The 245,119-nt window shown below is 40.9% G+C and overlaps 3 protein-coding genes across 4 annotated transcripts; 1 reads left to right on the top strand and 2 right to left on the bottom strand.

Moving 5' to 3' along the window:
• Positions 1 to 21,405: 21,405 nt before the first annotated feature.
• Positions 21,406 to 68,070, bottom strand: ABCD2 (ATP binding cassette subfamily D member 2). Its single transcript, XM_085217484.1, has 10 exons — positions 66,721 to 68,070; positions 65,194 to 65,374; positions 61,541 to 61,662; positions 58,685 to 58,853; positions 55,362 to 55,456; positions 53,882 to 54,027; positions 35,310 to 35,455; positions 29,104 to 29,188; positions 28,294 to 28,419; positions 21,406 to 26,050 (listed from the first exon to the last, which is right to left on the bottom strand). The coding sequence occupies exons 1-10, from the start codon at positions 67,630 to 67,632 to the stop codon at positions 25,840 to 25,842; spliced, it is 2,193 nt and encodes a 730-aa protein (XP_085073610.1). The 5' UTR covers positions 67,633 to 68,070; the 3' UTR covers positions 21,406 to 25,839.
• Positions 68,071 to 70,603: 2,533 nt separating this feature from the next.
• On the top strand, positions 70,604 to 88,332 carry REDIC1 (regulator of DNA class I crossover intermediates 1). The gene is made up of 13 exons (XM_085216866.1): positions 70,604 to 70,614; positions 74,822 to 74,861; positions 76,506 to 76,641; positions 77,377 to 77,509; positions 78,256 to 78,322; positions 78,760 to 78,957; positions 80,835 to 80,941; positions 83,460 to 83,989; positions 84,237 to 84,309; positions 84,942 to 84,999; positions 85,561 to 85,627; positions 86,446 to 86,540; positions 86,998 to 88,332. The coding sequence occupies exons 1-13, from the start codon at positions 70,604 to 70,606 to the stop codon at positions 87,601 to 87,603; spliced, it is 2,121 nt and encodes a 706-aa protein (XP_085072992.1). The 3' UTR covers positions 87,604 to 88,332.
• Positions 88,333 to 92,872: 4,540 nt separating this feature from the next.
• Positions 92,873 to 232,677, bottom strand: SLC2A13 (solute carrier family 2 member 13). Of its 2 annotated transcripts, XM_085217476.1 has the most exons (11): positions 231,882 to 232,677; positions 202,120 to 202,279; positions 196,078 to 196,286; positions 167,935 to 168,043; positions 134,197 to 134,360; positions 129,540 to 129,660; positions 120,487 to 120,612; positions 100,309 to 100,430; positions 100,025 to 100,177; positions 98,782 to 98,910; positions 92,873 to 96,332 (listed from the first exon to the last, which is right to left on the bottom strand). In XM_085217476.1, the coding sequence occupies exons 1-11, from the start codon at positions 232,429 to 232,431 to the stop codon at positions 96,313 to 96,315; spliced, it is 1,863 nt and encodes a 620-aa protein (XP_085073602.1). In that variant the 5' UTR covers positions 232,432 to 232,677; the 3' UTR covers positions 92,873 to 96,312. The 2 variants fall into 2 exon arrangements, with proteins under 2 accessions (XP_085073602.1, XP_085073597.1); XM_085217471.1 differs by having other exon boundaries at positions 92,873 to 98,910; positions 231,882 to 232,676.
• Positions 232,678 to 245,119: the final 12,442 nt, after the last annotated feature.

Raw genomic sequence — 245,119 nt, 5'->3', positions numbered from 1 at the left:
CATATTCACCTCACTGAAGGATTAACTTCAATAAGTTAGGCACCATCAGTCCCTCTTCTTCGTTGTGTAAGTATACAACTGTATCACCAACGTCTGATTTATCTTTAATAATGCTGTATCATAACACTTACAGACTTGTGAAATCTCAAAGCAAAAGAAAGAGCTGTGGAAGTCCCGGTTCCCGGTTCCCCTTGCCATGCCCACAATAGGACCTGCACATCTGTTCACCTCCAGATCAGCTGTTCCCACAAAGGACACAAACTGCAGTGCTGGGGAGTAGCAGGAGAGTTTCTTTCTGTGATCCCTGCACAGAGGACAGTGAGGGACGGCCCTCTCTGGCAGCAGCACTGTGTCACAGCTGGTGCACTTTCACCCCCTCCATTCTTCTGCCACATGACTCAGTGCCACATGCCATTCACTGGGGCAACCAAAGAAAGATCTGCATTTGTGAGGGCAAGGGCTATGACTGACAAACACAGGCACACACACGCACACACACTCTACCCAGATGCTGAATCTCCTCATGGAGTTCGTCAAGCAAACATCAGAAACTATAGAGCCTAAAACTGTGAGCTGTACACGACCTCAATGAGCATCTCAATAGACTGCAGTGCAATCAGCCACACTAACGGCAAGCAGATCCCACCTACGTGTCCAAGACCTGTCTTGAACTATGTCATGCCTGTGGACTACTTGTCTAGCACTGTACCAGTTGATTATGAAATGGCCTAATTAGAGTACCGCAAGTCCACTTAAAATAGTGGAGCCTTCACTTTAAGTATTTCAACTGTGACAGTTTTCTAGTGCTCACTAAGCAAGCTCAAACAGAAGTTTAGGAGTTATGGCCATTGTAAGGGGGTTAGCCGTATCTTCTTTGACCTGCTGAAAAAATACCATTTAGTTCTGAGAAGAGATTCCATTAATGGAACTAATAAAATGTTAGAGAAATTTATCCTAACATTTCACAACCATGAGGATCTATCTCATAATATTTTGATATTGTTTTGTTTTTATTTAAGATTTAATTGAACAAAAAAAGGGACTTGATGGTCCTGGTGGACGAGAAGCTGGACATGAGCCAGCAGTGTGCACTTACAGCCCAGAAGGCCAACTGTGTTCTGGGCTGCATTAATAAAGGGGTGGCCAGCAGGGAGAGGGAGGTGATTGTCCCCCTCTGCTCGGCTCTTGTGAGGCCCCACGTGCAGTACTGTGTCCAGGCCTGGGATCCCCAGTACAGGAAGGACATGGAGCTCTTGGAGTGGGTCCAGAGGAGGGCCACTAAGATGATCAGAGGGCTGGAGCACCTCTCCTATGAGGAAAGGTTGAGGAAACTGGGATTGGTTGAGGGAACAGGACGGGAAACGTCCGTTTACAGGGGTGGATAGTGATAGGACAAAGGGGAATGGTTTCAAACTGAGACAAGGGAGCTTTACGTTAGGTATTAGGAGGAAATTTTTCACAGAGGGTGGTGACGCACTGGAACAGGTTGCCCAAGGAGGTTATGGATGCCCCATCCCTGGAGGCATTCAAGGCCAGGCTGGATGTGGCTCTGGGCAGCCTGGTCTGGTGATTGGCGACCCTGCACATAGCAGGGGGGTTGAAACTCAATGATCATTGTAGTGCTTTTCAACACAGGCCATTCTACAATTCTATGATTCTATGAAAACCATATCAGATTACAGCTTCACTTTCATTATATAGCTGTCATGTTCAATGGTGCTTCTTCTCCTAAGTAGTGGAAATGGCTAGGATATCATCTTATTAATGAATATTGTCTTCTTGAATTTGTATGATAAATAAACTAACTACATACCACCCAGAATGTATTCCATAATTTTGGAAAGACACACTGTGGATCCTAGATATGTATGCAAACCCCAAGGAAAATATGCATTCTAATGAGTAATTTTTTTTCTTCACATTTACATGGCAATGGGGAAAAAAATGAAGAGATTTTTGCTCCTCATGTAAGTGGTCACAGATTTTCTCTGTTTTTCCTTGCCTGAGTCTGTCATAATTCTATAAACTCTATGACCCAACAATTAGCGGTATTCCATCATCATCTGACACAAGAAGGGTGACTGGACTCTCATGAAACTGGATTTCAACTGATGTTGCTGATTGAAATCAAGTCAGCAATATCCATTCTTTAGCAGTAATCACTCTATTTTTATGAACACTAAGCTCTTTAACATTGAAGAATACAGCGCTTCCAGGTTTATTCTTGGCAAGGTCAAAACTCTGTTTGTATTTCCCATGTGATGCCTCAGGGTTTCACAAAACTTAAGCTTTTCCGCAGCCAGCCCTTCAAAGATCTTCTCCCCATGCTAAACTGAACTAGAAACTGTTGCAACTTGATTTTGATGGATTTTTTTGAAGTAGGTTTTTCTTCTCTGGCTTCCTTATTTCAAACTGCAAGTCTTTGGAAGTAGTTAAGCTTATCGAAGACATCTCAAATGATTTCTATTTTCTTCTCATCACTCACAGAGATTTTTGATAAAGCACAGAGGAGAGTGTTAAGCCACTCCAAAGTGACAGTCAGGAAGGTACCATGCGGCCTTTAGTTCTAATAAATGCCGAAAACAAACTGATGAAGAAAAATGTTTCTTGGCTCATATAGGATGGGGGAAGGTACATTCAGAGTTGAGAAGGAAGAAGGGAGTGCAAGATCATGTTTGCATAATCAGAGAAGCAGCAGATAAGGAAAGGAAACAAGCTGGTTTAGCATAGACAACTGCGGAGGAAGGGTGTTAGAGAAAACAGAAGGGATGGGGTGGAGAAGGAAGAGGGATTTCTGGAGTCAAAGCCAAGTGATGGCTCTGCAGGGTTGTTCCTGGAGCTCAGGAAGCACTAGGAACCTCCAGAGCAAGAAAAAATGAAATGGATCTTTCCTATCTACCTTCCAGAAACTCAATGAACTGGAGAAAATACAATGGAAAGAAACATGACTAAGGGATCATATCTGGAGCTGAGAAGAAGATTCAGTGGGAACAGAGTTGCCAGCTGTACAATCGCATTCAATGAAGAAATAAGAATTTCTCCATGAACTAGTGCTTTCTGTGCACAAAAACTGCACTGTATCACTACACCACTGCTAACAAAACACTACAAAACTGTAACAAAACAGTCATTCTCTTCTCTTTGCAGCTCAGTGTGTTTGTGCTATGTAACAAAAATGTGCTGATACACATACACTTGTTTTTCTTTCTTCAGGACCCAAATATTGAGATAGCTTGCACTAGTACAACTGTAGACTACACTAAGATGGTTATACCAAGATAAATGTTTTGATATAAATATATATATTGCATGGAGCTGTGTAACACACACAAATCGCTGCTGCTGGACTAGAAGACATGAAGAAGGCTGAAATACATCTCTGAATAAATTCTCCCCAAGAGGGATCGTAACAGATACATGGCTCAAGAACATGCATTTGTCTAGGATGAATTTGCCTTCTAAGTCACTGAGTTTTAAGAATTTGTTAACTGAAAGTTGGAATCAGCTTTTTACAGCAAAATCCTGTAAATTTACCCCGCCGATTGGAAGTCCTTTCAGGTACTACAGAAAGGATGTGAATAATGGAGGAGAGAAAAAAAATAGATCAGACAGTTGTGTTTACAATAATGTAATTCATTTTGATGATTCGTGGTAACACTATTCAAATCTGGGACAGTATTGGGAAGGTTATAACCCAAGTCTGAGAAGGATGAGGTCTTGCTGTGGCTCTGGGCTATTAAACACCTTCCAGTGTGCAACCAGTCCCTGCAGGGGACTCTGTACCATGGATCAGAAATGTGTGTTTCTAAGCCTGATATTTGGGCCTGACTCACTGATGTCTTGATAGAATCCCAAATTCTACTAGATCAAGATAACAGTGTTGCACTTTCTCCATGCTAATGGGAAAGTCTAAAAAAGTCTCCAAGGAAGAGCATATTAGGCCAACTGTCTTGCAGGTTTGAGCCAAAGCAAGCACAGTTCTTCTCATTCCTTGCATGAGGAAATTGAGGCAAGAAGAAAATGAGAATTGGAGATGTCCATAGAAGAAATGGTTGTCAGAACCGGTATCAGGGCTGGTTCAGGGGCCTGTGCTAGTGTTGTTAGACCACACCTTAATGAGATGAATTATTAATACAAAAGCTGCACGGGAAATTCATTTCTGCTGCCTCTCACCAGAACCAGCTGTTCAGACTTGAATGCGTCAGAGTTGCACAATACCAATCTTGCCTTTAGGATACAGTTACCCAACATGATGGGCTTTTCATAATATCCCTCCCAACAGTATCCTCATCTTTCCTCTGTCCTTCACCCTTCCCCCATCATCACCACGCTGTCAATTTTGGGTTCAGACTGCACTTGCAGAAGGTACCAAAAGGCAGCAGTCCCACACACACAGTATCTGTGGTGGCAAGGCAGCCTCCTGTCAGCATCTGTGCCAGTCTGCTTTAGATAAGACAAAAAATTAGCTCACATGTATAAATAGTGAGCATCGAAACCCTGGCACATTCCAGATTAAATCAATTTTAAGTTCTCCACCTCTGGGAAAATGCTCTGATGAAATTAGTTCCAATGAGGTCAGGGAAGTTTCCGTTTTCCTGCAGAGCCTGCTGACAGCTAATAGTAGAGGTAGGTCAGTGGGCAGATTTAGCATCGCCCTATCCTTCTGTGTTGCTCTCACAAACCTCCTCCTGTATGTATTCACAAGACATAGTGTGTTTAAGCCCCAGACTGTGAGTTCCTTGGGTTTGTGCTTGTTTTACAATTTCTTTAAAGACAAAATCCCATTTCCTAATTGGTGTCCTTAGGCATTACCGCAACAAAAACAATAAATAGTAATAACAAAAATAAGGATGGAAGACAGGTGAAGAAATGCCTAATTTGCCTGCACAATACTGGGACCACAAGCCACAGGCAGCGCTGGAGCTTGGCGAAGAGCGAGTGGGTGGTGTGTCACCTGCAAAACAGAGGGTTGGGCAGGCAAAGAATGGGTCTTGCAAGAACAAACTGAGAGTCTTCAGCTTGATAGCATCATGGAATTTAGAAATTAAGGGATGACAGCTGTAAATTAAGCATGGCACAAGTTGTTTTATTCTCCATATGCATGCAGACTGGCTTGGCAATCTCACAAACTCATGAAATTAAAATAAGTAGTTGCAACAGAGATGTGACAAGCTTCATATAAGAAGGAGTTTCCAGATAGAGCTTGCTATGGAAGGACCACTGCTATAAGGAAAGAATTGTGTTGTGGTGCAGCAGCAACAGAAGCCACTTCTAAGGTCTGTGGCAGCCTGCAAGGCTCACTCTCCTTGCCAGGAAAATCTGTGCTTCCAGCTCTCCTACCCAAGGCAGAGATGAGACATCACCTTCCTCTGGAAGAATGCAGCATGTTGAGCTTTGCTTTCCTTAATACTTATTCAAAGTAGTTTTCATACCACTCACTGCATATGTATCGTTTGGGAATGTTTGGGCCAACGGATAATAGGCAGAACAGCGAAGGACTGAACTTATTTCAGTTTGTTCCCATGGACAAGGTGCAAGTGTACAGTTTGCTGCTGAAATGAGACAGCACAGCCCTGCACTGCAGCAATGAACTTCTGGAATCCATTGCCACAGGAGGCTGGGGAAGCAGACTATTAGCAGGCATCAGAAGGGATTAGACAAGATTTGTGAACAACATCTCCATTACCAGCTAATAAAAGGAACAGACAGGTCAATGCCTGTGATCTCAGCAGTCTGGGCCAGAGGAAGAGGTCAGGTGTATGTGCAGGGACCTCACAGGCCTATCTGGGTCTGGGTCTTCAGATCTGTGCTTGGCCAGCCAGGAGGGCTGTTGTGCAGCTACACCAGGACCATCACCAGTGCTGGGCACATGTGGCATGTTTGGGTTTTGGTCTGACCTAACAGGACATCCATCTCCTGTGGTTTGGCTGGATTAAGTGCCTAAATAGTGCTCTTCCCACCAAAGTCCCATGCAACCATGATGCGCTTGAAAGGGAACTGGCTTTAACAAACTATCACTTAGGCTCGGAAAAATAATTGATACCAAAGGATGGAGAAAAATAGAAATTCCATTACTACATTAGGAATTAAATAATTGTTTGGATTAACAATTTGGAATAACACCAAAAGGGCTCACTCCAAAAAGTGCACAAAATCAGATAGTCCTTAACTTGGCACTGAAAGAAAGAGTGGGCAGCCAACCAGCCATGACTTTGCAGCAATCCCTTTTTCCAGCAGAAGGGTCTTATGCCATTTAACTTCTCCTCCCACCATTTCTGAACATCTCTATGGCCCTTCTGTGGACCTTTTCCAGCTCTATCTTGCCTGAGATCGGGTGGCTGCACTGGAAGCTGCACACATGATTAGGCACACCATGGATATTTACCAAAGCACAGCAATGCACTCTGTTTTTCCCAGTCCTTTTGCAAATAGGTCCTGAGACTGTGTTTGCCTGCTTGACAGGCACTGAGCTGACATGCAATATCCCTAATCTAACATCTTTTTTCCTGTACTTAATGAGCTCTTTTTTTTTTTTTTTTTTTTTTTTTCCCAGAATGAAAAATTGTTTTCTTCTGTCTTTGTGTCCAGAATTTCTTTTACTGCTCGTTATCCACGAGTTGCTTTGTCTTAGGGGAACTTTCTAGACTTTTTGTAACTGTTGATGTCATTATCCCTTCATCTGCCTTTTCATGGCAAATACAGATTTCAGCAAAGATTCTCATGAGACTGCTGATAACAGCACTGACAGATTTGTACACTGACAAACCAGAGGCTGCCTATAATAAACCAGCAGGAATGAGGAAGCATTGTAATGACAAGGGAAAAGATAACTTTTTATATATAGGCATACCCAGCTAAATAACAGCCAGAGAGTACATAACTAAATAAACAAATACGTGGAGAGAGTGAACAAAGGGTGGGTTAGGGTGGAATGCAGACCATGGCTGAGAAGGGCATAAAGGGAAAGGCAACATGGACTCAGGAAGAGATTTTTTAACAGTGACTTGTGTGCAGATAGGAGAGAATCTCTCTATGCAAGTAAGATTCCCTCACTGCCAGGACACTGCAAACAGCTCTGGGAATAAAGAACCTGAAGCAACCTGATTGCACGGCGTGACGGATGTCTCCAGGCTTACAGGAGATGACTAATCAACACAGGAAAGCATTGGTTTTCACTTTATATTTCTGCTTAAGGGTTTTCTCTTGTTTGAGTCAGATCCTGACGGAGTAAATAGGGCGCAACGTCGTTAAAAAAAAAGAAAGAAAACCAGAAAAAGAAGAAAAGCCCATTCTTCTCACAACCCATTGAGTAGTAACTTAGTAGAGAAAAGAGCACCACCTAGTGCTACTCGCTGTTTGCTGATGCCATGCTGTCCTACGCCCTTCTTCCTTCCCATTTCAGCGTTCTCCCACCGTGTGCTGCTCAGCAGCAAGGGGCGTCCCAGCTCCCGAGGAGGAGAGCAGCTGGTTTGCCCAGGGCCCGACATCTCTCCGTTCTGTGCAGCCTGAATGAGGCAATGCCTTGGGCACCCCGTTAGCATAATTAAGGTGGTTGCTCTGATTCATTCAGGCCAGATTCTACCGCCCTTACTCATACAGAGGAGATCTGTGCCTCACTGATGGGCCCTGCTGCTTTCACTGGACTGAAAACCATTAATCAACGCTCACAGAGCAGGTTTGGGAAAGCAGACGACCAGATCCCTCCACCTTGAAAAACAGGTGGTGTTCTTTGCCTTTACCTTCTGATTCTACACTCGTGCCAAGCTTCTGAGCTTGTCTTTATGCATGTGAAAGCTCTATGCTTTTTTACTGCCTTTTCTCAAATCAAAATATGCAGGAGGAAGACCTTCGATGAAAACATCGCTTTCCATGAGAGTTGCCTTCGCTGTCATTAAGATGGATCATATGTAACTTTAATTCTTTTTTTCTGCATTTATTGTTAAAATCCACCTTGCTGCCTTTGTTTATGTCTTTTGGTTATTAATCCATACAATGTTTGTATTCATATTTTTAACATTGAACACCTTCTGTTCTGACTCACAGCTTCACGTTTTCTGTCACAGTGTAATTAAAATATCACAAGAAGGGAAGAAACAAGTAAATCAACTCAGAATGATTCTGCATCAGCTGTCATTATGTATTATGTAAATAGGTCCTGACTTGAAGATACTTGTAGCATTGGCTATGTGGGTTAATTTACATAAGGATGTCTATAGTAAAATGTCATTTAAATGTCTTCTTCCATTTACATTTTTGAGTTTCCTAAGTGATCTTCATGAGCCATGCTACCATGATTCATTTAATCTAGTAGATACTAGATTCAATTAATCTAGTAATGGGCTTATGTCTTCCATCTATGAAGCTATTCAGCATTGCACTGTACATCCCGACTGGAAGATGATAAAAATCAGCTTTTCAGATTTTTTCCACATCCTCTGATTTGCAAAACAAAATTTTTTTGTAGAGGTTTTTATTTCTACTTTATAATCCTGCATTTTTCCCTATCCAGCAGCCTTCTCAAAAGGTGTTCTTCAGCTGAGAATGAAGTATCTGGGTTATCTGCACCTTTCTGCCATGTACCTGTACCTTCACTGCTGCAACCACTGCCACCACAGATACCACTTGTGACCATTTCTTACCTGCTACAGGATTTTTCTTTTCAAATTTTCAGGCGACTTGATTTGGGTGCTTTTCTTTATAGGAATGCTTTTCTTTTAACTTTAATGAAAGGAACCTTGATTTATTCTAATGTATTTATGCCCTTTACTAAGAAAAGTCAGCAGAATTTGCATGTTCTTGTGTGTACATGCGGACATACACATATACTGTTAAATAAGAATGGTACAAAGTGTGAGTGTGGTCTGTGAACATACAGTGCCCAGTTACTGCTTGGGCTCCACGGGACATCAGTGGGGAGGTTGCCAAATAAACCTGATGCAGGACGTCTGTAACCATCCCACTGGGCAGGTTTTTCTCTTGAAAATATGTATGTGATATTACACGAAGGACATTCATATCAAGACTCCTTGGCTCTAGAACAGACATGTCATGGCATGGATGCATGTTTATTAGAGCACGTATACATAGGGCTGATGTCTGTAACTGCAATCACCAGCTACTTGTTAATGGGAACTACCAGCCAGGTACATTGCACTGTACTCCCAAGGATGCACTGCTCCCTCCACAAGCACACAAGTGAAAAATGGGGTCCCAAGAGCTCACACTACAATGACATGGGACACGTGCAGGGCTGAACACATGTCCAGATCACCAAATATACACTCCTGACCCAATGTGTCCAAGAAACTCCAACCATTGTGGCCATGCTGAAGTCTGTGGGTGAGCAGCGGTTGACATCATGGCTCTGTAAGGGATATGGTGTCAACACAATGTCATGGGATGAAATAAGTTGGAAAAGGCTGGCTCTGGTTTTGCATCTTTCCTGTAGTAGCAACTGTGGGGAAACTGGGAGTGACTGCAGGGAGTGTTATCTCATTGCACGTGGGTTTGATTCTGTCATTGCACTGAGCAATAGAATTTAACATCTATTCATTGTTGTACTAGTGACAACATAATTAGCTAATTAGTAAGGACTAATTGTTAAAAATACTGTACTGCAGCTAACCTAAATAAAATAGCCTGTGTACTTCTTTCTGGGAGAGTTATGAGTTCATGCTTTTCTGCTTAGGAATCAAACAAACTCGTAAGAAGTAAAAACAAAACCAGCAATTCAAAGCCAATTCATACACTGCTATGACTAAACCAGGTGCAATAAGGGACTGGCAACTGCACAAAGGTTGTGTTTATGGCCTTGTGCAGGGCACAGTGTGTAGCCAGGAGCAGGCAAGATCCCTGCTGGCACCAAGGGTTCATTACTGCCTTCCACAGCCTGACACCAAGGTTTGGGTTCACAAGGAAACCAAAGCCACCAGCCCTGTCCTTCAGACTGAGCGGTCCTCCTACCTGGTCGGGTCCACTGACTCCGCACATAAACCAGAGGCACCTCCAGGGGCTGGGGAAGGAAACCTCTGCCTCTTAAAACAGAGCAGCTGTGTTAATGTCAGCCTGGAAGGGCTGGGTTCCCAGGACACCTCTTTCTTTTCCTGTGTCCACTCTGGGAGAGGTTTTGCAAGGGTGAGGCCCTTTGCAGACAAGAAATCAGAGTCCAACTGTGCTTTAGCCACAGTTTTTGCAGGAGGAAACAAGTGACAGCTATTTAAAAACTGTGACAGACCAAAGATTTTTTTGTTCCCAGACTATCTGTTTCTAGTTATGGTTTTGTTCTGTGTTTTCAGCCGGCATATAATTACCATGAATTATAGAGCAGAACAGGGTGTGTGTAACCACACCTCGAACAAGCTGGTTCTCATTGGCTTGAGCAATGGTTGGAGCAGCTCAGGTTCCCAAGCACAGCTTTGAAACACAGTCTGGGAGGCCTGTGCAGAAAGCTGGGCTGCTTTAAAACTGATCCAAGTGACATATTGTACCCCTGGTGACACTGATAGTGCACACCATTGCTCTTCAATGAGCCCTGAAGCGCACATAGAAACATTAAAGCTCAAGCACTGCAACAATATTAAAGAAGATACAAACACTTGCTGACAATTACTTTTAGCATATGCCTGTTAAATCCTTCTTTTCATGTTTGGGCAGAGAAAATACCCATCTTGCAGATTTTGAGCCAGGACTGTATCTCAGTTTAGGCCTTAGACTGTCCTGTGGCAGAAGTCTTTCATTCATTGGAAGCCTTCAGGAAGCGTCCTAGAGGCTCAACATGTGGAGGATTTTAAACTGATGATGCTGAGAAATGCTGAAGAGCAGACCAAATCTGTGGCTGAAATGCTCAGTAGCACAGCATGCTGGCAAACGGCCACCCACCCCACTCGGCTGGGAATCGCTGCTGCTGCTCCAGCCAAAATAAGAGGTAGCTCATTATCACTGGATAATAAGTCCAATTATTTATGGCAATAAAATACGTAGGCAATATATGTTGACATTTCGCCTTCCAAATTACTTATTTCAGCACAGATCTCATTTTGCAGGTAGGATAATACAACATGATGTAGAAATTAGTCTGAGAACCTCTTAGTGCTTGTGCTTCTGGCTGACAAAGCAAACTGCAGAGAATTAAACCTGCTCTCCATGCAGATGTTTGCAGGGATGGTTGATGGGTGCGGGGCACGATGAAGCCTCAAGGCTCTATAAAGAATATTTCCATACTGATTTCAATTCTAATATCTTTCACTACAGGAGTGAAGGTTTCCAGGTTGAAGGCCTTCAGTCAGTATTTGAACACTGAATTAACCAATTTACCTGGGAAAACTGACCACATTTTACTGCTGAGTGAACTGTGGGAAAGTTCTGCCTCATCTGCTGCTTTGTTCAAGATGAAATGTATTGACACGGAGGCCTGGAAACGGGAAACATTTTTTTTTTTCTCTGAACTGCAGAAGTCTCTGCCATGAGATATTCCTCAGACCAAAATCCAAAGTAATATTCAGAAGACAACAAGGACTTCCTGTGCAAGGTACTCCTGCTAGGTAGGGTTAGGTAAGCGGCTGAGCTGCTAGCTGCCTGTACTTTGCAGTGCAGAGTAATAATTAACAGTGATAAATAAATACACATGCCAAAGTCCAAGCCACATAGTGAATAACTGCCGTCATGGAAAACATCCCCCATGGGCAAATTTTGATGTAACTGTCAAAATGGGGTGTCAGCTAAAGCAGCCCGTTCAAACTCCATTCAGGCTCCATTCAAACCCTCGGACACCAACCAAAGTCAGTGCATCCCCTCGTGCACTCGGCAAACCCTGAGTGCCATGGCAGCCAAGGGAACCCAGGGCATGCTGCCCTTCACTTGGAGGACAATTCCTGCCTCTAAGGCCCTTTGCCATGAAAGCCTTTGTAAAGCCTTTTCTGCCTAACCTTTAAGGCAGGAGGTGACAAACTGTACTTAATGCTTGTGGGCCCAGCTCCCAGAAGCATGCCGCACACCACCGCCCAGTTCGCAATTCAGTCTTCAGCAAAACTACTGCATAAATTCCTGCAGGATGCTCCTTTACATGGTCTGTCCTTCCTGTAGATTTTCTGTCTGAACTAATAGCACATCTTTTAACCCATCCATCAAGTTCTTTCAGATAAATCTGAACCTTTATCTGTGTTGCTATCTTCAGCCTTGTGCTGAGCTATCTTCTGGTGCCCAACATGCTTTATAAATTGATTTGTGGGTAGCAAACGCTGTGATTTATGTGCTATCACATTGCCCTCTTCTTAGTTACCAGTAAAATCTTGAGAAATCTCTTCCAAGGGAACTGAAATTTGCCAGTCTTGGCTCAATTCGAAGATATATTGTTGCTGTTAAATTACATAGATATAGATAAAAGAAAACGTTTTCTTATTCTACTAAACATCAGCATTGCCATTCTTGTAATTTTATCAAGAAAGCCAAAGATTTGATGTTTTCCATAATGCCCCAGCTCCTGCATGCTCATAATTATGCAAGAGTAAAACCATTCCGTGTTTTAAGTTCTTTACAGAGAGAGTGGTGAGGTGCTGGAACAGGCTGCCCAGAGAGGTTGTGGATGCCCCGTCCCTGGAGGTGTTCAAGGCCAGGTTGGATGGGGCTCTGGGCAGCCTGGTCTAGTATTAAATGGGGAGGTTGGTGGCCCTGTCTGTGGCAGGGGGGTTGGAGATTCATGATCCTTGAGGTCCCTTCCAACCCGGGCCATTCAGTGATTTTGTGATTTTTGTAAAAGAAAGTATCCAGCACTCATATTCACAAAGTGAAAAATTTAGATTAGCCATATTTTGAAGGCTCAGAAATCTAAAATACACAGATAAAAATATCCAGTATTTGTTGTTTTGTAAATATATTGCTATTTTCAAGCAGAGATTTTTGAGGTGTGGTGCTAGCAAACCTGAAATCTTGCTACATTTCTCTTCACCTAAGTATCACAAATGGAAACAGATGATGCAAGTTGTCCCCAGCAAGTAGCACCTAGTTGTGAAGCATGAAGAAACAGGTTTTGAATCACCAGGGAAATGGCATCAAAATACACCTGGGTAAGAACATGCAGGGAAACATTGCATCACCTCCTGTAAGTCGCATGGCCAGCTGGCTGTAGCATGTGACAGCACTGCTCTGAAAGACATGCCTTCAAAGCTTTTGGATGCAGTACAGGTGACATGTCTCAGCAGTCATGCCAAGTACTCATCTATCCTCTTCAGTGTCCTGTGTACAACTGTGTCTGCTGGATGCACGAGAAAGACTGCCAAAAAGGCAGACACCAGAGAACTTTACTCATCTGTTTCCCAGGCTGCAGCAAGCAGTGCTGTAGGAACATTCCTGTCTTGCCGTTGCATTCAGGATACATGCTTAATACATGGGACATTTGTAAAGATTTATACAGGTGTCATTCATTGCTGAGAGGTGCTGTGTCCACACGAGGCATAACAATACATCTCAAAATGCCTTATTAATGGATAAATAAAAAGTAATTTCACATCAGTTTGAGATAGTTGTCAATGCACCAGGAGCCCTCATGCACCACTTTGTTTCTCAGCCACACAACAACCAATTAGCTCAGCTGATGTCCTGCTCTGGGGACAGTCTCCTCAGAGCAGAGAAGAGCAGGCTGCTGAGGGTGTTCTGTTGATCAGGGTCTTGAATTCAGCCTTGTTCTAATGATTTGCTGGAGGTGGACAGGCTCAGTGTGGGATGGAAGCAAGATCTCCCCACAGCCAGGGGAGTGGATTTCCAGCTGTTCTACCTCACCTCTACAGTTGGTTAGCAAGTGGGGCCCTGCCTGGCAGTCTCACTTCTCTGCTACCTGGGGAGTGGCTCCTTAATCCCATTCTTGCTTGACTTCATGTCAGCCCTTACACAATCCCTGGCAGCGCTACGAGGCATCTCTGTTATGTGAACACCCCCAGAGCTCTTATGTACTCAGCTTGAAACAACTTCAAAGATGCACTGCTTCTGGCCTTCAGAAGAAAGTTGCTGCTGCCCCCAGAGAGGTAGCACTCCCTGGCTTCCCTCCTTTGCCTTTCCCTTCCCTCAGCCTCTTCACTTTCTTTTCTCTCCTCTCCTCTGATCCCCTCTCGGATGCTGGTCCTTTAACCTCACCATCACAGAACTGGGACCCATGTATTTCTCCTTTCCTGGCTGCTTCCATCTTGGCAGAGACCCCCAGCAGGGAGGCGGGGGCACTGGCAGCTTTCCACTCCCAGAGGCCTTGCAGAAGGACACCCTGCTACTGCTGCTGGCCTCTACCCCATCCTTTGGTGGGAACAGGAGGACAGAGTGGTCAGGGAGTGGCCAGGCTGAAAGCTGAGCCAGTTCTCACCTCTTTGATCACAAACCTCGTAATGGTTGGATATGTTTTTCCTGGAATTCCAGTTCTGTGGAAGTAAATAAAGAGGAAAAAAAGCAACCTGTGTTCATGGCCAGAGAGTAAAGACTGAAAATATGAAACAAACTCAGCGCCGTGAGGTGGGTGCGTGTTGCTGCCATTTTGGTGCAGCCTTCTGTTGGGGCACCTTTCCTAGCACCTCCTCTCAAGAAAGCCAGCCTGGATGTAAGCAATGGGGCTCAAAACTCAGTCAATAAAAAGAAAAAACAACTGTTCACAAGGGGAAAAAAGTATTTTCTAAAATATCTGACCCCCCTTATTTTTGTTTCTTTCACCGTGGAAGGATAGGGCTGGGAGCCTCAGGAGCCTTTTCCCTCTAATTCTGGCTGTTGTCTTCAAATCTGCCAGTCTGAGGACAGACAGGCAGCGCCAGTGATCCCCACAGTGGAAATCCGTCTGAAGGGGAGCTTTGTCAGCCTCAGATCTGTTTTCTCTGGAAGCCTTTCCGGGCTAACCTCTTCAAAGTGCAGGAGGGAAACACCATCTGCCTGCTGGATTAGAGGAAGAATGAATGATATTTAATTAAGATGATTTTGCCCTCTAGACAGGTTGTTTAAAAATTAATTTTACCTCTCCTTTCCCTTCAATTAAGCTTGTAAGCTAGAGGGAACAGTGCACCCTGAAATATTGATTCTGTCTCTCAGATTGCAGTGACCTACATTTCTGGGTGCTCTGTCCATGATCAGGATTGTCACTGTCCTGCACACTGAGCATGGGAAGAGTGATCAGGCTGCTGGCTTGGGTTAGACGCAGAGCTCAACACGAATCCTTTAATTTCTTTTAAATACATCATGATTCATTATCTCAGGCAGGATCCTATATCAGGTGCATGAAGAAAGCTTTGTGAGAGGCAAGCCGAGGTTGGTTGATCAAAGCTATGCCCTAGGCAACATGAGAGAGCTTCCCAGCCGACTGCATCTGGTTTCTGCAGAGGCAGACAGCTTCAGTTTGACTGCTGGGATTGACTAGAAGGAAACTTAGATGTGTTTCTTTTTTTTTTTTTTCCCCCAATAGTTCTTCCCCCTCAGCTTATCAGTCATGTCAACCCTACACAACAAGGAGTAACTAAAGGCTTTTGGCTTTCATCCACACCTGGAAAGCTTACATCATCCTCACTGAAGGCTTCAAAAGTGTGGCAAACAAGGAGTAAAACATTGGCCTGGCAAAGATGAAACTCTTGAGAAATGTCCTGGTTTCTAGGCCCTGCCTGTAATTCCACTGATCAGGATGCATATCTGCTCCAGTTAACTAATGTAGCATGCAAACAAAGAGAAAAAGAATTTGGGAACGAATTATGGATCTGTGAATAATTCTGACTTCAGCTCTCACCAATTATATGTGCCATGGTGTATTGCATGTTGGGTCACTCCCAAGAGTTGTTGAGTACCATACATTTACATTAACACAAAACAAAGTATTATGCGCCTTCAAAATACTGAGGGTTGAACATCACTCTCATTTTATGTCTTACGATGGCATTTTCTTACTCCATTAACAGCAAAAAGCTCTGCCTATGTTATCACTAGAACACACTACCTTGCTTTACGGGAGATGCTTGCCAATAAAATTGTTCCAGCTATCCACACATTCCAGTCTTTGGCAAGGGAGAAAACCTTTGCAATACTGGTTGATATGAGTCTGCAAACTCAGCAGTAACATGAGTTCTCGCAAGTTCCTCTCTAAAAATCTAATCAGCGTCATTAAGGAAACCTTTTAAGAACAGATAGAGATGCTTGATGACTCGAAGGTTCATGGTGCAAGCACTGGTTCTCTTGGGTTTCCTTGACATGCACAGCATTTCTCCAGGAAGGAATTTAGCTTCACTGCCCTTTGTGATGTTTAAATCTTTGTCACATTTCCCTCATGCCAGGAGCCCAATGGTCCGGAGTTCTAGCAGTACTTTTCAAAGAGTATTACTGAGACTCAGCATCACACATAAAACAGTAAATGAGAGCCTGTAAGCCTGCACAAAAGTTTCTGTATTTGGGTCTGATTCTGGTGCTCAGTCACACCACAACTGCAGACAAAACTGGATAAGTTAAGCAGACAAGGGTGCTGAAGAGCTTTCCCACCTTCTAAATATTTCCATATGCTGGTGATTGTATTTGCAGTAAAACTCTTGAGACCATAAGGCCTCCATGGCATGCTGCGAAGCTGTGTTCTTGCCCCAGCCAAAGCAAGCTGTGTATGAGGACTCAGCTTCAAGTGCAACAACACACGTTGTTCTGCTTACACGCCTCATTCTTTACAAGGTGGTGTTGTGCCTCTTGTCTCTACCCCACAAGGAATCTAAAAACACTCTAAAAGATCATAGCAGTCAGATGAGATTAGAGAAGTAAACCAGATTATGGCCGGTTTGGGACATGAAAACACCAGAAGTCTTCTGCCAATGCTGCAGGCTGGCATGGCAGGAGTCAGCTCTGCTGTGCAGCCCAACAGTTTGTGTAGAGCAGCCCACCACTGTGCTCAGCCCAGTAGCACATGTAGAGCAGTCCAGCACAGTGCTCAGCCTGGCACTGGGTGGTGAAGTGCTCCTGCATGAAGAAGTGCCTTTTCAAGGTGGGCAATGCTGGATGAACGTGCATTCATGCATGGGCCAGCTGGGTGCCAGGGCAGGGCAGCTGGAGTCTGTCTGTGCTTGCCCCCTGCAAAGGCACTCTCCTCTACTTAGAAATCTCAAAATCTGTGCATGCCAAGCAAGGAGTACAGCACTTCTGTGGGGCTGTTGGTTCTGCGGGACTTATGGATGATGGCTTAAAGGTTTGAGCTGGAGGAAGTGCTGTCAGAAGATCTGGAGATACTCAGTCTTTCACAGCTCCAGTTCTTTGGCCCTTTGCTCCCAAACTCCTGAGCAGCTTTGCAGTTTGGCAGAGCTGGGAGCACTCCATGCAGGTGTGGGCTGCGGCCCTGCTGACTTCAGCAGCGCTGCTCCCATTCTCATAATTACTGCAGGCCAGGAGGGGCTGTGTTGGCAGCGTGTAACACAAACCTCAGATACCATGAAGCACATCGAGCAACGCCCTGCCTCAAACAGGCCCTTTCTGTGGAAGTACCGCATTACCTATCTGGAGAAAACCTGTCCTGGCTTCATTCTAGCCCAGATGTTTTTGGCTGCAGCTTCCAACTTTTGAATCTTCTTTATGCCTTCTGCAGCAGCATAAGAGTCTGAATTAGCAAAGTAAACACGCATGGCTTTAGGCACAATGCTTTGAGCATGGCCTTGCACTTCATGGCAGACATTTGGTGGTGCAACCCTGAGATATGTCCTCAGTGAGAGCATGCTTGGCCACCTGGTCAGGTTTGTCTGCAGCGTACCCCTTAGTGCTCTAGCTTTGACTAGAAACTTTGATGGCAGAGAGGGAGTTAAAGTCAAGAGAGGGAGGATTTTAATGAAATAATCCTTGGCGAGGTTTCTCAGGTGCAGGCACTTTTGGTTGAGACCCCTTTCCTCCATGGCTCCCTCCTCCAGGAGCAGGGCAAGCAGGCCATGGCTGGGCCATATTGGATTGACCAGTCCATAGCAGATTGGTCAGATCATGGTGGAATGGCCAGCCCATGGTGGATTGAACAGGCTGCAGAGAATTGACCAGGCCATGGTCGAGCAAGCAAGGCCTGGTGTGTTTAAGAGAACATCTAGCAGACTTGTGTTTAAGAAGGAAGCACTTCCAAATACCTTTAAAATGGATGGTGCCATCAGGGTTTTCTCCTGGTTGTTAATTAAACTGCTCAGACAGAGGCAGGTTTTAGCCAGTGACTTGAAGGAGGAACTAGACCTTACTTCTGAAGTCCTTGGAAGTAAGACTTCACAAAGGAAACACAGTCATTCTTCCAGGAATGTGAGCCTTGCCTCAGCTTTCACCTTCTCGTGAAGTGCAGTAATAACTCTTCTTTTTTCACCCATAATAATATGTGATGCGTCTTATAGAGTCCTTGTCCTCTGATGCTCAGCTATGAGCCATATGGCACACACATAAGTGAAGATTAGCGATTAGACAGGTCTTGAATTCAGTAACATGATTACAGTACAAAAATAGGCATGAGGCTGAAACTGCACCTCTGTGTGTGCTCATTTTGCACTAGCAAGAAAATGGAGATTTTCATAATTTTATTTCTGTGGCGATCATTTCATATAGAATATAAAGGGATTTCTGGTTGAATAGTAGAGATCAAACAATTATTTATGAATCACTTATACTTATGTGCTACCTATAAATACTCCAAAGCACGTTATGAAAAGTAATTGTGTGCTTTTGATGACCGCTTTACGCAATTGAAAGAGGATTCTGTGTTCTTCACAAGTCTCAGCTCCACCACCCTTTTATACCACTCCGGCAGTGCAAGCATGAACTGATCTGGGAATCTGCTCAATGCAAGAATGTTGTACTACGAGCAGATGCAAGCAAAGCCCCACTTTATCACCACAAGCTGTTGCACTGTAGTACCCTGTGTTAATATCTGTGGTGGTTAAAAACAAAACAAAACAAAGCAAAAAACAAAGCAGGTGCATCTGACAGCATCCATCAGCCATCTCTTATTTGTTCACTTGGCATCAAAGGCACACCTCCTGTCTCTGTGGGACATCTCCTGGCATGGGGCACCAGCACGGGGGTGGTGAGACCAGCCAAGGGCTGCACCCAGCCCAGCGGGGATGGAAAAGTAGGCCAAAAGGGTGGGGAGAGAAGACTTGGTGCAACCCATATCATAAAGATAGAGATCTGGAAAAATGTAACACAGAAGGCACCAATTGATTGAGAAGTCTCTAATAAACTTCATGTATTTATTGCACTGCACGGCTAGAATTAGAAATAGAGAAAAAGGTTGTAACTGAGATACAGAACACAAGAATATTGGAGAATTACTGAGTGCGACTCTGGATTGTTTCAATGCTAAATAGGTTGGCTTTGCCTCAATACCTGCCTGATGTTTACAGAAAATTATGGTGTCAATTATAGTGAAAATAATTTTGGTTTCCCAAAGACCCAGAAATCATTATGAATCTGATCTATCTGAAATGTAGCTCTAAGGCAGCGCCAAATGTTATTACAATTTTCATGTTAAAATCAAATAAATGAGTGTTTCTTCTTCTCTTGACACGTTATACTACAAATGCAGTATCAGGACAGCTTGTCTCTATTTGCATCTCTGTCCTTCCCAAACCCCTTCTCCTCCAACCAAGGATTACTGCATAAACAGACACCAAGAAATCTGATGTGCTATTGCATGATTATTTTATATTTAAGCCAGGCTTAATTATTCCCTTTTTTCTCTGTAAAAACAGAGGGAATAAGAAAAAAAGACATCTAACCCCCCAGGTAATCAAGAAACATTTTTAACTTGAGAATCATTTCTTGTGTAAGAAGAGAAAACTTCTAAAAGATGTAGAAAAATCCAAATTTTTCACTGAGTTTTTTGTTTTGAAACATAAATGTAACTGACACAAACCTCCATTCCAGTTGCCAAAGCACAGGGTGTTCCCTGAGCCTCAGCCCTTCAGCTGGCACATTCCAGGGGGTTTCTCCCTTGGACTGGTTTTTCCAAGCTCACCCAATCTGGTCATTTCCTGGGTCCCGGCCCAGGCCCAGTCAGCTCCTCAGCTCAGGACAGCCACCGGCCACAATCTCCTTCCTTTCTAATTACCTCTTTCAAAATGGATTCTTTGCACACACCAAACTTGCACCGGGTGGGTGCAATGTTTCTTACACTTTACTGCTGCCTTGTCTCAGATGGCCTCATTTACATGAAGTTAAAGCTACTAATTTAAAACATACAAAGCAGGTGCTGCAGAAAGCCGTCACCAGAAAGAAGGTCATGGAGAGACAGCGAAAGGGATTCAGCCTGATATTCCCCACTTACCAGAAAATTCCAGCCGTGGGAAGCCTTTCAACACTTCAGAGTATTTCATGAGTCTGCTTTGCCCCTGATGTGAGCCTGTGAAAGCCCACCTTGCTGCCCGTCTCTTCTGGGAATGACCCCCTTGGGCAGGGCACTAGGCTCTACTGCCCTACAGCTGGCACACACGTTTCTCATGGCTCATGTCCTCTCAGAGTGGATGCACTGGGAGGGAAGCACGGGGAGAGGCCTTCAGCCACTGAACATCACATCACATCACATCACATCACATCACATCACATCACATCACATCACATCACACACAAAGAATACAGCAACAGAACAACAACAGAACAACAACAGAATCTTACAAAGGTGAAAGCTGAGGCAAGTTTGTGGATGATACCAAACTGTGTTATGGTCAACATGTCTGAGGGATGGGATGTCATCCAGGGAGGCATAGACGGGCTCAAACAGTGGGCCCAAGTGAACTTCATCAGTCAACAAAGCCAAATCTGAGGTCTTGCACTTGGGTTGTGGCAACCCCTGCTATCAGCACAAGCTGGGGAATGTAAGGATAGAAAGCAGCCCTGCCGAAAAGACCTGGAGGTGCTGGTGGATGGGAAGTTGGACATGAGCCAGCAATGTGCCCTTGCCAACCATATCCTGAGCTGCATCAAAAGCAGCACAGCCAGGAGGGCAAGGGACGTGATCCTGCCTCTCTGCTTTGCTCTGTGGGACCTCACCTGGAGTACTGCGTCCAGATGTGGAGTCCGCAGTGCAGGAGAGACACAGACCTGCTGGAGTGCGTCCAGAGGAGGGCCACAAAAATGATCCAAGGGATGGAACACCTCTGCTATGAGGACAGCCTGAGAGAGCTGGGGCTGTTCAGCCTGGAGAAGAGAAAGCTCTGGGGAGATCTGAGAGCTGCCTTTCAGTATCAAAAGGGGGGCTGTAAGAAGGAAGGGGACAGACTCTTGGACGGCAGCCTTATCTAGGAATGAAACACTTGTTTTAACTTGCAAACACACAACACCCACCCCTAGCTTTCCAGCCCCATCCCAGAGATGAGCACAGGAAGGGGCTTCCAAAGCGCACACAGGCAAAGCTCTCACACAGGTCACGACTGCTTTGTGAATGATTCATAAGGAATGCTAAAAACAAAGTAAATGCAACATGTTTTATTTGACATTGGAATAAATTACAACTGTAAAGCATGATTTATTGCTTTATAAATTGTCTGCTCTTAAAAGGCATTAATATCAAACATAAATGAAACAAAGACACATTCGATTAGCAGTTCAGTTCTCTGAAGCTTTATGAACAGCTCAGTAGAGTGATTTCATTCTATATACGACTGAAATCTCAGATCATAGGCTCATAAACTCGGCTTTGACATGCATTATGATCATTCAGACATACTGAGGGGACTGTAGGTGTGTTTGTTCATTTGCTTTAGGATATAATTTTTATTGCAATTTTCCCTAAAATATCCCACTGAATATCCAGTACTTCATTCCTCACTCAAACACAGATCCCACTGATTTAAAAAAAAAAAAAATACTTAAAGGATGCTTAGTTTTTTGTGCTCCTGCAAAAGAAGAGTTTTCAAATCTAAAACCAGAAATAGTGTGGTCCCAAAATGAACTTTTCCTAGGTTAAAACACTTAAATCCCATGCACAGAAAGCGTTTTCTCCCACTTTGATTCTGGAAAAAAAAATCCCATTATTATCTATATTAACTGGGAATTACATTATTGAATTACCAATCTTATTGCACAGTTAATCCCTGCTTGAGACTGGTATGAATTTTGCTTAGCACCTTCACTCGTCCAGGACACAGACCCAAGAAAGCCCAGTGCTGGGGCACAACAGGCTGCTGGCAGCAGGCTGGGTGCACCCGGCTCTTTGCAACATTCAGCCCTTGAAATGACTTCAAGGGCAGAATCTGCCCAGCTCAGCAAGATGTAATGCTGAGAAGGTAAGCCAAAAAGACACTTCCTTGGCTTCTTGGGGAGCCACAGCTCCTAGAAGCTAGAGAAAGAATGGACTCTCATGAATAACTCTCATTGTATCAAGGAAAAGGATTCCACTGAGGCATGCTGCCCTGCTCTGGCCCTCTCTGGGAGTGCTGTAACAGGCAGGTGCTCCTGTATGCTGGCTGCAGAAGAGCATCTCCTTGAGCTACTCTCCCAGGGAAGAGTGTGACCCTCTGCTTTGCTTTCCTGGCTGTGTCCAAAGCAGCACAAAATAAGTTGGCTCATGTCCTTGACAAAGGGCAAAGCTCTCCAGAAATGAAACTGGAGACTCCTGTCTATATCAGCACTTGGAACAAACCAGAGAGTTTGCAGAAAAAAATCTGCAGGGCAGCTTCTCTTCAAACTACAAAATCAATTTTAAGATGAATGAATCACCAGTACAGAAAATCCTTCTAAAAGTGGCTCGGCATTACTCAGACAGCTCCTATTTAGAGAAAGTTCCTCTCCTATCAGCGCTCTTGTGCTCTTTTCATGCCTGCAAGAATGCAAACAGCAGAGTGGGATGCTGGTTTTTGTTACTGTGTTACTAAATAGGAATGGCCAATCTATTACTGGATCCACGAAATACATATCAGACTTCAAGATTACACTGATTCTAGTGCAATTTCAGTTTTCAATCACATTTCATCAGTCACGATGCATGTTCTATGCAGAATATCATTAAAAACAAACAAACAAACAAACAAACAATATTTCTCCTTCTAAGCAGTTCCCTCAGATGACCTGTTCTGTTGGGCCATAGCACAGGGTCAGCATTGATCTCTGCAGGGCAGTACAGCAGATTCGGGGCGCTGTGTCCACCAGTGACAGCTCTCAACAAGTCAGGTGCCATTGCAGTGCTTTCCTGGAAGATGGGAACTATACGTGGGAGCTGTGCTGAACTGGGTCAAGCGCTCAACATTTTTCAGTGTCCTCCTCATTCAGGGACTGGACGAGCCTGGTTTAGCTCCCAGCCACACAGTAAAGTGCATCACGGAGAGACGGGGAGCAACGGAGCCCCTTTCTCTACCTCAGCTCCTGCCTTGGGAGAATCTTGTGGAAAAGTGGTTTTGTGGCTGCTTTCTGCCAGCAGGACGGTACGTTGCAGCTGCAACAAGGGCACGCACATGGTGCACACCTGATTCATCACAGTGGTCTAGAAACATAGCTCAGAAATGCACAAGCCTTTGAAATCATCATCATCTCATTTACGTTCACCCAGAACAGATTCTTGGCTGACTTCTTTCTTTCCTTAGCAGATATGGATTTCTTTTGAAGATGAGAAGCAGGAAAGCTTGCCTTCAGGGACAGGCAGAGACACTCACAAATCAAAACGCACACACACATCATCCATCACATCAGTTACCTCCAGTCTGCACTCTACAACACAACAGCTTATTGTTTGAACCTTCACTTCTCATCCCTTTCACAGATTCCCAGGAGCGATCTTTCTTCTTTCAGTGAGAAGTCCCAGAGGACTTTATAGAGAAAACTAACAGGAGGAACAAACTGTTGCCACCAATGCAATGCAGGATTGCATTCAAGCCATGGACTCTAGAGGAGCAAGGTGAGGACCTGATTTATTCCAAGTTCTAGTCCAGCATGCAGCAAGAAGGAAGACAGCCTAACGGTTACTGTGCTGGCCTTGGGCTTGGCAGACAGAGTTAATTCCCTACTGATCACCCCCTCCTCTTGTGCTTGACTCACAGAAAATGTAAACAGTCTGTATTAACAGACTGTTCAAACATACCCAGCAGAATGGCAGCCTCCAGACAGCTAAACTCCCAAGCAAGGACACTGACAAAGGCATCACTTCTGAAATGATGAGATGCCAATCCAAAGCCTTTTCTCCAGCACTGGTGCTGAGCACCTCGCTCTGAGGTGCTGCTCTCATATGAAAAGCTGTCCATGGCATTCAGTTCTGAATACAGCTCAGCAAATATCCCAGTGCGCTTCTCCTCTCTCAGCACTTCTTAACAGCTTATGCATTGCTCCTTCTCAGAGTAAGTCACCAGAAAGAAATCTTCTAAGGAACGAACAACTTCAGGATTGCTACATCTCCTCTAAAGCATTTACCTACAGCAGATGAAAGACCTGCACAGTCTCTTGCCTGAGCTACTCCTGAGCTGCCCATTTCTGAACAGCTTCCAGCAATGGAGGAGGAAAGATCTGTGCACACTTGCACAGTCTCCCCAACCAAACACTGCTGCCAAGGAAGCTAATGGGCCACAGTAAGCATTTTGTCAAGACTGGCAGTGCACTTGCAGGGATCTCTCAAAATCCATTCCCACCTTTATTTCTAGTTCACCGAGTTTGGCCTGCAGCAAGGCACTCAGGCCAGCCCTGAGCTCCACGGGGATCAGCTTGAAGCCCCTTTGGCTGCCTGGGGACATGGCTCCCACTGAACTGGGCAGCCAATGGCACGATCAAAGAGTGCATCTGGAGCAAAGCTGCCACGGTGCATTTTCTTGTCTGCTCTGCTCACGGGGAGCACAATGTTTGTCCACTCTAACAAAATATGGCAGGCATCAATTAGTGGTTATAAAATGCTCTAAATTTTCACAAACCTTTGTAAGCACTAAACATTTTAATTGGCAGGACAGCCATGTCTGAGAATTCAGTGTATGTTAGAAACAGACATGCTCTCCTACAGTCCTCATCACAAAAGGTCTCACGGAACAAACGTGCCCATACCGAGATTTTACCAATGGAGGAACCAGATCAGAGGTGCATACTGGCTGGGTCAGGCCCATGAAGCAGATGAATGACTCAGTGAAGCAAAACAAGGTCTCCTAATGTTAGGCCCAGTGCTCCATCCGCCCACCAGAGATTACTACACAGGGGACAAGTACTTCCCCAGAGGGACAGATATAGCACCAAGGGCAAAGAGCCTCTGAAGTTGTGCATCACAGCATAAAGTACAGCACGTGTATATTACATACTTAGCTCCATCCTTGTTTCTCTTGTCACAAGGGCAGTAGTTTGTCAGGACAGTTATCTTCTGGTCAGCCTATTGCATTACTTCCTATGGAGATGCAGACAAAGACGTGCACGCTACTCAGTAGTAGAAAAGTTTTGTTTCACATGGGCTGAAAGAAAGTTTCTTATACCCAAATGAGATTTTTGCATGCATCTGCATACTCACCCAGATGCTGCCTCTGCTGTGCTCCATGCCTGAGTGTCACGCCACGTTCGCTCTGCGTAGCAGGCATATCATACGCACACAGTGACCTGGTACAAGAGCACATTCTGCAGGCCAAGTCTCAGGCCAAAACTCACCGACAAAACCTAAAAGTGTTGCTATTTCTTTGCAGTGAATTGGGCTTTCACTAGGAATTAAAATAAGCTGCAGCGACTAATCTTATACTCGGTGCCCTTGCTTGTTTTCCTTTCACAGTTTAACCACTTTCTTCCTTAACACTGAAATGCTGAAGTCTTACATAGCATTCTGAGCATTATTCTCTGCTGGCTGTATTTCTCTATGCTCTAAGCCTCTAGCACAATGCATGCAAAGGATAATGTCTGAACTTGTAATGCTTTTAACTAAAAAAAATACTTTTAAAAACGTAAAACATAAATTATTCATTCTTCTTTGTCCATTGTTTTGAGCACTGAGTCTTCTCCCAAGATTTTACACAGTTCATTCAGTCTCTGCTGCATTTTAGGAATTCCTGCAAGTTGGGACTCCAGTCTCTGTTTTTCCTCACTCAGTGACAAGCGGACGTCCATGTTCAGCTGCTCAAAATGCCAGCCTCCTTGTCCATCAAACTGCAGCAAGTGAGTGTGGTACTTCCTGCATTAGAAAATAATGCATCAGTAATGGCTCATTTCTGCACACGTTTAGATGTCTGTGTCTATTCTCAACGCTGTTTCTCAGGAAGCTGAGTGCTGTCCAGTTCTGGATCACTGGGTAAGAGTCTCACAATCTCTTCAGTGACTCATATACCTAGGACACTCCTTTGTGGGGGGTTTGGGCATCTCAAATCCAGTCACCATGACTTCCCCAGGCCACCACCACTGGTGTCATTACAGATATCTACCACATGATGCCTGATGAGCACTCCTCCCAGCTTCAGTCTGCTGCACATCCAAACAGTCCCTTCTCTTCAGAAGAAAGAAATGGAACACGTGCCCCAGTTCATTTTATTTATTTCTCTTTGCACAAGATGTTAGATCTCCTTAGAAGAAAATACATTCAGGCAAGCATGGTGCACCTGATGCTACTGATAAAACTGGTTTGTTCAACTTATACCTCAGCTTGTTCCCCTGCATTTTATAAGGTGGGATAAATAAACTTCCAGTCCTAAAACACTGCAAGGAGCCAAACTAAAAGTCTGTGCAAGAGTCACAGATCTTTCAGTGAATATCAGGGTGTGTGCACTACAAATATTCAAAGGTGTACGTGTGTGTGGGGTTTGCCAAGACCTGACAAGACATTTATCAGGAGATGCAAGAGGAAGAGCAGAGAGCTCCCTCAGAGCTGCTGTTACAACTGTGCAATTTATCACTGTAAATTACAGAAGATGAAATGCATCATAAAAGGGTAATTATAAATCCCATGCGGGGAATGTGACAGTTTAATAAACTCAATAGCTTATGACATGAGGTTCAGCTCCAGGCTTACACTCACCACTTCTTGCATACTAATCTTTGAGACACGAAATACTTAACCTATTTTTTTTCCCCATTAAAAAATAACAATAAAATCAGGAAGCCAAGATAGCTGACTAAGACATCTAATTGTGCTGCTCCAGGAAGGCAGCCAATATTTTGCATGAAAGAGCAAACATTTCATGGTATAATCTTAAGGAGTGAGCAGCATGTGACCCCTATACAGTGCAGTCTCTATGAAAGCGTATCTGAATGAAAGACATTTGATCCTTGTTTCTGAATACTCAGAACTTGTTCTTTACTTCTCAACAACAAGGCCATCACATCCCACCTAACCACCTGCTTTTATCAGTTCCTGCTCCCTGCAAATCATCAGATTTCCAATAATTTCAGTAACAATGTGGAGGCTACAAGAGCCATCCCAAACTTTTCTGAACAGCATGAGTACTAGGAAATAAGAAACGTCCATGGAAATCTGAACTCCAAAATCTTTCTCACCAGTTCTTTCGCAGATTTTCCCTCTGTACTATCAGTATTTATAGATAGAGTACTCTCAAATACTTGTTTTCTTGAGCAGTGGTTTTGAAATAATCCTAGCCTCCACCATCACTGGCTCCACAGAGGAAGAATGAATGCTCAGAAAACTTTTTCAGAGAAGCAGAAACTGCTACAATTTTTTTTCTTTACAGTGACAAATTGGTAATGGATTTTTCTGTCACTGGCTTAAAAAAACAAACAATGTGATAATGGAGACCAAGGACTTGAGTACCAATAGTCTCAGCTGATGTCAGCTTACACCCTCTTATCTCCATTTTCCCTTTTAAGTATTTGGTTGTTCTAGGTATTCACCAGCTATATTTCCTTTTTAGGGACTCCATACTAAGTACTACCTCACTAGAACATATTTCTTGTGTTTCTCTTTTTACTATAAAATCACATTTTGAAAGCTGACAGGCCCTGCAGATACAGAGCACTGCTGAAGTTAAACCAGTGGATGTATCAATTCCTATGAAAGAACAAAGAGCAGGTGAACCACTGCCTGCCATGTTTCCCATCTTCTCCCAAGCACTGGTAAACTTCCCCAGGCCAGCTCATGTACCTTGTCATCTTTAAAGAATAATCTGGTGATGAGTGTTGTGGCTGTGGTGTAGTGGACTAATTAACTGCCTTTCAGCTACCTGTGTGTTGCCATTTATAGTTAATAAACTGGCACAAATTTAAAAAAAAATGAGAGGGAAGACTAAGTGTGTCTCAAAAAATGAAAAGAAATGAATGGTAAATGCATTTACATTGTTATTATTTTAGACAGATTATCTTACAAAGTGCAGTAGATATTGATTAAATAGCTGCCCTAATACAGAACAAAGGCCATGTCTGTCAGAAAGCTGAAAGCAAGGCACCTCATAAATTCCTGGCCATACTCACCAAAGAGAAGGTCTGTGTGTTATAGAAAGCAGGGATATCCCGGCAGCTTTTGCAGCTTGGAATATCTTTCCTTCAACATCAATGCTAACAGCACTCGTGCATTCATCCAGCAGTGCATATTTTGGCCTTTCAAAAGTAAATAAAAGACATAAGTCATCTATGCTTTGGACAGTATTCCTACATATTTAATTGAGCGAACAGTAGAAAGTAGAGTTTTTTTGCAGGAAAGCTGCCTCTCATCTGCAGCTGGAAGCCAGCTAGCACCATCAGGTACAAACGTGGCTTCCAGGAAAAATGTGTTTTATTTCCTGGTCCATCTAAGCACACAGTGCTCTAACTCCTGTGTCCCAGTTTGACCTGGTATTACTCTGTTCTGTCAACAGGCCATGCAGTAACTACAGCCAACTCAGAGAGCCTCTATTCACTGCTGTGTACTGACTGCCTTTGCAAGGTTTCCAGTCTTGAAAATAGAATAAAACCTGGAGTTTGGCTTTCTAACTCTCACAAGCTCTAAAGCAGACAAGTTTTCTGCAATACTTGTAGGACAGATGCAGGGATGATATTTGTGCCTGATAGAAAGGAACATTCACAGAATGTCCCTAAAAGCAAAGTTTAAGTAAGAAGCATTACCCAAGCTACAAGCTGAACTTGCATGAATAAATGACAAAGTGTGCAGTCCTATGCAACAATCTAGAAGTACTGCACGTTGTATAGAGATTACAGGCTACTGCTGCTCAAACTACTAGAGCAAACCTTCCAAACTCCTCCTCATTTTCAGATATTACTTAAAGAACAAATCAAAATGCTTACTTATGATAAAACATACGAGCCATGCCCATCCTTTGTTTTTCTCCTCCTGATAAGACATCTTTCCAATCCATGATGGCATCCCAGCCTTATAAAAAAATGCAAACAAAGCATGTCAGGACAGCATAGGTTTATGATGAAAATACACCTTCACTTGCAACATCTCTGCAACCTCCAACTAAAGTAATAAAGTTCAGGGTTCTGGATCACATCTTCTGAAACACATCAATGCCTTTCCACTCGCATTCCAATGGAAAGAAGTCCCAAATACCATGTCAGTATTGAAAGCAGAATTTAGACTCCCCCAGTTAAAAAACTTTACTTACCATCTCTGTGAACAGACATCACCGACATATGTATAGCTAACCATTTTTCTGCCACGTTTTTGCTATTCCCTCTTGAAATGCACAAGTGGAAATTCAAAACAAATTCAGCATATGAAAGGAAATAAATGTAAAGAACATAAGCAGCAGTGTCAGATTAGAATGCTTATTGTCTGGCTCCTCTCACTGCTGTTAGTCAGCAAACTTTGCAGGAGCACAGACACAGACACATAGATGCATTCTCTGTGCCCAGACAAGCAGCCAACATACAAAGCAGTGCACACAGACAGGAGCATTTTGCATACAAGCTTCCTAATATTTTGTATTTAGAAGTGACCCACAGCTCTTACAACACTGAATATTCTTATTTAATATTCTGCACGGCCTCTAAATGACTTTTTTCTTCATCACTTTCAGACACATGCAGTGAGGACAAGGCGGTGAGGAGGTTTACCTGTGATATTACAGTGGACTTGTGTTTCTGTGAGTATTATGGCATGGCTCATCCCAGCTCACGAAAAACTATCTTCAAATACCAATCACAGCATTAGAAGTAAGTTTCTGGTTAATCCAGATAGACTGAATAGCAAAATAGCAAGTAAGGGGAGTTTTGAAATGGGAGAGTGGGGACACAGAGAAAATCTGGTGAGACATTTCTCTCACTTATCATCTATTCATGGGAAAGTTGGCCAAGGGCCAAGTGAAGAAAATGACATTTTTCCCAATCAGCTCAGAAGCACCATAACTAAAAAATGAACAATGCAAACAAAACCCCTTTTCTGAAAACAAACAGTTGCCAGAAAACACTATGAGCAAAGTCAAGCAAGAGAAATGATCATCCCTCTGTACTCAGCATTGGTGAGGCTGCACATCGAGTGTTGTGTTCAGTTGTGGACCCCTCCTTACAAGAAAGACACAGAGGCACTGGAATGTGTCCAGAGAAGGGCAGCAAAGCTGTTGAGGGGTCTGGAGCACAGGTATGATGGGGAGCAGCTGATGGAACTGGGATGATTTGGTCTGCAGAAGAGGAGGCACGTGCAGTGCTTTCTGCCAGCTGGCTCCCAGCAGAGATGAGACTGTGTAATGGCCATCACCCTGACCAGTTCTGGGACAGGAGAAGGATACACAGAAGCTGTCTGTGATGATTGGTGCTGATACTGGGACCACACAGAAAGCTGCAGTGCTGCTCCACCAGAGCTTCCAAAGAAAGATTATGAAATGCCTGGAGCACTCCTTTTTGATAAAGAGTGTAAGAGGCAAGAGAAATGTCCTTCATGAAAGCCATAGAAATAGTTACACTTCCAAAGGCAACGCTCATGCTACTGTTTATACTTTCTTGGTTTAAAGCTGATAAAACAGATGAGCTCCGGGGCTGTGTTGTGATGGAAGCTCTGGATTTCAGCAAGGGTGTGGGTGGGTGTGCATGCGTGCACGTGCCCATGGAAGCAGGACCCATGTTCTGATCAGCTGGTTTATGAAGGATTAGTAAGAGACAAAAATAGAACGAGGTTCAGGAAAGGGATGCAAAATGGAAAGGAAATATCACTTGTCAGCAGTGATTCTATTCTTTCCTCTGAAGGGATAAGATCTAGCCTCAGTTCACCAGGATACAACGGTCAGATCTGTGGTCCCTTCAGCTTATGTTTTACTTTAATATTAGCAGTGCATCTTGCCTCCTCCTACCTAGTTCCTTCCCTCAACTTTCCTATTCACCACTTGGAATGTCTTAGACAATAGATAAGGAAGGCTTCACTTTAGTATTATCCCTTCGCAATTTTAAAAATGATTTTCTAATATCTGGACAATTTCCTCTGAAAAATTAGAAATCTAACAATAAACCAGGTTCATATGGTGCATTAACAGCAATGCATCTGCTTGTTTCTCTTTTCTTTCTGCAGGTCAGTAAAGAACCTCAGTGTTCTGGAAATATCAGCCAAGTCAGGGGCTTTCATCACCCACAGCTACATCCATTTTACAAATGAAGAAAAGAAATGGCTTGTCTATGAATACAGCACAAATCTCTAAGGAGGTACAAATGTAATCCTGGCATTCAGCACCCAAATTCCTCACCCAATTTCTTGGTACACACAGGTTTTGATTGCATGCGAGAAATGTCAATGTGATGAATGCTAGATACCTCAGAAATGCCTTCTGCAACCAGTAAGACAAAGAGCATGTGCAGTGTGCTGGGCAGAGGAACAGCACTAGAAACAGATACTGCTGTCAGTAGAAATTAGTGATTGCCTCATGATAGTAGCAGCTCATTTTCTTGCATGGTTTCTTTTATAATTCCTTTTCCTCAATTTTCTTAAGAAAAAAAAAAAGGGTTACATTTGGGTTCTGTAATGCTATGCATCCTGTGTCCTCATGCATCCCTGCACCTACGTGCAAGATCAGTCAGCTGCCAAAAAATAGCAATGTAGAAGTTCCTTTTCTTGAGCTATCATTTTCCAAAGCTCATCAGATACGACTGGAGGATTGCAGAATGATAGGAGAAAGGCTACAGCAGCAAACTGCAGCCAAAGAGGTTGCCCCAATGAGTTTCTGAACATGGAGCCTCTCTCACTGTACATGTCCCCAGGCGGCTGTCAACAGGAAGGCAGCCCTGGTGCTGTGAGGGATGAACGTACAAAGGGAAATCCTGAGCTGAGGAAGGCACAACGAGACAATCAATTGCATGAGCCCAGCTCAGTGTGGCACCGCAGGGATTTGTGGCTCTTCAGAGCAAATGGAAAAGCCGGTGGAGCACGCCAGTTACTGTCAGTGCCAATAACAAAAGCAAATCCAGGGCTAAAATGATCCAATGGAAAAATCTCAGAGAGAGAAAATCTACTTGTCATATGTTTATATGTGGCTTAGTAGGAGGGTTCCTTGGACAAGACCCAAACTTGTGACAAATGCGCACAATAATGAGCAATAATTATAATCTGGGGTGCTGAGAAACCATAAACAGGTTGAACTTGTTCAGTACTGTCATCAGCCTTAAGCAGACAGGCCCGGCCCTGCATGCGGCACACTGCCTCACGCGCACTCATGGCTTCTCTCATGTGACAGGCTACCAGGCACCCATGGCTCCCATGGTAGTGACATGCGCTAAGTATACAGGGATTTCTAGATCAGGTCAACAAAGGAGCCATTCCATGCATATCCATGTACATCTCCATACTACTCCTCAGGTTTCTGGACGTGCATTTGCCACCCACACTGCATACAACCTTACTTGTTATCCTCGTGTTGCATGCAATTATTGTGCTGCTATAGCTAGCAACGTTGTAGGTGTTGATGGGGGACCTCAATGATAGCATTACTAAGTAGTGTTAGCATCACGCATAAAAGCTTCTTCATGCTGCCTCATTGCACTAAGTACAGTACATTGTAATCCTAAATCATCGTCATTCTCTTCAGCTCACGCCAAGTTTGCTGTGTTTTAGATGAGAACAAGGTTAAGGAGAGCAGATTTGTTGCTGGAGAGCGATGGTAAGCAATGCAATGGCATTCCCCAAACACAGTTATGGGATGCTGCAGGAAGGGAATTCTGCCCTAGCTGCAAGGGGTGCTGTTGCCATGGGAGCTGTGCTAGGGCTGGGGTTCAGCAGCAACAGGATAGATGGTAGGGGTGGGTAACTAGTTTGGAGTATTTTTGGTGTATTCTGCTGCTACTAACAATTTTTTTCATAACGGTAACATAGAAGCTAAATGTTCAATTGGACTACTTATTAACTATTCTAATTACTTTTAATTGGGTCAAACCTTATTGCTACAAAAAGAGGAATTTCTGTCATTGGCAGCAATAATAGCAGGCTTTTTTGGCTCCTCTACCCTTGGATCTGGATGACCCTTGAACTGATGCAATGTGCAAGTAACTCAGCCAAAGACAATAAAGTTCGGCCAGGACAAACAGATTTGGAGCCAGAGCTGCATACTCCTGGCTCCATCTGTCTTTCCATAGCCGCCCACAGGGAGCAGACTTTCACAGAGCTATAAAGTGCCACATTATATGTGCATGGCATTCGTGATCAATCAGAGCAAGAAGGTCATGCCTCAAGGAGCCCGCTGGCTGGCAGAGGCACAACACCGCAGGAATGGGAAAGAGAGTACGGGCTATAGAGATGAAGAGGATCTACAGCAAAAATAAAAGAATAACAACATTTTGTTTCTATAACGAGATGATTAGCAGATGAGAGCTTTATTCCTGGAATGATTTATGGAAACTGTCTGAAACAGCATTGACAAATCACACACAGACCCAGAAATCTGAATAACTAAAATTGGTTTTGTTGCTATTTTTTTTTTTCAGATGCTGTATGTTTACAAAATATGTATACAAGTAGAAATTTGCTTAGAATTTTTCAGCACAACTGTTTCTATTGGAAAACGTCATTTCTTTTTGTTAACTATCAAAGCATTTTGCAAAAAGAATGAGGCAATTTCGGGCAAATCCTTTGTTCTAGAAGTTTTACATAGGACTTTTCATTGTTTTGCAAACAAAACTTTCAGTTCTTAGTGGAAACCATTCTAATTTAAAAATCTAATTTTAAGTAAAAGAGTAGAATAATAAATAATAAAAATAAAACATTCAGCTATGCATGAACAAAAATGTCAACTTTTCACCTTTGAGAAACGTTTCTCTGGCTTGCTGGTTCAAAAATAAGAATATGAGTCTTTGAACCAAACTAGGGGAGCTCTGAAGAATATGTAAGTATATCAAATCCATGCAACATGTCACATCATGTCACAGATTTCCTTTTCCTCCTAATGCCCAAGGAGAAAAGAGACTAAGTAAGTGTATTACAGTCCTAAAAACGTCCTGGTATGTAGTAATCTGTTCCTTGTTTTCCGGCTTTGCCCACTTGTGTCATTTTAGATTAAAGTCTGTAAGACACTCTTTGTAACATTTGTTTCTCCCAACCACAGTGTTCCTTTATCCTCATCTGAGTCAGGACCCCATGCAGTTTCCAGAGCCCTCAATACTTTTTTTTACAGCTCACTTCCTAAGTCTCACTTGTGCAGTTAGACAAGCAGGAGAGCAAAGATGGGATCAGCAATAAAACTAGATTACTGTCTTTTGGCATAGAAAGTGGAGCTAGACTGATCCAAACCTGGGTTTTCAGTTTGGCAATGCAGAACACCAACCCAGGCAACAGCATCTTAGAGGTGAAGCACAGTAACTGCCTCATCATCAGTGACACACTCCAGCTGCAAGGCTATAAACCACAATGATGCACATTCAGAGACCGCCGGGGATGGATATGGTTTTGGCTGCTGAGGGTCATATTCTGTTCAGTCCGTCTGCAAGTACCAACAGGCTATGAACGTACACTCCACAGTGGCTTCCTGCCACTTACAATTTAACTGCTTCTCCTTTTCCAGCTCCCTATTCCAAAACATCTGCTCATTCTTCTGCAGATTGCACACTTGACCTAGAGACCTAAGTGACTCAGGGATACTAACAGTACTTTTAGTATCACTGTAGTGAGTACAGACCTGCTCTGCAATTACTCCGATCATTGAGTTTAGCTCCCTGACCCCTCTTTTTAATGCTCGTTGTCATAGCATCAGGTCTGAATGAACTAGAATGCTGACATTTTTACATTCTATTGTATCCTGAGGGTCAGCAGCCATTAGTACATTCTTAGCTAAGAAGCGTTAAGCCATGAATCCTCCTCTTAAGGCAAACAACATTGAGAGCATACTGCCAACTTAAATGGTAAGTGGTAGATGGTAAAGCCTTGCTGTCAGTCAGTGTCATTTGGTTATTGTTAACTTGTTTACACTGGTGTGGTAGTTGCTGCTAATGTTAATGGAGGGAGGTAAAGGTCAGCCTCACTAATACATACACCCAAGGAAGGGATTTCATAAAAGTTTTTACAAGAATATGCAATTTACCTCCTTCTCTCTGAACTATGTGGTACAGATGAACCACATGCAGGATACACTCCAGATCTTGATCTTGGTAGCCTTTCTCATGCATGTCTTCCACGGAATCGGGATAGATGACCTGATCACGCAGTGTTCCAATGGACATGTAGGGTCTGCAAAACAATACAGAGAAACCAGTCATCTAAAGCTGACTCCAAGAGAGTGTATCTTATTGAGGATCTATGAGCAGAGTACAGTACTTTAAATACCACGTTGCTAAAACTGGATTCATCTGCAGATACATTGTGGGTGAATGTTTTTCTAAACTTATCTTAGGGATAGTGTATTGTTTACGTAACAGTTGATTACAAAACAGTAACACGGGTATTATTACTATGAAAACAAAATGACAGAACAAACATCCATTTCACAGCCCATTCTGAGTGTTTTTACTGGGAATAAGAAGCAGCTTCTGAACTTACCACATCCCCTGACCAGGTAATCTCATCCCCCATACTAAAATAAGCTGTCCCCACACTGGAACCAGGGTTGACTGTCATGAGCTTTGCACAGGTCCTAAAAATTCTCCTAGCCTCTACACAAAGTCATTTCAAAGAACAGATATACAGTAGTTTAGATGCTAGCAGGCCATCCAGGCACCCTAAGACAGCAGCTGCCTCCCACCCAATTACTGGGGAAAACAAATAAATGTCAACAGTAATTGTGAGAATAGCTCTGTTTATTCCAAGTGATCCCAATTCAGCATCTGTTTGCAAAGGCCAGGCCACTATATGTAGAGGCCTCATGTTGATAATCCCCATTTCTGATCTGCCTCATCCAACCAAATAGTCAGTGACTTTATCAACCACATTGATGCTGTGTGAAGACTAGACTTATAAGGACTCACTAGGTAGTCCTGGAGCTGAATTTACTGAAGCAGTGAGATGCTTTAGGATCATAATTTGGGCTAGCACAGGGAACTTTAATGCACCCTAAAGAACCTTGGATTCTGATGGATCATTTGAGAAATAGGGCCAAAGACTGCTGGTCACAAGGTTATCTAGTTCTTACAAATTGGAAACAACCTGAGAACGATCTATAGGAGTTTGAGTTCAGAGGTGAATGTAAGAGCTAGACAGTCAAACTCAAGACCCTGACCTCCTTGTTGTGCCAGGAGTTACACTAACTCCCTCTGGGTTCATCTGCCAAAACAATATTTGTCTTATTAAAGCTCTGGCAATGGCAAGGGCTGATAACACAGAGGAGCAGCTAACACTGGGCCAGCAATAAGGAGTTTTTCAGGCAGCTTACTCTTGCCACAAAGAACAGATTGTCGTTTTTGCTGTTGACAACCACATTGGTCTGTACCCACCTGTATTTACACTATTTTCACCACCAGCTGGGTGAAGGTGGGAAGAGCAGGGGATCTAACTGCTCACAAACAACTGCTCATCTCCCTGCTTTGGGCAGCATGGAGCAAAACCAGGCTCAGATAAAAGCACTGCTGGTCCTTTTTGTTCATCATGAGCAGTGAACCATTTACCTTAACAGGGTTGTTGCAAAACCTTAACCCTAAACATTATGTAATTTCATGAAGTAATGATAAATTACATTTCCACAAAGCTCTTAAAATAAATAAATAAGTAAAATCTGCAAAGGTCTTTATTAATTGCATATGTAGAAATCACTTCATCTGTGCCAGACTGCTGCCATCTCTGGGACAGAAGACAGCAACTCCACCTAGGCTAAGAAAAATTTAGCTGAGGATGTGCAGAAGACTATGCAATTTAGGTGAAGCTGTAAGTGAGATCAAGGAGAAGAGCTACCTGTCATATAATTTGTCTGGGGATTAATATCCTACTCTTCTGAAGTATGATTCTATAATCACTAACAGCTCTGAGATTTAACCTACAGCAAAACCAGGAAGGCAAAGCTCAAAAACACTACATGAGGCCTCCTGTTCTCATGCTGAGTCACCAGCACCACTTCCTGGTACAGCTGGATTTTCCTTGTGGTCTCCTGTCTGAACGTACCGGTTGATACCAAGCTCATCTCTCTCCACCTAGTTTGTAAAAAGAAACAAAAAGCCCAGCCTGCAGTACTATAGTGAAATCCTTCAATTAATAATTAACAGAAAGGAAAAGTGGTTTCAGGTTATGGGTCTGTCCCAGGATGTGGGAGAGTAAGTTCTGCTTCCTCCATCTCAGAAGGAGCCACTCATGTTCCCGAGGGTGCAATTCATCTTGCTTGACATAAAGTCTAGGGCTTCAGCTCTTGCCAAAACAGAGAAGCCCCCCTGTGGTTGATTTATTGCATTTATTTTAGGGTGGGAATGGATTTCCTCCTGGAGTTGTCTTTGTCGCTCGGTGGGGGGCATTGCACGGACAATGAACTTAGCCAACTTCTGAAGGGCCAAAGCTAGATGAGCTTTCTCTCATGCTAAGCCACACTTACCTACCTATAACTTGGGTTACTGAAGACAATAATCTCTTCATCTATCATGCATGCCACATAGACAAACACACTAAAACCTGTTAAATATCAGAGGTTATTGCAACAGAGTTTACATGTTTGATAGCTAGACATTAGGCAGCAAGCAGTCTGAGAAGCTGGATACAGCAAGTATAAAATCATGTCTTTGCTAGCTAGCTCCTTGTTAAAAGAATGGCATTCGTTACATTTTTAGCAGTTCAAACAACAAAACCAGTCTTTTTGTCCTGAAGTTACACTCTAATTTAACTGGTCATAATTGATTTCTTATGAAGTTTTTGCTTTCAGACAGAGTGTCTGGGTGTCTGGCTGGAAGAAAGCAACTTCTATGCAGTATGGGTCATAAGTCTCTGACAGTAATAGCTCTGCAATTATTATCATTCTTTTCCTGCTTTCTGACAAGAGAGTTGATTTTAGAGAGTATTTCAGATCAGTAATTTTTTTTTTTTTTTAAACTTTGATATGAAACATCCAGAACACTAAGCAAATGTACAGATTCTTGCCTAGTTTTCTGGAATTTCATAGCATTTATTGGTAGAGACATTTTCAGCTCTTACAAAGTGATATCTTTAGGCTAAGTTTGATGTTTTTATTGTTGCTGTATGGTGCACTTAGTGCTTCACTTTGTAGAGCTGTAACTTCATCTTGCTAGTAACAAGCTGTCATCCCCAAGGTTTAGGAATTCTCCCTTGCAGTGCAGGCTTTAAAGAAAGATGAAACCAACACATGCTGCAATCTGAAGCCTGGGATGTGGACAGTTCCCCAGTGCCCTGTTGATGCATTACATTGTATACAACACGGGCAAAACATTAGAGAAATCACTTGGGAGGAAGGGCAAGTGTTGCAGTTGATACCATCTCTTTATTGCTGATAGCTTTGGTGGAGGGAAACCAGGGGCAGGTGGTATGAAACAGATTGGAGTACATACCAGGCACTTGTCTTTCAGAAACGCAGGATAGCTGACACGTAGGAGATGTTAGGCAACACCAATTCAAAGGGATGGTAGATTAATGTTGCACACTGAAAACGGGCAGTACTAATATCTGTTAAGTCATTGATGTCTAAGAAAAATGGAGGGCTTCACCTTTTGTGTACTGAATTAAGGAAGATGTCTTGCTTTGATGCCAAGAAATTTCCCAATTTTGAACAAGCCAAATCCACATGTAACGCTTACAAATATTTCCTGAATGTATTTAAAGGTTTTTTGATCTTCTAAGCATATAAACTGTGCTAAAAGAACCAATTACCTGTTCTGACATCCAGTATGTTTAAAGAATTATATCAACTAATCAAAATTGCCCAGAGAGGTTGTGGATGCCCCATCCCTGGAGGCATTCAAGGCCAGGCTGGATGTGGCTCTGGACAACCTGGTCTGGTGGTTGGTGACCCTGCCCAAGGCAGGGAAGTTGAAACTAGATGATCTTTGAGGTCTTTTTCATCCTAGGCCATTCTATAAATCTATGAATACACACTTTGAGAGTCTCTAAAGCAATCTGAATGGGTCAGAATCCTAACTAGAAGCACTCTGAAATAAACAAGGGACTGAAAATACATCTTAATTAAGTGGTTGGCGTCAGAAGTTAAGGTAGATTAGCCCAGGGAACTGCTTCTAGGTACAGTCCGTAGGGCTCCTTGCCTTCCTTGGCATAGGCTGTGATTAACACTTCATCCTTGGAAGCTGAAGTCTAAAAATATGAGGTCTGTGATTCTGAAACCCAACTCCATGCCTCCAAATCAGGATTTGACTAGTCATTTGCTGTCCAAGTATGGCTGCAGTTATTACTACCCTACTGTTCTCTCAAAGAACCAAAGTTACATGAGAAAAGACTAATCCTCAAGAAAATGAGGTGTGACACAACTATAAACTTTTGACCAACCTATCTTTAATGTTTCTGTTTCTGGCTGAAAGGTGTGTATTTAATATAACCAAGAAAGAGAGAGGGGGAAATGCTACACCTGAGATTCTCCATTACAGACAAATTGCAGGTTGGATTTTCAAATGAGACTGGGATTGTTTCCAAGTGCCAGCTATGACATCAGAAGCAAAACATACTTCAAATTTAGGAAAATTTATTCAAGAAGATGACACTGGAGCCCAAGTTCTAGCCGCATAGGTGCCTTCCTAGGAGACCTGAAAGATCATCATGAACACTAAAGAAACTCCAGACATGAAAGCATAGCTCACACCTACAGATATGCCCAGATGTCCTCAAAATCCCCAGAAGGGCTTGGCAAGAACAAGCAACAGTTTCAAACTGAGCACAAACCACAGTGGCTACTAGGCATGCAAGATGAGGGTATGTATTCTAAGCTAATGGTCAGCAAACCTCTCCTAAGAATTGGGTTCAGGCTAAGTTCTCAGTTTGCAGGGGATCATTTTCCCATTTTTCTAGGCTAGTATCCAGGTCAAAGAGAAGTCAAAGAGAAGGGCACTTTCTGATCTTCCCACTGAAGCAAAGAAAATGCTGCTTAGAGATAGCAATTGTGTCCAAAAGGAGAGTAATTGAAAAGAGCCTAATTATATACTATACTGGTCAGACTCCTCAACTGGAAGGAAGGAGACTTCAATACCAGTCCTCATACCACATATTATTTACGTTGTTTCTTTTCAATCCAGTGCTCTCTAATCTAATACGCAGTAGTAACCCCTTCTGTATAAGCACATTGATGGGGGTTCTAATTTTATTTATGTGCCTGCTCTCAGGAGAGGACTTGCTATAGACAAAGAAGTTAAACATTTAGTTCTCAGTCTGGCACCTACATGTTAGCAGAGGCAGGAGTTCAGACATATACTCAGAGATTCCTATGGATTAACTCTAGGTGGCTCTCTATACCTACCACATAAGTTTCCTGGATAATTTTCAAAAAGCCCTAAATCTCCTCTGGACTGCCAAGGGCATCCACGTGTATTTAAAACTTTCTTTCCCCTTGCTATAGCCAAGTGTCTAATTTTTAGGTGCTGGAATACCATAGTTGGAATGACCTCAGTAGAACTCCAGCTCTTGCCACACTCCTGATGTAGGTTAAGAGGAAAAACTCCAGTTTCAAAAGCAGCAAAACTTATTGGTGGTAATGCCCAAGAAATTCCAAGTTCCACTAAAAAAAAGGTATCCAGGTTCCTAATAGTTTTTTGATGACATTAACAAAATAAACAGCAAAGAAGCAATGAAAGCACCATCACCACCTCTTTAAATAGTGAATGTGAAATCAGTTCTTTGATGGTTTGTATCCACTACTTTATCTCACACAGAAGCTGATAACATGAAAGACTTAAACTAGAGAGAATAAATAATATAACATCTCGCAAATGTTCAAAAAAGCAACAGCATCAGTTTATTGCACTGTATCTAGTTCAAGGGATTTTAGGGCTAGCTATGGCTTTAGCAACATAAATAATTGATCTCTCTTTAAAATACTCTAGGTAACTTTCCTCTCCACTCATACAGAACTACTCATGAACATCGCTAAATATTTCAGATGGATCAGTTACCAGAGCAGAACGTAACCAGCCTATAGCCATTAACACAGTTCATGGGAAATGAAGTGCTCAGAACAAAAGATTAATTCTCAATGCACACAATTAGAATCAAAGACTGGAAACACACTAGTCACTTTATGGCTTCTTCTGCAAAGAAAAAAGTATATCTCCAAGAAAAAAATCTGGGAAGAAATAATAAACAGAAAGATAAGCCTTTAACTTAAAGCATTCATGCTCAGGTACCATCTCATCTCATGATTTACTTATTCATCACTACTAAATACTTACAATATAACTAGAAGTGGTCAGACGACAACTTAATCTTAAAAGATTAAGATGCCATCTTCTAAGATTAAGGTGAACAATTTACAAAATTATTTTTTCCTTTACTCTATTTGTATCTTGTGATAGAGAGAACAAAAGAACACATGTATAATTAAAAATAAAAAATAAAAATTAATCAATTGAAAAAAATAATTAGTTATTAAATAAATACGAAAATAAAAATAATAAAAAAAAAAAACAACAAACCAAAGCTCAGATAATTTGTCCAAACATTGAGCAGCTATGCAATCTGAAATAATTATACTCCCTGCAATGAATCAAATCAACCAGCCAGTTAAATGAAAGAAAAATGTTTGCAGGCCCAGTCTTTTCATGTCATCCTTGTGATAAAAGGATCAGCTGGAAGGATGACCAGGAGATCAATGAATTGAAGAGAGAACATAAAGCTATTCTGGACACAAGTCTGGCTTCCCAGTTCTGCCAGGCACACTCAACCCAAGAGATGTTTCCAATCTTCATCACAGCAGTGTAACACAACGAGTGAGGCAGCTTCCCTCTTTCAGAAAAAATCCAGATTATTCATGGTTTTGCATATCAGAAGCGATACTGTATTTCAGAGAGAAGAGGAAGTGCAGACATCAGGTGCTGCTTTTACTTTGAGTTTCTCCAATGCTTAGCTGTCTATGCCATTGTTTGTTCAATGCAGTGGAACATAGGTATGCAAACAGTACCAGAGCAACACCATGTTTCCAATGAGACACAGGTAGGAAGTCGCACACTGCACTGACGTTGCTCTCTAACCCTCTGCAAAACACTTCTGCTTTACACACACCAGAATATAACACAAACACACACTGCACGTGTGGATATATGGAATGTTCAACACCCACTGCAGCCCTCTTATATGCATTACAGATACCTGAAGTAGCCTCACAGGTGCTGCAGTAATCTTTAGCAGAAACTAAAATTGATCATTAATGTAAAACTTTAGGCATAAGCGTGGAAAAGCCTTCCCTATTTGGAAATATATGCTTCCACCTAAGCTAGGTTATTATTCTGCTCAGCTTCAGAAACCCACCTGCTACATGCTCCCATAACACTATCATATAATGGCTCAAGAACAAACAACTGAAAACACAGTGCTCTGGACTGCTCAGCTTTTGCAGAACAGGCCCATCTTGCCTTGAAGTTACTCATTCAAGTCTGAGTTAGTCACCCTAGGCTCTCTTCGTGGTGAACTGGTGCCTCCAGAAGGTCTTGCGTCTTCGATATTTGCCCTAGGACCCGGGTAAACAGCTGCAGTGGGCTGAACCAGAAAACTGTTGTACATTGAGGAGTTTACAATCTTTGTAACTGCTAATTGAGTGGGCACAGTCTTTGGCCGTGCTGCACATGCAAGTTGGCCCTCAGGCCCATGCTGCACCACACTTATCACTTGGCGGTTGCACAGATTTAGTTGGCTAATCATAACAGACAAACCTGTAGGCAGCTCCTACTTGGCATCAGCAATCACACCACCTGCGTGTCCTGTCTTTATCTTGAAGGGAAGCAGCACGTTCTCATGCCAACATCCTTCTGCTTGACAGTGGTAACAATAAACAGAATTGTTTATTTCTAAGACAGTCCTATCAGAGCTCTAGAGAACCTTAGCACAGATAGGATGGCTGCAGCATGTGCCGCGTAACTCTGGGTTCCAAGCAACTGTAAGAACAGTGGTCACTAAGATGATTAGGAGACTGGAGAACCTCATGTATAAGGAAAAGCTGAGAAAGCTGGGGCTAGAAAAAATAAAGGCATCTTATCAATGGGAATCTTGAGAATCTTATCAGTGTATAGAAATAACCTGAACAGAGACAGTAAAGAGGATGGAGCCAGGCTCTTTTCAGAGGTACACAGTGCCAAGAGCCCATGGGCACACACTGGAACACAGAAGGCTCCCTCTGAACACCAAGCAGCACTTCTGTGCTATGCAGGTGGCTGAGCACTGGCACAGCTGTCTGGAAGCTGTGGATCTCCTCACTGGAGATCTCCAGAAGTTGCCTGGCCATGGCCCTGGGCACCCTGCTTCGACGGTCTGTGCTGGGGTAGGGGTTGGGCAGAGGGACACAGAGGGCACTGCCAGCCTCAGCCATCCTGTGTTTCTGTGGTTATCTTTGCTACCAACTTATTCATTCTATTATCAATTAAATGAATTTTAATTGATGTCTAACAGAAAGTCTTTGAATGGCTCTGTTACTGGGACTGACAGCTTTCACCGGTGCACTGCAGCAGTGAATCATCTTTTGGAGGTAGATAGTTCTATCTTTAACAAGCTCACATAAGGATGTCTAACTTCGTGCTTAAATGAACTTAGACAAATTCTACCTTTATTTTGTAAGTTCACTGGTGTTTTTTAACTTGTTGGGGTGGAGGAATACTTGTGTCCAAAACAGCTCATATTTCTCCCTCTGGAAAGTGGATCATTGTTAGCCAATAGTTCCATGTCTCCAAGGGAATGTAGAACAGAATCACCATTTTGAATAAAACTTTATTTACCTTGGAAACCAAAGTGAACTGGAAGAACAGAAGGTGACATCCTTAGGCCTGCAAGAGCAAACCCTAAGAAAGGTGTCTGAGTGAGCATATCATGGAGTGGCTGGGAGACGGCTGAAGGTCCAGTTCACCTTGGAACTGGGACACAGTTCTGAATCCTAAGGTACAGGAACAGGCAAAAACCAGAGCCTGTGTTGTATGGGAAGAAGTATCGCCTTCTCCTCAAGAGGGAGCTGTTGGCTACATCTACTATATGGATCAGAGAATCATAGAATGGCTTCGGTTGGAAGGGACCCCAAGGATCATCAAGGTCCAATCCCTCTGCCACCGACAGAGCCACCAACGTCCAGATCTGGTACTAGACCAGGTTGCCCAGGGCCCCATCCAATCTGGCCTTGAACACCTCCAGGGATGGAGCATCCACAGCCTCTCTGAGCAGCCTGATCCAGCACCTCACCACTCTCTCTGTGACAAACTTCCCCTTGACATTCAAAATATGGATACTCCAGAGCACAGGACTCCGCAATAAGAGTTTCTGATTGAGAGCTAAAGCAACAAGTAGAGGAAAGGTCTTCTTCCCAGGGCAGATGATAAAGTTGTTATTAGGGCTATCACCTGCTCCCAAACCCAGCATCTCTTCAGTACTGTCACAGAATCATAGAATGGTTTGGGTTGGAAGGGACCTTTAAGATCATCTGGTTCCAATCTCCCTGCTACAGGCAGGTTTCTATATAGAATAAAAGTTGAGTATGTATCAACATGTCTTGATTCCTCACCTACACCCTCCTGTTGACATTCCCAGAGCCGTAGCTTGCCCCAGACAGTCCCCTAATCTGAAGGGATTGAAGGATCAAAACCCCAGTACACACTGAAGTCCTTCACAAACATCAGACATATGTTGCATTTATGTAAATACATCTTAAATCTAAACTCCAAATCCCAATGCAACAAGTTGACTAAAGATTTCAGCCTGGGACTTCTGCAATTCTTTGCCTAATAAAAAAACTTGTAAGCTTTAATCAGCTGACTGTGTCTGGCTGCTACCTTACGTGGCCTGAAAGGGAGTAGCTGCTAATCCATAAAGCCATTTTCTACCTATGATTACTAGCATAGGTAAAACTTGTTCACAATGCACTATCCCTGTGATCAGTCAGCACAAAGCAAGTTAAAAATCTTCAAATGTTACAGCTGTGAGTGAGCCTTCAGTGAGAACAGAGAGGTCTCCTTGTGATCTTGCCCTGCTAAACTCCAGCTAACCCACAGGGCAGTAAGACAAGAACTTTTCTGTTTTAAGTGAGGTAAGAAAGAACTCCCTTCAATCAGAATGGAGAATTTCAAATACTTCTACCTGAGTCACAGCAAGATGAAACGGGAGAAGCTGTACCCTGGCCAAGGGGATAGCCTAACAGTCCTCACAGATGCAAGGTCACCCCTTCTAATCAATAGCAAAGGACTGAGTTAACCTGCCTTTATCTTGAAAACAAGCAAACAAAAAAACTAAACAACGAAGTAGCAGCCAATACCTTAGAGCAAACTTGTATCAAGATAGTGTGCATAACTGAACTACATTATCATATGTTTTACATTATCACATCTATCAATAGATACTTTACTCATGTGTCAAGTAAGTGGTGAACTTTGGAAATAAGCATATTTAAAAGGAGTGCCATGAACTCCATAACAGTATCAAAGAGATGCTGAGTGCGAAGGAATAGATATCTCTATAACATGTAGTAATGGCAAAGTACTGAAGAAGTAAGTCAGCATAGTGGTATAATATCAGCAAAATTCTGATAGGCAATGAAGATTGCTAGCGGTGTTGGCATGTATGGTCAGAGTACAGCATAACGCCAACATCTCACTAAAGTGATCATAACTAAAGACAGCTATATGAGCTGACAAGAGACATTAGGATGTGCAAAATACACCCAACACAGCACAGAGACATTTGAGCTTATCTAAACAAGCTGGGGCAAAGGGACTTGCATAGCCATAGTAGCACAGCACGACACCTGGACTACTTTCTTATCAACAGAGCACACACCAACAAGAACGTAATCTATTATAGAAGAACTATATTATTCACTCTGTATGCATATACTTTCATATGGGGCAATATGGGGTACCTGGAAGTGAACACAACTATTTTGTAAGATGAAAATGTTTAGAAAGTCAACAACTGTTTGGAAAACAACCATACTGTATTGTCAGTGGCCACTACTAACTGTGTCCACGCTTAAGATAACATGGGAACCATACAAGGTTTCATATGCTTATAATGTAAAAAACAAACTTATTGCTTTATTATTTATATCACCCAGAACTGAAACATTCTTGCTTAGTAGTCAAGGACGTTTTTAGAATAGAGAAGAAAAAGCACCAGACAGGAAAAGACTTGCAAAGGAACATCAAAAATAGAACAGACACAAAACCTAACAGTTCAGGAGGGCCACAGAAATATTTAGCTTGTTATGTTCCATACTGTACTAACATCAATAGAAAGACAGCAAGATACAGATATAAATCTAAAGCTATGCAGAACCGACACCATTTGACATGAATACAACTTTATTTGCCTCCATTTTAAGATCTCACAAGCCTGACACTGAGGAAAAAAAAATATTACAGCTCTAGCAGAACGAGCAACAAAGAGTGACAGAGTACCGAACTGGACCACAGAATCATCCTGGAATCATAGAATCATTTAGGCTGGAAAAGGCGTCCAAGATCAACGAGTCCAACCACCAACAAGCCCTATCGAGCCCCATGACTAAACTGTATCCTTTAGTGCCACAGTGTCACCACCACAGTGACTGCTGAGAAAGTGGTCAGGGTTGTGTCTTTTATCAGAATGCCACACGGAATTACAGAGAAGCTATGCCTACTGCTGCAGCAACACAACCCTTCCAGAGAAATAACCAAACGCAGTAGAAACAAGCTAGAGAAAGAAATCAGTAACAATGGACACGGAAGAAGTACATTTGATTAATAATTACTGTTTTCTATGAGTGTCAATCAGTGAATCAATCAAGAAAGAGAGACAAAAGCAGCAATTAAAGTTTTGAATATGTCCTATTCTGAGGAGGCTGAAGAGTCATGGTAAAAAGCTTTGGAACCAACAAGGGCTGTGTGTTACTTGCCTCAGTGCAAATAAGACAATATTTTTTATCAATATCCCTGTGGTGATAGCTGCTTTCACTGCAGCTTTACAGTGCAGAGACAATGAAGTATATTCCTGTGCTGTTGTCAAGGTAACCTGCAAGTACGTAGGTGTAAAATTCTGCAGGCATTTATAATCAAACAAAGAAGAACTAAGTAGAAGAGAGCCAATGCATGCAGAATCTGAGTTTCCTTACAGGTGAATTAGCTGAAACTTATAGTTGAGAGCAACAGCAAGAGTATGCTCACTAATTCCAGTGAAACTTTCCTCTCACGTTGAAGGCAAACAGCTGGAATAGGGCACAATCTGGAGAAATAAGACCAACTTTAGATACACTGCTGATGTGCTATTAAAGGATTGATTGCTTCTTTAACTCTTTAAGTACTGCTAAGCATAGCATACATCTCGTGATCATCTACCTAGCATTGATACTCATGCTACCCATTAGGCATATTTCTTAATTATGTTTAATTTCAAACAATGCTTCTGAATTCTGATTTGAGTCATCATTCCTTCCCAAGTAGAACATCCACAAGCATTCCTCTTCACCCACATGCTACCTTCTTGACCACTTAAGAAACTAGTTCAAAGAGGTGATTAACACAAATGAATTTGACTCTGAGAAGGAGGAAAAGAGATGCAGAAGAAGACATAAGAATACATGCTCTGACAGTTACTAAGACTCTAATAAGAAGTGGTAAGACTTGTTAAGCCTTCTCAAATGAGCATTTCATAACACTGATCCATCCTTGCAAACAAGCCGCTTTTGGCACCACAATAGTGCTGGAGTGCTAAAGGGAAGACAGAAAGCCTCTCTCCTTTTTGCCCACCTCTCTTTTATACGCATGTCACAGCCAGCGCAGAGCTGTGCTCGCAGAAAGCCTTGGATTTACACTCCCTGCTCCTCAAAAGGGCAGTCTGGCCCATCAGCATCTATCAGAACTGTGACTGCCAAATTCTGGAGGGCTGAGCCCTGTATAAGCTGGAAAAAAATATCTCACGATGACTTCAGAGAGGTAAAAATCCAAAGAAGCAGAATAATGTGCCAAGCAATCTATAAAAACATGGACTCTTGAGACTCTGTTTAAAAGCCTGCATAAGGCTAGGTAAAGCTAACTATAGTGTGTTGGCACTGTCATAAAATTTGGAGTATACAGTGAGATAATTCTCTTTTTAATATATCATACTTCTGTGTGTAGCCTTTGAACTTAGCAAAAACACTTGGTTTCCCATGCACTTCTGCAATACCACAAACAGTTGAACATTATGAACAGAGATGAAAAAATAATCTTTTCAGTAGAATATTTTCTTATTTAGAGGTTACCATGTTTTACATCAATACCCATAAGCAGGTAAGGTTCTTTTCCAGGTGATTTGAAGCAGCGAAGTAGGCTGAGTCACAATTACATTCAGCCACAGGCACACAAGAAGAAACTCTTACCAGGCTCCATGGTAACTGTATTGATTCACAAAGTGCCACCTTCACTGTCCTTAAGACAACAATCAAACATAACAGTGCCGTTCTAATTCAGGGCCCTAAAAGACATCCATCAATTTGAGAGACTTTTGCTCCGCCCTGGTTTTCACGTACCCAGCAAATCAAACTGTGATGTAGATGGAACCCAGGTACCAATCCCAAATTCTCTTCACATGGAACCTAAATTTTCCCTAAAGTTATACTGCAATATGTAGGTGATGAAACGAAGGCATGGCACAATTTTTTCCAGTCTGAAGTGTTAGAATTATTTCTAATAACAAGCAGAAAGCAATTCTGACCAAGCAGCAATTTTTACAGAGTTAATTAAATGGTTGCACCAGTATGAACTTCCAAAATAAGCAGCTCTAATTTCAGGACTTTGGAACAATCTACAAACCACTACAGAAATTCTAAATGTATTTTAGAGCCAGGAAGGGACGAAAAAAAAAACCAACTAAGTGTGTAATATATTTCTACCATAAACAAATGAGCTTTTAAAGATCACTCTGAGGTGGAAAAAAGGAAGCAAAAAAATACAAGGACCACATAAGGCAATCCACATCTGATCCAGGAATGTGTAAATTTCCATCTGAATCTCCTTCAAGTCATTCTTAGTATTTCTGCTAGTGCAGTGGTTTGCAGAAGCTATGTGAGACTTCTGCACCACCTCTTAGAATGGTGTCCCTTCCCTCCCTCTGACCTGGAGCACAATCTAGGTGCACAATTCTCAGATATTTCAACAAACTCCAACTGTTTGGAAAGAGGGTGGAACCAGACCATGCCCTTCTTACCCAGGTGGTTGACAAACTCACTTCAGATGTTCAAAGACTCTCTAAGCCCAGACAGCAATTGCATGAGGAAAACAAAGGAGCTCAGAATTCTTAAAGGCATCCTAATAAATCTGACGGCTGTCCTATACCAACGCCTTCACTGCAGTCAGTCACACTGACCCACAAATGCCTAAAATATTTGCACCAGGGGAGGTACGAAATTTCTTCTCGGAAAGAGTGGTGAGGCATTGGCACAGGCTGCCCAGGGAGATGGTGGGGTCACCATTCCTGGGGATGTTCACGAAATGTGGAGATGTGGCACTCAGTGACATGGTTTAGTGAGCACGGTGGTCAATAGTTGGACTAGATGATCTTAGTTGTCTTTTCCAACCTTAATGATTGTATGATCCAAATACAAAGCATTTAAAAAGTGATGGGGCATATTTCTGAGCCTACCAACCTGCACCAAGACAGCTGAAGTCTCCATCAAAGTAAACTTGAGAATCTTCAGCCACAACAGGGAGTATTCTTGTCAAAAGAGTGTTCTCTGTCACTCGCTGTTACCCCTTGGAAAGGGAATACCTTAACAGTGTCTAAAAGGTCTTCTATGGCTGCAGTCTAGCAGGATAACAGAACCAGAAAGGATAATACAAAACTGCTGTTCAGGAAAATAAAATAGTTGCAACAAACTAACCAAAACCATTAAAAAAAAAAAAAAAAAAAAAAAAAAAAAGATTGTTCTCTGCAAGAAGCCAAAGGAACTGAAAAACAGGAACATTAAAAAAAAAAAAAAAAGGCATAGGTCATAAAAAAAAACAGCCACATCTGCAAAATCTAGCAACTTGGGGAAAGGTAAAGGTGGCAGGAGGAGATTGCAACCACCATCTCAGTTTGATGCAAAAAGCCCTGCTCTACCCACACCAGCAGGCAGCATGCATGCTAATTGGGATACATAGTAAATAAAAAACTATTAAGTAAGATGTATCTATTGATTTTGCTTGTAAACAACAAATGCATGCACAGAATTACATCGATATCATGTTGTGATGTGTGAAGGTGTGCTACCTTTATGGTATCACCACCTGGCATCCAATCTTGTGCAAAATTGAAATAAAAAAATCTTGGCTCTGTATGTGGAATTGGCTCAACTGCACACTGGGTGAAAGAACTCCGTATGTGGGATGAAGGAGAGGAGAGCTCATGTGGAGTCAAGGCGTGGCAACGTCCCTCAGATTTCCTGGAGACAATCCAAGAGCAGCATGATGGCCTCAGTGGAACAGGCTGATAGAGAGGTTGTGGAGTCTCCTTCTATGGAGATAATCAAGACCCAGCTGGATGCCTACCTGTGTGACCTACTGTAGGGAACATGCTTTAACACAGGATTGGGCTCCATGATCTCTAGAGGATCTTCCACCCCCTATGATTCTCTGACCTCCACACTGCACCCTTTCTCCAGGGGGATGCTATCAGGATGGACTGCATAGGAGTGATACCTCCAGGGCTCTGCTAAGATGGTGTATGCCAACTTCTGGGGTCAAAGAGGATGGCAGAGATGCTGAATCCTAGATGCTGGCTGAGATATCTGAAATGAAGAAGTGTGCTGGAGAAAACTATTCTAGCATTGCAAAATTAGGGGAAAACAGCTAAAAAAAAACATAATGCCTACAGAAATCAAAAGCCAGATAGGATTGAGTTCCCTCAAACAGCCCCTTAATAAATCTGCCAGAACACAATGAGAGCCTTGATTCTTTAAGACTAAAGGGGACATCAGTGGGAAGGGCTGCAGGCAAGTCAGCCTCAGATATTGCTCTGAGAAGGGACTAGTGCCACACAGAGAACAGAAGTGGCTGAAACTCAAGATTTTCTGCAACAAAAAAAAAATGAGAATAGCTTTTGTGTCATCTAAGAATGAAACTGATTTTAGGAACATTTCACACAACGGGAATTCAGAAATACTGTTTTGAAAAACATTTAATAAAGCATTTTGCTTCAATTGCCTGAATGAAGGCCTCAAGCTGATGAGAAAAGTGATGGCCCAGCGTTCAGCCTGTCACACAATGATAACATTAGTGAATATTGCCCTTGTCATCTCTTTATTTCTGATCTGACTATGGAGTAGAAGCAGGTAAGGTCACTTAAACCAAAATGTTCACAATTGTTCACTATCTGCAATCAGACTGCTTGGAATACTGGAAACGCAGTTGGAACTACCAAAACTTAACACAAAATGTGCTACAGAAGGGTTGAATATTCTCAAAAATAAAAGCCTTGTCTATCTCAAATGGATCACATAACATTAGCAGACACTTCAAAAACGCTGAATTTGATTTTTGCACGCATTCATCAGAAAACAGTAAAACAAGGATTGTAACTCGTATAGCTACTGCAAAAATAAAATCTTTGAGATTTGAGGATAGGAAAACCAATGTGAAAGAAAAAAAAACACTCTGTGTGGAGTTCAAAGTTCGATGAAGTGAAATAGAACAAAAAAGAAAAACTGAGTAAAGACTTATTAAAGAAACGAGGCAAAGAGTGTCTCCAAAACTAGTTTTACCTGTTTGTATATTGGTATTTTCTTCAGAAGAAGAATAAATAAAAATACTCTTCTCCACAACCATTCTGTACTCTTAAAATTATTGCTAATTATTACACAGAACTGCTTCTCGCTAGAGATTTTGAACACAGCAAAAGAAAAAATCATGTTCCCAATGCATTACAGCCTTCAACTGAAGAGAATAAAAACAAGAAATCACATTTTGTAATCACCTTATACGTATTTTGTAATCACCTACTGTGCTTAACTGACTTGTTAGATTTTTATACACCATCTTCTATAAAATAGTTTATAAAATGGCATATGAAAGGGATATAAAGGACATATAGACATATCTATATATATTTACATCTATCTATCTATATACACATATATATAGAGAGAGACATATATATATATCCCTTATAATTACAAACTAAGAACCACTGGTACCCAGTAATCATCAACTTAAAACATGGTGGTCTGTATGGCCAAATACATACAGTGAAAGAGGCCATGAAGCAACTTCACATTTTACTTCTTCCTAACCATGATTTATGTATGCCAGTATATCTCAAAGAGGAGATATTTGTGCATAAACACTGAGGCATAAACATGGGACAAAAAACAAGAATTCAACTGCACAACACCTAATTTCTTAAACAACCAGAATGTAGTTCTTGCAGAAGTGTTCATGAAAGTCAGTATTTTATGAAGACACCAACAAAGAAATCTATAACTCTAAAGCTAGTATGAAGTTTTGTTAAAAGAAAAGACATAAAACAATGAAATAGAAACCTCATATACTTCACCTTCCAACTTCATATCTTGCACAATCAAGTTCTCCTGATTTTCTGCTAGAAAGACTGTGTGTAGGTATGTAAATACATGTATGTAATTTGCTTTTGTTGCCCAACTTCCAAATCAAATTTCTTGTCTACGTAGTAGCATTCAAACAATGCAATTATTTCTTGGAGAATCTAGAACGTTACGTGTCATATACTTTAATTTCAAAATTTTCTCCATGTAGAACTTTTATGACAATGGCTGGCAATACATTATACATAAATTTGAAAACATTATAGATAAATTTTCTATGTTACCCCCATTTGCAGCAAGGAAAATCTGTTCATCAGTGACTATTTTCCATTCAGCTTAATAGCTTGTATTTTTAAACAAGACTACAGACTGTATCATGAATATTTGTTTTGCCCATGGGAAGAAATGAACTACAGAAAGCAATCAAAGATTCTCAGTGTTTGATTTTGCTTCCACAAAACAACCTATTTGGAAGTCTCCAAGGAGACATTTTAGGATCAATTGCATAAATTATTTTAGAGAGTCCAACAACAAGTCAGAACACAAATGAAGAATAAAACAGCCATGTTTCCTTTAGTGAAACGAGCATCTGTTATTAAAAAAAAAAAAAAAAAGAAGGCAGTTTGCAGTTATTATTTGATTAGATTCTTGTTTTGAAGTGTAAGAGCTGAAGTTTTTACAATTATTTTGAACAATTCAAAATTTGGAAACCCAAATATCCTCACTGGTTTTGATCCAGAGTTTTAAAGTGAAATTGGAATATACTAAGTCTATTTCAAACTGTTTCACATTCTAGTTTGTTGTCATGACCCCAATCAACCAGAACTCATTAGCCATCAGGGGACTGCAGTCACCACAAGATGAGTACATCAGCTACCCATTTCCAGTGACTGAAGATCTGCATCAGCAACAACAAGGAATCAATATTTTTTAGCACTCTCAGTACAGCTGAGGTGGTGCTTAGCCCCTTGTAAGTAGGCTGTAAGATATCTAAGATTGAAAATAAGAGCAGCAGGGTCAAAATTCACGTAACCAGATAAATAGGTATCACATACCTTTGTGGTATATAAAACATGTGCTGTGGAGGGGGTTTGTAAAGGACTCCTTCATACACAGGCCACAAACCGCTTAAAATTCTGAAAAGTGAACTCTTTCCACACCCATTGGGACCAGTGATTAAAAGATTCATGCCCTCTTCAACCTATAGTGATAATGAAAAGATGTCACTGTGCAGTGCTCTAAGGCCCCTAGAAGGAATTATGCAAGCATTTATATCAAATTATTAACCCTTTTCATTAATTACCTGCATATTTTTTTAATGCAATCATTCTGGAAACAGTAGAATTAAATATAAAAATAAAAATAATTTCTACAAAGTCTGTGTATTTCTATAAGTGGTGCTAATTATAACATCAATCCATCACAGTCAGAATCAATTATTCTAATGTAAATTCAGTCCAAAGTTGTTAACAGCACAAAGAGCTGTGCTAAGCCATCAGTAATACTAATTTAAGCAACGTGAGCTTGATCAAATGATTTGGAAAATATAATTACCAGTGTTATTTTGGGTGCAACACGTTTGTTTTCATTCATTTAAATAGGACTCTGTGTATATATGAGTGTATATTCATGCACAATCACCGTGCACAATCACAATGTCAATATTTTATATAAACACATTGATTGTTATATTATAATTGCATTACATAATGTCTTTGTTAAGCCAAAGAAATAAATATAATTGTCCCTTTGGTTGTAAAGCTGCAATTTCACAAATCTGTAATTCCTACACTGGAGCCATTGGAAGCTTTGCTGTAACTAGGATCCTGCACTGCTACTTCAACTACTCCAGTTCCATACAGAGGTGATAAGAGAAAAAACCTAAATTAAAAAAAAAACCTTTACCTAAATTAAAGAGCCTGCTGCAATTATTCACATTACTGTTCCAGTCATTTCAACCATTTTTAAAAGTAACCACCTGCATCAGAACATAAGATCAGGATATATATGGGAGAAATTCAGTAAAGGACAGAGAACAGTACCACGTGTAGCTAAAACAGTCTTTTAAAAACTCCTTTTTTTTTTTTTTTTTTTTTTTTTGGAGTAAAGACTCCACTGTTACAGTGTAAAGGACTGCGAACCACGCTGTCACCTATTAGTACTGTTCTTCATTGCTGTCAGGTAAAACTAACTTCAGACTCAGCTTTTTCACAGTTGCTGTGAACTCAGACTTTTAAAGGAGCCCATGTGAGTCAAGCATCCCAATTTTACTGATGTTACCTAACATGGATGTGGACTCTCACATACACCTTTTAAAATCCTAGGTCTAATTTTTCATGTGTCAGCAGCACCATAAATCCTCTCTTCCTTTGAGCACTACACAAGTCTGCCTCTACAAAGCTACTATGCCTACCTTTCTGGACTTCCCCTTTTATCCATATGCTCCGCCAAGTACTTAACATAAGGTACATGAATTCTGTGCTGTTTATGTTAATGTGATGGCAACAATCAGAAGATTCTTGCATATCATCTTACTTTGAAGTTTAGTCTGGAAACCACCACATCGCCGTTCGGGGTAATAATAGGAACATTGTCACAAATTATTCCATGTTCAACATCAATAACTTTTCCTAAAAAAGAAAGAAAAAGCAACATTTAATGTTTTTTGAAACCTCCCATTAAGCAATGATACCCAACAGTCTCTGTGACAGCTGGGAAGCATAAGTTAGTGAGCTCAAAAACTGTTTTATGCTCCTCAGGTTCCTCAAGTGAAAAATTTGGATAGTAAATCTTAGCTGGTCAGAATTACACTGTCAATATTAGCCAAGAGTGTGTAATGAATCCTATATTTTATCATAAATAGACAATATGCATCATAAGTAGATAATGCACTATGAAGACAATTATTCACACACTGCCTGTATTTGCTATATGTTGTTTCAAGCAGGTGGTCGTCATCCATCAGCAAAAAAGTTCAAGGACATGTGAAGTCTAGTTCACCTTTACTTGGAGATTTCACTGGAAAATGAAATCTCCTTTTGCTACCAGCTATGAAACTGCTGGTAGTTCAGTCTTCTCCAGCAATTAGAGCAAAGGAGAATATATTTAATGGCTTGCTTCTACCTGTTTTTAAAGACACAGATACCATCAAGTTCTATTAGAAGTATTAATGGAAATATTTCACTCCAGTAACTAAAGTTCCTATTTGAATTTTAATTACACAATTTTAAATACACAATGTCCATCAGACATTTGGTTATATGTAACACAAGGACTTGGAAACTAATTCCTCTGTGAGTAATTAAAGAAAAAAAAAAACCACACACTACCTTCTCAGTTGCCTGCTGATACACTCTTCCAACAGAACCTAAATAACCAGGTTCACAAGTACCAGAAATTACTATTGCATACAAGAAGCAAACAAAAAGGCTTTCCCTTTGTATCAGAAGACTGCATATTCTAAAACTTAGATTAACGGAACAAAGGAAAATGAAGCTACAGAAAAGTTAAGCTCATTACAACAGGATCTGGTATTTCCTTCAGCTAAGGTTAAAGTCTCATGTCTTCTATTAGAAGGCTCTTTGTTCAGTTGCTTCCAACTTTGCCAAATTACAGCAAGCTGAAAAAAATTTCTCTTTCATTTATCAATCTAAGTGCTATTTGTCCCTAACATAAGTTTCATTTAAAAGAGTTCAGCAGCACCAACATGAAACTGTGGAAAACAAAACTGTTTTCGTATTGAAAAAAAGCCATGATTGCAACCTTCTCATATCACTGACAGGCTCTACTACCTCCAGACTCGTCAATGGCACTCGATATACAGCTGGGAGATCAACCACACCCCATCAGCCATGCAGTTTTCACAGGTTCATGAACAGGCAGACAGATTTGGCCAAGACACTTCTCAGAAAAGGGCTGTACCTTTTTTCACTCCAACTACAGAAATATTTGCATGTGAATTGGCACCTAACTTGGAGAAGATCTCAAGCAAATCTGCAAAATTCGCTCACATTTCTGAAGAATGCAATTACAGTAGAAAAACTGTAGTTTAAAAAAAGATGTATGATACAAAATACTAAGCTAAGTACTAAGTAAACTTCATTCCCATTCCCTAAAGTCAGAGAGCTTGACAACCACAATGCGCTTTTAAACCTTGTAATTAGAAATACAATTTTGCAGATCTTCTGCACAGATGTATACAACCAGATTCCAACTTTGAAATTCTGAATTATTAGATACCTAATATATATAGCAATATAATCGTCTGTTAAAAATATCCTAATATTTCCCATATTTTCACAATGTTCTTATTGACAGTGGTGAGTGCAAGGCAAAGCAGTCATTCTTCAGGTACATAAGTTTGTATTGGACAATTTAAAAGGTGTGTGCGTGTTGAAAAAGCCTGTGGAAAAGCCGAATATTAAGAGTTTTCGTTTCTAACGGTGGAAATGTACATGCATGTAAGCACGTGTACTTTTATCCACATAAAAATCCACTCTGTGGGGATTTCTACCAAGTACCTCAGTACCAAGACTGAAAGAAAGGAGGAAAGCCAGCATACAATGGCTCTTGTCAAAAAAAGTCCAGGGCCTGTGGCCTAGATTCATCTGGCCTCAATTCTGCTTAAGTCCTTGTGCCTAGCGTTCCATACTGGCCAGCTGCCTCTGAGAGCCTGCAACCACTGCATACCAATTGCTAGCCACTGCAACGTGGGGGGAATTCAGGCTAGGTGAGATGTGCCACTCTGGTGGAATCAAAGCTCAAAAGGAAACACAAAAAGTATTCTTTCGCATCTGAATGTATTACCTCTTGTTTTTAAAATACAGAGTTATCTAAATGGCCCCAAAATTACTTTGCTGCTTCAAATAAGTAAACAAATTTTTCTCTCGTACGTGACAAAATGTAACAGCTGTACAACATCAAATGCCAGCCAAATACTGCCAAGACCTACAAGATTAAGGCATCAGCTGTTTCCACAGCTATCCACTGCACTGCATCACACTGTTTCCAAGAGCCTTCTCAGGAGACCATTGAGAAATTTGTGCAGAAGGGTAACGCTGTTGAAAGTGTCAGAAAAAGTATTTCGTAAAGAGTGCTCTGGTGCCTTCCACTCTAGTGAGATTTAAGTTTTCAGAAACTAGAGGGTGAGAATGAGGTTTTCCAACACCAAAGAAGATAAAAAAGAGAGAAGGTGTATAATGGAGCACAATAAGAAATAGATGAACACAGGAAATGCTTTGTGAAGGCTGCAGAGAGAAAGACAGAGGCACCAGAAGGAAACAAGGTAGGGACGGGAGGAAGAAGCTGCATATTCATCAGGTTATTTGGGAGAGGGGGGCAGAGAGAGTTGTCAGCCCATTTCCAGTAGAATATCCTCACTACAAGATGAAAAAGGCTGAGAGTAACTGAAAACAAATTATTTTTGTCAAAAAACTACAGAACCAATTTCTATTTCCCTCCTACCCTAAACAAAATAATGATGTTTGAAGATGAAAATGTTAGTCTCCATTTTCTGGGGGGAAAAAAAAAAAGTTAGAGGAAAGCAGGCACTGTCCATGCAGTGATAATAACACAATCACCACAACCACCACTTAAAATAGTACAGCTGAAATACTCTTTTCATTGTAAATTTTCACAGAAAACATTTGAGAAATCTTTGTGGAAATGTTTTAGAAAAGCACTGCACAAGCACAGAGTTACGAAACAGCAGAAAGATAAAACAGAAGGCAACGTGGTCTCTGGGGCACTAAAACTGGGAGATTGATTTTTTTGTAGAAACAAATCCTGTTCATCTACTGCCCTCTGCACCAGCCAGGCATTCCCCCAGGAAAAAGATATAATAAATGCGTCTTAATTACCCTTGATTTCTAAGGGTCCATTGACATGTGATTCTATTTTATCTTCATTCTTACTGTTGTTTTCAGAGCCTTGAATAACAGCAGTTCTCTTGTAGATGCCTCTCTTCACCTCATCAAAGACAGAAAACATGTTGTAGACACGGGCTGTGTATCCTGCTAACTCAGTAACCTGTGAAACAACAAATGCCTCATTTCAGTTATACTTCACAGATTCTGTAAGTGAAATGCTTGGCCAAAGATTCATGAAAAACATTCCCAGCTATTCTAACTACTTCTCAGTTATTACTCTGAAAGATCAGTGATGCATCTTTTGTCACTTATCAGTTTTTCCTCCTTTGAGATTCTGTCCTAACCAAAATGCCACCCACAGCTTCTAACAGCCAGCAAACACAATCTGAGGAGGACAGATGCCAGCCAATGTAATTTACTATTGCTCCAGTAAATAAGGAGGTTGCAGGACTACTCTTTTTCATTGATCAGTACAATCTTTAACATAGGCAGAATTCCTAACTTAGTTCAAAATAGCCTATGATACAAGAGAAAAACAAAATTTCTGCATTTTCCAGGAAAATACAGACAGACAGCAGTTAGAAAAATAGGCACCTGAAATTATATGGTTACTTCCTTGTGCTCTCCAAATCTCCAGTGAGAAAGTTGTGTGTCTCCTGTGTAAAACGGGTAGCACAAGGGTATTTGCTAATGAAAAATACAGCACAGAAAAGAAATGATTGTCTTATAATCTGCATGCTGGGGTACCAGAGCCAAATCTGAGATTCTGGATTGCAGATGGGAATTTTTAAAATAGTGAAGTCTCTTATAGGGCTATATGATTTTTTTATCTCTTTATTTCAGTTACCACCTGTTGAAAACAGGAAGAACAGATCTCTGCTCCAGGAGATTTCTTATTCACAGGAACTGACATCGCCAAAACTCCTAAAGAACTACCTCCATCTGCTGGCAGCAAAGAATTAAACCTGGGCATCTTATTATGTATAAATTATGAGATGTTTTTAAAATGAAAGATTTTTATAGTAAACACAGAGAGCAAGATAAGAATAGTGAGAAAGTCAGCATGAGATTATAAAATATTTAGCTTGCTGTAGTTAAATACATACAACTCATAATTCATTCCACCTGCAATGGGCATAAAAAGATTTAATATATGGAGAAATAATCCTGTGAAAATTTCACTGTACTAGACACAGATCTGAGTACTAGACAGGGTCACTGCTCCACTGGAGATTAGCAATTACACAACATCTCAGAAAACTCAGCCTGAAGAGAACAACCAGCCAATATTTCAATTCCACCAACAAGCAGTGATGCTTGATGGAGAAAATCCTGCACACAATGAATGAAAAGCGTAACAACTGCACCCTCAACAAAAAAAATGTGTAGGAAGTTTCCAGACCATGATCCTACAAACTTGCTTCATCATAACACTTAGTGCTACTATCTAAATATTGACCCACAAACAAAAGATGAGCCAATGTTATCTGCAAGCTGAACAATGCTGACTGGAAAACGGGCACTTGGGTGGACTGGGTAGGCAAGAACTGGAGCTCACTACCACTCGAAGTGGATTGAAGTATGCTGTCGAATTGGAAACTGCCTGAAACACAAAGCAAGAATGATAAACTGGTTGAAGTATTGCAGTATTTCTTTAAGGAAAGTAAAGTGTAAATTTAAGATAGAAGCTCAAAGAGTTGATTTTTGTTCTCATGCTGGCTGCATTATAATTTCACTATATAATAAATCTCATGAGTTTGTTCAGCTGTTACTACTATGTTGCAGGGAATTTGTTTTTCCAAAAAAATAAATGCACAATGTTTCTAAGTCCCCACACAGATCATATAAATAACTTAGATATTGAAAATAAAGTAGAATAACATCAGTGCACAATAGGTTATCTGGCAGTCCCTGTAGAGCAGAGGTCAGGCAGGGAAACAGCCAAAGCTACATAAGTCAAAATCACAGTCCATTAGAACTCTGTGGAAATACAACACAGACTCTGGCCTTAGCAGAGACTGTTTGAAGGTGCCAAACTACCCCTCCTCTTCCAATTTAAAAAGCTGTAGCTATTAAGGCTGGATTCCAAGTAAAGGAATTCATAATCTTTGATTGCAGTGCGTGCCTCCTCCCATTGCACTGGGAAAAGGCATCTCCACCAAAGGGATAAACAAAAGCTAACTCAACAAACACAGAACCACATTCAGAAGGAAACACTGAGAAGAGTAACAGCTTTGCCTGGATTTTCATTTGCTAAACAGTCTGTGCCTAGAGAAATCCCCTGGAGAGACCACAAACAGACTGGAACTGGGGTGATGACACCCATATCTGATCCTCCAGACAAACATCCTGCATTTCTGGGCTATCTGCAGTCATATGGCAGATTTTTCCTGAAAAAAATTTCTCTGCTGTACAAAATTACTTACTAATTAACAGGTTCAGAACAGTTTAAGTGGACAGGAAATAAGTATTCAGCTCTTTTTGCATTTCATACACATTTCAATGTGAGAGTCCCAATACACAGGTCCACTGAGAAGAGGACAACCTGAATTCAGAAGAAAGCTCTGAACCTCTATCAGCCAGATACTGGGAATTTCTATTGCTCTCTGATGGCACCTGAACACAGGTGTTAAAGATAATATCTATGTGTTGCATCATATCGACAGCTGTGCACTTTAGACTCTTTGTGGACTTAACTCTAAAGACCAAACTATCAGTTCAAAGTTTGCCATAGATTTAGTTGAGACAGTTACCTTAAAAAATAATATATTTTTAAATTTTACATTAGATGTAAACCCATTTTACTTTTACTTCCTTCACGTTTTGCGCATGACTGATGTACGATACCTCTTTGTATGAAGACATAATCCTTTCAATAGCATCTGCACCAGAGATCAGTAGGTTTCGTGATGTGGTAAAAGCTTCTGTTCTTTCACTAACCATTGCCTGCTTCTGGCCATCTTCTAATTCTGAAAGTTTTTTAAAAGAAGAAAATTCTGTTAAAATATTCTTTTGAAAATTATCTGCATAGATTAAATTATCATCAAAATGTGAACTTTTAAATTAAGAAAAATTAAACTCTATAAAAACAACCTTTCAGAAAGAACTGTTGAATGTAATTAGCATAGATAGCTTGGTAACAAAGGGTAAAGGGGAATGTACAAAAAGCATCTTCTTACACCAAATATCCTACTCTTTTATACTACTTGTCTCCTTGGGTAATTTCATCTTAACACATAATTATCCAATTTACAATTTTTCAAAATATGAAAAAGTGAAACCTAAGCACTGATCTGAAGCAGATTTTTTATAGCACTTTTTTACTGCTTTTGCATTCACATATTTGTTTTCAGCCTTTCTTATTTACCTACTTATTTACAAAAGAGACATTTATCTTGATGCAAACTTTGTAACATGGCAGTATTTCTATAAGAAAGCAGAAAGTTCTTCTCTTATTAAGGACGTGTTTAAATAGGATACCTCTCTCTCTCACAACAGTTTCTCTGCTCATCAGACCCCAGAAGAATACAGCAAACAATATTCTTTCACTTGGGAACTGCCTCACCTCCCTGGCAAGATCAGACTCCAGAAATCTACAGGCAGTAACAAAGCCAGATCTATCTTTCTGTCTTCTGGATCTAAATACTATCTTTTCATTCATATTCAAAAACAAATCCCTACGTAATTAAGTTTGAATCACTGAAATATTATCATTTCATCTGTGGAAAACTTTCTGTATTTCTCATATATTAACTTTGCTTATATACTTCAGCTATATGTTTTTCCTGTCCTCAGATGTTTCTATAATGTAATTTTTTAATAATTTAACCAATTATACAGTGAGCACACTGTCATCTGATTGTGTGCAATCTAGCCACTCAGGCCACAAGGAGAGGCACGGTTTAAATAAAAAACAAAGAGAGAGAGAGAGAAGATGAAGTCTCTTACAAAGAAAGGAGGGATTATGAAACTCCTGCACATGTTGGCCTCATTTATTTACAAAGTCATTTTCATTCCAGGAAGAGTAAACTTTGGTGATAGCAAGAATTCAGTTAACTCACTGCTATAAACTAAAATAACATTTGTTTCTGATTTCTCAGAGAGCCAAATTTTACTGGTTTTGTTGGAATTATAGCTCATGCAGCCCACAGTATGTAGAACTACCAAAAATAAATCATTTAGGAACTTGCCTAAAGCAGTATTTCCTCCTGGATACATTTGCTTACAGCTGTTTCCAGCACCCAGGCTAGCTCATTAACCAACAATATGGAGATCTCTGCATACTGTTCATTTTAAGCATACTCCAAGGGGGGATATTTGACAAATTAAAATTACACAGAATTTATGAGTGTTTTGCTGTTTCAAAACATCTCTTACATGTCTAACCCATCAACATTTTGTGGACTTGCCTCTTGTTTGAAGAAGTGTGACACTGTAACAGTGCAGATTGTCCCTACTTCATGCAGTACATAAACATTTCCCTTTTCATTTATGTAATTGATGCTCCTTCTTGTGTTATAACCAAAATAAGAATTCATTATGTCCAGAAAAATCTAAGCCTTATTTTCAAAAATGGCTACTTTCCAGAAGCTGATGAGATCTTTGGAACACCAAAGGTTTAATACAACAAAAATGAGAAATATCATCAAATGGAAATCTTCACTTTGCCAGTTAATTTCCTATTTCCTAAATATCCCCATTAAAAATGATTTTTTTTTTTCCTTTTATTGCAGAATATATATATATTTTTAAGATTTCTTTCTTTCCCCTGAAGAAGTGTATGAAATCTGCTGCTTCACAACCGAAGTCTCAGGTCTGGTCACAGAACAAGTTTTATGCACTTCCTTTATTCTGGCAATTTGTCCTGAAGTCCAACATCTGTTCCTCCAGATTTGAATTAACTAGCACCTGACCTGCTGAGGCATAAGGCACCACTTTGCCAGCTAGATAAATGTTTGATCCAAGTTCAAGTCTATTCCATTCTTTCACTACTTGTTATACACTGGTTCTGACAGTGTCATTTCTCAGTATTAATTACATGTTTATGAAGAACCATTACAATATGCCTCAGGGCTCCATAATAGTTTCATGCTTTAACGTTATGTTGCTGGTACAAATATTCTTCTGCTTTACAACATGAATTATCTCTGTATCTTCTTTTTCTACATTTCAAAAATATTTATCAAAAGTGTACTCACGAGTAACAAGAATACTATTTAGTTGAGCATGCACACAAATCAATTATCCATCATTTGTTCTGTATACTTTCACTGTGGCTTAATCCTTGCAAAGGACAGTCTTTTTCATTTTTTATTCATGCCGTAATACCAGGGAGATACATACAATGTGCAATCTTTCAGACTTTTCTCTGACTGCACTCATTCTCATCCTACAGACAGATTCTTACACTGAAGATGGCACTCTCACACTGATGGTGATTCTAACTCAGCACTTCTGCTTCTGCTTGCACAACCTTCACTAGCTGCATGAGGTGAAACAGCTTTTACAAACTCTTCTGTTTGGAACAGGACCTCCTGATATTTCTGAAGCTGCTGGCAGGATGCCAGCCAGGATGCTGATATGGTGTCCCCTGAGCCATGTGACAGGCAGCAGCTCAGGCAGCTGAGCACCCAGCCACGTGCAAGCACAATTGTGAGACTACTAAATAATGTGTGGGCAGGTCGAACCGAGCTTGTCAACTGAGTTGAACAGCCCTGATACGAAACATCCTTACCAAAATCTGCACCGAAAACAACACCTTTATTCCTATTTAAATGTACCAAATTTAAAACTCATCCTTCTGCTTACATTCCAGTATCCACCTAGGGAGTTTGTAACATTTTCTGCAGTTCCACTGGTTGAGGCAAACTCCCTGACCTGTCTTCATTCCCCCCTCCCTAACTACCTTCCTTTCTGCTCTCTTTTTTCTTACAGCATCTACAATAACAAGTCTCAATTCACTTCTTGGAGAAGTTATGTCAACAGAATGTCAAAAACGATGACACCAAAGCCTCAAACACAAACTTCATTGCTCTTCTCCCAGTGAGTCAGGGGAAAACAGCAGTTCCTAACAGCCAACATGCAATACAATAACTAGCTATAATTACGCTGTGGTTTACAGAACAAGGAGATAAGCTTTCTAGGAAAGCTAGCAAGAAGTATCATTTTTTTAAATAGTAGGAGTTGTTGCAATAACCAGCATGCCATCCCAATAACAGCCAGAGAATGAGAACTGCAATTGTCATTATAATCTCATGGGAGTACCCCTAAGTCCCAAATGATAACTCTTTGTCAGATTTATGTTCTAAGCTGTATCTTTTGCATTGCTCCTCCCTCAGCTGACTTGCTATGCCTGAGTTACACATGAGACACGGACGTGGTAAAAAAAAAAAAAAAAAAAAGGCTCTGACAATAAAGAAATGCGAACAACACTGAAGGAAAGTAGTCTTTTGAGGATGTAACTTTACAGAACCATTTGGAAATAAGTAAAATGGTATTACCGCCATCTGCAAATCCTGTTGCGGTGATGATGGGCACAGCGACCATGACCATGCCGCAGCTACTCCAGACGTACTTCATCAAGAACTGCTCTATCATGATGTACCATAAGCGTTTGGATAAAATGAGATTCATTTGATCCGCTAAAGCTTTGTAGCTTTTTTGCAGTTGTTTCATTTCCACCTATAGTTTAAAAAAATACATTTATAAAATACAGCAAAAATATACATGCCATGCAAGATACATTCACACATGTGCATGAACTAATCAAGTATCCAAAACTGTGGTCCCTGAGTGCCATCTTTTGTGCAGTACTTCATAGTCACAGTGCTGTATTCTCGCAGCATAAGTGCACAGCTTTATTGAAGCCAGAGGACCTGGCTCTTACTTGTATCACTGCCCCTTTATGTCACATTGGGAAGCTTTCAGTTCTTCTAACATCTCTGATATATACAAGAACATGAGTTGTCACTATAGCTGACTCTAGCAATCAAAACAGGATTGATTCTACATCCTTTAATGAAGATGCAGCTGAAGAGTTTCACAGTAACTGAAACTCCTCAAATTGTGAAGTGTTCGGGGATCAATTATCTCTGACTTAAATCTGCAGAGCTCTCTGCAGAAACGCAATGCTTCTTGTTTTTGTGAACGGCCTAGAGGAAGAGAGAATTATCCCAAGAGGTTTAACAAGTCAAAGATAGTTCCAAGTCAGTATGACATCATGCACTCAGTTCAAGCCAGAAGATGTGGGAACAGAAGAAACTGTTTAATTCAGTTGCACTGCAAACACTATGGTAGAACGATCGCTTCTATCAAAACAAACCATCTGCATTATATAACTGCTGCTTGGACTAAAAGAGTTGGCAACACCTCAGGCTAGTTACCGGTCCTCATTTTCACTTTATGTGAAACCGCTTGTTTTTCCAAGTCATGCTTGAAAGCTGTAACAGCCAAAATCCACTTCTAATAAAAATACGAAGAATTCCTTCATAAGGTGGCTTTAAAACAACCCGTTAGTTTATGTAACTATGGCTGCTGAAGTACTGTACTTAAGCTATTTTAAGGCTCTGATGACTACATCTTTGCTTAGCTATGTAAAAGAGTGTCAAAGGTTGTTTTGGTCTCTGTGCTATCACGAAGTCTTCCCCTAGACTTTCTGCTGTGGCTTGCTAGTGATTCCTGCAGCACTAATGCTGGGAGCTCACAAACAAGGAAGGGAAAAGAAAAGCCTGGAAGAGTTAAGAGGAGTGCACTGGGTGGGGAAAAAACAATAGAGACGATCGGTTTTCTAGAAAAGCACAGGGTACAGATGCAAAACAGGAACACTGTCAGAGCACAAGGGAACTGCGCTCTGCTCACCCCCAGACACTGCCTGTGAGATTGCATTTTCCTAGGAAACGGGAAGTGCGAGCTGTAAACAGGTTTAAATGTCAGAGGGACCAGAGAGCATGCAGAGGGTGGCAGGGGAAGCACGGGTCAGCTCCGGTGCTGAGGGAGCAAGCCCAGCAGACTCGGATTTCCCTCCTTACCTTGTGCCCCCGGTAAAAGGCGATCTCTTCCACGTTGGCGATGATGCGCGAGTGCATGAAGCGCAGATAGCCCTTCTTGTGCGCCTCCTCGGCCACCAGCTTGCCAAACTTGGGCGAGCAGGCTTTGAGCACGCGGGCCGTGGCGTAGACGACGAGGCCGGCCAGCAGCGTGGGCCCGATGGGGTTGGCACCCCGGGAGCGCGCCGTGCGGATCAGGGTGTAGGAGGTGAGCACGACATCCAGGATGGGCTTGGTGAGGTTGGAATAGAGGTGTGCCACCGACTGCGAGAACATCATGATGTCCTCGGTGAGGGACTGGTCAGGGTTGGCCAGCCGCCCGTCCATGCTGATCACTCGGTAGTAGGTCTGGTTGGCGAAGTAGGTCTCGTAGGCGTGATCCACCAGGCGCGTGCGGAAGGCGAGGGCCAGCTTGCACTCCAGGTACCGGATGGTGCTGTTGACGAACGTGGCTGGGATGGCGATCATCAGCCATTTGACCAACTTGACGACAAAGCTCCGGGGCTCTTTTTCCACGATGCTCTTCACGATCTTCCCGTCGAGGGCCGCCACATAAATGGAGAGGAAGGTCCTGGAAACCAGTGCGACCGAGTGGAGGCACAACAAGCCGAGCTCGGCGCTGACCAGCTTGGGGAAGAACAGTTTGCGCAGCTCCAGCAGCTGTTTCAAGAACTCCGCGTTGACCGCCGGCGAGGCTCTGCCCCGGCCACCGCCGCCCTGCGTCGTCCCCCGGCCCGGCTCAGCGCGGCAGCCCGCCCGCCTCAGCCGCCGCCGGAGGACGGGGTAGAGTACCTTCAGCCCGTACGCCGCGGCCAGCAGGCAGGCAGCGCGCTTCGCGGCGCCGGAGCGGCTCCATTGCAGCCGGCGGGCCGCCGCGCTCAGCATGTGGGTCATCGCGCCCGCCCAGCGCCGCTCCTAGCGGCGGCGGCTCATGCCCGGCAGGAAGGCCGGCTCCGCGGGCTCCTCGCCGGACTGCCGGGCCGGGCTCCCGCCGCGACAGATGCCGAGTGAGCGCTGCCTCCCCCGGGGTGACGGTTTCCTTCCCGGCCCGGCGCGTTGCACAACGCAGCCCGGCGCCGCGCAGCCCGGCCCGCGACACGCCATTGGCTGCGCCGCGCGGGGCGGCACCTCCGGCGACCCGGCCGCTCCGCACCGCTCGTCGGCCGCGGGCTCGGCCCCGGAGAGATCGCGGTGGGGCCGCGGCTCGCGGGCTTTCGGAGTTCTGTCCGTTCCCCCCCGCGGCCGCTCGGCCCGCCTCGCCTCAGCCCGCGGCCGCTCGGCTCTACCGTCGGCCCCGCGCCCCTCCCTGCCGGAGGAGGGACTCGGGTCGGAAGCGCGGCCCGGCGGCCGAGGGGCTGCGGGGGGTGCCTTCCTGTCATATGCGGGTGTGTCGCAAAGCGTTTGTCTGCCGTGGATGAGGACGAGCGGATCTGGAAAATGCACTGCAGGCGTTCAGGGAAGTGCAGCTCTCCCCTAGAAATGAGCAGGAGCCCGTTCACCCCGCTGTGACCCAGCACAAGCACAGGCAAACTAAGCCACGTTAGTGTTACGGATGAGTCCTCGGGTAGAGTGCACTGATCAGGGTTAGACAGCAAGGCAAGCTTAGGGGTGAGCAAATGGTTTGAGAGAGCTTTGCTTCTGAAAATCAGGCAGCGCATCCTCAGATGCAGGTGCTGTCCAAAAAGCCCTCGGGCCCAGATCAGCAAAACAGGGCCAGGCAGCATCCATTGCTTGCTCCCTCCTTGGGGGCTGCTCAATTAATTTCCCTAGTGCACTGGAAAGTTGTGTAGAGATGTGGAGTAATCCTGGGACTTACTGGAATTTCTGCCTCTGAGGACAGGACAGAGATCTGGATCAAGGTCCTTGTAGCTTTTTTTTTTTTCTTTCTTTCTTTTTTCGGTTTACAGCTCAAAGCTAGGAAAATGTCAAACTCTGAAGCAGAGTAGTAGCACTAAGTTTCAGTTACTAACCAGGCCTGGGTTCACCGCTGATTACTTTGTCAGCAAAATAAAAAGGTTGCTCAGGGCACCGACAGGATATGTGGCTGAGAAAGCGCCTTGCTGAGGGTTTGTTAGTCTTTAATTCTGATCTGCAGTTAAGCACTTCGCATTCTGGCTTGTGAATATCACAGCGTGCTCTTGTAGCTCTCTTGCCAAACCACAGTTATTTGCAACATTTCATTACACCAGCATTTTCATACTAAGAGGAGAGTTCACAGCTCTCTTTCGGTTCTGCGTGTCTGGTGACCTTTCACTTCAGATCTTTTGGTGGCTTGGTAGCAGAGCTGTGAGTGTGGGTGTACACCCACAATCGGGTCTGCAGGGAGGTTTAGGTAAAGCAAATCTGGCTGTGCAGTGTTTCAGTCAATGAATGCAATATATTTCAATTGTTTTCAATCTGCTACCAACACTGAACGGGACATTGCTTCTAAAATATGCTGCACCATGTACTCTGACATGGTGAGATGAGGTTTCTGGATTTTTTTTAAATTTCAAGCTGTTCATGTACGTACTGGAGTGAGGCTTTGGTTAGAGCCAAGTTCAGCAGAGGATGATCATACAAACCCTTGCTCAGCTAAGTACCTCACTGAAGTGCTTCCGAAGTTTCTGTTGACTTCAGTGTAATCACTTGCATGATTGTGGAAAGGCACCCAGAGAACTAGTTGGCATTATCAAGTGAACCAGTGACAAAACATGCCTTTACATTCAGCACGGGACACAAGATGTCTGACATTTGATTTTGAATTTGTAGTGGAAGAAAATGACCTATGCCTACTTTAGAGAAGCTGTTTGCTATAGGCATATACCCCAGCATACTATTCAAATATAGCCATTTGTTTGGGATCAGGTGATCTAAGCAAAGCAAGAAGGGGTGAAAATGGGAGCGTTACTGTTCTGCCAGTACTCTATTCCTTGTTGTGACTTCAGGGACATCCATGGTTGCTGCTGTAAATTTACATGCTGCGTGACCCATACTTTATGAGAATGTATGCATAAGGGACCTGAGTAGTCTTGTTGACAGTGTAATCCACGGCAGACTGATCACAAACAGCTCTTATTTATGACAATGACCTGATTCTAGACAGAATATGGCTCTAAAAGTGCAAACTGGACACAGGGAGATGGAGAGGGAAAGGGCCCAGTCACAGTGAGCTACTGACTAATGATATCAAATGAAGAATGACACTTCTAATGCTTAGGATCTTAGTACTTATGAACCTTAATATCTGGATTTTTTAGATTTATTTTGTTGTTAGATTAATTTATCATTCCATCATGATAACTCAGCTAAAACCAGCAACTGCAGAATACAATTATGAGAAGGGTTTGTCTATTTGATGCTTTCAAAGTCTCAAATATGTTATGTTCTTTTTTCTTTGCACTGCTAAAGGTTTATCTTCTCATATCTTCAGAAAAAAAAATGCTAACATTTCTGTATTGATTCCTTGCTTGGGTGCACTGTAAACATGAGGTGCATGCTACATACAGGTGTAAGTGGTAAGTAAAATCATGGAACTGGCATCCATTAGTAATGGTTATATTTGCACTGGATCCCAAGAAATTTCCATCCTGGACAGAGGACTTTTAGGTACTCTGCATGTTTTATATAGATATCTACAGATGGATTTAGTTACATAATACTGAATTTCAAGATCAAACATTTGGGGGAAAAATCAAAATAAGGAATATGTGAAATGGACACACACCAAAATAATAAAAAGTAATATTGTAAAATATTTAGATTTAACCGTGAGAGTTTCAGGGCTGTTTTTTTGCTGTTGTTGTTTTCTTTTTCACTTTTAGTGATCTCTTCCCCTGTTATAATCTGCACTAGACAAAGTTACTTTGTGAGAAGTAACGTTACAATGGAAGATTCGTAAAGAAGCGTGAGAACCATTTGCAGTTAGTTCTCAGAAATGGTCTAGAAAGACATTTTCCCTCTCTTTCACTCTTTCTAGATTTTGCATAAGCATCATCAGTTCACTCAGAGCAAAGACTGTCCTGCTTAAAGAATGAAGAGTATTCAGATCTTCAGGATACATTAATGCTGTAGACAGCTTAAAGAATGAAGAGGATTCAGATCTTCAGGATACATTAATGCTGTAGACAGCAAAAGACACTTCTTGCAGTTTCGTTTTAGTTAGCTTCTTCCTCTCTGGGTTGGGACACAGTGTAGGAGCCAAACGTGTTTTGAGTCATCCATTCACCAAATCATACTTGATTAATAAGCAGTTCAGAGGGGATTTTCTCAAAGCTGCATGTCAGAATCTGTGTGATCAATGTTTCTATACTCACTCTCCTGGAGAAAACTGGTCTTCCATCACTTCCATTATACCACTTTGGACAGCTTTTCAACATCACTTTTAACTAGAGCTGATTTGATAATAAAGAAGCCTGTCAGAGGGGAAATCTCAGTGCTGTAAGACCACAGCTGTTTTATTTTAGTAACAGGTGGAAAGCTGTTCTGAAGATCCTGCATAATAAATACTTTCTGAACAAAGAAACGTCAGATTTAATTACACTGAAGAGTTGTTAAAATGTTACAAATACGGAAAATTTTCAGGGTTTTTTTCTTGCTAATACCCGTTTCTGACACACTGAGAGCATCTACTTACTCTCTATTTATTTCACTTCCTCGAGAAGTAGTTAAGTTCCATGAAGCTCACCATCAGGAACTTTTAAAAATGAACAATGTCCTGCAATTATTTAAAAGTATGGCATCACTGCAAAACACAATCAACTCCTTTGGAGTTTTCAAATATTGACAGTGAAGGTACAATGTTTAGAGTCTCAGATCTTATTTCAGTGTTTACTTTGCCTTCGGTGAAGAAATATTTTTAAATTTTATGACCACTTGAAAGGGTGCTTTAGCTTTATCTGGAGAAATGAATTCAGGGAGGGGAAGATTTCTTACATTAAAAAGAATTGTTTGAAGCTGCGAAATCACTTTTCCTTGATTCTACAAAGTGCTGTTACCTACTGGATTCAATAAATCAAGCAGAAATAAAAGTGTAGTTTTTTCCTTAAATCCAGATAATTATGTGGAAGTGTAAGAGTAGGAGTAATACCAATACTATGGTAGGAAAAAAAAGGACATGGCTAGACATAATATTAACATGTTAAACATTTACACAGGGTGGAAATACAAAGTAGAAACTGATCAAATGAGTTTAATCTTTCAGTATGATCTGTCATAGTAGCTGATGAGTTGCACATAAACAAACACTTCAAAATCTTCCACATAAAGTATATATATTTATAATCTAATAGTGCAACAATAAACAAGTAGGCTTATTGATCAGAAATATCTGAGCTATCACAACAATAACACATTCTGTCCAATAACTTTGTTCAGTTTAACTGGTTATATTAAAGAAGCAGGCTTTTTCACTTTTCCAATTTTCTAGTCATGGATTCTATAAAAACACTATAAAAATTATAGAAAATGCTTGGCTAATTTTTAATGTTAGTATTCTAACATCTACTCTGAGCACTCTGCTCATTGTTGTACCAACAGCTATCCAACAGGAACCTTGAAAAGTTAAGATAATTCAGTACAGTGACACCATGGGAGATTTATATATAAAATTGTTCTGGTGGTTTTGTAAGTGGCAGCAAGTTGCAGGGACAAGAGCAAGGGAGCTGTGTTGTTCTCCATTCAGTCCTGGGACCTCTCACCCTTTTGTGATGGTGTGCCATTATTTATCTCCAAAACCTTGTCAGGCAGCTCCAAGAATGAGGGTGCCTGCTAGCAACAAATGCTCATTGATTCCCCAGCATCCTGGGGAAGGGCAGCATTCATCTCTTGCCCTACAAACTGTGCCAGTTGCAGCAGTGGCACTACAGGCTGAGCCTGGCAGACTGAATGTCAGCTGTTTTGTAACCCACTCCAACAGCTGTGCACGGGATAGCAAAGAGACTTGTGATTCCTTGGCAAAGGGGAAATGGTTTCTGTCAGCAGACTCTAAGGGACTGGCAGCGGCAGAGGAAGGGTGGCAGCAACCAGACCATTGCCTCCTGCCCATCAGCCCTTTGCTCTCCCTGTCTTCCTGCTCTCTGTCTCTGTGTCACACTATCCCTCTTCTCTGTTAGCACTGGGAGCATAGAGATCAACAGCTCTGCTGTTGGTTAGGAGCAGGCCCCACAGGAGAGCCCTGCCTGGGGCTGAGAACCCACAGGGGCAACACCTCATCCTTGTGGCCATCGCCAGCTCTCCCCCTCCCCAGCACTGCCAGGGACAGCCCTCCCTGCTTCCTCAGCAGCAGAAAATGAACTGGGTGGGTGGCAGCCGGTGAGTGAAACGCTTCAGGGCCACCAGAAATGGCTCCATGCCAAGCAGCACAGCTTTGTGTTTCAGGCCTCGTGTCCTCTCAGAGACCCACAGGGCCACGGCATGGCCTGGTGTCCCCTCAGAGACCCGCAGGGCCACGGCATGTGGCAGCCCCTATGTCCCCTTACAGACTGCTCATATTTAAGATTCACTGAAATATTAAAATAATTACCTATGGACTGATAACATTAAAAAAAAAACAGCATAATACTCAGTTTCTTCGGGTCCTGTACCTCTTACCTATCAGAATTTTAAACCCGACTGTTTTTGTCAACATTTGAAAGTAGCTTTGGTAAACATGGTTTTATACTCATCCTGACACTATATGCAGAATCCAACTAAAATAAAACCTTACGTATCTGTAAGGCTCTCCAGACAAATGGAGTTTCTGAAAGCTGCTGCAGAGGGTTGACCTGGGCTGGTTGTCAGGTGCCTACTCATGTCACGCTGCCACAGGGAGAAAATGTGAAAGGAAAACCTTGTGGCCTGAGATAACAGCATTTTTTGAAAAAAGAAAAGTCTGCATGTGAAAGCGAAGGGAAAAAAAACAAACTATTCTCTACTCCTTATCCATGGGCAATGTCTAGCCACTTGCTGGGAAGTAAGGCCTCAGCATGAGCAGCATTTGCTTTGGAACATTTGCCTTTGTACAAATGTAGACCCCTGCCTACACCCCCACAATCGTTCTCCTATGTTTTATTGACATCATAAGGTATGGAATAACCCTTTGGTAGATATCGGTAAGATCCTGTGGCTGTGTTCCCATCCCACCTTTCACCCACCTGCAGCCTATGGGTTGGAGCCAGCCCTGCTGTAGTGCCAGCACTGCTCAGTGGTAGCCAAAACATCTCTATGGTGTCATGGCTGTTCTGGCAACATGTGCAGAGCACAGAACTATGTGGTATACCTCATATATACATATATAATTTATATTTATATACTTTATTTGTATAATTATATACAAATTTATATGCATGTGTTCAGAAAGAGTGTGGGTCCTTTCCAACTCAGGATATTCCATTCTGAGTGCTATAAATTTGGAGATAGTATTTAAAAAAAAAAAAAAAGGAAAAAAAAGTTCCAAGGATCTATTCCATGTTTCTAACCATTAAATAAATATGCAACTCTTACTTGACCCAAACATTGTACCCATATTCAATGTGTTCTCAACAGTGACCCAGAACTCCAATTTTAAGCATGGTGTCCTGCAACCAATTGATTTAAAACTATGTTTAACAAGTAGTTAAGGTATAGCACAAACAACAGCAGCTCAATACAAGTTGTACTGACAATCTCTTTAATCTCTCTTATTTTTTTTCCGAATGTTCACAATATGCCATAATGTCCTGAAAGGCAGAAAGGTGCGATGTGCTCTTTTGCTTTCTTTGTTAATGTGGTTTTGTAACTGTGTTGCATCATGAAATTGAAAATTAGAATAAATATTGACAAAGATTTCTTGCTGTGTTTTAAAAGAAGTGAAGAATTGATGAATTGTTTCATTGCAAGTTAAATACCTGAAAGTTTTTTTTCTGAATGTTCGATATATTTTATATCCCTGACATAGAATGGGAACATAGCCTTACTTAGGTAAACCAGGACCAGACAAAGTGACTTCAGCAGAGTTATGTTGTCTTCGCTACCTCAAGGTTTGACCCATTATAGCTGAAATTGCTTGCAAAATTCTCAGTAACATTTACGTGAAGCTCAAGGTTACGCCTTTATAATTAAAACAATAATTATTTGCATCTTTCAGGAGCAGAGTCATACTAAAGCAGGAAAGGAGAAAGCAAAAGGTAAATGTTTCTAGCCACCATGGATTTTATGTTATGCAAACGATTGTGTTGTTTCACTGTGAAAAATCTTTCAAAGCAATAGGAGTGATGCACAGAACTGTAGCATAACACTTATGTGTTTGCCTACTTAACTTTTAGAACAGAAGTCTTTTTCTAGGTTTACTACACTGAATTCCAGCAGCAAGAGGAGGGAAGAGAAGAAGGCATGAATGAACACTTGAATGCTCCCAATTTAAATTTTACTGAAGTATTTCTGGTACTACATTTTGCTTGCTGAAGCAACAGCTATTTTCAGTAGATGCTAACACCCTGGAAAGTTAAAGATTGTGATACAATATGGTGGAAAACAGTTATCAAAAAACATGTTGGGTATATTAATCACACATAATCTACAAGATAAATCCCTTGTCAAGTAATTCAGGATGACAAAAAGAAAAGTTCAGAAGAAAAGCCTGTCCTTTTTTTGTCTTATGGCCTTCAGTTTTCAATATCCTTCTTCTGTTTAAAGATGTACCATTAATTTATTCATTTTTGGGGCTTGCTACTAGTGATTTTTGAGATGATTATTAATACTTCCACAAAATGGAGATTTTCTTTACCTAATGTCTACTAATAGAATTCCAGTGTTACGCAGAATTATCTGCTTGATATATTTAGAATTACAGTCATATTTCTTTTTGTTCCTTGCAACATAAAGCATTTCCAAAGTCCTGGTCATAGAGGTTTTTCTTCTTTCCCTTTTGTCTCTCTCTCTTTTTTTTCTTTTTTTTTTTTTTTTTGGTCACAAGACCCTATTTGTTGCATGAAGGAAGAGAAGTTTGAAGAACAATACAGTCTTTGTGTCAATTTAGATAGCCATGACTAATAATCTCGCTGACTTATTTGCCTAATGGTTTATATAAACTGCCTAAAAAGCACGGGTTTAATTTTTTTTAAAGACTTCTTTTCCTTGCAGGATTTTGAGATGTCTTTTACTTTAAAAAATGCTTTTAATGATCACATACAGAAGTTGAGACGCAAGTATATAAGGACTAAGTTTTTGGCATCAAGAGAACAATGGCCTATTTTGAATATCAGAGAATCAGAGAATGATTTGGGTTGGAACAGACCTTAAAGCCCATCCAGTTCCAACCCCCTGCCATGGGCAGGGTTGTCACTCACCAGATTAAGGCTCCATCAAAGCTCAGAGCCCCATCCAACCCAGCCTTGTACACTTTCAGGGATGGAGCATCCACAGCTTCTCTGGGCAGTCTGAATAGTGTGTCACCACTCCAAAAGGAAAAAAATATCTTGTAATATCTAGTCTAAATCTCCCCTTTTCCAGTTTAAAACCATTCCCCCTTGTAATGTCATTGTCAGATCATGTAAAAAGTCAATCTCCCTCTAGTTCACAAGCTCCATTTAAGTTCTGCAAGGCTGCAGTGGAGTCTCCTTAAATATGAACAAATTATACTAGAATTATTTTTCAAAATAATAAAAATAAATCAAGTGATAGTAGACTGAATGTGTGAATTTGGAAAAATTTAAACATGTTTTTATTTATAAGAATTTTTGCATCAAAATATTTATACATTCCACTGAAGTGGTATGAAGCTTCTGTGAGAAACTTATTCTCTTTTTTAATCTCTCTTTAAAAAAAAATAGGAATTCTTTGAAAAGAAAAAACTTAAATCAAAGATGAAGCTTCTGGGAGTATCATCTCCTAAAAGTTCAGCAGTCAGCTTAGATCTCCTCAATCTATATGTTGTTAACCAGATATCGACCAAAAAAGACAGCACTGGTGAGTTTATGGTAACAGTGTTCTGACCTCATTCCTAACAGAATCAGTTATCTTTTATTATCACTGCTACTATTTCTTTTTCCATTGTGTTGTAACTTAATGCTTAAATAGTCATTTATTTAAAAACTAAAAAATAGCAATTAAATACAACAATAATGACTGAGTAAAAAGTGAGGACATAAGAAAAATCAAATGACCTATTTCAGCTTTGTAGCCTTGCACACTTATGAATTTCCCATGAATGCCATGTATTAATTTTACCCTATCTCCACATCTTTTTCCTTTTGCCATTAAATTGGACCATTTGTGTTCCACTTATAGTACAGTAACTTTTTTTTTTTAATAGAAGGTTTGTTCTACCCAGAGTATCTTTGTTATAAGCTGTCATTAAGCTCCCCTCAAATTCTCTACAACTTGAGTTCTAACTCGTATCTTCTGTGACATATTCATAACCTAAAGGAGTTTAGTTGCTGTCCTATGCTCAGAAAGATTCGAAGGTGGCTGATTAGGGCAACAGAGCCTGTCCACAGACAGCAGTTGCCCCACAATTTTGTGCTATGGTGCCAATTAGAATAGAGCTCTTACATTACTGGTAATAAAACAAACCAGAAGTTTGAAATGGATTAACAGTTTGAGAAACCCAAAACAACATCTTTGGTACTGTAATGAAAAATGAGGGAGCTCAAAGCTTACTCTCTAAGTCCAGTGCTGACCTTCCAAATATTTTCACCACAGGCAACCTGAAAAAGCCAGTCCATGTTGATATAACTGAAAATGTAAAGGCACCTTTTAGAAGGAGCAACCTAGAGCTTCCCAAGTCACCACTACGAAACCAATTTACAGCACACTTAGATGACATCAAGAACAGGTACTTGTTTAAAACAGGAAGTAGTTAAGCAATATTAAAGTTCTGTAAAAGGTGTTTCACAATTTATTTTCATTTGATTTCTAAAGTTAAAAAGGTTACCACTGCGGTAAAAATCTACTTTGTGTGTACTTATTAACATGGATGAAAGCACGTACTTTGGTGGCAACAAGATAACTGGGAGAAGGGTCTAGGCTAATACAGTAGCACAGGAGCATAGAAAGACTAATCTGAAACTGGTTGATCTGATCTTTTGATCAGCGGATCCCTTTTACCTCTGTGCTCATGAGTGTCTTGCCTTGAAAAGACTGAACAAATATTTATTTGGGGTATTAAGTATGCCTAAATAGACACAGCTAAGACACAGTGTTTTCACGACTGCTTCTGACATTCCAGGGATACTCTTATCGTCAGAGTAAGGAAACGTACTCTAAACTCAGAACTTACACAAAGTTCAGAACTTTAAATATACAGATGTATTGCTTTATTCATGTCATGTTGTTCATACTCTGTGTTCCTCTCACGGAGCAGACTATTCAAACAGCATTTTCTGCTTACATTGTTTGCCATCCGATTTCAGGCATGCTTAAGTGACTGATTTACAGACTGGCTGCTCAAAATTGCATACAAATCAAGGTTTTTTTAAACATCTGGAGAAATACTGTTAAATTATTTTGAAATTCCTGGTTAGGAAGTTTTTAATCTTATAGATCTTACATTTCAGAGGCTGTTTTTATTCATTTCACAAGGTTACAAGAGCAAGTACTGGACAGCAGAAGGCAGCATCTCTTAGAAAAAGAAAAATACCAACATAAAGTAAGTTTATCGTTCTCAGTGATGTCAAGTTAAAAATATGTAGCAATGTTTTTTTTAAGTGCTTTTTCATAATAATCAGATTTAATGAGTACTTAAATGTGTAAAGGCTTCTTCTTTAAGACTACATTGATGTGTTAATTGCCAATCATATTTCATACTTTTTTTTTCCTGCTGTTTCTTATGAATATTATGAAAAGCTCCACTCGTTGGGGCATTTTCCAAAACATTTAGAAATACCTGTGCTCTGAACTAGTCACAAAGGACAGATTATGGGAAAGAGACTAGGGCCAACATATCAGAGCATACGAACATTTTTTCTTGCATATAGTATATCTGAAAAGAGATGTAAAAAATTTAGAAAGGCTGGATCCTTTTCAACTATACTTAGATGATAACAATGTTAGATAAATCAAATCTCTTTGCTATCTCTTATCTAGTTAACACAAGTAACAGAACTAACTTACGCTGAATGTACGGAACATGAAGACAACACAGCAACAACTTTTAGCACCTGTCCATTGTCCCCTTCTATTTTTTGGTCCTCTAACTGTGCACAGTTTTCAGAAGAAAATTTCAATACAAAACTAATGGGTGACCCTTGGGAACAGACTTACGAAGATAAGCTAAAGAAACAGGTTTGATTAATATTTTATTACTTTCTCTATTTGAGGCATAGAATTAGCGTTATGGTGAAGATAATGATTAACAAGAAAAAATTCTAGGCTGGTGGCAATGAATATTCCATAAATACATATGTATTTCTTTCACTGGTCTGGAATAGATTTAATTTGAGCCTTTGTTCACTGAGCTTTCAGTACTGTTGATATCTGCAGAAAGACTGCATTGGTGAGAACAGTTTCTTAGTGACAAGAAATAAACAAATGTTATGTATATGCAAAAACCAGGAAAGTACTAGTTTTTATCAGCCTCACCTCTGTCCCTGAAAAGATTATGGAAGCTGACCTCCTGGATGCTGTTTAAAGTTCTGTGAAGAACAAGAAGGTGTTTGAGAGAAGTCAGCATAGGTTTACCACGGTCATGCTACGCTATGCCTGACAAGCCTAATTCTGTGATGAAATGATTGCCCTGTGGATAAGGAACAGCAGTGGATATTATTTACTATGACCTTAGGAAGGCTTTTGACAAGGTTTTCTGTGGTATGTTAGTAGCCAAAGTGGGGTGGTATGAACCAGATGAGTGGGTGACAAATTGGGTAAAAAAAAGTCAGCTGTACCATTTTGCTGAAAGTCCATGGGTTAAAGTCTAATTGGCAACTGGTCAATAATGGCAGGAATGCCCAGGGTTTAGTATCGAGTCTGATACATCTTATCAGATACATGATTTGGACAACAAGACAGATTGCACCCACAACATCACAACAGGTTCATAAATGAAACCAAAAATTGTCAGAGCGGTCATTACAGTAGCAGGGCTGCTATTCAAAGGCATCTTGGGAATCTGAAGGCTGACAGGAACCTCATGAAGTTCAAAACAGAGAAATGCATGTCTTGCATCTCAGAAGAAATAACCCCACGTATCTGTGCAAGTGGGGATTTGACTGAGTAGGCAGCAGCTTTGCAGGCAAGGACCTGTGGGTGCCAGAGGATAACATGTTGTACATGAGTCAGCAGTGCATCCATGTTGCAGGAAAGGCCAGCTAAATAAGGGCTGTGTTAGAAAGAGCTTATCCAGCACTCAAAGGCAAGTGATTATTCCCCTCAAAAAAAACCAAACAACAAAAAAAAAAATACGTGTTAGAACACATCTGAAATACTGTGCCCACTTTGAGTACACCCCAGTCCAAAAGAGAGATCAACAAACTGGAGGAAGACTAATGGAGGGCCACAAAAATGTCAAGGGGATTGGAGCTCCTGATGAACATGGAGACTGAATGAAGAGGATTTGCATAGCATGGGTAAGAGAAGGTTTGAAGAGAATGAGGAGGGGAACTAATTGCTGTCTTCTAGAATCCAGACAGGACAGAGCCAGAGATTCCCCGTGTAATGACAAGTAGTAAAAATCACAAGTTTAAACACTGGAAATTCTGCTTGCGTAGAAAAAGTTGTTACAAAAGTATCTGAGCACCAAAATAGGTGCTCAGATCCTGAACACATCTGAGCAATCTGGACTGAAGCTGGCCTTGCTTTGAGCAGGAGGGTAGGTTAGGTTCCTCTCAGAGCCTTTCCTTACAGTAGCATTCCACGGTTTTGTCTTCTTCAGTGAAGCTTCAGCTTGCTACAGCCTATCCAGCTTGCTGATATTATGGGGGCGTGGGATACTTAAAAAGATGCTTTGCATACTAGAGGTGACATGCAAATATAAAGAAGTATGAATTATACAGAACTCACTTGGGTGGTAATGTCTTGGCCTTTACTGGAAAGATAAAATCAAGTGAAAAATAAGCAAAAGAAACTAAGATAGAAAATATGTATATTGTTTGCAAACCCAATTTTGAATTTTAAAACACTGAAACTATGGATACAGAATTTTATAACTTGGACCATTTTCTCAGTCAAGAAGTATTTCTGAGCAAGACCCTTGGATTTCAAATCACTCAAGCCAGTGTATTTTCAGGAAGTCTGAGACAGAGCCTCAGGATCTACTTGAGCCATTGCACAGGTAGGCTGCCTTCTTGATTTTACATTAGAGAAATAGTTACCACTAAGTTAGAGGAATATTAAAATCATCTGAAATTTATTTCCATGTGATTTTTCACTGATTTTTAGTGCTCTTGAATAGGAATTGAAATCAAATAGAAAGACTGAACAAGCAGAGCTATTAAAATTTGCTGAAAGACAGTAAAATGTGATTTTGGTAGGCTTTTGGAACCATGGTCTATTTTTGTGGTGTTGTAAACAGGATGGTATTGTGTAATTCATCCAGAAGCATGGATTTAGTAAGGGGATTTGCCAAGAGAAGGGGAGCTGCTGGCACTCTCATTACTTCTGCTCATTGTAACAAGTGATGACTCTGATGCCTCAGCACTTGAGCAACTTCACTTACATTACTTACATTGAGGATTCCAGGAAAAAAGTATTTACTCTCCTATTTCATATGCAATTCTGCTGTGGCTTTTTTAAAATTATCGTTATTTTATAATTGATTAAAATACTTTTATGAAAACATAGAGGTATGGACAGAACATGAGAGAATGGACAGAAGCTTTGAATTGATTTCTCTGTGCACGTGCTGATTACGAGTATTTCAATCAGGGAGGGTTTAAGGCCAGACAAATTTGTACTGTTTGTTTCCAGGAGTTCTTACCTTCTATCTAGGGGTCTTATTTTCCATTTTTCTTTTTATTCTGTAAGTCTGCTCAAGGTTGCATCAATCTCTAGATGTGAATGAGGTAGAGCCATAAAAAGGTCATCTATTATTTGGCAGTTCCTGAGTGCCAGCAGCTTGTTTGCCTGCGGGCACCAAGGCACTGAGTAGCTCACTGATGATGTGATATAAGATGGACATATGAGCTTCTTCTCTTAGCCATCTGAACATTCTCTCTCCTCATGGATTTCCTGGTTTCTCCAGCAAAGCCCAAAATCAGGATAACATTCACCTTGCCATATATCTTGGTAACTTCCTGACAAGTATCTTGATGTTAAAGCCCTATGTAACCTTACATTGCCTAAATCTCCCTCTTAATTTCTTCACAGACTCTCAGGCTTGCACTCTGTTTATGACACCTCCCACGGTCCTCTGCCCATTCATGACTCACTGACAACATTCCACCTCCTTTTCCAACAATTCATCTGATCCATTTTTTGTTTTGTCCATGTTTTGTTTTCATCCATTACACTCATTAATTCTTTTATCTCAATAACTGTCAGTTCTCCTAGAGAGGGATTTTCTTTTGATCTATATGAGAAGTATGAACTTACACAATCATTTAATGAAAATGCAATGATGTAATAACCGTGCACCAATCTGGGCCCTGTGACCCTTCATGGTCATTAAATATTGACTAAAAATGTAGGTGCCCTCTATTTTTCACTCTGTGACATACTTGTCCATCTCCTCACCTACAATTACCTTTTACACAGCATTACAAAATGTTCAGCTAGAACGGAGAAGGAGCCTCTGTACTACACCCAAAATGTTTTGACCTTCCTCACTTGAATGCATCCAGGTTTCTCCCGAAACAAACTCCAGTGTGATTAGTCTTTTAAAACTAAGGCATGGGTTTTACATAAGTAGAGAGCACAACTTCCTCCCTTAAGTTCTCTAGGATCTTTTTCCAATTCCAAGTGTTTTCTGGTCAAGATATTACAGAATTTTTCTTCAGTAAGTTTTTACTCTAATACATTTCCTTTCCAAGTTCCATTGATAGCACTGCTCTTTTAATTTATTAATTTATTTTAAAATAAAAGGCATGTTTTGTATTCTCTGTGTCCCAGAAAACTCTTAACTCTCTGCTCAGATCTTCAGAAAGGTCAGTCAAGAGATCAAGCTTAGAAAGAAGTGGTAAAAAAAGGTAAAAAAAGAGTAAGATCCAAGTAAGTGAGTGCACGACAGCTTTCATGTTAATGATAAGCATGATAGCATCTTCAAAGGCACTATTATGAGAAGAAGGGGAGGGAAATACGAGCAAAAAAAAATGTCCAACTGGTCTTCTAACTCTAGATCAGAAAAATTCTGTGCTTAAATAGGGTTACTGAGCAATGCTACGCAAGAAGTCACTGCTAAAGAGACCAGGAATAAACAAGGCGTGGATCTTACTGTGGGTTTTCAGTACAAGAGCGAACTGTTCGATACCTTTTTACAGATCCAAGAAGCTGTCATCCTCTTTTTTTCACTTTTAATCCAAAGTGTTTGGCCATTTGAGTGGAGCAGCAGTGACATACTGTGGTTGGTTTTATAAATCACAGTTCCCTACTGAATGAGATGACATGCTGCGTGTCTCAGTGTGTTTGGAGACGTTGTGAAAGAGCCCTGCTTCAATCAGCCTTACTGCATGTATAAATAAAACACAGGACACTCATTCTGTGGAAATAACATGCATTCAGAACAGAAGCAAGTGTGTTGAGCAGTGAAGACTTTGAAATTTTGTATTAATTTGATAATCTGTAGAGTTAGCAGTTAGTATTTTGCTTATTTGTGTACAAAGCAAGTTATAATTTTTTCTCCCCTTCCTCCAAAGGCTAGACTATATGAATTCTGCCAGGAAAGATCCAGTGATAATGGCCAGTAAAGAATCAGAAAACACTGAAGGAATAAAAGAACTATTGTTTGGTGTCATGAAAGAAACTGCAGACCTGAGAGTTCCTCAAGATGAAACTGATTGTCCCTTTCTGTCTCTGTTTGGAGATGAGAGCCAACCAATCTATAATAAAGCTTCCACAAAGCATTGTAATCCTTTTGTTAACCAAAACACTGCTCCCGTTTTTCTCATTGATCCCGATGATAGCAATCAAATGACCAACAGAAACTATACATACAATAGTGGAGAGGCTCATCCTGCAATTAATGCAAGAAAAAATTCTGTAGACAGACACCGTAAAGGGCTTTTCACAGCTCCAGAACAGGCTTTATGTAAAAACAACAATGCACCACTTGCAAACTACAAGAGAAGCAGCCTTCATAAAACTCACCTTCTGGACAGTCATGATGGACAGCTCTACTTGATTTCGCCTGGGAACAAAGAGAAACCCTCAACATCTGAAAACAGTGGTGAGTGTCAACAAGTTAGGGATGTATATTCTGTGTTTTATTCTTCTTTCGTCTCATGCTACTTTTTTTTTTTACAAACAGATGTGTGTTTGCCCTGACCCAAAACGTGTTATCAATCTTTGGATTGCAGCAATTCAATTTTAAATCCACTTAGTAAACTTACTTTTACAAGTTGACAGAAGGAGTTCTTTTCAAACTGTATTTATGCTCTTTCATTTTTAAATTGAGGTTTACTTTTTGATTTTAGAAACATATGCTTATTATCGTGATCAGCAGATTAATTTAAAGGAGAACATGCAGAACAATTTAAGAAATAAAAGGTGAGTGTAATAAAAATTGTCAGTCTATTAATTAGTGATAACTGCAGGGACCTTTCTGAACCTCCTTAGACAGGAGAAATCCTGTCTAAGAGGACAAGGTGGCAAAAATTCTAAACAATGTTAATGAAGACCCAAGTTATCCCAGTGAAAATAATGATGACTAACGTGAATAAACTTATGTGTATGTAAGCTATCTGTTGTACCATTCTACACCTGCTTTTAATAACTAAACAGAAAGATTCTTTGATAGGATAGTTCTGAGTCCCTACAGGTAAGCTGTTGCTCTGGTCTGACCTCTAGGAGACCCTGTCCACTTCCATTGCCTACAGAGAAAATCAGTGTCTTTTCTGCACCAAATGTGGCATATGTGAGTGTCCCACGTTTTACATTAAGGTAGTTTTGTCACATATCCACAGTCACCTCATACTACATTTTACAAACACACAAACAAACAAACAAAAAACCTTAGAGATTCTTGTTGCTAAATCTCAGGTTCAGAAATAAATTCCAATATTTCCGTAGGGAAAACATTTCCTGACTATTGGGGAAAAAAAAAAAAAAAAAAAAATTTAGAAAGCAGACAAAAGCACGGGAGAAATCACTTACCAGAGAGCTCTGTTTGCATCCCATAGAGAGGAACCTGTGAAGGAATCGGTCTGGAAACAGAACCAGCTTTTTGAATTAGAAGAGGTAACTTTTCATAAACATTTTTTGCATTACCTACTACCAGAGTGTTTACATCATTCATTTAGTGTAGAAAAGAAGTATCCAGAACAGTTAGAAATTGAAATTACTTTATCTGAATTAACTTCTGTGAAATCTCCTTTTCTTTGTTGCTTTATATGGAAAGTCCAGAAAGAACAATTTCTAGTTAAGTGGTTCAGATAACAGTCTTTTCAGGTCCATAATAGTCTGATTCACATCCAAGCTGATGCCTGAAATACATCTTGTAAGGTACTCTTTACCCCACGTTATGATTCTGAGGCAGTGTCCAAAGACCGTATGGAGGATATTTCAGTATTGTAATGAAGTTTTCTGCCAGTATATATATATAAAATCTTCTGTAGATGTTTTGCCCATAGCAGTCACCCAGGTACGTACAGTACTGCTCAGGGGTTTTGTATTCCTTAACATAGTTTGTAGTGAACTGCAAGGTGACTCCTCCATGTAATAGAGAAACTGAATGTTCTTCACTCAATTAACCCAAGGCACTGATCCAGTTCACTCACTATTAATGCTTGTTTTTGAAAGTTTGTAAGAGCACAGCGGAAAGAGTGCAACTCCGGAGTGAGCTCAAACCTTCACAGGATGGAGCAGGGTTAGTATCATTTGGATATGATTAGTTACAAATCAGATTTTTCTCTACTTATAAAAATGAAACTTACTTTTAAATCCAGGAAAAAGCATGTTCATCTTTTTAGGATGTTACATTTTATGAGTGCTTCTATTTTTATTCACTAGCATTACCAGGTAACTAAGTATTCACTTTCCCTTGAAGAGATAAATTCAGATTAACTTATTTCTGGTGAGTATTATCCACGTTTTTCATTTGGGTCCCTTAAACCGCTAAGCCAGCTCTGAAAGTAGGGGGAGCTACAAATAAACAAACAAACAAACAAAAAACAAATAAATAATAATTCACCAATGAGATCAGGTGTGTCTTCATCTGAACACCATGACTCAAGTTTATGAACACTGGCATCTTGTAACAGTATGTATCTGTATGGGTCAGCTGTTCCAGCTGCAGCTCAGATCTCCCAGGGGCCTCCAAAACAAAACACAGCCTAAAGCCCATATAATTTGTATGGCAGCCAATATGTGCAGGGATTTTGCCACATTCTCTCCCTACCTCTATTCTGCAGAACCTCTTGGGTAGAACAGCTCTGTTGCTAGTGCAGACTGACAGCATAGCTGAAGCTTTGGGACAACCATCTCACACATTTGGCCATGATATTTTGTCTTGAGAGGAGGAGAATTGGGTATTACCATAAGCCAATTTGACTTTGCTAACGCTTTGTTCTTTAGATGATATCTTAAAACTGCTTCAGAAGCAGTGATCATGCTCAGTTTGCATGCTGTCATTGGGAGCTGGATGTTTGGGAAATATTTAGTGAGTAACTTTTCCTTCTGCTGGAGCTCATTTTTCAGATGTGGAGTCACCACTCAGCAGCCCATCTCCCAGTTACTCTCCAAGACAGACAGAAAGCTGCCTCAGCTCCAGTCCTGACATGGTGAGTACTGCCCTGAATGGGTTTGCAATAGATGATTAGATGTACATTTTCCTAATTTAACAGACCTGTGGTCTGGTCTCTTGATAACGCTGAGCCTTGTGGAATTACAATAACATGTCATGTTATGGGAAGATGTTAAGGAAGTTTCTGCTCTCTTCCTTGACATGAAGGGAGGAAGATTTGGCTCTCTGTACATTCTCAGCCATTGCTGAACACACACACACGCAAAAAGGCCAAAACAAAGGAATATAAATGCATGCAAACAAAGATCCTCCTTACCCACCTTCTTCCCAACAAAGGCTAGGAGTACATCCCACAAGAAAGAACACAGAAGGCCAGCAGAAAATTCTGGCCTTTCAATTCATTTCCTAATTTATCTATGAGTCGATTATTAACTTTGTACATAGTCACTGAACTGTTTTAACAGTTGCATTCACACAATTCACACTTCATACAGTCTGAAGAGGAAGATGCAGCCAGAAAGAAGAAATGTGCGGACAAGCAGCACCTCCAGACAGACAATGTCAACCTCATCTCAGCCTCTGAAAGCACAGAGTCCCTCGGGGCTTCTCATAATGGAGCTGTGCCTCCCCAGCCCGGCTGCAGTCTGGCTATGAAAGGAGACGACCATCTTCAGCAGAAACACTCCATTGCACACAGCAGAGAGGAAAAGAAAGAGCGCGCTGTTCCGTGCGAGGGCAGCTTGTTCCCCCAAGCCCACAAGAAAGCACAAGTCATGCAGAGCGCAAGGAGCGATGTTTGGGTGCAGACCGAGAGCTCTGGCCCGCAAGCAGGGAAAGTGGATGCGGCCACCCAGTGTGACCCCATGCGGGCGTGCAGCTGTGGGCGCTCCCTGCCCTCTGCCCGCAGCCCGCAGGGGCTGCATCCTCCCGGCACCGCTGGAGGGCACAAAACGCCTGAGCATGAGGCACTGCCGCCCGCACGCGGCTCGGCGGGGACAGCAGCGCTCTCCTCTGAAGCCGAGTATCTCACTTTGGCTGACAGAACAACGCTGGACATTTTGAACTACATTGATACAATGAAGGGGAGAGAACAGCAGTGACCAGCTGATATGGCATGGAAAGAAACAGAAAGAATGCTTCCAAATTTTGTCCTGTTCCCAGTAGGTTTCATTTAACAGGTGTATTTTGATTTTTTCAACCTGGCTTGAAAAAATATCGTTTGTTGTCTGCTCACTTCTAAACGATGGATCTCTGTCTATCAACTGCCATCTCTGACTTTCTGTAGATCTCAAACTGATAACATATGATCAATTTTACTAATAGCTTAATAAATATAAACCTTAGGAACTAGATTTGCTTTCCCACTTCTAGGGTTTTGGAGTTCGAAGGTGACTTTGCTTCTTTTGAAAGGACAGGAAAGATTCCATTTCACTTCAAGGCACATCTGATGTGACTTAGTTCAGAACTGTTGTCAAATTCTCACCCATTTGAAGAAGCAAAGCAGTCTTTGGTTTGTACTAAATATCAAAATGGAAATATGAAAATGAAACAGAAAGTGCACAGCAGCACACATAAAGTCAAATCCAATTTTGAAAGAACTGCTTTATTCACTTTTAACAAAAAAATCCCACCAAAGCCAAACAAAAATGTCAGCAGAAAGGCTTAAACTTCTTCCCACAGCACATCTACGGATTTGTTCTCTGACTGTTAACACTGACAAATATTTTATGTGTTTCTGTGTTTTGTCTGTGAGTTGAAAGTATGAAATATTTTCCTCCTCATTGCAGTATTTGTGTAAGGCTGCAAATAACAACAAATAAACATTTCTGATAATATTCTCTCTGAATTATGTTCTTTCCCTTTAAAAAGATTCGCAGCAAAGATGGCTCACTGTGTTGCTGCCGCCATCCACTTACGTATCCACACATCTTCACACACGTGCAAAGCTGTGTCACGCAGCACAGGAGCCGTGCTGGTACGAGGTCGGCATGTTGCGCTTGTTCCCTTGGAGCCGCTGTCAGCAGATTCACTGCCCTTATTTCCACGGGGTCAGCTTCTTTTGGTTCTCCATTCTGTAATAAAGGCTGTGTGGTTGTAGGGCTGCGTGTCACACAGCACTGAAGAGCCCCTTTGCCACTCTTTGTTCTTATCACCAAATCAGTGGCTCGATTTTCTGCCGGCTCCTGCATTTAAAACTAGAAGAGGTTTTTAAATTGTTTAACAGTTTGCAGGCTTATGGCTGTGCCACTTTAGAAACAGCATCTCTCAGAAGCACCAGTGGGCTTCCCTTCACCTTGAAGAAAATAGTGTTTTCCCTTATACAAATAAATTGTCGACGCAGGAAGGGATTTGCACAGCCAAACTGCTGCACTGTGCAACTATCATTTACCCAATTCGCCTCCCACTTCTTAAGGCTTGACATAAGCAGATTTTCTTTTTTAGCTTGCCTCAATTTATTGTCAAAGCAAGCTGCCATGTCATTTCTTAGCTGAAACTGCTGTGATCATCTTCTTCACAGGGGGGATAATTTATCTGAATAATCCTCGTGGTTTGCCGAAGGCTCAGCAGCTCCCAGGGCTCTGTAAGGCACAGTTGATCACTCAGTGTTATGAAACTGCCACACCAGCCCCTGCTGGCTCGAGACAGGACATTTCTACAGCAAGCACTGCCACAGCCAGCTGCTCTGCTCCTCTCAGCCCTTCTGGTACTGTGTGCCCAGCTCCGTGGACTTGCCCATGCTCCCCTTGCTCAGCTGTGGATGCTCTCTAACATGGACAAGCCCTTCCCTCACCTGCTGGCAGTACTGGGCCTGGTTCACCCCAGGGTTTTGTTTTCCTTTTGGCTGCCAGAGGACTGGTAGTGCCACACAGACCAGTGCGAGTGTTTCAAATGAAGTAACACCTCCTCAGTGAGCTCTCACATCTCCTACAACATAGAGCCTTTCACTGGCTGTAGCATATTTTCCCCACTTCACTAAAGCTGCTACCAAGAGGCTTTCAGTATCTGTCAGGTGGCAGCCAGTTTTCAGCCTGGATTCCAGTAAGGATAGAAATTACACAGCTGAGAGGCAGGCACACAGATCGGCTGTCTGCAAGAGCTGCACACATCTCTCTGATAGGATAATTCACCACTCAGAGTATGTGAATCAAAGTGGGCCACCGTATTCCTGAGCAGGGAGATGAGAGCTTACAGAATCCAGTTACCTTACGATTTTAGCTGTGATTGCGACCCAGTCACAGGAATGAAGCAGTCTATGCGGAGGTACATGGGCTGGCAGCAGTGTAAATGAGCCAGCATATTCCTTTCAGCCTCTGGAGAAGTATTTAGAAGTATTCACGTGACTAGCACTGCGTTAGAAAAAACGCTGCTTCCTCTTCATTGCAGCGTGCCTCCCCCTGTGCTCAGGGGCCTTCTTTCACCTCCAACTTTTTCTGACTCTGGGGAAGTACTGAGTGTGGTTTAACAGGAGCCTGCTGGCAGCCTCCAGTCCTGACTGCTTCAGCCCATGCCTCAGCAGCTGCCGCTATTTATTCTCCAGTATTTGTTACTGCAGTAACGATCCCCACCCCACCATGCACTCCACGGCTTTCTGTGAGGCAGGGACATGGGCAGAGATGATCCTTTTTCATTAAGTCACTTCTCCGGAGGTGAGCTGAGACTCTGGGGAGCCCGTGTGGGTGACACTGCTTAGCTATGCTCAGAGAGAGCAGATTAGAAACCAAATTGTGCTGGAGAAGATGACAGAAGTGTACCTGTAATTAACCAAAAGACAGTGTTGGCCTTTGAACATTTCTAAATAATTATAGGTGTACAAACAGACTGAAAATGTGATCCCAAGCTTCAGTCTGAAGCAATCTTGATGTGCACTGGTACCCTGCTTTCCCTATAAGATCAGCTCCAATTGCAGTAACCTGCAGGGTAAGGAATCAGGCGAGGTTTCCTTGGGCAGCTTGGAGCCAGGTGTTACTGTGCCAACAGCCTCTGCATACTGCATAGAAATCCTTATTCCATTTTCGTGAAGGATTATCATTGTGTGAAATGAGAAGCTTAAGTCTCCATACAAGTAATTATTCCTCAGGTGGGAACCATTTGTGAATTGCCTTTTTAAGGGTTTTAGCAGAGATCTGATTAAGGAAGGATGAGGTTTCCTGAAAAATGTATTGGCTCTCTGCATCCAAATCCTTGTCTATCCCCAGCAAATCCAATGACATTTCTGCTGCCATTCCTCAGCCTCTTTTCATCAGTGGCTTCTGACATGTTGGAGGTGACTGTCTCACCTACTCATGTCACAGCCACCCCCTCTGAGGCAGTGATACTGAGCTCCAGTGAGGTCCCACAGCTCGATGAGCCAAAAACAAACCTCTCTCCCTTCCATCTTCCTACTCTGCTGCCAGTTCCCACACTATGCCTTAACAGTCCCTGCATGGCGTGCAGCCATTCTTGGGATGGGACAGCCAGGGGACAGCAGCCCACAGAGATCTCAGTGCTGGTGCGGAAGACATCAGTGAAAGTAAGGCAAGAGGCTGCAAGAGAGCCACTGTATGAGAATTAAACATTTCCAGGCCAGCTGTGTTGTGTGCGCCTGCAGGGCTGTGATTAATGGCAGCAGTGCCCCACTCAGCGCACAGGGGTTGGCTTGGCTGCAGGACCCAGAGCTGTGGCTGTTGGGATGACAAGGCGATACATCACACTGCAGAAATGTACTCTGTTCCCTAGAGTGGGGTAATTCTTCCGAAGCAGGAGGTCTGCGGGGAGATTTGACCTCCGAAGAAGCAATGCTCCCTGCAAATGGGCACATTTTTGGAGCTCCTGAGCTGGAAACGGGAGCTCATTGGCAGTAGTCAGACGAGTTGATGTCATCACACTGTGAAAAGATGAAACCAAGTACCAATTTAACAGCAGGGCTTCCTCCAGAGCATCACTCCCCATCAGGGCTGAGGCCACCCGCTGCAGGCCCACTGGGGTTGAAGATGCCCTCTCCTCTGTGAAGGATGACTCGTTATGGGGCTGCCACCAAACATCTCCTTCTGCAGCTGCTGCAGTGCCAGGTGAGTGGCAGCACTGAAACAGGCTGCAATTGGGTCAGCGGTGGTGTCCATTTTGGCAAAATGCACCAACTGTACCATGTACATTTCTGTGTATGTGGCCTTGGGAGATTAAGCACTGAACAAACACCGCAGTGCCCAAGAAATGTCAAAAGAGAGAGAGGGGGGGAGAGAGAGAAGAACATGCCTATGAAAACCTGGAATCTAGATGAAAAACACCTCATACTGGGAGATTTAGCCCATTCAAACTGTTTATCAAAAGGAGATTGCAAGGAAACCTGGTTACTATACAGAGTGGGCACTGCTGGCAACAAACAGCACTACTGCCTCTGGTGCTGCTCCTCTATCAGCCAACCCTCCTGGGCTTCAGTGGTGCTGTGAGAAGCCCAGTGCCAACCTGCATGGGAGCCTTGGTGACAGCAGCCCCAGAACAAGCCCTCAATGTGGCAGCATCTTTGTGGTGTGGCTCTGGTGTGGATGTGGCAGCGCCCAAATGTGATGTCCGGGCTTGGAACAGCTCACGGAGATCTGGGAGAAAGTGCTGCTGCCTGCAGCTCAGTCTAGGCTCCTTTCAGCAGCAACGTATCTATGGGTATTTGTTTTGTGAGAGCAGCTGCAACAGAGGGAATGGGAGTCATCCAGAAAATTGAGTGTTTGACAGCAGGGCCACCAGCTTTTCATTACTCCAAAAGCTGCTGTGTAGTTTTGGTGACAAGTAATCTGAACGGCAGCCATTCATCACCTTTACAAGCACTATCAGCCACAAACCTAAACATATCACCTGTCAGCATGGAAACCATGAGCTCAATCTGCCCATTCTGCAGACCCAGCGCTTTGCTAAGCAGGATCCCAATGCCAGCATCCCCTCAGCAGCACTGCTGGGAGCCCCCAGACCCCAGGCCAAAGAGCCATAGCTTGGTCGGAGCGAGGCTGAACCTCACAAGGGGACCCACAGTGCATGACATAGTGGAGAGGAGCAGGACCTCCCACTTGGGTTGGAGTGTCCCCAAAGCCAGCTTTGCTCAGGAGGCAGGGAGCATTGTGGCCCTCTGAGGAGCTGTCCCTGGTTGCACATCACCTTGGCACAAGTTGTCCGCCCCTCAGTGCGAGCTGTAATTAATTACAGTCCTTAGCAGCTCTGTGCCAATATGCCACTGTCACACTCTGGCCTTAAAACATTCTATTTAAGATCACATCAATCCTATCCCAAATTATTGTCCTTCTCTTATTTCAGGTAAGCGCACAGACTGTTCTAGCTCGTTTTGCTGGGCAATGTCATTTTCCTGTTCTATGAGTATCCAAACAAATAAAACCTCGAGGAACATTCTGTAATTAAGTATCACCTTTTATTTTGTTCATTTACACTTCTGGCACTGACAATTCTTTGAAGATATTTACTTTTATGTAAAGACCAAACGTCATTAAAGCAATCAGAACAGAAGTCAATTAAATAATTATACATCACTGAAGTTTCAGAAAATGTACAACACTTTCATACATTATAGGCTTGACTGGCTGCAAAAGGAAATGGCGCATGTTCGACATTGTTCGGATAACAAAATAACTTGGATGACCTGACAGTTAGTTTTGCCCAAACCTGTTTTGTACCAAATACCACACCATGCATCCTGATGGCACCATATGCATGTTATTATGGAAAGCTAAAGCAGTTATTTCTACCAATTTGGTCTCCAATAAAGTCTCAAATACCCTAAAGAGAATTCATGGCAGAAAGACCCGGGCGATGCTTTTGTAGGGTTGTGAGATTCCAGATGAAAGGCAGACACAAGACTTGTGCCAATTCCCGCTATGCCCCGGACCAGCAGGACACTGGAGCACATGAAGAAGGTCGCGAACAATCATCCCATCACTTTCATGGGCACCACTCAGATGCCCAACAGCGCTCAGACAGCGGGCTGGCACCAGGCAGGGTGGGGCACGAGCTGGGGCTGGCAGCCCAGCACCATGGAACCCTTGGGCTTCCCCCCAGCACCCAGCCCACCAGCTGAAGTTTCTCCTGCAGAAGCCACGACGACAGTCCTACATTCAGTCCTCTCCAAAGTCTGTGCAATGTTTAAGGCAGCGAGAGAAATTTGCCTTTATTTTAACACTTCCTGAACGGATGTTTCCTTTAGAAATACAGGGACGTTATTCATAATTAATCAGCGCTCCCCTTACTTGTGCAAATACAATGAAATGTCAAACCGAATTTTGAAAGATCGGAGTGCAACTGAAGCACACTTGAAGCTTTATCATTACACACACCGAGTCATTCAGCTGTAACACACCGTGTAGGAAAAACGCGAAGAAGTGGGGCTTGAGGTGAACTGTAGGTTCCCGAGGCCGGGTTCTGGTCCAGCTCCCAGTGTGCTGTAGTGAAGCTGACAGTGAGCCTCAAGGAGAGGCGCCGAGAGGTCTGAAACATGCTGCTGGGTCACACTGACAGCTCAGCCTGGCTAAAGGGAATGCTCATATACACAACTCTGGAACACCATTAACACCCATTTACAAAACACTACAGTGATGGTTATCGGCACATAAAAAACTCTCTATATGAAAACATACACAAAATAGATAAGAATTGCCTTTTTTTTTTTTTCAGACTTTTAAAATCTATAATATAGTTGCCTTTAAGGAGTTTTAACCCCTGATATCACTAACAACATTATTCTTTAACAATGTTCACCTAGGTTTTACTGTGCTGACGTTTTTAACACTGCCACAACCTAGACCACTTTGTGGACTACGCTTACTGTACTGTACACAAGGCGATGGAGATTGATAGAAAACCACCAAGAGTTTTGCACAAAAATGTGACTCGTTAAAATCCAGAGAACAATTGTGTCACTTGATAGGCAGCAGCTACATGTAAGCTGTAAATATTACCTGCAATAAAAACACATTTTGCCATAAAGCACATACTGTGGCATTATCTGCTTCTGGCCTGGTACACAAAGCTCTGTTTTCTTCCCAATGAGGAATGGGGTTTGGTTGGCTTGGCTCTCTCAGAAAAGAGTGCACAGATATCTGACTCGTTAAAGTGCTTTGCAGGACTTGCTACTCTGACTTAGCTCCTACTCTGTGCAATGAAGGCTCTGACCCGTCCCCGCTGAGTTTGGCCTGCAGAGCCTCTAAGGCAATCGCAAGGAGAACTTCAAGATGTCTGTGTTGGAGCAGCACTACACTGAGCAGTGGAGGGCGGGTGTGAGGCTGAGAAGCACGGGGCCTGCGCTGACCGACCCACAGTGTGTTTGCAAGGAGTGCCCAAAGGACAGGCCTCGCCCAGGGCCAGGAGCCCCGCAGCGAGCTTCAGTCAAAACTTCCTCCTATTTCCAGCTGAGGACAAACAGAGACTTCACAAAGGAAGAAAGCATTCATTTTGCTATCTCTATTGCCTTGTCCTCACCCCCATGATGAGGGGAAACACAGCCCCTGCCCTTAGCCTGCCCGTCCCACTGCCTTCTGCAGGACGCCACCTGCGCCGGGAACCTCCCTGGTCCCCTGTCCTTCTGCCCCACAGGAGAGAAGCCAACAGCTCCTGTCAGCTCCAATCCTATCCCTACTGAAACGTGACACATCTTTCGTTTCTTACCCCACACTGTCTGACAGGGCAGGCACTGAGACTCGCTGGTTGTCAATGTCTATGGCAGCAACCTAAGGCGTACGCATACAATGCAGCTTCAGCCCTCAAAAGGAGTCCCAGGGGCTTGCTTTGCTTTTGTTGGTTTGGTTTTCTTTTAAAACCAAGTTTGTTTCTCCCTTTAGAAAATGATTTTGAGCAACAAAGTGACAGTGGGAAGAAACAAGTTGCAAATTACTTCACCCCCAACAACACTGTAAGAATTTGAGTATGGTTAATAAACCTCCATAGGTGAATTAAGGTGAATTAAAATATGAAAGGTTAAAAACTCATCAGGAATTGTTCCTTTTATTCTTGCTCGTAGGCCCATACCCGTAAAGAATCTGAGCTGCTGAAATATTTCAAACTGTTGTGTGTGATCAGTGTGTGAGCCACGCACAGCTCTACCAGCAATGCTCCTCATGCACAGAATACCTGAATGAAGGTGCAGTCCCTGCAAAGGAACTCTTACCCACCTCCTGCAGAAAGCTGTCTGTAGAATGACATTGTGCTTAGGTGTACTACTTTGCTACTTCATAAATTAACGTTCTGTCATAAGAAATGACTCAACTGCAATTGTATTTGTATTCTTCTGTCTGGAATGTCACTAGCACTACCCTCAGCAAAAATTCTTAAAACTTAAAGTATGCACAAATATAAAAATCTTTGCAAAATAGAAACATTTGTTTAATCATCTTCATACATTATAAATGTTCACAGATTCTAAAAATAAAACCCTAATTGTGTAAGATTAATTTCAAGTATTTGATCTCACTTTTAAGATACATGATGCTTGGTAGTAGGTCTGGGGTTTATAAGGTGTGGAATGTTTCTTTTGTGAAAAGCAACCCTAAGAGGAAGACTAAAACCCAACTCTGTGGGTAGAAAAGGGAAAGCAAAGAAAAAGGAAAAGCAAAGAAGCCAGTATATTTTGCATCCTCATAAGAAGTAGTGACAATAAACAAGATGCTTGTGATTCAATCACTTTGCCTCAAAAAAAGGGCCCAGGATGTAGAACTTCAGAAAACTGTTCTAAGAGAGACTGAATTGTATTGTGGGAAATAACCTAGTGCTGCACACAACTGAATGCCACTTCTGAGAACGTCCATGAAACAACGCTGGCAAAGAGAGATTGTCTTCTGCTGCTAAAAAGTCCCAGCACTGCCTGCAAGAAAAAAAAGAGGCTGATCTTGTGATGACAGTTTTCATAGGGACTTCACTTTGGTTATGCCACCAAAGTGCTGCTGTTTCCTCTACCTGTGGACATGGAGGTAAGTGCTGGAACTGGGAGCACAAACCGCTTCCATCAAGGGACCTTGGGCTCACGCTTCTGGGGATCAGAGCCATAAGTCCTCGTCCTGAAAATCCAGGAAATACCCCTCAGAGGAAACCAATTCACCCTGAACTTCATCTGTGAGAAGTGTCCCTTTCTCTCATTTCAGGTACTGCACCTTTGGCGAGGCTTTGAAGCGGCAGCAGCCCAACGGATGGTCTGAAACTGATGCATTCAGATAAGGGGCCGGAGAGCCGGTCCTTTCCAGCTGCCGGTGCTTACAAGCCTGGGAATATTGTGTGCTTACACAGAAGGAAGGAGGGTGGAGGATTGGGATGCAGCCCTGTCGCTGCCCGTCAGAGGTTCGAGGTCAGTCTGCTCTTTGCAGTAACTCACCGCTCCCTCTGTTTGCTATGCTTTTTCCTTTTATTCCCAGTCAAGTTACAGAAGGATGCTCTAAAATATTTTCTTTCCAAAAATATTTCTTTGATTTATGAAGTGAAAAAGAAAATAACCTAAAATACATCCTATCACTGAATTTCAATAATTAGAGAGTAAGAAACCTCTCCTGTATAAGATCAGACAGCATAGCATCATACTTCATGATTACAACGAAAACTCCACATATTATCCAACAAAAATAATTTAGTAATAAATGTCCACTATCATTTTGACATTTCTCTCACACTCAAAATATTTTTCAATCCAAAAAGAGCCCACAAAGTGTATCGATAAAAGGTAGTGAATCCAACAACTTCTTTAATCCTTACACAATGAAAAATAAATGTATTTTTACCAAGCAAATGGGAAGCAGCCTACAGGCAGAGGAGGTTTTCCACATTCATGAAGCAAAGGTTTCAGAGATAAGAATTTGAATTTTTTATGCTTTCAAACTCATACCTCTGAAGAATTAAAGCCGTGGAAGGAAACAGGGCAAGGAAAAAAAAATAACATTACACTTTTATGTAGCTGCCTAAAATTCAATTTGCCAAGGCAAGCAATCACGGCAGGTGAATAAAATGCCATTAATATTTTCATTACCACACTAAAGGCAGCCAACTTGATTTTTGTGCCTGACGGTTTCTTGACAATTTTGCAATGCTTCAGTAAGGCAGTTAATATGAGATGTAGGCTTCTGCCCATCACTAATATTTTTCTTTCAATCCAGAAAGACACGGGTTGACTAAAGGCATTTGAAGGAAAAATTTGCTAGGATTCACTCACTCTGCAATAGGAAGATAAACTGAAGGCAATTTGATTATTCATTAGCAAAAGGCACAGGAGGAATGACCACTGTGCATTTAGCAGCAGAAAACCTCTCCCTTCCTTTTATTTCTTCCAGCTCATGATATTTTGTGTTCAAAACTAGGCACAAACACAAATGTACACATGCTGAAAAGGAGAAAAAAAATCATTAGTTTCCAACTGACTGTAGCCTCTCTGTTGTCTGTAGCAATGGACACCACCAGCTCATTGGTGCATGCAGCCATGTCCTGGGTTCTGTTTCCTGCTCTCAGAATGTTGTTTTGGCAGTGGATCTCACAAACACGAACTGCTGTCTGCAGTGTGTCCTTAAAGAGCAGCAACCACAACACAACGTGGGACAACAGACTCGTGCCACCCTAATGAGGCACCACGTAGGTGACCGTGGCTCTCTACAGGTATCTCAAATGAACACAAATGAAATTCCATTGGGATGAATTTGGACAGCGTTCCCTCTGACAGACACAGGAGATATTTGTAGCTTTTACAATCAGTTAATCCTTTCAAATGGCCACCATTGCAGCAGCAACCTTTGTTGTGTGGCATACAAGTGCTGTCTGATAGACTGCTAAGAGATGGGGATCCGACTGTTGTCAGCTGCTTTCTGTCTAGCTACAACATTACTTCAACTTCTGTCAGCATTGAAGATAAGGACAACCACTGACCACCTAGGATAGCCTTCTACATTCATCTGGCACAGTACATCATGCAAAATTCCTCAGCATGGTGTAGGATTGCAAACATCTGGTTAATTCATATAATTGTGGAATTCAATCACTTTTGGAAGCCATTGCTTTTAGTTATCAAGAAAACACGAGCATATTGAATTTCCTCCCAAACGGAGCCATTTTGAACATGAAGGCATTTTTAACTAGACAGCAGAAAGGAGAACCAGACCAGAAGCAGGGCAGTGAGGTCACCAGAGAGCTGCTTTTCCCCCAGAAGGCTTTTACATGATTAAATACATTAGCAGCTGAAAATTATTCCACATCAGAAGCATCATTGTCAGAAAGATGGTAATTACTTCCCTTCACCCGAATATACTCAATATACCTCCCTTCATCAGAATCTGACATACCACATGTACATAGCCTGCTTTCAAACAAAGATTCAATTTCCTCTAGTTTTTTCCCTTTAGTCTCAGGAAGGCAGCCATAGATGAAAAGGAGTCCCAGGCCAGCAAACCCTGCGTACAGAAAGAAGGCTCCTGCAATACAAAAGAACACACACAGTCAGTGATAGAGCATCCCACCCCTCTGGGAAAGGCAGAAGCAGAGGCTTCAGATAGCAAAGCGATGCACAAAGGACTGCGAGGGCTGGAGTTGCATCTATAACACCACCAGCTGCTTGGCTGGGGTGTAGAAGAGCACTGCCTTACTATGTCACTGTACTCATTTAACAAAAGCAGTTTTGTCCATCCTTTTTTGGCAAGTCGTTTTGCTTAAATAAGTTAAAATAAGTTAAATAAGTTAAAATAAGCAGCAATTAAATTACTGCATAGCCAATAAAAAAAAAAAGTTGACAGGAAGAGTGAGAAGTTTCTTAGTTATTCTTAACATCACAGGAATCACTAAGACTGCTTCCCAAAAATGAGAAACTTCAGCAAAAAAGAAACAGCCATGATTAAAATAATGCCTGAGACTCTTACATCCAATTATCACTTACCAAAGACAATTGGCACTGAGAAAGATCTCATCACCCCTCATACATTTGCCCCCCTCAATAACGGGGAGCAAAGAAGGCACCAACAGCTCAACATTTACCTGCCATTTGTTTCAAGACCGATGCCTGAAAAGAACAACAGCAGCAGCTGAAAGGCTCTGCACCAATAATGATGTGAAGGTCACAAGATCTTAATGCAGTGTACAGGACTTGTAGTGGAGGGGTAGAGCAGTACGCTGACCAGCTCTCCACAGGCTCCAGCAGACAGGACTCAATAATCGACAGCTGGGAGCAGATCAGTAACGTCTTCAGCTGTACGGAGTTTTGGCAAAGACAACTGATAATGGTCTTGGATGCCATTACAAAATAAAAAATTGCGGATGCTGTCTTTCTAAGTGAAATATTTTACCACGCCAAAAGGTAATTTTTTCAGCTTCCTTGTTTTATGCAACTTTCTAAAAAGAAAGAAGCATTTCTTATGGAAGCAGGACCAAAACTGCAGGCAGGTCATATCAGGTCCCTGGTCTTAATGGAACACAGTTAGGTGAGAACACTGCATTCACAGTTGCAATTTCACAGCCAAACCAACTGAGATCTAGAATCTAACCAGCAGAAAATCAATGCTAGCAGTGTGTCCTTGGACACATACTGTTCCTTACCATAGTAGGTCAGATATTCAGCTGTATGCAGGAAGGTCAGTGACACCAGCACGTTGAAAACCCAGTTGACTCCAGATGAACACGCATTTCCTGTACTTCTAGCCCACAGAGGATAGATTTCAGAATTCACGGTCCAGGGCATGGGACCCATCCCTAAAATTAAAAACAAATCAATCTCAGTTTAATGACTGCATTGAAGAGCAAGTTTAACGTGTAGCCTCACCATTTATTATTTCACCTTTAAAATTTGTTAAACTTCAATGTGAAAACAAACATTAGCTTACCAGGAGCAAAGAAAACCAAGTATAAAATAAGGCCCAGAAGTGCTGTCCAGGAGTATGGGGTGGGGCAGAAATTATATGCCCAAAACAAATCTTCTTTTTTGAATATGGTTTCATTCGAACACCTGAAAAAAAAAAAAAAACAATAAAATCTAGTATTAAACAATTTTCAGGGAAATGGACGACATATCAAAATTATCATGGCATGCAGCTTCTTAGGGAAAGCAGACAAATGTGAAATTAAGAGAGAAAAGCCCCACCCTGTTTTATCCTTTAAGGCAAATCCTACATTTGGAAACGTGCTTTTTCCTGAGCCTTACAGATAACACTGTGTGTGGCCTTAGGAAGAGCACCCTGCAGCACATTCCTGAATTTAAGCACTTGGCTTGTATCTGCTCCTTCAAATGAATTGTCTTTATCAGGCCAGCAGTCACACTAAAGCCAATGAGAACACTAACACAGATATCACACAGTGCAACAAGAGGTGCAGCAGCAGGAATTTGAGCTGAAAATGAAAGGATTTAGGTCAAATGGAAGTTAGTCCTTAAGTCACTGATGAGCTGTTTGCAGCACACCTTGGGTGTAATGGATAAAGGCTGTGCAGTGTGCTACAGCAACATGAAGTTGTAAGAAAAAGAGAAACAGACTTCCTTTTCTCTGCAGTGAAATAATTAGGAAGGTCACGGTATTTCAAACTAAAAAATAAAAAGCAGAATCAGACCAGAGGTAACAGAGCCTGAGCTGATATAAAAGAAAAATTGATTTTATTCCCAGGACTATGTAGAAATTGCATATTTCTAGGAATAGGCAAAAAATCATGTATTTGAGTGCCAACAACATAAAGTATTTTAAAGGAATTCTGACAACTTCATCTTTTTGTTACATATTTTATTTTTGGAAATTAGCATTTGTTTAAAGGAACAACAAGCCATTGCTGTAACTAGAGAAACTTTTCAGCTGCAATCACAGCAATTGCTACAGCTGAAAAATTGTGTACTTCTGGAAGAGTAGACTTAGGCAGAGAACAGCCTTTCATATGCAAACCATGTTATTTCCTTGAAGAGAAGAAGTCACAGAATACTGAACATCTGTCTGGACTACGATTTCCAGATTAGCTGAGCACTTATGTGAAGGACAGGACCCTCCCGTACGTGGAAAAACTAGAACAAACTCTGCACTGGGTGATAAATCAACATATTGATATTGCAACAAATAGCAAGACAGAGGAGCAAAGACCACCACTGCTGCAGCCAGCTTCCTAAGGAAAATTTCAAGCACAACTTTCTCCTCTAAGTTTTCCATTAAGAAGCGATCAGCCAGCTCTGAACTGAAGAGGAACACTGGTGAGCACCAGGGTGCCCAATGGCTGATTCTGGGGCAGAAACAGTCCTGATGTTGGCAAGAATGTAGCAACAAAACAATTTCTAAAGCAAGACATCACCATGAAGTCCCAAACCCAGTTTAGGGACAGTCAAATTCACTTAAACAGAGGGGTTAATCCAAGAAATCTTGGAAAAACGTGTGTGAAACCACAGCCAAACCTTTTCAGTGGCAGTGCTGGCTTGCACCTACCTCATATGGCACACATAGATTCAGGTTTGGGGTGATCAATTCGACAAGGAGGACAGAGTTCAGCTGAACAGCCCCCTGACAGATACGTCCCTCAAGCCTGAGATGCTGGCAGCTGCCAAATCTGGTATTTTTGCCTTCTCTCAGAGAGAAGTCCTACAGCCAGCATTACCTTCTTTTTTTATCTTGCTTCTCAGTACTGCCCAGGTTCCTTCTTATGGCACTTTGCTCTTTCACGGCTCAGCTCAGTGTCTCTTTTATGTCATGACAGCCAGGCAGGGATCATTCCCCATCAGCATCCATCTGACATTCTCACGCTGATCTCTCACCACATATGGGTCACATCAGCTCCCAGATACATCTCAGGTACAGAAGGCTGAATTTGTGCCGGAGAACAATCCTTGTGTTTAAACCAGCAGTTCCTTACATGTTAAGGAAATGCTGTTTGCAAGACTGATTACTTAATACCTGGAGATGACATTGCTACCTCGCATTCCACCTCAATAGCTGCCTGCTTCAGATCAGCATCACTGTGAAATCATGGCATTGCTCAGTGCCACACATTTGTACAACTGCACATTTGCTTCTTTGCTACTACTCTCATTTCATTCGCAGGTGTTTGGTAATAAATACAAACTGATTAGCGTACTAAAATGCCCTGATGCTGAAAATGGTTTCTCCAGTCAGGCCAGCCAGCTTGGCAGCTCCTCGAAGAGAAGCCTCATACAGCGATGTGCTTGGTTAATTACCTCACATACACCTCTATCAGCCAACCTGCCAATTCACAGCCACAGCTATGGGGAGGATGTGTCCCCCACCACCTTTCCCTACACACTATCTACGTGGGAAAGCCATGCATCTCTGAAGCCTCCTATTGCAGAAGCTGCTGACTATGCCCTCCTCTCTGACAGTAACTAAGAGGAAATCTGGTGTGAGAAAGCAGATTCAGTACATCGAAACAGGAAAAAACTGCACAGGAAACATAGATTTAACAGAAACCTTGCAATAATAAGCTTCTGTGTTTTACTTATCCTTCAGGAGTAAAACAGGATGGCACACAGAATATAAGCAAAGACATCTGCATTTGTTGGAGTCCTGTATTTGCTGAGTATGTACACAATAACACCCCAATGAGGGCACGTCCAGGGGTGCACTCAGGTGCTGTCACTGTGCTAATTCTCCTGCTGCACTCCATTTCTACGAGAGCTGCTATTGTGTTAAAGAATATATTAGTAATTTCTGTATAAGATAATGCCAGATACAATTCTGAATTTGGTCTGGGATGAAAGACCAAATAGGAATCTACAACGGAAGACAGACAAGCAGCTACTGATCTCTTCACTAGCTAAAAAGCACAGAGAAGCTTGCATGTAAACCACTCACAAGTGAAATTATGCAGTCACGTACCACTGCAAATAAATAACAACGTGCTGGGTCATTGGCACCTTAGTATAAATGGTGAAGACAGACCACATTCTTCCCTCTGAAATTACTGCCAAAGTGAAAGCACGATAGTATTACTTTGCAAATCTTTACCACTCATTATGTTTTCCCCAGACATTTTGTTATAATCAACGGAAACCAAACCTTCTGGCAATTGATGTGAACAATTCTATGGATTGGGAATAAATCAGAACAGCAGCAGATTTCTACGTTATGTGCATTATGTATTTGGTTTCAAAGAGCCCATCCTTGATCAGATTTAGCCTGTAGTTCAGAAGATGTAAAGTTTTGCTCCCCGCCTTCTAAATTACCTTCATACGGTGCATTAAAAGGTGAGAAAGAAGGGCTGCTGCAGGTGGTCCAAGATACAATTCTTAATAACAAGAGGATAAAACAAGATAAGACCACTTCCTTGATAATCAGTCTAAATTATCCTAATAGTTGAGCCAATTTGGTTGTAGGATAATTTTCAACACAGAATGTCTTAAATGCTACGTAGCAAAGGCCATGTTAGCACAGCACAAGAAAGCTGATTTTCCTCTCAAATTTCTGTTAATTTTTACATTGCTGCACAGTGAGGAATTTGTGGCTCTAAATATATGGCTTTGTAAGAACTGAATGCTTCATTTTGAAAAGTCCTTGTATTTTTAACATGAAAGCTGCTAGCTTCTCATTGTCTCTTAAGCCCTTCATAAGCATCTTAAATGGATTTAGATTAAAAAAAATTCTAAAAGGTCAAAATTCAAATCTAATGAGATTATGGAAATAAATTACTGCTAAAGAAAATCGAGTGTTATCATTTGTGTTCTTAAAAAGCTCGTTAGAGCAGCCTCATTTCCAAAGTATGCATCCTGCTCTGAGATAAATGTCAGCATTGGGTTCGGATGGTACAGAATTCAGATCTAATTTTGAGTTGCACTAATCCACCATTTCTTTGTTCTAACAAGAGGAAAACTGCTTAAGGACTGTTGTTATGTCAGACTTCTGAGTCTGGGTTATCAAGACAGTGATAACTGACAATTTATCAACTTAGTTTCTGGTGTAACACCAGTTCACGGGATTTGAAATATCTCCATTAAAGTGATTTTTAAAACTCTCCTTGTGTAAAGTGCTGGCTTTCATATCACACCCATCAAACTGAGCAATATACAGTTATCCTGAGCTTATTGACTCAGCTTCCCACTGGGCACGGCAAGGACAGAGCAGCCAACAGACCTCACTAAGAGTAGCTGCTGCCTGCAAGAGGAACATTTCTGTGGGAGATGCTTGGGAACAACTAAAATTATTTACCCACAAGCAGTTACTGGTCTGTGGAAGAGTTCACTCCTTAACATTTGCTTTAGTTGTCACAGCTTCTCTGTTTCCATTGAAGATTGCTGTTTGTTCAAACAGACCCCGAACTGTCTTAACATTACTTACAGGAGAGACCTTAGTAAGTTATCAGCCTAATTGTGCTGGTCAGCCTAATCGCGTTGGTCAGACATGTAATTAAGGACAACGTTGGAAACTGCCTCTATGCTGCTTAGTGGGTGAAGCTGAGCTGAGGCTGATCCAAACAATGCCCAAAATTAAGCTGTGCTGGCACCAGAGGCAGAGGAATTCAAAGCTACAGGTTCATTCACCCAGCCTCTACCATCTGCCAAATGCAAAAAAAAAGATTTCCTTAGCAAAATCCATTGAACTGCAAGATATAGTTTCACTATAAATCAGTATATCCTGGTTTAAAGAGAAATTTCTACTCCTTTCAGCACCTGTTTTTATTTTTATATGTAGATATACATACGGCAAGATGCTATCTGAAGTCTCGACATGTAACTCATTCCTTGCAGCAAACAGCAGATTAACTACACAATGAGCAGTATCTGAAGCCATACTGAAACTTCTCAAGGTTCCCTAGCTGCTGCCTGCTGTGCCTCAAAGATGCACCATAGACCCACATCTCTTTAGAGAAGTTTACATCCACTGTCTTGACTTTGTAGTTGGCACAGAGAAATAACTCATCCACTAAACTGGATGCTGCTAAAAGTATGCAGGTGGCATTCTTATGCCAAGTGATGGCAGTTAACAAAGTAATAAAGCACACACACACACAAACCACAGAAAAGAACAAACACGTGCAAGCTTGAAAAACGTATCTGTACCACTTTATGGTATTCTGCTAGACATCAGCTAACCCTCACTGCATTTTGCATTTTCAGACATTTACTACCGCATTTTGCTAAAACTAGTAAGGGGTTTTTAAGATACTAAGCTCCCACTGAATGTGTTTGCACCTGACAGAAAAGCAGTCCTCATCACTCTGAAGCCCACTGCTTTGTTATGCATGCAGAGCTGTGAGTTACATCTTGAGCAACTGGATAACAGCTGCAATAACTGCCGCTGTCCAAAAGATCTGAAAACTCTTAAATTGAAGAAACAAAATTAATTAATTTCTTTATGCACTGCATTCCATGCCCAGTGAGTTTATGAGTGCTACAACAGCTAGCACAGTGCCAACAGGAGGGTGTTCTCCTGGGGCCGAATGGCTGGCACTTTTTGTTCTGCATCTGGGAAGCTGGAAGCACACAGTCAAAGATAAATCAAAAAGGTAATATAGGAAGCCTGGCTGCTTTACACATTTCAGAGCCAAAGAGCTCATAGTAGCTTTCTTTATTCCATGCCGTAGGATAAGAATTTCTTCTATTCTAAAGTACCAGATGGTAATAAATACGATATGCTTGTCCTTTACAGAGTGTCCCATCCTCATCCTGATTCTGATCTCAACTGGACACACTCCGTTTATCACAGGACGAATTAAAATTAAATAGCAATAATTAAATTGTACGATTTCCTAATTCTGTCACGAGCAAATCATAAATAATTTAAATGCTGTATTAATAATGCATAAACTTGTGGGGGCTCATACAAGAGCCATGAAAAATAATCATCATCCATTCACTTACATGTCCTGTAGTCATGTCTACAGAATTTTAATGGACAGAATTCAAATAAAAACCTCATCAAAATGCAAACTATAAATTAACCTAGTGTATAAGCATCTTAGCTTAACATCACAGTCCTTCATGCATTTCTGCCTATGCTTATTGCAATGACTTTAATCGTTACACAATAGGTCAGAGTTTCAAAATAAGGTGTTCAATACTTCTTAACATCAGACACTTTCAGGTTCCTCATACTAGTGTCAGGTTCCATGACACTAAATCAGCTATTGGTTAAGAGACAAAAATGAAGGAAAATGGCATATTTATTTCATTTTCTTGAAGAGAAACTTCAAAATTGCTCAGGCTTTCAGAAAAATGAAATAAGAAAAAAAAAAGTATAGGAATAGAAAAGAGCCTAAAACAACTTTTTTTTTTTTTTTTAAGACTTTTTTGCTTTTTTTGGGGGGGGGGGCAGAAAATGATAAAAATGTTTAAATATATAGTTACAGAAAATGAGGACCTTATAATAATACTTTAAATACAAACTCATAGATTTAATAGTTATATATGAGTTTTCTCATATATAACTAATAGTGGGAGCTATTGGTAATAGGTGAACGGTTGGACTGGATGATCTTTTAGGTCTTTTCCAACCTTGGTGATTCTATGATTCTATGATTAAACATATTGCTGCACAATCTGAGCTCATAGAGGTCTAATTTATATCCATATGTATCCAAATCTAAGGCTAAAGCAGCAGACAGGAGGCTTGGGTAACACCCTGCTAAGGGATAGACAGGTTGAAACCATAGCTGTGAAAATCAGATGCAGTACTCTCACGTTAGGAAGCCATGACACAAATGTGTTGCTACATGAACCCAGAAGGTTTGAAGATGCAAAATTCAGTGATACCTACAGCACAGAAAGATGATTCTAAGATGGAGAATCAAATGCCAGTATATACAATAAACAAGAGTACAATCTGGTAATTATTTGTGGATAGATTCTTGCTAAAAGTTAGTCAGTTATTTAAAGATACTTTTCCTTGTAGACACACAGAGATATGTTTTTGTTTCTTTAAAATATAGACATTCTGAAGAGCTTTTTCCCAATCATATGACTCACTTATTAGCCTGATATGTTGATATTTAGCTGCAGAAAATATTTCTCCAAAATATCAGAGAAAGCTTCACTGACGATGGATGTCATACAAGGTCAACGTTTCAGAAAGGTAAGCAGAAGCAAAGCCCGCATCTGTTAAATGCTTTCCCAAGAAGACAACATATTTTTGCAAATTTAAAGATCAATCTGTAATATAATATTTCAAGCTACCAAAGAGTACAAAAATGTAACAAAGAATGCACTGTTTCAGGTATTGCTGAAAAAGCAAGAGAGGGTAATGCAAGATTTTTGCTCTTTTGCCCTCTTAAGTTTGTCCTGTAAGGATTTACAGTCACTTACATCTGTGTACTTAAAAGACCAAGACCTTTCATAATTTTTGCTGCTTTTTCATTTACAGAATGTTCTCAAAATGTTACAGAAAAACACTAAATTATCTGGCAGTCCATACTGAAAAATATGTATACAAACATTGGTTTTGTCCCATTCATTGTCACATCCTGACAGTACAGTTTCTGCATCCGCAAGAGATTGTGCCTGCTGGTCCACCAGGATTTTACTGTTCACCACAGAACTCTGCTTGTCCATGTCCTTGAACAACTTTACTAATCCAAATCTTCTATTGCTCCATTAAGATAGGTTCCTGCTCCCTGCAGCTTCCAAACTAAAGATGGACATGAGGACGTTGACCACTTTATGAACATAGAGGTGTGCTCCAGCACAGTGCCACTGGCAAGTTATGAAGCTATGGGGATACCACCACTTCCCCGTGCAGCCTGTTCCAATGCTGGACCACCCATTCCATTAAGAAATTCATCCTAATTCCCCCTTGGCGTAAGTTGAGACTGTTTCCTCATGTCCTATCAGCACCCACCCCACTATAACCTCCTTTCAGGTGGTTGTAGAAAGCCATGAAATCTCCCTTCAGCCACCTTTTCTCCAGACTAAACAACTCCAATTTCTCCAGCTGCTCCTCAAAACTTGTTTTCTAGTTACATCAGCTTGAGCAACTCTACATACTTCTTGAAGTGAGGGGCCCTGAACTGACCCCAGTACTCAAGGTGCAACCTCACCAGTGCACCACACAAGGGTCAATCACTTTCCCAGTCCTGCTGCCACACTACTTCTAATGCAGCTCAGGACACTGTTGGCCTCTTTGGCTGCCTGGACACACTGGTGGCTCTCATTCAGCCAGCTGCCAAAGGTCCAATTCTGCTGAGCATCTTTCCAACCATTCTTCCCCAGGCATGTTCTGCCAGATGGGGCTTTTATGACCAAAGCACAGAACCCAGATACTTTGTTGCTGGTATTTCACAAATTTTAGACATAACAATCATTGACTAGACACAATTTTTAGTATTAATAACAGAAACACAAAGCTGTCTGTTCACTAGAAGAGCCCAAAGGTGTGGAGGCAGTCTGGAGACCACATGAACTGGTTTTATATGTTTTTGGAAGTGGAGGGAATATGGAAAGAGCTCCAAATGGAATTACTGACAGAAATTGGGTCAAAGAGCTCAATAATTCCTGATTTCTGCTTCCAGAAGTTAAAGCATTTAGTCTTTCCGATTGTATCACTTTGTACCATTAATATTTAATTATTAAATTATGGAAATAAATTGGTCTGTGGATAAGGATGTCAAATACAGCATTTTAGAATTGCATGCAAATTTACTATCAAATAAATCTCTACACAATGCTTAATCTCATTTGATTATTTTTTTAATCTGATTTTACATTTAATTAACCAAATAACTAGCATTTTAAAGTTCTTCTGGTTAGAAGGCAAATATGAACCAGCTGTGTATTTGTTGCAGAAGCATTGGTTTCCCTCAATGGCAGCCAGCAGACCCTGAAGGCGGCCAGCAGCCCCTCTTTCTTACTTCTATGAAGACAGGCTGCCTCAGTGATCTGTGCTGTAAGTGCTGAGAGCAGGGCCCAGCTCAGATTTTAGAAGAGAGGAGGGAGAGAAGAAGGGTTTTTGATCTCTGTTCACAAAGCGATATCAAAAGCGATGCAAATATCCTCTTAAAACTTTTCCTTTAAAATATTAACAGAATAGCGTGCAAGAATTGCTGGCATGATGGAACAGTCTATTCTATAAAATACAGGCTAAGTCAGCTGCAAAGAAGGAACCACATGGACCAGCATCTTTTACTCCATTAGCCAAGGAACTGCAAGAGAGATGGAGGTTAATACGTTTGACATCAGAAGTTGAGTAAGATAAATTCTATCCATACTTCTTGGTCTTACTCACATTTAGAAGTAACTTTCATTCATATGCACTGTGCTGTTCACACACTGTACTGCCCAAATGTCATCAACATCTCAAAGGCACCACTTCAGTTAGACTTGCCAAAGGTAATGCTAAGACCAAAGGCACAGAAAGCCAGGATACTGTTGTAACTAAAGGTAATGGTGACTTAGCAGAGGCATTGACTGCAAACTCACCTGCAAATGAAACAGGTTCTATTGCAGTCTTATCATTTTGTTTTTCCATATGCTTCCAAACATTCCATAAAGCAATTAAAAAAACAAAACAAAACAACAAAAAAAAACCCACAGAAATAATTCTGTTGTTTCTGATCAGCTGGTTACCAAGTTTGTAGAGAATGGCAAGACTTTGTAATTAAATATAATATAAAAAAATCCTACTCCAAGCCCACAGATGGGAAACGCTGAGCTACAGATGTGGCACTGAATGGCAAGTATTACAGATTCAATTCTTAATCCAAATGAAATACTTTCATAGTTTCAGTCCTGAAGTCACAGCCAGGTGAACTGCAGCACAAGGGCCAGGCGGGTGGCCCTGTGCCAGCCCTGCTGCTGCAGGCACACGGCTGCAATCCCAACACCACTTCGTCCTGCCTAAACTGCCCAGTTGTCGCTGCATCTTACAGGGTGCAGAAATGACCCTGCACAGAAAATGGTTTTCCATATGGCTCGTAAAACCTCAGACTCACATTCATATTTCAACTGGAAGTTAAGAGAGAACAAAATTTTGTCTGTCTGAAGTTTTGCTGAAATCTGAAGGAAAGTAGATGGGTAAAAACACTTTTCTGAGTTTGCTCTTTTGTTGAATCTGATTTGAGGGACGGTAAGAACAAAGAGCTCAAAGCACATTATCAGTACTGTATGTACGAGCATGCCTTTTTAGCACCTTTCTTCTCTATTTCATTTCTAGCTATTGATATATATACAGATATATTTTAAGTTAATTGTTCTAGTTTATCCAACTTCCAGCCAAAGTACTGAGCTGTTGCACTCAATTTCTGTAACTGTGAATTAGATACAGATATTACTCTTATTAGATTTAACTACCATCAGCAGCCATTACAATAAAAATCCATCTAAATCTGAGACTTGTGGATCATTTTCTAAAATACATCACGGAACAACAAGCTTTTCCCTGATTCCAGTAGGTGGCAATGTCTTAGCCCTAAAGAGAAAATGCAGCTTGAGAAGGTAAAAGCATCAGCACATCCCTTCCTCAGAGGGTATGGGAAGGGTGTCCATGAAATTGATAGAACTCTAAGAAGAACTGAAGGAACTGGGGCTGTTTATTCTGGGGAAAAGGAGGCTGAGCTCACTGCTCTCTTCCAATATCTGAAAGGTGCTTACAGCGAGAGCGGGGTTGGTCCCTTCTCACTGGTGACAGAACAAGGGGAAATGGCCTTAAGTTGTACCAGGGTATGTTTAGGGTGGATATCAGGAAACACTTCTTTACAGAAAGCGTTGTTAAGCTCCCCAAGGAGGTGGTTGAGTTACCATCCCTGGATGTGTTTAAAAACCATTTGGATGTGGTGCTCAGGGACATGATTTAGAGGAGGGTTGTTAGTTAGGGTAGTATGGTTAGCTTGTGGTTGGACTTGATGATCTTTAAGGTCTTTCCCAGCGTGAGTAATTCTATGATTAAGAACAGTTCCTCAGCTTTCAGTCCTGGTAAATGCTCTGGAAATCATTAATTTGGGGACTGCAAATGGAGCCCCAAAGAGATTTTTAAAATGTCCGAAGACCACTTAGAAAGAGCAATTATTTCACACTAGATTTGTGAGAGCATACAGTGTCACTCTGCTTTGACCTGTGAGTGCAGGCACAACACCTATGGCAAATGTGGAGAATTTTATAAAACACAGAAATGATGGAAGGTTACATTATCTCCAGCTTAAGATATTAGTAAACGTCACATACCAAGGCTTTCATTATTACAGGGAACTCAAAGCACAGAATCTGGGAGAACTTAGCAGTGTGCTTTTTAAGAACAGTTACTTTACCAAGAAAATGTGCTAAATAGGTATACATCAACTGTGGCCCAGTTGATGTAGAATAAATAATTGAAAAGAACCACAGGCAGCAGAGGAATCACAGAATTGTAGCATCACCAAGGTTGGAAAAGACTTACAAGATCATCCTGTCCACTGTTCTCACTAAACCACAGAGAAAAAGTCCATACGACCCACATGCCAGAAGTGCCCCATGTGCCACAGTTCAGCAGCACACTCCATGCCCTCACAGGCTGCCCACTTCTGAGCTGTATTAACAGGAACGTTGGGTTAAAGTAAGGTCATGGCTTTACAGCAAATGAATCAATAATTCTAGCTCGTCTTGTACTGCTGAAGGACTGATGTTATTGTCTCCGTCCTCAAGGAAATGGTCCACATATGCAGACAGTGCACACAACAATTCATACAAATTAAACTCATTAATCATACAGAATTATTCCACAGTTCTAATGCAGAAATGTGCTAATTTATTTTCCCTCCAGCAGAAAACATAAACAAACAAACAAAAATCCTCTGAAAAAGCTTTAATTCTTTTTAAGAAGGGAAGATATCACTACTTCACTTTATTAAATGACGTGATTACTGACGAATTACTTGTTATGGAAAAGAAAGTGGGTAAAATAGGGGCTATAGATGCTGGTGAAGGTACAAACTCCTGCGAGGAGAACTGGGTTTGACTCTGCTGAATGTTCTTTATCAATACAAATCCCCAGGAACATCCATCTTTAGAAGACTCCTTAAGAGAACGGGAAGGGGAAGGGAAATTTCAATTTATTAATTCTAAGAACCTAAAAAATCTGCTGAGACAGTTTTCAAAGAGGATTTTTATTTAAATCTGAAATTGAGAATCAATAGTGAATTATACATGAAAAGTCTTTACCGACACTTCTCCTTTCTCAGAAATCAAAATGCAAGGGCTTCAAAACAAGAAGCAATCCCTGCTGCACTGGCTCCCAGGGAATGGGGAAATTCCCAGCCTGCTCCCAGCAGCCGCTCCTGCAGTGCTCCCAGGAGAAGCAGGAGGGAGAGGCAGAGGCTTTCCCATCTGTCCCTAAAAAGACGAGCAGCTGAAGAAGCTAATTAGCAGCAGACCTCTATGGGCAATGAAAGACTCTTTTCTGCGATGCACATTTTGTAGGAGTGAGAAAGCAGCTGCAGTTGTCCACCCACTCTAAGCACCTTGACAAGAGACAGGCAATTCTCTCATTTATGTTGGCATTCTTTTTCTTTCCTTTCCTAGCTACCTCCTTTGTGAACCAAAAGCTTTTTAAGTGGGAAACGATTATTTTCCTCTAGTCCCATCCCAGCTAACATTTCTCCATTGAAATAACTGTAACACATTTTTTAATGACATCAGACAGCATCTGGGAATGCTTTAGCTCAAGGGCCACCTTTACTCTTCTATTCCAGTTACCTCAGTGCTGTACCATTTGAAGTGGCTCTTATAGCAAGTATCCCAACAGATGTCAGGATCTGTGTCTCCATTACTCTCTTTCAGAATGCCTTTATGAATAGTAAGACAGACTAAGATCTGGAAGTGGGGTTCACCATCAAAGAGCAATATATGTGAGTAGGTAGAGAACAAATGTACAAATGACATTTCAAACTAAGCAGATCTGCTTATAAATTCTACTTTGTGCTGGATGTCTCCAACAAATACATTGTCTTCAGTATATAAACTAAACATTTCCAGGATCTGAACATATTCATTTCGCAACAGAACCGACTAGGCATATGTTTTGTCCTCCTTTCATCCAGAATTTGGCATTGGTTGAGTAGATGTAATGAGTTAGAACCATAGTAATATAGCTCCAATAAATATTGCTCTAATAAAATAGTAATTCCCAACTAATTACTCTAAAGGAACAAAAACAGTTTCAGTTCAGATTATCATGTTGCTCTGCTTATTATCTGAGGCCTAAGATACAGATATGATATATAAAGAACATTAATTGTTCTGGCATTAGATTCAGCCAGAAGTCATAAAATCCACCCTGCATATTAAAAAGAATCAAGAGACTATATCTTCTATTACAGTTTCAACAAAATTGCACCTCCAAAAATGAAAGTACCATAAATTAAGTACCATCTTTTTAAAAGTTTAAAAAGATATGATTAAAGTTATCAGTTACCAGGTATAAAGAGCAGGTCACTTTAAGAGATCTAAAAAACATGACATCTCAAGGCTGAAAGGAGTGGCTGAAAGGATCAGAACATTAAAACTGCACTCATTTTGCTACTTACTTCTGCTTCACCAAGAGCACAGGCTTCATCTGTGGCTGACACAATACTCCGCATCACTCTGTCCTTCTATTCTTTCTACTTGCCCTTATCTATCAGCATTAAAATAGGCACACGGGATTTCTGAAGTTCGTCCTCCACCTCCCCAGCTCTCAAGAATCACACCTCTGTGTGCCACATAACCACGGTGATTATGCTAATATCTGCCTTTCAGAAAAGACCCAGTTCTTAGATTTTACGCTAACAAAGACTGTAATCAATTTCAGAGGTCTCATTCATTTCTGTTTCCACACACCTCACTACCTTGTGTTAGACATTATTACGCTGAAGGATGTCCTCCTAATCAAGGAGGACAAGGAGCACTGCGAGTTCCCTGCTGGTCCAGGTTTCCATCCTCACAGGCAAGTGGTGAATGTAATCAGAATTAAATTGTATTTGAAACTGCAAATATTCTGTTTCTCTTTCCTAAATGATAAATGGAGGGAGAGGGGAGATTCTGTGTTACGGTTCCCAGTGTAGTCATAAATATTCCAATTCAGTAAACAATTAGCATAGTTCAGAAAGAAATTTTGCTATGAATAACAGCAACTCTTCTGAGTGATGCTTACGTATGCACAGATGTAAATATTCTATAGATCTAGCCAGTTTGCAAAATACATTTATTCTCCCTGTTACACTTCTGCTTCACAAATGTGAGAGCTACAGTTCTATGCAACATCTTTATCAATCAGAATACTTAATAAAAGAAATACCAGTTTATCTTTTAATTGGTGAATTTAGTAACAGTTTTCCATAGAAGTCCTTGTAGAAAGATTCCAGATAATGATTTCAGTAATAAAATTCTTCCTACATCATGGAACAAGCAATGGACATATGACACATGGACATATAGACAGAGGAGTTCTTCATCCTTGGAGTGCAGCCTGGGCACAAGGCAGGCTTTGTATCTCTGTGTCCTGCCATGCACTGAAAACAGGTTCTCAGGCTTTAATGACTGGAAGACACACACATTTATTTGTATTAATAAAGTAGTCACAGCAAATTTTACGTACTTGGCACTGCAACAGCATCTTCAAAGAGAGTGACTTGCAAAACAAACGTAAGGAACTCATAGCTCTACTTCTAAGCAGCAAACAGAACCCAACATTTCTAGAAAAAACTAATGTCTCTACCAAGAAAAAAGCATTCTAGTAACTTCCAACAGCTTCATCTGCTATGGATTAGACAACAGGAAGCACAGTGTGGATTTAAAATTCTCTGGAATATTTACAAGGCTGTGACAGACACCGGCACATCCCCCACTGGACACAAACCAGGCCATTGTCTGAGAGACCAGCTAACAAACTTTTCATTTTTTTTAAATGCTGGAATCTATTTAGCATCCAAGCTTGGATGCTGAGGCCGCAAGGCACATTCCTGTGGTGGGAACTCTCTTGGAACCGCGAGACGGAGTGCAGTGGCTGATGGATCTACAATCCGCGATTTAAACCCAACTTTCTCCAGAACTCTAAGCTACGGTAACACAAACTCTGATGGACACAAGTACCAGGCACAGAGTGACATGCAGCATCTGCATGCACACTTTCTACCTGAAAGGAAGTGCTCAAGAGAGCAGCAGCCACCAGACAGTGAATGACTTTGCAAAAGTGGAGCACTGCTTCCTTCCACCTTTGTACCAAATGCCGTTGGAGAGTGGAATGTTGCTTTATATTCCCAAACACAGTTTACTGCAGTTTACAGCACTGCTAATCCATGAAGGGAAGGGACTGTCCTGCTCTGGTACAGCCTCATCTTCAGCACTGGGAGCAGTTTCAGGCAGCACACTTTAAGGACATAAAACTATTAGAAGGCATCCAAAGGACAGCAATAAAGATGAGAAAGGGTCTAGTGTGTGAGGAGCGGCTGTGGTCCCTGTGTTTGCTCAGCCCAGAGCAGAGGAGCTGAGGGGAGGCCTGATGGCAGCTGCAGCTCCTCACAGGGAGCGGAGGGGCAGCGCTGAGCTCTGCTCTGTGTGACAGCGACAGGGCCCGAGGGAACGGCACGGAGCTGAGGCAGGGGAGAGGTGGGAAAAGGGGTTATGGAAAGGGTCTGCACCAGAGGGTAGAGGGCACGGAACGGGCTGCCCAGAGCATGGTCCCAAGCTGCTGGAGTTCATCCAGCAAGAGTTCAGTGCTCTCAGAAATATGATTTGATTTTAGGTTGGTGCTGTGTGGAGCCAGGAGCTGGAATCAACAATCCTTGTGGGTCACCACCAACTCATAATGTTCTGTGATTCTGTGATTCTCCATCAGCCATTAAACTCCCGTGACAAAAAGATGTTCCTTGATGAAGTTAAAAATGACAGAAGAAAGCAAATCACTTAGCTCTTCTCCTTTACAGATTTCTGCTACCAGTCGTCCTCCTCGGGGGACTGTGGAGACCTGCCAGCTAATTCTGTGGACAGGATGGCTTCTAGACTTGCCTCTGATCTGCAAATGATGCTATTATTTCTTCATTATTGTCTACTGTATAAAATCAGCATCTTTCTCCCCAGAGGGAGATTGCTCAGAGTGGCTCATGAGAGCCATTTAGCTCACAGGGGTGGGCCTGTTAGGGACCTACAATATTCCCATGCCAGGGTTAATGTCACATCAAGGCACTATTAGTACCTCCTTTCCTTCCACAGTTATTCATTCAACTGTAAGAATACTAATGCAATTTAAAGTTTCTTCCAGAGCACTGTTGGCTGGCCTTCAGGGTTATTGTAATTACATGGAGAGATACTTCAAAGTTTCTGAGAGCACTGGGGTAGTAATTGCAGTTGTGGGGAAGGAGTAGGTTTTCAGTTACACTACAGAAGTGCAGAATTGAAAGCGGCCGCCTGCACGTTCAGCACTGACCAAATACTGACTCTGCCCATGACCTCTGCCATGCCACCCAAGCTGCCTATTGGAATTTTCCCATTGCATTCCCATCTGTAGAACCGAGATAATGCTTTTTATCAGCTTTGTGGGGATTTTATAATTCAGTGTTCATGAAGAAAACAGAACTGCCAGCTACAAAACTTTCACAGGCCTTGGAAAACAGAATTCCAACAGAGAACTCTCAAAACGCACTGCAAGAGAAGACACTGCTCTTCTTCTTTTGTTACAAAATGAATAATTTAAGAACATTCTCACATGCTGTCTTGAAGCCATCTTTTACTTGTCCCTGGGCAGAGCTGGAGGCAGCACGGTTTGCATGCCAGCTGCTGTTTGTTAGCCGGTTCAGTAACACCGTGGGCTGTGAGGCACTGGCTGTGCCAGCATGGTAGACAAGATGCTCCTCTGTGTGTTATCCCAGTATTAGAGTCAGGCTTATGCAACTGATTAATAACAAAAACAATCTATTTTCTTTGCCTTATGCGTATGATCTTGCAAGTGTACCCATTGTGCATTACCTGCACTGCTCTGAGGCTGGACTTGGATTTGGTCTAAATTATTCTTGCACTATTTCCATGGCATTCTCCATCTCCTGGGGCCACTGCTGGCTGCAAAGTTCCCTATATTCAAAAGGAACCAAAATGCTATATTCTTCTAGAAAAACATTTGGACGGTTTAATTGTCTGCCTAGGTTCCTATGACAACCACAGCAACACAAACAGCCTTCCTGGCAACCACAGGAGACCAAAATCTCTGCTCTCTCCCCTCCTTTCGCTATAACTTCTCAATTTAGAACACACTGTAACTGAATAAATATGATTAGGAAAAAAAAAAAAAGAAGTAGTGTCTAGTATACAAACCTCGCACTGGGGAAACCTCTTGCAAATGAAAATGTATTACTGTATTTTAAGATAACAACCAAATCATTGCCTGTTAGGTCAGTGTTATCAAAGTACCTTGGGATCAACTGTAAAGAGCAGTGCAGAGCTATAAACATACAAACAGGAGGGGTTTCTCTGTCAGCTCATGAGGTTGTGGCAAGCTGTAAAAGCAGTATGACAAGATCTCTCCTGGGGCCTCATAGCACTGCTCACCTGTCTGGCAGGCTATGCATCACAAATAGACACACATGGCAGAGCTGCTGGGGTTACGATGGCTGCAGAGATATGTGGCTGCATGCACATCGTGTGATGTGACCATATGCACTCCTCCATGTCTGCAGCTAACATCTTTCCAGCAAGAAAAGCATAAAGAAGACAAGAGCACAGCAGAGCAGAAACACCACGTGGCACAATCAATGCAAGCACAGCAGAAGCCATTTCTCTGAAGCTCCAGCATCGCAGAAGATGGCCAGCACTGCTGCCCAGACAAACTGAGGTCCAGCAGATCCCAGATAATATAGCCTGTGTATTCTTTCTCTCCTAAGCAAAACTGGCCAAAAAAAAAATGGCCAAAATTAATTCTGGAGGTTTTAAGAACCTTAAATCCATTCAGCCAATACTGGATGGCATTAAACCATCAAAACAAGTTACAAAGAGGCTGTGTGTGGTATGTTTAGTGGATATTCACAACTCACAAAATTGTCTTTTAAGCTATTAAAATAGTTTCTCATTGTAAAAATATCATATATTTTTTAAGTCCTTGTTGCTGTAAATCTAGCCTGTGACAACATAACTTTGTGAAAGAAGGGGATTGCAGTTACAGCACAGCTGTAACTTCTTCACCAGTGCAGCTGGTCTCCCTTAGGCACCCATCCTCCACACACTGGCAGAACGATACAGATGGCTCCTGCCACCTTGAACAACTGGAAATGTAACTATAAAGGTTTCACCACAGCAATCCTCTTGGAGAGGAAATCCTCTCTGTGGGACTAGTTTTGCTATGAGGCAGACTCAGCATTTGAGGATCCAGAGGTAAGAAGTCTATGATGTGAATCCTTGGAAGCCAGAATTCTGTAGTTATTCCCTCCAAACCATTATTGGGATGTATGTGGGAGGAGGAGGGGAGATGCATGCCAGTCCCACAGGATGTGTAACAGAAGGCAGCACCTGGCAGTCTACAGCTTGAATGACCAGACTGTAGAAAACTTCCTGATTATGCAGACCAGGTGGAGACAAGATTAGAACTTAATGAATTAAACACTAGACATGAGGATGCACACATAATCTTTGGAAAAAGAAATGTAGTTATTTCATTGGATTTCTTTCTTAAGGCAGGAAATTCACTCTAATGAATACCAATATAACAAATTTAAAACTTGAGTTTTTGCTTTAAAGATTTTGAACAGGCTCATTATACTATGAAACTATTGTACAATATATAAGTATTGTATTCTGCAATTTGAACTTGAAGTATTTTTTTCTTGTCTAATTTGCTCCAGTAGGCTGTACAACAAGGAGTGCTCTGTGAGAGTAAATCACAAATGTAAAAGGATTACTGATACCTACATTTTCCACATGCCGTATAATAAGACTATCTAGTAAATAAAGTTTATCTACCAATTATACCTTACAAATTTATGTTTCCATTTATGTCTTACCATGTGCTTTTATGATTTTGCTAAATAAAGAATAGTACTTAAAATTACAGTATAAATGAGATGAATGTTGACAGAATATGAAGGCCTCTTTCTGTATCTGGAATGAGCCACTAGGCGTAACACGCTAATAGTGTTGAAATCAAAAGGAGGACAGTTTTACAGTCATTTTAGATCAGTTTACGATTAGTTGATACCTTCATATCTTCCAAACTCTGTCCAGTATGACTTGCTACCCACTTGGATTTAATTTCTGAGAAATACATGCAAACAAAAAAAGACCAAACCTCCACACAAACTTCTGCATATTTTCCAAGTATGATTATAGTGTGCTGGTGGCATAGATAAGCTATGGCAAGAAGGTTTTATCAGCAGCAATTACACACTTATCAGCAGTAATTATGTGATTCTCTCATGCCATTGAACTATTCTTCAGTGTAAGCCTAGGCCTGATGGTTTTAGAAGTGTTGATAAAGCCCTTCCAGGACTTTATTCCATCTCTTAAAGTCATTCTTTAAGAACAGTCAATACTTCAGCAAACTTGGGAAGTGCTGTGATTTCACCAGGAATCTTTGTGCTGCTTAAGAAAAAGAGGTGTGATGTATTTTGCACATCAGTGGGTATTTTGCAGTTACATTGGGACTTGTCAGTGAATTCACACATTTTTACATGGTAAGTGCAATGTACATCATGTTGCCCATGTTAAGCACAGGAACACAGAAATGAAGCTGCAAATCATGCTTTTGGCAATTTGGACTTTTCAGATTTTTACCATTTTAGATTCTTCAGCAACAAGGTTTCCTTATTAGTCAATAATAAAAATGTTTCTTAATCAAAGTATTTAAAAAAAAAATTAATTCAGGGGGTAGAAATGTGCATTTAGGGAATATGCCACCTTGAACAAATGAAGACTTCTGGGGAAAGTTAATTTGACTAATTGCTGTTACACTTCTGCCATGGTAAAACTGGGAGAATATGCAGAACCCACTGGGATAAATGTTTTTATTTAGGACGTTTGTTAGAATGTAACTGTCCATTTATTCACAGTGTTTTTCCTTTTTTCTTTCAGAAAATCCTAGAGTAAGATTTTATCTAAAAAAGTGTTCTTGGCAGCACAAAATGTGCCATCAGTACAGCATAAGACCAGAAAATCTTGAAAAGTGACATACCTGCCCCAGGCGGCTTTCATTGTAGAATGTTTGTCAACAGGGATGCATGAGGACTCAACAACACTTGATTTATTCAGTTTGTAGCAGAGACCACAGTCCGGATCTAACATACATCCATTACAGTAACTGAAAGAGAGAGAAAGAAAGAAATACTTAAGCAACGCTTTATTTATTTGTAACTGTCAAAGCCAACAGCATTGTCTAATCATTCTTGGGATGCACATAATCAAGTTGTCAGTGCTGAAGACAAGATAATAGAAATGACCCAAAAGAGAATACAAATAACTTTCTCCTTCGTCTGCACGACATTTCAGCAAAGGGCAAGACTACTTGCAAATCTTGAGCCCTGTGAATCTTGATCAGGATTCAGGAGAATTCTCCTATAAAATCAACTTTGAATTTAAAAACAAAGATAGATGGGTGGTTGAATAGAAATAATTGCCTATCATACAATTGATAACCAAGCTAGGATTTGGGCACATATGGATTTGGGAGTCAATCTGAAATTATATCTCCATGTGAGAACTCAGGCAATGAGTTCTAGGCAGAGTAAATATGTCAGTGGAGCCAATTCATATAGCGGCATCCAGTGCCCCAAAATATCCCATCTGCCCTTTACTGTGGCGAGCAGTGCTCCTTCGATCATTCCTGTGTATCATATTTGCCAGCTCCATAAATACGTCTCAGATTTCCTTGGGATTCTTATAGAGCAAGAAATGCTCACATTGAGGCAAAGTTTAGTCAATGCATTCTTGAGAGTGATTCGAGTGACAAGGCTGCAAACTTTTCCAGACTCTTTATCATAGCAATCACTAAGTGAATGAAGAAATAATCTGCTAAAACTACTACAGTGTAATTAGCAAATGTAAAAGTAACTGGATAACAAAGTTTCAAAATCTAAATTGATGAAGTAGATTATAAGGATTTTAAAAATCCGAAAGCACGTTTACCACTGAGTTATTCTAACTTCCCTTACTAGGATGTTTCTAAAAGCAGTATAATAAGGTGAGTTTGTATGATACTTGGCAAAAAGTCGGGGAAAGCATTGAAACCAATGCATTAATTTGAAGTAGGCACTTTTATACTTCTCTGAAGTTTCAGCACCATGTACTCTTTGTGACTGCAGGCTTTCTAAATTATCAAATGATTGCAGAATTTCCAGACTGTCTGCTCTTTAGAAACTAAATGTACACCTTCCTGTTGCATAACTGAGAGCTCAAATTCAGGTTTCAACATCTAGCTTTTTTTTTTTTTTTTTAAATAATTTCATCATCTTAGCAGTAGAGATTTCTTTCTTCTCTTGCATACATAGATAAAAAGAATACAGCTCTGCAATTATAAGCCTTGAAAGGAACACTTCAATATTACATTAGCTAAAGTTAGTTGCATTTTGTTAATTATTGTTAAATTAATCACAGCAATGGACAGCAATCAAAACAGAACAGAAGCAGAAGATAGCAGATTAATTTTTTATGTTTTATATATTTTTAGATAAAATATTTTATATTTTTTATAAATCATGAATGTTCAGGTATATAATAACAATTACAAAATAACTAAATTATTATAGCACCTACTAATGAAAAAAATGATATGATGTCAAACAGAGTGCTAGTATATGATTTTCAAACCACAGAATGCCATCCACTTCAGAAATGTTGCATATCAAAGTATTTTTTAACAAAATAAATTTCTATAAAGACTCCTGTTCCAACTCAGCCTAGCTTTCTAGCACAGAAGGCTGCTACCTCCAAACACCGTGTGCTATCCAGTGCAGTGGTGGATTTTCAAGTCAAACATATGCTAATTATATTTAACATGAACATCAGGTGGAAAATATGGCACATTAAAGTGTAAGTTATAGGCAGGAGTTCTCTCAGGAGTATTACAGGACTGAAGGTTCTCTAGATTTACTTTTTGTGGGTTTTACCTCAAGCAGAAATACAGCCAAGTACACAGCACCAGGCAGAACAGCACAAGAGTGCATAGGAATGAACACTGAGACACAATGATGGGTATCATCCCTGTGGTGCTCCCTGTGAAGGATGGAACAGGGGTGGAACACTTCATCATCAACCTCAGCATCCTCACAAAAATCCACACACGATATGCACGGCAAAACTAAACTCTTTTTTCTGTCCTACTGAGCTCGCTCTACACTACATACAACTCTCTACAGCTCCATATAACTACATACAGAGCTGGATATGTCATCAGTCGTGAAGCAGAACGTATCTCATTAGTTACTCCTTCTTCATTCACTGGTCCAGAAAAAATTAAAAATTTGATTATTAATTTCAGTGCCTGGCTACAGGTCTGTTACTTCAGCTGTCCTCAGGCTTTATTAGTGTGCATAACTGTGTCTTGCAGCTGCCGTTCAACATTATAAAGGCTGCTGGATTTCAAGTGATGTCAAAAATCAGAGATTATTGTTACTCATAACAGATTAACAATCCAAAAATTAAAGTAGACATAAAATATGTGTTATTTTCAGGCTTATGCTCTTCTTCACTTCAGCCTATTATTGTTTGCTAAATAGAAATGTTTAAACAATTTGAACTTGAGCCCATGTTCTTGCATACATGCTCACAGTGATGCTGACAAATCAGGAAGCATAATGAACCAGGAGAAGAAATGTACAATATAATGCTTACTGACATCTAACTATCGACTACTGATCTCCTCCCTGTCCTCAAATGTACCTTCTTATCAGCCCTACCCAGATATACCCAACTGTATGTCAGAATAAGGAAATAGAAAATAGAAATGCTGCCACTTATTCAAATACACACTGCAGTCCAGTTATGGCATTGTAAGCTCCATCCCAAAATACACCAGGATGTCTATGTTAAGAAGGATATTTGCATCCAATTATAAAAGGGAAATGCATTTCCTGCACTTTATCAGGACATATTGATTTCCATGCTAAGGTTACGAGGTAGCGTCTTGGAAACGGGCTCCTTCATGAAGAGCCAGCAGAAAATTCCCTGACAGTATGTTTTCAGTGAGACTGTCAGTTTGTCAGAATTGAAATATCTGGCAGAGATTATTTGATTTTGATGAAGCCAGGCAGCAGGAAGGTTCTGCAGTGCACCTAGTGCCCTCACTGCTGCATCCTAGGCAAGCCAACAAGAAGGCAAGACTTCAGGTGCTTCAGCCTACCTAGCAGAGTAACAACAAGTAGAGAACCAAGAAAGCAAGGCTCCAGAAGTCCTTGCTTCTTTGCAGGTCAGTTGAATGAAGCCCTCAAAACAGAAGTCTCAGTATCCTGGCCCCTCAGTTTATTGGGAAGAGCCAAGGAATGGGATTTCTGGGACTGCTTCATCATCAAAGCACATTTACCAACAAGCTGATGGACAGTTAGGAGACTGCTTGTCCCCAAACTTGTAATTCCCCACTCTCATGGTGTCAACTCAGCTGAGGCTTCCCAAGCTCTTACATTCTTTTCATGTGACCAAATGGGAATATCTGAAGCTTTGAAAGCCTGACAGCACTAGCTTTGAGGTCCCTGGCTAGCAGTTTCCTGTCAGCCTGGCCACACAAGCTTTCAGGAAGCAGCCTGCCCTATTAACTTTTTTTTTTTCTGAGGCTAGAAGTTGACAATTCCTTCCTCTTCCTCTGAAAGATTTGAAGTATTTAGATGTATAATTAATCAGCTGGCTGTGCACACCTTTTCTGAACCAAAAGTACAGCTTGCTTGCTTTCCAACACTGTAGTTTAGAAGCCTCTGGCGCAGTCTCATAAGAAGATGAAATAAAATCTCTATCCTGTTGAAACGATCCTCCAGATGCCAATGAAAGGCTGACAATTGCTTCCCTACTTTTCTTTCCTCCACTGTTTAGAGTACTCCATACTTACGTTTGGATTGTCACTGTATTTTGTGTTTTAATATTGATAGAAGTACTTCTAAGTACGACTTTCTTACAACTCTCAGGGGTCTCTTAATTAGAGCTGCAAACTGTACCTTGCAGATTTTTGTTGAGTGATTCAGTAGTAAAAAAGCTTTGTCCACTGTTCTTGTTCTGCAAGCACTGCTACTCTTTCTGCCAAGCTGTGTTACATTTCTTCTAGCCAAGCCTCAAATTTGGAATTGTTAATTTCAAAACATTTTATCAGTTTTCACTTTTGCTTCATTTTTAGGAACTTTCAGCTTTCTCTTCTACATTTTGCAGTTATATAACTGTATTACTATGAAAATCTGATCCATTCACAACACGCAAGACATTTTCCTCTGCCCTGAGAGACTGGGTCTTTTCCATAGAGGAAATTTCGATGTTGAGTGCCTGCTGACCTCCACTCCTGCTCCTAATCCTGAACTTGTGTTCAAGGTCTAGTGCTGTTTGCACGTGCCTCGCTGCACCTCAGGCACAAAAACAAGCACTTCCTTATCCTTCTGATGATTCCTATGTTGCTTCCAAAAGCCAATCATTAAATTCTGATTGATCACATACCACTGAGCAAAGAATATGGAGCATACTTTAAGTAGTTAAATCCTTGGAAACTGCAAGCTACTACTTCAAGCTGCCATATCTGGGACACAGGAAATAGGATATTCAACACAAATGAGAAAAACACAGCAGGGCTTCCGAAGCATTTTTCCACTACCGCAAGAAACTAAACTACAGAAGCTATTTGCTGGGCTCTGCTGACAGTCTGAGAGGTAATGCACATATGTACCTGATGTGCTTAGGTCCTCATGGCTGCACCCCTGCTGCCAGAAGCAGCCCGCCAGCAGCTGGTGTGCTGGGATGCTGACCCACACATCATATTTTTTAAAAAATACTGGTTCTGAGGTATAGTGACATTATGAAGGATCCTGAGCTCAGACTGTTAATGAGTTAACTTGGAAAAATAAAGTACAATAGTTTGCTCTATTTATATTAAATACTCAATTAATGGAGTATGTACTTTATTTTTACTAAAGCTGTTTAAAGCACTATAACCAGTCTTAATTCAGGGCTGGTCACAATAAAACATTTTTGCTAATTTCATAAAGAAAGTACATATTTTTGCCTATTGCCTATCTACTATAATTAATGTGTAACAGTACTCAGTGTTGGAGCCTTAGCTCAGTGGTGTATAAGCATACATTGAACTCAGGACCTCGAACCATGTGAGGATGACAAAGTCAAAGAAGAACAAGGGAATCCTTGTGTGTTCAGCCCAGCTGGCGCTGCCCAGATTGTTTTACTGAAACTATGGAGACAACCAGTTTGGGAAGGAACCTGAGGAAGTTCTGTATAGGTATCATTTCCCTACAGTATGAGCCTCAGGGTCGGCCTGAGATCAACCCCAAATTTACCATTTTCACATAGCAGCATTTCTTAAGCAGAACAAGTTCACATTATGTCTTGTACAGCTGATCAAATCTTAAGCAGTACAGTAAAAGAGACTGGAGGAAGTTGACTGGAGGAAGATAAAAAGGGCAAGAACACAAGGACACAGGACAATGGTCATTGTTCAGAAATGGGTCAATTTCCCAAAGAAAGGTGGAGTCGTATGGTCACCAAGATTTGCTGAATACTGAAAAAAGACAGAAGCCAGCTACTGCACCTGGTCTAGACTTGACCTCTTCTCAGAAGCAGGCAGGACCCCATAAAACTGGAACATCTTTATAGCATTGAGAATTGAAGAAAACAGCAGGAGAGGCCAACTCATCTTTTCTCAATGACAGATTTTGGAATCCTGCTATTCTGTACTCCTAAATTTACCTCTGAACTTCCCTATGTCCTTGAAGGTAAGTAATAGATTGCAGCTTTTCTGTTGAACAGACTCAGATCAAAGAAGAGACATGGTCACACTGCGAACACCTGCACAGCCTCACATGGGCTGAGTGTGAAAATAAAATTTGATTCAAGAGCAGTACATAGGAAGGTCTTCCCCTTTCCTTCCCTTGGTGAGACAGCTGTGAGGAGATGTGGAGGCCTTCAATGGCCAGGACTTGTGCTGTCTCCATGATGACCTTGTGAATAAAGATTACATTTGATTTTTTTCACTGCTTATGCATTATTTTTTGACTGTTGCTCCACTATCATATTGTACTTCTCTACAGCAAATGAAAATAGTTTACTTGATATTTGCAGAGCACCTTATTGCTTTGCATTCTGCAAAAAACATGTGTCTGTCTGCAGGGCACAGCTCTTTCAAAAGACAGTATTCAAGCCCTAGGTGTATTTTTCAGAATGCTGTCAGTGCTCTTTATTTGTCAGTCCGTTGTATCTTCATTGCTATTCTTCCAGTAGCAGGAATTAATCTGTGCAGAGGAATACAGATCAAGGGAACAACAAACAAACAGGCTATTTGTAGTAGTTTTAAGCTTCCATCATGGACACTCATGCTTATTTTAATCGAGCAGATCTGCAAACATAAAAAGCACTTTTACCCTGAACCGTATCAGCAAAACCTCTGTCGGCAAAATAAATTTTGCTGATGTTGTTTTAACTTCCAAGTACATTTTGGCAAAGATAAATAAAAGTGATATTTTGGAGTCCCCCTACACTATGAAGCATCCAATCTGCACAAAGGTGTAGAGCCTGGAAAGTGCACCTCACCCCAGAGAAGCCCTGCACCACGCTAGCAGACGGACTGCTGGCTGCATTTGTGTAGGCACGCTCATTTGAAAGTGGTTACAGTGGCCACAGGGACATGACATTATGTGTTCATCTTCTGAAGTCCTGCTGGCTTTTGGTTTTCCACAAGTTCCTGAGACCTATTAGAGGCTTGCAAAGTACAATACTAAGCAGAATGAGATATCAGCAGTTATACTGAAGTGAGCAAAATATGGATTAAGCAGCAATAAACCCTTGCAGGGGACATATGAAAAACTAACTTCCATCTTCTAACAGGTTGATTGGTGAGGATGCCATCTGCTTGCTCATGACACAAACATTTTTTAAAATTTAATTTAACCTACTGACCACTTACACAGAAAGCAAATGACTGGTATCTCAAATAGCCACTTCTTCATAGTTCTATGTCACCCACTCCAAAAATAATTCAGATAAAGGAATAAATTAATCTATATGCTTTCTGTATAGCTACAAGAGCTCAGCAGAAAGGCATGCTGAAACCAGGGTGCACTGGGGATACCACGGGGGATGAAATGTTTTTTAAAATTGTCTCTTCTTCCCTTGATCTATGCTGAAAAAGAGAACAGCATTTTGTGTAGTTCCTGCAACCTGGGCTGAAAACCCTGGGAATTTTGAGGCTTCTGGTACTGAGACAGAAGCAAGCTGCCATTGACTTCCATTCTGGACACTGAAATTCATTATTCTGAAGGAGTTTGGGGATGTTTTAAATCAGGAAAATTGATATCCCAAATATATAAATTTTTATACACGTGTGAAAGTCATCATTCATGATGTAAATGCTTGTTTTTTATTGAATCCTTTTAAAGAGTGGGTGCTGTAGCCTAATTCTGTGATTTGTTATATATGTTAGTAACATCTCACCTGGCTTTTGTGTCTCTTTCCAGTGTTATATTACAAGATGAAAACAAAAGCTCCTGAAGATCTCTCATACACTGCTCACTATTTTACATTTACACTATTTTAACTATGTTGTATTGTCTAAGAGAGCTCATTCTTTTTCAGAATACACCCATATGAAAACGTGTCACTGATTTTCTTACTCTTATCTAGATCCCTCGAATTATCATATCTGCTTTTGCTCTCTTCATGTCAGAAATCACAACAGTTTAAAGCATTCCAATAATCATTAAATAATGTGCCTTTATTTAATGAACTACTTGCTTCATTTGGTCACGTTTTTAGCTAGAAGTGCTCACAATACTGAATGTGAACTAACCATATTTCTTATATGCAATTTTGTTTCAGGTTATATAATCATCTACTTTCATTAGATAGCAAATAAGTTCTGCAAGTGGTGCATCAGCTTTCTCCAGACATCTTGTCCAAACAGTTAATAACCAAAGTCTGAGGCAAATCCTTTTGACATCTTGCTGTTAACAATATCTTACTCCTAAAGGAGAGCATTTGAAAGCTCTTTTCCCCCATCTTCATTCTTTAACTAGTTTACTTGTAGTTTAAAAAACTGTCTAGGCATATCTAAAAAATAGCAATAAAGCTGACATCGCAGTGGAAAAAAAAATAAAAACACAGCTTTTGAAAGTTGTGATCCTCATATCTGGTAGTATTAGCATCTGTGTACTGATCTGAAGACTTTCCTTCCTGTCCACATGGGCCTGTGAAATTTCAGTTCCTCAGAATCATTGTTCTAGCATACAAAAAGCCTTGAACCATATTTCTAAGCAACACCTCTAGGAGACCAGAAACATACCATTCATTTCTCAGTTGTATGTCTATAACCAACACATGTACAACTTGTTTTGAACTTCAGAATTTCTTCAGCCACATAGCCAGTTTTGTCTCAATTAGGGCACTGACATTTCCAGCCTGCCAGCTAGGTGAACGTGCACTCACACATGAGTAAGAAAACACAAAATATAGAAAATGGCACATTCATAACACCTTAGAAATTATCTTATTTGAAACCACAATTGCATACAGATGGGAATGTTTTATATACTACAGAATAAAAAGTCAAAAAATCAGATTTGTTTTAACTATTACTTGGTCTGTAATTACAATTGTTGGAAAGTTCTTTGTTGTTTGCTTGGTGCTAAAACAAAAGGCAAGGAACACATTCTTTTCGACAGTTCACAGCTGTTACAGATGATGACTCTACAAGCAGATTAATAACAGCAACCATATTTGCAAATTACTTTTAAAATATTTCAAACTTGGTGTCCACTGGGAACTTCAGCAGATCTGGTATAACAAAGAAGATCTCAAGTGTGCAGTCTGGTGCTTAACTGCTCTACTTTATCCAAGAAACTACAAAGGATTATTCACACCATTTAACCAAAGAGTCTAATTTTCCTCTCTATTGAGGGAAGTAAAGATTTTAACTTTAGGTATCCTACTTAATTCCTTAAACTAGAGTGTGTGAATACTTATCCACTGCCCACATGAGGTTGTAAAATCCAGCTAGCTGGAAAAAAAAAGTCTTCAAGAAAGACCATGAAATCTCACCTGTATTTTGTGCAGGTAGAGTTTTGATGTGAAGGATCTGGTGGATTAAGTGTGACTCTTGGCGAGACCTGAGCTGACAGCAAAAATCCCGAAGCTAGGATAATGAGTGCTACAGCAGTGCCTAAAAATACAGACAAAGAACAATGTGATACTTTTCTCCAGAAAACATGAAATAATTCTCTACTGAACTGAGCTACGCTTGAGAAAACAAGGTACCCAATTATTATGCACGCAGCATTTGCCATTACACAGAGCAGCTGTGATGAGAACCTGAGAAGAATTCCCTTTATGCAACATCTTCATCTTGAATTAGGTTAGATATTAAAGTCAAGTGAATCAGGTTTAACATCCAGATATTCAATTAATAGGTCAAGACTTTTTTGTCATATGTGGAATTGAAGGCTGCTTGAATGAACAAACTCTTTTCAGTGTTGAAAAGTGCTGTAAAGGTAAAATTTAACAGCAGTGTCTACATCACATTTCCTCCCATTCCCAGACTTGCAGGCTTTCCTGTAAGACAGAAAATAGCATCAGCTTTTCCATCAATTATTCTTCCCTTTGTCAAACAAGAGAAATCTGACTATTCATTGGAATGCCCAACGAAATGCCCAACTGCAGTTTGAGAACTTCTTGTTTCACGGATTGCATGTAACAAACCTGATAGGAAAGAGCCCCTCCCACCTCTTTGCTCCTGGCTCCAACAAATTTCTTGTACACGCACAAGATTCCTACTTTGTAAAGCAGGTCATTGCCTGAGCTCTATGCAGCTTTGCTATTTGTCACACACACACAGTTTTTGCTGCAACATTTTAATGAAATCAGTATAATCCATTACTGAGTATTGCAACCAGTTTGAACTCAGACTAATGAAATCTTTACATCTTGGTAGTTGGTGAGGCATTTAATTCTATGTTGAATAAAATACATTCTATGTCACATAAATAGCAAGTATGCAAGTAGGTGTATTTTGAGAGGTCCCACAGACCATCATGTATAGAAAACCAAAAATACAGAACTTCTTATAACTTTATTTGTGGATTAGTTACTGATTGTTTTATAATATTTTCCTTAGCATACAAAAACTCAGGCACCACAAAGGACATTCCAATTGGAAGGCTGTAATGCATTCTGAAGTATGCAATGTCATAGCGTAATGGTTGAGGGCAAATAAGGATATTCAATCCAAGAAAATGCCTCAGCAAGCCCTTGCTCTACATGATAGAAATTCACAGAACTCACCTGTGCAAACCTTTAAAAATGTCACTGCATTGAAAACCTTAATGTGTCACTCTTCTCACTCTTTAAGAATTACACATTCTCCATTTTTACTTTTTGATTCTTAATTTTTTCTCTCTCAACAAGAGTTTTCTAGCAGGCAAATCCTTCAAGAATAGCTTTTTTTTTCTCAAGTATAAATAATATCTTAGGCACTAAGATAATAAAAATATAATTCATTAACGTGTCTGTGCAGCAACCATGACTAATAGATATGAATATGCATGAACTCAAGATTACTGGAATGCAGTTACCTGAATTGAGGCAACTGAGATCGTAAATTCAATCACAAACCATATGTGAGATAGCAACTATCCACCATAAAATACAATTTGAATTTATTGTATACTGGGCTTTGTACTGCTATGGCGACCAGCTATGCTGATAATTCCATTTTTCTGGGCAGGTGCAATACTGTACTAGATTTACTGTACTTTCTGTATTTACTAAGCTTTCAAAATGCCATGAACCAGACAGCAAATATACTTAGAGAGGACCCATAATCTTATTTATATTCATTCTAAATATGTCATGTCTTTCTTTCAAATTAACTAAATACACAAATGTGCAGTTACAGTACCTCTGCACGTCTTATTTCTTTGGAGAAGTACTGAATTATAAAATTGGTGAATTAAGTTTATTATATGTTGTCATTCTGTGAAAGGTTTGTTTAAGGTTCACAAAAACATACAGTTGTAGTATGCCATTAACTGAGATGAAAAAAAGGATAAATATCTTGAAGATATTCCAGATCCATTCCACCACAAACAAAAATACAAATTGTCAAATGCCCAAATACCACCATGCTTTCAAATTGCCAGTTTCTGAAGGAACAAAAGGAAAACACAAATAAAATGGGATACTGCACTTACCAAAATTCCAACATTTCACAATGAATAAAATTGAGAAAAGAAATACACAAAGAGGAAAAGAAAGATGGAGAATCGTTGCCAAGATACATGAAAGTGAAATTAAGAAGAATCAGTAACTAAAAGTGTGTGGATGTTTCATCAAAATATTAATCTTACCATCTTTTTACAAAAACACCAAATCCATTAGCCTTTACAAAAAAAAAAAAAAAAAAAAAAAGCAAAACCAGCAACCTTGCAGACAGAGGTAGCAGTTCAACCCTCATTTTATACTGGGGCTCACATGCTTTCCCCAGAGAAAAGCATCCAGTGTAATAACTCCATGTGAAAGTTGATTTCCTTAGAAACATAAAGTACAGCAGTAATATAGAAGCTTATCTGAGATAAAAAACTTACTGTTGAAAACAAATCCACCAGCTGATTTAGTAATTATCATGTTAGCCCACTTGCTAAGAAAAGAACATCACACTCACCACTACCTAAATCTCTGTCAACACTTGTATCAAGAAATTCTAAATAGCACAGACATGACGTGGGATTTCATTACTGTCATTATTGCTGCCATATTTGCCTTAAGCAGAGACTGTGCAATACTGAGCACAGTGAGAATGCAGCATGGATCAAGTGATGCTGCAGACTGACAGCGGGCTGCCAACTACAGAACAAGGAACACAAATATCATTACTAGTGACTTCATGTCCAAATTCTATAAACAAATAACCCTTAACTGCGTTATTCTCCTTTGCTAATTCGGTGTCTTATTTCTATCCTCTCATCTGTTCCATGACTCATATGCTTTGAAAGACACATTACTATCTACATTCAATCTTACAACCTTTGAATACATCAACCAGAGCCAAAAAGAAGAGTTCAGTGATTGTGTACAAAATCCACTTAGTAATCACACCTGTATGGTGGTTCCAGGCAAGCAGTGAACTGTTGGCCAGGGCTGGCCAGACATATGAGGTGTCATGGCATAACACAGAAATATATAAAAACAGAATAAATTCTATTAGAGTATAAATGAGAGATAGTGCCCACAAAGCAAGTTTCAGGAAATGCTAGAATTGTATTTCAAACAAAAGAGATAATCAAAGGAAAAAAGGAATTGAGCCAGGTAACAGTACAGAACTGGAGCTTTTTTCTCTGAAAGATGTGATACTGGCTACACAAAAGAACCCACAGAGGAAAAGTATTTTAACAGATCTGAAGGTGGGCTGATAAAAGGATGTCATCCAAAGGTCAAGGTGATGCACTTGGGTCAGGGCAATCCCAGATACGCGTACAAACTGGGAGAAGGACTCCTTGAGAGCCACCCTGTGGAGAACGACTCGGAAGTCTGGGTGGACAAAAAGCTGGGCACAAGCCAACAGTGTGTGCTTGCAGCCCCAAAGGCCAACAGTATTCCGAGCTGCATCAACAGAGGGATGGCCAGCAGGGAGGGGGAGGCGATTGTCCTCCTTTGTTCAGCCTGAAGAAAAGGCTCTGGGGAGACTTCACTACAGCCTTTCAGTATCTAAACAAAGCTTATAAACAAGATGGAGGCTGATTCTGTACACAATCTGATAGTGATACGACAAGTTTTGAAATAAAAGAGGGGAGATTTATGTTAGATGTTAGGAGGAAGATCATTACTCAGAGGGCAGTGAGGCCCTGGCCATAGAGCTGTGGGTGCCCCATCCTTGCAGCTCAGAGCCAGGTTGGATGGGGCCCTGGGCAGCCTGAGCTGGTGGGGGGCAGCCAGCCCACGGCAGGCGTTGGGGATGGGTGGGCTTTAAAGTCCATTCCAACCCAATCCAAACCATTCCATGATTCTACATAAAGGTAACCCTCTGAGATTTTTGTTCATTTTTTTAAGATGTGAGGAATGTGCTTTCTCAACCTCCCTCCACATCCACGTTCTGAACTTGGATCATGAAAAACATTTTGGGTTACTCAGCTCCAAATCAGCATCACAACACATCAAACACTGATTTCTTACAACCTGGAAATACCAAACATGCCACAAGTCCATGTCATAATTTACCAGTTTAGGTAACTGTACCAAAATACATGCAATACTGCCATCACTGTTTGGCCTAAAAGAAGGCATCCAAATGCTGCGGGCAGACAGATACCTATTCTGGGGGGACTGCAGGTGGGCAGGGCTCTGGCAGGTATTCCTCTCTGCTCTATCACATCTGCAGTAAGTCTGGGTCCCACACAGGAACAGCAGAGTGAGATACAGAGACAATCAAGCTTGCCAGCTAAGCAGCTGTGAGCATTAATCCAAGAGGAGCAAGAATCTCTTTCCAGACTCTGATCTTGGAAATACCACAGCCTTCAGATGTTCAGCCAGAGACTGCCACCTGTATTGTACTGCTCTTCTTGATAAGCTACATGATTTCAGCGAGGAGACAAGAGTCAACACCATTAGTTTGAAGAGGATTACTTTGATAAAGTTAGCGCTTGGAATGTCTTTGTTTCATTCATGTAACCACGAGGAAGGCACGTCTCACTCCCAAGGCACTCACCAGCTAAGCTGCCCAGTGTCAGCTTCCGGCGGCCCATCCTCTCAACGAGCCAGACTCCCACCAGAGTGAAGATGAAGTTGATGAAGGCCGTGAGGGCAGCCAGCCAGATGGCCAGCCTGTCATCCTCAACCCCCGACATCTGCAGGATGGTCGCACTGTAGTACCTGCGGGCGGGAGGACACAGACATCACTGGCGTGAGTTTGCTTCCCGTTATGCTCCGATTGTAAATCAAAGGAGATGACAGCAAACATCAAGTGTGAGCTCCTGTGAATGCGGCCCCAGCCTGACACCAAACACATGGGGAAACCAGGCGTTGCCATGGCACGGCTTGCGCTTGGCTGAAGTTTTGACCAAAGGACATTGAGAGATGAATTGCCATTCCTTTAGCTGTTTGCATTTCCCATGGTCAACCACATTCTGCTAGAAATTAGGTTTGCACTTTTTATTTAAACAAATCTGAACAGACACTGCTTTATGCTCTTTTTTTTCTGCCAGAATGTGGGATTTCAACACTGTGTACTGTCTAGGGAAAGACAGCTCAAAAATGAAATATGTTTTTGCTCCTATTAAAGGTCACACAGAAGTAGTAGTCTAAGGCACCCAACACATCACAACCACCCCATCCAACCTCCTTTAGGTTTCAGGCTGTGTAGTTTTATTCCCCTAAGGCTGTGGTGCCTCACAGTGCCCATTGCGTCACTTCTGTCCAGCCAAAATCCCATCATCTTGAAACACGTTAGCACCATATTGCAGGAATGTGAATCTGCACCAGACAGGAGCATTTGACACAAGTTTCTGTTTCTTTTTAGAAGGAATCGACCGTTTCACACAAATGGTAACTTACATATTACTCAGGTGAGCAAAATGAAAACAGAAGGAATAAATAAAGGAAATCTCCTATTGTTTTTCACATAGATCGGATGAATACAGATACTGCGCCTGCGTTCCCAAGGAGAGCTCAGGAAAACACACGAGCAGCTTTGTTTGTGTTGCATAAGCAGTTTTCTTCTTGTTCTGTTAATTTGTGCCGACTGCAACACAGAATATTCTGTCATTCAAATACTTAGCAGCCCACGGGCTTTCAGGCAGTAATAACTGCCAAAAATATCAAAGCTCTGGTTTCTTTTTTTCCCTCGGTCAAAATGCAGCTTGCTTTCAAAGCTACCCCATTGCCTTAATGCCCAGATGTGTTTCCCCCAGAAGTTCCAGTGATCAACATGTTTTTAATTCTAAGCATAAACCGCTTTTTATTTCACACCAACAACTCATGATGGACAGCGGGTTCCGTGACTGCTTGTAACAGGGCCTGATGCCTGTGTTCGGAGCTCCATGGACAACCTAACGGTTGCAACATCTTTTTTTCGGCTCATTTTGTCTGAAAGAACAGACTGCATCCTTGAGACACAGCAACATGTAGTATATTGGTACTTTGTGGTTAAAAAAGCAAAGAATAAAGAATGACTTAATAGCACGTAGATGTTCAGTTCCAGTCACACACAGACAGGTGCCTTCCACACCTGACACTCATCCAACTTGCTTTCTGCAATGGTTATCCTTCTCAGCTAGAAGCTCACTGCTTACCCACAAGTAACATATTTCACTTCTATGGAAAACAAATTAGGGAAATCTATAATCTGTAAATCCAAATAACACGCTAACACAGCTTGGCTGCTGGGCATGATGCTAATGTTTATTACAGCACAGCAATCAAATTTCAGAAATTTAGAAGAATACTTGCATAGATAAGAACTAAATTTATATTTGCTTATGCCACGCTATTTCAGAATTCCCATTTTTAATACCAACCTGTGCAGCCCTAAGTGCCTATTAATGCAACAAGATCACGAGTCTTGCTAATTTCTTCCTGACAAGGAGAAAAACTGTGTGGCAGAAAAAGGTCAGGCTGTGATATTATACAACCACAGTAAATACTGCAGCTCTTACAGGAAATGCAATGTCAGTGACAAAGTTTGGCAGTCCTAATTTATTTTCTAAAATAAATGACAAAAAGCACACACACACCTCCTCGGAATTTTAAAGCAAGCATTTCATCTTTAGAAGCAGAAGAATACAGACAATTACAAAACCAAACAAACAGAGTCAGACATATACCAAAAGATTTTAATATTGATCATTTCCAGGGATATCAAACCTACGAAGCTGTTCTATCAAGAGTAAAAAACAACTCAGGCATTTCCACAGACGTTTCCCTGGACTAATCTTTTCACTGAAAATGTGCAGAAATGCAACCCGCACACACTTTCCTCTCCCACCTCCTTTATGGTCATTTTAAAAATGTCTGCATCTACTGTTTGTAGAAAAAAAAAATGCCCCCTTCAAGACAATTTCAAAAGCATCAGGTCCCAGGTTAGCTCACTCAGTAGCAGGAGATCACACCAGGCTTTGTAGCTCTCAATCAACCACCCAGAAAAGCCTCTCAAACAGCTGCCAGGTTGTCTGCATCACAGCTTTGATTGCCCCAGTCCTTCAGGAGGAGCTGCTCCAGCCCATCTGTTACAGCTAACAAAGTTTCTGTCCAGTGATGTTGACCATTTTGGACAGAATTTGTCATTCTTGTAAAACTAATGAGTAAATCTAAATAACTCAGAAGTAACCTTAATCATATTAAAACCATTTATTTTCTGTTGCCGATTTTAAGAAAATAAAGATCTAATACTCTGGCACTGGTTTGTTGAGTTTTTCTGGCACAATATTTTGGAAATCAATGTCCAACTACTCAAACTACTCAGTTCAAGAGAAACAGTCCCTGCAGATAATGCATCCCCCCATCTTCCTCCTCAATTCAGTTGGAATAATGCAAAGTGAAATGCAAGGCGTGTCATAGCCAACAAACAAATGATTAAATATTGAAGAAAATCCAAAATGGTGAAAATTTCTGCAGGTTCACACATCTTTTTCTGCAGTTGTGCTTAAACACAGATCCTCTCTTTGTGCCCTACCAGTTTACTGAATGCCATGACTACTGGACTGGGAGACAAGACTGTTCAAAACAAAACACACTCCACATTTACAAAAACAGTAGTTTCTGCACCTTGATGATGCTTCTCTTTTCCTATAAAGGGACTATAAAGCTTACTGCCACCAAATCTGATGATTTGCCTTCCTTTAAGAACTAAGGTTTATCATTCCTAAATATTCTAGATATTAAAGGTGCTCAAGAAAAAGCAAGCACAAGCCTGAAATTCTCACTGCAATTACTGCTACTGGAAAGAGGCCAGGCACAATGAATAATGGCAGATTAACAGAAAGGATCATGAAGCTTGAGCACAGCTTCCAGAGCAAGGCTTGTAGAGCAGCACACTTGCATCCGCCTGTCAATTCATTTACACCAACATTAAGAAAGAGGGTTTATTTAGAAAGATCTAAGCTCACATTTTAATGACTTCAGAATTACTACAGCATCGCCGATATGTTGAACTGTGGCACCTCATCTGTGTCAGTGATCTCACAGAAACAGCAGAAAAAAGCAAGAGCAGCATATGGGAGATAAGGAGTGAAAGTACTGGAAACGAAAACAAGATGGGAAGAAGCTGATTTATCTGGAAGGAGCCAAACACAGCACATGTTCCAGGTATGGCAGCTGTCAGACAGGTCTTGCTAAGCACCACATGAGAACTGGGAAACAGGCACACTGGCAAGTTGGTTATGGTTGTTTGAAATACGGATTGCAGAGCAAGATAGCAGCATTTATCAGTAACTGGAGCGCTGCATAATGTGGTTCAGTAGCCCAGATTCATGTCCTCTACACCAGAGTGACAAGGAAGATGTTCCACTTCCCATTTCTCTGCAGAACAACTGTGGATCCCAGTTTGGAGAACAGAGCAATTACTGAGACATTGCTGCTCCCTTGTCTATAACTCCTATGCTGTCTAACCTCTCATCTGTCTTTGTCAAGTGCTGGAATGGGCTGCCCACAGAAGTGGTGTAGTTTATATCTTGGAGGTATTTAAGAGACATGTAGATACAGCACAAAGGGACATGATTCAGTGATAGGACATGGTAGGTCAGGTTGATGGTTGGACCTGATAATCTTGACTGTCTTTTCCAACTGAAATGATTTGATTCCATGTCAATAAGACCTATTCTTTGATAGTAAGATCATTCCAGCTCTTTAGATCCAAAGGCAACTGGACTTAAGCTATAACAAAGAACTTCTGGACATACATGAGTTTTCTTTATCTTCAACATAAAAAAGCCTGAAATCATACTGAAGTCTTCCAATTCATAGCAGATGCTGCGGATTTACAGGATGCCAATTCAATTTACAGCTGAATGTTCTTTCTATACTCCTACTTTAGAGACTTAAGAAGCTCTCAAAGGAAAAGGTGGCTGCATCATCTGAAAGACCATACTGTATTTTCCAAAAACAGTGCCTAGGAGGCAACCTGGGGCAGTGCCACTGTGTACCTACCTACTGTAGTTGTATCTTCAAATTCCCCATTTAGCAGTAATGATGCGTTGTGTTATAAATGCTTTTAGCATAAAGTAAAATAACACAGTGATTAAAATCAGTATATTTTGGTAATAAAAACCCTTAGAATTTGGTCCTGTTTTTTTTCAGATAAATCCTTACATCCAGCAGGTTCTCTGATTCATCTTATATATACATTATGCACAAGTAAGACACATGCAAATATTTCAATTTTTATCATTTAATTATGCTAGGAAAAAACTGGAATTCTTTTTGTTTGTAAAGAGTCTTATTTATACAGCTACTAAGCAAAGTTAAAATACCAGTGTTTGACAGGGATTAAAAATACCTTCAGAGGATTAAGATCACCAAGATACACAAAGAAATTCTCACTTTCCTAATTGAATGGAATTCTGTCACAGAGATATTTGGCCATTTTAAAACACTGTTGCAGTATCTGCTGTGAAATTGGGGGGAAAAAAAATTCATTTTTCTGCTTATACACTCTGCACCAGATATGTCTCCGCACACAGTCACATTACATTTTACACTCAGACATACCCACCTATATTGGGTCTTGTACAGACTTCACAGTTTTCACATGAAACTATAGAGGATGGAAATTGTTTTCTTCTTCATAATAGAAAAGTGGTAAGATACAAAAGAAGAATTTCAAACTGTTATTTAAAAGGAAAAAGAAAGGAAGAAAAATAATACCAACCCTATACTTAAGCCTGTAATGGACAAAGTGCTCTGTAAATTTGAGGACAAAACCCTGTAGTCAAGTCCCTTCAAGAAACAGGTTGAATCCAACAGTAGAGTTAACTGAAGAGAAACAAGCAATGCTGGAAAATAAATGAAAGCACCAAGAAGAGCAAAGTCCTGACTTTCCTCCTCTTCCCAAATACAGATGTAGTTTCCAGAATACAACAAACAGGCTGCATTCTGCAACAGTTTAGCACTGCAATGAAAAACAAAATGTCAACATTTTCACTTTGTCTATGATGTTTTCACTCAATATAAAAGTGCCTAACTTCAACAGAAACTTTATAAAAGAGAATTACCACCATCATTCCTATCTTCTGGGAAGAGGAGAAAGGCAGATAAGTATTGGCAGTCATTCCCCAGTGCTACCTGGATCACAGTAATGACACTTCAGAGACTCTCTTCAGACAAGTGCTGTCTAAAAATTAATAAGTATAAAAGCAGGGAAAGAAAATCCCCCAGATGTTTCATAGAATGTACCTCATTCAATTATTCATTCATTCTGATAACTTCAGTTTAATCTAAATTATGTTTAATATTGTAGGATATTCTAAAGCTGGAAAGCACTTATGCCTGCAATAAGGTACCTGGGATCTAGAAAAACAAATGAGTCTTCATTAAAATCAATGGACTTGCTAAACATGTAGCATTTACAAATAAAAATAAAAATTAAAGATTAAGCTTGCTCCCTTGTTGAAGCCAAGCTCAGTGGCAAGCAAAGGGAAAGAAATACTACAGCCTGGAGAGGCAGGAGTTAGCAGCTGGGAACAGTGAGAGCTTGGAAAGCAATGAAAAAAAATAACAAGCAGTCTTTATTTTGAATCTACTTCATGGATGCTTCCTCAGCTAAAAGTAAGCTTCCATGCTGAATATTCACTTACCTTCTGGAAAACGGTACTACCTCCTTTTTTTTTCCTTAGGAATAATAAAAAGATAATGTCACAATCTAACCTCAACTTTTCACCTTTGGTTTTGTATCTGAATGGAATCATGATGAATGTCCCAATCTACGTTTCTATTCATGCTGAAGAAAAAAATGCACTATAAAGCGTTTAAAAAAAATAGTAGTCTTAATGTTCCTCATGGAATCTGACATTTCAGTCATTTTTCAGTTAAGAAGAAAGAGGTAACAGTGTTACTCCATTTACACAGCACTCCTTTTCAGATAGTACATCTTGAAAATGCAGCACTTTTCACTCCCTTATTGACCAAGCAGGGTCACATTCCCCTCATGCGCTCTGCAGAGCTTTCAGTAGGAGAGCTCAGTGTCATCCCTGCAGGTGGGGCTTCCTGGAACAGCCATTTCACATTTATTAGCCTGACAGCTGCCTGGCATCGCCAAACTGCCTGCACACCCTGCTGCTGCCATGCTCCTGCCCCTTCCCTGCCCTAAAACATTCTCCCATGTAACCACACTTGCTTCTTGTTGTAATTCAGTAAGCTCACCTGCACACAACGTGTTTTAAAACTAAAAATTTCTGGTTTTAAATATCTGTACAACACTACAAACAAAATATCTTCATATATCTAGTTGATAGAATCACAGAATAACTTGGATTGGGAAGGACCTCCAGGATCTTCAAGCTCCAGCCCCCCCAAATCTTTCAATCTTGTAAATATTAAAAACTTAGTCTTACATAGGTGGAAGTCTATTTCCACATTGAAATCCTACAAGTGATCAAAGTAATTTGTCAATGGTACAAAAAACTACTAATATTTCAGTGGCAGTACAAATATTAAGTCATATATATAAGTTAAATCTTATGAATATTCTATTCTTTTCCATTTTAATTAAAAGATGTTGCATTAATGTTTATCTTGCACATCTTTAGACCTCTTTCCATGAGAATGATTGCAATGAATTCTTACTAAGAATCCATAAAATTGGTCTAAAATAATCAACACGACACAGTAATATCCTCTGATGACCAAGAAAAACTGAGGAGGATTGAGGAAAATTGTTTAGCTAGGAGAAGAGAAGGCTCCAGGGAGACCTCATTGTGAGCTTCCAATACTTGAAGAGAGCATATAAACAGGAGGGGCAATGGTTATTTACAAGGGTGGATAGTGATAAGACAAGGGGGGATGGTTTTAAACTGAGACAGCGGAGGTTTAGTTTAGGTATTAGGAGGAAGTTTTTCACACAGGAACAGATTGCCCAAGGAGGCTGTGGATGCCCCATCCCTGGAGGCATTCAAGGCCAGGCTGGATGTGGCTCTGGGCAGCCTGGTCTGGTGGTTGGCAACCCTGCACATAGCGGGGGGGTTGAAACTCAATGATCATTGTGGTCCTTTTCAACCCAGGCCATTCTGTGATTCTATGATCCCTCAGAATTAAGACTAGGAATGGAGTCAAGGTGTTTATTGAACAAGGGTATGCTTTTATTTATTAAAAGATGGGCGAGCAAGAGAGGAGAAGGAGAAGAGCAAAAGGAGAAGAAAAGAAGGGAGAGGAAAAAAAAGGAAATGAAAGAAAAGCAAGCATTGTTTGTTCTGCACCTTTCACAAGAATGTTACAGTGCAGTTTTTGTTCTGAGGCCTTCACAAGATTGTTAGGGTTTTGTCCCTAGCTGCCAGTCACCAGCAAGTCTGTCTCTGAACCAAACGGAAAGAGAGCAAGAATTCACAATGCTACAGTTCTGTGCTGTGTTGTCGCAGAGTCGCCAGAAAGAAACACATCACTTCATTCCCACAAAAGGCTTTGAGTACCTTTGGATCAAAAAGAACAGAAAGAAGGCAGCTCCTAAGCACACAGCATGCCGTACCGCTAGGGAGGAGCTCTTAAACCCACTGTTGTGACCCCAGAGCACGCCCCTGGCTAGGTTGGAATGAACAGCAGAAGCCTACTTCAAGAACTCTGCAGTAAACATGCATCTCCTCATTCCGAATTAGTCAATTGCAGCACCACTCAATAAATAAATCATAACAAAAAATAAAAAATCTATTAGCACCACCTCCGCAGTCATGCAGGGAAAATTCCATGCTGAGCAACAGGAGTAACAGCACACATATGTGCATATGAGGGCACCGGAGCTGCTCTCACTACTGGGCACGATGCCTGTACTAGCAACAATTTTGAGCATATGTCCCGTGTAAGAAAAAAAATAAATTCTGGGAAATAATTGGCACAAAAGTCTTCCCTGGACTCAAACACACAGATGCACCCATATGATCAACAGTTATTTCAGGACTGTTTAAAAAACAAACTGAGAAGAGTAATTCCAGTGCGACATCATCTGAGCTCATCATTCACGGAAGCAGATGAGATCCTTGTATGGAACATAACTTTTGGCAAAAAAATTCAAAGCCAACAAACTCTACTGTCCATTCTAAATCTGCAACCGGGAATTCGTCTTTTTACATGTTCCCAGCATCAAATATGAAGAAATTGAAACAGTTCAGCACTTTTCAAATTCAAGCAGCTCACTTTGGTGCTTTAATTGAGATTTCTAAATCCAGTCTCAGGTTTTAATATTCATACAATCCAATATTACATCTGCATTGTATTTCAGACATATGCTACACATAGACTAGATCTCAACAGACTTGTATTTTCTCCTTCCTTAGAAAACAAAATTAATTGCACTGCAAACTTAAGTGTGTGCAATGTGAATATTAATTTGGCAGTGTCTGCTTCTATTACACATAGTTTTTTACGTTGTCTCTCACTCCATCTGTTCCAGCAGTGAAAGGAAAAATCATGGCAGACACAAGAAAAACTCCTTGGAATGACTTCACCAATATATACAGCTTTTTTCCTCTGACGTTCAGGATGGCTAAAAACCATAGATATAGCTTTAACACAGCACAGAATGACAGTGAGAATATGAAAGGTTTTGATTCCTGATGTCTCAACGATTAATCTACCTGAACACAGCTTCCAGCTGCTACCTGAAAACTAAGGAGACAAGGATCACCCTGCTCCAAGGGAGCTCTGTCTCTGTGCCATCTCCTGCAGTACCGCTTGCTTCACCTTGGTGGTCCCCCCCCCACACCCCATGGTTTGATTGCCTCCTGTGTGCAGAACCCACGCGTTTCACCTGAGGAAACTGAATTTACTCATTCTAGCACGGATTTAGCTCTTAACTTGCACTTTCTTAATTGTGACGTGGGTGCAGCTATGTTTCCCTACTGCTGTGAAGTTTGTGGCTTCTGCACCAGCTGCCATTCACAAATGCTAAGAATAGCTGGCATTACCCTTCAGTTGCAATGAGAAAGTTAAAGCAGCAGGAAATAGGCCTCATTTCTAATGTACTGTGAAAAAGAAAACTGCACTATAAAAAACACAGAACGGCTATTTGGGGAATGTATATTTCAACACAGGCTGCACAATAAAAGCAAAGCAACATTTCTGAATGTGCTACCTATTTAAAAGAACAAACATATTGCACTTTTTTTCAATATAAAATGTGTCAATTAAGTACCACATCAACTCTATTAGAGCTATATTAAGCACTGTGAAAACAAATGCAATAAAGGCTAAGATTCTCTACAGTGCAGAACAGTTGTCTTTTCATCTGTGAACCATGTGTTAAACAATAAATGTGTCTGATAACCTTTGGATACACTCTATACTTCTATTCTGCAGCCAAATGCAGCTCTAAATTTACGCAGACAACTTTAAAAATATTTTCTTTTATATCACTTAGCCATATAGGAGAGAATTTATCAGTTATACCATTTACTCCTACACAATATATAATATTTAAATTTACTTCAAATATATGTAAAATAAAACTTAAGATAAAATTGTGTGAAAATTTCTGACTCAAAATGAAGAAATAATCACGGAATCATCGAATGTCTTAGGTCGGAGGGGACCTTAAAGCCCACCCCTCCCCAACCCCTGCTGTGGGCTGGCTGCCCCCCACCAGCCCAGGCTGCCGAGAGCCCCATCCAACCTAGCCCTGAGCGCCTGCAGGGATGGGGCACCCACAGCTCTATGGGCAGCTGTGCCAGGGCCTCACCGCCCTCTGAGTAATGATCTTCCTCCTAACATCTAACCTAAATCTCCCCTCTTTTAGTTTAAAGCCATCCTCCCCTGTCCTACTGCTATCTGACCACGTGAAAAGTTCACTCCTCCTCCTTGTAAGCTCCTCTCAAGTACTGTAAGGCCACAATAAGGTTTCCCCCTCAGCCATCTCTTCTCCAAGCTGAACAAACCAAGCTCCCTCCACCTTTCTTCACTGAAGAGGTGCTGCAGCCCTCTGATCCTCTTTTTAGCCCTCCTCTGAACCCACAACAGCTCCACATCCTTCCTGTGCTGAGGGCCCCAGCAGTACTCCAGATGGGGCCTCACGAGGGCAGAGCAAAGGGGCACAATCACCTCTCCGTCCCTGCTGACCACCTCTCTTCTGATGCAGCTCAGGCTATAGTCGGCCCTGGGCTGCAAGGGCACACTGCTGGCTCATGTCCAGCTTTTCATCCACCAGGACCCCCAAATCCTCCAGATGGCAACTCTCAATGAATTTTTCTTACAGTTTTTACTCATATCTGGGATTGTCCTGACCCAAGTGTAACACACTGCACCTGGCTTTAACACCTCATTCGATTACAGGGTGCCCGTTTTTTAAGAATGTCCAGGTTCCTCTGGATGGAATCTCTCCCTTCTATTATGTCAACTGCACCACTCAGCTTAGTGTCATCAGCAAACATGCTGAGGGTACACTCAATCACACTGTCTATGTCATTGGTAAAGATGTTGAAGAGCAGTAGACCCAAGATGGACTCCTGGGGGACACCACTCATGATCAGCCTCCACTTGGACACAGAGCTGATGACAGTAACCCTCTAGCTATGACCATCCAACAAATTCATTATTCCAGTTTTCAAATCTGTATTTCTCAAATTTAGAGATAAGGATGTGGAGCAAGACCATGACAAAGGCCTTGCATAAGTCCAGGAAGGTGACATCAGTTGCCCTTTCTTTGTTCACTGATGCCATCAATCCATCATAGAAGGCCATCAAGCGCATCAGGCACCATCTGCCCTTGGTGCAGTCATGCTGGCAGTCTCAGATCACCTATACATCTCATGTGTGCTTCAACATCTCTTCCAGGAGGATCCGCTCCATTATCTCAGGTACAGATAGGCAGCTCACCAACCTGTAGTTCCTCAGGTCTTCCTTTCTCTCTTGAATATAGGAGTGATGTTTCTCTTAAAAATTCCCTTGAAAAATAGATTTTGTTAAAGATTTTATGCTGGATATTCTGAAGATATGTTCTAACTTATCTCAGAAATAATCACTGTTACCTGTAAACACTTAGTAGAGGACAGACATTACATGGCCTTTGTGTTTAACTGCTTCAAACAAACATGTTCCATATTAATTCTGGTTTCCTTTGTTGCCTCTGGGTGAAGATCACTTTCATGTTTTATCATTTTCTTGTTGCAAATAATTATGCTGCCAAGTTTTAAATCCCTGGCATCTCACACTATTCAGACTAATTACTTTGTGCAAGGACAGCGACTACATGCAATTTATGTTCTCTGTCCGTCAGAGTTCATCATTTGAACTCAAGGCCAAGACTGAAAATCTAAATTTTAATCCCAGTTCTCTGACTTTGTAACCTTGGAGATGTCACTTCACTCATTTGTATTTGTTCCTCTTCTGCAAAAGCTTTTTAAACATTTTTCCACACCTCTCATGAAAGCCTTCATATGTGGATCATAATTTTCCCTTGGAAAAGAGAAAGGGAACAAAGGTATTCACGAGTTCTCCTCACGTTTACAAGAAGGGCCCTGTGAAGGCTGTGTTAGAGTTTAGGAAGAGGCTGGACAGTACTAGTGCTCTGGGAAAGGGGGTGAAGAGCGAGCTTGTTTCTCAAAAGAAAGAACTCCATCCACCAGCATGGATGGATGCTGAGGAAGGTGGGATTGCATAGCCTGGAAAATACGTTACAACGGATCTAATCGGTGTCTTCCACAACTGAGGCAGGGTTACCAAGTCAAACACTTCTCAGAGCAAAATGACTAGACGCAATTACCACAGACTGCATGAGCTGAAATTTCAACTCATAATAATGGGAAAAAGTTCTTTACCATCCAGGTTTTTAAGCTCTAAAACAGATTGCCAAGAGAAACTGAAGAATATCCATTCTTAGACCCCTTAAAACCTCAACAGGACAAAATCATCTTTGCAGGCAGCTCTACTTGGAACAGCAAGATGAACCAAAATGGCTTCTACGTGTTCCTTCCTACTGAAATCACTCAGTAATACAAACTTACTACAGGTTAGCTCAGTAGCTAAAGGCTGCTCAGTCATTTTCCCAATCAGGTATTAAAGATATACAAGTATCATTTCTAACTCTCCTGAGATTCATCCAAAACAAAGAACTGGCACAAAACTACTAAATCAATCCTGTGCTACCACAGGAAACCACAACACACTCCATCAAATCAGTTAGACCCCAGCTTGCATTATGCTCCAAAATCATCCTCTTCCAGAGGTTAGAAACCGCCTTCTCATATCAAGCCTATATTTACTGCCGGTGGCAATAAATCCTAATTTTGTTTCAATGTCATTAGCAAAGTGAAACCTTTGGCACCAAGGGCTACAACAAGAATAAGAAATAAGGCAAGATTAATTATGCTTTCCAGTACAGTACCTTTCTCTCAACCTTCTGTCACATCATCTTGGTTAGACCTTTACTTATCTTACGGTTTTTGAGCAATGCCATCTACTCTTCAACTAAAACTCAATTAAAAAATGTTTCATGTGAACAAGAATCTGTACTTGGGTGGAGTGCAGATAAATGAAAACTTCAATTTTTCCTCAGCCTAACAAAAGCAGTTATTTGCTCACAGAATGGTGTCTGGTTGGTCTACAGCTTCATTTTCGTTAGTCAAATCAATGCATTATAACCTATTTATCCCATTTTACTTAATCCAATTACTCCTCATACTTTTAATTAATTTTCCTTTGTTATCTTGCAGTGCTCCTCTTCTATTCAACTGTTATTTTAACATATTTTTTAATTGTAATCTCTTGAAAAAAAGAAGAAATTTTGCTCTATATTTCTACACCACATAGTACAGCACTGCCTTGCTCCAGAAATGAGCTTTTAAACACAACAGTAATACAAGTCAGCTTTATTAGGCTAGAGGCTAGCCATCACAAAATTGCCCAATTTCTCATCATTTACCAAAACATTTCTATGTTTTTCTGTATTCACATGCTAATAGTAACACTTGCTGCTAGTGGATAAAATGTTTTCTGTTTCCAGAACTTACTGTGATTCAGCCACTTACTGGCTTGGGTGAGAAAAAAAAGCACCCTGTCAAGACTTCCAATAAGTGACAAACCAAGCGTTGCTAATTATTTTTCTTTTTTCTTTTTTTTTCTTTTTAAACACTACCAGGTATGTAAAATATAATATATGGAGAAAGATAGAGAAGTCAAATATTCAAATGTATGGAATCAGAGAAGAGGAAAAAAAGTCCTATCATTACCGTGTGAACAATGAATAGAGATCACTGTGCCATCACCTTATTCATAAAATGAATTCTGTTTTACACAGAAATTGTTTTTAAGCACAATTTTCATCACTCATGCTCATTCGGCACATGGAAGTATGCACAAGATTTGTTTCAAACAATCTTTGGGTTTCTATGCTAATAATATCAAACAGCATAATATTCCTTGAGTTTTCTCATGTAGACAAAAGTCATTCACTTACGGCATTTTTAGATAAGTATTCTACTATTTCAGTATACTCTAAGAATACGAACTGTCAATATGCACTACAGAAATGCATAGAATAACTTGATTCTGGGCTTCCTTGTTAAATAAACATTTTTATATTTTGATCGTCTGTGTACTGCTTGTGGACTGTAGTGTCTAAACAAACTCATTTTGGCTTCTCTTCACATCTCACCCAGAAGGTTTTACTGAACTGGTTGTCTGATGAATACTTACTGTTTCTTATTAGATCAGGTTACATGGAAATCAGAATGAAATATTTCTTCTGATAAGATAAGACAATTGTGTAAAAATCCAAGTGAGGATGAAGCTCTCTAATCAGAAGCCTTGTTAAGGTCTCCAGAGAAAACCAGTCTTCCTGGCAACTTTAACTTGCATCCTGCAACTGGACTTTTGCTTTAAAATGTCAACTTGAGCAAAAATTTACATTTGAGAATTTCCATGACAGGTATCTAGAGAACTTAAGGGCATACAAGAATTTGAAGTGAAGTATTCTAATGAAGTGGCAATTGCAGGGTAATAGGCATCAGCTTTCAGACAAAGCCAAATCTCCCCAAAGGTCCATTTAAAAACAGCAGCCTTGAATGGAAACTGCATCTAGAGCTGACAGCCCAGGTGATGGAAGACCGATGACATACTGTTCTGCAAAATATTCTGCTTCAGACAAGTGAGGGCTGTGTGAAACCAAAAGAGAAAAAACATCTCCTAAATGAAATTTCTATAAGAGTTTCATTGACACAAAGAAAAGGTCTTCTCACCTAAGGACATTCACTTCCAAATTCTTAGTGATGAACGCAAGATTTCATTTATAAGAGCAAAGCAAAAGGCAAAAAGAAGACAGAGAGCTACAAAAATGCAAAGCAGCAGAAGAATTCACTGATCAGGTGTCTGACTTATGTGACAAGCAGTAATTCTATTTCCACTTTAAGGCAGCTGCAAAAATATTTGCAAGAAATGCTGAGACAATGTTTCCTTTCTTTAAGGCAGAAATCCATACCAGAGATAATTTATATATATGTTCCCATATTTTCACCCATATAAATGTCAGTTGAGTCACTTCCTCAGATATGACCTATAATAATCAGATTAAGTGCCCCCAGATTACTGAATGGACTAGGATCTGGCAATCAAGCTTCTCACTCATCTACTAACAATTTAATCCCCCTTTTTTTTAAGGTGACACAGAAGCATTCATCAGCAGATGACTTGGTGACCAGCAGGATGACGCTGCCTTTGTTCTGTTCATTCATACTCAAAATATCTCTGCATGTAGGAAATCTGGTTTTCTTTCCTGTCTGCTTACCCTCCAATTACAATCTGAATGCCGTTGTTTTGTCATAGGCCACCTTTTGTGATTTGAAGTGTTCCACACCGTTATAAAAAGTAAAATCAGCTGGATGGCAACTAATTAGTCACACTGGGCAGTCAAGTCGTGACCGGCTGACAGTAACAAAGTTTAGAAGTCGGCAAAATGTAGGATGTAAAACAATTCCTCAAAGGCCTGCTATTATCTGATATAAAGAAACATTTACAAAGATACAACCTCCATTCTTATCTGTTCAGAATATTTCCCATGCTGGTATAGAGGAAGTTAACCGACACACCAGCATGCTAAAATTCCTCTATTCATCTGAAATCTTGCTTGTGCTTCTGCCTGCTTTTCCCTACTGATTGCTCCCTTTGTCTTCATTCTTCCTGGCTTTTTATTCATTTGCTAGAGAGATGTGCAATCTCTCTCTCTCTTTTTTTTTTTTCCAAGTTAATGCCTTTTTGCTTCTTTCACTTTCTTTCACAACACACATTTTTTATATTGGCCTTTTAGTTCCTATTCTGTTCCTGAGTGTTGCCAATTCTAAGAATTTCAGATTGAAACCTGTTTGAATGTATTTCTCTTAGCTCCATCCCCCGTATAGAACCTAGTTATCACATCTCAGATTATCAAGGTGTTGTAAGAAGTGCATAATATTTGACATAAGAGAATGTACTGGAGAGACCAGTAAATGATTATTGTTAGATTCGAGAATTTACTAGTTCAGATTTAGTAGACAGTCACGTATATTCTTAGTTTAAATAACTCACTGTAAAATAAAACACTGCAATGTCAAACTCTGGGGTTATAAAATGAAGATGAACTCTGGTAACTCTGGTATGCTCAGACACCATCACTGACCTGTAAAGAAGGGTAACATCTAAACATCTTCTCAAAAGAATTTAAAATCTCAACTTCATTTATTAAAGAGTGTCCTACACCATCATCAAACCTGCCTGTGACCATCTGCCAGCACATTAGGAACTTCTTCCAGAAGGAAAAAACTGGACCAAAAAAAGAGCAAGCATTCCACTAGTGCACATTAGTGGAAAGGAAAAGGAGAGAAATCAGAACATCAGATTCTATACTGGGATAAAACTAAATATTTAGGAGAGAACTGCCTGCAAAAGTACCCCATTCAAAGCAACATGTGGCATAGCGTCATTCCTAAAGGTCTCCCGCATTACCGGAACGTCTGCCTCCCCCACTGGAAGGGACACAGTATGCTAAGTGCTTCACAAACACTGAACGACTGAATGACCTCTCCCAGAAAGCTGGCAAAGCAAACATGAGGCAAAAAGAAGAGGGAAAAAAAACAACCAACAAATGGATGCTGACAGATGGGGAGAGAGGAGATGCTGAGAAAGGAGCGCTTGTCACCGCCATGCAGTGATGTTGGTGTTGGCACATCAACACCATGGTGCTCACGTAGTTCTGGCTTTATGAGGATTGTTTATTTTATTATTTAAGAATTTGCTTCAGAAGAAAATTTGAATTGTGGGGGAAATGAAAATTAAAGGGAAATTAAAGGTGAAAAGCTCTCAACAGATTACATGGGTAAAACGGACTGGGGTAACACAAGGTTGGCACAGTGAGGAAAGAAGCGTCAATTTTCCGAAACGGCCAAGTGTTCAACTGCCCAGCTTTTCTGCCTGACAGCAGTGTCCTTTGCTTCAAGGAGCAGGGGGAAAGCAGAAAAAGGCACATTTACAAGCAACTCAGGAGATGTCGACAGCTGTTCTGCCCACTGGGACACAGCTCACCAACACAGCCTGTGTGGCCTCTGCTGGACCCAGTGCTCTTCTCTAGCCCAGGCACAGGGGAGCCCAGTGGCTGGGAAGGAGTGAGCTGCACTTCTCACTGCCTGAGCAACAATTTAGCAAGAATACTTCTGAGAGAAGCCAAAAGCTTTGGCTTTGAATGCTAAAGATCTGGGCATCTCCTGAACACTGACATGCTGCTTCTCCTTCAGGCCGGTTGCTGCCCCTCAGAGACTCAGTTACATTCTCTCCAGACACAAACCTTACACCAGCTGCTTTTCATTCAGGCCCTTATCTTGTGCTGGCACTCAGCAATCCTACTGATGCCACAGCCTGCATTTGATGGGAATAACTACTGAGCTGGGGGTTGTCAACATTTATTATAGGTATAAAGAGACTGGAATAAATCAGAGGCAGAAGTGTATGATACAAATACAACTTCTGAAAAGAATGAATACTAAAAGGATGTTAGCTTTTGCTAACTGTACTTTCATGTGGAGGAAAATCAGAAAAGAACCAAAAAAATACATATAAATAGATGAAAAAAATCTTAAAAAATACTTACCTGGCAGATCTGTCTACATTGGTACCATATTCAAAAATTTCTAAGCATTCAAAGTATGTCAAATAGTAGTGTGCATACAACAAACAATTGTGCCCTGTAGCATTAGAGTACCATGCCTCTCTCCATTGTTCTTCACCAATAATTTGCAGGTAAGCAATGGAGGAAGCTTCCCTCCGAGGGAACACAACACAAACACATGAATTACTGTGCAATTCACTGAAAAAAGTTTACTTTGCTGGTCAAGTAACAAAAGATTACTATTATTTGATACATTGCCTTTTCCTGGCTAATACAAGCAGGAGGATTAGAAATCAAGCCTTCCTTATTGCTCGTGGGGAAGGCGCCATTTTATTGATGGGATCAGGTTTCCCAAGCAAAGATCATACTCTCCCCCAAAAAAGCAATGGTCAAGAATGGGGCCCTTTGAAGACTAAAGGGTCATATGCCTTGGACAGTGATAGATAAATACTCACTCTAATGTCTTCTCACCATTCAGTAACACAATTTTTCAGTCTTTACAAAAAGCTGGCAATATCACCCAAGGCCTCTATACCATGTATCAGTGTACAATGTTCCTGATTTCCTTGATGCAGAAAGAGTGATGCTACTAACAATTAGTTTAATGTTGCATAGACATACAGTAGTAATAAAGACTCCAGCATTTAACATATTTAACATATATACCGTAAATAAATTTTCTTTGCAAACATAAAGCACCTTTATTAGTATCAATAATATGTAAGATATTAATGCTCTGCGTATTTGTTTCTACCATACATTGCAAAAATAAAGTCGACTTATTTCAAAACTGCCATGTCATCCTTTCTCTACCCAGAAATAGTTTACCATTTATCATCTTTAAGCCAAAATTTCCCATCCTTTTCTAGAATCTCTAGAATTGCCCAGACATAGGAAAAGATTTTAGATCCATGACAAACCAATGTGCAGTCTGCTGTTAAAAGTGAAAAACACAGTGCCATAATGAAGTTGCAGCAGATTCAGTGCCACATGGCAGTGTTCTGCTTTTTAAGGGCTAATGCAAACATGATGGTTTGCTCCCATTCTCCCCATTTCACTCCTCTTTTATCATAGTATCTCTAATTTCACACAGAGAAAGAATTCCCTTATAGAGTGGTGGTTGCCTGGCCATTCCCTTCCACAAATACAAGTGTCGCTGTGCTTAGATACTCTGTACAGCACAAGCAAGATTATACCAGGCAGCAACCTATTTTTTCTAACTTCCATGACAACATGAAATACCTGTTTGTCTATATAAATTGCTATATGCAAGATTTTAAAAACTGAAAATAGTCAATAGCCTGAATTTTCCAGAAAGCTAACTGATATGCCAATTTTGGCAAGCTATGTCATATTGCTTTACTCAATCATTAATTAGTCTAATGAACACTAAAACCCCACTAGATAAGATGAAGTTGTGACTCAGAGCAACAGATGTGATTGTGATCTGCAGTCCCCAGGGAGTGCCTGTGACAGCGATGTGGCAGTCAGCCTGAGGAGCAGCACCATGGAGGAAGGAATTTCTGCCATGAAGGAAAAGAATTAGTCCTTGAATGGCAGTTAATTTGTTCCAGACAAAGAATTTTGCTGTTATGAAGGGAAAATGTCTTTTATGAAACCAGAATAAATCCCCAAGCAAGTAAATTATTTTAACTCTATGGAAAACATCTAGTTTAGAAAGAAGCATAAATAATAGTTGTTAATACACTCTTCGTAACTATATTAAGATACAATAGAAAGTAATAAGCTAATGCTGAGAATCTAAGACATACCAACACCAATGAAAACATTAACATACACCTTAAATTTATTTCAAGTGCTTCTGTACCTTATGGTCTACCATGCAGCAGGCACGGGATAACTGTCAGATTATGTTGTTAGCAGAAACCAAAGTTGTCTTGTGGAAAAGTCAAGGTGCAGACCAGCTTTGATGCTGGAAAAGAAGACAAAAGACAGGCCTTGGAGCTGCCCAGCTGGTGGCAGCCGCTCAGCAGCAGGCCTCATGTACGCCATGTGGGCACTGCCCTGGATGCTGAAGCTTGTGGAGATTGAGAGCTTTACTGCATCTGACCACACCTTCTTCCAAGCTACAGACTAGCCCAAACAAGCCTCATGGCTGAGATAGTGAAGCTTCAAAGTACAAAATCTAGTACAAAATCTAATACTGTGTGAATACTGGTGCACACTATAAACACACCACAGGAAGCTACAATGTGTCATCTAACAGAAAGACAGTAAATGGCTAACATGAATTAGAAAATGTGCTCATAACTTCTTGCAGGTTCAGGTGCCAGTGGCTAGTTGAGAAAGAACAGAGATGCTCTGAGAGCATATTTTCTTCTCTTTTCCACAGCCATGTGCTCCATTGTATTCTCAGAAGACAATGCGGAAACAAGAGCTCAAGCATTACCACAGATGACTTAGAGCTGTTTGGTTAGTGTTTGTAAGGCAAGAAACTAAACATGGCTCATGTTCTGCTGAGAGGAAGGCAAGTGAGCCAAGCTTCTAACCAAGGAATTAATTTCTCTTTCCAGTACATTTTGAAGCACTGTCCATCTCTGTTAATGTGTCTTTCTTCTATTTCTTTTTTCATTCTTCCTCTCTGAAATTTATTTCCCCTCTAGTATTCTACAGTGTCCTTGCCACATCAGTTGTTTCCAGCAGAATTTTACTATTAATATTTACTATTAAGGCAATTAAGATTTCCAAAACTGGTCAGGAGTCCACCAACTCAAACTGCTAACCTATATCTACTAACTGGTTAATAAGCATTTCTGCACTGAAGAGTTTCCACACTTGGTGGCATCATGCACAGCCAACTCAGTAAAAGACACTGCAGTTGCCCAAACACAACAGAGAACAGTGCTGGACAGCAAAAACTTTTTTGGAGATGCTCAAAGAAGAGGCAATCAGACCAGACGTTTTAGGGATAGACTCTTTTCTCAGGTGACAAGCAATAGGATGTGAGGAAATTGTCTCAAGTGGTAGCAAGGGAGATCTAGATGGGACATTAAGAAGAATTTCTTCACAGACAGGGTGGTAAAGAATTAGAACAGGCTGCCCAGAGAAGTGGTAGAGTTCCCATCGCTGCAGGTATTTAAGAGGCAGGTATTTAAGAGCACCAAGGGACATGGTTTAGTGATGGGATTCGCTCGGTCAGCTTGATGGCTGGACTTCATGATCTTGAAGGTCTTTTCCAACCTCAGTCATTTTATAAAACCATGTGAGAATTTGTTTACACTGTTTTCTAGCTAGTTTAAATTAACAAATGTAATAAATCAACAAACAGTGAGATCCAGATGCCTGTGGAGATCTCACCAGTATCTTGCAGAGTCTGTGTTCCAGATCTCAGTACAGTCAATTCATATTATATACATGTTACTGCAAGGACAACCTGTTTCTGCCTCTGTTCAGAACTCTGGCAATGTTCAAGCTCGCTTTTCACAGTGTGACAAGAATCCAAATGAAAAATAGTTCTTTGCTGTAAGACATAAGCACTTAAAGTAGGACTGTATACCCCGGAAAATACAATGAGCTAAGACTTGCTAATTTTACATAATCAAATCTCCAATAAAGCAAGTATGACAGAAAAAAGAACTGTGATGTATTTGATAATTTTAAAATCATAAATACTTAAACGTGATGATTATTTCTCAACCGTTATATGAAACAGTATGAAAAGAAAGAATGGAAAGTGACTCAGAATGAGTGTGTTTTCCTTAAAGCTGTCCTATCTCATGAATTAGTCACTCTCCGTATATGCATTAGAAAAAACACCAGCCTGCATCCTGTCATTTATTTACACCATAAACAGATGGCATATATTACAACCTGCAACAAAAAATGTAAATTCGGTTCTTGAACATTAAAATTGAGGTGGCTGTTGAAAAATCTAGGATTTTTGGAATGTGAAATTGAAAAAGTGTCATCACCATCAAACAGACCACAAACTTTTCACTCTTCTAAGAGACCTTTTCTTCTGTTCCTCTGTGCAAACGGAAAGGGGCTGCTGATGCGCATAGCATTATGATTTCATTCAGTTCTTTGCACTGAAGTCAGCCCACCATTTATATGCTCTTCTTTTCCATTACAAGACGTGGAGAATAATTAAACTTCTCTGTAAAATTCATAAAATTCATCTGACAACTTAGCCTCACAGATTTTTCTGTTTCCAAAATGTGTGTAAGGCACGCTCGTGGGAGAGTACAATATACAAATGACTACTGAAAGGGAATAAAATATCAAAAACGATTTTGTGCTTTCTGAAAAAAGTTCAAAAAACATTAATTGAAGTATTTTTACCGCCCATGGCTTGTTAGCCATGTTAAGCAGTCACAGGCAGGTCCCCTGCCACCCAGAGGGGACTGCACCCAAGTTGTACCTCAATGCATCTCCCTCCAGCTCTGCTGACCATGATCTTTGAAGAAACTACTGGAAATAGAGACAAGAAGCACCTATTCTTTTCGTTTCTGTGCCCTAACCCTCTGGTTGTGCTGGCATCCTTGTTCCCATCCTGAGCCCTTGTCATTAACATTGTCTCCATTACCACTCATTTTCCTCACTGACTTTGCACGTAGCACTCTTCCTCACTGCACCAATGAATTAAGAGTCACTCCAGTGATTTCTTATTTTTCTTTCAATTTGGTGACTGTACTCTATACCACATCGTCTGCATGTGCAATTTTGATCACAGCAATCTTTGTTTTGTAGGCTGCTCACAATAACCAAGCCTTGATTAGCCTTTAGATGTTACCTATTTTCTGCTTTACGATCCACTTCTGGACTATTTTCACTTACAGTAACCTCTTGCACCGAGCAGAAGCTTTCTATATATACAAATATTCTGTCTCTCAACCTCTGCTGTATAAAGCATTTTGAGTAGCCTGCTGTGGTTTAACTCTTATTGACAGACTCCATAGAATCCAATTTACAGAGCTGGTTTCTATGCCCTTAAAGTAAAGGTGAATAAACAGATTTAAAGGGCATCATATCTCTTACTCTGCATTTGAATGGGACTGGTAATATATTTCACTGAGGTTTTTGTGTTGCTGTATAGAGCAGCATCTAATCAGGCGACCTTTTCCAGTCTAATTTTGTGTCTTCTCAATATGCACTGTATTGTGAGCTTTGAATTCTTTTCCATGTGATATTCCTTTTTTTCTGCGTAAATAGACACCTTGTTATTGCTAAGAATATATTTGAGTAATACACATCCCTAAGGTTTTCACACGTGACAGAATGTACAACATAAACACAATTCCCTCCCCTTACTATACATTAAGGAAAAATGAACTGAATCGGTCGCTTATTGATATCTGATTTCCTCATCTAAAAACCAAAGAATGGCCCTCGCTAGAGATAACAGAAACATAGAGTTCAACAAAATTACGTCCACTAAACATTAAAACTATGGAAAAAGTGAATTTTTACAAGGGAAACTGTTGAGACAGAAGTGTGCTCCAGAAGCTATTATGACAAATAACACGTTTTTAAAAAAACACCACAAAACAAACAAAAAACCCAACCCTACGGCATTGCTATTTAGGGAACCTTCTCCAGCAAGCATTTATGAATGATTTATAAAAAGCATCGCTACTCTGAGTTCATTTCATTGCTTGGCTATACATGTGAACAGCATGAATTAGATGCATTTAACTGACTTAACAGTAGCAACACTACGTCTATATTAAATGTAAAGCCAAGCCTTTTCAGTTCACATAATTGCTAATAACCCAAGCCATATGTTCCAACAAAGTCTTTGCTCCCTCCCATGCAGTTCACATATTTCCTTCTTTATGGTCCTGCAGTGAAGTTAATACTGACTTTGTGACATGAGAGTCATTACCAAGGCAACAGACAGAAATCAAACAGCATTATGATTTCACTATAGGCAAAAGGAAGAGATGAAGCCAAAAGCAGAAAAAAAATGGGAAAAAAATATATTAAAAACAAAATCTTCAATAACGACAAAAGAAATGCTAGAAAATATAATTGTGTGTACCTTTCTTCTTTAAATAAGTACTTGGTTTTCAAATTGTCTCCATAGTGAAAATCCTTTAAATACTGTTTCACAACCTGGAGAACCATAGGAGCAGATTTTTATCATCTATCATTTAAAAAAAAAATACATTAAGGCAAAACAACAACGAAAAGTACCATTAACAGGATTGTTCGTTGTTCTTCAAGATTTTAATAACAGCCTCTCAACATTCTGGCTAGCTTCCCTCTGAAGACTACATTAATTTTTATGAAAAGACGGTGAGGTGGAGGGGGCGAAGTGTTCTTGTGCACAGAGTCCCTGTTGACTACATTTTATTAAAAAGAAAACATTCTTCTAGCTAATAACCCAAGGCAGTAGTCAAAAGGGAATGGGAAAAAGGAAAAGATTTCCCACTGTAGCTCATTGAGTTAAAGGTTCGGCTTTGGAAGAGAAATAAACAGGTGTAAAGTAGAGATATCAGCCAAAAATATAATTTCAAGATTTACGAGGTGGAAAAAAAAAATGCAGTGTTTCAAAAAAGATTGAAAATCTACAGTTAAGTGACCATCATAGGACCTCACATCAGTACCCTAAACCTGCTTCCTCTGCAGTCTTTGTTATTTGTTTTTAAACCTAAGAAAAAATATAATGCAAATAAACATCAGTCTCAAGATTAAGTGCTTGGCAGTCTAATATTTATTTATATTTCAGTTTGTTTAGGTTTCTTTTTGCTTTTACAATAGATATATAGTTTAAGAGAATTATTGGAAGAGATATGGGATATGGAAATTTAACTTAAGGAAAGTGTCCTTTGATCTTACCCTTCTTTTCTATAGTATGTATATTAATTCAAATACCAGAAAAGTAAACGTCAATATAACAATAGAGAATGTACCAGTTTAAGCAATTAGAAATGATGAACTTCCTACTTGCCTAAGAGACATTCTCAGCTGAACATCTCCAAGCACTAAACCATGCTCTGATAATCACTCCAGATTTTACTTCCTTAATTTCACCCCATTACTCCCATTACACAATACCTTGAACTATTTGCCTGATCTTTCTGATACTCATCCCTTCAAAAGTTTTATACCTGAATTACTTATCCTTTGATCTCCAATACTTCATCCCCCAAAAGATTTGGCTAGTTAAATTGACAAAACAAGTAGCATCTTCCATAAGATGAACATTGTACAGCTTTAATCTATCTGACAACTCCATCATGATTCATTGGTCTGTTTTGCATCTTTTTTTTTCTTCAAATGCCTGAAAGCTGTCATTTTTCTTTTCTATTTCAAAAGGACTGAAAAAACAAAAAGCACAAGAACTGGAACAAGCAGTGAGAACCTTTCGGTGAGAGGCAGCCTTGCAGCTCTGTGTACTGCACTGCCCAAATAACCCAAGCCTCAGGTTTTTGCTTGCTGGCTTCACAGTGAATTTCAAATCTATACTTACAAACTGACTCACACTATTTTCTGACCATCACACAAGGTCAGCACAACAGGAGAAGGAAGAATCACTTTCTGTTCAATGTTATCTTTAATTTCAAACCGAGCATGGAGTGGTTTTAGTGCTATCAACACTTCACAGTGCTTCACAGGTGTCTTTTTTTTTTTTTTTTTTTTTTAAATAGTCTCTCACTGGTATGCTGAACAAACTCTCAGTTATTTCAGCTGATAAATTACAGTCTTTGGAGATAACACACGAGACCCTTAAGATGTATGCATGGTTGTACACACACAGCATGGGGTGCTGCAGGCCATCTGCAACTAAGTACCCAAGAAAAGTATTTTACTATTTTACGAAACAGACACAGAAAATGATAATACATTTCAGCAATATCATGACAAACTATAAATGTTTAAGTTTACTGAAGTGCCTTTTTTTTACCATCCCATTCTTGGAAGCCAAGCCCTCCTCCAGGTACTGAAAGCGCACCCACATTCCAGACTTAAGGGAGGAGGCATCACATACTCTTCACCCCATTTCAGCTAATCCTCTCTCTAAGGCAAACATTTAATTTTATTCTGAGGCTTGCTGCAATTTTCCTTAGCTGGCTAACTTGTTGTTTATTTGCTTATTTTTTAATTCTCGGGTACAGCTATTGGCATCTTGTCATCAACACATCCATACTTCAGCCACTGCCTATCAGGTTGCCATGGATGACATAATCCCATGATGAGGCAGAAGAGAAACTTCAGAATAGGAGATGGTGAAAGGGTGGGGGCTCCTCCTTGGCCTACATCCAGGGAAGGGCCATGGGAAGAGCAGTTGTAAGCTGTGCCCATGACTCCTGTAAAAACGCTGTCATCAAATACTGCCTACAATTTCTGCTACCTGTTCCCATTTCTAAGTATCTCAATGTGTTCCCATTTGTGAGCATCCTAACTGCTGGCTTTTAAACTCTTCCTGTCCAATTAGCAAAGTTAAGACCCCAAATATAGGCATCACCTCCATTTCTGAAACAGAATGTGCCCTGCTTGGTTACATCCAAAGCCACAGCTTTTCTCTTCAGGCTGCAGAATAATGGTCCAGATTTAAGATGAGATTTCCACAGACCAAGTAACTTTCCAATTCAGATCTGCAAACTTACTGAGAGGAAAAAATACTACTGCACTAAAAAATAACAATGTATGTTCCAGGGCTTGGAGAACATGTAGCACCGTAGAGTCTTCATGCAATAATCTAGTGCCTGATAAGGACAAATAGGTGACTATCAGGTGTTTGGAGCACCCTTTTTTTTTTTTTTTTTTTTTTTTTAATATATATATATATTTGAAGTTTTTAATGTTTCTGTTATTTAAAGGAAATAATCTCAGCTGTGACAATAGTATATTGCCTATGGATAGCAAGAAAGGCTTTTTAAGTATATCAATAGTAAAAGGAGGACTAGGGAAAATGTGGATCTGCTGCTGAAAGAGGTGGGCGCCCTGGTAACAGGGGACACTGAGAAAGTGGAGATACTGACTATCTTCTTTGCTTCAGTCTTTACTGCTAACGCTGCTCCTTGAGAATCCCAGACCCTAGAGGTAATAGAAAGAATCTAGGGAATGGAAAACTTCCCCTTGGATCTGATCAGAGAGCATCTAGCCAAAATCAATGCACACAGATCCATGGGCCCCAATGGGATGCACCCACACGTGCTGAGGGAGCTGGCAGAGCTCTGAACAGTTCATCTTTCAAAGAACTGCATGCAGTTATATACAAAGCATCTTTCAATATGAAGAAAGGATAATATGGTAAAATGAAGGTCACTCCTTGAAAAAAAACAACACGTTATTGCAAGTATTTATTAAAACTCAATAAAATATTTAAAGGATTATTAACTGAAAAGCAAGATACGCTTCTTTTGGTTTTATTAAACACTCTCTAAAGCCTAAGGGGAAGATGCAAAATTTAAGATATGAGGATATGAATGAGACATTTTCTCCACAAATAATACTGAAGGGCAAAAACCTAAGCAAGTAGCAGCTTAATGCTTTAGAGTCAGAGACAATTAAGCCTGCCAACTGCCAAAACTTCTCAAAAATGTCTTGACAACATTACAAAGGCTGTATTTTTAAAACATTAATGTAAGTGCCCCTCACTTCAGTCAGATTTAAAGCACCGTTGAGTCTCAAGAGTATTCAAAAACAACTGAGTAGAGAAGTTACTGGTCATGCAAAAATGAAGGTGACATGGCAATCTGCTTGGAAATTACTGTCACTCAATTTAAATCTAAATGATTCACTTCATTCTTCAATACGTGCCATTCGACTTGGATGTAATTTTAACATTGTGTAAGCTTCTGGGATTTTACTTTTTGTTTTAAAATGCACAACCATTAAGAACTTAATACAACCTAAAATCAATGCTTAGCTACGAATCACAAGAAAAGTCATAGAAATGGCAAGATTGGAAAAGACTTAAAAGATCATCCAGTCCAGTCATCCACCTATCACCAATATTTGCCACTAAACCACGTCCCTCAGTATAAAATGTGACCTGTTGTTACGTTTTTCCAGTACAACCTCTGTTTACAGATGTCAACAACTGGTTTCCAATATGCAAACCAAGAGTCAGTGGTCTAGAAAAGTGTCATTTCAATGACCAGTTTACTAATTTTAAATCTGGCATAAATCATAAATAAATTCATTTTTAAATTCTGAAACCCTCTATGGCTGCTGAAGCCAAAGGAGAAAAGGTTGTTACTTGTATTGTAGTTCACAAAATCCTGAACAAATAACATTTAATGAGACACTTTCTACCGATCTTCAACCCAAATACCAAGGGTTTATTTGCAGCCACTGTTCTGTGCTACCTACTTTGTATTTTATTTAAAAAAAAAGCATAAGAACTGGAATTCAAAGCAGAGTTTCTCTATCTTGACTTTCCCAATCTCTGAGGGTTAAATCACAGGTTGATCCCCTAGTGCAGCTGTCCTTCTGAGGGCAGGTGAATACTGCCTGATGCTCAGCAGCTGACAGGAGCCAAAGTTTACAGCTCCTCACAGGTTGGAGCTCTGTAATTGCTGCACAATAGACCCAGGTATTAAGCCTGATAGGAAATATTCTTTGATTCTATTAAACTTCTCTCCAGCATCCATTACACTTCAGAAATATCCTGGCCTCTTTCCAGCCTTGTTCCTTTTCTCTTTTTCTCATTTACATTCAGCATGGTGTTCATTCATTTCTCACATTAATTGCTTTTAATATTCTTATCTTCAAACCTTCAATTTCCATTTGCTGTAGAACTTCCTCTTGTCCTCTTTTGTCTTGTCCTTTCTTTTTTACAGCTTTTCCTCATCTCTCATTGCTTTGAGTCTTTTTCCTTCCCCATATAGTCATTTCTCCCACCTCCTATTTCTTGTCAGTTGGAAGAAGCCTGTTTTTATTATTGTCTTGCCTGTTATTATCATCCTTTTTTTTTTTTTTTTCTTTTGTTCACTTGCACAGATTAAAAACCCAAAACTGGTAAAGCTCAAAAGCATTTGTGGACCAAATCCAGACATTAATATATTTTACATGTGGATTCACTTAATTTTTAGGAGATGCATGGATTTCTTAACAATAAAAGGACATTCTGTTAACTAGGAAAAAAAGACCATGTATGCAAGCAAAAACAGGAGCCTAAATGTTAACAAAAATGCTGAAGCCTTAAGTGCTCCTTGTTGATACATTACACCATGTTTGTGCTACAGAAAGCTTTTCCAGCACAATGTGAAAAGATAATGGCCAATGATTAAATTAACATCACATTAAGGTTATTGTTTCAGCTGCAGAACACAGTATTTTGTCTGGCTTTTATGAAGTCCACTTTTCTTAAAGTTCTGCAAGGACAGAGATATAATCAAGATGTTACAGTTATCTCATACCTCAGACGTATGGTCTTCTTTGGGGCACAGGCAGTCTGTGAGAAGACACATCAGCCAGTCCCAAAAATGCCAGTACCTGACAATACCTTCAAGAAATTCTGACAAGACAATACTGAGCTGCCTCCAATTACGGCTAAATTACTGCTTAGTATTCAAGGGAACTCAGTATTGTTCCAAAAGCTTTCTTGTCCATGATTTTTTTTTCTTTTGAGTGCAGTACAGCTGCATAGTGTCAGGAATGTTTTCAGAAGTCAGTCTTGCTAGGATTTGAGAATATAGCTAAAACACTGACTGAAGTCTTTGCTTCTTTCTCCAATACTGAAGTTTTTCACCAGATAGTCTGAAATAGTCAAATCCTCCAAGCCTTGTCTTCCCCCTGCCTCCCACCTTCCCCCCCCCCAAATATTTTCTGCCTTTTATTGTTACTACTATTATTATTAAAAGAAGGAACTGATGGGAAAATTGAGCTTACAGTTTTGCCATAAAATTGTCCTCTTCTCCCATGTTTTAAGAACAGTCACTGTGGGCTTGAACATACCTGCAAACCACTGTTTCCACACACTTCTGGGACACATTATTATTAGATACCTAACTTGTAGCACTTAGTATTTTGGAATACAACTTTCTTCCCAGGGCCTTTCTCAGTATCTTGTCAGACAGATTTGTTAAACGAGGCTTGAAAGAATGAGCTTCTGTTTTCAAGAAGAGAAAATATCAGAATGACAAGAAACTGGAAAGTTAAATCATTTCAGATCTGCTTGCAGAAGTATTAGAAATGGTTGCCTAAAATTGTCTGACTGAATCTTTTACAGGCAAAAGCTTTGACAAAAAGGAAACATTTTTTTCTACTTCAGGCACCACCTCCAGCAGTGGTATTCTTGTTCTACAGGGGGGGAAAAAAAAAAAAAAAGAAAAAAAAAGAAAAAAAAAAAGAATCAAAGTAAGAGGTCATTGAGCTTTACTCTTTTAATGACTAAATTTATCATGCTAGCATTTGTTCCCATAAGAGTCACACGCTCCTTAGCCTATTTTTACACTCTGTGTCTTTTTTAGATTCACCCCCTCAATGCAGAGGTTGCTCTGCATGCTGTTCTCACATTTCAATAACATCTTGTTCAGGACTACAGTTCCTGGCTCCCCAAAGTTGGGTGACATATGCGCATACATGGCTGACACAATATGAAACTACTTCAGCTTGTTGCACAACAGTGTGGCAAGAGCACAGCCCTCAAGAATTCTTAGCAATGTTCTTTGAGTTCTTGTTCCACCATTCCCAAGAGAAATCCAACTACATATGGACTTTGATACCCTCCTTGGATTCATAACTGAAACTCGGAAACATAACTGAACCCTTAAACGCTGAAGAGTTGACAACTGTTGTTGTCTCCCTGTGTTTTGGGGTTTGTTTCTTGCTTTTTAGGATCTCTCCTACTCCTGGGGACACAGATGATGACCTCTACAAAACTCCTCTACACAATTCCCTACCTCTAACACCCATACTTTTAAATTATTGTTCAACTACATTCTTCCTTGTATTTTCATTTAATTTTCCTGCTTTGTACTTTTTATCACTAACATTCATTTATTTACTAGCTTTTCAGATCCACACAAACTCAGTCCTCTGAGAATTCTTCTAAAATACAAGATTTAACAAATCCCTTTGCATCAGAAGAAATGGAAAGTCCCAAATTAAAAAATTAGAAGAAGCTGGGGCCCATCATGCATGCCACCAGGTTCAGTGCTCACAGTGCAGAAGGGTGCTGTGGGAATTTGTACAGGGAAAGGGGCAAAGTACGGGCTGCTCAGTGCTCCGCAAGGGAAAGGCAGGCACAGCAAAACAGGATGGTAACACCTTTCTCCTGCAGCATACAAGGAGGGGTAGCAACAAAGGAGGACATTCAGCAGCACCAGTAAGTTACAGTAAACAATAACCATCAAAACATTTTTTTACAAGCAATGGTTTTGGTAACTGAGTTTGCAAAACCAGTAAAACCCACACAGTCCTACAACCTCCATTTTCCTGCTGCTACAAAACAGAACGACAGAACCAAACGTTAGGGAGAGAAAAGTACTCTTTAGAAAATTAATACAATCTGACAGTTCCACAAGGTACCATTTAATTACTGCATTAAAAAGCAATCATCAGGTTCTATGCAAGCAAATCATCAATAGACAGATGCTTACTTGTATTTGAAAAATATCCTTTCATAGGAGAATGTTTATCTTGCATACTTGATAAATAAAAATTTTCTTATACAAGATTGTTAAAAAAATACTAGATATTGCAAGTGGTTTACAAGTCAGGCATTTAACAACAGTGCCTTCACGTGTTTATTATAGGCATTTTCTTATTTTAAAGTCAGGATTCAGAAATGTTTTATTGCAATTCTGTCCACCTACACATCCAAAAGCAAATTAGGTCAATTCCAAACTATTTGCAAAACCTCCTACAGATAAAGTAGCTTGAGATTTTAAAACATGTGAAGGTTGAAATAAGCAGAGTCAACCTAGCAGAGTCACAAACCTTGTAAACTGTCAGGTTTTGGAACTGGCCTAAGAAAACACCCCCAAAGCAGCAAGAAACAACATGCGAAAATGACTGTCCTTGGCCAAAGGCTGCATCCATATCAACTATACTAATATTTATATGTTATGTTTATTATATCAGGTTCTCCGATTACCTTCTAAATTTATTTCTACTTTTGGAATCCATAACATCTAACATCCCATGGCAATGAGGTCCACCCTATAACTATGTGTTACATGAAAAGAATGTTTCCTTTTGTTTATTTCACTGTTCGGTAAGAACCAGACGTCAACGAAACTGATATAAGAATTAATTACTAACCATAACCTTCCCAACTTTTGCACAGCATTAATAATTTTATATGCGTAATGCATTTCTTCTCAACTTATTTCTTTTCCCAGTTGCAGAGTTCTGAGTACCGTGTTCAAATACAGGTATCAATCTTCCCATACACAACCTGCTTTATCCATATTTAAAAAAAAAAGGATATCTACAGCTGTTTGAACTATTCCAGACTGATCATGAATATCATTGTTGTTTATATATTCAATTATATTCAGCTTCAAGATCTCAAGACAATTCTCCCCAGCAAGTGTTGCTGCACAGTATTATAAAATTAACATTTTTGCCACTTCACTTGTTATTTTGTGTTATTTTCCCACAACAGTTCATTTTCACAGATTCGGGGATATTAACCTTCTGAATAGTGTATGAGTACAAGCTGTTTTTTTGCTGTTTACCCTCCTTCATAAACTTAAAAATGTCAAACAGAAAAGATCTCCAAGTAGATTCCTGTAGGATTCTACACAGGACTTTCATCCATTGTGACATTTTCTTCTTATTCTTTGTTTGTTATCTTAAAGAGTTATTAACCCAGGAGGATTATTTTCTTACTTTTGTGACCATGTGACTTCATGAAGAAACTGGCTGCCATGGACGAGTGTGTTTGGATTGTATGGCACAGTCCTCACATGCCCACTAACTCTCCTACCCATCAGACTTGCAAGCTATAGTCTGCATCCAACAATCATGTTGGTTCTTCTTCATTATCTTACTTTCCCTGTGTATATGTTTTGCATATTCATAAACACATCTCCTCCTTCAATTCCGTGACAGTTTTAATTTTGGTATGGGGCGAAATAAAACTTTCTGGGCTGCAGCTTCAGACAGAGAAAGCTACGTTTCCAAATTCTGTTATTATGCATTTGAAATAGTCCAGACCTGTTCAGTGCACCCTGATTAGTTCTAGACAATTCATTATTCATTTTAATCTGCTTTTTCTAACTCTACAGTTTGCAACAGAACACGTGAGACATCTTAAGTAAGTTCTAGTGTGGGAATTTTCATATTTCCTCCATAATCAACACAGATGGAAGAAGGGTCTTTAAGATCTATCTCCTGCTACTGTTCTCATGCCTTGACCCATACTGGACCTAAAGACCCTGTTATGTTGCTTCCTCTGCTGTGCCTGAAGATTTCTTCAGAGCTCCTTCCGTGCCTGTCTTCTGATTTTTACAGGTAAGTTAGCAGTTGTGCATTCTCTTCTTTTTCACCCTGGGTTACAATTTCCGCTTTATAATGTCACTCGTTATACAGTCTATTTTGGACTTCCCTTCTTCACAGTTTAACAATACTGTTTGGTTTTTTTTCCCCTTATAATAGATGGTAGATATTTAATATTTAATACGGAGGCTCCCAATACACTAAAAGCTTTATTATTTAAGCTCTTCCTTTTAACTATTTCTTAACCAGCTTCCTCATTCAGACGTAATCTCTCCATAAAATGTTACTGTAATGCATTTTAGAATTCCTCTTAAGTAACAGAGAAATCATGATTGTTATGGCTACTCTTGAAGAGAAGCTCAGCAGTAATTTCATCTTAAAGTAAGTCTTGTGCAATGTACATTTGTCATGAGCTATTCCTCACGTGAGCTGACAGTTTATCAGGAAACACAACATATTCTTCTTCATCTCTAGATTTGCTGAGTCTTTGTACACGTAATAGAACATACGATAAGGCAAATGCTTCTTCTCTTAGCATCTTACCTTCTGTAGCACTTCACAGTAATTTTCCATCCTGTTTACACGGTCAACAGTCTCATACTCACAGCATTTTGATTTATTTGCACACATCTTGCATCACTTTTCTGAGATGCCAAATATGTCAATATACAGATTTAAAACCAGCATTCCATCTCTCATACTCAATTTCTCATATTTCAGATTTTGTCCAGAAGGCCATTTACAACTGTTATTGGTCCAATTTTCTCCCTTTCTTTTTTTCTTTTTTTAATATTTTTAAAAGAGAAGCAAGCAGCAGATACATACATGACGGTGTTAATCCCTGACAGTTGTTGAAACATCTGCAGACCACAACCCACAATTAAGGCTCTTCGAGTTGGAGGGTATGTTAGCATTCTGCAGATCACAGGTCCAGCTTAAAAAAAAAAAAAAAAAAAAAAAAAAAGAATACGTAATAGTTCTTAAGTGATCTCTACAAAACAATGTTCCCAGGCAAAACAGGTCTTGCACCTTAGTTTCAGACAAGCTTGGCCTATTTCAATTATTTTTTGAACCACTTGATCAGTTCAGTTCTGCTTTTCCATACTGTACTACAAATATGATTTTCATGAAGCACCAGGCAAAAACATGAAACAATTTTTGGATGCAGAGCACAGTTCTATGGATGGCAGCTGTACAGTTCCCCTATTCCATACTAACAGACTGCACATCTGCTGAAACTGAATGTACACACACTTATCACAAAATATCTTATTTGTTTCTTTTCTTAAAGCTCCCAATGTTTTTGTAAGGTTACTTCAAAAATGCCATTATGCACTGCTCAGAGCTGCTGGATCTTCCTGATGAAAACATTCTCCCAGTTCCCACCAATGTTCTCTCAATTCCCATAAAATTACTGCAAGTTTTAAAGGTGTGGGATAGATCTGTGTGGCACTGTTCTAAGGCCAGCAAAGGAAGCATAAATTAATTAAACCTTTTCCATACACTTGGTAGCACTGGTTTATGCTCAAAAAGCAGACCATACTTTCACATTAAAGAGAAAGCCAAACATTTCTGGCAAACAGAAAGTTTTCTTCCCTGTATCTTATACAACTTTAAAGGGTCCTAAAAACATTTCATACAGAAAACGATATGAAATCTAGCAAAAAGATAAATTATTTTACTCCATTATTTACTTGATTTTATTTCTGCACACAGCATCGTTTGGGCCAGGATAAACTCTGGTGAAATAGTCTAGGTGTTACACGTCTTATCACACCTGATATATCTCTCAGAACAACTCGTATAGATGACATTATATGTAAGTCAAAACAGTTGCCATAAAAAAAAATTTAAAAAGAACAAAAAACCACAGTAGTGCAAGTCATAGCTGGAGGAGAAAAGAATCTGTACTTCATGGTTATAGTTTCACATTTTCATCAACATCCCCCCTAAGCGTATAGGAAGTATTACATGCATTGATTCAAAACCAAAAGCCGTACAGGTCTGTTAGCAAAGAACAATTTATATACATAGTTACTTGCTTGAAAAAGAGTTATTTTCATGAAAGGAAAAAAAAAAAAAAAGGATTTCTGTCACCACTTCACTTTGCTTCTTTGTCATTAACAGCAGAATCTAGTACGACCTTCTTTCCAGCTGGTGTCCAAGTAACATTGCATGCAGACAGGACAAAGCCATACCTGTTCCACCACAAGGCCACAACACAGCCTTCAACACATCTCTAAGTAAATAATTGATAAACAGAACCAAAATCCAGGTAAGATATTCTCCAGCAGGATGTGTGGCACTCCAAGGCAGACAACTAGACCAAAGGACTGAGTAGCCCAAGTGAGATTTCCTTGGCAGAGGGACAAAAAGAAGCAGTATTGCTGCTAACTAGGAACTGTCCTCAGCTCCAGAACACTCATGGACTCCAAGTCAAATGGAAAATGCTCCTATCTCAAATTTAATTCACAACAGCCCTCAAATCTTCATGCTCTGCATCCCACCAGAGCAGGAAGGCTTTGGGCTTAAAAGGCTTTGTCCACAACAGATTCTGCAGCACCCTTCATGAACCCACAGTGCCAAATGCCTGTGAGCATCTGCTCCATAAACTGCCTATGAAGTTCTCAATCAAGCTCAAGTGTTGAATTTTGAATGAACAGCAATGCTCACTGTAGCAGAAAAGGAGGCAAGAGCCATATGGAACTAATGCAAAGATTTTAACAATTTTTGATCCGTCTGATATTTGATGGAAGTTACATAAAACCCTATTCATAATAAAGCATTGTACAAAACAATTGAAGACATTAAAATGAATAGCTCAAAATTAAAGCAGCTGTTCCCAGACAATGGTTTGCAACTCAGAGGGAGCCATGAACTCTCAGCAAAACTTAATTGCAAGAATCAGATTGTGTGCCTGCAGTGTATCCCTGCAGAAAGTCCAGGGCCACATAGGAATGCCTGCCTTGACCTTTCCAGTCAGCTAAATTCAGTAAGCACTGATATTTTTTTCGTAAGTCATGATGCTAATCATCATACTTGTTTATATCAGAGACTTAAAAGTTTCACTACAAAATCTGTATCACAGCAATGGCATAAATGAATAGGTATACACAAAATTCAAAGATTTCCTTTCATAAAATTCACAGCCTTCAGATTTACAAGCCAATAAACTGACTGAAAGACATAAAAGAAATCATTATCTCTGTATTAAAGAAGCTTTATAAGCTCAGCTAAAAACCCAAATGACTTTTGACAATGTCTGTTTTTAAAAACAGAAAGAACTTTATGTTGTTTTGTTTTTTTTAAATTATCTACCCTTATACTACTTTTGTGTTTCCCTGTCTTCAGTCCTGCTACTCATTTTTTGTTGTGCTTATATACTACAAACACATTAAAACTGCAGGCAAATAAATCATAGTTGGCCACAGCAGAGAATGGTTCTAAACTGAAGGATGAAAAAAAAAAACTGAACATATTTTTATACTGAAAATACAACTTCAGGAAACTAAAATAGTTCAGTAATTTCTGATAACTGCTATATTTTCTTCCTATTTATTACTATGGATGAAAATGGCACAAAACAACAAAATCAAGTGAAACGGATGCAAAGGATGTATCACACAAAATAAAATTTAACATTTGGCAAATTTTACAGTGGAAAAAATAGATATTTGACTCCAAAAAAACACGCCAGTGTTTTTTGTTCATGATACTTCTGTCTTCTTGCTCTTGTTTTATCATTCCTGCACTTGAACTTGAGATATCACTGAGATGTTTGTTTTTCTTCTAGTAGCCATGAATAAAAATGAAGTAAAAAAAATGAGACCCACTAATGTCATCATTAATTGAATGAGACTAGATTTGCTCAATTTTTTTTTATGCTGTGGCTTAGATAATTATTTTATCTGAAGTAAATGTCCTTAATGCATATGTTTACCAGGGTTCACAATAACTTTAGTAAAGGGCAGCCAAAGTGGGTTCTAGCCAAAGTGCAAAATGGCAGGAATATTTAAAGAGCAATGGGAAAATAAGGATACTGCTGCTGTAGAAGGTGACATTGCACAAAGGATTGCTGTGCTCTAATCAGCTTTTTCTGAGCTTGGTCTAACTGTTACACCTAACCAGATATTCACCTGATAAGCAAAAGGGAAAAAACAGTATGATTTGGGAGTTTGGCTTTGTGCTCAAAAAAGAAAAGAAAAGAAAAAAAGAAAGAAAACAAATGTGCTGTGCCAAAGCCATTTACAGGTTTAAATATCCATTTGTCAAGTAACCAAGGTGACAGCTTGTGACAACAGCTTAAGACGACATAGAGTTGCTGCCACATTTTCTGTTCTTGCTGTAGAAGACGGTTACTGCAAAAGCAAGCTTACCAAGCAAGAAGAGTTACCCATCAGTACAGCATCACTTCAGCTCACCCTACACATTAGCTTTACAAAGCTGTTCTTATCCTAACGCCAGTCAATGCCTTCTCTTCCATCCAGACACAGCTTCCAAGAACTGCTCTAGTGTCACGAGTGGCACAAGGAAGGATGTTAGGCTGGTGATCTGGATGGCGAGGCTGACGTGGGAACCACTCCTCTCATTTGGCTTTTCATTACAGCAAGGCAACTTCCAGCCCAGCATCCTCTGCATCGTCTGGAGAAGTGACTCCACCTAAATCAGCGCTCACTGAGGTTTTCTGCACACATCTGATACTCTAAAGCAAGCATTTTCCTTCCCAGTCCCATATCTCCTATTTTCTGAAAGCATCAACTTCATTCATTTTTCCTCTTTTTTTTTTTTTTACCAAATAAAAAAATACCAGTAGTAGTTTTGAGATTAAAACTGGAGTATTTATCCTGAACAAACACAAAACCATTACAGCTGTATACCAAGCTCTCCCCCATATTTTTATGATGCTTCCACTAACTCCAGAAGAATAACTTGCAGCACTAGGGGAAGCTCCTCACCTCAGAGTTCTCTGTTTCTTCGAGATAGCTCAAAAGGATGCTTGAACCTTTCTCTCTTTTTTCTTTTTTATGTCAGTCACCCATCGAACAAGACAAGAAAATTCTGCTAGCTTACATCTGAGTCTGAGTCTATTTTTGATATTCCAAAGCAAATACATCCAGTGGTAAAGCAAGACAACTTGCTCTAGCAGAAAACAATAGCTTAGACAGAGTCTTTTCAGTTTTAGAGATTTAAGGGAATACAAGGAGTTTTTCCATACCTACTCAAACAGAAAGAGTTTTTTGTTTTCTCAGGAAATACAGATTTCAAATAAACAGTCCCTTCAAATGATCTTTTTAATCCATACAGAATCATTCAGAATAAAGATTTTTTTTTTCTCATTTTGTTTTGACAAGAAAGTAGGGTTGGTCTTCTGGGAATCATGAAAACAAAACAATTTTCTTCTTTCTGTAAAAAGAAAAAGAATACCATCTTTCCCTTGGTACCACATTCTTTGATTCAGAGCTTTGGTGATGGAAAATCTATGTGACCGAGTACTTGCACAAAGAAAGCAGCGGTTAAGAATGCCTTTGAATAGGACAAGCAGTGGCATGTGGGGAAACAAAAGAAAAAAAGGAGTGTGTTTTGGCTCTGTATGACACATTCTGTACAGAAAAGAGAAACCATGGTAATGAACTCCTTTCAAACCGGAGACACCACAGCAAAGCAGGATATAGAGACCAGCAGCAATTCACAGGATGCCACTGGGAGAAGTGGCCACGATGACTGAAGAGAGACAATGACTGAGGAGCTGGACCACTGCCTGCCAAAACCTGAGCAGGGGGAGGAGCTGGGGAGGTTTGCCTGCTTCTTCAGTAGGAGAATGGCTTGAGACAGAGGAAAATCAGGATGTCGTTGTGCTTTCCCCTGACACAGTAACTGCCTTGGAAACAAAGTAGGACGTGGTAAGGCTGACTTTGGCATACCCTCAGCCTGCAATGTGGTTTGAAGCAACAATGCGGTTTCTTTTCACCCTCCTCATCACCTAACTAATGGCAGTGCAGAGAGTTTATCAGCTGGGAACTGGAAAGCTTTTTTTTTTTTTCTTTTAAATTGAGGAATGACAATTAAAAGGAAATTGCAGTCAGGGAAATTTCAAGAATTATTTGTTTATTTGCTGAAAAGAGCATCAAAAAAGCTGATGACTCAGAGCTCCTTCCAACCTAATCAGTAACCTACTCTCAAGCTGATCCTTCCAGCTGTTACCCTATTAACACTCACACAGATATTGCATTCTGTTTCCTGAAGAGAGCACTTCAAGCCTTAAGCCTTCTGCGCATTTTTCTGCTAAGATGTTAGTTTAGAATGTGGTTGCATTTGTTTTGTTTTCTTCTGCCTTACCCTCTACCCTTGTTTCCAAATGAACTATCCCTGTTCCTGACACAAGCTGCTGCTTTTAAAGGTGAAAACCATGAAAAAAGGGAAATTATTAGAATTAGTGTAAAAAAAAAATGGAGCTCAGTGAAAGTCTCAGTGGGAACTTTTGGCTACAATGTGTTGCATGCTCACTTCTTTGTTTACTTTATTAATAGCACATTTAGTTTAGACCACCCATGGGGCCTGAATAACTCCTGTTATTTGTTTCTTCTCTTTTTGTATTTATAACATTAGCATAAGTTGTTCATTTTAAAAAGAATACGTGCCATTTTTTTTTTGCTTCTGCATATTATATCTCAGTGGAGTAGCAAACCCAACCCAAACACCTGCTTAAGCACTGTCACTGACTACTGAAAAATTGCAATTAGAGACATAGAGAACAGATAGCAATCTTCTGGGCTAAGGTCTTAAGAAGTGTTTTTATCATGAGAATTGAAGATTATGAAAAGCTGATGGTAATGACAGTTTTCACATCCTTCAGTTTCTGGAGGATTCACATACAGCCTCCGTGAATTTGTGTGTGTGAGCCACTCTGGAATTTCAGACATAATAAAGTACTTCACAATGAAGTATGATTCTTGGCAATCTTGCATCTGATATCATCATCATCATCTATGCAAAAGCAGAATGGAAGCAGTTCACTCCTACTTGCACAAAGAAGTAAGCCTATGGAGAATCAGATAAGGAACCTCTTCTCATTTGTTTCCTAAATGCTGTCAGGGGTAGCAACAAATTGCATCCAGCACGGTGCACAGAATGTTCTTCACGTATCTTCACAGAAAAGTCTCATTGGTTTCCAAGAATTAACAAGAAATTGCCTTCTGCACAAACTTCTGAGAGTTTCTCAAGAGTAATTCTTGCTAAGGTCAGAAAGACTAAAGTAGCTGTATTTATGTGAAATTGTTTGTACAGCTGCAGTATTTTTTGCCTGTTGATTAACAGGAGAACACACTGTGGGTCTGGCTTTCGTTTTTAAAAGTAATTTCAAAACCTGACAAGCAGATATCCTGTATCATCAGCTGCAACTGAATCACTGAGCACAGGTACACAGAATATAAAGAACACTCCATAATACTACACGGAACAGCAGGCAAAAGGCAGCTCGTCACGTCAAGACTCTGGTTTTAGGAAAAACAGAATTAATATTATATAACAGACCGTTCAAAGTCCCTCACGTACTATGGATTACACGAAATTTGAAAGCTGCTTAGCTTGTACTGAGTGGAAACCCCTCTGATCATTTTCAGCATAATGATGATAGAATGCTGTTGCCTAAATGTCACGTTTGTATGGAGTCTCTTTATACATACAAAGTATTTTAAGCAGTGGTTCTTTAAAAAGTTATTGAAAACCCAGTGGAGTGTTAAGATTACACCTAATATCTCTTTCCATGTCAGGCATGGTTTATCCTTCAAAAAAAAATCATATATATATATATAATCAGTCTAAATTGTACTAAATTAACTGTTTCTATTAATGTGCTGTAAGATAAAAACATGTAGGACAAAGACCTGTTCATTGCCCCTGTAAAACCTCACAGATCTTGTAGTTAGAAAGGAAGATCATCAAGATTTTATTAAATCATTTAGGAGCCTGAGGCCCATTTTTCAAAAGAATACAGGGATTCTGAGATTTCCTTCTGAATTTCAGTAACTGGATCTTTATGCTGATTTTAGACTCTCAGCAAATTAGCTCATCAGCTGAAATAAAGGATAATGTACAAATGACAAACATCATTCAGAAAACACTAACAGTTCTTTTCTCATTTTCTAAGATAGATAAAAGCTGGTATTTATGATTCATCTCAGTTTTCTCTTCTGCTCCCATACTGATTTGTTTTAGAATGTTAAGTTGAAAATTTAAGCTTGGGACAGATGTCATCTTTTTAAACAGTGCTTCTTGTACTTATAGCTGGTCCTAATATAAGAAGTTTTTACACAAGTAAAACAGATCTATTAAGAGTGGATGAAAGGACATCAGAGCTGCTATTTCACACACTTAAATGAAGGGTCATCTCTCAGACAGCTGCAGTGATCTGAGCCTCTTCAGTTTCCAGAGACGTGTCTTCTGTGATAGACACTAACAAAAATGTTAAAATACCAATTCTAAATGCTACAAGAGTGCTATTTTCTCAGAATAAAAAGAAAAGGGAGCAATAGGATTGGTTAGAGCACCTTGCGCCCAGAGGTTCTCATCACAAGGAAGGGCGCACACCCCCTCAGGATCTCCTGCTCCAGGATGAGCATTATACATCACTATGGTAAAGGAAACACAGTTTATCACAGAATAATGTCTAGTAAAATTCTCCCAAACAAGAACAAGGCACCAAGAAAGCTACTGCGCATCAAGAGACCAATATGAGGTTTCAGTTATTGCTTACAGCACCAACTCCCCAAAGCTACGTCACTGCACCTAAACATCCATGACTGCAACTGGTCTTCTGAACATCCCAGCTGTCCTTAACAATGCTGCATGGAAACGTGCTACATTCAGCTTCTTCTTAATTTCATTTGCTAATGCTCACTTTTTTTTCAGATACAAAAGATCAAGGACAGAAATAGAACTAGCAGAATAGCAGTAATCACCAGGACACACACAGCAAAATCAATACAAATATAAAATATAGAGAAAACCCACGCAGTCTAGTTCTTACATATGAAAAGTGCTATTAGAACACGCTATTCAAATACTTTGGGTCTGCTAAAGTTCTAGACCAAGTCTAGAAGAAGTAAGAACTAGCTGCACCGGTGCGGGCTCACCTCAAGCACTGGGTGCAGTTTTGGGCACCGCAGTCCAAAAAGAACATTAAATCAGACAATCATGGAAGAATGTGGACAGTGGAGGTAAGAATCTGACAACAGTACTTGCGGGAAAACATAAAATTAAGTAAGTGCCAGACATAATAGAAAACCAAGTTTTCAACACAGAGATGATATCAGCTTTGCTGAGCTCACAATCCCACTATGCCTTTGGGTAATCAGAGAAGCAGTAAAACACTTCCATTTTGGAGACCACTAGGGCACTATGCATGAGACACAGTAAGTTTTCATAGACACACTGATAGAGAAGGAAAAACCAAAGCATGCCTGTAGTTAGAAGTTCCACAAGCATTCTGCAAAGTGAAATTACCAGCCTTTGAATGCATTAAGGAATCATCATTCAAGCATCATTCAACACTCATCAGAAGGGAATGGTGGATGTTTGAGACCAAATACAGTAAATGCCAAGACAGGTAGCATGTCTATCTGTCTGTCTTTGTCTCTGCATCTGAAACATACAAAAACAAACAAACAAACAAACAAACAAAAAAAAACCAAAAAAACAGAACACCCACAAAAGAATCATCTGTGTTACCTAAAATTGTCAATTCATACCCAACTGTTAATTCATACCCAACACCAAGTGTAAGCTTCAAGACTTGGGGTGAAAAGTTTGGCCATGGCACGGCAGCTTTGAGATAAAATTATCGCCATAAAGAAAAGGAATTTCCTGAAGGATATAAAATACCATGAAGCCCTTCCCTCCTCAGAGAAGTGCAAACTTTGACTGGCAGAGGAGGCTACATGCAACCCTACCACCCCCAGTTATCTATAAAAGTTAACAATATGCTTGTGCACTGTTATACAACATGCTCTCATTTATAAAGAAAATGAATTCCATGAGGCAGCTCACGGTTTAAGAAGCAGCGTGACTGTATGCATCTGGGCAGCCTATGGAATGCAGTAGACTGGGACCACCAGGCTGAAGCAGTTTGAAGTTGAGGTCTCTCAGTGTGCACAACGAGTGATGTGTAGGTTTTCTGTCAGCCTGGATTTAGTCAGTCCCTGAGTCAGAGTACTATCACAGCTAGGCTGTTAGAAGCCACTCACAGTCTCTGCCAGTGGTTTGAATCTTCGCATCTCCATGAGGGTCACAGAACATTGAGGGCATCCCTTGAGCAGACCTCTGGTTTTGTTTCCACTGAAGGCATTTCTTTATTCCATGGGCACTAATGCTGCTGGGTGATCTGAACAAATACTATGTGGAGCAATGGCAGGAGATGAGCAGAGACTCACTGCAGAGCTACACCACTGTTCCAGCCAAAATGCAAACGTAGATGCAGCCAGTGCGTCTTTTAGTAGTTGACAGCAACTGGAATGGCTCTACATAAAACAAGGGAAAAAGCAATATATACTGTTCCTTCAAACTGCTAGGCTTTATTCCAAATTAATTTAGAAGTGTAGGACAAAATTAACTCCATATTTTGTAATGCTACCTCAATGTATTTGAAATACATTACGCTGCTGTCTATATGGGCTTGAGACTTCTTCCTTTTTCCTTACCCTCCCATTACTAGTTTTGCAAGGTCAACCTAAAACCTGAGAGTCAACCAAGTTCTTTGTCTGTTACCGTTAATAGTTTTTGGCAAGAAACAAAAGGTGTTTTTTTCCAGAATAAATTGTGGTTGTTTTTTTGTTTTTGTTGTTCTGTTTTGTTTTTAAAATGGAATTCCAAAGTTTTACTGCCTCCAGTATGGCTGTACATCTTTTTACTACACAAGCTAAGTACTAATAGAAAATGTGTGTGCTGGTGTTGCAGGGGCACAGTAAAGGCAGGCTCTGACAGATGGTCGTGTCCTAAGTCCTCTGCTTGCCTACTTGATTTTCAGGATAACCAAAAGGAAGAGTATATAGGATTTTAAAATAAATCTGTCAACAGGGATATGGAAAGGCTTAATAAACAGGTTTTTATTTTACGTTGTACATCACATACAAATTGCTCTTGACGTTCTGCTTTTCAACAATGCCACTTCTTTGGACAGACCCACATCTCTCCATGGCCATCCCCTCCCTTTGGTCACAAGGGGAGCCCACAGGAAAGGATCTCTGTGATCAGTGGGAGAAGACAGCATGCTTTTCCATTCTTTCTGATGTTGAACCTAACTTTGCAGTGTTAAGAAAAAATCCTAAGACTTTTAAAGAAGCTGAGCAAGAGGCAAAAGGAAGTTGGGAAGAAGGAAAGCAGAAAGCTGGGGGGTTGTGACTCTAGCTATAATTTACCAAAAGAAAAAAGCACACAGCTCCTCAAAGAGGCAGTTTTAAAGAAAGCAATTTACTGCCGTCTACAGATGTGGGGGTTAGGAGAAAAGGCTTGCTTGTGCCCCAGAAATGCAACAGACCTCTCCCCTCCCCTGAAAACACATCAGGGCACACCAACAGCGTTCTGGGGGGCCCAGCAGGCCTCTGAAGAAACACCACAATCTCCTATCAAAAAATAGACACAGTCCCTACAGAAGGAGCTGGGGGGAAGCAGCTTGGCAGAAAGCAGACCCAGAGGCATGAGTCCACACACATCCCAGCTGAGGGATCGGCACATGCTGCCCTAACCAAAGAAGTGATTTATCAGACAACTCACTCTGTAAACTAACCCATGAGCCTAAGTATACAAGAAATTAAAGCAATGTCACCTCATTCTGCTACAATACAGGAATTGTGATTTTAAACTCTGGCCTTCTGCAGTAAAGGACAGCAACTCAATCCTGTGATGGAGAAGAGCAGTATTTTGCTTTATAAGTCACATCTTGATAGATGGCATTGCCATGGCATTGATTTGAAATGGGAAGTTTTCCTACTCTCAGTGAACAAAAGCAATGATCAGAAATGTCACCTACGTGACACGCATGCATCTTTCCAGGCTTTGGGTGGGGAGAAGCTCACAAAAGCAGCTGATGTGACACAACAACAGCAAAAACGCACAAGTCCCTTGTAGGAAAGTGACATCAATATTCAAGTAACCATTCCAGATCAGCAGCGTACAAAATGCACACCAAAGGGCCCCTTTCTCTGCACAAGGTGACACTCAACCTTCCACAAAGCAATACAGGACTGATCCTGGTGCTCAGTTTGTTGCCTGATTTCATACTGCAAGCAGGTCCCCTAACAGATCTCCCAGCACCACACCCTACTTGCATTTTGTTCCTCCCAAAATCCAAGTATTTACTTTATAACGCTTGTTGGTAACTTAGACCTCCTAAAGACATCCCATCAGAGAGGCCAACTGGAAACAGTGCACACACTGTAATTTCTTACATCTGGATCTCCAACATCACTCTTTATTTTACAAGCTTGGAAAGAAATATTTTAGGAAATAATAAACTCATTAATCTGGCACTGATAGTGACAGCTTTCGCTTTTCATATTTGGTATCAGACGGAAGGAAAGTCTCAAAGACTTGTAGATACCAAAGAGCAGAAGAAAACAAATGAGTTACAGCATGACAACTACTTTTCAGTTAATAAAAATAGAACAAATGTTTATTTAATTTTTGCTTGTTCATGCTTCTCTTGAGAACAACGATGTTACTGGTTTGAAATCAGAGGAAAAGTGAATCATGCAAGACTTTTCAGAATCAACTTCACAAATATTTCAACTGCATCTTAAAGTGCGCTTCATGCTGTACATATAAAACAGAAGAAAAATGGATGCACATCCTCAAGGAAAAAAAAAAAACAAATAAACAGAACATCAATAATGACCGCCATCCTCTTGGGACACAACCCTCTGGCTGTGACCATCCATAATTCTTTAGCCACATAACAGTCCAAATGTCAGATCTATATTTTTCTAATTTAGAGATAAGGACCATGCCTAAGGCCTTGCACAAGTCCAGATCTAACAAGAAAGTACTTCCTCTTTCTTTCTCATGGGTCTTTTTCCCAGTCTGGTTGTTCATTGATATTTGAGATTCTCAAAATTACTGGGGAAGTTTCTGCTGTGGCTTTACTAGCCCAGCTTTGTTTTTCATCTCAGTGTGATGATCTTCAGTGCATGTACAAAGCATCCAAATGGATTCTTTGGAAAGTACATGAGCTCCATGTGGAATACTGCTGAGAGGCACCACTGTGTCACACTCAAATGCACTACATTCATGGAAACTACTGAAAATGCCACCTGGTGGAATAACAGTATCACAAAGTACAAAATAGCCACCCTAACCCTAGAGACAACTGCTGCTTCTTGCTATCATATAGGCAAAGTTTAGGATATTTTCTCCCATGGACCAGCTCACAAGACATTGTATCTTTCTGGATGTGACAACTTTAGTAAACTGTCTATAAAAGAAAAGAAAGTTCATTTAAAGCAAGCTGACAAGACAGATACAGACCAAAAGTAAACATGGCCAAAATTTCAATCTTGATTTCCCTCAAGTACTGCAAAACCTGCAGCTGTGAGCAGCAAGTCTCTGTTCAATTTTTCCTAAGTATTCCTGGTGGATACCAATTCATTAGCCACTGCTATTGAAACAGCATTATAATAGAAAAAACAAGAAGCATCTATCCCCATAAGGTATTACAAGAATTAGGGAAATCAAAAGACAATAGCAGATCTCAAGAAGTAATAAAAACAGGTTAAGAAAATGAAAAAAATAACAACCAACAAAAAGCTTCAGGAGAACAAGCATTGCTCAGAGCTCATTTTTCAGGAGGTCCATACTTCAAAAAAAATCCTCAGGGATCAATTTGTGACTGCTGCTTGGACTAGAAGGCTCTAGCTCATACATAGATGGATGTTTTACCTCTGAATCAGGCAAGATGTAATGCACGTGGATTGTCTGTCCACATCTATCTTTGGGGATGCACTGCCTTGGTTTGCCACCTGGTTCAATTTTTTTGGGTGATATTTTCCAAGGTTTTTGTTTGTGTTGCTTAGCATCAATTTTTAAAGAGACTATGAGAGGATCACTGTGTCTGTACACAGCACTTAGCTTGCACAACGGCACAGGAACAACTTTGGGTGATGGTGCTGGGATTCTAAAAAGCTCAGGAGAAAGAGCAAGGCACCACTCCAAGCTTGGTGAGAGCACCAGTCAAGAAGATTTCTGTAAAAGTTCCTGTTCTACAGCATCATACTCGCTGCTTTGCACCTGCAAAATCAAGGCAAATCCCTGGCTTGTTCTCCCTCTGCAAAGGAGTAATAGTTGAACTTCATTACAGTAAGGGGTTGAAAACTGAGCTAGTTAGAACTCAAGAGGTGCACACTTTCAGTGTATGGACATTTCCTAATTCAGATTGAAAACCTGAGAAACAACAACCGTCTTTTCTGTAAAAGACTAAAGAACTTCATCAACAAACAGTAGTCAAATCCTAAAAAGTTCAGTTCAGAAAACTGAATTAGTTTTCTGTAAACTTTTAGAACATTTAGTTCTGTCATAAAAACAACAACAAATAAAACCAAAACCAAAAAAGCCCCCACACAAAGCCCACACATCTAAACGCGTAGGAACATCTGATGAAAAGCTAAAAGAAAACTCAGATTAAAACAAAAAGCAACAGAATTAAAATCATCATTTATATGTCACCCTATAGTTAATCTATGGTTAAAGTTTAACTATGCACAACATAATAAAACTGTGCATAGGGAGACCAATTTCATGGACAATAAACCTGAAATGATCAGAAACTGGAAGAGTACTTGGTGCTTGATAACATATCATACATGCTCATGCTCTTCTACTGCTCCCTAGACATTTCCTGTTTGCTGTTGCCGAATCACAATTGGGTTCATGGTACTACGTGAATAAACAAGCCAGCAGAACTATAGACAATTTAATTACTTCATTTCCACCAGTGTGTGAATGCTTCTCTTTGCTTATGTGTGCTTTTCTAATATTACTGCTGAATGTTCTTTTGGTATTACCAACACTCGTATTTTGGTAATTAAAAAGATTGTGCAACCATCTGTCTGCAGTCACTTGGGTCCGTACATACCTTTAGCAAACGAGACAAGAATAATCCTCTAGCAGCAGGTTTATTATCAGTAGAAGATGCCAAGTAACAAACTGAACAGTAAATTGCAGAAGCACATTTCACAAGTGGTGGATGCAGTATGGGAACTACACTGTGCCTCAGAAAGGTGCAGCAGTAAAAGGACTCAATACCTTGGGTCTATTCTCAGTTCTACCAGAAATTCCATCACCCACCTCAACCACAATTCTGTGCAACAGCGGGTTGACCTCGAGTTCTCCAGTTCTCAGAATCCTCATAGTGGGAGAGCTATGCAAGGAACTGAAGAACTGAAGCCTTTATTTCCAGAACATTTAGTGCGCCCTTGCCCAAAATACTTCAAATGGAGGAAAGGAGTAGAAAGTAGTTTGCTTGAGCTTTCATCGAGTTTAGTTCCATGCTGTGCTTCCCAACAGTGAAGAACACATTGCAATTTTTACAGGTCAACAATAGATGGAATTTTTTAGTTTGTTTACTTGGGTTGGGTTTTTTTTTCTGCTTGTTGTTTTGTTTTAAAAAATATAAGAAAAAGCAAAATTTTCTTATTCCCATGCTCACCACTAACCTGAAATTACAAGCTGTTCTACCAAGCACACAACATGTTTGCTGATATGTAACCACAGGAGTAGTTCAGATACTGCAGTAATAGATGGCTTTGAACATTTTTACTAAGAAATATAACAAATATGCACAACTCATACAGGCTATTTCTGAAGTTCAATACAGAAGAATGAATCACTGAACAACAACAGCAGCAACAACAACAACAACAAAAAACACCACAAAAAGTCCAAGTTTGTCCTATAGGTAAAATTTAGGTGATGCATTACTATACCTCAGGTCCTAACAGCAACCTACAGTAAAAATAGTTATGTCATTGAAGGTTTATACCCTCAACAGAACTCAGATTGTAGATGATATTTTTCTCATTGTAGCCATTTCAATTATCGTAAGCTGCTGGAAGGAATCTTGAAAAAATGACTGCGCTCATCACCATAGCAACAAAATACTACACTTCTGAGTTGGATGTTGTGCAGGGTTTACCCAAAATTGATTAGCAGTTTCCAATGGTTGTTGGAAATCTAACTGATATCTTACAATTAGAACTGGCTACCAATCTATCTAATATAATATTTATGTCTCAATATCGTTATTGCTAAATGTAAGCAAAAGTTAGGTCTAACACTGACAGCAGCGTAAACCAGTATTCAAATCTGCAAACACTGAGAACACAAGGGAGAAATTTTATTACCAAACAGAATTAATACATTTAAAGAGACATGGAGGGAAGAGAGGATTGCTTTAAATTATCAAAGTCACGATAAATGAAAATTACTTTGAAACTGCTATACTAAAATTGAAGACAGCTCTTCATGAGGATCCTATCAAAAATTTGGAAGGCATGTAGGAGTTTTTACAGGTTAATTTCTCTCTGCTAGAGCTAGAGAAGAAAGGAATAAAAGCTTATCAGCAGGGCAGAAGAGTGCAATCTTATTAAAACTACATTTCAGAATAACTCTCATTGGATTCTAAAAACTTTTAACAGATAAGAAGGAAAAAAAAAACAATTCAGAGCACATTAGAAGTCCTTATTTTAAAGTATTTTTCAATGTACTATCTCCCAGTGTACCCAGCATAAATTGCCCTGCCTAAGAAACTGCAGCTGCATCCATGATGGTTCTCCCGAGTTCGTGTTTTCAAGGACCCACCTGCACCTGTAGAGGGAACACTGTGACCTCCAGCAGGCACATTTCTGGCGTTGGTCAGAGCGCTACACGGAGCAGGTATTTGTACCTCACAGAGCACAAAAGGCTGCAGATGGTAGGGAATGTTTCTTGGATGAGAACTGAATGCTAAATTGAGCAATGACTTCTCAAATTTGTAAAACACAAGTTATTTGCCTCAGAATAACTAACAAAGAAAAACCCCACCCAACACCGTAACTCCTTGGTAATGCTGCCTGGTTGGGCTATACTTGCATTCAAATACAGAATAAATTTAAGCTGCATTTTAAAATGTATCTTTTTTGTTTATCTCAAGGATTTACATAAACTAACACTTTATGTCAAGGAATATTTTAAAACAATATCATTATGCAGCACTATTATGCAGTAAGTACATTACTCCTAGACACATCACATTATTCACCAGCCATAATTTGTTATATTTACACACATTTATATAAAAACTGGGCAGATTTCTCTAATAAAGTACCAACAGATTCATGGTCTACTGACAGCCCAGATACCCAAAGCTCTTTCTTTAGGTCTCGACAACATGTTTTCATGACATTCACTGTATTTTCATTATATACACTGCCTTTGACACCAAGTAGTTAACACTAATTAAATGAATTACCAAGGACAACCAAATGAGCATCCACTGCAGTGAAAGAAATGAGAACCAGAAACTACAAATTTAAGTTGTTGTTTACACAGTAAGTATTCTCAAGGTCACAACTAAGAAAATCATTTTGTTGTGGCAAAAGATTTTATGAAGTCTTTTAGATCATTAAGATCTCAGAATGATCCAGTTTCAGCCTCAAGTTGGTGTCAGATGTTCCCATCCTGCCAAGTGCACACAAACATTGCTGGTGTTTGTCAACGTCAGTGTCTGATAGGGGTATGGCACAACAAATTGGTGTTATGAATGACCAACAAGATATCACGTGGTTTTTATGTATGCACACACTGTGCTTAAATAACAGCAAATTTTGACTTCAAACATCATCTTAAAAATGAAATAGACTGTCTACACTCTGTCCTTTAAAAAAAAAAAAAAAGAAAAAATGCTACATCTATTTAATCCTCATACTGCTACACTTTGTCCTATGGATTTTGAGAAGACTTAGAGATGAAAAATTAAACAGCTTGATGGATACCAGCTGTGACAGATGGGGGCATGATGATTAATTTGAGGCTGCTCATTCTTGAATAGGTGGTATTTGGGTATTCTACAATGGATCAATCCTCTGGGAACATGCTTCCATGGGCTTTTAGGCATGTCAAGCTCTGAACAATCCAATCTGGAGACAAAATGGTGTCTCAGACCTCTTCCATTGTTATCCCACACTGCAATTAGAGCAGGATAAACACTCTTCGCTAAATTCAAATCGATTTGTAACCTGTTATCCCCTACTCACCCCACCAATCAGGTGCTTTGGTAAATTCTGCTTTAATTTATCTTCTTGTACATGACTCTTATGCCTCTTGTCTCTGGGAGCTACTAAACATTATCATTGCTTAAAAAATTTAAAGTCCCAACATACATAAAAGACGCAAAGATAACACGAATCAGCGTTAAAGTTTAAATCTTAGCATTTATATGCAGAATCCCATTTTTCCTAGACAGTGAAAAGAAGGAAGGAGAATTTAAAGGGGGAAGTAATAAATACCAGAAAGACCTTATAATTCCATTTTTTTTTTTAATTAAGCTATTCTTCCTTAATAGAAATCTTATTTTCCCTTGGCTATGAAATGAACTATTCTGCAACTGTCACCTTTATTTTAGACTAGCAACAGTCAGAACCACCTACATTTTAAATTTGCTTTTATTGCCATAGAAACGTATGTTTGCTTTAACTAAAAAGGATATCTACTGGCCCAGAGATAATAGTCTACTTTCCATATCACAAGCTACAGAAAATATTATAATTTATTCCTCTATATCCATACTCGCATTCTCTAAGTGAGCTACATCCACCTCAACTACAGTGAAATTACATGTACTCTGTGTTACATAAGATATTTATACACGTACATTCAAATGAAATGAAATCAGTGCAATCCACTTTATAGCATCACAAAAGTACAGAATTATTTTAGAATTACTTATGCTCTTAAACCAATCCAATTTCAACTATGCTTTAGAAAAATTCTGCTTCAATAATAATTTAATGTCTAGAGCAGTTGTGCACCATTAGATTCAATATTTGCAGTGAAACCTTTCCATTTTCACTATGTGATGACAAACAGGTCAAAATATGCCAAGAAAACCGTATTTTTTTTCTCTTTATAGCCACTATTGTCATGAAGAATGCAGGCAGAAATGAAAGGGTTTCAGCACTCGGAAAATATGTATGGATATATGTATATTAATGTGCTTTAGGCATCAAAACAAAGACCTACAATCTTCTTTCCACCCTGCAGTGCTGCCCCACAAGGTGTTTGAGCAGAGGGGCATGGCAGCCCTCCCAGTCCAGTTCCCATGGGGCCAAAGACACCATCCCAGCCATCAGCATCACGTCCCATGGAAACCGGTAGTGCCGCCAGCAGGTCTAGGCTCTCCTGCTTTACAGCAAGATGCCTGCAGTGCTAACTGCCACTGCATAACCAAAAGGCAGAATTAACATGCAGCATGTCCGTTTAAACATAGCTAGGTAATTACAAGCAATTCAGCAGCTCAAACTGTTAGCATTCTCTTTGTAATTCTACAAGAACTGCAGCAAGAGAAGGGAAAAATAATAATGCGCTAGGCTTGATGACGTTAAATATTAGCTTAAAGTCAACTCTGTAAGGAGGAATCAATGAACACTAAGCATAGCAGGGAAAAGGAGATACTTTTCTAAGACTTCAGAGGTTCTGTAAATAAAATAATCCTCAATATTGGGAAAAAATCATTTCTTCATTTGTAAATCACTACGGCTGCAGTGTTAGAGAACTTATTTTGACTAGATAAAAACATCTACAGTTTGACTTTCGATAAATATTTGAGTATCCTTAGACACTAAACAATACTGTTTTTGAAAATATTATTTCTTATTCAACAGAAATAGAAATACTGAAGTATGTCCAGAATGAGGACAAAAAATGTTCAAAACAGACATACACAGAAATGTGGTATTCCTGTCTGACTGTTCAGGGGAAAGAAAACACACAGATCAATGACTTCTGGAGCAGTGCAAAGACCCTTTCCTCAGAGGAATGAGGGAGAGATCCCACTTACCAGAATAGAGATATGCTGAAAAAAAAAAAGCATTAAAAAGTGACTAAAGACTTTTGGTGACTATTTGGATTCTTGCACTTTATAACACCAGAGCATGAAATTTCCTGAAATAATTGAGTTTGGTTTCGTTTTTTAACGAAACAGAAACCTGAAAACTGGAGGGAGAAGAACTCAATCTTATTGAGTCTTTTTTAAAAATTTAGGTTGGCATCGGAGTGATTTAGAGCTTTATATGTATAGGTATTTCCAAAACATGACTGAGATATTTTTAATACTTATGAACGATACAATTTTCAAGAACATATACTGAAAATGCTAAGTATTCACAGCATTACGTATGGTTTCACACAGAAAAAATCTTTAACACTTCCCAAACAAATACATCAAAGGAAACTGTGGTTTCCCCACACACAACTGACAAGCAAAAAGAAAGTCTAAATTAATTGGATAATTATTCATTGTGGATTATTATGCAGCAGTAGTTATCAGGCACACACACTTCAGCCGTACAAAATCCCTAGTCTATACTGGCATTTTCCAGGAGATCAGTCATACACTGGAATACAAAAGGATCTGATAGCACAATAAACTTCCTAGAAAATACTTGCTTCCAAAAATGGCACATGACAAGAGTGAGCCCATGGACTCGTTTATTCAGATGACAAAAGGAAACGGTGGTGCTAACCCTTCCTATTCAGGATTGAAATAATATGGGGAGAAGCTCCTTCTCAGTATCTTGTTTCTGAATGGAGGCAAGCACAACGCTGCACAGCTAATGAGCATCACCACAGCTGAAGGTACCATTACCAAAAAAGAAAGCAAAATTCCAAGTTTTTGTGGATCAAAAATTTAAGATTTATGAATGAAAAACGATCTTGAATTTGTTCACCCCTCATAAAAATTTTTAACCATCAAACAGAATGAACAATAACAGGAGAAAATTCTTTCTTAACTCCAGATAAAAAACTGCTCTAGCAGGTAAATAACAAATCAGCTTAGTAAGTGTTATAATTATTCCTTACCAGCTTAAAAAAAAGTTTTCCTCCATGCCCATTAATATTTTCACACCACACTGTATATTTTGTCTGAATCCCCGCTGCATGAATACAAGCAAATCAAGTGGGAGCATCCTGCTTACAATTCCACATTCAGTCCAGATGCCAGGTCCAGCAGGGAAACAGCGAAGAATTTTTTCACATTTTTGTTTCTTAAATAAACCAAGCTCTTGAATTCTGCTGTTAATGCAGCATGTGCCCATCTCTCAGAGGAGCACACCCAGGAAACACATTTTCTGTTTCCAGCAAAGCAAGGAGAACACCACCAGCCTGGTGGCTCCCCACCCTCAGCTCCTGCAGCCTGGAACTGAGGCTGCTCTGTGGGCACAGCAATTCCAGCACCCATCCATTGGTTATATTGGTTATTCTCCACACAAGCCAAGGAGGAAGGCGAGGTTACCAGAAGGTCATCACTGACAAGGCTGGGGTATACACCAGCTCCAAGGTGTAACTTTCCTTTAAGCACGAGATTCTGTTCATTCATGCCACCCTATCGCTATCAGCCTTTTACCACCTACAGGCTTCTCTTCTGGCACATCTCACTTCCTCAGGCTAAAAAACCCAACCTGCATCTATTATAGATGCCTGCATAGGCATAGATGTCTATACAGGTATCTCCCACCATTTAGTACTGAAATGTGAGAAAAACTAAGTAATCAGCCTTATTGCTCTTCAGGATAGGTTTTCCCTACAGCAACAAGAACAACCTCTTTTCCTTCTTTCTCCTCTACTTCTACTCTTTTCTGATTGCTTTGTTCCTTCACTATTGCTCACACTGTACACATCTTTTTTTTTTTTTTTTTTTTTTTCTGATTAAAGTCTTTTTCCCCCAAGGTCTTCCAAGTCCACTTCCTTCAGGAACCTTTCCATGCAACTTCGTTAAAGTAAAGCTTAGTAAGCACATCCTGATTTTTGTATTTTTCACCTCAACCAGCAGGGAAGGAACTACTAAATGTAAGCACAAATGCTGATTGAGGTTTTTCCTATTTTAAAGCATATTTTTAATAACATATTTAGCATATTTTTTAAGATATTTTGTATCACTAACTATTGCTTTTTCTGAAATTCCAGTTCATAACAAATCTGTTCTTGTTCCTCAACAGTATACTTGATCCTAAATTGGAACACATTCCTAAATGAATCCTAGAGAGGAGCTGAGTGCCCATCTATAGATACCCTATTAGCAGCAATGAACACCACTGAAATGTCAGCAAATTCACCTTTGATCTGTGAACGTCATTTGGCTTAGAACAAAATTAATATGTGTGAATTTATTTTTCAATTAATAGAGATGAAAACAAATATTTATTTTATTTTCCATACTTTTAGCTCTAATTTTCTACAGGCGTCAGACTAAGACAAAGCTAACAACACTGCCAAAGGGAAGTAGTTCCACTCTGAAGTTTTTATGTAAACTTTAGAGTGAATCTGAAACAAACAAGTTAAAAAAAACAGAACAGCAGCTCTGTCACAAAGACCCTACTGCCTCATAATGATTCCCTATGCTTTTTATGGAGTTTCACTTTTTTCTGCCCTTTGGGACTACCCTATACAAAATCTGTCCAGACATTACGTAAAGAAGAATTTGGTTCACAACGTTCACCTGAAGCAATCTACTCGAAAGTAGCTCCTCTTCAGAGAGGCAACTAATCCCCATTTCCAGATAAACATTCAATTTATGTAGGCATGCTGGAAACCAAGGTGAAAGATGAAGGGATTGGTTTTGGTCATGAGCTGCTGAAGGAAGACCAGCTCCCAACATCCAGCCAGGTAAAAACTGTAACCCCTAAAGTACACACACATTCACATACTCCTGGCTACATCTGCAACCTGCAGGCTGCTCTAATGTAATAGGAATGAGAACTTATTTTGAACATACAGTAGTTTTATTTTTAGATGAGATAGAAAAAATTGATTTTTTTTTTTTTACAGACTATTTTTCAAAGCTCATGTTAGCCTTTAAAAGGCTTTAAGGATAAAAAAGAGAATCAAAAACACTTTTTATCTGTCAATTCTATCGATTGTTTAGTATAGCAATTCATACTTTCACCATTGCTTGCTCAGTTTGCAGAAGGCTGCAGCCAGAAGAATATCCCCATGCACCAGTACAGGCTGGGGACTGACCTGCTGGATAGTTGCTCTGTGAAGAAGGACCAGGATGTCCTGGTAGACAATCGATAGACCACAAGCTAGCAGTGTGGTGCCTTTGTGGCTTAAAATGCCAATGGAACCCTGAGCTGCATTAGGAATAGCACTGCCAGCAGGCCCAGGCAGGTAAGTAACCCTGCCTCTCTACTCATACCTGGTGAGGTCTCACCTGGAGAGCTGTGTCCAGTTCTAGGCTGCCAGCACAGGAGACACACAGCTCCTGGAGTGGACCCAGTGAAGGCCTACTAAACAACAAATGATGAAAGGCTGAGGGAGCTAGGTCCGTCCAGCCTCGAGGAGACTGTGCTGGGATCTGACTGATGTGATTAAGAACCTCACGGGAGGGTGACATGAGGGTGGGTCCAGACTCTTCTCAGTGGTGCCTGGCAATGGGATGAGAAGCAACAGACACAAATTGAAATACTGAAGTTTCATATGAATAAAGACAAAATTTCTGTGGGAGTGGCAGAGCAGTGGAGCAGGTTGCCCAGGCAGGTTTTGGAGTCTCCTTCCCTGGAGATATCCTAAAGCTGTCCTAGACACAGCCCTGGGTGATGTGCTCTGTGGGATGTTGTGCACAGGTTTGGACTACATCATCTCCAGAGGTTCCTTCCAACCTCAACCCTTTTGTGATAAATTATCTGATCATACACTGAATCAAGTTAGTGTACTTTCTCAAAATCATAGTGCCTCTATGTTATATTTGATTGCATTGTATAAATTTTAAATTAACCAGAGGTGTTCTTTTTTCATGGCTTCAATTCAAAATAAATTCCAGTGAAGATACGTCACTGCACAGGAAGAATTTTTGTTCTTAAGAGACAGGAAATAATTATACAGCTCAAATAGTTAAAATATGTGAATGGAACAATGATATTTCTTCAGATACCTCATGTGTTGGCTGTACTCTCACAAAACCAAAAGCAAAACTGACTTGATTTTGCAAAGTCCCTCACATTGGTATTGTCACAAATAAGAATTTCAGGCTAGCAATCATATGGAATTTGGAGTTTTCTTGGACAAATCTTTAGTGCATCTCCTTTCTTTTGCCTGAAAGACTTTAACCCAGTTTCTTGGTTACAGGTAACAGCAATCACTCAGTCTCATGAAAGAGGGATTCATTCCAAACAAGGATTAGAGCGCCTACAACTGAAATGGTTCAGAGCTTTGCACAGTCCTACAGCATAACAGCATTACCAATTTCATTAAATAAGATTCTAGCTGATGTCCAATAATAAGCATGTCTGTATCTTTTTGAATTCCAGGCATGTCAGGCAATTGCAAGGGATAAAAAGAACTCCCAGAAGCAAGGGTAGTATTATGATTAATAATGAAAGTATTGAAAGCTTCCAGCATCTCCCTAGGGAGATGTATGTCACATGGCTGCAGCCAAAGCCATAGGCAGAAATACTGACAAGTTAAAATATTTCTTAAGCAGAAAAGTTGCAAGAAATATAAATATACTGTAGCTGGGAAGGCTACCTTCCCTGACAATATCCTATTTTAACTGACAGTTAATTGGTAAAGTTACAAGCTGAATGGTAATGAGGTGATTTTTCTTTTAAATCATAACACATTCATCTCCTGCAGGGAAATTCAAACCTGAAAGAATAGACTGACTCACAGATCAGATAGTAAATTCAGCAAAGAAGGAAAGTGAGTGAAGCTTACAGGATTTAAAGAATTTTATGGATAGGTTGTTCTCAAAGAAAACCCTTAGTCTAACTATTTTATTTTATTTTTTAAACAAAGGATCACTGGAAATACAAGAAAGTACCTCATCCAGAATCAACAGCCATTACAAAACATTCTGGTACAGGCACAAAAAGGTAGGTTTAATTATCCTAGAGTGCAATTATACATTTTCTAAATCACTCAGTGTACTTCAACAGAAGCATCGTGGTTCCAGGCACTGCTAAACCAAGCACATTTTTACATGGCCAGAATTACAAAGCATAACGTGCAAATAAAAACATGATCAGAAATTGACACATATATGTGCATAGAAGCATACTATAAAAATGTCTATCCCAAGTCATAGCAGAGAGTTCAAGAGTCTCAAAAGTAATTCAGAAGTCAGAAAAACATGGAATAAATGGGACTGGGGAAGATTACATTGCTCTCCTGGTGTAATTATGATCCATGTCTAAACACACTTTATTTAGGCAGATATAAATGTCCAGTCTTAATACAAATTATATTTATTTTGTCAGACATTGTGTTAGTACAATATTCACCACCACTGATTTTGTGTGCAACATGGAGTATCGTGGCATACCATAGCTCAATACTGGTACAAGAGGAGCATGTGGAAAAGCCATGCAACTTGTAGGTACTTTCATCCGAAATTTAAAAAAAATTTCCTATATTTTTCTTTGAATAGTGGAGATCTGTTAAATATTTAGGAAATTAACTATCAATCCCCAGTTTCCCTATTGAACAGCAGCCTGATTTCTTTCTGGTTTGAATTTACCACTACGCTGGCGGTCCATAAAACTTTCACAAAGGTATGTAGCTCTTCTGTTACTGTAAATTCACTCTAAAATGCCTGCTCAAGAAGATTACAAATCCCACTCTAATTCACTTAGCAGCATAGGTTCTTCATCTGTACCTGTATATTTAAGTCACTGTAGCAGTGCTTACAGCAACACTGTGATCTGATTGCCAGTTCTTCACTAACATGCAGCACAGAACCTCAGCAGCAATGTTTAGCTAACCGGAGGGAAGAGTCAACCCTGCCATTGATGCTTTCCTGGATCTAATCGCTTCTATCTGTTTTCTACCCTCTTCCCTTCCTTTAAGACTTCATGAGCCAAGCACTGGGGAATTTGCAAAATCTAGAGCCTGTTTAAAGGGGAATAGCACATACCACTTAAAAACTACTGTTTTCCCCCAGTCTCAGGGAGCTTTCTCCTTTCTAAGGTCTCCCCCTGTAGCCCTCCTGCCCTTGATACTCCTATCACCAGATCTCTTTGCACTACAACCCTGTCATCTGAGACGATGATGTTAAGAGATGCCGTTGAGCTGGACTTGACCTAATTGGTTTTGTGACATTACTGCAAACGCAGTGCCTCCCTCCTCTGTTCTCAAAACGTGAGCTGTGGTGCAGAAAACAGTCATGGACTTTACAACACCATAGGTTGCTTTAGGGGTACAGAACAGAGCATGCAAAAGTCGTATTCACTGCTGCTAGAAAATTGTTATCTGTGTAACCACTGAAGAGGAAAGTGTTTGTCATAATCTGAAAATGCTAAAATCTAAGCAATCTCAGCAGTGGTGATCTGGTTGAATATATTGGAAAGGATAAAGAGGTGTGAATCATTCACCCAACAGGTACCCCACACTGGTACAAGAGACTTCTGAAACAGAAGTTGCTGCTCAAGGCATTTTTATTTCTTTCAAGACAGAAGCTGCTTGATGACCATACGGAAACTACAATGAACCTCTCTGGTTTTATGACAGACGTTAATATTAAACCTTTTTAAAAGTAGTTTAAGCAACACAGATGAAGTTCTCCTGTGATTCATTAGTTCAGTGACAAGAGTAGCTGATGAAACAGTTACAAAAGGCAGATAGTAGTGCGGGACTAGGAGAATATGTTCCAGCTACACCCTGTTACTCCCTTGTAGAGTCAGATACAGGCTTATTTTCACTTAGAAAACGATGCCCTGAAGAACTGGCAAAGATGTTTATGTATCAGTTAATGAAGAAGAACATCTGTTCTTTTTCAAAAAAAGGAAATGCCAAAAAAGGAAATGGCACAATTACCTAAAAGTAAGTGGGATGATTTTTGATTTGCAAAGTTGTCTTTCGTTGAATTCCACATACGAACAGGAAGCTGGCTCTTGTACCATGCATTCCAAATTCAATACTGAATATCTAGACAACTCCTCAAGAAATGAAGATAATTATAATTCAACATTACTTTTAAATACCGCCTATAAGTTCCAGAAAAGTAAAAAATAAGCACGTTTTGATGCTGACACACAACAGATGTTTTTAGAACAACCAGTAGTATGAGTTCAATGGGATAAGAGCAATTACAACTAAGTTGCAATCAAAACCGAAGGTGACCATGACTATGTAATGCCTATTTGTAAGTATTTACAACAAGTGGGTAAGCAGGTGTTCAGAATTACCCTCACTACGCCATTTGGTGAAGCTGTTGATTATCCAAGAGGAAAACGCCAGTTTCTCTGTAAGCATGCTTTTCCATAGGAACACGCTTGACTAAACTCCAGCAAGACAATTATTTTTTCTTCAGGAAAAAAAAAAAAAAAAAAAAATCAAGAAACTCAGGAAGCCCCATATCTGGTCTGCCAGTCCAAGATACAGTTGCAAAAAGGACCAAGTTGGAGTCAGTCCTACCACAATCTTACAACAACAAATTTATAAACTGCAAAGCAGCAGCACAAAAATGAGTTAAAAGAGAGAAACAAAGTTGTGCTGTGTAGCCCAGTGACTGAAAACAAGGAACCAAACCAGCCAAACAGCTGCTTCTTTTATTTCTACAAAGCAGATAAACATTAATATCAGACATTAAGTGGCTCTCCATGGAATCAAACAGTCCAATGACTAATTAGGATTGAGAATCTTGGTACAAGACTCTTAAAATCCAAGCTGCTCTAATAATGTCCACTTCAGTCTTTTGTCAGATCTACTCAAAGAACTTTTCTTTCCACTGCTAAAGAACAAACAAACAAAGAAAAGTGTCCAAAAGCCTGAAAAATAATGGAAGAAACAAATCCAGCCCTGCTACAAATCAGTGATGAACATTTGAACATTTTGAATGCAGTAACTTCAAGCTACCCAATCTTCTATTGTAAGCTTCAAAGTTAAACTCAAGGAGGCAATGAGATTGGATACTATCAGATATAAGATCTCAGTATGTACAGCTGTAAAATAAATCACATTTTTCTTTCCACATCCTGTAAGAAGTTACAATACCATACTAACTACATTTAAAGAAGCAAGAACTAAGGTAAATCTCACTTTAGAGACTTAATTAAGATTCCTATCCTACTTCAGCACAAACCTAAGAAAAATTAATTAGTAGTCAAGAAGATAGTCAATGGAATAGTAATCTTGCTTTATAATACCTGTCTACGTACACACACAGTTTTGAGTAATTACAGCATAAGGATACAAAAACAGTATAAAAGTATTTGATTAAGATGCTGCATTCTCTTGGGCAGACTAAGAAGACTTCAGAAACTGCCCTTACTGAAAAATTATTTTGTAAATCTTTCCAAAACTGCTTAGCTGGAATTATGATCAGCCACAATATAGACTCTGGATAACGCATGCATGCAAAATGCCTTCTGACCTTAATGGTTGTTAGACCTTTTTCTTTGAAGAGAGAAACCAAACTATTTTATTTCCACTCTTCAAGATGTGCATTCTTAAAATGGGAAATTTTTTGAGTGCAATTCTCATGTAACTCTAGCTTGCATAACTTGTAATCTTACAGAACTTCTTCCTCACTTAAGAAAACAGAATTAAATTTAAACTGTAGTATCACAGAAACATCTATTCAACTCTGAAATTACCAGTACATGAAGTATATTAAACAGCAAAACTATCAAGAACAGCAAATCATCAGGCTCCCATAGGCTATGATGTGAACATTTCTTCTCATTTCATCTCTTCAATGACTGACAGAGATGCCAACAAGCATTCACAGCATACCTGCTCCAACTTCTTTTTCTTCTTCTTCAATGTTGTTTTTGATACTGTCATACTCCTCATCGATTGCCTGGTTGCCACGCATCTGAGACAGAATCCTCCTTGCTCTCTGAGTCTGGCCTTTCTGAATCAGCCAGCGGGGGCTTTCAGGGAGAAACAGGAAACCAAAAAACTGTATAACTGCTGGCACAGCTGACAGCCCCAACATGTACCTGGAAATAAAGAAATAAACAGATTTCTTGTATTTGCCTACAAGAGTGTGCTGTGAGAAGACACTTACAGCAACCTGGGCTGTAATTTACAAAACAAACTTTGTTCCTTTGTATTCATTATTGCCAGGAATTAATCAGGCAAGAACCCTACCCTGGAAGTACTACAGAAAAAAGACCTTTGCTTTCTATTCGAGTATACCTCAGGATGTTCTGAATATTCTGCTGTCACTGACTCAACAGTTGCTCGTCGAGAGGACACTAACTCACTCAGTGAACACTGTGAAACATTCCAGTGGTTTGGAAACTGATATTTCTACTGTGAAGATATAAGAAAAGAATTAACAGAAAAAGAAAGCAAAGGTGTACAGAACAGATGGGTACTGCTGATGACAACAATGAGGCTGAAATCCTGCTCACTGTTTTACAGACATAATAAAAAAGATAAACCAAAAGCAGCCAACCATAATTGCTTAATCAGGTCAGCAAGTACGTGTACGCAGACACACGTGGCCAGGGAATAAGCCTCTTGTATAAGGAAATGACTGTAGAAAGAAACACTGAAAAAAGTTCATTTAATCAGCACTGCATCCATTTACACTAGATCTTTTAGATAGTCTGCTCTTAAATGTTCAGCCAGATGCAGTGTTGTTTTAAATCAAAACAGCATTTGAAGTGCACAGAGGGATTTCACTGTACACAGCATTAATGCCAGGATTACTGCTGCAGGAGAGCTGCCCCTCCAGCAGCCAGCATTGCCACCTGCACAGCGCTCACACACTACGGGACTTGCTCCAAATGAAGTGAGGCCAAAGGCCGTGGAAGATAAGCGTATCACCATCTGCCACAGGTGGTTCTGATTCTCACACTCCACATTTCCTTCAATAAAACACTAAAAACAAGAATTACAGAATAGAGCATAATGTTATTCTTAAATCTGACTTTTTCCCTACATCTGATAAATCGTTGGTGCTTGAAAGATTATTTTGGCTTCTATTAAAGACTTTAGATGGTGTTGGCATCAACCATACATGACTGCAAACAACATGGGCTTCACATCAGTGGTTATAACCATTCCACCACCTCCAGAAAACAGTCTTCAGCCTGAATATTGGGTAGTCTGTACTCATAAATAGGTTCACACCTTGAGATCAGTCAGGAAATTAGAGAGATGAGCAAATATTTTCTCTAGCTTCTCTCACTATGCACTCTTTCTCACTGATGGTTCCGAATTCTCTCGTTTCAGGACAACAAACCACACGTATTTGACAAGTCCAAATGCATTTCCGGTGAAAATGGACAAGAAACAGGGCAGAAAAAATGGAGAATGGAAAAAAAATACTATACACAAAAGGTGAAGTAAAGAAGATGGCCAGCCCTAGACAAGGTGCATGCCGGTCAGTCCTCCCATCCCCAAGCTGAGCTCTCAAGTTCCTCCTTAATCTGGCAATATTTTCCAAGGGTTATATAATGACATCTTGGTCTAGAAATAAAACTGCAAACAAGCCTCTCATTTTCAGAATGGTATAGCTCATCTTTAGTCAAAAAAAAAAAAAAAAAAAGCAGGAAGAAAATAAATTCAAAATGCAAACATTTTGGAAGGATTAATTGCTGAGCAGACTTCAGCCAGCATATCTAACAAGTGTCACTAATGTTCTCATTCCTCATTCACTAATGGTCTCATTCATCTGTGTCCTCATTTCTTCCTATACTCCTCCTTCTCCACAAACAGTATTTCAGAAGCTGCATACAGAATCACATCAATACATATACACTGCTGAAGCTCAACAAATAGTATATTCAATATCTGTGATTAGTGTGGTATTTGGAGAGCCTCTTGTATTTCAAATGAAGAGTAGCCCAAAGACATAGAAATTAAAAGCACAACTGCTGTGTTCTGACAAACTGCAAGCAATAGGATTCTTTTAGCACATCTAAGTACACAGATTTAGTCCTCGATACTCATATGACCCTGTGCCTATTCCTCCAAAGCCGTTCCATCACTTTAATGCAGCAGAATTCCAGAACAGAGCAGCTGCATACCTGCAATTATTTTAGGAGGAAAAAAAAAAAAGCAAGATCTAGGCTGTTAATCTACCATTGAATCCTGTTGGGTTGTTTATCACACAGAATATAGAAAAGAAGCACAGAGAAAGTGTTAGGTCACTAAAGGCAGTTTCCAACTGATGTTTCTGGTCAAAGGAGAATACAAGGAGCAGGCCAGAAGGAAAATATTCACTTAGAGCATACGTCCACTCTAAGTTCATGAGCTCTTGCAATTTTCAGACCAAGCAACTTTGATAGAACCAATTTAGTAAAAGCAGGCAATTTTGGACATTACGTGCTGTGAGCCAGCTTTCAGAAATCTAATACAGTTCTTTCCTATATAAAGAATAAAACTTTGCTTTTGAAGTCAGATGTCTAGCAGACCTGAAAAAATCCAGCAGGAAATTTAGTAAATCAGTAGTAACACTTCTCCTTTTGAGACATACTGCTGCAACACCATTAAAATGAATTAGCAATGTTTTATAAAACTAACTTGTCAGATTCAACATTTGTTTTCTTTTGCTTATTTTTAATTTAATATCCAGCATTTCCAAGAATAAGCAAAATTAAAGTTCTTGTTTTTTTTCTTTCTAGTATACAGCCACTTGGTCACTGAGAGCTACAATAATTGCTGTAATTCTTCTTCCTATATGCAGTGACTCAGGAGCAACATCTATGAACTCTCCCCAGGTGCATGTTGGACAATCTTTCCAAGAGAGGGCCCATCTGTACTCTGCTCAGTCTCAGGTAGCAGCCAGCTAGCTGAGGACAGAGAAGTATGCAATTCCAAACCCACCACTCCAGCACTTCCTTGGATACCTCAGCATTAGCATGGCCTATTTCTGCCAAACACACCTGAGAAGTGGAAATGATTACCTATGAAGATTTTCAGAAGTCAGCTGGACAAAGGCCTGAATAAATAAATTCGGTCTGCTTCACCTTAGGATGCTAACCCAGCTCGAGGAGCTGTAAGTTAGCCTCAACACTCTGGATTACCTTTCAATGGAATTTTTCTACGATTCAGAAAGTGCAGACCTATTCTTAGTTTTCCACAATTTATTTTTACTACCTTGAAAGTCGTAACATTTCCTTCTCTATAGCACTGGTCTTGCACACAACTGTCTTTTTTTTTTCATGAAAAGCCAGAGTCATAGAATCATTAAGGTTAGAAAAGACCACTAAGACCACCTAATCCAGCCATTAGCCCCTCACCGCCATGCCTACTAACCCACATCCCTGAGTACCACACCTATCCTTTATTTGAAAGCCTCCAGGGACAGTGAGTTCACCACTTCCCTGAGCAGTTTGTTCCAATGCTTGATCAAGAATTTGATCGGGCCTCGTGATGGCATTAACAGCCATGGACAGACACACACGTGGAAGAAACCAGTATAGAACAAAAAGAGTGAGGAGCATCACAATAGGAAGTACTATGGTTTTCACTGGCATCACTGGCCAGATAGATTGTAAGGGAGTAAAATGTTGTTCAAAGGATCTTTTACACACCATTACTGAGACAGGAGGTTTAGGTTAGATATTAGGAGGAAGTTTTTCACTCAGAGGGTGGTGACGCACTGGAACTGGTTGCCCAAAGAGGCTGTGGATGCCCCATCCCTGGAGGCATTCAAGGCCAGGCTGGATGTGGCTCTGGGCAGCCTGGTCTGGTGGTTGGCGACTCTGCACATAGCAGGGGGGTTGAAACTAGATGATCTTTGTGGTCAGAGGGGCAGAATCACCTCCCTCACCCTGTTGGCCATGCTGCTTTTAATGCAGCCCAGGATACAGTTGGCTTTCTGGGCTGCGAGGGCGCATTGCTGGCTCATGATTTGTATTTATCTGAACAATTACACAAAAATACAGCTCAAATAAGATCAAGGCTTGTTGGATATTTTGTTAGCAATATTTTTCTTCCTATATGGTAGTATTTACTTACAGATTACAAACACATCCTTAGCTTGTAAGCATCAGCCCACTGATGCAAAACAAACAAAACAAAACAAAAACAAAACAAAAACAAAAAGCAACCAAAAAACCCAAACATATTTATATTCACAAATGCTTTTCGCAGCAGAATCTCTAACCTCTGAGGTAAACTGAAATCAAAATATCTGCCTAAAAAGAAAGTGCACAAACACCTGAAACAGTAATGGTGACTCAGAGCTCCATTTCTAAATAAATACCTTTGCTGTCCATTCCTCACCACCCAGCCCCATGCATAAGGAGCTTTTACATTAGCAAATTACTTAGGCTAATAGTCAATATAAATTAATAAGGTAGCTACTGGATAATCTGTATTGGTTGTGAAATACTTCCATTTATTTTACCTAGCCATGCATTACTGCATACCATTACCTTTTCTAAAAATTGAACATATTTCATTAACTGCAGAAAGGGATTAGCAATCCCCTAAATTTTTCTTTCAGTGAAGTCATTTCTCCATCCTTTATAACTCGAGGCACAGTGTGAGGGAGCATGCAGCTGCTTTTGCAATGACAAGGACATCAAAAGATTCATGTGAAAATGTAAAATGCTATTTCCATTTCAGCCAGAAAGCAAAAAGCAGAGCTAGGATCGACTATATTAAATAAAATCAGCATGATGTCATTCTTTTTCTTAAGGTCAGAATGCGACATCTTTTTACCTAAGAGGCAAAGGAAGCAATCACTTGAGCAGAAAGTAAAATCCTCAACATTCTTGGATCTTCAGACATACACAGAATAAATTGTGGATTCACCCTGAAAACATTAACTTCTTATTTTAATGCATGTTTCTTTACATACTAAAGAAAGATCAGCCTCTAAATACCTCTACATATGTCCCATGTGAATTGTTACTAACTTAAAACTTCACCTAGTAATCCTTACTCAATTCCACTGAAAGTCAGTGAATGTAATAATATTCATATTGCAAGCTTTTTGGGGGAGATAGGGTGCAAGAATATTTCATATTAGGATTTTCAAATATCAAAAAGGTTCCAGGCTGTAGCAACAGAAATTGAAGAGCCTACAACAGCACACACCCTTTTCCCAGGAGAGTTTCAATAAAAAAAGCAAACATAATAAGCACAAGTTTCCAAAAGCTGGAATGTGTCGTATGAGTTACTCCTCCTACACATTTCTGTTAATAATTTTTTCACATCTGCACTGCAACTAAATTGCTGAGCTCCAGAAACATCTACACTCTCTCAAATGACACATCATCACAAAGAAGGTAGGTGCAGTCCAGAAACTCTCAGCAGTGTCTACAGGAAGAACAAAATATTCAGGAAGTAGAGTCAAAGAGATTCATGAATTCCATATAATCAAAAGTTTATAGTTAAAAGTTATATTATAATACCTGTAACTTCAGTTCTGATTAGATTACTACTGCTCAAATTAATTGCATTCAATACACACCTCTATTCTGTGCATGTAGTATCAGTTACAGGAAATGTGCCTTTTGAAAAATCAGCATGTAATTATTCTAAATGCAAAAGGCAAGCTACTTTTATAAACATCATGATGATAGTTCAAGCTTGTTGATGCATATGCATCACATGCAATGCATTGCTCATCCACTTTAAAGTTTAGTGAAATCAGAAAACCTAAACATACTGTCAGTACTGAGTGAAGGCTTTATGTATATCATTTGGCAAGTTAATTATTAAAACTCCACTTCAGAATGCAGTCCTACCATTTTATATGTAAACTTGTGGTGATAGCTGTCAGCCACTAAAAGCTATTTCATACATGTATCTAGCCTTGCCCAAACCATAACCATGTTTTGCTTTTAGCACAGAAGGCTCACATACCTCCATCCATCCTTCACGAGGTAGCTGAACAGTCCATCCACGACGCTTGCAAAAAACTGCCCTCCAGTGATGAACAGGGTGTTAATGGTGACTAATCTGCCTCTTAAGTGCGGCGGAGCAACTTCTGCGATGTACACAGGCACTGTCATAGATGCTACACCTACAAGAATAAATTAAATTACATTTAGGAAACTGAAAGAGATATTACATTCTTTTTATTTTTATAGAGCTATGGCATGATTTTCATCTTGAAGAAAACGCAAAGCTAAGCATCATTGTTATTATTACTACTATTATTATATAATTTTATTATTGTTATGTAGAATTAATTCTTTCTTGACTTCTCTGGAGTTTAAAACTACTCCATAATGCACTAAAAGCTCTAATACCTTCAGTAGGCAAAGACTGAGGCTAAAGCACAAACACCTTTTATTCTCTCTTACTACCAGTAGTATCTCCTATGAATTAAGCACTGGCTCTAGATGAGCCACTTGTACAAGAGACATGCCCATGGGAAGACAAACACGTGCATACAACCACAAGCCAAAGAGCAGAAGTTCAATTATATATAAAGAGCAGAGAAGGGCACAGCTCATGCTTCAGTGGTCCACATCCACCAAGAAATCCACAGTCACATCCACAGAATCCATAGAAATTTGTTTCCCTATTTCATTAGAAGAACCAACATGACATCCTGCAATGATTTTTTTTTTAATCTTTGTTAAAAAAAAAAGAAAAAGAAAAAGAAAACATGCTAGCACAGCATGCACAAATCCACATTTCTGCTGAAGCTGAGCAACTGCCTCCTCCAGCCCATCCTCCCCCCTCAAGGCGAGCTGACAGAGCTGCTGGGGCCTCCCAAAGCCCAAGTGAGGAATACAGATTGTTTAATAAGATATTCTGGTGCTCAGAAGATCTTTTATTACAGTGCATGTTCGCAACAACTTATCTGCACAAGAGCCTGGTTCCTGAGGCAAAGCTCCTGGGACACACCGGTGTCTCCTCATGCTATTGACAGAGCAATCCACACACAACACAAAAACACACAGAAGTGTCTCCAAAGAAAAAAGAAATTAAAAATGTATTTGACCTTTTTTCCAAATTGCAGTAGAACGCACCAAGGAGAAGAGCATCCAAACAGTCCTTCGTAATACAGAAGTATATTTTCTAACACACTGCACCATTAGGGATATTCCTCTTGTGTCTTTCACAGTAGCGTTTCAACTAATTACAATTAAAGTGATGGAGACAGCATACAAACAAGAGAAAGGCCTTTACAGGAAAATGGAGGAGTACATTTGCTTTCTCAGAAAAAATCCATCAGCCACAGACCAGCCACAGAGAGCTAGGAAAGGCTAGGCAGCGGAATGAGCTCCAAGCAGTCCCCTGGCACAGCCTAAACATGCTTCCAGCAATCACTAAGTCCAGCAATTCATTTACCAGAGACATCTGATATCTCTGCAGGGTATCACTTTTTGTATGTTTGGGGTTTTTAGATACCATTCATATTTTGTTCTCCTCTACTCTGAGCAATCCTTGCTAAAAGGCCACAATGCCTCTGATACAGAACCAAGAAGTGATTGAATTCAGAGAAATAGGAATGACATGGGAGCCCAAGTTCCTCCAACAAGCAGCTTGCAGGCATGGAAACAGAACTGGGTCTTGCAACATGTATATGCACAAGGAAGAAAAATATTGTTGTGCTTCTCTCAAAAAAAAAAAAAAAAAATCCAACCAAAAAAAATCCAATTTTATACTTCTTTCTTGGAGGCTACTGGAGGTAACTCACTTTCCCCATGGCCTGCAAACATGGATGACATTGAAAGTTTTAGAAAAATAACACAATCACAGAATGGCCAGGGTTAGCAGCGACCTCAAGGATCATTAAGCTTCAACCCCCCTGCTACATGCAGGGCCACCAACCTCCACATTTAATACTAGACCAGGCTGCCCAGGGCCCCATCCAATCTGGCCTTGAACACCTCCAGGGACGGGGCATCCACAACCTCTCTGGGCAGCCTGTTCCAGCACCCCACCACTCTCTCTGTAAAGAACTTCCCCCTGACATCCGACCTAAATCTTCCCTCCCTCAACTTAAAACCATTTCACCTTGTCCTGCTGTTATCTACCTTTTCAAAGAGTTGATTACCCTCCTGTTTGTAGGCTCCCTTTAGGTAATGAAAGTCTACAATTAGGTCACCCCACAGCCCTCTTTTCTCCAGGCTGAACAAGCCCAGCTCCGTCAGCTTCAACACATATTCGCAACAAGGCTATCTCTGAATTAGATAATCATTCAGTGATGCTACTTTAAGAGGTTATGTTGGGATGATCTGTACATGGATTTTACTGGTAAGTAGTTAGAAAGACGTGCACAACCAAAACCAAAATATGCCCTACAGAAAGGCTACTTTTTTTTCCTCTCGCTGCACATCTTGTTTAAGGTCAAAGTGATTACAACAAAACTCTCCCAATATTATGATTTTTCCACCTAGAGTTTGTGTTAGCTGATGGCATAACTACCTCAGTGACAGGGGTGCCTCACACAACCAGTTAGAAAAAAATACTATGCATCAAAAACTGGGATGCTTCCACAAGCTGACCAGCTACGGGTGTTTTCATAGATATGCAGCCTCAAACAACACACACACACACAAAAAAAATAAGTGTCATAGTGTTATAACGCTACATAGAATCATAGAAGCACAGAATGGTTTGGGTTGGAAGAGACCCTAAAGCCTACCAGCCCCAACCCCTGCAGTGGGCTGGCTGCCCTGGGCCCCCTCCAACTCGGCCCTAAGTGCCTCCAGGGATGTGGTACCCACAGCTGCCAGTCCTTACTACCCTTTGAGTAAAAAATTTTCCCCCTGACATCTAATCTAAATCTCTCTTTTAGTTTAAAGCCATTCCCCCTGGTGCTATCACTATCAGACTGCATAAAAAGCCGATCCCCTCCCGCTTTTAAGTTCCCCTCAAGTACTGGAAGGCCACAATGAGGTCTCCCCAGAGCTCTGTCTCCTCCAAGCTGAACAAGCCCAGCTCCTTCAGCCTTTCTTCACAGGAGAGGTGCTTCAGTCATCTTCTAGGCCCTCCTCTGGACTTGCTCCAACAGCTACACATCATTCCTGTGCTGGGGGCCCAAGGCCTGAATGCAGTATTGCAGGTAGGGCCTCACGAGGGCAAAGTATAGGAGGACAATCACCTCCCTTGCCTTTTAACGCAGCCCGGGATACTGTTGGCCTTCCAACAGTTGGCTGATCCAACTCTTTCTGAAAGCTGATTTTATACAGGACCTGCAGCAAAATCTTGTTTGAAACATGACAGTCAAAATTGTTTCCAAGGCATCCAAGAAGCAGGGTCACACCATGGTACAGATCAGCAGATATGGCCCATTACAGAGCACACTGTCAATCTGTTAGCCACGTTTAATCTACCACTTGCCATTCACTGAAAAATTAGAGCCTATAGGAGATCACCTGGTCTAGCGCCAACTGCTCAAGCTAGGCCAGCTACAGCAGATTGCACAGGTCCATGCTGATCAAGCAAAGGTGTCCCTATCAATGGCAGTGTGGGGTGGAATGAGATAACCTCTCAAGGTCAATTCCAGCCCAAAATATTTTATGACACTGTGCTCAGTTAGGCTGTGATCATCTCCACAGGTGGATAATCTCCAACCACTGTGATTCTGTGACTTCCACATCAGTTTTCTCACCTTGAAACTTTTCACGTCATTGCTGTACATCTTGCCTTATACTTTGACCTTACTGCCCCTACTGAGTTTCTCAAAACCCAGAGGTTCAAAACATCCAAACGATTTCTCGATGTTCAATCTCAGTTGAGCAGAAAAACAAAACAAAACAAAACAAAACAAAAAAAAAAAAAAAAAGGTTATGTGTTTCCATTTAACATTTAGAAATCAAGCCATATGCATTTCTACTCTGATTCTGAAACAGAGAGCAGCAGGTTTCAGGAAACGGAGGAAGGTGAGTGGGAAAGCCTCCCCAGTTTGACTGGCTGCCATCCAACAAGTGCTATCATAGAAAAGGATATTTTTCTATAAAAAATTGCCAGAAAGAAAAAAAGCTATTCTGAGGCAGAATTAAAGAAAAAATCATAACACTTAAAGTAAAAAATGTCATATTTCAGACTTTACAATGTTATTGCTACTACAGTTTTGCTTTCAGCTGCCTTAGAATATACTCTGCAGATTTTCCTCTTTCAACTTATGACCCGGAACAGGGTCGGAAGGCCAGTTAAATAGCTATAAAAATTTCTAAAATACATAACCAGTACTCATTAAGTAGTTATTTTAATGGACAAATGTTAAACAAATCTGAAAGCAAAGAATAGCTTTCCTAGCAGAATAAATACAGCTGCAATTTTTTCTTAATCTTTCATATGAGAATGCTTTCATTTACTCTTAGATGACATTTTCTAATATGCCCTCACTGTTAAACTGCTCATACCAAATAAAAGAATCTTCCCGCAGGCAAATGTATTGCTATCTAACTAATAAAGCTCATAAGTGACAACATACGAAGAAAAGAAAATGAAAACAATTAACTGGAAAGCTGTCAGGGAAAGTTCAAACTCCAAATTGTGCACAACAGCTTCGAATTCTGAGAAAATGCAGCAGACACTCCAGTCCTTATTCACTGCAATGCATTAGCCTTGTGACCTCAGTAAAGAATAGGGTTCAAAAATATATATAATAGAAGGTTCTTTCAAATTAGACCACAGTTAGTTAGTTGCAGCTAATTGCTTTTCAGAAAACATTATACTACAGGACAGACTGAAGTCTTCATATTCAAGTGTTTTTTCCACAGCTAAAACAGTCACTTCAGACACTAATTACTAATGCTGTCACTGTAACCTGCAGATTTACCGTTAGAAAGAGTTAGGAGAGTGCACAGCTCAATTTTAAATCAGTAGAAAGCAGGTGTGAAAAGGCGTCTTAGAATCACATTAACATCCAACAAGGTATTTTCAGTATGAACATGTACACATTATAAAGAGTTCATTAAGAAGTCCAGGAATTAAGTCAACAGGCTTAGGGAAAGGAAAGTTAAAAAGATCATGAAGGAGAATCCCTACAATAATTAGGACAAAAAGGAAGATCTGCCTGCTGTAAGTGAAGATCAGGTCCCAGACCATCTAAATAACCTGAAGATGCACAAGTTCATGGGATCTGATGAGATCCATCCATGGGTTTTGGAGGGAAGTGGTGGATGAAGTTGCCAGGCTGCTATCCATCATATTTGAAAGGTCATGGCAGTCTGGTAAAGTTCCCACTGACTGGAAAAGGGGAAACATAATCTCTATTTTCAAGAAGAGAAAAAAAGAAGATCCAGGGAACTATGGGTCAGTCAGTCTCACCTCTGTGCCTGGCAAGATCATGGTGCAGATCCTTCTGAAGCCCCTACTATGGTACGAGGAAAATAATGACGAGGTGATTGGTGGTAACCAACATGGCTTCACCAAAGGCAAGTCATGCCTGACAAATTTGATGGCCTTTTGTGATGGAGCTACATCAGTGGATAAAGGAAGAGCAACTGATGTCATCTACTGGACTTGTGCAAAGTACTTGATACTGTCCTGCTCAACACCGTGGTCATCAAATTGGAGAAAAATGGAGGTGATGGACGGACTACTTGCTGGATAAGGAATTGGCTGGACGGTTGCACTCAGAGTTGTGGTCAATGGCTCAACATCCAAGTGGAGATCGGTGATGAGTGGTGTTCCTCAGGGATCAGTGCTGTGGTTGGTGTTATTTGACATCATTGTAAGCAACATGGAAGTGGGATCAGGTCCACACTCAGCAAGTTTGCAGACGACACCAAACTGAGTGGTGCAGTTGACACACCAGAGGAAAGGGATGCCATCCAGAGGGACCTGGGCAGACTTGAGAAGTGGGCCCGAAGCAACTTCATGAAGTTCATCAAGGCCAAAGTGCAAGATCCTGCACCGGGGTTGGAGCAATCCCAAGCACAAATACAAGCTGGGTGGAGAATGACTTGAGAGCAGCCCTGAGGAGAAGGAGTTGGGGGAGTCAGTTGATGAAAAACTCAACATGAGCCAGCAGTGTATGGTTGTAGTCCAGAAGGCCAACCGTACCTTGGGTTGCATCAAGAGAAATATGACCAGCAGGTCAAGGAAGATGACTCTGCTCCTCTGCTCTTATGAGACCCCACCTGAAGTACTGTGTCCAGTTCTGGGGCCCCCAGCACAAGGACATGGAGCTGTTGGAGCAGCTTCAACAGGTCCAGAGGAAGGCCACTAACATGCTCAGAGGGCTGGAGCATCTCCCTTATGAGGACAGGCTGACAGAGCTGGGGCTTTTCAGCCTGGAGAAGAGAAGGCTCTGGGGGAACATTATAGCAGCCTACACAAGGCTGGGGAGGGACTTTTTTTTATAAGGGCAGGTATTGACAGGACAAGGGGAAACTGCTTTAAACTGGAAGAGGGTAGAGGGTAGATTTAGACTAGTTATTAGGAAGAAATTCTTTACTATGAGGCTGGTGACAGACTGGAACAGATTGCCCAGAGAGGTTGTGGAGGTGGTGTTCAAAGCCAGGCTGGACAGGGCTTTCGGCAACCTGGCCTAGAGGGAGGTGTCTCTGCCTATGGCAGAGGGTTGGAACAATATGATCTTAAAGATACCTTCCAATCCAAATCATTCTATGATTCTATGAAAATGAAAAGTATATTAAAAAAAATAGATTAATGTAGCAAAACAAAAAGATTAAAGGTAGAATCCAAGTTTTTCATCACAAAAAGCATTTGGGAATAAATACCAGGGAGATGGAATGATTACGTAAGACTTTTGTGCAAGATCAGATGAGTACCAACACACCCTGTAACAACTAGGACTTCCACCACAGCTCAGACGGTGACTAGCAGACAGGAGGGAAGGAGCATTACATAAACAACAAATGAGCAACAAAAGCTGGAGACAGGATATTGAATAAGATGTACTGTTTCTCCTAACGTAATTAAAAAGCTCTACGGTACCAGAGATGTAAGTGTCTGCCATTTCAGGAGAATCAACAAATAACTAGCAGCAGGAAAAACATTGGGAAGGACTGGGAAGGATTCTTGACATTTTTGTTGTTGCTATATTGATTATCATGAAAAAAGGATCATAAAAACAAAATTAAAAAAACACGCCATACAACTCACAACTGTCAGCCTTTTGTGCTTTGGAGTAAAGAAGGCTGCTTGTTAACTAGGAGCGCTAAGGAAATCCACCCAGGAGCTGGTGCATCTATGAATCATTTTGTTGTTCTGTCCCTCCTCCCATCAGCTCATACTGACTCCTTGCACCAACACAACCAAACCCAATGGTAAACTGGAGACATGGTCAGTTCACCATAAGACCCAGAGCCTGCACTGGCCCAAAGGCAGAACCATGTACAATAACAGAGATTGGCCTGAAGTACTGTGGAACCCCAGATCACCCAGTTCAAAAATAAAACTGTGCTTTGAAGCACAAAAAGCAAATGAGAAAGATATTCCTGGTTTTGTTTCACTGCTCTCGCAGTACAGTAGTGAAGCCATTAATCATTAACAAAGAACAGTCACAGCTCATTAAAGAAAACTATATTGTTAAAGGTCCCAAGTAAACAAGCAGAAGTAGAAATTATTAAAATGCTTCCTTTCATAATAATGGTCACAGGAGTGAGGCATTATATGCTAACATATAAAGCTGCACTGAGGTACTTAAAAAAAACTTAGATGTAACCATTGTCTTGGTTAACATTTCTATCTCCTATCTTAAAATGAAATGGTAAGAGCAAATTTTCTTTACAACGTTAAACTTTAATACAAGCAACTTTCAAGTTCACTTCATTAAGAAGCTGCCCATGGCAGTTTGTGCTCCCTGTAAGGGCTCCAAGCAGCCACAACTAATGGATCCATAGAGGATCTGGGGAGGGCACCTGATGAAGACTGAGTTCATGGAAAAGAGAATCAGGAATAAATTATTAATAGACAGCTGAAGGGATATTGTTATGCTATGAGAAAGTTGGAATAGGAACTTCAGGTGCAACTTTTGGATTGGTTTTAATTAAACAGGCAATCTGAAAAACTTGTTACATTTTGGACATTAGACATGCAGTATATAATTAGTGCCTGGAAGCACTACTGATCCCAGGAGTACATCAGATGGTACAGACTTACATCATTTATTTTCTTTCTGTTGTATTCCCACACATGATCCTATAAGGTTTCCCACACACACACACAAAAAAAAAAAAAAAAAAGCATTCCTGCCAAGGGAAAAGTTTGGAACACTGCTGACATCTGAGCTGACATTCAGGAAGGTGAGGGCAGGAAGCTCAACATGCTGAAAGAACCAGGAGTTCCACAATAATCCTATATTCTTCTGCCAGTCTCTAGGAGAATTAAGTAGTTTGTGAGAGAAGAATGTCTCAGTAACTAAGGACACATTTTAATTGCAAAGAGTATTTGTTCTAAAAGACCACCAGCTTTCATAACCACGTGTGTGAGCTGGATTGCTCCACAGACTGCTCTGCAACATATTGTAAAGTCATCACCAATTCTAAGGATTCACCAAAACAAAAATAGAGCCTTTTTGTAGTCTCATAGAGTCCTTTTCTGTCATTACAGTTAACACTCCAGTTTTCAGTAATGACAGTCAGCCTGAGGGGACATTAGAGTGCCTCATTACACAAGCTAATGGGAAGTATTTGAGGAAGCAGCATATTTGTACGCCGTTCTAGTACACTAACCACTTGCCTGGCAGATAAAATTGAAACAGCTCTTACTTGAGTCAGGGGAAAGCTCAAGTCCCTCAATACCTAGGCTTTCCACCAACCACACATATCTAATAAAGGCATTCACAGCAATTTAAAATTGGTTCCTGAAAGCTACATAAGGGATGACTGGCAGCAGATCTCCCATTCCAGTCTCTCTCCATCATCAGATGAGCACAAGCCCTGTTCTTCACAGCAACACGAGTACACTGGGCTGCAGCACAGCTCTGAAACGCATCAGGGCAATGGGACAAACCACTAGCACTAAACCCATGTTACTTTGGGGAATGTACATCATAGTAACCTGCAGATTTAAGCACAGCTCCTCTCTACAGGGAGTCTAGTGTCAGAAGACTTCACCAAAGTCTGGAACTTTACTTAAACAGACTTATCAAAGCAGAAAGAACTAGTTCATCTCAGATAACCTGTACCACTGAACATCACAGAACGGCCCAGGTTGGAAGGGACCTCAAGGATCATGAACCTCCAACCCCCCTGCCATACGCAGGGCCATCAACCTTCCCATTTAATACTAGACCTGGCTGTCCAGGGCTCCATCCAATCTGGCCTTGAACACCTCCAGGGACGGGGCATCCACAACCTCTCTGGGCAGCTTGTTCCAGCACCTCACCACTCTCATAGTGGTAACATCTAAGACCCAAAGCTGCTACAAAATATAGAATTGCTCAGGTTGGAAAAGACCTTAAAGATCACCAAGTCCAAGTGCAACCTAACCATGCTAGCTCTAAGTCCTAAATCCTTACATTCCTGGCCTAAACGAGAGCAACCATCAATGTCTGTGCCAAAAACCTGTGCTACTATACAGCAATCAGCTGTGAAGGAGTCCAAGCCCTGATATTGCTTCAGTTTTGTGGAAGCACCTTATCTTCATGAGCTGGGATGAGTAACTCCTCCATCACTTGAAGATTTTTCATCATTGTGTATATCAGTGAGGGTTGAGAACACAGAATTACTATTCAACAAAAAACCACCACCAAAATTGCGTGCTACTAGAAATGACTACAACTTTCATTTGTAGGTGAAAAACTAATAGCAATAAAAATAGCCCTTGTGAATTACATCACATATATAAACTCTCCTTTGATCAAATGTTACAGATGTAAACCCAAACCGTTAGAAAAATAAGCAAAAACAGTGACACAACTCTTGCGTAAGAGAAGCACTAAAATCTTCTGACACCTTCAGGGCAAGGAGAGCATAAGGAAAACCACCAATTAGAGCAAAGAGACGTAAATACACCACAAACTGAGTCATCATGAGGGAATTACTCATTACAGTACTTAGGGGAAAGGGAATAGTGAGCCTAGAAACCTGCAATAAGACAGAGAAGAACTGCCATTTCCAGGCTAGATTGTCAAAGTTCAGTAAAATAAAGCCTGTTTTTTTTTAGCTGATTAATATACTATTACCTTTTATTAAAACTTTTATTATCGTTATTATTATGAGCAAAAAACATGAACAATAATACATAAAATTTTGCAGGGATCTTTTATTTATAATACACAGAGAGTAAATTAAAATCATTATTCACAGCCAGAAAACCTGCAGTCTGCTACCAAATAACATCTCCACATAGAAGGGAACACACAGCATGCCGCAATCTGTAGACACCAAAAGAGTAAGTAGGAGAGCTAAGGGGGGAGGAAATACTTCTTCTGTAAGTTTTTCAGAACAGGAAGAAAGGAAAGAATTTTACACAAAGGCAAATAGAACTGAGAATGTTGTTAAGGTCAGATGAAAATAATTGTAGTGAAGTGTTTGAATCACTTCAATTATGGAATCCCCATTCAACTTCAGCCTCAATGTTAGCACTATAGATCAGTTCTGTCTAGGTTACAGTTAGGCTGCTGTCAGTTAGTATTTGATAACTTGCAACTCCCAACATTGAAAGGGATTTTTTTTTCCCCTGAAATGAAGCAGGCAGGAAGAGAGGAGTTACTAACAGCACTTTTAGGAAAGCCAAAATGGAAGAAAAAAATTCTCAAAAAATATGTGCGCACACACACAGGAGAGGGAGCATCCCTGAATTTCAATACTGAAATTGCTATGGCTCTCTGTACCTGGCTGGTATCAGAAATTGTGATGAACTGCATTTCTGATCCACTGCAAGAAAACAAGATTAACTATCAGACTGAAAAGCAATGAAGAAGTTCCAAAAGCGCTCAAGTAGAAAGCTCTAATTAGTTTTGTTTCTGAATTAATTTTAATCAAGCAGTACTTACAAAGATTCTGGGAACTTACAAGCTGTGGAAAATCTGTCATTGTGAAATAGCAAAGCAGCATAGGTTTGTGTAAAAAACAACCTTGTGCAACCTTTTTTTTTTTTTTTAATCATATTATTGAGATTCTCACGTAAAGAAAATAAGATCATTTTATCTTTCTTCCACTTGAAGAAAAGGAGAACTCCTAGGTTGTATTTACAATAGCCTGAATAAACATGTAAGACAAGCCCTATATCATTGTAAACTGAGAGTGGAGCTTTCGGTTTTAATAAACAGTGATTGATATCAGCAGTGCTTTGCTTTCCCATTAGCAGGTGCAGAGCTGGCACAGCACACCTGCTCGCTCACACCTAGAAAAACAAGCAGGCCAACATGGCCATGTCCCGGGGCAGAGACCAGGAGCCTCCTCCCCATCCTCAAGGCGCTGAGCACAGGCACAATCCTGGTCCCAATAACTCTTTCTCATCTACATTTGTCACCTAGTGGCTGACATGGCTTTTCACAGGGGGAAAAAAAAAAAAGTGATATTTAATGAAAGAGGAAGGAGCTTTACTTTAAAAGCGTGCCCTGAACTTACACCCAAAAGCCCTACATCTTCAGCTAAGGAATAGCTTAGTTTCAGCTGTATCTCTTTCTATAGGTGCAGTCATGAAAACAGGTGAGCCAGTTAACTTCTCCGTAAACTGCTTTGGGTTTCAGTGAATTCACTGAAAGTCCAGCAACTGACTGAAAATTGCAGCGTGCAGCTTCGGATGAAGAGAAGATTGCATTCTCTTATTTACCGCCCATCTTTAATTTCAAAAATGAATCTAAAAAGTGAAGTCAATTTCATTACAATCTTAATATTTTAGAGAATAACTATAAAGTAACCCTGAATGTGTTTATACCCTGTTCTGGAAAGCAATTTATTAAAATACTGTCTAGTTTACATTTCCAGTAATTTCATGCTTGCAACGTGCAGATACATTGCAACTATCAATGCAGAAAACCGTTTCTGGATATAAATTGCTGTATTTAGTTGCACACTTATGCAAAGATCATTTCTAGGACGACTGGTACCAGTTACTGCTCTAAAATCAAGAGACAGCCTAAAACCTGACTTTAAAAAAAATATATATTTTCAATTACATTATTATAATGAAAGTAACAGTCATGAATTTAAGTATTATTACAGTCAAAACACAAGACACAGGGAATGCTGAGATTCTTTCCACAGTAGGTATTTCACACACAACATCATGTCTGCATGCTCCATTTAAAGTAAGTGATCAACGTAGAGAAAAACAAAACACATTTTTGACCAGGCAGAAAAACAAGTGATGGAGCACTGGAGCTTGAGGTGGAGCAAAAAATCAGTGCACAACTTGCTCAAGATACGTAGGCTGCTCCAAAAGTAATGCCTCCTATTTTATTTCCATGGAAACTACAGCAGATCCAAAGGGCACAATAACACTATTTGATAGTCAATTCTCAGCTACAAAACACTATTTTTCAGCACAGTCACCACCAATAGCTACACATTTTTGCCAGTAATGAAAAAGAGCCTGCATGATGCATTCACAAAAATCTACACCAGCAGTGGTGATCATTTCATAGCTGGTATGATGGCACTGTTAGGAAAATGCTGCCCATGCAGTCTGTCTTTCATCAACCTGAAGGGGTGGAAGTCAGAAGGCACAAAATTTGGACTACATGGCGGTTGTGGTTGGAGACAGTGCAACCAAGATTGGTTCCATGATCTTCAAACAAGTATGGGGCTTGGATTTATTGTGTTGCAAGAGAAAGCTTGTCTTTTTCAAGCCTTTGGCTTAATTAGCATCATGATATCATAGAGTTGAATTTGTCTGGGTTCCAGGAAATCCAGAAGGATCACCCTTTTCTTATCCCAAAAGACACTGCACATCACTTTACCTGCTGAAGGTTGCATCTAGAACTTATTCTTCGATGGATTTCACATATCACCATTCCATGGACTGCTGTTTGGACTCCGGCTTGAAGTGGTGTCAATGGTAAAGATGTGATCCAGGAAACGGTCACCTTCAGCCTTGTATTGGTTCAGTAAGTCCTGACAAACTTGCACACAGTGTTCTTTCTGATCCTGTGCGAGCATTCATGGGACTCACCTGGCACAAACCTTGCAGTCTTTCAGCACTATCACTATCATTCCCAATACACTTAAGCTGATATTCTCTGGATGTAATCTGATGATTTGTGTGGATGAGCTAATTGAGACACTTCATTTCATGATGTGATAGCTGCATGTGGCCACTGAGAACATGGCTTGTCCCTTGCATCGCTGAAACGCACCACCTACCACCTCACTGTGCTCACATCCACTGTATAGTCAACATAAGCATTCAGCAACCATCAGTGATTGTCAATGGGTGCCATTTTTTTCCCCACATAAAGGAATTAAATTACAGTCCTTCACTTCACATGCACTTCCATGTCAGACACCATTTTGACAGAGTGCCCCTCTTCTGCAATCTGCTGAACAGCAACAAAACGTAACGAAACACTGGTGGGAAGTTTCAACCTCTACTGCCATAGCACCACCATCTGCCTCTGATGTCATGGGCCAACATAACATAATAGCAGGCATTACTTTCAGACCAGCTCTCATGCCTCATGTATTGTGTTATCTTGCATTCCAATATCTTGTTTAGTAAATTAACTTTCCTCCTCAGTTCACCGCCGTTGTTTCATTTTTAGGCCCATCTCCCTACCCTTTCTTCTTTTCCCCTTCTCCCTTTGCTGGGGTGTGGGTCCTTGGTTCCTCTGCCCCATTAGTCATGGAATCAGGCCAAACCAGCCCATAAGCTGTTGACACATGGCATGTGTGCTTTACATGCTAAGGAGAGCACTGTTCCTGGTACATGGCAGTTAAGTCAACACCTTAAGTCCACAGTCCAAGCGTTGCACATCTCTTTGCTTTGCAAGGAGCAGCCCATCAAATATCTAGCTTCCGTGCAAGTCCTCCCCAGACCCTGGAGCTTCCCTCTGCCATTTTCACAACTGCTTGGTGCACATGATATGCAACAATGACAGGAGACCAACATGATGAGATGGAGAGAATCCAATAAGGACCTCTCAAGTAAAGCAGTGAGGTCTTAGGAAGGGTTTTGACTATTACACAGATCTTGCACTGGACTTTCCATATTAGAGAGAAATCTTCACTGAATAGTACTGAACTTCATGCCACATGGGTTTATTCCTAGAAAGGACCTGAGACAGCCTAGATGAGCAGTCACGGCTGCAGGGCAAGGCCATGATTCATGGCATAACACTCAAACTGTCAAGGAATATTAGGGTACTTTGGCCTATTTTGGTACGTATTTACTTCCCTCAATTGCTTGTGCTGCCAATAGAGAGATGTTACAAGTGAAGAATGAGGCTGCTGCATCCATGGAAGACAAACAGTGGCTGTCAAGGGCTAAAAGGAAAAAGGAACAGATCATCTACTCCATTACCAATACCAAAATGAACAAAAGCTGAGAAGTCTCAAAACTGATAAGGAGCAGGTGGGAGGAAATCACTGCTACATTTTCTGTCAGAAGTGGACGGCCAAAGAATTTGCTAAAAACAAGGCTGTGAGGCTCAAGGCCTTGGGGGAGCAACTCAAGGCAGGCAAAAATCCCAGGAAAACCTCCTTGGCTTTCAGCTTCTGACAATTTGCAGTCTCTTAGACACTTCTAATGTAATCCTGCAGATGTAATCCAGCTAACAGGACTGCTTTATTTAAAACCTTGATTTGTAGAGCTCCTTATTAATAATAGTGCTCAAAGGACAAGGATTAGAGAACCCAGATCACAGTAGGGTCAGAGCACAGGGCACCCCTGCATGCCCTGCCCCAGCCCTGACCATGCTCCAGGCACAGTGGTAGCAGAGCACTGAGACAAAGCTGGAAGTCAGCCTGCAGGAACAGCTGGGAGGGCATTCTGACATTCTCATTCACTTTTGTTAATTGGTACAAAGTAGAGATGGATACCCAAAGCACTCTCCTGTCACTCAGAGCACCGTGCCGATTCCCTCCTCTAGAAGCTTTTTTTCTTAATGGACATGGGCAGCATGAAACTGAAAAAAAGCAATCTGAAGAAGAACTAAGAGAAGAAAGTCAAAGCGGTATATTAGACAGAGTCCCATTCCAGTTAACACAGATGCAAGAAATACCCTTGTTAAGGCAAAACCTGCTTATCCTGTGAATTGTACAAGATGAGTAAACAGACAACAAAGTGTGCTGCTGTTTAAGTGTGCCATCTTTCAGCCTGGGAGTGCCTCATCTTTCTGTATTCTGAGGCACAGCTACTATGGGGAGCCTCTTTAAGTGAAAAGACTACTGCCCCAAACCAACACCAAGCAAAACAATTCAGACCACATCTCTCTGAAATACAAGCCTCACACGCTCTGACTTGCAGCAATACTTGGCCTTCATAGAGAACACACGTAAAGAAATATTTGTACTGAGGATAATTGATGGTCCTTATTTGTACTGAGGATAATTGATGGTCCTAACACTCAGAGAGGGAGCTCTGAATCCTCACCACCGTCTTTCCAATGAAACTCTGTGTGGTAATAAGTGCCTCCTACTTTATTTTTCCTCCATAATCCGTTCACATTCCATCTGATCTTTTAACTGCACTTTTCACAAAACAAGATTGAGTTGAAATATTAATTATTACAAAACCTAGCTATGTAGAATTGAATTTTCACTCAGAAGTGGAAAAAAACCACTTTTCTTTACATTTTTAAAATGTCTGCTTTTCCCAAATCAAAACAGTCTGGACTGCTAATGGTACTCCAAAAGGGCAGCATCAGGAGGCAGAATTAATTATCCACTGGAGAAGAACTCATTAAGCAGAGCACTATAGGTAACTATGAGTAGGATAGAAACCAGACATGAGAGCTTTTAACAAAGCACAAAGAACCAGCAGTGCTGCACCAAACAGCTCACAGGTGATCGCATTTTTGAGTTCCTTATTACCCACTCCTACCTTCCCACTTCATAACTTATATTTGCACACAATAAGGCACAAATCAAATAAGAATACCAGAATATTTTCTCTATTAAAAGTTTTATAACCCAGTGCCAAGCTGCTGACAACAGGCTTAAATGTAAAAAAAGGTCTGGAGCAGGCAAAGCAGAATCCTTGTCTCTAATGCTTGCGACCTACTGCAATAACACGAAAGCTTTCCAGGGTCTGTGCTTCCAATGCACAAGCACTGCAAATGCCTGTTGCTCTTCACCTTCAGGTGCCATAAGACCCACAGTCCCAACACTGTCAAGCTCACATCTGCATTCTCCTGTTCTGAGATTACATTGCTCTCTTTTTTTAAAGGACTTTTTAATTGCTAAACCATACAGACCCTTCAAGTACCATTTCAGTTTGCCAGAGCATAAAGCTCAAACTTAGCTAATTTAAATTTAAATTACCTAAAGCATTCAGCAGCAAAGTCCTTTAATTAATCTTGTGCCAACTGCTTTTAAGGAATAGCAAAGACTCACAGGAGTACTTGAAGAATAACAGCAGTTAGTGGTACAGGTGTCAGTTCTGAAAGTTAAGTCTACATTATTCTGCTGAGATTCATCTTACAAACCTATTTATAGAGCTGGGTTGATTTTAGCCACCTTACTTTTCTGGATGATGACAAGTACGTGCTAATTTGTATGTCTGGATTATGGGGGAAAAAATAAGATGGGAGGCATTTAACACCACACAGAGTTTCATTGCAAAGACAGCAGTGAGGATTCAGAGCTCCCTCTCTGCTTAAGTGTTAGGACCATCTATCAACACATTGCTGATGTTTTCAGTCAGGTAGAATTACTTAACGTTACAAACCCATCTGGGAATTGTGTAACAACCATTCATTGTAATGGCAACAAATCATTTTTGGCGTTTCAGCAGTGCTCCAGCACCAGACAGCAGTGAGCACCGGGCTCTGAGTGCTGCCACCAGGACACTGCCTGCCAAGCACATGGGATGGAGCAGAGAAAGAGCACAGACTGTAGAGAAAACATGAGGGACTGAAGGAGAAAAAAAAAAAAAAAAAAAAAAAAGTCAGGCTATGGCATGCATTCATAGAAACAGTCATGTTGAACAGATTACGACTGATGTAATTAGATTATTTTATTTTATTAGTTTATTTTTAAAAAGATAAAACTCACGAGTCCAAGAACACATTTCTAAGACACAAAGAAACAATGGGCACACCTTACAGAATGACGAAAGGAAGCATGAAGTGCCACAGTCACCTGAAAGTCAAGTCATTAGGAAGCAATGAATTGAGAAGTTACAGACCAGTCTCTCATTCCCTTAGCAAAACCCAGCACACCTGGCATTGGGGGTTTCACAATGAGCACGTCAGGCCTCCCAGTAGTGTAACAGGCATTTTCTTATTGCTACAATTTATGTCAGCATGCCTTATGAATGGCAAAGTGAAGTAACTGTCTGCATGTATTTAAGTTATTTTAACACAAGGCTCACTGTAATTCAACCTTGAGACTACAAAACTATGACACAACGCAACAGCTTCACACTATTTCACAGTGGAAAAACGAATTCAAGGGCATTTGTCTCTTTCCTTTGTATCAGTATGAAATACTGTTTTTTCAGGATTTATTGCTACTACAGCACAGACTCACTGTGCAAGCTCCAACTCCCAAGGCAGGCAACTCAAGTTGTGTTTGCACTGGCAACATTTTCTGTGACTTAGAAAACTAATGGCTGCAGTCCCTAACAGGACAAGTTTCCAGAGTACAGAACACAGAGCAGTTGTAAAAATGAAATGCAGCAGAACAAACACATCTCAGTTTACTGTTCCTTCAGGGATGTATGTATTCTTGTGACTGATGATGCATGACAAACGTCCAAACCAGAGCAATGGTGAAAAGCAGATGTGACGGATCAAACACTTCTGAGTCCATTACTGCTTTAGGGACACATGTACTTTAGTGCTGGTAACATATGACAAAAAGAAATCTAAACCAAGGAGAGACATACATTGCTTCTGAATGACTCAGCTACATTGGGAACATATTTACACAAGACTGAGAAGTATGCACACAGGCACGTTTCTGTTTCACTACAACTAACTGAATCATTTAGGTTCAGAAAAAAACAATTTCTGCAAGCAAAATGTCATAGAAGACCAATGCAAACATTTCCAAATTAGCATTATGTGCCTAATTTTCAAATATCAGCTTAGAAGTCTTATAAACTTCTCTAACAGATCTTCCTGAAGTTGTATTTTCAGCTGCACCCCAGTATAACATCCATATCTACCATACATACCTACTTTCCCATGAGTCTTTGACTACCTGATAAGCAGATGCACATCTCTGAAGTACTGTACTAATTAGTAGTTTATCAAGATGATGAGGCAAATAAATCAGTGTTGCCGTAATGTCAGAGAAATCACACTGGCTGAAAGCTGGTGAAGGAACACTGAATCAGGCCTCCTGAAGTTCTCTTACTGGCATAGCACAAATGAGAACTGGTTACTCTCTGAAAGTGTTAGACCATACAAGCTCACATGATCCAAGCAGAAGAAGAAACAGACATCCCTACTTGATAAAAAGAGGAAAGAATTGAGCCAAGAAACATATATTAACACTTGAGAAAAATTTGAAGCAGCAGAGAGAACTGTTCCATGCCCCAAATCAGCTTTTCACATCATCTCTGTCCTCTGGAGCACAGTAATGGAATTCACTCCCAGAACGGTCATCCTAAAAATCTGTACAATCGGATCGCCTCCTTCCACTACGCTTTCATCCCCAGCACAGAACTTCTAATTAAAACATCTATTCATGTAATTGCATTGCATTACTCAATGCCTCCATACACTGACTTCTTCAGACATTTGCATTCCTGCTTCGAAGCACACCTGCCCAGGACATCTGGATCACAGCTTCCTTCTCATCACCACTGGCCAGGAACCCCAGCGGTAGCAGATGGGTTACTGGAGTACAGTTATTGCTACTCCAGCACCCACGCTTCTAGTTCTTGGGGCCAGTGTAGTGGGCATAGCTTCCCTATGTCTCAGCTCAAAAGAAGGTCCCTCACAGGCAAAATTAGGCAACAAAGAAACCATTGCTGCTAAGCAGACATAAATCAAAGAATGGAATAGTTTGAGTGTAAAGTGGTTCACAAGAAGACCTCATCACACCAAGCGTGAACAGCTTCACTTCGCATAACCTGAGAAGGGGAAGAAAAGTAGCATTTGTACAATTAAGTTCTTAAGAAGTTTTACCATTATAGGGTGAATTACTTAGAATTGATTTCTGAATAGACTAAACATAAATGTTCTAAATAGGTGGCTCAGATCTTCAAAAGATCAATTTATGTTACAGAAGAGAAAGCTCTGCTGGTCTCGAGCTACCAGGAAAAATCTTTTCTGCACCGCTGCGTATGTAAGCTCAGAACACCATTTCCCTCTGTGCAAGGAAGCACTCCACATCTAAGTGGATAATGATTAATCACCCAGATAGTACTTGGGTGACAGGCAAAGCAATTAACTTTGAGTCAGGGAGAGGCCCTGGAGAGATATTTCAGACAGGTTTTGACTCCAGGGAATGAAGATTCAGAAACAGGCAGGAACAGGCAGAATCAAAGCCAAAGCACAAGCCAAATCTTTCCTTACTTCAGAAGTCACCACCAGCAGACACAAGCAAAACAACAACAGAGCTTGACCTAAAAATTACACCTTACAACTAAGTTTTTTGCAGAAGTACACAAGCTGTTGAATACTCTAACATTTTGTTTGCCTTCCCAAATAAAGCTGCAGGCTTAGAGCAGGAAAGGAGAGAAGCCCTGAACCTGCAGGACATTAGGATGCACAGAGGTCACCACAAAGCATGCGGGTGTAGGCAACCTTCCCCTAGAGTCAGACTTTAAGGTAAATGGCACCTTTCCAAACAAGCTTTCAAATAATCTAGTAAAGTATATTCCCACTTACTGGAAGAGAGGAACTAAAGTTTGCACTACTAGTGTAATAATAATGCAAGAGCTCCTGTGCACTGGTTTCTGCTACACACACCAATAATTATTCCCAGGAACATTCTAGTCAATCATTACAATAGAAAGAAACTACTTTCTGTGCCTGATTTTTCCTCCTACCTACAAACAATACACAGCACAGAACCAAACCCCAGAATATGGCTCAAAATATTCCCAGAATAACTGAATTTCTGGACTAAAACATCTTGAATGCCTACATACAAAATTTTGTCTTTTTCACCCTTGTTTGAGATCTTGAAGTTGCTGTTCAGACATGTCTGGTTTTCCATCCATCCCAAGCTGATCCACTGTGAACTGGGCTGATGAGGTCAGCAGCACCTATGATTAATGCAGCAGCAGGGTCCACGAGGCACAAGTCTTAGCTGGTGAACTCAGAAGTGAATAAAACTAGCCTTACCTTTTCCCCTCAGGCAGAATCCCCATTCCTGCGCTGACATAACTACTACTGACCTCAACAGTCCAGTAATCAAGGACCTGTAAACAAACAGAAGAAGCAACTTACATAGAAATATTTGCTGAAGCACACATAGCTCTGGTCTCAGCCAGCACTTCCTTCATGCTCACAGTGGCCTAGTTCACCTGCTGCCACACCACCTTGCCTGCACGTTATTCTCTGCCTAGGATCCATCATGGATCCAATCAACAACCATTAACTGATCAAATAAAAAGAACAAGTAGTTCAAGGTGAGTTCTGTCAACTTTAGCCTCACAGATTAAGCAAAACTTCCTAAAAAGGCAGCTATAAACAGAAAATTAAGAAAAGAACAATTAAGCAAAGTTATTTCTAATTGGATTAGGATTTAGGAATGCACATTGACCTGAAACTCAGTAACACACAAAAAAAAAGAATTAAAAACACAGGATACAGTGTTTCTTTCCCACTATAATTCCTTTGGCATGTAGGTAGACTCCAAAAGCACACTAGCTCTGACTAGAGACATCCATCTTCAGGATCCTGGACCAGATAAGGACCTGTTGCTCTCTTCACAGAATCACAGAATTGTAGGGGTTGGAAGGGACCTCTAGAGATCATCAAGACCAACCCCCCTGCCAAAGCAGGTTCCCTACACCAGGTCGCACAGGTAGGCGTCCAGGCGAGACTTGAATATCTCCAGAGAAGGAGACTCCACAACCTCCCTGGGCAGCCTGTTCCAGTGCTCCGTCACCCTCACCGTGAAGAAGTTCTTACGCACATTCGTGCGAAACTTCCTATGCTGCAGCTGATGGCCGTTTCCCCTCGTCCTGTCTCCACGTACCACTGAAAAGAGACTGGCCTCACCGCTATGGCCGCCACACCTCAGATATTTATAAACCTGGATCAGGTCCCCTCTCAGTCTTCTTTTCTCAAGGCTAAACAGACCCAGTTCACTCAGCCTTTCTTCACAGGGGAGATGCTTCAGGCCCTTCACCATCTTTGTGGCCCTCCGCTGGACTCTTTCCAAGAGATCCCTGTCTTTTTTGAACTGGGGAGCCCAGAACTGGACACAGTACTCCAGAGGAGGCCTTACCAGGGCAGAGTAGAGGGGGAGGATCACCTCCCTCGACCTGCTGGACACGCTCTTCTTAATGCACCCCAGAATGCCATTGGCCTTTTTGGCCACGAGGGCACACTGCTGGCTCATGGCCGACCTGTCGTCCACCAGGACGCCCAGGTCCCTCTCTGCAGAGCTCCTCTCCAGCAGCTCATCCCCCAGCCTGTATTGGTGCATGCAATTATTCCTCCCTAGGTGTAAGACCCTACACTTGCTTTTGTTGAACCTCATCCGGCTTCTTACTGCCCAGCTCTCCAGCCTGTCCAGGCCTCGCTGAATGGCAGCACAGCCTTCAGGCGTGTCAGCCAATCCTCCCAACTTCGTATCATCAGCAAACTTGCTGAGGGTGGCCACTATCCCCTCATCAAGGTCACTGATGAAGATGTTGAACAAGACCGGACCCAGCACAGACCCCTGGGGGACACCACTGGTTACAGGTCTCCAGCCAGACTCTGCACCACCAACGACGACCCTCTGCGCTCTGCCAGTCAGCCAGTTCTCAACCCACCTCACTGTCCACTCGTCTATCCCACACTTCCTCAGCTTTGTTATAAGGATGTCATGGGAGACAGTATCAAATGCCTTTCTAAAAACCAAGGTAGATTACATCTACTGCTCTTCTCCCATCCACCCAGCATGTGACAGCATCATAGAAGGCCACCAGGTTGGTCGAGCATGACCTCCCCTTGGTGAACCCATGCTGACTACTCCTGATAACCTCCTTTTCTCCCAGTTGTCTGGAGATGGTATCCAGCACAAGCTGTTCCATCACCTTTCCAGGGATGGAGGTGAGGCTGACAGGCCTATAATTACCTGGATCTTCCTTCTTGCCCTTTTTGAAGACCGGAGTGACATTGGCTATCCTCCAGTCTTCAGGGACCTCCCCTGTTATCCAAGACCTCTCAAAAATGATGGAGAGCGGTTCGGCAATGACCTCCGCCAGCTCCCTCAGCACATGGGGATTCACCAGCCGTACAAGACAAGATTCTCTCCTTCATCCCACTGGGCAGGGGGGGTGGGGGGAGGGGACAGTGAGCCTTGGTACAGCCTATTCCTTTGGCCAGTTTGGGTCAGCTGTACTGTTGCTGCCTGCTCCCAGCTCCTTGTACACTCCCAGCTCCTCACTGGCAAGGCAGCATGAGAAGCTGAAATGTCCCTGGCTCCATGCACACCATACCAGCTACTAGTAAGAAAATTAACTCTGTCCCAGTCCAACATCAGAAGATGTGGCTATGCACAAAGACATCCCTAATACGGCCTTTCAGCTGCTGGAAGACAACCATCCTTTTCCCAAAGTGATTAAGTCTGCAGGTTTGTTACAACCACAATTACTGGTTTCGCCTTCCTGAAAGCTCACAGGAGAAACAGTGGGGAAAACCACGCACACAAGGCTCCCAACAAAACAAGAGGAGATTTTTTTGAACTTCTTGTTTCTGTCCAGGATGGAATAAGTTAAGTCTGTGGAAATTCCCACTTCTGGAAAAGGGCCAGGAAACTCTTGCCTTAGGGATGCAACTAATGGTATAGGTTTCTAACATTATTTTTGTCTAGACTACAAAAATATGGGCCATCGACAGGTTAATCTACTTTTGGATACATGTTTCTGTTTACACAGCAGGTCTGCCATCATTTCTGGCATTTCTATCATCGGAGGATGGACCATCAGATGGTAACCTACACATCTGTACATGCCCAGCTAGCTGCTTACACTACAGAGCCCTTCAGTGCTTCTGGTTGTCACAAGACCTGTGAAAAATTCCAGGCTTCTCAAACACACAGCACCAAAAGGAGAATGGAAAGTTCCAGGTGTGAGGCCTTTAGGTGCCTCCCAGGAAAGCCACATCTCCCCTTTGGGGCTGCTCAGCCTCACAGGGACCCTGTCAGTCCTTCTTCATGCTACAAACATCAGGAACCACAGGGCTGCTCAGAGCAGGCAGAACACGCTTGCTGTGTGAAATGCTTGATAGTGACAGCAAGCTCCAAGGCTGAGGGGTCTGGTGCTTCTGGAAAACATCAGTTCTAACAAGGGCTAGATAGCCTCTCAGATCAGCCCTGGAGGGAAAAAACACTGCAGAAAGATTCTCCCCCGAGCTGGCAGACAAATTGCACTGAGAAACTGGAGCAGTGAGCGAGGAGTTCAGCCAGGAGAGCTGGGTGACAGCTCCTGAGCACAGCTGCAGAACCTCCCTCGGTGGGTGGACAGAGCATCTCTTAGTGATCCCTCAAGAAAAAGTAAGCAATATCAATAAACAGACTTTTGTTTTTAATACACAACTGCTTCAGTGTCTGAGCCCCCAAACATGAATAGAAGAAAAAAAAAAATGGCCCCCAACAAACAGCTGAGAGCAACCTCCAGGACACAGGCAGCACTTCTGAGGAGATGCTGAGGAGCCAATGCCTGAAGGGAGGACACCAGGAGTGAAAAGCAAGCTGTGCTCCAGAACAGAGACACAGGTTTTTAACATCCTTGCTGTTTAAATGAAAGTTGCTAAATAAAAGACCCCCCAAAAAAATAGAGAATACATTTACTAATGCCATGGCTCCAAGATTGTGCCAGGTCGTGGCCCACACACAGCCAAGGTGGGGGCTTGGAGAAGAGGGTGTGCATCTCACCCACGCAAGTGGATGGGACTGGCAAAGAAAGAAGGCACCAAGACTCTGAACTAGGAAACTCAGCTTCAGGTACTGGCTGTGCAAATGTTCAAAATGAGAAACCACCAAGGAAAGCCAAAACAGACGCACACTCAAGACTAAATCCCTGAAAAAAAACACATTTCTAAAGCCTCCAGCACAACACAGGAAGGTCAGAAATGGAATGAAAAGGAAAGGGAGTTTCAGCATTTACTTTCAGTATTTCTTTTTTCACTGCTCCTCAGGAAGCAACTGATAAAGCACACAGTAGTATGCTCAGAATAAAAATGAATTGCATGTTCTGACATCTCACTGAAGACAACAGCCAGCATTTCAAGTCTGCTGCCGGGACTGTCCCCAGATGTCCCCTGTCATAGCTCTCCTGATGGGGCTGTTATCAACTTCAGCCAGCAAGTTACTGAAAGCCAAGAGCTGTAGCTGAACGACTTTCTGTCTTAACATCACCACGCTCGGTAGTGGGTGCCACTGATCTCTTGTTCCTGTAGCAAAGTGGGCATTTTGAAAAGAAGCCCATCTGTAGGATCCACACAGATACTCACAGCAGGGAGGGAAACATTTAATGCTGTAACTTCCTCCAAGCTGCCTTTTTTGAGTAAGAGAATCATAAAAGTTCCAATTTATGTAATACAGTAACTGTACGTATCGTACTGTTTCAACATAAATGATAAATACTTAAAATACATCAGGAAATCTGCCTTGATAAAACCACAGCAGGGAAAGATACTTCAAAGGATTCCCATGTTTCAGTTTCAAGGTTTATGAAGTACAGGACTTTTAGGTTAGACAAACACAATGACACAAAGCCCTCCCAGAAAAGGAAAAACAGAAATCAACACACACACAAAAAAAAAAGCCATGCAGACACACCCTCATGACTTTAAACAACTTCCAGAAGAATCAGAAGCCCAAAAATTCTGTTAGCTCTAACTCAGAATGCATAACACGTTATTCTGAACAGCTCCCCACATGCGTGCCAAAGGCAGCAATACGCTGATCTTTGGGTACTGCACCATCAACAGCACAGCATCAGATAAAGCAATAATGGAGCAGTGCTCACTGACACGACAGTGAACTGCACATAGGAAACAACAAAGTCTCCAATGCCCTCAAAATGAGAGGACTTCAGAAAACAGTTTTTCACCTTAACATACCCCCGTATCCTGCAAGATCACAGAAACAGTCAGCAACTGAAGTTTCTTTCCAGGAATGAAGCAGATGCTCCTGCTCAAGAGCCAACAGATCAAGCATTTATGAGGCACAGAGCCAACTCCAGAGCACACAGTAGTTCTGGCAGCTATAGATGCTCTGCAGAGCAGCTCTGGTCAGTGGCCACATGGAGCCCATTCAGCCACGTGGATGTTTGTCTGCCCATTTTCTTCCATCCCCAAAGCAAGCTTAGACTTACAAACCACTGAAATCTGCATTAAGAACAGACTGCGAATCATGGATTGAAGATTACAGGCATCTGCCAAAGCGACACAACATATCTGGGGGGTGAGGGTGACTTTCCCCTCCAAAATATTCTAAGGTATAAGCACCTTTAAAACTCTGGTTGGCGCTCACTCATGAAAACAGACTGGAGGCTGCAGGCTTCCCACAGCCCGGGAGAAGGGAAGAAGAGGAGATCAATCTGTAATTTTCCAAGACAAAATACACACCATCTGAAAAAAAAAGTTCTGTAGCACACTTTAAAAAGTTAAAAATAATAATAATAGAGGGAAAAAAAAGCACAGCCTCATCTTGATCACCGTGGTTATTTTGCAATACTTTCACAGCATATGTGGTAGTCCAGTGGACCTTTTCTGACCATTCTGAAGATAACACAGAGCTGATACTACATGATGCAAGCACTTAGGTTATATTTGGTTATTTTTATTTGCTGCAGGAACCAGTCCCAACAGGGGAGCCCTGCACCATATGCCAGCCATTTTCACTCCTGCCTACTTCTGCATTCAGCCTTATTACCTCTACTCAGAAAGTGACCTACATATGCAATAACAAGATGCTGCCAGGAACACTGCATATGCCACATTCAAATACAGCACGTGGAAAAGACAGCTAAGCATTCTGAATGGAAAGCAAGCGTTGAGCAGGAGGCTCACGCTGCCATGCACCAGCAGTGACAGAGGTCAGATGGAAGACACGGCACCTGCCCGGGTCGGCCACACTGCACCGCAGAGCTGGGAGCAGACCTTGTGCTCCCCTTCTCCTAAGGGCCTGGGTGGTGAGCATTAAGGAACAACCACTGATAAAAAGAAAAAACAAACCCTCTTACTCAATGAAGAGCTGATCACTACTTGCATACCATCTATTTTGCATGCTGAGCAAGGCAGGGAAATCTAATCATGCAACTAATGATGCACACGATAGCAACCAAACTCTGGGTGGCTTTAGCAGCTCTTCTTCCACAGACAGCACCTCAGGTTTTTTTGAAGCACTGATGTGAGCAGCACACACACCACACCATCAACCACGCGTGTCACATTAACTTAACATTACCAGACACAGAAGTATGCTCCATATCAATGCATTTCTTCCTAGCTAGGCTCATACAAAGAGCTGCTGAACACACATGATCCAGTTCTATAAGCATCTGAATGTCATCCACATTTTTTTGAGGAACATCCATCCAAATGTTACATTCTCAATGGCAAGCTCAGCCAAATTCCTAAAGAGCCATAGGCATCAGAGCTGCTCAGGAAAGGGAATACAGGAGGGAACAATGGCCACAGCTTTGTCCTTAATCTTTTTTACCTGAAGTTTTCTGAAGAGCTTCAGCCTAGGGTGGACATCCACCCACTGTATCCCTTCAACTTTACATTTAAAAATTCAGACCTGAAAAGACCTCAGCATATTAGCTTGCTCATCATGCTAACCAGGGTTAGCATTTCTTGCATCCCACGCATTCTGCATTTACAATGAGAGGTGCAGGAGGGGAACACCTGACTTCCCAATCATAAAAATCTACTCAACACTGGCAACACATGAGGACTTCGGTTTGTCCTTGAGAGAAAGTCTACATTCCAGAAACATCTCCATCTGTAATCACTGGACAGAAAAGGAGAGTTCTATCTCCAAGCAGCTCTGTGGAAAATGTTGCTAAATGGAGGAACATCTCTTACTTGCCTGTCTTCTCATTTCAGCATACATCCTGTGGTTTTCATCCTGAAAGTTTAACCGCAGTCCTTTCTAAATCACAGTCACAAGAAGAACACCCATTTTCTCCCATGGTCACAATTAGCACAGATCCACACTGACTGAAGCCACACAGGCAACCACCATCTGTTTTTACAGCACTGTCTGTAGCGCAGTCGCTCATTTCCTAAATACAAGCAAATACATATCTGTGGAGCATAATTCATGCTGTGCAATCAACAGATCACTGCAAGAAAGACTTCAATAAGGTGCAAAGTCGTACACAACTGAAAAGCTGTTACTGGTTTGCACATAGGAAAGTATTTCCCAAGTCTACACCACTCTATCTGTGCATTTCAGCAGCTAGCACCGTAACTGGGGTGATGCTGCACTGAGCAGTGTCTTTAACCCAGGACTAGGAAGGTCACATTCACTGGTGGCAGCCAAAGGGCTCTAAGAGAGAAAAAACTTAAAAGTTCTTTCGATTTCTAATTCCTTCGTGACATCATCCCGGCTCCCTCTGGTGGAGGGCTCAATGTGGCACTTAACGACAGACTGCTGGACACAAACAGTTTTCAACCTCATTTTTCTCTTTTGTAAAATAAACCTCATTAGGATTGGACTCTCGCAGTGCTTCTGTGATGGCAATCTAAGGCAATGCTTGGCTTCTGACCAGAACCTCTTTCACGCATAAAGAAAAGCAATCTCTGATAAAAAGGAGAAAACAGCTACTTTTATTATATATTTTATTCTCAATATTAATGTTTTCAGATTCCAAAATTCTCAGTGTGCTTCGCAATCCTTCCTTCAACTTTCCAGGCCACAGCAGAATGATCTCCTCTCTCCGTGATATGGAAAGAAGACAAAAGTCTCTCCCCAAACCATACTGAGACCTGTGGCTCCACAAAAGAGCAGCCCCTCAGCTCCCACTTTCCATTTTGGTACTCTATACATTACCACCAAGCCTCACATCTCTCAAATGATGCCAGTGTTAACACCATAAGATAACACTAAGAAGCCTGTGCATCTCGTACACACATACACAAAGTCACACCAGCCCTCCCCTTTCCTCTCTATCTCCCCCACCCCAAGACAACATTACTGCAGCCAATTACATCCAACAAACCACACGAGAAGCTTCACAAATGCAGAAGGGGGTCACATTTCACATTTTTAAAAGGTACCATTAACATTTGTGCTACATAATGCCATCAAAATACCTGTTCTGCCCTTTTATTTCAAAATTGTTTTGTCTCCTGAAAATAACAAAGCTTATCAACGTTTTGCAGTCTGAAGTTTGATTTAAAAAGGCATATTTAAAGAAATAAATAAAAGCTCAGCACCCAACTCACGGTAGGAAGACTGCCAGCTGCAGGAGATGTGCCAGCTGCATAGGGAAGCCAGTACGGGTCCTTCCAGGGATGGAGCCGATTTTATTTCCAACAGCCTTCACTATGACTCACTAACTTTTTTCCTTAATAAGACTGAATTGCATCTCACCAAGCAGGCATAAAAATTGAAAAATATATTCAATGGTTAAGACACAGAATGCAGTTTTGCAAAGAAAACAACTCTAATTCTTCACTTGTCCTCATGTTTTGAGATAGCAAGTGTTGTGAGATCACAGCAAGAGTTACTTCTCTCTTTTTCTAAGACTACATTCCAAATAACCTCACAGTGCCTACTGTGGATGATGAATGCAACTCAAACTACAAACTACCGACAAGGCATCAGCTGAGCACAGCCCAAATCCTGGGGACATTTAGGATTTATTTGGCATGGAAAAGAGCCTTAAGGTAGGAAGCAACATTCCTCATCACTTCACCTTCTCTGGGACAAGTAAGAGAAAGTTTTACCAGGCATATCTGCTCACCAGCTATGCGACACAGACAGGTAGGCAGCCTCAGAGCACGTCCTGTTCTGCCGGATGCCATAAATAAAACCCGAAGCCTTCCAGAGCAAACATCTCCGCCTCACGATTACAGCCTGGTTCTGTCCCCACGGCACCCCTTTAGCGCCCAACGGAACCAGAGCCGTGTGGGCAATCAGAAGAGCAGTTCAGAAAGGCGGGCATCACCTGCTCACTTCTGGCACCCCAACCGCACCATGTGAAGTCTTAGAGGTGAGCTGTGGGCAGAGACCCCTCAGAGGTGCGTGCGCAGGACGGCAGAGGGGCAGCAGCCCTGCAGCACCGGGCGGCTCTCCGCCCCACAGCGAGCAGAAGGAAAGAGGACAACCCCGAACACCCTCCCTTCCCAAACAGGGAAAGAAAAACGTTTCGGGGCACAAAGAGCCACGTTTCGGGTTCCGTCGCCCCGTTACATAAACGCGGCGCGGACAGAGCGGCTCGGACCCGGCTCCCGGCGCGGGGGGACCCGGAGGACGCAGGGACGGAGGGGCCCGGCCGGCACTCACCGATGCCCAGTCCCACCACCACGCGGCCCCCCAGCAGCGTCTCCTTGTCGCGGGCGGCCGCCAGCACGCCGGCCCCGGCCGTGAAGAGGCCGCTGGCCAGCAGGATGCAGGGCCGGCGGCCGCACAGCCCGTTGAGGACGCCGCCGGCCAGGGCGGACAGCGCGGCGGCGCCCACCGTGCTGGAGACCAGCAGCTCCTGCCAGAGCGCGTCCAGGTTCAGCTCCCGCTTGAGGAGGAGCAGGGCCCCCGACACCACGCCGGTGTCGTAGCCGAAGAGGAAGCCCCCGAGGGCGGAGAACACGGACACCACGTAGACGAAGCCGGGCGTCTCATCCCGCTGGAACTGCCGCCGCGCCGCCCGCTCCAGCTCCGCGCCCGACGCCGCGCTGTTCAGGCTGGAGCACGACTCGGCGGCGATCAGGCTGCGCTCGCCCGCCGCCGCCCCGCCCGAGCCGGCGGCCCCCTCCGCCTGCCGCCGCCGCTTCTCGCCCATCAGGTTGCTCAGGCTCCGCAGCGTGTACTCCACATTGTCGCCGGCCTTGCGGGACATGGGACGGTCGCGGCGGGGCCCGCCCCGCTCGGGGAAGGGCGGCTGCCGGGCTGCGGGGCGGCTCCGGACGCGGCGGCTGCCGGCGCTCGCCCTGCCCGCCCCTCTCGGGCCGCGCTCAGCCGGGCCGCATAGCGCCCGCCGCCACCGCCGGCCGGACTTGAGGGGAAGTTGCCGCCGCTCCCAGCGCCCGGGCGGAGCCGGAGGCGGGGGCGGGCGGGGACAGCCGCCAGCGCGGCCCGGCGGGCGCCAGGGGCCGCCCCTTCGCACTCCGCGCCTGCGCCGAGAGCCGCGCCTGCGCAGGGGCTGAGCCGTGTGGCAGCAGCGCGATGGGGTGCCGTCCGGCCCCGGGCTGGGAGTGGCTGCTGGCGCGGTGCGGGGCGCTCCTCGTCCGGCCCCGCTCGCTGACAGAGTCCGGAGTAACGGGCGTCCCCGCCTAAAGATCGCGGTTAAATGAATAACTCTTATCGCTCGAATAAAGGCAAAACCTAAAGTTGATCTTCGTCGTTTTCTAAAGCTCCGAGCGGCAGAAGCTAATGGAAAAGCAGAACAGTTACGCCCTGGGGAACAGATGTGTTAGCGTGGCAGGGGAAACAAGCCCGGGGCTCGTGCTCACCTTTGCGCTCAGTGGCGGCGGAGCACAGCGACCCGATCCTTCCGTTTCCAAGCGTTTTGACTTGGGATTCTCATGAAGAGCGTGAAGGGGAAGATTCCGCTCAGACGACATAGCGCTATAACGCGCCCTCCCAGCGGTTCGGTGGGAGAGCCGCGCCTCCTGGCGGCGGGCGCCCAAAGTACGAGCGGGTTTCTGCCAGGCGCCGCGGGCTGCGCCGGGCGGGAAAGGTCCTGACAGGGTGAGACCGCCCGCGGGGCGTCAGCGCTCTCAGCGGCGTTAGCGCAGCCTTCCTGCCCACCTCACTGCCGTCTGCCGGTGAGCTCCCCATGAGCACAACCGGTAGATGGAAAATGATGGCAATCCCGTGGGTAGCAGCTGCTCTCAGCCCACACCCTGCACGTAGTACTAGCCTCGCGAATTAAAACATTAAGAGGGGAGCGCCGAGTCCGAAGGATGCACGGAGCCTTTTGCCTCTGTGTCAGAGCATCCTGCTAAGCATTGATGTGCTGTGCTCAGGTAGTGCCGACTAGAGTGGGTTGTAATAAAGCTACGTAGTGATTGCAGTGACAGCTGTGGCACTGGATGGTTAAATATAGCTCAGCTTCCATGTCTGAGAAGCCTCGACCAGGTAAAAATTGAATATGTTAGCACCTAGTTGTTTTTAATTGAGATTTGGATAATATGGTGTCATTGGTGCAAGGCACTCCTGATTGCTTTCATCCGTAAGACCCAGCTCAGCACTCCAGCAGGATCCAGGCAAACGCTGTGCTGCAAAAAGCTGTGCCGCCAAGCCCAGTCCAGGAGCAGGCTGGCTCGCATCTCCAAAAGGCCATCAGCAGAGAGATCTGCAATGTTCCAGAAGCCTCCAGACTCACCCAGTAAGCACAGCGCTCACTGCTTTCGTGTGGAGGCCCCAGTAAAAAATGTGGGACACAGCGCATTAAACAGAAGACAGTCACAGTAAATCCCCAGCCAGTGAGGAATACTTACGCAGAATATTGTCACAGCAGCTGGCTGTCACAAAAACAACCTGTCTTTTTAACAGCCACCTGAGAAGCTGGAGACATTCTGTGTGCTTTAGTTAATACAGACTCAGGAGAGCTAACAAAAAGCTTTTTTTCCATGGCAGGCCCAACGCAATCAAAAATAGACATATTTCTTCTTAGATCACGCTGTCAGGATTATCTCTTAAAAGCATTCCCTGAAGAAGCACAACATAGAGAAGTCCAGATGCAGTATATACTACACCAAAGACTGACTGCATGAGAAGGAGAGAGGATTTGTTTGGCTTTTGTATAGATCTTCATTATTGTGATCATCCCTCCATAGTACCTGGATTTCATGATAACAACTGCCTCACAAAGGATTTTACAGTAATGTGGAGGGGGTCAGATCCACAAAAGGATTTGGGTGGATTTTAGGCATGTTGTTATTTCAGGAGAGTTTAATGTTTAATTGCAAGACTTACAGATTCACTGCATAGCTCATTCTGTCCTGCAAGGTCTGTTTGCAGAATTGTTTGCAAGGCTGTCTTGTGAACTGGATCAAAGGACCTGTCCAGCTTTAACAAATTCAGCTTTGTACATTTTAGCATAGAGGAAGAATAATTACAGGATTGTACTGCTTATATATGGTTAATACATGGCACACATCAGAAGATGTCTTCCAAAAAACTACTGAGAGCTTTCTGTGTGTGCCCAGACCTCCCCCGGGCCTGAGTAACTCAAAGTTAGTTCCCATCTCAGTGTTTATTGGCACTCGAAAGCAGGTGGATTGATGCCTAAATCTCCTGGCCGTTTCAGTTTGGCCAAGATGCACAGCAAGATTTGAGTCTGTTATTTTATAAGTGAATGCTGAATGGCCTCACACAGGAAATGGGAGACCCAAATCACAGATTTGTAATTAATCCTTCCAATTCCTGCTTTGTGTTTTCTTTCATATATAAAGAACCAATAGCTGAACAAAAGTCACCTTTCATATACAAAAGCTCTCCTCCACTGGACTCCTTTACGTGGAACTGTAACTCCTTTCTCTCTTGATGTGCAGGGTGACTTTAAAGCCAATTATTTATCTTCTACCTTGGTTATCTGAATCTGTAAACTAGGGCAACAATATTGACAACCTCTGTAAAATCCATTCAAAATTAAAGTATAATGAATTTGTTAGTAAGGAACCTGCTGAATTTATTAGGAAGGAACCATGCATTTAATCCTACTGGTCAAATGTTATAGATAATTTACTTAGCAAGTAGAAAAGTTACAGTATTAGCACTGGAAGAGGCTGTGGATGATGGTGCAAAAAGCTGACAAAATGGTGTGGTGACACATTCCTTTCCCAAGAGCTGGTTGCAGTACAGCTGAGGCTGCAGAGGACTTCATACCACAGGCTTTTTAAATTTCATATAACTTCACCAAAGTCATCATCTGAGCTCTCATTTTGCATAACTGCCCTCTCCTTCATTCTAAATATATATTTGTAAATATATAAATCTCAGCAAATCCATTTCAGACCCATTGAAAATGCAATTGTAAGAAACACGTGTTTTCTGAAGTTACATTTTCTGTCTATTTTTACAGTCTCCAGCTTTTCCATGCATTACAGAGGACTGGATTTTTGGCAGGAGAACAGTTCCTTTCTGCCTTTAACTGTCAAAAGAAAGATCCAGCAAGCTTTGCCTGAAAGTCCCTGGTAGAGTCGGCCGCAAGATGTGCAGGAGTGTGCCTCTAGATCCCAGCAGGCTCTGCCTGGGTCTGCAGCTACGTGCACCAGTCTCACTGCAGGCATCCAGGATTGAGATATGGCACTGCTTTAAAAAACTTGGCCTTGCATGTGCTGAAAGTAAGGGGCAGTACAAAATGGAGACTTCTACTATTGTACAATTTGGGGATTTTTACATCCACACACATGACTACATCAGGTTACAATCCTTATAAAGTCAGTTGTACCCTATAAAACTTGTAACTACTTAGTTGTAACACCTGGCAACATCAAAAACCAAGGTGTTGCACAACGCTACTCACAAGAAAAGAGAGGAACAACTGCTCTTGATACACTGTATTTTCAAACAAATATCTGTCAATGCAGAATGGTTTGTCTGCCTGCCAAGGAGAAACCTCTCTGAGCACTGCGTATGGCTGGAGAAGAACAGGTCCTCCCCAGCAAGCCCTCCTCTTGGGATTAGATCATAACCACAGTAATCCATAGAAGATCATAGTTCATGGGAAAGACACATGCAGGGGGAAGAGAAGCACATGCAAAACATTTATTTGTTTTATTAAAACAAAAACAAACAAGCAAAAACCACCACCAACAACAAAAACAAATAAAAAGTAAATAAATAGGAAAAGCTTTTAGGCTTATGCATGAACTTCATGCTATTCTGAATTCCTAGAAAAGCAGTGGCTGATCCAGCATGAGTTTATTGCTTTATAAGCTCTCACCTCATCAAAGTAAAATCTAACCTTCAAAAGTCTCAAGAAGTGGGAGCCATATGTTTCAAGTGGCAGGTTAAAAGCTGTCTTCGCTGTCAGCTCTGACATTGCAGTGCCACTGAGCAGAACACCAGACAGAATTGCTTTATCCGAGATTTGCAAATGAAGCTGAAAACACGGGGAGGAATTCAGCAACTGTTTCAGTGAGCTGCTCGTACCCTCTGGATCTGACAGATGGTGAAGCAGTTAAAACTTGTGGCGTTTTTTGTTGTTGTTTGGGGTGAGGTGTTTTTGGGGGGAGAGATGGGATGACAGAATTGCAATGGGGGATAAGCAAGTTTGAAAAGGAAAGAGAGCTACCAGTGTTCCTTGTACAAAGGCAGATTACACATGAAGAGTGCCTACAGGGGGCTGATATGAGCATGGACATCATCCTGACACAGGAAAGATGAAAGCCAGCACTTCCCACGGCAGCATGGGAAACAGGCTGGAGCAGGAGCAGGCTGGGACTTTCATCTGGTGTCTTGCTTCTTTCTTTCTGTATCTGTACTTCAAGAGTCCTATTTTCACCGCAATAGATAGGTATCTTTTTGAATCTATTGGTCTGATTTGTTGGATTGGCAGTATTCAAATCTGCTATAGTTTTTAAAATAGGTCCTCTGTGAAATGCTTTATGGAACTTCCTTTAGAAATTTCAACAAAATCCCTAACAAGCATCAAATCTGCCACAGTGATAATTTTAAATATGAAATTAAACACACATGAAAATCACATTAATAATGATTCTTGACTCCTTCAAAGCAACTGATGTGAATATATGCTAATCTCACAGGAAGGTTAATGCTGACAGTGGGAAGTGTTGTGCAGTCTCTGATATTTACTTTGAAATGATGCCACAGATTTTTTAAAAGCCTCTGTGAGCTTGGCTGTGACTCTTGCTTATATGTGACACTACCCAGGGGCCAGGGACACATCTGGGAGGTGCTTCTGATTTGGTGGCTGTGTGAACGAGGAGGGGTGGGAGTTAAACACACAAGATCTCTTTCTAGTGACCTTTAAAGGTATTATCAGCCTGTTTTCACTAATTATGGAAAAACTGTGCACCTGCTTCTCTCTACCACAACAAATTATCTGCCAGGATAAAGCATATTTGATACCATGCCATTTTTTCTTGCATTATAAAGACAGCATTGAGGTGTCTGTGTGCTAATAATGCGCAGAGCCTGGGCAACTAAGGGGCACAGCTGCAGGGTCTCTGTGGTCATAGAGACTTTGTGGGGTGTTGCACATGAATGGAATGTAGCTGTGGGTGGATACAAGATAATTAGGAAAGATGGGCAGAGAAGAGGAAAGGAGAGTCCTGCTTTACTTTGAGGACATCCTCAACTATGCAGTGCCCCGGTATCAAACTGGAAATGTGCCTGCTGAGAGTTTCATTATCAAGATCAGAGTGAGGAGGAACCTGGGGATGATGAGTTGGTGTGTTTCAGACAAACCAGAAGCAATTGATGCTTTCTGTAAACTCAACATCTCCTGCTTATGAGCCCTTATCCCATCTGGGAATCAGTCATCTGGTTATCTGCTAGAAGAGCACCACGGCATCAGGCAGGCAGTCCGGGAGGTTCTTGGCTGGTGCTGGTGACGTTTTCCTAATACAACAGCTCACACATGAACTATCTATCTCCTTGTGCTGGAACACAGGGAATTTCAGCTGACAGCCCATTTGGCTAAGCAAGGACCATCCCGGTGAGCTAAAATACAAGTGGGGAATACGCAAAAAGCAGAAACAGGGGAGAAAAGCACTGCTTAAGCACTTAGTGGCAAAATCAGAGAGGCTAAAGTCCAGTTGGAAATACAATATTTATTTTTAAGGCAATAAGAAGAATTCAGATTACTGTAGTTCAATCTGTTTGATCCCCAGGGAAAGAAAATCTCTGACTACATCCTCTTCCATCTGCCACCAGAAATGCTGGTGCAGGTCACCTAGTACTGTGGTGGAGAAAAGCTCATAGGTACCTGATGGCATCCATGCTGTGCTTCCCTGAATCTGTCATTTGTGCTGGGAGCCTTGGTGCAGGTGACCTGGAGAGGCTGCAGTGGGAACAACTACAAGTGCAGGGAACTGAGATGCTGCAGCAGCCCCTGGCATCTAACACATGGGGTTCATTGTGCAGCAGGGAAGCTGCCCTTTTTCTGCTCTATACAGACAACCTGGGCGCAATGGTTACAAGCTTGCTCTTTGTTATTTTTGGAACATCTATTTGGAGGAGAGAAGGAGTGCCCTGGATAAGGACACGGCTTTGCTCTCCACGTGAATAGTGGTTGTTCAGCACCACAGGTGTGTGTACTGCTCATGGTGCCAGGCCCAGGTTGGAGGATGGCACAAGGCAGAGAGCATCAACAGGTGCAGCCATGCTCCTATTGCCAGGAACAGGGTCTTTGGAGCAACCCGCCCCCAGCCATTTCCAGGCTCTGCCTTGGATCTACTTGGTTTGCTCCAAAACAGAGGCTGGTGTGAACTGAAAGTTAGGGACTTGGGCCCATCAGGGATCAGTGCTCGAGTCCGCTCACTAGCACTACTTCATTCAGCACATCAGAAGGCCTTCTTGGCTGGCCATGCACATCTGCTTCCATGCTTAAAGCAGATGGTGTGAAAACCCACCTTTGTTTAGGCAGCTGGGCACCTTGCCTGTACTAAAGCATTTACTATAGAAAAAAATTAAGTCCCTGAGAGGCACAGCCTTGTTATACAGACATGAATGTGAGGTCTTGGCTTACAGAAAACAACATATGGTATTGTCAGTGGAGAAATAAAGCAATATGTATTTAATGTATTAACATGTTAATTTCAAATATATGAGATAGTAAAGATGATTTAGTATTCAATCTCACTCTAAGACATTAGCAGTGCAGTTCTGGATACCAGCAATTTCTAGCTCTCACAGTGACACATTTGGTGGCTTACAGTGAAGTTACCACAGGAATGGCATGTACCTACTGCTAATCTGTAGTTGTGCAGGTGTTGTGAATGCATCCTGAGGAAACACAGCCAAAGAGGTCACATGGAGGTGTGTAAATGTAAGGGCCTGGGGAGGGAACACATTTAAGGACTGCATTTTGAGAGGTGCAATTAGACTGACAGTCTTCACAGGAACACCATGACACTATAATCAGATTAAGAAAGTATGAAGGGTTTGGCTAGCTGAAACTCGACCTATTCTTTACAACCAAGAGTCCAAAATTTACATTTTATTTGTTGCAATTCTGCAACTAAATACTAACCCTTAAGGTAACTGTGATTTCAGAGGGAAACATCGAATAGAGTAGTAGGAATTTAGATGGGCTGTATTTATCTAACAGGAAACAGGTGGAGCAGCTCCAATAAGAACTACTCAAGGAACATGACTTGATAAACGTGGTTCCCACTCCTAAAAATATAGTTCAGTGCCAGTGAGGTGGCTATAGTTTAGGACCGATGGGGAAATGACACTGTCATTTCATACTTACACTCAGCTTTTCAAAACCCACAATTAGAGATCAGAGAATCGGAGAGAACCAGAGTTAGCTTTGATATCAGTAGATAACATCAGTGAGGAAAAATGAGAGAGAAACAGAAGAGGATAAAAATAGCAGAGGAAGCAAAAACTGGAGTAGGGAAAAATCAGAATCAAATAAATAAATAGGCTTGTGGGCTTTTAGAAACACTGAAGGTGAAGAAGATTAGATATGGGGGAAAAAAGGCATAGAGAACAATCAGATAGAAGCCCAAGTTTTAGACATTCCTTCCATCTGGGCTGGGCAAGGTCAGGAGATCAGCAAGCAGGAGCTTTCAAGGCAAAAAATCTGAATGTTTTTTGAAGAAAAATAACCAATCAATCCTGCTTGTGGTACAGTCTCCCCCTGTGTATTGAAACTGACCTTGCTTTAAAATCCCAGCTGCCTTTGTTTGTAGTGTGATAGTGAAGCAGTGTATCACAGAGCTTCCAGGCAGCCATTTGCTAACACAGACTTCTGCTGAAGCACAAGACAGACCTTTACTCAGTTCCTTTGCAGGGAGGCAGAGTCTAGATGCTGGGTTTTCTTAGGACTGCCTTCAAGTCCCAGCCCTACAGGTGATGCTCTGACAGGATCCTGTCCAGTGTTGTGGATGGACCTTCTGGAAGGTACAGCCCAGCCACTCACCCTCCAGAGGTGCATCCTCATCCTGCCTTTCAGTGAGGGGGAGATGAGGAAGATGGTTGGGCATCCCTTCTTCTTAGAGCCTTCTTTCTCTAAAATCAGCCTTTGACAGTATAGCTAGTAGCCTGCCTCAAGAACAGCATTTATCAGTGGCCTGATGTTTCAAACCGTGTCCAAAGGCTGTGATCTCTGGAGGGTATAGACCCAGCAACCAGGTACCTTTTTGCTTTGAACCAATGCAGAACAGCAGCAGCTGTCTGTGGGCAAAGACATACATGCTCTTGGACCACCCCTTAGACTGGCATGTCCAGCACCCATTGCAGATGGGCAGCAGGCCCAGCCTGTGAGCACGCAGCAGAATCCTCCCTCCTGGGCATTCCTGGCACTTCCACCCACTCCTCATAGCTGGAAGGGGGCAGGGAGGCCAGTTGCTGCTCTCCCTGCACAAATGACCTCACTGACAACATTATTTCTCCTACTCCTCCAAGCAGCACACTGCATAGAAACCAGGGTATTGACAAGTACTCTTGCAACAGGAAAATTACTCAGCATCTCAGTGATCCTTCTGTCTTCCCCTATAATCTTGCTGTGTATATTACATTGCACTTTGGGGCCAACAGAGCCTCAGAACAATGTTAGGTTTCTGAGCAAACAGTGATATTAGCAAAATAGATCCTGCCCTGGAAATTCAGATTTAGACAAAACCAGATAGTGAAAATGGAGCTGGTACATAATGTGAGTAGAGTTTGCTGTTGTGTTTGCTGCACAGACATTCTTATTCCCCACCAAGAAAAAAGAGGGGAAAGTAGGTAGGCTGTGAGATGGAATACTTCTTACAGACATGCTGATTCCTCAAATTTAGTTATAAAAGGGAACAGGGAAGCGAGGCAGGGCACTATAGTGTCACAAATTACACTAGAACTTTCTTTAGTACTAATAATACATCAGTGTCTATCATTTAAAATTTCTTCATCAGTCATTGCTTTGGGAGTTACGTGAAAGGACAAAACATTTTTGTCACAAAATTCCTAAAACCAGTTGCAAAATCAGGGTTCGCCTGCAGTGATCAAAGAAAGTGTCAGATTTACAGCAAGAGAGATGAGAGGATCCTCCCAGACTACCAATGAAAGAAAATCATAGAATCATAGAATCACCAAGGTTGGAAACCTGTAAGATCATCCAGTTCTATCGCCCACCTATCACCATTTCCCACTAAACTATGTCACTCAGTACAACATCCGAATGTTTCTTGAACACCTCCAGGGACAGTGACTCCACTGCCTCCTGGGCAGCCTGTGCCAGTGCCTCACTACTCTCTCAGATAAGTATTTCCTAATATCTAACCTGAATCTCCTCTCGCACAGCTTGAGCCCACTCCCCCTAGTCCTATTGCTAGTTACACGGGAGAAGAGGCCAACATAAGTAAACCTTTTAAAATAGATGATGGATTTGTTTGGGGGTCCTACATGTGAGCGATGTTCTTTCCTCAGGGGCATTACCTTGCTTTGGCCATGCAAGCTGTCTCTGTCAGTCTTTTCTTGATGCTGCCAAGAATCACCACCCATCAGGTCCAAACAAGTTTTGGATGGAGCTGCTTCTGTTCCCTGGTCTGTTGGGTATGCCGCTGGAATTCTGGGTGGTCCCTGCAGCTCCTGAGGCATCTTTGGGTTTACACTGCTGTTCCCTGGGCGCCTCAGCTCAGACACCCTCGTGCAACTTCAGGAATCAGCACCCTATTCTGTGTTTAGTTTTCAATTGGTAGTCACTTTGAGGAGCTAGACCACTGAGATATAGTCTCTCCCTTGATGACAAGGACAGACTTTCCATTCTGGACAGACTTTGTTCAATCCTCTGAGAATCAACCGAGCAACAAAGTGCGCAGAAAGAGTCCTGTTGTTTAGGAGCAACACAAATGCCTGCTCGAGACCAGCATTTCTAGAGCACATTCACTTCAGGTTCATTTTCTGAGCAGCCAAGACTCTCACACTTCTCTACTTAGATCTTCTCAACATGTTTTTTTCCCCAGAAGGTTTCAGTGCCTTGTTTTAGAAATCTCAAAACAGGCAGCCAAATCCAAGTCCCCCTGCTTCTCAGCAGTCATTAACTCCTAAGCCCAAAGCAAAGAGGTTATTGGTCTTCTTAGTAAAAGGACTGTAAGAATTGGGTATTTTGTCACTGACATGATGAAAGCAACTTGTTTCTTCCATCATTTATTTCTCAGGAAATTTTACCTTCATTTTTTGGGGGGGGGAAAAAAAAAAGAAGCAGACTGGGGCAAATGACAGAAGTAACTGACAAGCTGCAGTCTAACAAAGTTACGACTGTCTCTTGTTTCCAGTGGGAAGCGCTGAACAACTTTAACTGCAGGTGGTATCTGAAGAAGTGAGAGTACCTCTGCACCACTCACTGCAGCAACTTCAATCATGTATATCTGAACCTGAGTATACCTGGGTACACCTTATCACCCCAGCACGGCACTCTGCTGGGGCTGCTCTGTCAATCAGAAGCAAGGTGTTATTAATGCAGCGCTGAATGTTGCACTAATGAGGCCATGTTGAACTGGTAGCTAAGGTACCATCAAACCTCTGAGTATTCAGTAGCACCACTGTGCATTGGTGTGTTGCACCTGCACCACTGTTTGGCCCACAGCCTTCCATGTTCATTACACTTACGTAAGCTATTAAATTCAAAACAACTTCATGTAGGCAATAAAAGCTTTTTTATATCAGTAGGCCATGCCTGAAGATGATAGCAGGTGGGCCTCAAATTTTCCTGTGCCTGCAGAATCATCTATTAATTCCTTCTTACTCAGGCATTAAGTATGCTATGTCCCCAAACTGTCTGTATTTGATGAAACAGAGTAAAATATTTCCATTGCATAATGAACTACCTCCATTACCAGCAGTGGTGGTACAGCAGCAAAATGCTACATCAGATGTGTTCTGATACATGAATTTATCATATGGGCTAATCCTTAAAAAAATTCAATCAAGAAGTCTCAATGGTTTTAAGGGATTTTATTTAAATATATAAATAACTTTTAGGTTCAGGCTCATTTGTACCTGCTATCTAACAAGAAAAAAGGTCTGGACTTTTAAGTGAAGCTTGTAAATGTTCAACAATACTCCTGAAAATAATAACAAACATGCCAGGACTGAGAGAGGAGGCAGTGGCAGTAAAGTGGAGACACTTTTTGTAACTCATGTAGCGCATTCCTCTGGTTGCAGCACTGAGTGGGACCTTCCTGGCTTTCCTAACTACGGTCAGGTGCTTAAAGCACCAACTGACTTCTCTAGGATGACCTGAATTCATTTTTACTGTTCTGATCTATCTGTCTGAACCTGTTCATTGGTCTAAAATCTATCACTGAAGTTCGCCTGACCAGTATTATTCAATTCACCTCTACTTTCGATATAAACAAGACTGTCTCAATGAAAGTCAATCTCTTTTGGGATCAGCTTTACCTGAATGAAATAGCACAGCCAAAATATAAACCTAATTCTCCTCCAGCATCCCAGGCTACTAAAAGTAACATAAAAGTGTCAGCAGTTCTATCACCTAAATTCTACAAACTGTTTCATTACGATTTTTGTACATGGAAACTGCTTTAGACCCCATAGGCCATAATCCATCTCACCTGACACCTGGAAAAGAGCAACACAGATTTAGAGAAAAGCCGTTACAAAGTTTTGACTGCATGAAGTAATATTCCTTCTAATAGTATTGGCACTAACATAAGTCTGATTGTCAACAACAACATCTTTCTTCCTAGGTTAGCACAAGAACATGGTGCTACAACTGCTATTTTCGCATCAGCATCTGTTGATGCCTTATGGAGATTTTGACTTGAAAGGAAAAACTAACCAAATGTATGCCAGTTGTTGGAATTTATAGATTATTAGTAATTAAAAAGCATTAAATGCTGATTAAATATTGCGGAGTATAAAGAGTGAGAAGTGTTGAGTAAGTCATTAGCTAAAAGAAATACCATGGAATTCTGACATGCTGCTACATGTAATGGATTTGGAATACAAAGCCCTGAGCCATTCAAGCTATGGACAATTACAGGAGCCACTTGCAGATGTGATGGAAACTGAGCAGCCTTAGTCACAGGACTCAGCAGCCAGTGCCAGGTGAGACAACATTACTTGCTCCAATTTCTTGCATAGAACAGTCAAAGGACGGAACAAAATAATCTTTTATAAAGTTGCCTAATCTCATCTGCACTGGACAGTGCAAACTTACTGGTTTGCACTTATCAGCTTGCACTAATCAGCAAACTTACCATGCGTGTGGAAACCCTCATCTTCCAAATCACAGATTCTTCACCTTGAAGCTATTATGTTTTGTCTAAAACACTGAGGTTTGTCACTCCTCACTCCCACAAGTAAGCATTTATACAACATCATCAATCATCTTCACAACTGAAGAGAACACACTTCTTATATTACATGCTGGAAGATTT

Source organism: Meleagris gallopavo, chromosome 1 (genome assembly GCF_905368555.1).
Source record: "Meleagris gallopavo chromosome 1, MGAL_WU_HG_1.1, whole genome shotgun sequence".
Classification (NCBI taxonomy): domain Eukaryota; kingdom Metazoa; phylum Chordata; class Aves; order Galliformes; family Phasianidae; genus Meleagris; species Meleagris gallopavo.
Note: the sequence above shows the minus strand (reverse complement) of the source record. Positions and strands in the feature narration are given on the sequence as shown.

Bases quoted from the DNA above. Each gene is read 5' to 3' on its own strand.
- REDIC1 (XM_085216866.1), top strand. The intron at 74,862-76,505 runs GTAAATGTTTCT...AAAAAAAAATAG, and splicing joins AGGAAAGGAGAAAGCAAAAG to GAATTCTTTGAAAAGAAAAA. The intron at 77,510-78,255 runs GTACTTGTTTAA...TCATTTCACAAG, and splicing joins TTAGATGACATCAAGAACAG to GTTACAAGAGCAAGTACTGG.
- ABCD2 (XM_085217484.1), bottom strand. From the start codon at position 67,632: ATGACCCACATGCTGAGCGCGGCGGCCCGCCGGCTGCAATGGAGCCGC. The intron at 35,456-53,881 runs GTATGTGATACC...ATTGTTTTGCAG, and splicing joins ATGTTTTATATACCACAAAG to ACCCTACATGTCCATTGGAA. The intron at 28,420-29,103 runs GTAAGCATTTTG...TACTTTTGAAAG, and splicing joins GCTCGTATGTTTTATCATAA to GCCAAAATATGCACTGCTGG.
- SLC2A13 (XM_085217471.1), bottom strand. From the start codon at position 232,431: ATGTCCCGCAAGGCCGGCGACAATGTGGAGTACACGCTGCGGAGCCTG. The intron at 134,361-167,934 runs GTATGTATCTGC...TCCCGCCCGCAG, and splicing joins TCAGGGATTAACACCGTCAT to GTACTACAGTGCGACCATCC. The intron at 98,911-100,024 runs GTAAGGAACAGT...TTTGTATTGCAG, and splicing joins TGAATATCTGACCTACTATG to GAGCCTTCTTTCTGTACGCA.